The 288,358-nt window shown below is 42.1% G+C and overlaps 2 protein-coding genes and 1 pseudogene across 8 annotated transcripts; all 3 read left to right on the top strand.

Moving 5' to 3' along the window:
* The first annotated feature begins 84,220 nt into the window (after positions 1 to 84,220).
* Adra1b (adrenoceptor alpha 1B) lies at positions 84,221 to 199,749 on the top strand. Of its 3 annotated transcripts, XM_004836467.2 has the most exons (6): positions 84,221 to 84,360; positions 134,923 to 134,986; positions 141,193 to 141,271; positions 150,811 to 150,876; positions 151,376 to 152,520; positions 198,631 to 199,749. In XM_004836467.2, the coding sequence occupies exons 5-6, from the start codon at positions 151,572 to 151,574 to the stop codon at positions 199,236 to 199,238; spliced, it is 1,557 nt and encodes a 518-aa protein (XP_004836524.1). In that variant the 5' UTR covers positions 84,221 to 84,360; positions 134,923 to 134,986; positions 141,193 to 141,271; positions 150,811 to 150,876; positions 151,376 to 151,571; the 3' UTR covers positions 199,239 to 199,749. The 3 variants fall into 3 exon arrangements, with proteins under 3 accessions (XP_004836524.1, XP_004836525.1, XP_004836526.1); XM_004836468.2 differs by lacking the exon at positions 134,923 to 134,986; XM_004836469.2 differs by lacking the exons at positions 134,923 to 134,986; positions 141,193 to 141,271.
* A 96-nt stretch (positions 199,750 to 199,845) lies between these two features.
* Positions 199,846 to 203,969, top strand: LOC101698145 (cytosolic non-specific dipeptidase pseudogene; annotated as a pseudogene).
* Positions 203,970 to 237,432: 33,463 nt separating this feature from the next.
* Ttc1 (tetratricopeptide repeat domain 1) lies at positions 237,433 to 287,421 on the top strand. 5 transcript variants are annotated; one of them, XM_021240363.1, is made up of 9 exons: positions 237,433 to 237,611; positions 238,900 to 239,247; positions 265,054 to 265,114; positions 266,972 to 267,084; positions 272,137 to 272,173; positions 275,130 to 275,278; positions 278,852 to 278,906; positions 281,474 to 281,664; positions 286,851 to 287,421. In XM_021240363.1, exons 2-8 carry the CDS (start codon positions 238,933 to 238,935, stop codon positions 281,620 to 281,622), a joined length of 879 nt encoding a protein of 292 aa, XP_021096022.1. In that variant the 5' UTR covers positions 237,433 to 237,611; positions 238,900 to 238,932; the 3' UTR covers positions 281,623 to 281,664; positions 286,851 to 287,421. The 5 variants fall into 5 exon arrangements, with proteins under 5 accessions (XP_021096022.1, XP_004836523.1, XP_021096025.1 ...); XM_021240366.2 differs by having other exon boundaries at positions 237,605 to 237,623; XM_021240371.2 differs by lacking the exon at positions 237,433 to 237,611 and adding an exon at positions 237,826 to 237,997.
* Positions 287,422 to 288,358: the final 937 nt, after the last annotated feature.

The raw sequence follows: 288,358 nt of genomic DNA, 5'->3' as shown, positions 1-288,358 counted from the left end.
TTATATAGCTAAAGGAAAAGCTGAGGCAGGGAGAGTTCAGGTAGTTTTCCTACAGTCACACAGTTAATTATAAGGCAAGCTAGTATTTGTTTTTTAAATTTTTTATTAGTATATGTTTGCAATACAGAGTGATTACATTAGTTGTGGGGATTGGTACATGTACATAACATATCTTAATTCTGTTTCCATCCTCTTCTTCCCTCCTCCTTCCATCTCTCAGTCTCTTTCTCTTTTGCAAAAGATCTATCTCCCTGTTTCCTATCATCTATCTTGTATTTTGCTCTTTAATTTATTTATACTTTGGGTTTCTCACATAAGAGAAGCTGCATGATATTTAAGCTTGTGTATCTGATTTCTGGACCTGGAATTTACTGGTTCTATGATGGGAGAGAAAAGAGACAGTTGAAGGAAGAGAGACGGGAAAGCTGGAGCATAAAACAGAACCATCAACTCTTGGGAGCTCAGTGTTGTTTTTCCCGAGCTGCCCTTCCAGCCTCAGCTGGCCTTTTGGAAAGATGCACACTGCCTGAAGAACATGGGCTCCCGGTTGCACATCCAAGAATCTTCTGGGGCCAGACGGCTCCCTGGGGATGGAATCCGGGTCATTCTTGGGCTTTGTGGCAACAGTGGTACCAGCAGATCCAGCAGTAGGTCACTCCGGGCCAAGTCAAAATCTAAACTCCCTGAAAGATTCTGGGGCTGGTCACTGGGACTCAAATTCCCCTGTTTTTCTTTGCCAAATCAGGGCACAGAACCCAGTTGTCTCTCTATTCATTCCTTTCCTACAATGGCCTTGGCCCATGTCACCCACAATGGGCACCTTGCCAGTAGGGAGCAATGCCTGCTGAAAAAGGCAGGTGCTCAGGCCTCAGGCCACAGTGCAGGTTAAGGAGGCTGTGGGAGGGTTTCCCCACAGTTTGAGGGCAGCCCTGGCCATAAATCCCAGATCTGGCCATGGGCACAGAGCCAGCAGGCTCACTTAGTGGGCAAGGACCACAGAGGGCAAGACTGCTTGAGGAAGGTCTTGGGTAGCTTCCAGGCCTTGGCAGACAGCGGGAGCTGTGACTGGAGGCTTTATCCAAACAACATTTATTTCACGGCATGAGCAGCACTGAACCTCTGAGTCTCTACATTCTTGCAAGTTTAAAGAGAGACATAAGATTTTGTCATAAGAGCCACATCCTTAAAGTCCACCTTTGTTCTTAAACTTATGCTGCCGATGTGTGAATTTGGCCATGAACTTAACTCGCAGGCCCTAGTTTTCTTCCTTGAAAAATGGGAAGAACACTTTATCCCTCTTTGCAGAAGGTAGAACTGTGTGTTTGTGTGCTTAATTCAAACAAGCTCCTTCACTTTGCAGATATGTGACTTTGGATGAATTAACTACTTAATCTTAGTTTCCCAGTTCCTAAAAGTAATAATAATGTGCCTACTTTATAGAGATATTGTGAGGACAAACTACATGAACTGAGCTATTTCTAAAGCAATTAATTAATTCAACTCCCTAAAGACAAAATAAAACCATGGAAATGGGGATGTGCCTGGGCAATGTATATTAATGTGAGCAATCATTAGTCCCTATTTGCAGGTAAATGAAGTTCAGAAATGTTATCAGACTCTCCCAAGTTGCATAGCCAGACATCACCAGTTTGGGAGATGAATGCATATTTGAGATGATAAGAAAATTGATCCCAGGCTGAGCTTATGACAAGTTTATTTGCTGAGGAAGGAGACAGGCAGACAGAAGAGCTCAGAAGATGGAGAGATGCACTAGAGCAGGGCTGATTGTCATCAGTGGTACATTAGAACTTTGCGGAGGGCCCTTCCTTGAGACTCCAAGCAAGGAAGAATTACAAGTTGGCAGAAAGGAGTCTTCCAGATTTGGACTACTTCCCAACCCCTTGTGGATGAGTGGGAATATCAACTGTATTGAAGGCAGAAAACTCTAAATTCAAATCTTCTCAGTTCCTTCCTGACCTTAGGAAACTTCCTTAACCTCTTTGAGCTTCAGTGTTCTTGGGCCCCAAGATGTGAATGATAAATGCCTATATTTCAAATATGTCATAAGGATTAAAAGAAGTAGCAGATGGTTAACTTATTAAGCATGTTACTTCTCCTTCTTGCTCATTTCAGTGAAATGAGCTACTGAACGAACTGGGTAAAATAAGATAACAAACACCCACCTCTATGGATGGCCTGAGCACTAATGGTTTAGAGACCCAGGATTGATTTCCACTCAAGGTGGCAGAGTGAGCTGAGGCAAATGGCAGAGTAAGGTAGACTGAGCTGCCCCCTCAACATTAGAAATGTTGGACTAATATTATTTTCATTAAAAAATATATAGGCCATAGTGGTGCTGCTGCCTGCCTCGCAAACATAAGGTCCCGAGTTCAATCCCCAGTACCCCCAAAAAAACATATAGGCCATACTGAAAAATCAAGAGAGAGCCTCTAGGTGCCAAGAATGAGGGAAAAATATAAAATTTTTTGGATGTATGACATCTCACAACGGAAGAGAAATACCAATGTTGGATTCACCTAAGCCACTGTGGAAGGCCATGGCTGCCCAGAATAATGACCTTGGGTCTGTGCAAAATCCTCCACCAACAAAAAGTCATTATGACACCAAAAATTATGCTCAGACACTTACAGAAATATTAATCCTGAAGTGCCCAGAAAATTCCATCACCCAGAATCCCACATTCTGCTTTCTTTAACTCCAGGTTTTACAATGTATATTAGGAAATGATTGTGCTAACTTTTCCTTTTACTCATAATTGCTTAATGTATAGTCATTTTTCTTTTCCACCTTGCTCGGCTTCTTTGGAGAAGAATGGGAAATCCTTACCAAATAATAATGAAATAATCCAACTGTGGTTTTGAGGGATTGTGGGCTTCTTTCAAAGACTATTTTCAGGGGTACAAATGGAGAGTGGGGCTTTTGGTGTGGAAAGTGTGAGAGTTAGAAAAGGAAGGTAGAATAGAGTCAGGTGACGATTTGGTATAGGAGGGTTGTTTAAAAGATAGAAGGGCCCCACGTTCAGGGGAGCAGCAGAGGGTGCTGCATAGTAATCCATATGAGCCACAATGAATTAACCATCTATATGGAATCAGAGAAGAGGATGATGTCCTCTGAGCCCAAAAAAGAGGAGAATTGGAGTTGCAAAAGACAAAAACCTCTGTGCCTGCCTGGAAATATATGACCATTATGGCCATATGGATTTAAGATGCCAAAAGTAAACCCACTCCTCAAAACATATTCCCATGAAGACTATAAAAGATTTCAATAAGAATTTTTTTGAGATTCATGAAAATGTCCCCAATGTAAATATCCAGCAGATAAAGAAGTTTCCAAGTCACTGATGTTGTGAGTAGGAAAATGAAAATGAGCCATAGCCCTATTACTTACTAGTAGCTTGGCCCAGGTATATCACTTTGATTTCTAAATCTAAATTTCTCACATATAAATAGTAACTACTTCATTCTTCACATTGTGAGAATTAAATGAAATAATGTATTTAAGTATTAGGGATTAGTAAGGAATTAAGCCCTAGCTAAATGGCTGTAGTTGTGATGAGGATTTTTGATGCAGGGTTGGAGGTCTTTCCCCAACATGTTAATCAGTTGCCATGTGACCTTAAGTGACTTTCCTTGCAAATTTGAATTCATGGATATAGTGGTCAAGTGTATAGAACCTCTGGTTGTAGACAGCTTAGAACTGAATCTCTACTATTTACCAATGAGTGAACTGGGAAATTTTATGTAACTCTACTGAACCTCATTATCTTAACCTACGTAAAGGGGATGATGACAGTACATTCTTATAGAAAATTCTCAAAAACAGTGATTGTTTTAATTTTAATAAGGTGAGTCTGAGATTATATGTTATTTTTCCAAGGCAGATCCAAAGGGTTACCTCTTTCCTACTGTCGTTGCATGTTTTCTCCTTCCCAGTTTGTTTATGTTTCCTTTCCCACTATAGAAAAGGGGGTGCAATGAGGGTCACACACCTATGAAAGCCACATCCAATAGTAGGGACCTCATTCAAGCATCTTTTAGGTTCTAATATTTAAATAGCACTACCATAGCTGCTGCCTGGAAAGCATCAGGCAATTTCTCATCATTACCAAGAGCAGCCTAAATATCGGCAGCTAAAATCATAATTAATGTTCTTAGGGGCAACAAGAAGAAGGGGCCACACAATTACCTAAGGGTAAAACCAACCTTCAGTAAACAATCCTACCTAATTGGCCAGAAAAGAGAAGTGTGTGTGTCCTCACCCACTTCTATTCCTCTTGAAACCCATTTCAAAAAAAGAGACATATAGTTAGAGCTCAAGTAAGTGGCAAGTGAATCAAAATATTTAAAGAGAAGGAATCTCAGATTCATGTGCCTCTGACTGAGCTTGTAATTGCTCCTTTCATGCTAAGTGGGTTTTCTGGGCAAGACTGGAAAATTGAGAAGGTCTTGATGCCACAGCCAGGTGCAGGGCTCTCCCTCACATGACTATGTGTATCAGCATCCAAAGTCATCAACAGAGTACCAGAGACCAAAGAAGGAAGTTGAGCACATTAGCAGGGATGTCTGGAGCACTGGAATACTGAAGCCAGGGCACAGGAAGCTAGACTCCACAGTGGTCTAGAACCCAGATAACTAGGGGAGACAGACCGAGGGTCAATTCTACCACTTCTTGTATGGCTTTAGATAAGTGACTGGAACCATTCTTCCTCTATGAAATTCTAGGGAGACTACTGAGAAAATTAAATAAGAACATGGATATAAATCATATAACATAGGATATAGCACATCATAAGTGCTCTGTAATCTATTCATGTAATATGTGTTTAGCCAATAAAGAGTGACTTCACTTTTTAAAGAGATTTGTTGGATCCAGAGGAAGCAGGTGCTTGTTCAAGGCTACTCACCCAATTATTAGAACTCAGAGGTCCCAACTCCCAGGCCAGTGTTGCCTCCTTTATCCAGGGAGTGTAATCTCAGTCATCCAACTCTTGGGCTGGCCTAGACATTGGAGGTCACGCTGGGCCTAATTTGGAGGCAGTTATCAGCTTAGTGATCGCAGGGACACCATGAGACCCCAGGTGCCACTGGAAGCCTCTCATTCCTTCTGGTTTGTCTCTTGGTACCAATAATTCCTAAATTCCATTATATGCTCAATATTAAATTAATCTTCTGGACTGGTGCAACCACTGTGGAAATCAGTATGGGGATACCTCAAAGAACTAGGACTAGAGGTCCCATTTGACTCAGTTATTCCCCTGCTGGGTATCTTCCCAAAAGAATTAAAAGAATCATACCACAGCGATATATGTGCACCCATGTTCATAGCGGCACAGTTTGTAATAGCTAAAGCTTGGAAGCAGCCCAAGTGCCCATCAACTGCAAACTGGATAAAGAAGATGTGGCTTTTTTTTTATAAAATGGAGTACTACTCAGCCATAAAGAATGAAAAACTAGAGTCATTTATAGCTAAATGGATGCACATAGAGGCCATACTCAAGTGAAATAAATAGGACACACATGTGTAAATACCAAATAGTTTCACAAGTGTGAGAAACTGATAGTGTAAACAAGGGTTAAAATGATTAAAATGAATAATTGATAATTTGAAATAGGAAAAAAGGTCCAAAGACAAAGGGGTGAAGGGAGGGGAAGGAGAAAGGAAAGGAGGGAAAGGAAAAACTATGAGAAAAGAAAAAAAAAGGAAACGAAGTCTATGTAAATAGGGAAGGGTGGAGGGAGTGAAGAGCACACAGGTAATAGGGAAAAAATAAGAACAAAGATATATCATGTACAGGTACAAACACCCAGTGATAAATGTAAATGAATTGTATACCTAAAATGTATCAATAAAAGAAATTAGAAAAAAATAATAATGTTTATTCTCTATAACATCTCCATGAGGTGTTATCCCTAATCGGCAGAACTGAGGCACAGGTCTGTTAAGTGACCACTCTGAGTTGAACTGTATGCCCCCAAACTCATATGTCAAGGTCATAATCTTAAACACCATGAAATGTGAAGTTATTTAAAAATAGGGTCACTGCAGATGTAATTAGGTAAGTAAGAGGAGGTCAGTAGGGTGATATGTAATCTAGTATAACCAGCATCATCATAAAAAGGGAAAATCTGGACAGAGGTATATGAAAGGGAGAATGTCATGTGAAGATGAAGGCAGAGATTGTGGTGATCCATCTAAAATCCAGTGAATGGCAAAGATTTCCAGCAAGGCACTTTGAGCTAGGAGGAAGGAATGGAACAGATTTTTCCTCAGAGCTCTCAGAAGTTGCTAACACCTCGATCTTGGACTTCCAGACTCTAGAACTGTAGATAATAAAGTTCTATTCTTTTAGCCACCAGTATGTGGTACTGGCAGCCCTAGCAAACCAACTCAGTAACTGTGGCCCACCAGCAATAAGGGAGTCATTACCAATTCCTTGCTCTCCCCTACTCTCTACTCCAATTCATAAACCCTAGTGATGCCTTCACTCCATAATATTTCCAAATGCATCACCTCTCTCCATCTCCTTTGCCTTTGCTATGGTCCACACTACCATCGTCTCTCTGTAGATCACCACAATTACTTCAAATCAGACTTCCCCGACCCTTGCCCTATGTCAACCCAAATCTGATCTCCTCATAATGCCCTGGTTATCTTAATCAAATAAATCAGACCTCATCATTCCCCTGCTTAGAAGCCTTACAATGGTTCCCTAGTCCTTTTAGGATTAAGACTAAACTTTTGGCCTGGGCCATCAATCCTAGGCCCGGTCCCAATCCTACTTCATTTCATCTTTGATCTCTGCGCTTCACCAATACTCACTTACTTGTACTTATTTGGGCTCATCAAGCTCAACCAAATCATGGCCTTGATGCATGGTGGTCCTTAGGTATAAATTGTTCCCTCCCACCATCCTGTTTCTCCAGCTAACTCTGATGTAGCCTTCATCTCTCAACTTCAGTGACTCTCAAAGAGGCTACCCTTAACTAGCATTCCTCTGTAAGTGATTTCCACCTTGTTATTCTCAGACTGGGAACCCTGTTCTCTTTCTGCAAAGACCTTATTACAGTTTTTAATCGATGTGTTATCTAATATATAGACTTCCTAAGGAGACTCTGAAAATGGAGTTCATATTTTGTTCACAATTTTATCTCCAGTGCTGAGTACATAGTGCTTAGAATACTGTTGGCCTGAAATAGATACTCATTGATGAATGGATGGACTTCAGCATTGGTATTCGAGCTGGGTTTTATATGACTGGTGCTCTTTCACTATAGCACCAGAAAATTGCCTCTTTAAGTTCATGATGAAATCTAAGTGACTACATACATTTTGTTTCTAACTATAATGGAGTCACTTGATTCACACCAACCCACAGAATTTGAAGGTGCAAGATCTCAGAGAAGAAGGACTCAAAGAGAAGTGAGGCTGACATTTTACTCCTCTTTGAACCATGAGACATTAATGAGTCCCAGTCTGGCTGAGAGTAAGAAGCCAAGAAACCAGGCAGAGGCAGATGCCCAGAGGTTAAAAAACTAGCTCTCTTGAAAAAATGTTCAACATCACTGGTCATTCGAGAGATGCAGATGAAAACAATACTGAGATTTCACCTCACCTCAGAAAGAATGGCTGCTATCAAGAAATCAACCTATAACAAATGCTGGCTGGGGTGTGGGGAGAAAGGAACCTTTCTCCATTGTTGGTGGGAGTGAAGACTGGTGCAACCACTGTGGAAATCAGTATGCAGATGCCTCACAGAGCTAGGACTAGAGGTCCCATTTGACTCAGCTATTCCCCTGCTGGGGATCTTCCCAAAAGAATTAAAAGAATCATACCACAGCGATATATGTGCACCCATGTTTATAGAGGCACAGTCCTTAACAGCTAAAGCTTGGAAACAGCCCAAGTGCCCATCAACTGGAAACTGGATAAAGAAGATGTAGTTTTTTTTAATAAAATGGAGTACTACTCAGCCATAAAGAACGACAAACTAGAGACATTTATAGCTAAATGGAGGCATATTGAGGCCATACTCTTAAGTGAAATAAATAGGACACACATGTGTAAAGACCAAATAGTTTCTCTGGTGTGAGAAACTGAAAGTGTAAATAAGGGTTAAAATGATTAAAACAAATGATTGATAATTTGAAATAGGAAGAAAAGGTCCAAAGGGGTAGGAGAAGTGGGAGGGGAAGGGGAAAGGAAAAATTATGAGAAAAGAAAAAAAATGGAAATGAAGTCTATGTAAATAGGGAAGGGTGGAGGGGGTGAAGGACACACAGGTAATGGGGAAAAAATAAGAACCAAGGTACATGATGTACAGGTACAAGCACCCAATGATAAATATAAACGTATTCTATACCTAAAATGTACCAATAAAAGAATTTAAGGAAAAAAAAAACCTAGCTCTCGTATAGTAGGAGGGACAAAGATGCTAACAAAGCTCATAGGTAGGCTAAAAAAGAGGAGCCATGGTAAAAATGCCAAGCTTCTAGTTAAGACTAATAAAAAGGACAAACTGGAAATAAACCAGCACTCACTAACTCTCACTTAGAACCATCTGAACCCCTGATTTGACAGGCATGATCTCTTCCTACTGTAACTGTTGGCCAGAAAATAATTAAGTCTCCTCCTGGGAATGATAACATCAAGAACCTGTACAATTTTTCATAGGCAACAACAAATATTGTTCTCACTGAGGCTCCAAAACATCTGACATCTTCAAAGAAGTCTTAATATGAATTCCATCAAAGTCTGAATTCCCTTGAATAAGTCCAGGCAGATCCTAGGGGCAGAGAAAAGAATAAGGAGAAAGATTCTGGGTAACCAGACAAAGCTGTCAATTTACAATGGTTAACTGAGAACTCAGCTGAGCAGAATTTCATGTTGGAAAGGGAAAGCTAAGAATGGTGCATTCGGCATGTAGAGACACAAGGACACCTTATGCAAAGAGCATGCAGAGCACATCAACAAAGTAATGCCTTCCCTTCTGACCAGCTGGGAAACTGCTGTCAAGCTATTAGAATAAGATAATGCTACAGCTCAAAGGGCCTTTAGAATTTGTCTAAGCCATGTCTTTACCCCTTTGCTTTCATTGACTGAGGCTTGGGATGGGTCATGGTCCTACCGATATCATACAAAAAACTCATCTTGTTCTTAAATCTAGAACAACCGGGCACCCTGTCCCACCAGACTCCCCACCCCACTCCTCACCAAAGCTCTGAGCTGGATGACTCGAGCCAGCAGCCCATCACTGCTGCAAACAGCTTCAACAAGACTATAAATGTGTTAGACTCCAGATGATAAATGCCATTTCTTCTCAGCAAGGGCAGCCCTAATGGGAATCCACAATAGGATTCCCATGGAATGAAATTCTTCATCTCCCCAAGGACACAACAACAATTTCCCATTTATAGTGTTGCCCTAATAAATACAAAGGAAGTCTTAATTCACTGTTACTATTTAAAATAGTCGTGAATCCTGGCTTTTATATTTCTATCAAGTGACAGCCGGGCCTTCAAGAACCCCAAAGCTGGTACTTCCATCTTTGTTGCTACCCTAAAAATAGTGATGAGCCGGTGAGTATGGGAAAAGGACAGCCATGGGTGGCAGGAGCACCAAGTCCCACTCCCTGCTTTCTCCCGGTCTGGTCTAGGTGCTCTGGATGAACTGCTTACCTTTGAAATAAGGACAGTGACTGGTGGAGCTCAGTGCTTAGAGGCTACCGGTCTCCTCCTAGGACACTGTCATGACAACTTCCTGAATAGGGGCTGAGGACAGACTCAGGGGGCCTTTGCTTGGCTTAGGGCCACAGAACTAGAGAACAGCTGGAACTCAAACTCAATTACAGGGCACTTGGCTCTGGAGTCAGAATCCTTTTTGTTTTGCTGTGTTGTCTTTGTTTTCATTTGCACAACTGTCCTTTTGCCTTGTTTCCCTCATCTGCATGCAAACGCTGGGGTCAACTGATGCCTTCATTCCTCAAACATCTAAATCACCCAGGCAGCCCATCCCCTGCCTGCAGCACGCCATAATTTGCAACTCTTCTAGGGCCTTATCATGGATGTCTTTGAATTCAGATCTGCAGGTATTGTCCCTGAACTTCTCACAGCAACCTTCTAAGATGAGAAACTGAGACCTGTACATCCAAAAAACAAATAAGACAACTGTAGTTGGAGCCCAGCCTGGGCTACAAAGCAACTTAACAAGACTCTGTCTCAAAACAAAAAAAAAGAGTTGGGGGTGTGGCTTAGTGGAATGGCTCTGAGTTCAGTCCCCAGTACCACACACACACACACACACACACACACACACACACGCACAATCTCAGAGGCCACCGGAGGAGAAAACAGGTCAACCTTACCATCACCCCACACTTTCCACCTGCCTCTCTTAACCCTGCCCACTTCCCCTCCTTGAGGGACCCCAAGATGTATGGAGACCCTCAGGTTCCTCAAAAGCCATGCAGTGACCCACATTCAGACTTCATGGACTCACCTGCCCAGCACTCACCCAGTCAACATCGTCTCAACAACACCCTACCTCTCTCTAAATGGGAGTCCCCAGCATTTGCCAAGAAAACAAATCTTTTTCTAGACTTCTCATGCAAAAATGAAGGGGTTAAGAGTGATTCAAAATTCCCAAACTGAACTCTCTGAAATCATAGGACCATGAACTATTGCCAATATTTCCAAAATCCAGACAAATATTGCACATGTATTTACAATTAAGGTTTATACAATGTCAGATGTCTTTCTTTGGAGTTCAAAATTATATCAGTTTTCTCAGCACCATTTATTAAGAGGCTATCTTTTCTCCAGTGTATATTTTTGTAAAACTAGAATTCCATTTGACCCAGCTATTCCCTTCTAGATATCTTCCCAAAAAAGTTAAAGACATTATACAATGATATATGCATACCCATGTTTATACCAGCACAATTCTTAATAGCTAAATCTTAGAATCAGCCTATATGTCCATCAAAAAATGAGTGAATAAAGTGTGATATTTATATACAATGGAGTACTACTCTGCCATTAAAAAATAAACTTGAGTCATTTGTAGGAAAATGGATGCACCTTCAGACCATGTTAAGTAAAATGCTTCAGACACACGAACTTAAATACTATATGGTTTCTCTTAAGTGAGAAATCCAAATTATAAATAAAAAGCAAAATGAAAGATAGATAATACGAAGTAGGGAGACAGATCTTTCTCAAATGGGGAGGAGATCAAGAGATACAGTAAGAATGAAGGGGAGGAAAAGAGGATAAACAAAGGAATTAAGATGTGTAATGTATATGTACCACTCTACACAAGGAGTATAAACATGTACTGCAAACATATACTAATAATAAATAATAATATATAATTTTTCAAAAATTTTATCAACTCTCTGCTATGTATCCATAATTCTCTCATGCTGATCAAAAACTTTGGTAAACATCTATTTGTGTTCCTAGTTAGTTAAAAGAATTCACATAAATCCTTTATTAACATTTGTTCAATCACTCATTCAATAAATATTTAATGATCAATTACTCTATGCCCGACTATGTATTCAGCAGTAAATAAGATTAAGTCCTGCTAAATTAAAGAAGAAATCAGACAGTTTCTTCAATTAAATGACAATGACAATACAACATATCGGAATCTATGGGACACAATGAAAGCAGTCTTACGAGGGAAATTCATAGCAGTGAATATACATATTAGGAAAACAGAACGAGCCCAATTAAACAACCTGAGGCTGAACCTCAAGCTTCTAGAAAAAGAAGAGCAAGACAACCCCAAAGCTCATACAAGGGAAGAAATTATAAAGATCAGAGGAGAAATCAATGCAATGGAGACTAAGAGAATGATACAAAAAATTAATGAAGCCAAGAGTTGGTTCTTTGAAAGAATCAACAAAATTGATAAACCTTTAGTCAACCTTGTCATAAAAAGGAAAGAAAAGGCCCAAATCCATGCAATTAGGAATGAAAAGGGTGAAACTACAACAGACCCAGCAGAAATCCAGAGGATCATCAATACCTACTTCCAGAACCTATACGCCAATAAGATGGACAACACAGAAGAAATGGACAGATTCCTAGATACATATGAATTACCAAAGTTGAACGAAGAAGACCTAAATATTCTGAACAACCCAATATCAACCAATGAAATTGAAAATGTAATTAAAAACTTATCACCTAAGAAAAGCCCAGGCCCTGATGGCTTCACTGCTGCATTCTACAAGACATTTAGAGAGGAACTACTGCCGCTACTGTTTAAACTCTTCAATGAAATTGAAAGGGAAGCAATACTCCCAAATTCATTCCTGGAAGCAAGCATCACCTTGATCCCCAAAGCAGAGAAAGACCCAACCGAAAAAGAGAACTATAGGCCAATCTCACTAATGAACATAGATGCAAAAATCCTTACTAAGATACTGACAAATAGAATGCAGAAGATCATCAAGAAGATTATACACCCTGACCAAGTAGGATTTATCACAGGGATGCAGGGATGGGTTAACATATGCAAATCAATCAATGTGATACACTATATCAATAGAGCCAAGGACAAACACCATATGATCATCTCAATAGATGCAGAAAAAGCACGTGATAAAAATCAAACATGCATTTATGTTAAAAACCCTACAAAAAATTGGAATAAACAGCTCTACCTCAACCTAATAAAAGCCATCTATGAAAAATCAACAGCCACTATCATACTAAATGGGCAAAAACTGAAATCCTTCACATTAAAATCAGGAACAAGACAAGGATGTCCACTATCACCACTCCTGTTCAATATAGTCTTGGAAACATTAGCCACAGCAATTGGACAAGAGAAAGAAATAAAAGGAATTAAGATAGGAAACGAAGTCAAATTGTCATTATTTGCATATGACATGATACTCTACATAGAAGACCCCAAGAACTCCACCAAAAGTCTTCTAGACTTAATAACCAAATTCAGTCAAGTAGCTGGATACAAGGTCAACACATAAAAATCAATAGCTTTCCTCTACAGGAACAATAGACTCACTGAAACAGAAACAGGGTAAACAATTCCTTTCACAATAGCATCCAAAAAACTGAAATACCTAGGAATCAACCTAACAAAAGAAATCAAAGACCTCTTCTCTGAAAACTATAGCACTCTGAAAAGAGAGCTTGAAGATGATATCAGAAAATGGAAAGACATCCCTTGCTCCTGGGTAGGAAGGATCAACATAGTGAAAATGGCCATACTTCCAAAACTTCTATATAGATTCAATGCAATCCCAATTGAAAACCCAGAAGCATACTTCACAGACCTTGAGAAAACAATCCAAAAATTCATTTGGAAGAAGAAGAGACCTAGAATAGCAAAAGCAATCCTAGGCAACAGAGACATGGCAGGGGGTATCACAGTCCCCAACTGGAAACTATACTACAAAGCTATTGTGATTTTAAAAAAAAAACAAAAAAACCCAGCATGGTACTGGCAAAGAAACAGATCCGAGGACCAGTGGAACAGATTAGAAGATGCAGAAACAACTCCAGACACACTCAGCCATCTCATCTTCAATAAAGGAGCCAAACACCCTCACTGGAGGAAAGATAGCCTCTTTAATAAATAGTGTTGGAAAAATTGGGTTTCAACTTGCCAAAGAGTACAACTAGACCTATATCTCTCACCATGCACTAAATTAAAATCTAAATGGATTAAAGATCTAAATATTAAAACAGAAACACTGAACCGGCTGGAAGAGAGTTTAGGAAGAACTCTTGAAGACACTGGTGTAGGAAAAGATTTTATGAACAAAATCTCAGTTGCCCATGAACTAGCACAAACAATCAACAAGTGGGATCTCTTGTTACTAAAAAGCTTCTGCACAGCAAGAGAAACAACCAGCAGTGTGAAGAGACAACCCACAATGTGGGAAAAAATTTTCACCAGCTGTCCCTCAGACAAAGGTCTACTATCTAGAAACTATGAAGAACTTTAAAAACTCAGACCTCCCAAATTTAAAGACCCAATCCAAAAATGGCCATCTGAAATGAACAGACATTTCTCACACAAAGAAGTAGAAATGGCAAATAAACATATGAAAAAAATGTTCAACATCACTGGTCATTCAAGTGACGCAAATGAAAACAATGCTGAGATTCCACCTCATGCCAAAAAGAATGGCTGCTATCAAGAAATCAACCAATAACAAATGCTGGTGGGGTGGTGGGGAAAGAGGAACCGAGCTGCACTGCTGGTGGGAATGTAGACTGGTGCAACCACTGTGGAAATCAGTATGGAGAGACCTCAAAGAACTAGGACTGGAAGTCCCATTTGACCCAGGTATTCCCCTGCTGGGTATCTTCCCCAAAGAATTAAAAGAATCATACCACAGTGATATATGTGTGCCCATGTTCATAGCAGCACAGTTTGTAATAGCTACAACTTGGAAACAGCCCAAATGCCCATCAACTGGAGACTGGATCAAGAAAATGTGGGGTTTTTTATAAAATGGAGTACTACTCAGCCATCAAAAATGAGAAATTAAGAGACATTTATAGCTAAATGGATGCACATTGAGGCAATACTCTTAAGTGAAATAAATAGGACACACATGTGTAAATACCAAATAGTTTCTCTAGTGTGAGAAACTGAAAGTGTAAACAAGGACTAAAAGGTATAATAGACAATGTGAAATAGGAAGAAAAGGGGCAAAGGGGAAGGGGAAGTGGGAGGGGTTCGGGAAAGGAAAGAAGGGAATGGAATTAATATGAGAAAGTGAAAAAAGGAAACAAAGTCTCTGTAAATAGGGAGGGATGGAGGTCCTGAAGGGAGGTCAGGGGAAGGGGGAAATATAAGAACCAAGAGAGATTATGTAAAGGTACAAATTTCCAATGATGAATGTCATGATATTGTATACCTAAAATGTACCAATAAAATAAAATTTTAAAAAAAAGATTAAGTCTTGCTTTCAAGGTGGTGACTAACAGGAAATAAATTAATTTGTGCAGTAGTGTTAGATCCAGTTCAGGACTTAGAGTTCAGGGATATGTGCCTAAGACTCTCATTCAAATCCAACCTGAAGATTTCCAACTAGTTTTACAAGCTTTTCTGAAATGGTTGTAACCCAAAACACATTCTGACTGAGGACAGGAGCCAGACTGAGATTTGTGTCCAGACTTCATTGGATTGTGAAGAAGAAAATAGTTTTTTGGAACGATATAGTAGGCTACTTCCTCAAATGTTGTAGACTGCTTTTGAGAGCTAAGTCAGGATCTAATTTGCATACAATACATCTTGAATCTTAATTTAGACCTGGATGCTAAAGCCTTTCCCGCTGAAAGGGAAGAGGGCAGAGGAAGCTGAGGAAGCTGGCTCAGAAAGAGCAAAGTGTCTGCGAATTCCGCACTTGCTCTTTACTCTCCACAGAAGCACAATTAACCAGGCGGCCCCTCCTCACTGCTTTCACGGCCCTCACTCAGAGAGGAGCTTTTTCAGGGCACAGTCAAGTGCTTTCAAAGCTTAAAAGTCACAGCTTTTCGGGGAATGCAGCTTGTCCATTTCCATTTCATTCAGAACAGGAGGGAGAGAGATTGCGTTTTGCAGAGCAAATAAGAAGAGGGGTGGGTGGTTAGAGAGAAGACAAAAGATCAAACAGAATCTATATTCCAAAATAGGTAAGAACTCTGGAGATGTTTAAGTATACAGTTCTATGAGCAGCTTTTCTGAATTTCATAGACTCATAGAGGGTAGAGTTGGAGCAAATTTTAGAGAAGAGTCCAAGTTTGTACACTGACATAAGGGAAAACTGAGTCCCAAGAAGGAAAAAGAATCTTTCTATGGTCACACAAATGGTTGGGAGTAGACCAACTACTAGAACTCTGACTCTCTATCTGGTATCATTTCTGTCACACTTTTATTCTATGTATTTCTATATTCCTTTCTCCGTTTATCCTCTTTTATGTTGTTTTTATTTGTTTACTCGGGTACGTAGATTCTTCCCTGTAGCAGACACCTCTGCCCAGTATTAACGGCTATGGTGGCACAAGTTTCTTGCCCCTCCCTAATCCGGCTGTGTTACATTGGAAGTAGCAGAGCTTGGCTGGGTTCACTCCCAGTCCAGGTCAACTGACTCCAGCTAAATTCTCCCCCTCTGAATTAACCATTTGTTCTTCTCAGCAAAGATAAGCTTGTGCCCTCTGCCTCATCCTTGTTATCAGCAGGTGTCCCAAGGCCTGCCCAGCTCCCTCCTTCCCAAGCTTGTAATAAATAAACAGTGGATGTCCTGGGGATTCTTTGTCTTTGTTGCCCAGAGCAGCTTAGATCAGCCCAAGACTCAGTTTCTCTCAATCCTCTGTGTGTTTTTTCTATTTCCCAATTTCCTGTCTCGCAGACGTCGTACTGGCTTGCCGGGGTCTCTGGTAAGGTCTCCTTTCCCTATATCTCCCTGTACAAACCCAAATACTCTCTACTTTTCAAAGACCAGCCTGTACTCCATGTGCTTCAAGAAGGCATCCTAGTTACTATAGGGATAATTTCTGCTTTGTTTACTAAAGTCATCACATTTGTAATCTGAGTCACGCATTTGTTTGTGTTGCATTTTGCAAGTGACAATTTACAATTTAAATTGTCTGAAGCAAAAGGGAAAAGAAATACTTTCTTAGTGGCAAAACTGAGAAGCCAAAGGACAGATCTCGCTTCAGGCATCTCCTGGTGCCTGGGGCTCTCCTAGGTCTTGGGGCTCACAGGATAGCGTCAAGAGTCATCACAAATTTCTCCATCTCTTTCTTTCTCTGGGTGGGCTCCCTTCTTAGACAGGTTTAATATAGGTGGCAGGTTGTGGCAAAGCTGGCTGGGAAAACAAGTGAGACCTGTCAATCACAAGATCCCAAGACAGCACCAAATAATTCCCAGGACTCCATAGTAAAACTTCTCTCGGGTTCCCATAAGATATGGACAGCATAAAAGAGTCCAGACCCCACGAAGAGTAGCCTTCACGGTAGCCTACCCTGTGTCTCCCAGACACAGGTTGTACTTTTATTTTTGCTCTTTTTATCCTGTTCTCTCTTGTTCAGCCCAAGTTCCCTCCACAGAGCCAGTTTTTCCCTTACTCCTTCACCCCTCACTTTTCAAATGAACTTTTGGCACCATTTTTGGCTTGTCTCATTCAATTCTTTGTTAGAGGCAAGAAAGACCTGGAATACTTCTGATTGGCAAGCCATTTTTAAAGGAACTACCTGACGGCAGGTTCTCTATCTTTGGATGGCAAGCAAGCTCCCAGCAGCTCCACACAGAATCTTGTCTCTTAACAGCACCAGCTGGAAGCAGAGCCTCTCCTTCCAGTTCCCCAGAATTCTCAAGCAGGAATAGTCATCAGCTCTGAACAGGTCATGTGCCCATCATAGGCCTTGTGTGCTCACCTCCTCAGTGCTGGAGTAATTATCTGACTTATAGACAATACAGCATGATGGTGTTAATGGTGAACAGAGATGTGGACAAGACTTAAGTCAATTTTCGCAACCACGATGCTGAACTTTTATAGTATTATCTCTTACTGAGAGCTTCCTGAAATCAGACAACACTTCATGCCTGAAATGGACAATTCCATCACCACCAAGCTAGGAGCACTTTCCATGGTTAAGCAAGGCATCTTAGGAAGCTAAAGCCTCTGCTCACAACCTATTGTCTCCTGGGACATTCTGCAGAAAATACATCTACAAATCTTTTATCTTTGGATAACAGATATTCCAAGTAATCTGTAACCTCTGTAAGAGGTTCTATTTAGAAAGCACGTTTTCAGTGGGGCCGGGAGACTTGGTTCAGTGGCTCACAGTGCAAGGTCCTGAATTTGATTCCCGGTACTGAAAAGCAAACAAACAAACAAAAAAACAGATGAGAACAGAAAGCACATTTTTAACAACATTTTGGTGATACTCCCATCTTTAAACTAATCACTGTAGCTACAGAAATATAAAGCTCCAATTGGTCAGAGCTGGATCATATGGCTACTTGAGTAGCTCCACATAGCCACATGGCAGAAATGACTATAGTATTGGATACTTTTTGTAGTATATATTTTTTCTAGATAATTCTGAACACCTCCAAAGAGCATGAAGAGTGGAGTGGACATCTCACCAAAGGAAACAGGATATGAAATGGAATTCTAGGCAGGATAGAAAAATGAAAATGTTTCAAAAATTGTATTTTCCCATTATTTCATATGTATACACCTTGCTTTTCTCAAATTAAAGTTCCTGAAGGTAAGACAGAGCTCAGTATCCAATCAATAAGTAATACATTCTTGCTAATTAATCGAAAGCAAATACTTATTAGGTAGCCATATAGAAAAAAACATTATGATGCTCAGAGAGTTCATAAAGATTATACATTGCTCCAGATTTAGAATTCCGGTTTAGTGCAACCCACAGATTCTGAAGGTCTCCCATATGCCTTCCATGGTGTTAGTGGTGAGCATACAAAGTTGAGAAGATAAAATACCTGCCTTTAAAGGGCCTCGTCTAGTAAAGTAGAAACAGTAATAGCTCCATTTATTGAGTGTCTAATATGTGCCTATATCCTATAAATTAATCTTAAGTCTTAGTAAAACCCTTGCAAGGTATGAGTTATTATTTTAAGATAATTATACTGAGACCCAGAGAATGACATCTAAAATATGGCAGTCAAACTCAGAGTCAAATAAATGTTAAAAAATGTTCAATGTCATATGACTAATAAGTAGTAGAGTGAAGAACTCTGATTGTGAGGTGTCCTACAGTTGGTTCTGATCAAAATAGTTATTAAAATCAATGCAGAGGTACTTTAACCAGTCTTTTCTGGAGAATTCTGAAAAGCCCTTAAGACATTATTGCCATTATATACATGAATGCGCGCGCACACGCACACACACACACACACACATATTCAAACACCCTTTTAATTTTATTTTTGAATAAGTTGCTTCCTCAACCCTTTTCTACGTGAACTTCAAAGCCATTCAACTCATTAGAAGACCTCAGTGCAAGACAAATAAAATGTACTATAATTGCCACTTTGGTCATAATTCTTTTTTTTTCTTTAATGGAGCGTATTCTTTGTGGCCACTGAACACTACTTCTGGTTGATTAGGCTCTTAGTATTTAATAAGCTTCAATAGGAAATGAGTAGAATTAGTACAACATCTTGAATAATGAGTTGTTAATGCATTTTTAATGACCAAGATGTTCTGACAAGAAACTTGTTGATTTTTGTCACTAAAATATTATTGGAAAAGTGATCTGCATGTAGACTAAATGGTGTTTCATTATGTGAAGTGGGGTGATGTTTCAGCACATTCAGAACACTCTTTAAGAAGCCCATTTGATTCAGAGAAATTCTCAGAGGGAAGAGCATAGAGACCAGAATTGAGTATGAACTGTAACATTTTTATAGTATTATATTGTAGTATATACTATTATAGTGTTATAGTAATATAGTATTATATACTATATAGTATTATGCACTATATTATAGTATAGTAGTATATTACAGTAAAATATTTCCCATAGAGAACCTTACTTTGACTCCTTTGTTCATTGTTTGATAATAGCTATTAACCAATTTCATAGATGAACAAAGTAGAAAGGCTTGTCCTCCTTGCCCTCTCCAAACTAGGAGGGTCATTTCTGTCCAAGTCAGACTTTCAGAATAATCATGGAATTGGTTTGCTGTTTATTTTTAATAAAAGAGACTATATAACCTCTCATGGTCTCCATTTCTTCATCTGTTAAATAGAGATAATGGTGGGCACTATTATCATAGGATATTGTAAGAATTAAAAGAGATAATTTATATAAAGCACCATTAGCTCTTCCTTTCCTTTATCCCCAAGACTAAGTCAATTAACTTCCCTGTCTAAGGTATTACTTTGTGGAGAAAACTTGTATTTTGTTAGTGCTTAATGCTATAGTAGGGTTGTGAGCTTCCTAAGGTCAAGGATCATATTTTACACAGTATTTGTGTATGTAATATTTTATGTTAGGTGGTAATTTTTGGTATGTAAATGGACTGGGATACTTAATGTATGGGAAAAAGAACTTTTGTCATTGATGATAATTATGATAGTTACCCTTTTTAGCAGTTATTATAAACAGGTACTACTTCGAGCATTTTATGTATATTGTTTCATTTCATCTTCACAACAACACGAAGAAGTAAGTGCCATTATTGTTCCCATTTGACAGATCACAAAGATGAGGCATAGAGAAGTTAATTCCTTGACAATGTCACATAACTAATAAGTAATAGAGGCAGAACTTGAACCCAGTTCTGATGACTTAACAATAGCATATTTAATGTATTATCCAGCTAAACCCTGAACTTTTTCCTTTTAATGCAAACAATAAATTGAATAGCAATTTAATTTTAAAATTACTATTATATGTTTGGAGAATTTTAAAACTCCTATGTTGCATGGACAGACTCATTCAGCAAAGTAATAATAATAATACAGGGTCTTTCCAAGGGCTAACTATGAGCCAGAAACTTTATACAGCTGTAATGTAAAAAGATATAATAGCCCTACTTAACAGGCAAAGAATTTAAATTTGTTGCAATTAAAATAGCCTCCTCCAATTCTCATAGATGGTAAATGACAAAAGTTCTTGAATATAGGCCATGTTTCTTCCTTTGACCTCTTCTGAGGTCAGAACACACTTTGCTGCATAGAAATAATGGTCAGTGACATCCTACTTTTCAAGTTCTGAAACTCAAAAGGGTTTTCTTTTCATTTGTTTTGCTTTTTTTAACAAATTATTCAGAAGTATCTCTCAAATATTTGAGATTTGGGTAAGGAATTTCAAAACAAGCTTGTTCTCTTGAGAATGTTATTCTCTGTATATTAAAATTTCTATGTAATTTCAGCCAAAATCTAATCCATATACTTCAGATTTACTTCCCCAGATTTATCACCATGTTTTATAAGGGCTGCTTGATACCTATGACTTCTGGATTTGGTGTAAGCTACTTGTCTTGAAAGCTAGAAGTTACAATTCCCATAAGAGCAAAAGATTTTGGACCTCAGAGGGTAAAGGATGTGCTTCAAGTCCCAAGCCACAAAGTGCATGTAGTTTCCAAACCTGGTTCCACTTCTCCACCCAGCTACTGAAAACTACAGGGCAAGTACATCAGTATAGTTTCAAGAGCATTCAGGCAAGAAGTAAAAACAAAATACATCTGAATTGGAAAGGAAGGTGTAAAGTTGTTTTTATTTTCAGGTAACATGGCCCTATATGTAGAAAAACCTAGCCAAAAAAAACACAAAAAAACTGTTAGAACTAATAAATGGATTCAGTACAATAGTAAGAAAATCAACATGTAAAAATCAGTAGGAAGTTTTTGTACCAATGATGAACTACCCAAAAGGGAAGTAAAGAAAGCAATTCCATTTACAATAGGATCAGAAAGAATAAATAATCTAGGAATGAATCTAGCCAAAGAAGTAAAAGACATGTACAATATAAGCTAGAAGATACTGATGAAAGAAAGAAGAAAAAAATAAATGCAAAGGTACTCCATGCTCAAGGGTTGGAAGAATTAATCTTGTTAAAATGCTCATTCCACCTAAAATGATATGCAGATTCAATGCAATGTTTTATTAAAACTCCAATGACATTTTTCACAGAAACAAAAAACACAATTCTGAAATTCACATGGAACCACAAAAAGACATGAAATAGCCAAAGACTCCTGACAAAGAAGTTGGAGACATCACATTTTTTTATTTTAAATTACAGTGGTACCTCAGTTTATGAACTTAATTCATTCCACAATTCTGGGGAAGATGGTCACATTCATGTTCATGTGGGGAAGATGGCTGCAGTCATGTTCATCGTCCTATGTGGAGGTTGTGAACAGAAGTAAAATTTGATGAACACTTTTCTTAGCGAACCGACTTGATCATGAAAAGAAGTGTTTGTGAACCAAGGTATTACAAATCCATAGTAAACAATATGGTACTAACATGAAAAAGAGAAACATAGATCAGTGGAATAAAAGGTAAAGCCCAGAGCGCCAAGGAGGTGAGCCTTTCAAGGTGCCATACCACCATCCCGAGCACCAAGGAGCAAGGCCCCACCCCAACACCCAGGAGCTGAGCCTTTCAGGCCACTGTACAACCACCCCCAGTGCTGAGGAGCTGAGCATTTCGGGCTGCCATACCACCACACCCAGCATCAAGGACCAGAGCCTCCCCAAGCGGGGAGGAGCAGAGCCTTCGGGGCCACTGTACCACTGCCCCCAGCACAGAGGAACAGAGTTCCACCCCCAGCACCAAAGAGGTGAGCTGCCTGGGCACCAGCAGAATACACACACACACACACACACACACACACACACACACGATGGAATGAGAAGACACGTAAACAAGTCTCAAAAGAAGACTTCCAGATCACCTAAAACAGCCCCAAAGAGAAACGAGATGGAACAATCTGATACTCAACCACCTGGACTCCCTGAACTGGCAACAAAAGAGGATCCGGAAAAAATGAAATGAGACATAATTTCTCAGATAACAGCAGAGATTGTGCCCTTAGTGCAAGGCATGACTCATAAATCTAGAGAAGAACTGAGGAACATGATGGAATCCCAACATAGGAAATGAATGGAATCCAGAAAACAGATGCAAATAGATTCTCAGGAGATTAAAAACTCCATTCAAAGTCAACACAGCACAATGAGCCAATGTGAGGACAGAATTTCAGATATTGAAGATAAGATTGCAATTAGTGACCAGAAAAAGAAAAATTCCTTCAAAATTGTAAGGGACCACAAGAAATCAATCCAGCAGCTCCTAGATGATGTAAAGAAGAATAACATAAGACTGATCAGAGTCAATGAAGAAACAGGAGAGAGTGCAGATGACATTAAAAACCTGTTCACAGAAGTAATGGCAGAAAACTTCCCAAGCAGGGAAAAAGAACACGACATACAGATAAGTGAAGCATATAGGACTCCAACTGGCCTTGATAAAAAACTCTACACATAGGCCTATAATTGTTAAGATTCCAGAAACCCAACAGAAGAACAAAGTTCTAAAAGAAGTTAGAGAAAAGAAACAAATCACATACAAAGGAAAGCCCATCAGAATCACAGCAGACTGCTCAACACAAAACCTTAAGGCGAGAAGAACTTGGAGTGACATATTCCAAGTCCCAAAGGAAAACAGCCTCCAACCCAGATTGATGTACCCTGCAAAACTACCTTTCAAAATTGATGGAGAAATAAGATACTTTCATGACAAACAGCACCTGAGGAACTACCAAACCAGCACTCCAGAAAATTTTAGACAATATCCTAGGAAAAGACAATGAGGATCACAACCCCAGGAAGCCCTGCAGAATGAATCCATCAGGTATGATGAGAAATTAAACACAAAGGGGGAGAATCCAACAAAAAGAAAAAGTCAGGACAATGATAATTCAATACATATCAGTTATAACCAACAATATTAATCATCTCAACTCACCAATCAAAAGAAATAGACTGGCAGAATGGGTCAAGCAGCAAGATCCAACAATATGTTGCATACAAGAAGCACACTTAATTCAAAAAGAAACTCATAGATTGAAAGTTAAAGGGTGGAAAACAATACTCCATGAGATAGGAACCAAAAAAAAAAGCAGGAGTAGCTATCCTCTTTGCAGAGCAAGTGAATTTCAAACCAACACTGAATATTGGTAACAACTCAGGGGTACAGAGGATCAAACCAAGGGCCTCGAGAATCCTAGGTAAGCCTCCACCAATGAGCTACACTCTCAGCCTGTGGTGATAGATTTTAGTCTCTTTCTTCTCTTCTCAGGTTGTTAAACCTGCCCAGTTTACAGTATTAATGAGATTTCCAGGATAGACTGTAAGATAGTTGTATTTCTTCTGAAAGAAATTTTCTCAGGTACAGTAACTTCAGAGAGCCCCTCCTGTGCTTAGGGGAGAAACAAAGGTTAGAGAGACCTGGATTCTGAGACCTTATTTCAACTCAACACACCAAAATGTCATGCTTTGTGGTATTATTTTCTGAGCCTTAATAACTACTTTCTACTGCAGAGACAAGAAAGTTTCAAAGCTAATCCTTCTTTCTGTGGAGACAGCCTTTGCCACCTCAATCCTTCCAGGCCCTGCTTAAACATTACCCCCTGTTCATATCTCTGTCGCTTTCCCAGAGAATTGCTCTCTTCTCTGAAATTCACCATACCTTAATTGTAGAACTGACCACATAGTGCTGTACTCAAACATCTATTTCTACCTATACCTCCCCTTCATCTTGAACTGTGAGCTGTCCAAGGACCTGGAGCCCTGCAGCCACAGGTACCACACAGGGTCTAACAAATAGCATTCAAAATATTGAGTGAATGACCAGCTGGTGACAGGATCAAGGGAGAAATAGAGACCAAAACATGGCGTACGTGGACAGGAGACAGCTCATCTGGGCTCTTTTCTAGTTACAACAGAAAGGATTTTGCAGGCACAACATATACAGTCACTTATAAATGTTCAGGCTTTCAAGAATAGTCATGAAGCCAGTGTTTGGGGAGTCAGTGGACTGAGCAACTGTTTTCAAATTGTGGCATCAAAGTATGTATATTTGGGGAACACAAAGTACTGCAGAACAGTGAAAAAATAGGTATCAGGATTTTCTTTTATTTAGAAAAGTCAAAATGAAGCAACATATCCTATGTGTGTTGGAAGAAACCCAAGAAGAAAAGGGGAAATAAGAGGAAGCTCCTCTCCTACAAAATAGAAATAACATTCAGAAGTTCCAAACATAACATTGATCATTTAATGAATGATTATAATGAAATGCATCCATGTTTTTATGTGTATCAGGAGGAAAGCTTGTATGTAGACAGGAATCATATCTGGTTGTGGCATTGGTTTAAATAATAGCTCAAATAGTCAATAAACATGTTTGGAGTGTTTACATAAGTGCCTGGCACTGTGCCACATGCTAGGAGGTACAAAACGAATAAATTCCCAGGCAAAAGGGAAAAAAAAGAGTTCTACCTAACCTCTTTTCCAGCCAGTTCAGCATTTCTGTTTTAATATTTAGATCTTTAATTCATTTCAATTTTAGTTTAGTGCCTGGTGACAGATATAGGTATAGTTTTAATCTGTAGCAAGTTGAAACCCAGTTTTTCCAGCACCATTTATTAAAGAGGCTATCTTTCCTCCATTGAGGGTGTTTGGCTCCTTTGTTGAAGATGAGGTGGCTGAGTGTGTCTGGAGTTGTTTCTGCATCTTCTAATCTGTTCCACTGGTCCTCGGATCTGTTTCTTTGCCAGTACCATGCTGTTTTTATCACAGTAGCTTTGTAGTATAGTTTCAAGGTGGGGGTTGTGATACCCCCTGCCATGTCTCTGTTGCCTAGGATTGCTTTTGCTATTTTAGGTCTCTTCTTCTTCCAAATGAATTTTTGGATTGTTTTCTCAAGGCCCATCAAGTATGCTGCTGGGATTTCAATTGGGATTGCATTGAATCTATATAGCAGTTTTGGAAGTAGGGCCATTTTCATTCCTACCCAGGAGCAAGGGATGTCTTTCCATTTTCTGATATCATCTTCAAGCTCTCTTTTCAGAGTGCTATAGTTTTCAGAGAAGAGGTCTTTGATTTCTTTTGTTACGTTGATTCCTAGGTATTTCAGTTTTTTGGATGCTATTGTGAAAGGAATTGTTTGGCCTATTTCTGTCTCAGTGAGTCTGTTGTTCGTGTGGAGGAAAGCTATTGATTTTTATGTGTTAACCTTGTATCCACATACTTGACTGAATTTGGTTATTAAGTCTAGAAGACTTTTGGTGGCATTCTTGGGGTCTTCTATACACAGTATCATGTCATCTGCAAATAATGACAATTTGACTTCGTTTCCTATCTTAATTCCTTTTATTTCTTTCTCTTGTCCAATTGCTGTGGCTAATGTTTCCAAGACTATATTGAACAGGAGTGGTGATAGTGGACATCCTTGTCTTGTTCCTGATTTTAGTGTGAAGGATTTCAGTTTTTGACCATTTAGTATGATATTGACTGTTGGTTTTTCATAGATGGCTTTCATCAGATTGAGGTAGAGACTCTCTATTTCAATTTTTTGTATGGTTTTTGTCATAAATGCATGTTGTATTTTTATCACAAGCTTTTCCTGCATCTATTGAGATGATCATATGGTTTTTGTCTTTGGCTTTATTGATATAGTGTATTACATTGATTGATTTGCGTATGTTGAACCATCCCTACATCCCTGGGATGAATACCACTTCATCAGGGTGTATGATCATCTTCATGATCTTCTGCATTCTATTTGCCAGTATCTTAGTAAGGATTTTTGCATCTATGTTCATTAGTGAGATTGGCTTATAGTTCTCTTTTTCAGTTGGTCTTTCTCGCTTTGGGGATCAAGGTGATTCTTGCTTCCAGGAATGAATTCGGGAGTACTGCTTCCCTTTCAATTTCATTGTAGAATTCAGCAGTGAAGCCATTAGGACCCAGGCTCTTCTTAGTTGGTAAGTTTTTAATCACGTTTTCAATTTCATTGATTGATATTGGGTTGTTGAGAATTTTTATGTCATCTTCGTTCAACTTTGGTAATTCATAAGTATCTAAGAATCTGTCCATTTCTTCTGTGTTTTCTATCTTATTGGTGTATAGGTCCTCGAAGTAGATACTGATGATCCTCTGGATTTCTGCTGGATCAGCTGTAATTTCACAATTTTCATTCCTAATTGCATGGATTTGGGCCTTTTCTTTCCTTTTTCTGATAAGTTGGGCTAAGGGTTTGTGAATTTTATTTATTCTTTCCAAGAAGCAACTCTTCACTTCATTGATTTTTTGTGTTGTTCTCTAAGTCACCACTGCATTGATTTCTGCTCTGATCTTTATAATTTCCTCCCTTGTATTAGCTTTGGGTTTGTCTTGATCTTCTTTTTCTAGAAGCTAGAGGTTCAACATCAGGTTGTTAAATTGGGCTCACTCTATTTTCCTAACATGAGTATTCATGGCTATGAATTTCCCTTGTAAGACTGCTTTCATTGTGTCTCATTCATTCCGATATGCTATATTGTCATTGTCATTTAATTGTAGGAACTGTCTGATTTCTTCTTTAAGTTTTCTCTGTGACCCACTGGTTATTCAGAAGTGTGTTGTTCTATTTCCTTGTGTTTATGAAATTTGTGCAGTTTCTTTTGCTACTGATCTCCAATTTCATTGCACTATGGTCTGATTATATACAGGGGATAACTGCAATTCCTTTGCACTTACTTAAACATGTTCTATGATCGAGTATATGGTCTATCTTGGAAAATAACCCATGTGCAGCTGAAAAGAATATGTATTCTGATTTTGTGGGGTGGAACATTCTGTAAACATCTGTTAAGTTCATTTGTTTAAGAGTTTGTTTGATTTCTAGTATTTTGTTGCTTATTTTGTGTAGTTGATGTATCTGTGGCAGTGCAGTATTGAGGTCCCCCACTACTATTGTATTATTATTTATTTGATTTTTCATGTCTGGTAGCATTTGTTTTATATAGTTTGGCACACTAGTGTTTGGCGCATATATGTTTATGGTTGTCATCTCTTTCTCTTGGATTGTTCCATTTACAAGGATGTACTGTCCATCTTTGTCTCTCTTAATCAGTGTTGGTTTGAAATTCACTTGATCTGTAAAGAGGATAGCTACTCCTGCTTTTTTTTGGGGGGGGGAGTGGTTCCTGTCACATGGAGTATTGTTTTCCACCCTTTAACTTTCAATCTATGAGTTTCTTTTTGAATTGAGTGTGTTTCTTGTATGCACCCTATTATTGGATCTTGCTTCTTGACCCATTCTGCTAATCTATTTCTTTTGATTGGTGAATTGAGACCATTAACTTTGATGGTTATAACTAATATGGATTGACTTATCATTGTCATGACTTTTTCTTTTTGTTGGATTCTCCTCCTTTGCATTTAATTTCTTGTCATGCCTGATGGATTCATTCTGCAGGGCTTCCTGAGGTTGTGATCCTCATTGTCTTTTCCTAGGATATTGTCTAAAATTTCCTGGAGTGCTGGTTTGGTAGTTCCTCAGGTGCTGTTTGTCATGAAAGTATCTTATTTCTCCATCAATTTTGAAAGATAGTTTTGCAGGGTACATCAATCTGGGTTGGAGGCTGTTTTCCTTTGGGACTTGGAATATGTCACTCCAAGTTCTTCTCGCCTTAAGGTTTTGTGTTGAGCAGTCTGCTGTGATTCTGATGGGCTTTCCTTTGTATGTGATTTGTTTCTTTTCTCTAACTTCTTTTAGAACTTTGTTCTTCTGTTGGGTTTCTGGAATCTTAACAATTATAGGCCTATGTGTAGAGTTTTTTATCAAGGCCAGTTGGAGTCCTATATGCTTCACTTATCTGTATGTCGTGTTCTTTTTCCCTGCTTGGGAAGTTTTCTGCCATTACTTCTGTGAACAGGTTTTTAATGTCATCTGCACTCTCTCCTGTTTCTTCATTGACTCTGATCAGTCTTATGTTATTCTTCTTTACATCATCTAGGAGCTGCTGGATTGATTTCTTGTGGTCCCTTACAATTTTGAAGGAATTTTTCTTTTTCTGGTCACTAATTGCAATCTTATCTTCAATATCTGAAATTCTGTCCTCACATTGGCTCATTGTGCTGTGTTGACTTTGAATGGAGTTTTTAATCTCCTGAGAATCTATTTGCATCTGTTTTCTGGATTCCATTCATTTCCTATGTTGGGATTCCATCATGTTCCTCAGTTCTTCTCTAGATTTATGAGTCATGCCTTGCACTAAGGGCACAATCTCTGCTGTTATCTGAGAAATTATGTCTCATTTCATTTTTTCCAGATCCTCTTTTGTTGCCAGTTCAGGGAGTCCAGGTGGTTGAGTATCAGATTGTTCCATCTCGTTTCCCTTTGGGGTTGCTTTAGATGATCTGAAAGTCTGGTTTTGAAACTTGTTTTCATGTCTTCTCATTCCGAGGGTGGGGATGGGAGGTGAGGGTTGTTGCCAGCACCCACACGGCTCACCTCCTCTGCACTAGGAGCAGTGCAACGGCAGCCCAGAAGCCTCCTCATCTGTGCTGGGAGTGGTAGTACCGGTTAGGTACCGGTTAGATGTAGGAAAAGATTTTATGAACAAAACCTCAGTTGTCCATGAAGTAGCACAAACTATCAACAAGTGGGATCTCTTCTTTTTAAAAAGTTTCTGCACAGCAAGAGAAACCACCAGCAGTGTGAAGAGACAACCCACAATGTGGGAAAAATTTTTCACCTGCTGTCACTCAGACAAAGATCTACTATCTACAATCTATAAAGAACTTTAAAAAATCAGACCTCCAAAATTTAAAGATCCAATCCAAAAATGGACATCTGAAATGAACAGACATTTCTTACACAAAGAAGTAGAAAGAGCAAATAAACATGAAAAAATGTTCAACACCACTGGTCATTCGAGAGATGCAAATGAAAACAACACTGAGATTCCACCTCATCCCAAAAAGAATGGCTGCTATCATGAAATCAACCAACAACAAATGCTGGTGGAGCTGTGGGGAAAGAGGAACCCTGCTTCTCTGCTGGTGGGAGTGTAGACTGGTGCAAGCACTGTGGAAATCAGTATGGAGATACCTCAAAGAACGAGGACTGGAAGTCCCATTTGACCCAGCTATTCCCCTGCTGAGTATCTCCCCCAAAGAATTAAAAGAATCATACCACAGTGATATATATGCACCCATGCTCATAGCAGCACAATTTGTAATAGCTAAAACTTGGAAGCAGCCCAATTGCCCATCAACTGGAGACTGGATCAAGAAAATGTGGGTTTTTTATAAAATAGAGTACTACTCCGTCATAAAGAATGAGAAATTAGAGACATTTATAGCTAAATGGAGGTACACTGAGGCGATACTCTTTCTTAAGTGAAATAAATCGGACACACGTGTGTAAATACAGAATAGATTCTCTAGTGTGAGAAACTGAAAGTGTAAATAAGGACTAAAAGGTATAATAGATAATGTGAAATAGGAAGAAATGGGGCAAAGGGGAAGGGGAAGTGGGAGGGGTAGGAGAAAGGAAAGAAGGGAATGGAATTAATGTGAGAAAATTAAAAAATGGAAACGAAGTCTTTGTAAATAGGGAGAGATGGAGGGGTTGAAGGGAGGGCAGAGGAAAGGAGAAAAAATAAGAACCAAGAGAGATTATGTAAAGGTGCAAATTTCCAATGATAAATGTCATTATATTGTATACCTAAAATGTACCAATAAAATTAATTTTTTAAAAAAGGAAAAGCCCAGTAATTATTCCAAGCATGCAAGGTCAAATTATTTATGAAAAAGGCACTAAGCATGCACAATGCAGAATAACCACTTCAATAAATGGTACTGATAGAACTGATTATCCACATGCAAAAGAATAGAATTAGATCATTATTCTATATCACACACAATTTAAAATACATTAAAGTCTTGAACATAAGACTTCAGATTGTAAAACCCCTAGAGGAAAACCTTGATATTGGCTTTGGCAATTATTTTTTGAATATGACAACAAAAACAAAAACAATAACAATGACAAGAAAAAAATCCAAATGGGACAGCATTAAACTAAAAGTTTCTGCATAGCAAATAAAACAATCAACAAAATGAAAAAATAATTTATGGATTGAGAGAAAACATTTCACCCTAAATTCCCTCCCCACTAGGAATACTGTATAACCCAGAGCCTTGCATGTGCTAGGAAGCACTGTACCACTGAGCTCCATCTCTAGCCCTTTTTTATTTTTTATTTCAAGATAGTGTCTCACTAAGTTGCTAACTTGGCCAGCTGGGCTTGAACTTGTGATCCTCCTGCCTTAGCCTCTCAGAGGCCTGGGATTACAGGCATAAGCCATCGTGCCTGGAATTCTTTTTAACAGCATTGAAATTTATTGCACAAGTGACAAAACTACTGTTTTTAAAAGATGAAGGATAGAAACTATATTAATAATAAAACATTTTTGTTTTTTCAAAATTTTCCTTCTTTGTTTATTAGTGAATATTTCTAATACAGAGTAATGATGTTTGTTTTGGAGAAGTGGTACATGCATATAACATATCGTAATTATTTTCAATCCCTTTTCCCTCTTCTTCCTTTCATTTCCCCTCATTCTGATCCCCTTTCCCATATCCAGGAATCTACTTTATAGTTCCTTTCAATTCTTGTTTATATGTATTTATAACTTTTTACATAACTATAATCAAAGTGGAGATTTTTATCATGTGAATTTAATTTACTCATAAATATGTTTCCTCATTTTTCCTTTGGTAGTAATTGTTTTTACTGACTGCATAATATTCCATAAAATTGGTGTCCCATAACATAAATTCAGGATTTTTATATTCTTTCAAATAGTTTGAGATATATGCACAAGAGTTAAAACATTCAGAGTTTCATTTTTTTGTATGATAAATGAAACTGATCCTTCCACAAATAAAAACTATAAACTCTGGAGAACATGTTTTTTAAAACTATCAAGAAGCTCTAGAAAGTTAACAAAAAAGCAGACATATTTTGCAGGAAAATCAAACTATTAAATAAAGACCAGTACAAAGAGAGTTTTTAGTTTTTATACCTTTAGTCTTAGGTGAGACCACAGCTGTGGTGCAACACAAGGCAGCTAAAACTGTAAAGAAAACACATCACATTCTACCCTGAAAAGCCAGAGGGCAGAGACCAGGAAAACACCACTGCTGGACAGTAAGAGAATAAAAATCTCAGAAAAGAGAGTCAAAAAAAGGTTACCCCAAATTCTATGCAAAAAATCTCTGGCTGACTCTTACATCATTCATATACAAGGCAGAAACATAGGGTCTTGCAGTGAAAACTGGTTCCAGGTTTGAGATAGCAGCTGCCACACTAGAGTCTATATTTTGTGCCTAGCCAAGTTAATTGGCAGCTAAAATAAAAACATCAACATTCATTCAGGGAATATAACAGAATTCAGAGTCTTTCTAATGTAGCATTTGTAAAACCCAGGATACAACTAAAAATTATTCAACAGATGAAAAACCAGGAAAATATGAATCATTCTGTAGGAATACTCAAGCTCCAAAATGACCCACATGAGGGAAGTATCAAACAAAGATTTAAAGCGGCTAATGTAACCAGGCTAAAAACAATTAAAGAACTGACATTTGTAATGAACTAATAATAAATCTAAATAGATAAATGGGAAAAACAACTTTAAACCTGATGGAAACTGTGGAACTGAAAAATTGTACCTGAATTTTTTTCTAAAAACCATTAAAAGAGTGAATTGCAGAATAAAGATTACAGAAAAGATAAGTAAACCAAAGACAGAACAATAGAAATTATGTAATCTAAAGAATAAAAAGACAGAACTATAGATTGTCTTTAACTCTGAAGGTGTTTCTTTTGCTGTGCATATACTTTTTAATTTTATATGATCCCATTTGTTGATTCTCAGTATTATTTCTTGTGCCATTGAGATTCTGTTCACAAAGTACTTATGCCTTCAAGAGTTGTACCTAGGGCCGGGGATTTAGCTCAGTGGTTCTGGCACCTGCCTCGAAAGCTCAAGGTCCTGAGTTTGATCCCAGTACCCAAAAAAAAAGAGAGAGTTTTACCTATTTTGTTTTCCAGCAGATTATGTGTTTCTGTTTTAACATTCTGCTCTTTGATCCATTTTTATTTTAGTTTACTACTTGGTGAGATATATGGATCTAGACTCAGTCTTTTGCATGTGGACATCCAATTATCCCAGCACCATTTATTTCAAGAGGCTGTCTTTCTTCCATTGTATGTTTTTGGCTCCTTTGTCAAAGATCAAATAGCTGTATGTGCCTGCCTTTTCTATTTTCTATTCTGTTCCTACTAAAAATAGAAATTCCTTTTGACCAGTTATCTTTCTAGGTATCATCCCCAAAGAGTTCAAGCTATCACATTACAGGGATATATGCATACTCATGATTATAGAAGCACAATATATAATAGCTAGATCTTGGAAACAGCATATATGTCCATCAACAGATGAATGGATAAGGAAAATATGGTATTTGTACACAATGGGGTACAACTCTGCCATAAAGATAAACTTGAAGTATTCAGAAGTAAATGGATACAAATTGAGAACATAACATTAAGTGAAATAAGTCAGACATATAAGCTCAAATAGCATAAGGTTCCTCTTATATGCAAAATACACACATACATATACATGTATAAATTTATGTATATATGTATACATGTAAATGAGTATATGTGTGTATATATATACAAATAAAGAGAACAGAAGAAAGATAAATAGGAAGTAGGGAAAAGTTAAAATACTTCTCCAAATTACATATTGTATTGTTTCAAAAAATTTTAATACACATTAGTTTCATTTGTTCTACTAGTTTATCTTAGTTCATTGAAAAGAAAATTTTGTGTTATTGTTTGTTTCTTTTTTGCAAGAACCTCTTCAGTTTATGTCTTATACTCTGAGTAGCTACTTTGAAGATAATAATACCAGGTATATGAACTATTGTTATCCTTTAATACTTTGTTATGAAATTTTGTTTTATTTTTCATAAAACAAAAAGAAGTAAAAAAATAAAGACACTGAAATCATATTAAAGTTTGAACATGTAAATAGATTCTTAGAAGTAGATAAAGAAATAATACAGTAGACCAAATACATGAAAAAATGATGAAGAAAAACTCTACTGGCTGAAAGACATAAATGTACAGATTCAAAATACTCAGTAAAACCCAACAGATTAAAAAGAGAAAATATGAATAACACATTGTAGTTGAATTGCTGGAAAATAAACCTAAAAAGAAAATTCTTGAAGGAAGCCAGAGGAAGACATTATCTGTGGAGGGCAAATGACTCAAATGACCGAGACACTCTTACCAGAAATCACAGAGGTCAGAAGCCAGTGAAGCATTATCTTTATGCTGCAAGAGAAAATCTATCAGGCCATAAAGCTACATTCAGGGATGTGATTCTATATGCCACTCCTGGGAGGACAGCTGAAATGGCATTTTCTGATAAAAGTAAGAACTTGTTGTCAGCATACTTATACAAGAAATGATGAATTTTGTCAACCTTAAAAGAAGATACTGAGAAAAACTCAAATCACCAGGAAAGAATTAGGAATGTTGGAAACGGCAAACATATGGATGAATACAAAAGCTATTTTTACTCTTAACTTTTTAAAAATAAAAATGGTACTTTTGAGGAAAAATTATAATATCTTGCTAGTTTTATAATGTAAATAAACTAGATATAACATATATAGCACGAAGGGTATAAAGTGGAGGGAGCAAGGGAAAATGATATAATATCATTGCTAACATTCTATATTTTATGTGGAGTAGCACAATGCTAACTCTAATTAAGCTCCAAAGAGTGAAAATTTTACATTTTAGACCCATGGAGTAACTATTAATAATATGAGGAGTAGCTAAAATGTCAACAGGGATTTCCAAAAGGTATTAAAAAGAAGCAAAAAAAATAGAAACAGAGGGGAAAACAGAAATCAAATATTAAAATGGGAGATCTAAATCAAATCATCTCATTACTCTGATCACAAAACTAGACAAGGATCCAACCAAAATAGAGAACTACAGACCAATCTCTTTAACGAACACAGATGCAAAAATCCTCAACAAGATACTGGCAAACAGAATGCAGCAAATCATCAAAACAATCATGCATCATGACCAAGTAGTCTTCATTCTAGAGAAAAAAGAATGTTTCAACATGCACAATCAATAAATGTAAAAAACAGAAGGTATAAGTGTAATAAACAGAAGCAAAAATGAAAACCACATGATCACCTCAATAGCTGCAGATGAAGCCTTTGACAAAACCCGACATCCATTCATGATAAAAACCCTGAAGAAGGGCCAGGGATGTAGCTCAGTGGTGCCCCACCTGCCTGGCAAGTGCAAGGTCTGGAGTTTGATCCCTGGCACTGAAGGAAAAAAAATTTTAAAAACTGAGGTAGGTAGATCACCATGAGTGTGAGGCCAGCCTGAGCTACATAGTAAGTTCAGGGCCAGCCTGAACTACAAAGCGAGAAAAAAGGGGCTGGGAATTTAGCTCAGTGGTTCTGCCACCTGCCTCGAAAGTGCAAGGTCCCAAGTTCGATTCCTGGTACCCCAAAAAAACAAAAACAGAAACCACACACACACACACACACACACACACACACACACCTGAAGAAAATACCTACAGAAGGACTTTATCTTGATCTGATAAAAGACATTTATGAAAACCCTACTGCCAACATCACATTAAATGGGGAAAAACTTAAAGCTTTCCCTCTAAAATCAGGAACAAGACAAGAAAGGCCTGCCAAGCCTGCCTGGAGACATGGGGCCCTAACCCCTGTCCAGCAAAGCTTCAGAGGCAGGACGTCTGCCTGGAAGGCAAAAGCTACAAAGATTCTCTCGGACATTAAGGCCTGGGGCCTTACTTGGAACCTGTTACTCTTTCTTCTTTCTCACTTCTGCCTTTTGGAATGGGAATATCTACCATATGCTAGTTCCACCACTGTGTTTTGGAAGTACATAACACATTTGATTTCATGGGCTCACAGCTGGAGAACAATTTCCCTCCAGACAAATTGTACCTTAAGTCTCACCCATTATCTGACTTAGATAATATTGAGATGAGACTCTGGACTTTAAAATTAATGTTGAAACAAGTTAAAATTTTTGAGGCTACTGGAAAAGAATGAATATAATTTGCATGTGAGAAGGCCATGAATCATGTTGGGGATGTGAAGGAATTCTATGGTCTGAATATTTGTGTGCTCCACCTGCAAACTTCAATGCCAAAAGCTAATGTTCAAAGTGATGGTATTAGGGGCTGGGGCCATTTAGAAGATTATGTCATGAAGGCACTGACTTTATGAATGGGATTAGTGGCCCTTCTAAAATAAGGGAGCTCATTTGTCCTCTCCACCACTGGGGACAGAGAGAAGCAGTCATGGTGGGTGGTACTTTTCAGAGATGGCTGGGTCTACAGTGTGTGGTGCTAGAGATCAAGGGTGTGTGATTACTAAGTCTGTCCACTGATTGGCTTGGCACACTTCTGGCTAGGATTAGGGGCATGAGTGCTACACCCGCCTTAGGGCGCATAGCCTGCATAAAATATAAAGGACAGAAAGAGGGCTAATGTGCTCTCACCTGCCTGCCTGCCATGAACTATTTCTCCTCTGCGATGCCCCTCTCCCATACCTTGCCTTGGAGCCACCCAACCAGGAACTGAAACTTCTGCAAACTGTGAGCCAAATAAACCTTTCTCTTTTAATTTTGGGTGTCAAGTGTTTTATCTCAGCAATGAGAAAAGTAACTAAGACAGCAACCCAAATGAGTGAAGATGGGAGGCCATGGTTAGCTCATTCACCCTTGGCTCCTTGGTACCCAGAACACTGTCTGACACGAAACAGAGGCTCGGCGAAACTTGTTGAAGATCACTGGGGTGGTCAACTCCCCATAGACCCAGAGTTCCAGGGCCAGACCAAGAGTTTCAAAAATTTCCTCCCCCAGGTGGCTGTGCTCCTGGACCAGTCTAGGTTTGGGTCTAGCAAGCCCTAGCTACTGTTTTAGCAGCAATGACTGCCACCCTCCACCTTCTGTTGTACAACAGAAGTAGGCACATATTTCCCAATTTGATTTCCTCATTGCTCAGGAGGATCTGGATCTACCCCCACGAAGAGCACAAGTTAGAAATAATTTTGAATTCAACTTGACAAGGAATGTTAGGCATCTTCTAAAAACAACCTAAGGAAAAGCTTTTATAGAAGGGGCAAAGTAAAAGAGAAGCACTGTCACTTTTCCCAGTCAAAATGGACTCCAGGTAAAACCCTGAAGAGATGCAGCCTTCCCTCCTTCCTAAGTTCATGTGGTGAGATTTCAGGCCCTCTCATCCACAAATGTCACTCCCATGGGCCTGTGTAATTGCCAGAAATCTTGCCACTAACCATTCCTGTGGACCAACAGAAGTCCCTTTTTGAGAGTAAATAAGCAATTTGACTGAGTACTATGACACACAGATCACTGTTAATTAACACCAATCTAGAAGATGATTCTATCGGACTGCTGCAGGCAGGGGCCTGAAAAACAGGAAGAGCAGCAGCCAAATATATTTGACTAGAGGAGGTCCTAGATCTCAGAGAGCTGCCCAAGAGTCCACCAGCCCAGCCAAGATACAACCTAAGGACAGTGAGGACAAAGGGTGGCGGTGGGAACAAGAGGAAACCCGAGGCTTGGGCCACAAATACCCTCACTCCATAGATGGTCACTCGTGTTTGAGAAATATTTGCTGTGGAGGTCAGTGGGGTGTGACATGTATTTGATTCAGTTTTTTAGTAAACACTAATGTCATGCTTATTATGTGCCAGGCACCATTCTGAGGCCAGAGCAATGTCTTTATCAAAGGGAGAGTTTGAAAGCCAACTCCACTATTTTCTGGCTGCGTGACCTTGGCCAGTGACTCATCCCTTTTGAGGCTCATGTTTAACCCTTATAGAAGGGGTACAATTGTGAAACTACCTTGCAATATTGTGACCAACTATCAAGCTAAGAGCTATAAAGATATTTTAAGGACTACGAAATGTTTTACAAATCATTACTGATATTATAAGTAAGCCTAGGACTGGTTCAGGTTCTATAGCAAAGCTTAACAAAAGAAAAAAACATCCTGCTCATGATTGCTACCATCTATTTATTATGTACCTTGTGGGCTTTGGAGCTGGATGATTTCATTTCAGTCCTGATTCCCAGCCTATTAGCTGGATGACTTTAGGCAAACTGCTTAATCTCTCAGTGATTCTGTTTGCCTCTATAAAGCTAGGGCTAATAGTAGATCTACTCCATTGAGCTGCTGTGAAATTTTAAAAACATGATGAAAATAAAGTGCTTATGACAGCAACCTAGAATAAATGCACCATAAATGGTACACACCTCTGCCCCTTTAAGCCTCACAATGTTACAAAGTGGGCATTATTGTTGTTGTTATCCTTATATCCAGAAAAGAAAGCAGAGGGCCAGAAAGGTTAAGCAATGTGCTCAAGGCCACATACCTAGGGTGTGATGGAGGCAGTGCTGGGAGACAGATCTGTCCACCTTGGGCATTTTTGTGGTTGACTAGGCAAGTGTTCTCACTGTTCATAATGACACACCAGAAACAAAACAGAATTCCTGAGCAAAAGAAAAACATTATAAAGCTACAGAAGAAGGAGAGGTGACAAGGACCTTATATCTCCCTAAGTGCTGAGTTGTTCTAAAAGGGAAACACGAAATCTTCAAACACAAATGCTGGGAATTGGAGAGGCTCCCAGAAGCCATCTGGTCCCACCTCCTGCCCAGTGCAGGCATGGGAGAGCCTGGCAGGTTATGAACCAAACTCATTCCCTCTTCCTCCTGGGCCATGACCCAAGCCTTGTAACTAGATAGGAGTGTGGCTGGGGAGGGTGTGCTCCTCTTCCAGGCCTGGCCTGCGGTCCCTTCCTCCTCTTCTAAACTGCTCCATGCAATTAAGCATGGTGACCTAAAAGCCACACTTAGAAGGTGATGGATTCTCAAGATGAAAGGGACCCGAATCCCCGAACCACCTCCTAGAACAGAGCTGTCTACTTGTCAGAGACATCCACCTAGGACTTTACATGAGCAAAAATAACTCTTATGATTCAGCCATTATATAGTTTGGATTTGCTTGTCACAGCCTCTAGCCTAATTTCAACCAGTGCAGGACATGAGTGGGCTTCCTGACTACTGGCCACCCAACTTCTCCTTAAATCCTGCCAGTGGTGGAGAATTCACTTCCTCATGGAGTATCCTTTCATTCTTCATCTGTCCCTGCAAGAAACATCGATGGCTCTCCTACATGTGCCAGAGACTGTGCCAGGCCCAGGAGAAGCAGTGAGGCGCAGGGGCACCAAGACCTCTGTCCTTATGAAGCTCATCACTCAGACAGGTGGACAGAAAATAAACAAGTAATCAGGCAGTAGGCATGATATTTATAGACTTTGATAAGCAATTTGCAAGAAAGAGACAGATTGATGGGCCAGAAAGGAGGAACAACTCTCAGTGGGGGAAGGGACAGAGTTAACGAAAGCTGGCTCTGAGGAGGTGACTGAGATTTGAGCTATCATGGCAGACAGCCCTGATCATTAATTCTATTTTTTGTTTATTTTTCTATTATTTATTTACTTATTTAGCTTGTATTAGCAGGAAAATGTGTTTCCTTTAGCTCTGTTCTCTGCTCTCAGTTATATATTCTGGGGTCCCAGAAGGGTCTATCACCTCCCTTTTCCAATGACAGCTGCCCCACCACCCAACTTCTGAACACAGCCGGCACCTCTCTCTTCCACCACCGCGCCCCCCGACTCCCCCAAGCAGCAGCCTCACAGGATCTGGAGGCCCCGATAAACACCTAGTAGTTTGCAGCAAGGATCCAGGTAAATGAGTGGGGAATCTTAGAGACCCCATGCTGAAGCCATATGGACCCTGCCAGCATCTTGGGGATAACTGGTACCACCCCCACTGTGTTGCTGTTTAATTTCCCCAGGGCTGCTTGCTAACTGCTGGTTCCTGTCGGGCGTTTATTCTCTGACATTGGGAGGGAGCCGGCAGGGTTAGAGACTTCAAGGGCTCCCGCTGGAAGCCTTTTCTCTCTCTTGAAAACAATTTATTTTTTCTATGCTAAACTCACGTCCCTGCCTCCTGGGTCGAACACCAAAACAAACCCAGCTGTCCCCATCGCTGGGCTGAGACCACAGGCATTTGGCTGGAGAGCCGCAGAGGCAGCAGGAGGAGCTGCTCAGAACCGAGCTCCTCCAGATTCCTGCTAAGCTTCCTCTGGAGGCAGGGAGGCTCTGTTCCTCCAAGGCCCGGCCTCCCCCTCATCCAAATTAACAGGTCAGTGCCTCAAGGGCAACAAGTCTGCCCTCCTCCTGAGGACTCTCAGAGAAGCCACAGGCCCAGGCTGTGCTCTTAGGGCCTCTGACTTAGCTGACACCCCTGACTTAGCCACCTCAAAAGGTCCCTGCAACTCTGGGGACTCTGGGACAGTCAGGAGATTTGAAGCCCTACAGCCAGGCACTGTGTCAATAACCATTTTCCTTGCTTGGTTTGAGGGTAAAAACAACTGCTGCTCCTGGCATTCTCGTACTTTCCACGGAGGTCACTTGGGGCAGAACTGAGTCAAGACTTCCAGAGGGCGTGGATACCGGGGAAGCAAACAGTGGGGCTATAAACACAGGACCTGCCCTGCACAGCTCCCTCCAAAGAATCATGCAGCTTGCAAAACTGGCTTGGGTGGTCTTCCTGCTGGTGCATGGACTTCTTGGGCTCTTCTCCATCCTCCCTGACCTATGCTGACTGCCTTGACTCATTCCTGGTCCTCCTCCAGCTCTCCACTTCCAGACGCTGGGCCAAGAACAGGGAAAACCAGGGAGACACCTGGGCAGCAAAATTCAAGGAGGTCCTCACTTTCTGGTTCATGCCAGTTTAGGCTTTTCTCAGAGGATGTGCTCCTCCTTAAATGTGCACTTTGATGCAAATTTGCGCCCTTCTTCTGGCTCTGCCCATGTCCCTTAAGCCTGGCCTTGCAGGCATTCCCCAGGAAACCTTTCATTTCTTTGATCCTATCCCCAGTTTCAAATCCCTAGGGAAAGACTCTGGCGATGGCTTCACACTCATGTGAGAAAGATCAAATCAAGTTTATAGAGGTTTAGTTTGGTTTTGTTCTTGTCCAGAAAGTGTTGTAATTTTTGAAATCTGTGGCCAGTGTTTAAAATTCAGAAGAATTTAAATAAAAGGAAAATTACATTTCTGGCTTCCCTTGAAAACACATATGATAAGGCCCCTATGAGGTGCAGCGGAGCAATGGCTGCTCCTTTTTCCCCTCAGACATGGCCTGTACCCTCCTGTCCTCACTGTTCCACCTGTGACAAAATGTACCTGCTCGGCCCCTACAGTCTTTGAGGTTGCAGCCTTTGGTCTGAATATAGATCATGTCCAAACACATGGTAGCTTATTCTGATGGTGCAGTTTCAGTGACAGGTCAAGGTTGGAGACTGAACTATGTAGGAAGAGGGAGAGCTTTTGCTTCTCAGGTGTCCACGAAATCAAGCCACAGAGAAAGATTCCAGTTCCATAGCCAGGGTACATAAAAGATGGAAAACTGCAGTTTGCAGATTGAAACACGTTATGTGACATCAAGAGGGTGGCTGAGACCAAGGGACAACTTTGAAATGGAATCATCAGTGACCGAGGCTCAGGAGGCCTGTGTGGGTGTCCCACATCTGTCCCTGCTGCTGCCTTGTGGTGTTGAATACAACTCCCCCGGAAGCCTCTCATCCCTCATTCTTAGTAGACTTGGGTTGGATTATTTTCTTTCCAGCCCTAAGTGTCTTGAATTTAATGCTTGCTATTCTTAGGTGGAATTATTCTAGTAAAAGAGATTCTCAGAACATTCTTCAGTCTAGCTCAGAAGAGCAATTGAGTGAAGATCAGAAGCTACATTTCATTGATAGCAGGGAATTTTGCAACTTTTGCAGAGGTCTACTTATCCTTTCATAATTTCTTTGGTTCTACAGAGAATATACACCTAGAGGAACTCGACAGTAGCCTGACTCAACAGTCTCTTATCTTAACAATCACTCGCCTTCCTGAGAATTCACTACATGTGAAATCCAGTCCGCTGAAAGCTACATCTCTGCCCTGAAGATGTCAGAGGAGAAGACAGCTCCCTGTTGATGTGAGGGGTGGCAGTTGAAATGGAATTCAATGCAAAAGATCACTGGCTCATATCTACATAGCATTCTGTGCAGTAGGGACTTCAGGATAAGACCAGGAAATACAACCAGGAGTCATGTCCAGACCTTGTCCTCAGGAGAGTACAACATCGAGAGTAGGTTCACACAGTGCCCACAGAATCCAGACAAGGGACAACATAGGACAAAGGTCTATCAGACTTATAAAGCGCTAAGAGGAGTCTAGAGGGAGGAGTTATATGGGTCTAAGGAGGTGGGATTTAGACAGGTCATGAAGAATGAATGGGCGTTTGGCAGGCAAGGATATGAAGGCAGGAATATGATCTTCAGCCATTTGTCCTTCACCATGGATGAAAGCTTCCGACTGCCTACCAAAGCCCTAGGCCTTAATATATAAGAGTTAATAGGACCTGCAAGAACCCTGTTCTCAAGGCACTCACTTTCTAGTAGGAGACATAGACAAGTACACAAATAGATATTTTCAAATACTGTTAAGTCTATGAAGGATATTAAATGAGGTATTATCATAAATAAAGACTATCTATGATAGTCATATCATGCAAGATGGACAAGGTAAATCTCTCTGAAAAGACTCCAGCTGAGCTGAGCCATAAGATGATCTGGAGAACAGCATTTCAGAAAAAAAAGCATACATGAAAAAGAAGCAAATGCAACAGGAAAAAAGTTCAGAAAGAAGAAGAAATTTTTGCAATTAATATTCACCAAGCAAATCTCATTTTACATCTTCCCTTTATTTATTTATAAAAAAGGTTTAGAAGACTAACACCATCACAAATTTAATATAGACTGACTATTTATATAGGGATTTCTGTTTGGAAATAAAATTGACAGGGAATCAATCTCATGCCCTTTGGAATAAAAATAAGTATGTCTACAAAAAAAAGAAGAAGAAGAAAGCATACAGCACATACAAAGGTCCTGAGGCAGAAATTTTAAAAGTATACAATGTAGTTGCAGGACACAGAATGAGAGGAAGTTGAGAGATAAGCAAGGGCCACATTATTTGGGGGTCTTATAAGTCAAAATAAGAAGTTTAAACAGACTTCAACTTGGCATGGAATACAAGCTAATTTATCATTTTAAAAGACTGTCTGTTGTATAAGGATTTGGCTACAAGGGGGCAAATAAAAATAAGGGAGGCTGTATTGTGCGGCTAACCTTGCTGTAAGAAGGTATCAGAGAATGGGTAGCTTTAATTTCCTTCTCGGTTCTGGAGGCTGGAAGTCCTAGGTTAAGGTGTTGGTTGGTTCAGTTGCTGGCGATGACTCTCTTCTTGGCCTGCACAGGCTGCCTTCTCCCACTCTTACCCTCTTATAAAGCAGCCCTGCTGCATTAGGGCTCCACCCTTACATTCTCATCCCGCCTAATTGCCTGCTAGGAGCTCCATCAACAAGTGCAGGTGAGATTATAGCTTCAGTGTACACTTTGGGGTCAGGAGAAGGGGACCTAATTCAGTCCTTCACAGAGACCTGCAGGGAGCTAAACAGGTGTCCTGGCCAGATTTATTCCAGGGATCCTGTGGAACAGAATGGTGAAGCTGACCCGACCCTGGTGAGGAGAGTCCAGGCTCACACAGTCATGTTTATAACCTGCTTTGCCACTTGGGTCCTCTTCATCACCACTAAAATGGACAAAGCAACTCCACTTACTTCTTCTTTCCAGAATAATTAGTGTGAGTCTCCATCATGAGGCAGACTTTTTGGTACTTTGCGAGAAAATTGGACCAAGTTAACTCACTGCGTTTCTTTCTAAGTATCTTCATCCCATCATATCTCCTGCAGGAAAGGGAAGTAGCCAACATAGAGAGACTGAGGGAGTCCCAGCCCAGAACTCAAAGGCAGCAAGCTGCGGTTTAGACACCACTGTTGCTTAAATTACTTGCTCTCATTTTTCTCTCCCTAATAAAATTGATTCTGAGTGTTCTTTCCCCGCAAATTGGGTATTCCACCACTAAGAAGTACAGCCATGAGGCTTCTTTTTTACTGTTAAAATCAAGGCATGTCCTCCTGTCTTTAATACTGGATGGTAAATATCTAGATTATTTTTTCAACCAGGCACAGTGGCACACACCCATAATCCCAGCACTCTGGGAGGCTGAGGCGGGACAACCACAAACTTGAGCCTAGCCTGGGCAATTTAGTGAGACCCTGTCTCAAAATAAAAAATATAAAAGGGCTGGGGCTGTGACTCAGTGCAAAGGCCGTGAGTTCAATCCCCAGTACCACCAAAATCATCATCATCATCATCTAGATTATTTTTAAAATACCAAATTAATTTGATATCTCAGTTATCTATTAGACTGTAACAAATTACCTTAAAACATGGTGATTTAAACCAACCACGTTGTTTTGCTCACAGCTGTGTTCTTGCTCAGGGTCTCCCATGTGTTACAGTCAATTGCCGGCTGGAGCACAATCACACACATAGACGGGAACCCTCTCACAGGGGACAGTTTAGATGACTGATGACTGGGAGCTTAGCAGGCCTGTCAAGCAGGGCATCTAAGGCATGGCCTCTCCACTACCGTGGTCTCAGGATAGTCGGGCTTCTCATTAGAGAGCTGGCTTCCCTTGTAGTGAGTGTCCCCATGGGATCTAGGCAGAAGCTGTGTGTTTTCTTTACCTGATCTGGGGCCAGGGATTTACCTCAGTGGTTTTGCTGCCTGCTGCGCAAGCACAAGGACCTGAGTTTGATCCCTGGTACCAAAAAAAAAAAAATCATAGTCATACCTGATCTGCTTTGGGAGTCATACGATGTCATCTCCATCATACTATATTGAATAAGAGAATCACAAGCCTGCATGACCTCCAGATCAGGTCATCTAGATCCGAATAATCAGATTCAAGGGATGGAATTAGGCTGCACTTCTTGATGGGAAAGTGTCAAAATCACTTATAAAAGAGCACACAAAGTAGGCAATACTGTTGTGGTCATCTTTGGAAAACACAGTCTATCACAGCTGATAATCAAGACTCAAAAAAATCCCCAAGTAGATGGTATTACATAGACCACGATTTCTCAGCCTCTACACTTTTGAGTTGAATCACTTCTAAGTTGAATCACTGTGGTACAGGCCCACATGCATTGTAGGACATTTAGCAGAGCCCCATCCCTACCCACCAGATGGCCAGATGGATACCACCAAGTCCTTGAAATCAAAATTATAGACACTGTACATTCCCAAATATCCCTAGTGGGCAAAACATGCCCACTGTTGGGAATCACTGACTTAGATGCTACTATAGCTGACACCATAAGGCTACTGGGGCTATCGTGAGTCTTTCTTACCCAAGCATCCTATACATAAAATGGTTTTAGTCATCAAAACAGGTGCAGCATGAATTGATTCCCAGTGGAGAAAAGATAGATCCTTTTTGCAAAGTGCTATTTTACTTACATATTCTCTGCCATACCAAGCTTCTTTTGTAGCCCCCTTGTTTTCTGTTTGAGAAAGGGAAGCAGAGCAGGAGGCAAAGACTGGAGGATCTCAGTGGAGGTGGGTATTTGATTCCACAGCTATTCACAGGCAGGAAGAGCAAGACAATAGCTTAAATTTTCTCTTTTTAATCCTAGGAGAAGTCTTTTTAATAACTAAAGATGGACATGGCAACATCAGGAATTTATATTATGGCCATGTTTGACTATGTTTTATGTTGTTTTCGGGGGGGGGGGTTGGTACTGGGGATCAAACTCGGGTCCTTCCACTTCCGAAGCAGGTGGCAGAACCACTGAGCTAAATCCCTGGCCTCTATGTTGTTATTTTAATATAACAAGACAGAAAACCAAAGTACAACTCAATTCAACAAACACGGACGAAGCACCTGCTGTGTCGCTAGTAAACAGTACCAGTCTCTCCCATGGGCACAAACATGATTGTACTGGGAACTAACAACAAGTTCTAGCTATGACTAGAGTCTGGGCTCATGGAGGACCCAAAAAGAGACAATCTGTAGATCTGGACCAAAGCCAGATTTTCAAAGTCTTGAATGCCAGGCCCAGGAATTTCAGCTTCATCTCACAGAGTATAAGCAATAGGTAGCCACTGAGGAGTTAAGCAAGAAGAGTCACTGTCTGATCTATGCTGAGCGACAGAGGAAATGTATGCTTCTTTGTGAGACAAGTGAAGAGTCAGAGAGTCCTGCCCTCTTATTCAATGCTGGAGGGAGCAGGTTAATATTCACCTTCAGGAGAGCTGACCTCTTGAACTTATGCTTTATCCCAGCCCTGTTTCTTTGCCATTTGGCACTACTCAGCCACAGGACCATGGGAGTGAGAGCCAGCAGCCTCCCTGGGGAGACGAGCCCTGCCCAGTCCTTGCTCAAGATGCATGCTGACCCCAGAAGGGTCACAGTCCTAGTCTCTGAGGGGAGTGGGAGCTCAAACTGCCTCTGCAGGGCTCAGAAAACATCACTGAGCTTGGCAGCTCTTGAGAGCATTTTGGAAGCTTTGTACAGATTTTGTTTTGTTTTGTTCACAGGCCCTTAGAGTAAGCTGCAAAAATCACCCCTGAGGGCTTGGCTCCAGCTCCCACGAGCTGCCTAGGATCTCTCCTGGCCCCTTTCCCTGAGCAGCACCCCTCAGCCCCATCAGGACTGTCACCTCCTCTGCACCTGCCTAGTACAGAGCGGCCAGCACAGCAAAGGCTAAATAATACCTGACTTGCTGAATGATTCCCACACACCGGACACCAAGTTAAACACCTGCACGCTCTCTCTCAGCCAGTGGTCAGGACAACCTCACATAACAGGCATAACTATTTTCTTGACCTCTCAGATAAACTGAGGCACAGAGAGCAGCTTGCCCAGTCATACAGCAAATATTTAGCAGAATCTAGATTCGAACCTAGTTCTGACCCCAAAGTTGGGGTTCCTTGGCCCGTTAACCCAGCTTCTCAGCATTTCTCTTGGGGAGCTGCTGCCTTCCTCTGCTCCTCAGTACATGTTGCCGGGCCCCTGTACTTTCTCAGGTAAACACCCAGTTCTTCCCATATGCAACTCCCTTGCGGAGAGAGTCTCTGCATCAAATTAATTCTATGACCCTGAGAAAGTTCCTTCAACCCTTTGGGGCTCAGTATTCTTATTAATAAATTGGGGGTGCCCTACCTATTTTAGGCCAGTGTGAAGATTAATTCAGCTTGTGTGTCTCTGAGGCCTCCAGAACCTGGGATGGGCACACAATGGGAAGATCTTACTACAACGGTGCAGAAGTGACTCACATAGCTGGGAGGGGCAAGCCCTGCCTAAGGGCAGTGAGCATGAAGGAGGTCTCCACAGAAAGACTCAAGCAACAGGTGTCTCCACCCAGGGAAGCTTGGAACCTGCCAATTCTGCTGACAAACCTTGATCTTGGCTCTTTCCACAGAGAGGGGTCACATTCCGTGGCCCTGCAACCCAGCACGAGAAAACAGCCCTGCCCAGACAAAGGAAAAGTGAACATTACAGGGATCTGTTTGTTTGTAAAAGGCTTACAAGCCTCCCAGTTCTCTTGTTTGCTGCTGGGGTGAGAAGGGAGGCAAGAGGACACTGGATCCAAGAGGAGGGTGGAAAAATCTCCTCGTTCCTAGCTATTCAACAGAAGCACTGTCAACTCAGGGCTGAGATCAATGGCTTTCCCCACAGGCAGGCTATGAACTGCTCTATCCAGGCCTCAGATATGCAGACCAAGCAGCTTTCCAAGGCTCATGTTCTATCTGCTGGATCCACGTTGCAGGAATGTGTGACAAAGTAGGCAAGATGGTGGCTTACAGCAACAGAGTTTTATTGTTTCTGGAAGCTCTAAGTCTAAGATCAAAGTGTTGTTAAGCACATGTTCTCTCCAAATCCCATGGAGAATGATCCTTCCTTGCCTCTTCCAGCTTCTAGTAGTCCCAGGTAGCCTTTGGCAGGTGGCAGCATCTCTCCAGTCTCTTCCTCTGTCTCCACATGGCTGTCTCCCTGTCTTCCCTCCACACATGCTGACCTCTGGATCCAAATTTCTCTTTTTTTTTATACCGGGGATCGAACTCGGAACCGTGCGCTTGTGTGGCAGGCGCCGGAACCACTGAGCTAAATCCCCGGCCCAAATTTCTCTTTTTTATAAAGCCACCAGCCACTATGGATGAGGTGCACACCAATGACCTCACTTTAACTTGAGTACCTCTATACAGGCCCCACTTCCAAGTAAGGTCACAGTTTGGGGTACTTGAGGTTAGGACTTCAAAATATCAAGGGAGACACAATTCAACTCATCCACAATTCAATTCATCCATCCTCACACTATATGTCTTGTAGGAAAAACTGGGGTTCTAGAGATCTGCATTTGAGTCTTAGTTCCACCAACAACCAACTATTTGATTTTCACAAGTGATTTTGACTGTAGTCCCTCATTTTGCCTACTTAGGGAAAAGATTAAATGAGATCATAGGAATCACCAAATTTATAGCTTGAAGTGGCCTCTGAGATCATAAAGCATCTCCTTAAGTGTGCTCACCAGAATATTAATCCTACAAAGTCACCTTGGGGTAAAAAGGAGCTCCGGTTCTGTGAGTCCCTCTCAGGGAGTCTCAATGCACATTAGCAAAGTGAAGGCCCTGAGAAGCTGTGCAGTTAAAAAGACTTCATTCCGACATCATCTTCCAAACTCACTTTACCAAGGAGCCCAGTTATTTGGATAATCTCCAGGAGCACTCTCTTAATCAGTGATCCACACATAGAAAATATTCATCTAGATTCAGCCATTTAGTGCACCTTAGAAAACCTGCAGTTAGACTTAGATTACCCCCCCCAAATCCTCACCTTCGAAGGGAACACAAATTGAAACAAATCTTTCCCCCAGGATAAAAACAGCTTTACAGCAACATTTATTTTTTAAAGTCATCTTAATACTATGTACTCATGAGTAAACTTTTCAAATACAGAAAAGAATAAGATAAATAGAGCCAGGGATTTAGCTCCATGATTCTGTCACCTGCCTTGAAAGCACAAGGTCCCAAGTTCGATCCCCAGTACCAAAAAAAAAAAAAAAAAAGAATAAGATAAATTAAAACTTACTTTAAATCTTCCCACCCTAAAAAAATCAGCTAGTGTGAGATGACTTCCTTATTACTTTATTATCTAGCAGCTGCTGGATTGATTTCTCATGGTCTCTTGCTATTTTTAAGACATCTTTCTTATCCTGGTCACTCATCGTAATCCTGTCTTCTATATCTGATATTCTGTCCTCACATTTGCTCATTCTGCTGCATAAACTTTCAATGGAGTTTTTAATCTCCTGGATATCTGTTTGCATCTGTTTTATGGATTCCATTTGTTTCCTGTGCTGGGATCCCATCATGTTCCTCAGCTCCTCTATTTTTTTATCTGTATCTGCTCTATAGTTATTTATCATGTCTTCTACTATGGGCACAATCTCTGCTGTTATCTGAGAAATTATTTCTGATTTTATTTTTTCCAGCTCCTCTTTCGCTGCCAGTTAAGGGAGTCCAGGTGGTTGAGTTTCAGATTGTTCCATCTCACTGCCCCTTGGAGTTGCCTTTGGTGATCTGGAAGTCCGGTTTTGAGACTTGTTTAGGTGTCTTCTCATTTCAACCAATGAAGTTTGCTTCATTATTGACGTGACTCTTTGCTCTCCCAGTGGGCTTCAATTCTCAACAATATCTGCCTCCTTTTGATCATACAAGAGACTCAGGAACTAGCACCAGAGCTGGATCCAGAATAAGAGAGTTCAGAAATATGTCCTGACATTAGTTATTGTTCAAGTTTTAGGCAAATCACTTGGCTTCCTTGTGCCCCAGGTGCCCTTCATCCCATTTGGGAAAAGGGGTCTGTGGAAGAATCTAAACATCGGTAATATTGATGGCTATTATTTTAGGGTACCTACTAGGTTCATACAGGATTATATTGTGTGTAATTGCATCCAGGAAATTAACTTAATACAGTATTCTTATCTTCCATAGGTGACAGGTGATATCACTGAGGCTTTGAAAGTTTTAGTGACTTGTCTATGGACACACAGCTGGTAACAACAACAAAGCCAAATCCAAACCCAGATCTGCCTTCCCTATAACAACAACTCTAGAGCCACTAACACCACATGTTGCAGAGAGCACTACTTCCTGGCCTCTCAGCTCCTGTTAAATATTCTTGCTATATTTTGGACAGTTTTAGCCCTGTCCATTTCATCTCCTCAAAGAAAGCCCGGATTACTCAAATCAAACCTCAGCCTCCCTTATAGCTTGGACAAAGGTGTTTGCTCAATAAGACATAGTCCTGGAAGACTTTGATTCTAAAGAGAACAACTGAAGTAAAGAGGCTCTCCAGAAGATTCATTTTGCTGGCAAGATTGCTGGAAAAGAATCCAACTTCTGAGGTGACAAAGTTTGTTAGGCTGAGATCTTGGCACAAAGTAGTGATGGTTCTTCTAAGACAAGAATAGGGGCAATGATTCTCTCATCAGCCCAGTTCAGTGGAGTCACATTTTTACCACTCCCAAAAGCTTGGCTTCAGGCCTGGGTCTCCAATTCTAACAATTCTAACAATTCTAAGAGCTCCCAATATCTTTTTAGAGGAACTCTTTCTCCACCCAATCAGCCAGTCAGCTTCTGTTGCATGCCACAAGAAATTCTAACTGATATAGGCTGTAGCGGAGTGATAATCTCTCACTACACAACTAGAGTGGTTTTGTGTGTCCAAAGATTACAAAGTAATGAACAGTTTCTGATCAATTTCACTAACATATGCAAATTCGTTCGGATTCCGAAGTGCTTCTTTGACCAAAGTTGTACAAATTGGTTTGAGCCATGCTAAATATATTAACCTTTGATGGCCAAATTTCTAGTTCATATTGTATTCTGTGTCTGGAATCCAGGCATCAGAAATCAAGGTAAACTAGAATAGTCTTCTGAAAGAAGTTTAAATGAAAATCGTACTTATCCTTTTAGACCAATGGTTCTTTATATCTGTGGTCTCAGAATGTGCCCTTTACACTCTTCAAAATATTGAAGATTCTAGCAGCTTCTTCTTAGGTGGGTTGTATCTACCCATAATGAGCAGATTGGCATTGTTTGACATTTCTGCAAATCCCATTAATGTCTGGCTTCATAGAAGGCAGAAGGGTCTCATCTTTCCTTCTGTGTTTAGTCTACTGTGAATCACCTACATGTAGTCCCTGCAAGACTCTACTGTTCATTTGTGGAGAATGGAAAGGCAAATATCATTTTAACATTATATATAATAGTCTTGACCCCACAAACCTCTTCAAAGATTTCCCCAGTCTATACTTTGAGAACTACTGCTCTAATCACTAACTTTTTCTTGCCTCCTATTCAGATATACAGATACTTCAAACTCAAGATACAACTGATTCACTTTTATATTTTTTCTGTCAGCTTAATGATGTGATCTCATCTTTCAGAATTATTATTTCCACTGCACCCTAATCTCTCTACATTTAGGTACAGTTAATTAGAAAGCATTTTGACCCAGGGTTCAGAAAGGCTCGTTTTGCTGCTAACTGGTTGTGTGACCTTAGGTCAGGATCTTGAATAGGTCCACTGTCCCCTCTGGACCATAGTTCTGCACTTATCAAATAGATATGTGTATGCTTATCTTATAGAACTCCTTAAAGATCAAATTGGATGGTAGACATGAAAACATTCATAGTATCTACATATAATAAAATATTATTTCATTCTTTAAAATGATTACACTACAAAATACTTTTGGTTGCTAGTAATTGAAAATTTAACTCAAACAGGATTAAATTTATTAGCTCACTTAACTGAAAAGCATAGAGGTAGTTCAGACCTCACCTGTGGTTTGATCTAGGGCTCGTCATAAAGTCTGGAGGTGTTTTTAGCCAGATTCTCAACTCTGCTCTATGTAGCTCCAGTCTCAGCTATCTCTTTTCCTGCTAGTAACAACAGCTACTGAACTCCCAATGCTACCTTCTTACTCCACACCACCCAAGGTAAGAGAAAGCATCAATTCCAAAATCTTCTATGAAAGAGAGACAAACTATCCATCTCAAAAGTCCTCAGAAAAATTCTGCTTTTTAGTCCATTCCTGAAACTGTCAACTGTCCATTCCTAAACTGGTCACCAAGGTCTGGGTAATAAGATAGGCTGACTGGCAAAGCTGATCAAAGCAACCTGGAGTCTTCAGTAGGATGACCCACTCACAACACCTGGCTTGGAAACTCTGTGTTCATTAAGAAATGATACGGTAGGAACAGCTGTTTGAAAGGCAACCAATGAATGCCCAGCACAACATCACAGACCTACATTTGTTCACCCAGAAAGATGGTCACAACATATTATACTGTAAAAAACTGAGATCAAAAAAGATTATGGCTAGTAAGAGCCTGTCTTTAAAAATGGATGTGTGTGTATACATATCTAGGGGTGTATGTGTGTTTCTGTTCAATGATAATTATAGAAGGATGACAGTATGGGTGACTATACACTTTGTTCACTCATTTTTTGGCTTCTCTAACTTTTTATATAATAAGAAGTATGGTGCTTCACATAAAATTTCAGTAGAGATAAAGTCTGAGGTCTGATGTGGAATATGACCACTAACCATCACATTTTCCACTCCTAGAACCCTCTACTTATCCATCCATCATGGGACCTAAGGCCAACTTTCTCTATTATCTTTTATGTCATCTGATTACACAATGTGCAAAGGGTTGAGCCAGCCTCAAGAGACTTTTGTGTGAATTTTTCTTCCATGCCTCCAAAGAATCACAAAACCAGGATCTCTTGCTCAGAATGGAAAATAGTCTATTTTCATTCATATGCAATTCTAATTTTCACTGGTTCTCTTCCACCCTCCCTTCCCCGCCTCTTTAAGCCCTCCATCAGCTCCCATGACCTCATCATGATAGTTAGAATAATAGTCTTTTCCCACAGGTCATCAACTTCTAAAATAAATGTATTTCCATCAATGGAAGCTGCAGAGTCACCAAAATTATTATACCTCGGTTCAGAGTCACAAGCTCATTAAAGACTGATTATTGTGCTTTCCAAAAAGAATGGCAGTAGAAGAAGCAAGATGATTCTTTTTCATGTAACTAAGGAAAGAGATGTATTGGCAGATTAGCGTAAAAGTCAGCCTCAGGAGGAGGTAGCTGAGACAGCTAAGAGGAAAGAAAATGAAGAAACAACAACCAAAACAAAACCCCCACTGAGGCCGGGATTTAGCTCAGTGGTTCCACCACCTGCCCAGCAAGTGCAAGAACCCGAGTTCGATCCCCAGTACAAAAAAAAAAACCCACTGAAGTCTGGATAAGCATTTCCTTGCCTTCTGACTCTCACTAGAATGAGCATTTTGGTCTAAAGCACAAAAATGCAAGAATAGATGTCAAGAATTCTAAATTCCATCTGCACCTTACTCCAGCTGAGACCTGGCCTACTTGTTGACCTATGACATTGATTAACGTGGGGATAGGATGTTGGTCAACCTCTCCATTGTTGTGATACAATGCCTGAGAATTACAACTTAAAAGTGGAAAGGTTTATTTTGGCTTGTTTTAAAGGTTTCAGTCCATGGTCTGCTGGCTCCATTGTTTTTAGGCTTGAGGTAAGGTAGAACATCATGGCAGAAGAAAGCTGCTCGTCTCATGGCAGCTAAGAAAAAGAGAGAGTGCACTAGAGAAAAAGGGGGCAGGGACAAGATAGAGCCCCCAAGTGAGTGCTCCCATGACCCACACCCTTCAGCTAAACTGGACTTCATTTTTCCATCACCTTTCAATAATGTCATCAAATTATGAATCCATCAATGGACTACTCCACTCATCAGTGTAGCACCCTCATGATCCAATTTCCTTCCAAAACCTCTACCACTGAACACATGAGCCTTCTGGGAGGAATTTCAATTCCAAACCATAACAGATGGCAAGTGACCGATATCCTTCCACTGCCTTCTCCTTCCTCTTCTAATCAGCCATCACAAATCCATGCCAACATCCTTTCCCAGTGAGCCTAGATGTGACCTGAGAATCAGCACCATCCTCCAAGCATTTTATCAACATAAGCACATTTATATACTAGCACAATTATGCTAGGCAAGATTTCTAAAATGCCCATAAAATCCCAACATTCCCATTCTTCTTTGCTGACCTCAGCTTTCTTTATTTGCCAGCATTTAACAATCGATCATAGCATTAAGACCATTTATTAACAACTGTTACTGAATCCTTACTATAGAGATGAGATTGAAATGACTTTTCATGTTGGAGGGACTGTCCAGGAGGATAGACAGCATAATCTGAGCAACCCCAAGAGATGGGCCTGGGGACACTGACTGCAAGTTACAGAAAGACTAATGGTGGTGCTTACAAGGAAATCGGCTGACCCACGGCAGGGCATTTCTCTGTCTCAAGCCAAGTGGATTTAGCCACTTTCCAGGGGGGATAAGAGCACAGATCAGAAAGCCAAAAGTCTACAGGGACCAGGCAAGTAATGTAGTTATAAGAGACTGACCCAGTACAAGAAATGCCAGGTATGAAGAGATTATGATGACCTGAGAGTGCATGTCCAGCCTGAAGGGAGTGACAGTCATACAGCTCCAAATCTATCCAACCCTGCATGTGTTTAACTTCTCCCTTCCCTCCTAGCCTTCTACCTGCCCCACCTCCCTTTCAGGCAAGTCTCTCCTGCTGTTTCCCTGACAAACAACTAGTGGTGTCTGTCTTCATAGATCCATATAAAAATAATGAGAAGATAGTGTAAGAGCATAAACAAGGTGTCATGGGAATGCAGAACAGAGAGAGATGGGATTGATGGAGACTTCCAGAATAATATGGGATTGGTTCTGTACTCTGAATGGGGGTTGAAGTCTAATGTGCAAAATTAGAAAAGAATTCCTTACAAACAAAAAAGCAGTGAAAAAACACTGTGTTAGGGAAATGTTGAAGCAGAGGGAACATGAAGAAAGAAGAAATAAGGCTAGAAACACAGGTCCCAAGAAGACTGATAAGGTGCTCAGTTAGTTTACAAAGAAACATGCATGGACTTCAGGATGTAGTTTGGAGGGTCTTACACTGCTCCCACTCTTGAACTTTCCCAGAAGAAACCTCTCGGCCTCTTGCCCTACTTCTAACTCATGCCTCCTATGGGAAGGTGATGGGAAACAGCACGACCCATCTATATGTAAGTGGGAGGCAGAAATAAGTATGGGTGGCTCAGCCCCTGTGGACCTGTGCTCTGGCTCATGCTTCCTATCACAGCATCAAAGGCAAAGGTCCTATTCATGGGGAAGCACAGGGTGGTCTCACACTCCCTACAAACAGACAAGTCTGTCTAATTCAAAAGTGAAAATGTTTAAAAGCCTGCTTGCCCATGCATCTAAAAGCTGCATTTTCCAAACAGCCAAATCAAGAATAAAAGTGGATTTTTGTTCCTTGCTTGTCCGACTCTTGTGTTTCCTCAAATGGTTGAGAACTCAAGCTTACAGTTGGGGTGGAGATGATGACTGACCTTCTGAGGTGTCAACAACAAACCCCTCCGAGATCTACTAAAACTCAGGTGTTGAAGCTCAACCATGCATCCTTTTTAAAAGTACTATTTTAGACCCAAAACTGTGTTAAGAACACTGACATAGTACTGGGGAACCATAAAAGGTTTCTAAGCAGGAAACATTCAAAGGAAACTTACAGTTGCTACCCAAGTGTCTATACACCCCAATATTTTTATTAACAAAACCTCTAACATTATTTAGAGCAGAAATGTGTCCCTTTAAAAAGACTACATTTCCCAAACTCCCTTGCAGATAAATGACTAAGTACTGTTCAATGAGATAGAAGCAAAAGTGCTATGGCCTATTGTGGGAATTTTTCTTAAAAGGCAGATGACCTGGGCTCTTTTTTCCATCATACTTCACCTCTTCCACTAAACTTCAGCCTAGAGTATGGATGTGATGATGGAAATCCAGCTGTCACCTCGGACCTTGAGCACAATGGCTGTCCAAAGTTCAAAGCTGGATGCAACCTGATTCCCTGATTGTCTCTAAAATATTCCATATCAGATAAAGAAAAAAATTCTGTCTTGTTCAAGTCTCTGTTCAGTTTTCAGTTTTTAATCACCTGCTTCTGGACAAGAAATATGAACCAAAGTGTATTACAACTGCACCATGTCCTCCTGTGTAAGACATATTCAATCAACAAATTGAGAAACCATAGTGCCAGGCACTGGGGACAAAATAAAAGACAAAACAAATGAGGCTCTGCCCTCTTATTGCTCACATACTATTGGAAGATGTAGGTTATTAAGTAAATAAAAGAATTACAAATTTTAACAAAAGCAATGAACCAAATAAATATGGTGCCGAGAGAAGATGGTGGGAAGACCTACAGTAGATATAGCAGTCAGAGAAGCTGCCCTGAGCAGGTGATATTTAAACAGAAGCCCAAAAAGGGGGAAAGAACCAGCCAGGTGGGATGAGGGTGAGTTTTGCAAATAGAGAGGTTATCATATATAAAGGTTCTGAATCAGGAAAGAATCTGATCTAAAAAATAAACTGAAAGCTGACCGGTATACCTGGGACATCAATAGAGCAAAAACTATGATTCTCATAGGAACTGGCAAGCACCCACTGAGAAAGGGAACAAATCCATTTGAACATACAGTGGTAGCCTCACTTTCAATATTTACACCTTATATGAGATAACTTTCTGAGTCTAATGAAATTTCTATGAAGCCAGTCAGCATATGTTCCTGGCCAAAAGGAAGGAGCCAACAAGCCTTCATAAACTGAGGAGTTGAGGGTGGTGGTGGAAAAATAGATGATTTTCCTGTTGGGAAATAAACTTCAAGGAGAGAAGAATATGTCCTTTGAGTTTATTCATGAGTCCACAAAGCTCTGCTTTCTTAGCCAAACACTCCACACCCTGGGGAACCTCCAGATATCAACTCTTAGCATTTTTCAGGAAATTCCACTGGAAAGTCAGGGCTCGGTGGTAGTTAGTTTGTCAAGATGGAAAGGCAAAGAAGAAGGAGGAGAAGGAGAGAAAGAGGAAGAAAGAAGGGGGGGGAGGAAAATGCGGAAGAGAGAAAGTAGTGCTAAATGAGAAGGAAGAATTATGGAAGAATCAAAATTTCCCAGAAGCTTCTCCCAACCAAATAGTTAATATGACCTAGAGCGAGAACTAAGGACATGTTTCTTTTAAAAGGAAGTTAATGCTCGAAAAGCGCTGATTCTCAACCCCAGCGAAGCTAAAACCTGGGGGCTCTGGCTTCAAATGTAGGCATTGGTCCCATCCCAAAGATGTGGGTTCAGTAAGCTGGAGATGGGGTCTAGGAAGCTGCCTCTGACTAGCATCAGGTGCTCCTTCTGTCACCGACAAACACTCCCCCACATGGGTGGGGTGAGCAGAACCAAGGAAGAGTAGGAAGCGGATGAGAGGTACTGAGACTCATCAGGAAGTCTGGGCATCCCTGAGCTGCATTCTCACCAGGCTCCCTGCAGGCGCTCTCCACTGCTTGCTGCACTCCCATGCTGCCACAGTATCCTGGATAATTCCCGATCCTGTATAAATTCCACTTCCCACAACCCCAAACAACTCATAGTGGCTAGGAAAGAATACCCAGACAAGGCTGACTAGTCTTTCAAGAAAGTTACCTTAACTTTCAAGACACAAATCTCAAATTCCCACTGATCATCTGACTACAATCTCATCTATGCACGGGTATCTTATTGTATCCCTCCTGCTCAGGGACTTTGCTAATATATTTCTCCCCCATTCTCTCCCTTATAAACAGCCTTACTCTCACAACAGAGTCATTCCTAAGGCCAACAGGCAGGGTGTAATGTCTCTCATCACCTTAGCACCCACAACCTCCTCCAACTACTACTCTTTCCTCTTGCCTCACCTAGCACAAACCTCCTTGAAAAGATTGTCTCTTTCCCTAGGCATTGTATTTGTCATCCTCTTTGGCCATGATGCTAACCCTCCACTCTACAGAAGCATCTCTTCCTAATACCCCCAACCACCTGTCACCAACCCAACAGGTGGCCAGTGTTCAGTTTCTCTAACCCTTAACTTGCACCTCTAGCAGCATGTGGCATTGTTGGTCACCCCCTCCTTCCTGAAACATCTTCTTCATTAACCATCTATGACCTATTACCTCCCCATTTGCTGGCTTTTCTATTAGTGCTTTGGACCTCTTTCTCAATTTCATCTTGCCCTCTGGATGTTGGATGGTCACTGGGTTCTTCTCTTCTGCCCTGGGTCTCCCTCTCCCCAACTAGTATCTTTATTGCATGATGAGCTCATCCAGCCCTATGGATTAAAATAGCACTTTATACGCTGACTTCCACATGTACAGACTAAAGTTATCTAACTTCTCACTTAACAACACTCCTGAACAACTTTGTGCATCTGAAACTTAGCATGTCTAAAGCAGATTCTTGATTTTCCTCTTGCCTCACATTGAAAGAAAATCTTCTTCTCCAATCATCCCATCACAGCAAATGGCACCCCATTCAATGAGATCATCAGGTGAAAACTGCCATCCTGGACACATCTTTTTCCCTCACACTCCATATCCAGTCTACCAGCAATTCCTGTTGGCTGTAACACGAGAATATATCCTAAATCTGACCACTTTTCACCATCTCCACTCAACACCGTAGTCTGTGCTATCATCCCTTCCCCAACAACTCCAAGAGCCTCTCGGCCGGTCTGTGTCCCCCCCTTGCCCTGGCTCCAAGGGTCTGTCCACTCACACAGATCCTGTCAGTTCCTTGACCAACCCTTCCTCGGTACAGATGGAATAAAGTCAAAAGCCCTCAGCAGAACAATGAACCCAAGGCCTAGCCTGTCTTGTCATCACCCTCCCCATGTCCTCTACTTTTCCTGCCCACTCTAGGTCCAGACATTTCTTCTGTCCCTCAAACAATCTAAGCTGATTTCCCTCCACCTGAAAGCTTTTCCCTCTGCCTCCCCATAACTCTTGCCTGCACTTCATGTTTCAACACAAGCACTCCCACCCTACAGGGCCTTCTCCTCCATTGCATTCTCTCTTTCTTCACCTTGCTTCACTTTTGTTCACAACACTTGCAACCCCTATAGTGGGCTGAATAATGATTCCCAAGATGTTCACATCCTAAGCTCTAGACCCTGCGAACATACCACCTATCTGCAAAGGGACTTTGCAGGTGTGACTAAGTTAAGGCTCATGAGACAGAGACATTATCCTAGACTGTCCTAGTAGCCCCAGTGGGAGACAGAGGGTCAGGTTGGGGAGAAGTCTCACAGATGTATGGAAGGGATGCATTAAGGGATGTGAGCAGCTTCTAGAAGCTGAAAATGACAAGGAAGCAGGCTCTTGCCTAGAAACTCCAGAAGGAACATAGCTCTGCCAAGACCTTGATTTTGATCCAGTGAGCCCTCGGACCATTTACTTCCAGAACTATCAGATAATAACTATCTGAGCCAATAAATGTATGGTAATTAGTTACAGTAACAACAGGAAACTAACACACTAGCTGAAGTGGTATTGTGTATTGTTTGTTAACATCTATCTTTCTCCAAAGAATATAAGGACTGAATGAGGGCAGAGACTTACTTTGTTCCTTGAAGTATTCCCAGCACCTGAAACACTCAGGCTATAATATTTGCTGAGTGAATACACAACCACTCTGAATGGGTCCTTCTTTTCAGTGATCCATGAGAAAGAAGGATTTGACACTTGGAATTAGAAGTCATGAAAGGTAACTTACAGCTCCCTATGTACTGAAACCACAGTGGTGGTGTCTTTTTTATCTCTGGATTTAGATGACTCCATACTCTATGCTCCCTGCTTTTGCCATATCTGAGCTCATCAGATTCCTTTGGTAGAATAACAACCTCCACATCATACAATCATCACAAGCCCTTCAATTATCTCATATATTTACATAGGTCACTTCTGGTTAAACAAGTATGAACCAACACTTTTAAGTGACTTTAGCAACACTCAGCTATGTTAAAATTAAATGTCTTCCTTTTCTCTTTCATTTATTTTTAATGCTTTTCCCACCTCTCGTGTAAGAGGAGATTCTTCCAGAAGCCCTTAAGAGAAAGGAGTTTTCCCTTGCAATGCATTCTTGCTCATAAGGCTCATGATTGTGCTTAGCTCCTCCTGAGACACATCTGAAAGACAAATGTGTGAGTAAGATTGTCACTCACCTCACAGAGAACCACAGATGCCAACCTCACATCACACATTGTGGCTACCAAGGACTCTTGTTTGCAAGTTATTGAAAACCCTCTTCAAACTGTCTCAACTCAAACTGGAATTTACTGTCTGCTGAGTGGTCAGCTTTGCTGGAATGTGACACTCACGCATGACTTGATGCTTTTAGTGCCTGGTCCTTCTCCATCTCTGGACTTTGCCTTTGCCATTCTCTGGCTCCTTGTGGTGTCAAGGGGGTTACTCACTCCACACTAACATCCTTCCTGCTTTGAGCCCAATGGGAAGGAGAGCTATAGTTCTTGCCCTGCAGTTTTCTTTGGCCAAAAGGGGCCACATGCCCATCCCTAAGGAACCACCTCAGCCAGAAGGAAGAGAGGCCAAACCTGAATCACACACCAGCCCTGAAGCTAAAGTGGAGTACACAAACTCACTTAGAACACATCAGTTAAATGGAGTTGTTAACAAGAGGTCTTAGAGAAAAACCAAGCACAATAACCAGAAGAAAGAGAACAGATTTTTGCTGGCAATACAAAATGCCCCTATGAGCATGTCAGATACATAGTCATTCAACTCCTTCTAAGTCACCTCAAGAGAAAGGAAACTCACCATCTTATGAAGGCTATATATACTCCATTTTTGTGCTAAAATTTTCGAAAAATCTTCCTGACATCAGGTCATATATAACTTCCATAAACTATCTCCAACTCTGTTCTCATAATCCATAGGCAGCACATCCAGGCTCATGACAGCCCTTCCGATAATCAAGGACAGTTTTCCTAAGCCTCTCAAGCTTCCACTCTACATGCAGAACATCCTATTCCCTCAACTGTCCTGCTGACATTTCAACCTCCTCCTTAGTAGCTCGGACTTATCAACATGCCTCTCCAATTAAAGCAGAACTATCACACTGATCCTTCTCAACATAGTAGTCAAGTCATATCTCAGGTAGAAAGTGGAGTCTAAAATCAGCTCGTAACACATAAACTGAGTTGTGCCTAAGTTAGCCTTGCAGAGAGAGAGCTCACTCTGGAGAATAGCATCATTGCCTCTCCAGAAATTCAGTACCTGCTGGTGTCCTCCAATGCTTCTACTCTTCACTGGATAATACAAGTACTTGCCCTTAGGAAGCCACTTGCGCTATAAACTTGGCATTAGTATATGTATCTTTACAAAGCAGAATCAAACTCAGCAGAGGAAGTACTCATATTAAGAGAGACACAAAGGAAATGGAAGTAACAAAAGGAATAGCAGATTAACAAACCTGTGCCCTCACTCAATCTGAGGCACATACTGATTGTGTCACAGGGCAAGCAAAGGTTCTGCATACTTCAAAGTCTCTCTCAGTATTTCTCTCTGTTTCTCAATATCTGTCTGCTGTTCTCACTTACTCTTTCTCTGTCTTTCGCCCACCTTTCCTAATTTAGCAGCCCCATCCAAGTCCATAGACCAGAAATAAGTTTTATGTATTTATTTATTATTAAAATCTAAAATTATTATCCACATCATGCTTTTAGCAAGATAGTCACTTTATATTTTTTCACATTAAACTTACTCTCAACCAAACCTCCATGGTTTGTAATCTCTTAGCAGAAGGGAAATTATCCAGTCATATATCTCTAATTTTTGGAATCTAAATAGTGTACCTTAAAATCTACTCCTTTCCAAATTCATCGTACTGCTTTTATCCATGACACCTACCTATGATGATCATTTGTAGATTGCAATTCCATTACATTATGCATTCATTACCCTTCTCTGGTTAGTGTCAAGAGCAGATCTGATGAACTATGCTACAAAATAAATGCTGCTGAAACTGTAGACCAAAAGGGGAGCTCCTGGAGCAGATCCGTGAGGCAACTCATTAGCTTCTCCATTCTCACTTGCCGGATACAGTTGGTCACCCAGAAGGAAAAATGAACCACCCTAATCACAATGCTTATCTCATCCAAAAGCAATGCTACCAAGGTTCTGCTGAAATCTAGATTCTCTCTGCATGTCGTTCACCAAAGCCACTGGTCTCAGAACCTGTCTAAGGGCAAATGGGTTGCATCTGGCCTGATTCTTAAAGAATCAGGCTGAATCACACAACCACTCCTTAATCCAGTTGCTCGTCACATCTCCAAATATTCATTCTACAATTTACCTGCCAACTGCCAACGAGCAGAAACCTATTATCTCTCTTGCATTAAGTTCCATTAAAAATCAGTTTTCCAAATTGGGTTTCAACTTGCCAAAGACTAAAACTAGACCTATATCTCTCACCATACACTAATCTAAAATTGAAATGGATTAAAGATCTAAATATAAAAACAGAAACGCTGAACCGGCTGGAACAGAGGTTAGGTAGAACTCTTGAAGACATTGGTGTAGGAAAAGACTTTATGAACAAAACCTCAGTTGCCCCTGAACTAGCACAAACAATCAACAAGTGGGATCTCTTGTTACTAAAAAGCTTCTGCACAGCAAGAGAAACCACCAGCAGTGTGAAGAGACAACCCACAATGTGGGAAAAAATTTTCACCAGTGGTCCCCTCAGACAAAGGTCTACTATCTCGAATCTATAAAGAACTTAAAAAAATCAGACCTCCCAAATTTAAAGACCAAATCTGAAAATGTGCATCTGAAATGAACAGACATTTCTCACACAAAGAAGTAGATATGGCAAATAAACATATGAAAAAATGTTCAACATCACTGGTCATTCGAGAGATACAAATGAAAACAACGCTGAGATTCCACCTCACTCCAGAAAGAATGGCTGCTATCATGAAATCAGCCAATAACAAATGCTGGCGGGGCTGTGGGGAAAGAGGAACACTGCTCCACTGCTGGTGGGAGTGTAGACTGGTGCAACCACTGTGGAAATCAGTGTGGAGATACCTCAAAGAACTAGGACTGGAAGTCCCATTTGACCCAGCTATTCCCCTGCTGGGGATCTTCCCCAAAGGATTAAAAGAATCATACCACTTTCGATCCCCGGTACCAAAAAAAAAAAAAGAAAAAGAAAAAGAATCATACCACAGTGATATATGTGCATCCATGTTCATAGCAGCACAGTTTGCAATAGCTAAAACTTGGAAACAGCCCAAATGCCTATCAACTGGAGACTGAATCAAGAAAATGTGGGTTTTTTTATAAAATGGAGTACTACTCAGCCATAAAAAATGAGAAATTAGAGACATTTATAGCTAAGTGGATGCACATTGAGGCGATACTCTTAAATAAAATAAACAGGACACACATGCATAAATACCAAATAGTTTCTCTAGTGTGAGAAACTGAAAGTGTAAATAAGGACTAAAAGGTATAATAGATAATGTGATATAGGAAGAAAAGGGGCAAAGGGGAGGGGGAAGTGGGAGGGGTAGGGGAAAGGAAAGAAGGGAATGGAATTAATATGAGAAAATTTAAAAAAGGAAACAAAGTCTTTGTAAATAGGGAGGGATGGAGGGGTTGAAGGGAGGGCAGGGGAAGGGGGAAAAATAAGAACCAAGAGAGTATGTAAAGGTGCAAATTTCTAATGATGAATGTCATTATATTGTACACCTAAAATGTCCCAAAAAAAAGATATACCAAAAAAAATCAGTTTTCCAAAGTTTTCTGTCCAGCTTGGATTCATTCTAACAGAAAACCAGGAATACTGAGGCTATAGCTGAAACAGCTTTGATATCATCTAGTTTGTGGTAGATTATGTCAACATTCCTGACGACTCCAGGAAAGGGACTGGATGTCTTTGCCACACTTATGTGACTTTCAGTGCCCTCCTGTGGGAGGGGTCTCATCCCTGCCCTGTGAATTAGGCTCGGCTGTGTGGCTCCCTTTAGACATTGGATATAAGTAGACACCAAGTAGGCCCAGTCCAAGCAGAAGCTTTAAGAGCTCCTGCATAACTCAGCATGCATCCACCAGGGCTATACTTTCCACCTGAGCCCAGAATGAAGATTCTCAGTCACCAGTACACATAAACAGCTTAGCTATGGACAACACATAACACAAACAAGAAATGGGTGTTTGTCATTGTCAACCACAGAGATTCATGGATCATTTGTTGCCAGTGCATAAGTGACTAATACATAGTCCATACTCAACCTTTAAACACAAGGAAATCAACCCACTAAAACTTCAGAAATTAGCTAGTTAGTGTAGCTATTTAATAGTTACAAGGACAACTTGAATTCAGGTCTCTTGTTCATTTAACTTTGAATAGTTGCACATTGATACTGGGTCATGGAATAAAGTGAAAAGCTCTTAAAGTTCATGAGGAAGCCATTCTAGTGAAGTTATCATGGTCACTAGATTAATACTAAGAGAAGACCCATGTGATAAGAACTAAGAAGACTTGGGTGAAGGGAGGGCTAGGAATGGGGAAAAAGAAAAGAACCAAGATGCATTATGTAAAGGTACAACTACCAATGAGAAATGTAATCGTGTTGTATACCTAAAATGTACCAATAAAAGAATTTAACAAACAAAAAAAAAGAACTAAGAAGACTTATACAGGAATCTAGATATCCAGGTGTGCCCCTATCTACATATTAAAAAAGCATAGTTTGCTTAGGAGCTCTCTGTTGAATAGTTATTGTGTGCCCACCCTGACCCTGCCACTGTGGTATGTACTGGATGCTCAGGAGGAAGTAGGACCCAGGCACGCTTCACCCAAATCAAACTTACAGCCCAATCCATTATTCCTGTAGCATGATTTGAGAAATACTTACCCAGAAGTCTTCTTTTTAAAAAGGTGAAAACACTGTCTGTTATTTTCCCCCTTCTCAGGGATTTGTGATGAAGTTAGCTTAATAAAGCTCTAAGAAGCTCAGTTTTGTTGAGGCAAGTATTTCACATACCTACTTGAACAGAGACTCCTCAGTCTGAATAACACCTGTTACATCTTGCCGAGCCTTTATTCCAAGGTGCAGCCTCATAGAAACAATACCACACCTTGTTTTCAGTACTACTTACATCCTTCACCCCAACTGAGTCAGTCACAAGAGGCTTCCAAAATTTCTTAGCTTTTGAGTCCTCCTTTCCTCTGGTCCCCTTTTTTCATTTGCACCAGAGTAATTACCTGCTCTGGCTTTCTGAGGTCTTGCAGAAGAATAGCTTGGTGAAGCTCTAGCAACAGGCTTGGGTAAGTCAATCCCATGTTTGCCAGGAAGGAGCTTCGTGGAGCAGACCAGGAGACGGGGCTATTTTGGTTCAGGCAGGTGGTAAATCACTGCCAGAGACAGCTGCCCACCCCTCCTCCTGTCAGGCTGCCCAGTGAGATGTTCTCACTCGCTGTGGCCTGCTGCTGCTCTTCTAGAATGTCACGCTAACTCTGCAGTGCTGAAACTAAGCTGGGCTACGTGACTTGCCTGCATAATGCATGCAGCCTCCCTTAGTCAGTGTCTTTCTGCCCAAAGTATAAGAATCCAAAGGTCAGAAGTATTCATGTTTAGAGCTCAGCAGGTTCAATACCCTCATTTTGAAGATGAGAAGATTGAGACATCAAGAAGATAAATGACAAAATCAGTAAATATGACAGCATCTCCAACTTGGGGGCCTCCAAATCCAGGATATTTTCCATTCTATAATGAAGTGTCAGTAACCACAAAAGGCTGGGAGAAATTATGGCTGCACAAACTTTCCTGGTGCGAATACATGTGCATATTGTTTCTTAAAGTATAAGTTTCATCAGATTTGTGATTCTTCAATTTTTTTTTTTGTTCTGTTTCTCACTCAGTAATGTTTGAACACCTTCCCTGAGGTTACAGATATTTCTGCCTCCTTATGAAATCCAGGTCTCCCTGCTTTTGGTCTTGTCTTCCCATCTCCTATGCAATCAAAAAAATCTTTCAGAAATGTAAATGAGGCCCTATTATTTCCAGCCTTGAGAACCTCAGTGACCTCTTATGATAATGGTCAAACAGCCCAACAGGACTTTCAAAGATTTAGGTGAACTTGTTCCTTGTTCCCTCCCTGTCCTCCTCCACGTGGTCACACAGGCTTCTCTCTGTTCCTTAAGGCATCAAGTTCCTTTCCCAATCTCACAGCCTTCTAGAATGTCCTTCATTCTTCTTGGAATACTCTCTGTACTTTCACATACATGTATGTAGCTGTATTCACACATACATGCATGCTTACATTTGCACATGCAGGCACACACACACGTACATACATACACACTTCATTGCATCTTGTAAGTTCTCCTGAGCCCCTCCACTTCCCTCTCCATACCATATCAGATTTGTTTCGACTCACTCTTATCTCAGTAGCTATTTTTCTTTGTTATCCCATGTGTCTTCCCCATGAACCTGTAGGGGGCTGGAGCCTGCTTTCTGCATCACTGTATACTCCCCACTTAATCCAGTACCTAACAACTAATAGATAGAACCTCAATTAATACTTATGCAATGAGTGTACATGGAAATGCCAGAGGAATAGAGAATGTGTGCAAGTGGGAAAGAAAATTCTGTCCGAGAAAAAGACCCCTAGATGAGTCTGTACCCTAACATAAAGACAGCAAGTACAAATTGCAGGCCTCAAATTTATTATTTTCATGATTTTTAAAAATGTATTGGTTTCCTACTTTGAGCCTCAAACTACCAGGTTGAAGATGGAGTAGTGAAGTTCTTATTGTACCCTTATTCCCTCCACTTCCTAGACATGAATTAGAACTCAGGACAATCGTCTGATGCTCCAGAAATGGGATCAGAGTAGGTAGTTAGAAAAGAATGAGCCTGGTCCCCTCGACTGGGCCCTAGAATCATGGCAGGACTTCTCCCTTTCCATGCCCTGCATGGGGTGCAGAGCTCCAGTCCCAGGATTCCGCCTTCCTAGGGATACCAGTTGCCATCCCCACAGGGTCTCCTTACCTCCTGCAGGAGCTGCCATAGAACTGTGCATAGCTCTACACGGCCAGAGAGATCTACACATGGAGCAGCAAGTACCACACTTGAGAACGTGGCCTGGAGAATGCCAGCCGCCTCCTCTTTCTCCTCACCCCAAACACCTGCTACTATCTCCTCAAGTGATACACACAGACTGTGGGCTGCAGGCTGCTTCTGCTGACAAGAATCCCCGAAGCAAGAAGTCCAAAAGGGGGTCGGGGATTTAGCTCAGTAAAGCCACTGCCTGCCCTGCAAGCACAAGGACTAGAGTTCGATCCCCGGTACCAAAAAAAAAAAGAAGAAAAGAAGAAAGAAGAAGGAGAAGAAGAAGAAGAAGGGGAGGAGGAGGAGGAGGAGGAGGAGGAGGAGGAGGAGGAGGAGGAAAACCAAAAGAGCCAAGCCAACTTTTAAAGCAGGGAGGAAGAAGAATAAATCATCTTGCCTCACGAGTCATTTTCATGCCTTATATGTCCTCACTTCCAGCCTGAGCCTGCGCCAATTGCCATTTGCAAGAAGGTTCTGAAGGGAATTGGAGGGGATGAGAACTGGAGGGAAAAGAGGAACCTGTGGAGGACTTGGGGGATGGAGAAGACTGAGAGGCAGGTCATGAGGCATCTCAGGGACAATTCTCACAGCTGTACTCACAGACTCTCCTCCTCAGAGTCACGACTGCCCCCCCCCCGTCTCTGCTGTTTAAGGCACTATTCTGAGATCCTGATGAAGAATTGTTTATGCCTCCATGGGAATTCATCTGGGTTCAATAGGGTGCTGAGTGTCATGTTTATTTTCTGTTACTATAACAAAGTACTCAATGTATTTTATAAAGAAAAAAGGTTTATTCAGCTCACAGTTCTGGAGGCTGAAAGCCCCAGATCATCTGCTTAGCCTGAACTTTTGGCTATCATAACATGGCAGATGGCATGACATGGTAGAAACATGCACAAGGGAGCTCACATGGTGACAGAGGGAACAAGACAACAGAGAGGCCAAGCTCATTCTTTTCCAACAACCCACTCTCATTGGAACTGATCTAGTTTTGTGAGACTTGGCCCACTCCTGCAAGCCAGCACTGACCCATTTGTGAGGGTAGAGTCCCCACAACCTATTGCCTTCTACTAAGCTGCACCTGTTAAACTTCCACCACCTCACCCTCACCACACCCAGGACCAAGCTTCCATCATAGGAGACTTTGGGAACCAAACCCTGTCCAAAACATAGCAATGGGAATGGTAGGACTCAAGAACAGGACTCACAAAGGGTAAGTTGTGGGCACTGAGTTGAAATAGCCCTCCAGGCTTTGACTACTAAGTAAGAAGGATCACAGGCCTGCTCCTCATCAACCATGTCTTCTCGTCCCATGGAACAGAAAGGAGAGTCTCTATCCACCCAAATTCCATAAATGCACCCAATGGGAAGATTCTTTCAAGTAAGCTGTGCCCTCTGAGCACACAGACAACAACGAGCCAAGGGGTGGACTGACGATGAAAGTTAGCCCATGGCCTGACGATGACAGTTAGTCAGACACTCTCAAGTGTGGGCTTCCTGGCAAGAAAGCTGTCACTTGAGCTCAGCTGTTATCACCAGCAGCTCTTAGGCCACCCAGGAAGATCTCACTCTGCTCGCTGCCCTTGGGTGAACCACAGGAAGCTGGGATGACTTATTTCTTCAGTATATCTGCAGCAAGAACCTAGCTGGCTCACACCTCAAAGGCAGAAATTCCTCCTCCAATTTATCACCACTGGTTCATGCCAAGGGGCCAGGAAGGGGACAGGATGTGGCCTGCCATGGACCCCTGCCTGGCACATGAGATGGGACTGGGCCATAGTTCAAAGGAGCCACTTACGACACACTAGACCTCAGTTCCTGGTGTCATCCAGGTGACAGTATCTCCTACCACAGGCACTCCTTGGCCAGAAATCTCCACCTGGATCCTGGTTGTGATAAGCAGGGTGATTGCAAGCACCTCACCTTGCCTTGTCCTAGACAGAGATAAGAACACCAGAGGACTAACTCCCCAGTGTTATACCAGCTGTCAGTAAATCCTTGAGTGAATGAATAATTGAGGGGAACACATGAATTCATATCAATAAATATTAACTGAACAGCATACTGGAACAATTTGAGATACTCAGGGATTTAAATGACTCTTCATATATGATTACAACCAAATAAGGAAATCAAACAACTGCACAGTGATATACTCTCAAGTTTGAGCTGTTTATTCAATAAACACATGCTGAGCACCTACTCTGTGCTAGTCACTGTGCAGAGACAACTGTGACCAAGAAGTCCCTGCCTTCACAGGGAGACTCCCCTCTCATGAACACAGCAAGGGAGTAACAAGGAATTTACAGAAAGTATAATGGGCGTTAATGGGTGCTGAAGAATGCAAAAAAGAGGAGAGCTTCAAATGGAAGATGCTTTTTAAAAGGAGGCTTCCTAGGAAGGCAGAAAGAAGGAAAGTGGAGAGGGAGTTTCATGCTACAAAGACATGGTGAGCAGATTGTGTGTAGACAGCCCAGAAGCCAGTGAAGAAATTGAGGTATGATCATTTCCTCACGTTCAAATCCAAGCTCCATTACCTCCTCTTGTTTGACCTTGAACAATTTTCTCACTAGGAACCTCAATTTTATCATCTGTGAAAAGATATAGAGTGAAGAGGAGGATTAGATGACTTAATTAAAATAAGAAAAGCCCTTTTCCTTTCCTCTGTTAAAATGATGACTTATGGGGGTGGATCTTCCAATGCTGAACCAACACTGCCATCCCTATAATAAAACCAGTTTCTACATCCTGCCAGATCTGACTTCTAATAGTTTGTTTTGTTAAACAAATTTCTATCTATGTTCATAATTTTTCTTCTATTATCTTTATCCAATTTTAGTATTGGCACAATGTTGAGTTCCTAAAATAAGGGGAGAAGTGTTCCTTCTTTTTTCTGCTTTAAATGTTTGAAAGAATTTATCAGTTAAAATGTATATGAGCCTGCTGTTGTCATATAGGTAGGTTTTCAAGCTAGGAATATACTTTCTTTAATAGGTGCTATTCAAATTTTATATTTCCTCCAGAGTTAGTTTCATTAATTTGTCTTCCAAGGTACTTCTTAGAAGTTGTCAAATTTATTTCAAAAAAGATTTTTGTAATATGCTTTCTATATCCTTTTAAATTCTGTAAAATCTGTGGTAATGTCTCCTAGATCTTGATATTATAATTTTTTAAATGTATAATTGATATTGTGTAACAGGAAGAAAAGGTCTAAAGGAGCAGGGGAAATGGGAGGGGTAGGGGAAAAGAAAGAAGGGAAAAGAAAAAATATGAGAAAAAGAAAAAAATGGAAACAGAGTCTTTGCAAATAGGGAAGGGAGGGCAGGGGAAGGGGAAAAAATAAGAACCAAGATACTCATGTAATGGTACAAGATCCCAATGATGAATGTAACTGTACTGTATACCTAAAATGCACCAATAAACTTAATGAGGAAAAAATAATAAGAAGAAAACCCCTTACTTAAGTCCTCAGCATAAAATAATTAATATGATGATGATGATGATGATGATGATGATGATGATGATGATGATGATGAGAGCTTAGCTGAGACTAGAACCAGGAAAATCATAACAAAATCCTGAATCCACGAACCTAATGAAACAAGGTCATGGGACTTGGGGACAGGCTGTGTCCAGGTAACTGAGGAGAATCAGCAATGCTTCTCTCATCGTTCATGAAGTGAGTGGAAAGTGCAACTCTCGAAACAGGTTCCTCTCGAAACTCATTTGAAAGTTTGGGCCACATCGGCAGAATGCAGATATCATTAGCTATGCTACGTGCCTCACAGGATAGGACAGCAAACCAAGCAAAAGTGGGTGTGAAGGGGCTTTAGTCACATTGTAAGACGCTCCTGACATGGGAGTGTGTATCATCCTGAATGTTCTGACCTGGGAAACCAACAATGCATGTTTTAGACAGATTCTTCATGGAAGAGAAAGAGATGCTAGACGTTTTCTTTCATCTCTAATTTGGTACTGAAAGTTCCAAGGTGGGCTTCTCAAACTCAGCTGTGCCAACCAATCACTCAGGGAGGAGGGGACCCTGGCAAAACACAGCGTGTGATTCGGCAGGTCTGGCGTGGGGCCTGTGTTTCTGCAGGTCAAACAAGCTCGTGGGTGACGCTGTGAATGCACCAGATGATCCAGGGGTGGGTCTCTAATGGAACGTCAGGCACAGTGGTCCCATTCCTGAGGGCAGGTGACGAGAAGACTGAAAAGACAGGCCGACCTGTGTCGGGGCTCAGGAGCTGCAGGCCTGACCAGCAGCCCCACCTTTCTTAACAGACACTCTGTGCATGCTGAGGCTCATCCAATGCTTGGCAAAGAATTTTTCATATCCCCACAACATCCCTGTCTGCCAGGTACTGTCATGCCCACTATTTCACAGATAAGGAAACTAAGGCTCAGAGAGGTTAAATTATTTGCCCGGGATCACACAGCACAGTGTCCGTAAAGCTCCAACTGCAGAGCTGAACCCAGAGGAGAGGATAATAACACAATGCATTCTGTGTTCAGCTGCCCCTCCAAACCACAGAGCAGAAAAGCAGCCCCTGCTGTATCATCCACTCCTGAAGTCTGGTGAGAGCTGATTCATTCAGTGTCAGTGGCCTAAGGAAGTAATTTCCACTAGCCCTGGTTCCTGTCCTGCCTGATGATCCTCTGCAGTTCTGTGAGTCGCCTAGGATCTGTCCAACAACCTCTTCTTTTGTACATTAACAAGGCTCAGTAGCTTTGGCTGTGAAGCCAGACTGTCTGGCTTTGAATCCTGGCTTCACCACTTCGTTACTTCACAGCCCCCGAGGCTCCGTTTTCTCATCTGTAGTTCAGGGATAATTACAGTTCTGACTCCCGTAGTTGGGGAGGATAAACGCGATCATGCGCATTGAGCACCTAGCCCAATGCTGGATAGACAGCCTGGGCTCCATAATGCTCCTGGTGAATTCTTAAGGTAGAAATAAGAACAGGCCAGCAGCCCCTATAGTGGAAAACAGCCCACTGTCCTCCAGCCATGACCCCTTCCTCGGATGCTCTGAGAAGCCTCTCTGGGAGCGCAGCCTTGGGCAGTGTGAGGGCCTCACACTCCTGCCGGGAAATTCCAGGCCAGTGCACCTGTCGGTGGCATTCACACTGCTTCTCTTAGAAAATGAGGGCTGTGTCACATTTATGGGGCCCCTTCTGCACATCAGGGAAGCACTTTACTCCAGTGTTTGGATCAACTTTTCATGACTCTGGCCTGGGCCTGCTGTGAGTCACACTGCAGCCCCATCTCAGCACCAGAGCTGGTCCTGAGGCCTCGGTTTGCTCTCCCTTCCTCCTTCCACTCCCACCTGCTGTCACCAGCCACCAGCCAGCCAATCCCCAAGGAGCCCGGATGAGCTGAGCGAGAGAGAAGCAGAGTGATGCGAATGACAATAGCTGCGCTGGCCCTCCAGGATTTGTTAACTGCTATTAAAAGATATTCCAAGTCATTACCGCAATATTATGGGGACTTTCACTGATTGCAGCTAATCACAGTCTCCTTTTGTGTTCCTAATGGAGGGGCGCTGCCGTGTGTGAAAAATCCCATTTGGCGCCTTTTTTCTAACATTTAGCTTAAGAAAAATAACTAGGGCAGAGTGTGATATTCAACAACTGAAAATGAGTGAGATAAGAATTTAAGTACAGAGCAAGTGAGTCACAAAGAGAGCTGCATTCAGCCAGGTGACTTGAGAGACAAAAGCCACACAGGGTGAGTTAAGGGCCAGAGGACACCAAAGCGGCCTGCTAACACCCTGCTCCTGTGCACTGCTTTGTGCCAGGTCCCACTGCATCTCTGCTAGGGTTACTGTGTCTTTAACACCCTCTGGCACAAGATAATCTCCCCTTTCTAACAGGGAGAACTGGCCCACCCCGGGGACTTCAAGCACAGCCTATTGGGGTTAAAATTCCAGCGAAGGTCCACAGGCTGTCTGTGTCCTGTGACCACGGACAAAGTAATAAAACTAAATAGGGCTCAGTTTCTTCATCTGTTAAATGGGGCTGATAATATTCTTCCATTCAGGTACCATGAGGATTAAATGAGTAACTTCGGGAAAGAGGCTTGGACTCAGCTTAAATACTACCATTGTTTGTCCAACAGTATCTGACCGGTCTGTCTGTCGTAGCTTCGTTAATAATAGCTTCTACTCAAGGCACATGGTAGCAGTTTTACGTTTTAAATAACAAGATAAAATGCACCTGTATTAGTAAATGGCATGTACTTCAAAGTCAGCCAGAAATGTTATCTCAACAATAGAACAAATAATAGAGGTTTGTGACAAAGGTCATGAAAGTGATATTTGAATGGCTAATTTAAGGAAGCCCAATCCAGTCCAGCCCACTCATTTAAGTGCAGACCTAAAGCTCAGAGAGGGAAAGTTATCTCTCCAAGGTCACACAGCAAGTGAGCAACAAAGTGGTTCTAGACTCCAGCAGCTGTGTGTTTTACCCAACACACTGCTATCTATGTTAATGATGTCTTAAGAAAGAATAAAGTCAAAGGTACCCCTTGAAGTGAGTGCCCACACCTTCAAAGACCTTAAACCAGAGGACATCTACTGCAATGAGCCACTTGACTCACGAAATAAGTAAATAAACAAGCAAATAATATCATTTTCAGAATTTTCAAAGAATTCAGGCAGGGCACAAAAACAACTCAGAATTCAAGACACTGTTTTCTTTGGAGCCTTGCAAGATATGCCTTTAGGTTCCTAATTTCTTCGTAAAAACATATCCAGGCCAAAGCAAAATAGACTGTGGTGATTTTTCATAAAAGCAAAAAGGGCAGGCCAGAAAGCCTTTGTCTCACTGGAGAACAAAGGACGAATTTATGTTGTCTGGCATAGTCTCACCATAACAAGATTACATCGCGGGCAAAATCAGTGCCATGGCAATTGGAGAGTAAAAAACAAATTGCTCTCCAGCCCTGCTCTCAGTGGTTACTGGCTCCAAAACGGAACATCAGATTCCCGACACTCGGAATCCTGTCTTTTTAATAGGCAGGGCTGGAGGCCTTTAATTTCCAACTTTCTGTAGGCACCTCTGAAGGAGTCTGACCTCCCTTTAGGAATATCAGGCTCGGGTCTTATGAATGGGATCTGAGGCAAAGGCGAAGAACTAGAGATAAAACCAGAAGAAAAAGGTCTACCCTCGAGTATATGATCCAGAGAATGTGAGCACTCCCAGCTGTACTTCCCTACCAGTACTCCAGGAGGATGGAAGATGCAAACCTCTTCAGTGGTGGGGCAGGCAACGAACCTGGGGAAAGCAGGCCATCTGGGAACAGTGGGGACCTGGAGACCATGTCTGTTTCTCAAGGGGCAGCAACAATGCACCATCTATCACCTGTTGCTTTGTGGTGTAGACTCAGTATTGTCAGCCATTCCTGTTATGAAAGAGAAGCCCGAAAATTAGATTTGCATATAAACTGGTCTGGTTTTTAAATGTCAACTATTAACATAGGCTAAACACGAGTGTCTGAGTGCTAGATTCAGCCTGACAGCATCTCGGCTTTCTACCCTTCCCTAAGCAGTCTTATTCCTTTCTCAACTTCAAACACAAGGCCTGCGCAACCATATCCCATCACATTCCAGCCCATTCTCCCCAGAGTCATTGATCTCCATTTCTCAGCTCAGATTTATGTGTGTGTGGTTGTTAGGGTGGGGGTGGGTTTTTCTTTTGGACCAACATTTAAGGCACTGATGAAGAAGCTGATGAAAGAAAGAGAGAAGAATTTAGTTGAAGGTATCCAACCTGGTAGAGAGGTTAGGGTGATCTCTCATTCTCCCTTTCAGTCCCAGTCCTGAACTTAGGGCCTGGTACACGGTAGGTGCTTCATAAAGGTTTATGAGAAAATGACACAGTGAAGGGATAAAATGGAAGGGAAATGGAGGGCTATGTTGACCAGGGTCTGAAGCAGAAATTATCAGCCACCAAAAAGGAATTGGAGATGAAGATATTAGAGTTTATGAAGTCACCAGTCAAATTAGGAGGGAAAAGAAAGAGAATTTTAAATCCTATATCCTGAGTCAGACTTGGGCTATATTATTTGGAGACAGAATGCCTAAGTTTGAATCGCTGCTCTGCTAATTAGCAGCTATGAGATTTAAAGCAAATCATGAACTCCACTGGGTTTTGGTTTCTCCATCTGGAAAGTGAGACTGGGATCACCTAACTCCTAGAGATTGGAGAATCAAATAAAAAAGTAGATTTTAAAATGTTTTGTAAGCAGAAGAATAGGAGAGGAGAGGGGACAAGAAAGTCCAGTCACGTAGAGGATGATGCGTCAGAGGACAGGGCAGGGCCAATGTGATTTTGGGTTGTCTGTATCATTTACCACATCAAGGAGGCTGTTGGCTTAGCCCTGGGCTTGAGTCACCCTCATTAACAAGTACCTAGCCAGTTAGAAGTCTGATTCTGACTAAGCTGAACGAGGAGGAGCTCCTGAATTTGGCCAGTGACCGAGAAAGCTAAGTCAGAACCATGAGAGAAAGCAACCTCCTCATCCTGCCCAAGGGTCATCCATGAAGCTCATGTGACTGTCTGGCTCCACAGACACACATAGAATACGTCTCCCAGGGAGGGCCTCAGTGTGGAGAAGGAGGGTGCACACGAGCTCACTGAGGGTGTGAATTATTTATGTTCATAACATCCCAACTTACACAACTCCATTAACAAAAATTACATCTGGCAACCACTTCTAAACAATCTCAGTAACTTGTGGTTTTAAGTAGTAAGTGAGGCAATAAAACACAGCAGCCAACCTCAGGCCTGCTGAGGAACTAACTCTCTTCTTGACCTTGGCAGCTAGAAGCTAGATAAATGGTGAAGAATTTGGGTGCTAGAGACAACTGGGTCACCTTGGCTACTTATTTAACCTCTCTGAGCCTCAGTTTCTTCAATGATAATGTGGGAATAACTGTAATAGCTACTTTCACAAAAGGTTGTTTGGCTTAAATGAGACAACCTTTGCAAAAAGCTAAGCAAAGAGCTTCTCTCAGGAAAAGCAGTCCAAAAGGTGGATGGCATCCACTCCATAGTCTCCCCAAAGTCTATTTTGGATCCAGTCCATGTCTTGCTGGGATCTGTAGGATTCTAGACTATTAAAGATAGAAGTGTCATTTAATTGAAACCATTTAGGACAGAGAGTTTCTTTTCTTGGACACAGAAGGTCCATAACAAGCTCTTTGGGGAGACAAAAAAGACCCCAAATCAGAAAATTCCCAGGCCACACATTAGCTCTTCGACCAGAATAGCTTCACTTGTCTTTTTTGTTGTTGCTGTTTTTCTTATAATGGAGCAGGGTGTACACGTTTCTTTCATGAAAGATTTTCACTATTAAAAATAATTCAACCTCTTCATTGTACAAAGATAGAAGCTGAGCCCCAAAGAGAAGTGAGTGGTCCAAGAATATATGGTATGTCCCAGACACAAGATTTGCTTTCATATCTTCAGAATTTGTTAAGTAAAAATAATAATTCTTAATTCTTAGACAATTAATATCCCAAATGCAACTACTCTGTCCCTAGATCAATGATATTTGGGCCAATGTTCTCCTTCTCTTTTAAGGTAGAAGCTATGAAGGTCTACCTCACATCTAGGGAGATGGGAAACTTACGCAGGTGCATGTATACCTTGTACCTGGGCTTTACAATACAACCCAACACCCCTCACATTCTATTGTTTTGTTTTTCCTTTAATTTTCAAACTCGTTCATAGAAAAACAAACCAAGTCAAATTAAAAGGAATAGGAAGCAATAAAGGGGGAGAGGGGAAGGGCAATCCATGAAATCCCAAATTAGAATGTTCTATATATAGTACAATATTTGCTCCCAGGAAAACCATTAAATGTTTATCATCACATCCTCAGGTGCATCCTTGGAGCTACTAGTGTTTATCTGAGCCAGGCCCATGCGCTTAGCCTTAGCACACATTTTCTCATGTAAATTGCTTAGCGACCCCACCAGGCAAGTAGTATCCTTCCCATTTTACAGATAAAGAAAGAAGTACGAGGAGAATGAACTAAGTAGCACAAGGTCACAAGACAGATGCAGAGCAAAAATCTGAAATCACAGCACTGTGACTCCAGAATTCTTGCTCTTAATCACTTAATCTGAATCTTAATCGCGTAATCAACTTTCTATTATCCTAACAAATAACTGAAATAAATAAATGCCCTGGATAAGGTTTATTTTGATTCACAAGTTTATAGTTCATGACTAATTGGCCCATTGTTTTGGGCTGTAACAGCACAGTACATCATGGTGGGAGCACACAGTGGAGGCCTCTTTACCATATGGCTGGGAACAAAAGAAGAGAGGAAGAGACCAGGGTCCCACAGTGCCTGTCAAGGATACATCTCCCTTGGCCTAAGACCTCCCATGAGGCCTCATTAGCTTAAAGGTGCTACACCTCTCAATGGCAGGGAGCTGGGGACTTCGCCTGTAGGACATAGACCATTGAGGGACGCTTAAATTCCAAACTATAACACATGGTCTACGGTGGATCACGCTACAGCCACAGACCATCTACCCAGACTCAATTAGATATGTTCAAACAGACAAGCAGAAAGAAGGAAACAAGCTAACAGCATATGCCCCATCCTTCCTTTCGCCTACTGGCCACAGCCTCCAGGATGAGCGTCAGACAGATGTGCTCTGATGGCCCATCACCACCACTTTGGTCACATCACTACCACTGCGTATGGAGAGTGAGGCTGGAATTTAAAGACCACTGTTTCACTCTATCTAATGTGAACCAGCTATGTTATCTGGGGATTCACGAAGCAGCAGCAAACCAGTCCAGTACTGGAAGAAAAATAGCCATGTTTTGACTTGGTCAGTCTCCCACAAGAGCAAACAAGCCCTTCTGAGGGATTTTCAAGGGAAATGTGGACCCTACCAATGTTTTTCCTTAGGCGCTCACTCAGAGCCCAAGTCCCTCAAAAGTTCTTCCATCTCCAGATCAAAAGAGAGCCTGGTGGGAACCCAAGAGAGCCAGTCCTGGTCCTTACTCTGCCACCAAATGTGAAGAAGATACCTTCTCACTGTCTGCTAGAAGGAGGCTGGCCTATGAACACCCTGAAAAGCCAAAGGATCATGAAGCCTTTCCTTGCCATATAGGTCTAGGCTTCTCTGAAGTTTGCCAGAACTGGGTTAAACCCCACCAGGGGTCTGTCCAGACCTTCAGGAGAATCCACTCACACAGGGACACCCATCAATCCCCTCCTTCCCAGGAACTCCATGTTATTCAGTGCCTGGATCAAACCTCCTTTTGGTCCTATGGGGAAATAAAAAGAGACCATTTCTTGGCCTGGAGACACAGGCGCAGCTGGGCCAGGGCTCAGACATGGACTTAAGGAAACAGGCTATAGCCCCTCTCCATCCAAATCAACCCTTCCTCCCCAACCCCAGAAACTGGCCACTTGATAATTCTTATCTCAATGACAGAGAAAGATGACAGGAGCCAAAAGAAGGAAAGAGGTCCTTTTCAGCCAACTGTGCTCTGAAAAGTGGAATCCAGAAGTTTATTGTATTAAAAATTAAAAAGGAAGGAAAAAGTTGACAAGGGCTAGCTATAGAGAGGCAAAGACTACAGATTGCAGAGCTGGCCAGTGAAACATGAGGACTTTCTCCTTCGGCCAGTAGTTTTTGTCTCCATCATGCCAAACCACCATCCACTTTGCCTTTGTTTTCTTTAAACGAATTGAACCATTTTATTTGAACAAATAAGCCAATTGTTTCAATGCCAGACAACACAGCCTTCATATTCTACTTCAACTTACCAAAGTTTCTCACATAACAGCTTTGTACTCCTGCCCAAGCTGATGAAACGTGCAACTTAATCATGTAGGGCCAAGAGCCAACGTGATTGCTGAGGGAGAGAGTCAAACAGAAGAGTCTATGCATAACGAAGGTCCAAGGCCCTTTGGAATTCCATGTTAAACAGTTCTCTTTGGAGCTGGATGCTATTACCTTGGACTCTATTACTGCACTTGTCAGTATGATGTCCCTGATGTCTGTATATCCCAGAGAGTCCCTGTCCCCTTAAGCAGAGGATCCTCTGCAAATTAGCCTGCTTAGCTGGGGCTGCAAAACCAAGCCCCACCATACCTCCAAAGGCTAAGACCAGTATCCAAGTGCTGCTGGAACACTTGCTCTCTCCAGTCTTAAGAAGTAACCCATGTGTACATGTACACATATATAATATATATAATTAATGATATATCTGTATGCATATCTTCTGTACCTGTGAGTTGTACTACAACACAGGAAATTTCACCCCACTGGCCTTGCTTTTATTTTCAAATTGTGGACTAAGTCTTTTCTTCTCTTAGCAGGTTATAACTCACTAGGCCCAACCTCAAGACAACACCAGTGGATCTTAAAGGAGGGATTTCTTTTTCTTTTTGCTTTTTGAGACAAAGTCTCACTGTATAGCCCAGGCTGGCCTCAAACTTGCAAATCTCCTGCCTCACCCTTGCAAATCCTGGGTATATAGGCATGCTCCACCTTGTGAAAGGAAGGATCATAACAGTCCATTTTTCTACTCCAATGCTTGGCTCCCTGTCCCAGAGCCCAGTACAGGACTGGCTCCTAGTTGGCACTCAGTAAATATTTGGCAACTTTTAATCAGGAGGTTGGTTAAAAGGCCGACTGGAGCTTGCTCCAGTCAAAGGCAGCTTCAGGACCTTGGCTCTGCTCCTTTGGTTAGGCTGCGGTGGCAGGCCCAGCTATCATCTAATAATCACACGCATGCATAAAATTGTAAACCCCACAGGACAAGCTAGGATACCCTAGTCTCTCCCCAGAGGAGCCCTTGAGCAAAGATTCAAGGGCAAGTAGTGCATTTGGGAGGTGATCCCAGAAGGCGCCAGTAGGGGATTTGGAAAGCAAGATGGAAAAGAAGGCAGCCAAAATAATGATGTGTTGATGTTCAGCTGAGTGATGTTCCCGGCGGGACTTCTGGGAGACCATATAGCACAAGCCTTAGAGTTGCCCCCACCAAGGGGTATTTTCCACTAACTCCCATCTGTTCCTTGAAGGCTACTCCCATAGCTATCTGTCCCCAGTACTTCCAGACAGCTCTGCTCATTGCCCAAGCATGCACCTGCAGGACAAGGAAGCACTGAGACAGAGCCCTGTGCATGCAATAAGAAGCTGGTGAGTAAAAGAATGATGAGTCGAAGGGGTAGAAGCAGGGCAGTAATAGTAGCTGATACACCTGGAGTCTCTAGGCCTATAGCATGGCCTGGTGCATAGCTGGTATCAAAAATAAAGGGGTACAAATAAAAGCATTTATTCCATTGGTTTTACAAAACTGTATTTTTACAAAAGAAGTCATTTTCGTCAAAGGAAATCTTACTAAAAAAGTTGAAAATGTAATAGATTAAAGAGGAGTTTCCTGATTTTAAAACCAAAGCTCCACCACCTTCTCTCACTATACCCAAATATTCATGAGAAACACTCAGGGTATCTCAGAGCGCAGGAGGCAAGGACTGATCAAATTCGTCCTCTTCATGTCACAAACAGGGCAACAGAGTGCCACATCTCTGGTGATACCATGAGTAAACGCTGAAAGCCAAGGGCAGCCCAGAAAAGTAGATTAGGGAGGGTGGACCTCACCCCTGAGCAGTAGCTCAGACTGAGCAGGGGTCTCCACTGGAAGCACCCCAGGGCCCTGGCTGAGAACCGGGCTGTTCTCCAAGACCACGGTGAAGTGAGAAGCACTGCTGCAAAGCGAGGACACCTCCACCCTCTCCAAGAACTCAAGTGATTAAGTTGAGTGTCATTCATGTCCAACCACTCCGGAACCAAACGTTAGCAGCCAAGGGAGATGTCAGCACCATCCACTGCCACAATGGCAGAATATCCATCCCACGGCTGCCAGAAGGGATGTCACCTTGGATGGAAGACTCAATCCACTCATGTGGAACTGGGACCTCTAGTCCCTGGGAAGGTGCGCTGCGCAATACATCTTGAGGGGATAGCTGGAAGCAAACATCATAAAGAACTTAAAAACACGAGATTGTGTTGGAAAGCCAAATTTGAGGTCACTGAGCTGGAATGAGCTCTCAGTTTGTCTGGACAGAGAAAGAGAGAGATGCGGAGGGAAATATTTCATCCTCATCTTCCAGGAGCTTTTGGATTTCCTGTGGCAATGTCTGGATCTCATGCATGGCGCCCATCCCTCTGCACCCTGATCTCTTGTTGGCAACACTGAAAACTCCCAGAGCCAGCTGCCTTCTTTCTAGGCTTGATATCAGTCTGCAATCAGGTGAGGTAGCCAAATCCACCTACTGGTTTTACGGCTACAAGGAGGAAAAGCTCTCTTCCTTGGTTTCTCTGGAACACCCAGGTATTGCTTGTGCTGACAAGAAAGATGTATTGAATTACCATAATATACCCCATAAAGATCTACAAATATTATGCCTTGGTAAAAAAAAAAAAAAGAAAGAAAAAATAACAAATGGTGCTCAATATGATTACCACTGGAAATTAGGACTGTCTCTGTCTATTCTCCAAAAGGAAAATGGCTGGAACATTCCAACTCCTTCATCTTTATGGATGAAAATCTGAGGCTCTAAGAAGGGGATGTGACTTATCTCAGATCACAGAGGTACTGAATGGGAGACCTGAGACTAAATGTCAGTTCTTCCTGTTCCTAGTTAAATGCATTTCTTCTACACTAATTTTAAATAAAATTATACCTTTTTTGCTTTAACTATGTTTTTCTCTCATTCTTTCTTTGTTTCTTTTCCTTTTTTAATATTTTTCTTTTTTATTGGTACATTTTAGGTATACATAATGATAACATTCATCATAGGGAATTTGTGCCTATACATGATATAACTTGCTTCTTTTTTTCTCTTCAAATTCCCTTCCTTGTTTACAAAAGTCTTGTTTCCATTTTTTTCTTGTCCCTTCTTTCCTTTCCCCCTCCCCTCTCCCTTGTTCCCTTCCTCATTTTTTTTAGCTCTGTGCCTGGCCCATAGAGTCCCAGTAAATATTTACTAAATGAAGGATTATTTGAAGATATAGGAAGAGAATCCTCCTTCTGAAGGAAAGTTTAGAACTTATTTTTTTTTTTTTAAGACAGAGTCTCACTATGTGGTTCAGGCTGGTCTTGAACTCACTATGTACCTCAGGCTGGCTTCAAGCTCTCAGTGATCCTCCTGCCTCAGCCTCCCAAGTTCTGGGATTACAGGCATGTGCCACCTCCATGCCTGGCTTGGAACTTTTTTTTAGAAAGTCCATTTTTCAGCCTTGAGAAATCTTCAAATTGTACACACATCGGCATAGCCACATTCTTGACTGGAAGTTGAAGTTGGTACATGGAGAGTGAAGCAGTTCAGAGTTGATAAGAAGGGGTGGTGGAGTGGAAGCAGCACCAGTAGTGACTGAGAATCCCTATCAGCAACACCTTCTCACAGGTCCTCAGATATCTCCCTACAGCCCAGGCACAGACAGTTTTATCAAGGCCTGGCGTGATGGTGAGCTGACATAACATCCAGTTCTAAGTCTGTGATTCAGCACAACTGACTTCATTCAAGTACCTGGCTGCTGACTATGATTGTGTCTACACCCTCAAAACACTTAGCCTGGCTAAGTGTTGTATACAAACTGGTTCTTTTGGTCCAAAACAGTCACAGTGATTTCCACCTACGAGAAGTCTCCAGCTTCAGAATGTCATTAAAGCCAGAGCTTGTCATCTTTTGGCTTTATCTACTTATCCTTAGCACTCAAATATTATGAAGCAAGCAAGATTTATCTTTGTTTATTGAGGTTTTGCTTTTTATTAGCCATTCTTTTTCTTTTTAATAAAACAGCCTCACATAAAACACAATTTTTCCAAAAACAGGCAACTAGTGGTGAAGAAAATAAGTCACTGTCAATATTTTTATGACCATCCTTTCCTTCCTTTAACTTCTGACTTCATCACCCAAGATTTTAACCTCATCCTGGTGCTTCCAACACCCTGAAACTTGGGTATATTAGACTGAGCCTTTTATGCTACTTCATTTAATTCTCATAGAATTCTAAAATAGAATTCCCTACTTTAGAGATTGAAAACTGAGACTCAGAGAGATTGAGACCTGCCCAAGAGCACATAGCTAATCTATGACAGAATCGTGCTTCAAATCCCGATTTACCTTATTTCCAGAGATGAGATTTAGAAAGAAATATAGCTACCTTTTCAAACATCTCTTTTCTATGCTACGCTCTGTGCTCAGTGCCTTATACACTTTGCCTCAGACCTTTATGGCAAATAAACAGTAGGTTTTATCCAATGGTTGAGAAACCTAAGTCATAGAAGGTTAAGTGACTTCCCCAGAATTATACAGCTGTTCAAAGGCAGAGCCAAGAAACAAACCCAAGGGTTCGACTCCTAGGTCCATACTGTTAATTGGGGAACTACATGACATCCTGCAGGTCACAAGCTGAGGCCAATACTCTACACACTGTCATTTGTTTGGTTTTTTTCTAGGTAAGCATGGTTTTCCAACCTTACACGTACATTTGAAACAATCTGTCCCAGTCCTGGTGCCTGAGCCCAACACTTTCTCCACCTGGCGTCTTTCTCCTTGTTCACAGCCCACACACCCTGACCGTGGATCACATACCCTGACTAAGGATCACAGCCACCTTGCCCTCTGCGACTCCTTGTCCTCACCTGGGACACACCTTCAGCTTGTCATCTCACACCCACCCTTCAAACCTGGAACGTACTCAGGCCACTAAGCCACACCTCAGATTTCAGACATACTCTCATTTCTGTGATCTGGCCATTTCCAACCAAAACCCTGGAGAGACTCCTCGTTCCACCCCGCCTGCCACCCAGGACTGCAACCTTCCCCTGGAGCCCTGGCCTTGCAACAGCTGCCGCCTTCCCCTCCCCTTGGATTGGCTCAAGCTTCCTAAACAAGTCAGCAGTAGAAATTCTATCTGATAACTTCAAAATCCCTGTACTTGGAAAATAGTGTCTAATGTTATCACTTTTACTTAAATGAGGAGATGAGAGCTCATTGATAAATATGCACGGCTATACTAATCTGAAGTTGGATTACATGCACCAGTCTGCTAGAAAGAATCTAGCTGTGTGGTTTGGGGCAAGTCATTTCACCTTGGTCATCAGCTTCTTTATCTGTCAAATAATGAGTAAAGCTAGGTGATCCCAGGGCCCCCCAAACTCTGAAATTCTATTAGTCTATGATGCAAGATATGACAAGCCTGGCAGATATTACTCCCATCAAAGCCTTTGTCCAATCATTAACCAAACTAAGGAGGCTGATTCTGCAATCTAACAGCAAAGTTCACTTTCAGGAAGAAGGGGAGGATTCAGGACAGTTGAACATTCCTGGACATCACTGGGGACCTAATCCTAACTTGGTCTTAGTTTGCTGGCAACACTGAAAGGAGATCTGAGGGATCGTTCCTGAAATGGGGCACATTTTGGAATGAAGGAGTATTTTTGGTGAGTAGAAAACCATTAGTTGACAGAAGTCAAGATGAAATCAGCTTTTTGAAAAGATTAAGTTTTGTTGTGTTGTTTTTTTTTAATTTGCCTCAATCACTTGTTTTTCTCTGTACCTTATGTAATCTTGCGGGATACAGAATCAGAAAGCAATAAATCATTCATGGTGCTCTGAAAAAAATATCACTGTGCAAAGCAGATGCAATTTAATATGAAATGGGAGACGTTTTGCATGAAACCTAAAAGAAAAATGTGATTGCCATGGTTTATAGCCCACACTGATCACTAATTCCCACAATCACTATGTGACTCAGCTATTTGTTTCTGGCTTCTTGTAGTAGGTTTTAACTGGAGATTAAATTAAAGATATAGCCTGTCACCACTACACTGAGTTTCTCCAGAAGTCTTAAAAAAGATGCTATAATCCTGGCAGATTTTTATTTGCTACTTGAAGAAACCCAGAAAGCCTCCTTTGTGACCAAATATCCGTTTTTCAATATGTTTGTCACTGCTATCTGTGATTCCTATAGGTTAATTAAATCCCTTTGTCAAATGTAAATACATCTCCCCAAAACTGACACACAAAAATACAAGCAGCCCCTGGCAGAGTTAACCCACAAAGCTAACCCTCAAACATTAATGGGTTTAGCTAATAAAATTGGTTTAGCTAAATTGTTTCGAATGTGGCAGCAGCTAGCTGTGATGAGACAAATTATGTTCTAACAAACAGGCAAATTATGTTTTTTAAACCTCTCTCATATTCACTGACTCATCTGAGTTTCACAGAAGTAGCAAGGACAGGGGTTTGTGTTTGCTCAAGCATTCATTCTTACCACAATTTTATGGACTGTCAGCCACTGTGCTAAAGATACAGACAAAGTAATAAGACTCCTTACCAATGTGGCACTCACAGTGATTTGGGTGACAAATACACACACACACACACACAAAAAAAAAAACATTATAGAGACACAAACCGAAGTGAGAATGTTTCTTAAAAGCCAAGTGCTTTGTCCTAAGTCAAATGGATGGAAAGTTCTAGAAAAGGATTTCCTCCCATGTCTCCCAAGTCAAAGTTCAGAATACACTTAAAGACATCTTTTAAATTTTCGTAACTGGACAAATTTTGATAGGAGAAAGTGGGGATAAGAAAGCTCCCACACCGTGGCTCTATTGTTGGAGAAATAACCTATGTTAATTACTGCAGAAATTTGTGAGAAGCCAGCAAAACTGAAGAGATTTTTCAGCAGAATAAATGAGGAAACAATCCCTGAGCTCCACTTCATATTTTCTCCATCAGCCCTGAGATGATGTCCAACCCAGCCCGTGTTTGCCATTGGGTTGGTGCTCAATGAATGTCTATTCACTCTTTGTTCAACTGTCCTCAGACTAGCCATACAACCTCCTGTGGGCATGTTAACAAGACACTTGCTTCCCCCAAAATCTCTGAGACATCAGTGATGTAGCCTTGAACCCCTACTTCTACAATGTAGGAAAATTTTAATCTGTCCTCCAGATATTTGCTTTTTCCTGGTGCTGAGAATCTTGTTTAGCTCACTAATTTCATTCTACTGCCATGTTCAAAGAGCACAGCCTGTTCTCCAATTCCACAAGACATCTATTTGTGCTGTCCATCTGCTAGGTTTCGAGGATTCACTGAAGGCCAGGGATTTAGCTCAGTGGTTCTGGTGCCTGCCTTGCAAGCGCAAAGACCCAAGTTCGATCCCCGGTACCAAAAAAAAAAAAAAAAAAAAAAAGAATTCACTGAAGATCAGTGAGTTTTGGGGCGATTCTACCATAAACAGTCAGTACAGCTGACTCCCCCTCTTGTGGTCCTACCAACCTTCCCTTCCCTCTCTAATACTTTCCTCTCCCTTTCCTAGAGCAGCATATGTTCTTATTTGCTCAGATACAGTTAAACTCTATAGAGTTTCAGCCTCTATAATAAGCGACTTCTTGAGTAGTTTTTCATCACAAGGTAGGTCCCTTCCTCTAAAGTATTCTTAGACCACCCTCTAAGACAATAAGGACTTTTGCACCTCCCACAACACCCAAGAGTGAGATCAAATATGTGCAACCACTGCTTGTCCTTGTCAGTATTTCCTTTGGCCACATGATGAAAGATGGCAGACAGTCCCTGTCAGAGCAGAGCTCCTAAATGTTCTCTTTGCTCAACTAAAAGACTGCCTTCACCTCCATTGACAGGCAGTATATCTACCTGGCTGTGATACTCGGCACCACAGGCTGTGTGTATGCTGGATGTGGTCTGAGGTTTTCTGACACAGGGAGCAGGAAAGAATCATGGCTTCTAAACAAGAAACCCTGGCATTTGTGACAATATGAATGAACCTGAAAGACACTATGTTAAGTAAAATAACACATAAAGATCAGCATTAAATAATGTTACATATGGAATCTAAAAATTTTATCTCATAGAAGTTGGAAGTAGAGGGGCGGGGATTTAGCTCAGCGGTTTCGCCGCCTGCTATGCAAGCACGAAGACCCGAGTTCGATTCCCAGTACCAAAAAAAAAGAAGTTGAAAGTAGAATGGTGGTTACCAGAAACAAATAAGAGTGGGCAAAGAGGGTGGGGGAGAATAATGGTTACTAAATTATAGTTGGGCGAGAGTAAGAAATTTTGATATTCAGTGGCACAGTAGGGAAAATATAGTTAACAATAATGTATTGTATGTTACAAAATAATTAGAAAAGAAGGTTTTTAAATGTACTCACCATAAAGAAATGATAAAAGTTTAAGGTGATAGACATGCTAATTACTCTTATCTGATCATTATCCAGTGTACCCATGAGTCAAAACATCACATTATAGTTCAAAAAAATGTACAAATGTGTATCGATCCAAAAACTACCAAAATTAATTTTAAAATAATCACAGCCTATGTTCTCTATGAACTCATGAGGCACCAATTTACCTCATAATCCTGAGAAAAAGACTACCTTGCTCTGTAAAATAGCGATGTTATAAACACTTAACTTTATAGGGTCATTGTAAAGAGTAAGTAAGGTAAAACAAAAAAGAGGCAAACTTGCAAAATGCTTGGCTTGTCCCTTGGCTAATAATAAATGGTACACAAATGTGACTACTGAATGAAAGACGAAAACATACATAATATAAGGCAGATTTTGATGTTCTAAAGGAAATATGCAAATTACCACAGTGGTAAGTGGGAGGGAAGGATCCATTCTGGTTGAGAGAGGTTACCAACAGTGGACGGAAACTGAGTTGGCTGTGAAAAGACGGTAGAGTTTGGACGAGTGGTTTGGGGAACTTCCCACAAGGAGCTGATTAGCAGTGTTGAAAAGCTGCATATTTCTGGTAGTGTTTCAGGCTTAAAAGCCAAGGATCTCAGCCCCTAGCAGTTAAGGTGAAATTCAATGTTGCCACATTTAGAAGTGATTTGGTTCATTGAGGTTTTCAAAACTTTAAGTCTAAATCTCTACCTGACCCTATGCAACCTGTGCATAACAGAATTATAAGAGGAGATGTTTCATTACCTGAAAGAGCATTTAGACCAAGAGTCATCAGAAGTCTCAACTTTACTGTAGTAAGTTCAACATTCTTTTCCAAAAGTCATTTACTTATCAGTCTGCACACCTTCAATGAGAGGAAGTTCACTGTCAGTACAATTTGACTATAATCAAATCAGTTCACAAACTTAATTCTTTCCAGGATTCTGGTCACAAACCAAATTGTTCACAAACAGAAGTATTTGTGAACCAAGACACCGCTGCATACTGAAAGAACCAGAGGTTGGAACAACCACCAGGTTTATGGGAGGTCATGGCGATGACACAGTTTCTAGAAAAATCAGTTTTAGAAGGAAACTTAACTTGACCCTAGACAAGCCATTCGACCTCTCTGGATCTCAGAGCATCTCTCATGCATAGAACTCTAATACCTTAAAGTCTCAGATCAAATAGGTAACACAGGACACATGATGTCAAAGAGCCAATCAACTGAAATCAAGCATACCTAAGTATTTTGTAAGTTTCTAACTAAACAATAAAAAGATTATTATTACCACTGTGAAATCATTCCATTTCCATTCTACAAGTAGCAGCACATCTGTCCCTAGGGACACAGAGAAGAATAATCTCACTGTACTCCACCCTGAACAAACCTTGCCTGGAAAGCTGAGCAACCATATGTGGAGATCACACTCAGTCAGGAAAAGCAATACACTCTGGTTTGGCTAGAACCTAGAGATACTGCTAGGACAAAGGCTATCATCTAAGTGGAAACACTTATCACAGGTGTACACGAGGGACTAAACTTCTGTTAAACTCCTAAAGGCAAAACAAATATCCACAGGCAGAAGCACCATGGAAGTGGACTTCAGCTTTGTGTAAGGAAGAATATCTCAAAGGTTAAGTTTCTCAACTGGAAAAGTTGGCAAATCCCCATTGCCTGTGGATCTGGGGAACTAATTCTTGGAGTAGCAATAGGAGACAATTCTGCACTGGCAAGAGGGTTAGCCCAGATGTATATAAGTGTACCCCTCAGTTCCAATGTCCCCAAGACCTCCCTCAATACTTGGCAATATTTTTCATTTATCCAATAGATATTTCATAAATACCTCCTAACTTTGTAACCAGCATATTGCATTTGCATCTCAACTCTTCTACTTGCTAGCTGAGAGACCTTAGACAAGTTAGGTTCTCTATATCTCAGCTTCCTTAGCTATAAAATACATCTGCATCACTAGGGAAGCTGACTACCACTGCTATCCCCTGACCCTCTTATCTAATAAATGGAAGAAATAATAGTTTCTGCTTCATAAAGCTACCATGAAGATGAAAGATGATTTATGAAGAGCACTTCTGAACATAATACCAAATACATAATAGATACATAATACCTAGCCAATTAATGTTAGACATTAATATACTATGTAATATATTACTTCTGTGATATTTAGAGTAACAGTAAGTCCCCAACTTACCAACAGCTCCATTCCAGGAGAACATTCATAAGTCAGTTTCTTTCTTAAGTTTGACAAAGTGAGTCCTATACACCTTTGATACAAATATAAAATGTGTATTGCTCTGCATTTCCTAGCAGTCTCCTCCACTTCACCAGTGCTTTTTCTCTTGCTTCCTGACATCCTGGGTTCCGACTGAGCACTGTACTACTGTGCACTATCACACTGTGCAGATGATTTGCTTGCAACTACTAATGTTCCTAATGCGAGGTCCATTTGTATCTATGAAAGTTCACAACTCAAATGTTCATAAGTCAAGGACATACTGTATTGTATCAGGCACTGAACTAGGCACTAGATCACCAGGATTAAGAACACACACATGAACCCTACCTTTTGTGAGTTTAAAGTCAGTCGAGAGGTAAAAGGGTATATAAAATGCTAAACAAAAAGTCACAAAAATAAAAATACAGTTTCACATGTGACAATTGCCAGAAGAAAGAAAACAAGGTCCCATGAAGGCATATAGCAGAGAAGACATAGGCTCTTTATATTAGGAAGTACAGAGAAGAGTTCTTTGAGGAACTGGCATTTAAGATATATCCTAACACCAATGGTTCAGAGGGGTATCTGACTCTTATGTCCACAGAGAAAGCCAACTATCTGCGAGAGTATGGAGCTACCTGACAATCTGATTCCTGCTATGTGCATAAAGGCCTCCCATATTAGGCAATGTAAGTGTAGATAAGCTCTCTTTGTCTTGGCTTTTGGATTCCATTTAATTTCCCCATGAAATATACAAACTCACTCATCTATCCATCCATCTATCCTCCTACCCACCACTCAGCCAGTCAACCAGCCAGTCAGCCAGCCTCCCTATCCAGGAATCCTGTTAGACAGGGTGATGTATGTGAAAGCTCCTAAAACCAAAGATACAAGGGTAAGATGGGAGTAAATGGCACAAGAGTTTGAAAAGGCTCAAAATTCAACAGAGATGAAGTTATAAGGGAGAATTTTTTGGAAAAGGTGGCACATTGTAGCATACACAAAGTGAATGCAAAGAAATCAAATCTTACTGAACACTTGAGTTATAAAATCAATATATAAAGCCAAGAAAAAGAAGTCAAGAATAGATGATAATCAATATCCTTAATGAGGGACCGTATTGAAGAATGTCATACTATCTCTCAAGAAATCCAATAAAAGAAATCCAATACAGCCAGTTTCCTCTAGTCCTGAAATCAATTGTTGTTGCTTCAGTTGTGCACCAGATGGATTTTTGAGCAAACATTGAGTGACCATGCTATATGAAAACTATGAATGTTTATCATGGCACTTGCAGGTAATGTGACAAGATACCCATATTCATACTGTAAGAAGCCCATGGGTGTGCAGAGAAGGAACACGCACAGCCGTGCATGCCTCTTGCATCCTATGGAGCTGCACTGGCCATTCGGTGTGCAAAGGTGGCCAGATCTCCCCAGCTGCTCAACTTTCAACATCCTCTCCCTTTCTGCCTCTGTCAATCAATCTATCCTTTTTAAATTCTGTCAATTAAATAGCTGAATTTGCGCTCATCGGGTATAAATATTATATGTGCCCAATGTAACATAGCCAAAGTCCTGAGGTCAGCAAAGAGCTGAGCTATTTCAAGAAATAGCTCAATGGCATAATACAGCTGGAAGTTGGGATCCTCCATATTAGTTCCCTAGGGTTGCCACAATGAAGTTCAACAAATTTGATGGCTAATGTGAGAGAAATTTATTCTCAACTGTTCAGCAAGCAGATGTCAAAAGTAAAGGTCAGCAGGGCACATTCTCTCTGGAGACCCCAGGAGAAATTCCATTCTTTGCTTCTTCTGGGTTCTGATGGTTTCAGTGTCCTGTGGTTTGTGGCAGCATATCTCTGACCTCTGCCTCATTCTTCACCTGGTTTCTTCCCTATGTCTCTGTATCTCAAATCTCCCTCTTATTTTTCTTGTAAGAACTTCAGGCATTGAATTCAGGGGCTGCCCTAAATTGACTATGATCTCGAGATCAATAACTTATTTAATATTTTCAAAGACTCCATTTCCAATAAGGTCACATTCACAGACACTGGGGGTTAGGACTACTATTCAAACCACTACAAGCTCTAAGAAAGAGCAATAAAAGTGTGTTGAAGTCCTATTTTGACAACTTTTGAATGCCAAGTTCAAATGACTTTAAGGATGTAGTTCTCTGCAGAGTTGTGACAGTAGAAAATTTTATTTCCATGGTTGTTTAAACATCTCTTCTGGTAAATCTTATCCTCTGCCTTATTATCCCAATATGACACCCCAAAGCCCTCCTCCTCTACTTTAGGTCCTCATCAAGGTACCTAATATGCTCTGACATACTTCAACATCTGCTTTTCCATGTCCTAATCAACATTCCTGTCCCATACTGCATGTTTTACATGAAGGATGCTTAATCAACTAAAGTCATCTTTATTAAGGCACTGGCTTGTCAACACTGTTAAAACCTGTACATGTGGCCCTTAAGAGTGTGGTCATGTTCATGCAAGCTCCTGTTTAAATAGGCAGCTGCTGCTGGAGATGCTATTGAAGCAAATGGAAAAGGGGGAACTTCCCTGGCCAACCCTTTTCCTTGTCCTTCAAAAATCATGGGCCAAACCGAGCTCAAAGTCAACTGACTCGGTAGCCTGAGAGCTGCAACTTGCAAAGATCAGTTCCCTGTAATGTAAAACAGGTATGGAAAAGAAAGGCATGGATGTGAGAACTACTGGGGGCAAGACTAGCACATTATCATCATCCCTGTTTTACAGAGTGGGACAGGAAGCTCAAAGAAGGAGATGTAATTGGCCAGTGTCACTGAGCTAGAAAGTGGTAGTGTTTTTTTGTTTTGTTTTTGTTTTCGGTACTGGAGATCAAACTCAGGACCTTGGACTTGTGAGGCAGGCAAGGTGCCACTGGGCTAAATCCCTGACCCCTAGCAAGTGTTAGTGTGGCTTGTGAAACCAAGTCTATCAGAATCCGAAGTCTGAGGTCTTGCCAGACTCTGTTTTCACAACGATCATGAAAAGTGCACTGGCTTTGTCCAACTGCCATGGTCATGAGATAGCATGGGGTTCTGAGAGGATATTTCATGGATGTTTCGGGATTTTGTCTGGATTCAAAATCTGGATTTTGTGAAGGGCACGGAAGTGTACCACTGAGAATCCTTTTAGGGAAGAACCCACTGAACCTGCTGCAGCAAGCAATTGTCTATGGACTCTCCAGCTTCCAGCTTGAGCTTGGCTTTTTCAGCTACCTGGCCCAGGATGGTGCCCTTTCCTGGGAGCTCATATTCAGTAAGTGATAAAGGCTTAGCTTTTTGGGCCCACTGAGGGACAACTCTAATGAGCACTGCCATTTAATTTCTCCCTCTGCCAAATCCTGATTCCTCTCCCTTCCCCAGATATTGATCCCTAATTCCAAACCCTGTCCAGGGTGGCTTGGTGTGGTTATTGTCCTCATCTTAGCACATAACCCCTCACTCCATACATGGTTGAGAATGGCAGCAGCAGTTGCAGAAGCCATGGTGTTGGCCATCATGAGGTGGTTTCACTTCCTTCGGTCTCTAGACAGTCTGCAGGCCTGCCATCACTGAGATATTTCTGCTTAATTTAAATGGACAAGCACGTGGGAGCATATCAGATGGTGAGGCAGTTGGCCATTATTCTGAGAACATCCTTTTCTGGTCCCCCCAGAATGAATCACCAGGAAAGTATTGATCAGAAGGTCTGTGGATCACAGCCGTCTGCTCTTTAACCTCACCGCATGTTTTTTATGCAGAGGGCTGGATGTGTCTTCTGAACCACTGTCTTGAGAGCCTTTCCCAGGGGTCTGAAATATGCTCTTATATTCTCTAGCACTTCTGGGCTGTAGGAGTCTGCTCTCTATAAGTAGCTACGCCTAGTCTCTGCCTTTCTGTAGAGTTTCCATCTGAAGATCCCAGAATGCTTGGTTCTGATTTCACAACCACCATAAAAGCCCAGAACTTGAGAAGCTTCCAGAACCCATCACATCCACCTCTCTGACCTCAGGAAGGATCCATAACCACCCTCTCTCACACATATTCTTGGTTTAAAATGAAAAAATATGGACTTTATTTTCTTGGCTTTCATAATGCACCACCATCCCATTAGACCACAACAGGCTCCAAAAGCTCTGTAGAAATGTAGCTGGCTTCTCCTACGCAGTTTTCTTCCCTGCCAACTAATTCCTGCCCTTAACCTTCTTAGGTGTCAGTACAGCACCTATTATTCATGGCTTCACTGACATTTCTTCCAAATCCCTGAAGCTGGTGGTGACTCATCGTCTCTTGTCATTGAGGGGCATCATCAGCTGTACATAGTGCACTGTGTGAAGTTCATGTTAGCTATTCTCTGATGCCTTTCATCAAAGGCGCTCTGAGAACTTTTAATTTGATGACCTAGAGGCAAACATGAAGATTTTCAGTTTTACAGCCTGCCGAATTAAATTAAGCAACCTTCCTGGACACATCGGTCCAAGATTATGGACTTGCCTCATGAAAGCCAGGTTCCCAGGCCATGGAAAGTTAGTTTAGTAAAGATCTGAAGTATTCATAGTGGTCCAGGCCTTGCCTAGAGAGCCTTGTTTGAATTTACCTACCCACCAAAATGCTATCAGCAAGGTACTTCAATGCAAGCTTTTTTGTGCATAGTGTCCTTGGATTCTCCATAGTATATTTATTTTGCCAAAAATAAAAACCCTGAGCATTTACTAAGCTGCAAGGGAACTGGAATGAATTCTGAGAAAAAAATGTGTGCCTCTATTGCACTAATTAATCATACAGAATGGCAATTACCTAAAAGGTTGCATCTAACTTCCCAGCTTTGTGGTTGTTTGGTGGGATAAGATCCCTCCAACCCATGTGTGTTAGTTTTCCATCACTGAAACAAAATACCTGAGATAATTAACTTAAAAGAAGCAAGGCTCAAGCTGGGCATAGTGATGCATGCCTATAATCCCAGCACTCAGGAGGCTGAGGCAAGAGGATCGTCATGAGTTTGAGGCCAGTCTGGAATACATAGTGAGTTCAAGGCCAGCCTGAACTATACGTGAGACCTTGTCTCAAAAAACAAAAAAAGAAGAAGAAGAAGCACGGCTCATCAATTCAGAGGTTGCAGTCCATTGTCACTTGGCCCTATTGCTTTGGGCCTGTGATGGCACAGTACACCATAGCAGAGAGCACATGGCAGTAGTGTGTTCAGCTTATGGCAGCTGGGAAAACAAAAAGAGAGAGAAAGGGGCCAGGTTCTCAGTTCTCTTCACAAGCACACCCACATTGACCTAACTTCTTCCTACTATCTCTCACCTCTTAAAGGTTCCTCTACCTCTCAATTGCACCACAGGCAAGCAATCAACCCTTTTAACACATGGGCCTTTGGAGGACATTCATGATCCAAACTATAGCACCATTCTTAGAGCCTGAAGAATCCTGATGCTCTGATAAAAGAAGAGGGGCTCTGAACCATGATTCACTGAAAAGAAATCAAAAGTGACATTTCAGTGAAATCATAGACAGGACTTATCCTAAGAAGTTTATCTTACACAGTGAAAGTCTGTTGTCTTGCAAAAGTTCCACCTTAATAGCAGTCCAAAGTTATGTGGTTTTTTTCTCCCTTCTCCCTCATCTCTATCTCTGTAACCCTAACCCTCACCCAAGCCCACAACCACAGTTGTACTAGTCACTTTTCCATGGCTGGTACAAAATGCCTGATGCATACAACTCAAAGGAGAAAAGGTTTATTTTGGCTCACAGTTTCAGAGGTTTCAGTCCATGGTCAACTGGCACCAAGGCAGAAACATCAAGGTGAAAGAGTGTACCAGAGGAAAGCTACTCACTGCATGCCAACCAAGAAGCAGAGTGAGAGGGAAAAAACCAGATCAAACAAATACTCTTCAAGGCATGCCCCAGTGACCTACTTCCTCCAGTGGGACCCCTTCTCCCTCAGCTATGAACTCATAAGTGGAGTGATCCATTGATGAGGTCAGCACCTCCATGATCTAATTACCCTCCAAAAGCTCCATCTCTGAATATGAGTCTTTGGAGAGACATTTTTTATCCAAATCATAAATCTGAAATAGGTCACTGGTAGCTTTTAATTGAGAATGAAGCCCAAGTAAAGACAGAACTCTGGAGTTAAAGCCAAGTACAAATACGTGACCCTCAGACTAACAGTGTATGGATATGTTAGTTTGTCTGTATAGTTCTTGCTTTGTAACTTAAATATGCACCCTAAATTTTAGAGATTCCCCATAAAAATCTACTTTTCCAAGTTCTTTCAAAAAATGAAACCAGGGCTGGGGATTTAGCTCAGTGTTTCCGCCACCTGCCTCAAAAGCGCAAGGTCCCAAGTTTGATCCCTGGTACCAAAAAAAAAAAAAACCATCTGGCTGCACTGTCCTAGCACTCCTGCATGGCTACAACCCACTACCAGCTGGAGCTGAGTAACCTCCACCAGGCCCTTCACTAGGAACACACACTCTCTGATTCACCTCTCTTATGCTAGCTAGTTTCACACTGCTATGTACTGCCCTGGCCCCTACAGGCACACAGGTTTGAGTCCTCTGGGTTAAAGCAGGGAAGAAAGAGGAAAGAAAGAAGGTTAAGTTAGGAAAGTTTCCCTCATGTATTAATTGGGCTGTGTATGATAGAATACCTAACTAAAAGTGACTTAAACAGTAAGAAATTTTATTATTTTATTTACCAAAAGTCTACAAGTTGGCAGCTCCAGAATTAGAATGTGGCTAAACAATGCCAAAGCTCTGAACCAGTGTCTCTGCAGTGTTTTTGGCTTTCTCCTCATGGTAGCAATGCAGCTGCAACAGCTATAAGTCCTACATCTTCATATAATAACATCCAAAAAAAAAAGGAAAAAGATCAGAATTTCTCCTCCTGTGAGTCTCTTATCAGGGAGCAAAATCACTTCAGAAGATTCTAGCAAAGTAACCTAGATCTCACTGGCCAAAATTGGGCCACATGACCATCCCTAAACCAATCACTGAGAACGGAAATGTCATGTCTGAGTGAAACCAAACATGGTTCATCTCCTAGATCTAGCAGATGGGCCCATATTTTAATATATTGCTATACATACAGTCCTAATGAAAAGAAAAATGAGGAAGATGATAGGTTTTTATAACACATACTATTTATGAAAAGTGTGGTCACATAGGGCATCATAAGATTCTACTATAATGGCACCACATCAATTGGGATTCTGGGCAAGAAACATATAGCTGAGCAGAATCAGTCACTCTTGTGTCTGTAGTGGCTATAGAATATGGAAGGTGTGTTCCCCGGTACCAAAAAAAAAAAAAGAATATGGAAGGTGTGGACACAATGTAAAGGATTGTTTGTCCCTTCTACCAGACTCTATGTGTGATCAGCTGGCAATAAAATTGTTTTATAAGGAGCTTTACCATCCCTCCCTTTAATTTTTAGGATCTAATATTTGTGTTCCAGACATTTTCCAGGCCAGTAAAGAGCAGGATTCTCTCCAGATTCTCTTCCCCCAAGGGGGTGCGTAAAAAGACACTGTCCTTAGGAGCAGGCCTGGGACTCAGTCCTGGAGTCAGAAGGGCATCTCATCTGGCTAAAGCTCTTTCCTAAAGGGACTGATGATGTGGTTTCTGGAATAGGAGCCTTGAATCAAATCAGGGCTTGTTGTTTAGCCCTTGTCACCTCTTCTACTCACTCAGCACCAGAAAGCCTCAGAGCCCTGGGTCCTGGGAAAGAACTATTAAATAAACTCAGGTCCTGGTGCTATGTGCCACACTCTCCTTATTGAACTACCTTGCTAGTTCAGAAGGACTCAGAAAACCTGATGGCTCCAGAAGACACTGGGACAACAGGACTCTGAGCCCCTTCCCTCCCACTGCACCAGACTGAAATGTAACAGAAGCTAGGTCTCAGGTGTCCCCTACTCTTCTCTCTGGCTACTATGCACCCAAGCCATGTGCAATATCATTTCCATTGGCAAATTTCAAAACCTGAGAAATTATTATTTTAAAACTCTATGTTGACATCATGCTCTCCAACTTCTAACCACATTCAAATCCCTTATCTCATCAAATACTCCTGATAACTCTGAGCAGCTGCTGGGCCACAAAAACCAGTGGTCATCATCATTGCTATTTTATTTACTCTCTACTGTATGTCAGTGTTATGGTTTCTGTCTAGATGTCCCTCCAAAGCCTCACTCGGTCATAGGTGGGGCTTTTTCAGAGGTGGCTGAATCTAGAGTGTGTGATGCTGGGATGAAGGGTGTGTGATTACTAAATCAGTCCACTGATGGGTTTGGCACCTAATCCAGGTAGCCTAGGTAAGAGAATAAAAGGGGCAGAAAGAAGCTGCTAAATACCCTTGCTTGCTTCCCTACCTTCTTCCTTCCCTGAACTGGTTCTCCTCAGCAATGCCTGTCTGCCATACCACCCTGCCTTGGAGCCAACCAATTATGGACTGAAACTTCTACAAACTGTGGCCTAAATAAACCTTTCCTCTTTTAACTTTGGGCATCAGGTATTTTGTCCATCTTGGCAACAAGAAAAGTAACTAAGACCACCAGGTACTAAATTAAGCACTTTATATCCATAAACATATTTAATGTTCCCAATAGCCCCATAAGGTTGGTTTTGTTACTAATCTCATTTTATAAGTTAAGAACCCACAGCTCATAAATACTTGCCAGGACTACAAAGGTAGCAAGAGACAGAGCCAGGTTTCGAGCTCACATCTGTCTAGTGGAAAACCTTGGCTTTTAGTAGTCATTACATTATTCTTCCAAGCTGGGAAGTAATGCTTTGATGGTGACTAGAGCTTGTGTTCTTGAAATCCATGGGATAAAGGATGAGCTAGCCTCCACCTCTCAATTCTTCTTCTTTACCCTCCTACCTTCAGTGCTGGAGTTCATGCTCTGTGACTTAGAAGAGAAGGTTTAGGTATCTTTAGCTTGGTATTATCAGGACTTCAGGGCTCAATTAGGCCCAATAATCAGGAGAGAAAACTAACAGGCAAGATCAAATGCCAGGGCAGTCTCCAGCAACCCTGAGAGATCAGGACAACAGGCCTTGAGTGATCCACTTGATAACCAGAGTCCAGAGATGAGCAGCAGGAGTTACCTAAGCCATGTTCATGGCCGAAAAGCCAAGGTCATAGTCAAAGGCCAAGAGGAAGAGCAATGTGAGGGGTACGGCACAGGATTTGCACTGGGAGCTGGAGATCAGTCCAAGGTTCTCTCTCCTCAGCTAGCAATAAACCTTCAAGCACACAACTGAGCTGAGGAAAACCAGTGAGAGTGGGGTGGAGAACTCACACTCAGATTAGGGCTCCAGAACAAAAAGGAAGTCAGGGAAACAAGGCAGGCTTGGTCAGCCTGGGACTCTGTTTCCTGCTAGGTGCAATCTGGCCAATTAATTCAACAAAAATGTTATTAACTCGTAACAATATCTTTGCCTCCCAGCTAGCATGTCATAGTGAGCTACCATACCTGCATGATCTCTAATCCTTACCATGACCCTCAAAACATACAGGTATCAGCAAGTCCCCATCTTACAGGTGGACAAATGGAAACTTGGAGAGATTAGATGACCTCCCCAACAACTTCTAGAAGAGACACTATAATTACAGCCCTGGTGTGCCTTGCTCTGGACACAATATTCTTTCCTCGGTAGTACGCATCTCACTGACGAACAAAAACTGTGGAGTCCTCATACATAGAAACTGCAGAGATCATGCACGTGTCCATACATCAGCTGACATCGTCAGGGTGCTGCCTCTGCATCAAGCAGTGCTCTGGGCACTAAGGAGGTTAGAGTGCATGAGTCTCGGGGTCTGTATACAAGGACTCAGAGCCAAATCGCCCCTGTGTAACTTTTCTGGCGTCCTTTAAGGACCAGCAAAGAGGCAGCTGCTTCCTCCAACCTCCACTCCCACCCTCAGTAAGGCAAGTTGGGATCCCTGCTGCATATGCTCCAGACCATTTATTCTATTCATTAAAGAAACCATGGCAGAGGAAGGGCCATTGGGCTGGCGGATTAGACTGTATCATTTTGAATCTAAACTTCATCCTCTGTGATCAGTGGCCTCTATGGGTCCAGAGAGGTTTTTGTTTGTTTGGGACAAGGAGGATTTGCTTGGATTAGCATAATGATTGCCTGTACACTGGGGAAAAGGGTCCAGCAGCTGCCAAAGACCAGCGGGAATGCAGTCAGCTCAAACCCTCCCCATGGGCTGCAGCCCTGGAGTGACACAGCGCTTCTCCCAGTTCGGCTCCCACAGCAACAGGCGCCTGCCTCTAAGACTGCACAAGGGTGGGAATGACATCGTTTGGTTATCTGATCACTCTTCATTACTGAAACTCCTAGGAATGATTTCAGCCCCCTCTCCAGCAGCCAGGGCTATAAATAAAGATCCCCAGGGGATGCTGAATCCTGCCCTTCATCGCTGCCACTTATGTGACTCATCTTACAAGCCAATTCTTTATCCATCTTCTTGATTACAAGGAGGGGAAAGCAAAAGTCTATGCACAGCTCTGTGTGTAAGTGTGCATGGCTATTCTTGCTGCATTCATGTACATTTACTTAGGTGAAGTCCACACACATGCATACGTGTGTCTGTGTGTAGATGTGTGTCTAATTGTGAGTCAGCATTTAATTCTGAAGGGTAGAGAAAAGATGCCTCTCTTATCCAGGCTTGAGTATATGGCAGCTTTTAGTTACAACTCCATATTAAATCACTCTTACTAAGGCCCTGTTTTGTGTACTGCCCTATACTAAGCAAGGTGAATAAGACACAAGTGTTATCATCTTCATGGAGTACAGTTGCTTAAAGCAAATAAGATCCCGGAGAAGCCAGTGTTTCATGAATGGGAAGACTAAAGAAAACTTTTACTTACTGAGTCCCTTCTCCTCTGTGCCAGGTACTTACTAAATGCCATATTAGTCACTCCTCACAACAGCACAGTAAGACAGTTTCTTATTCCAGTTTTCACAGATGAGAAAACAGCCCTAGAAAAGCTAAATAACTTCCCTCAAGTCACACACAATGTGAGGCCCCAAGGTAAAATGCACATCCAGGAATTTGGAGCAAAATCTTAAGAGATCATCCCATCCAAACCTGCATCTAATGTTGCATCTACTCCACAAAATCCCTGAAAACTGGCCATTCAGCCCCTGATAGGAGCAACTCAATTCCCAAGCTGTTTGCATTAGTCAGCTTTTGTTGCTGTGACAAAACACCTGAGGTAGGCTACTTATTTGGAAGACAGAAGTTTGTTCAACTCAGTTTTGGAGGCCTAGTGAAGGGCACCCACATTGGCTCACTCTGGCAAGGGCCCCTCAGTTGCATCACATCACAGTGACAGCAAAGGCAGGTGCACAGGCACAGTAGGTCACTTGGCCCCATGAGAAGGAAACTAGGTGGGACCAGGCTGGGGCTTTCATAACAGCTCACTCTCTTCTATAACAACTCACTGCAGAAAACAAGTATGCCCATCCTGGGTCTGAAGGCGGGACTGCCCTCTGTTGGCCTAAGGACCTCCTTCTAGGCCCCACCTCTTAAGGTTCCTATTCTCCTACAGCCATAGGGGATGCTGAGCTTTTAGCTTCTGACCCTGTGGAGGACACCAAAACAATGTCACACTATAGCACTGTTCCATCTTTAGATAGGACCCGACTGCTGGGAAGTTCTGCCCAATGTTGAGGCCCTACCTACCCCCTTTTCATTTCTAACCATAAACTCTCATGCCCTTAGGCAAGAGAAAATGCAAGTCTAATTCCTCTTCCATGTCACTGCGTTTCAAATAACCAATAACAGTCATTGTGCTATTTCCTCACTGATCCAGATCCTTCAACCATTTCACACTTGAAATAATTTCAAATCCCTAAATATTTGTTCATCACTCTATCCTTCCTGCTAGTACCCACAGCGCTGCCACATTTCAGCTAGGTAAATACCAGTTAGGTGAACAGAGATGAGTGAGCCTGTTCAGGGTAGATGGTGCCATGAGTTATTTCATTAAGTCTTTTGTCTTAATTAAGGATTGGCCAGTTGCCAGAAACAGAGCCTATTCTGGCTAGGTCAAGTAAAAATTCAGGTTTGATGGAAGGATATAAGGAACTCCAGTGAAAGCTAAATACAGGATGATACAGGGCCTTGTAGAATGAGATCAATATCAAAATCAATCTCTCTTTTTCTCCATCCTTCCCTCCCTCTCTCTGTCCTTCTCTCCCTCCTTTTCCTCTCTCTCTTTCTCATTCTCTCTGCTCTCTACCATCTAGTGTCCACCTCCTACCATGCTGTTTTTTCCATTTCACATTGCCCAACATGGCAGCTGTCTGTAAGCCATATCGTTGGACACAGGTCCATGCTCATTAGCATCTAAATGACAGAGGCCCTGTGTGCCTCAAGAGATTAACTCATTGGTGAGACTTGGGTCAGGTGGCCATTCCTAGATTGAAAAGTGATGTTTAGGCAGGCAGGGAAGCATGAGCTCCTGGTGCAAGCATGGTTCCACTAAGCACTCCTTCAGTAAGGATTTTCAGGTTGGTTTGGGGGGAAGGAAGATTCTTTGGGAAAGAGTAAGGATAAATAGAAATTCTGGCATCCTTTGTAGACCTTTAAATACCAGTATTACAAATTGTTGTAAGAGGCTTGAGATGAACTCAGAGAAGCATTTAAACTGCAGGATGTCCAGACATAGGCTATGGGGACTACAGACTTTCAGAACTTCTTGTGCTTCTAAAATTCAGATTCAGGGCTATGAAACCCTAGAAAGCCAAACTAATGTCCATATGTTGCCTACAGAGGTCTCAGATTTCGCTCTTACAGAATAATGTTCTGCTAGATTTATTTCTGGCTCTTTAGCATCCTGTCAATGATCCTACCAATCTCCACGAAAAAATATCCTGTGCATACAGCTGTGTTTGTCAGTGTCCAAGTGCAGAACAGTGATGAACTTGTGGTTTCCGGGCTCAAACCCTGCCAAACTTGCTCCTTGAATACCTGTTTCTCTTGCAACTACTAGCTAATTGGTAAATGGCCCCTATAATAGAGTAATTTAATTGCAATTAGTAGACCTCAACTCTCACTAGCTTTAGGGAGAAAGACAGACTGAGAATGTTAAGGAACTTGCCAAACTGACAATATCAAGTTATTGTGGCTAGAAGGAATGAAGCTCATTTGTCCTCCCAAGATTCAAGGTTCTGAGAAAAGGAAGACAGACTGAGTGAGCTCTGTTCACAAGACCACCTCCTTGGTGACCACTGAAGTTCTCTTGATCCACTGCTGGTTGTAGGTTCTGCAGGCTATGTTATTTACTGTTATCCTCGCACCAGGTCTTGGATTGTATGACTCCAGCAGTTACAGCCTATCTCATGAGTGGCCTGATTCCTTTGCTTCTAATCCAGTCCATCCTGGTTCTTGGGACACTCCTAGAACTATAAAATCCAACACTGATCAAACTCTCAAGTAGAGTTTCCTTGCATTCTTGTTTTCTTGCAGCCTGGTGTTATGATTTTCTTATCCAACTCACATATGTAGTTTCTTACCATGTCTTCTTTTCTAGGAACTTGGGAGGGGATTCTTTGAGATTGGGACATAAGCCAAGATGCAAGTATAGGATACAAAATTGTCCCTCCCTTGATGGGTCTTCCAAGAACTGTACCTAAACTTAGAGTCAGTTCATTGCAAGAGCTAAGAGCCAAGCCTTGCCCCACCCCATCTTGGTTCAAGAATTTTAGCCTAGAGCAGTCAATTCCAATATATTCCCTCACCAGTTCTCCTAGAAGGCCTATTGGGACTTCATACAAACAGAACCTCTGTGTCAGAGTCCCTGCAGTGGGACACAAATTAGGCCCACTCTGTCAACTTGGCTGCAAAAGTATCTAAACCCATAGCCTCCAAAGTCACTTACAGTTCTAAAATTCCATGGTTCTCTGATGAAGCAAATGGAATTTATTTCTAAGAAGAGTGTGATGAACGTCTTACTCAATGAACTGTAACTCACTGTGCCAGATTCTGGAGATTTCCTGGCTGGTCCCTAAGAGTACTCCCATGGCTGAATTTCTGCCACTTGCCTGAGAGTTTATGACATCAGAGAGCAGAATCTGACCTGATCCTTGCAGGGAAACTGTTATCTGAACTATAAGGTAATAGGCTCCTATCTACCCTGAAAACCAAACATCACTTTTAGGTTGCTCCAGGCCAATTGACCAGCACATGAGGGGTTACTGGAGGTTGGCTGAACTGACTGTCTCCAACAGAGAGAAGTGTCTGTGCCATCTGCTCAACAAGCAGCCTTCACTGTGGCCAAGCCAGGAATAAATTAAAAGAAAAAAAGCAACTCAATTATGGATGTGGAACTAAACTATGTTTTAGGATAAGGTACCAAAAACAAATTGGTTATCCCATGTAACTGAGCGGTGTCTACCCATCCCCCTGTGTTTTGGATTTTTTTCTCAAAAAATGGGAGTGACTTTTCACAAGCTATCTACAGTAATACTTTTATTAAAAATAAAAAAGTGTTAACTACATAATCAATGACCACAAAATATAGGAGAGCTAGCTCAATGAGCTACAAATGTTCAAATCTACCACCCTTCAGTACAGTACTATTCATTTTTGGTAGGGGAAAGAATTTCAGGTATACCAGCAGATACTTCGGAACATATTCAAGTGTATCATCAGCTCAGTTACACAACTCACTGTTGTGAGTGACAGATGCAGGAATCTTCAAATTAATTTCCTTTGGCTGGTTCTGGAGTATTTGGCTCTTTCACTTGAGGTATTTCTAAGAGGGAAAAGAAACTTGGAAGCAGAAATGGTACATTTCAGTTGTCCTCTCATCAGAAAAGGCAGGGACCAAGTTCAGCTCACCTACACTGAGAGTACTGAGTAAAATCAGAGTCGTGGGACTGCTGGGAAAATGGTGGGGTGGTAAGCAACAACTATTCAGCCTCTCCAAGATTGCAAATCCAAACACTAGAAAAATAACAACTTGGGGAAGAAAAAAAAGAAGGAAGTGGATCCAACAGGAAAATTAAAACCTACAGAGAAATTGAAGAGACAGAACATAGTATGGAAAAGGGAAGGGACAATCTTCACATTCTCCCCAGCTCCTGGCTCATGGTTTGCAAGAAAAGGAAACCAAATCTGCAGAGACAAAGTGAAAACAAGGGACTCTAGACAGCTTCAGGGAGAAATGCAGCAGTGAAATGCATGGTGAGGTGCTGTGAACTGCAACAACTAGTGAGTGATTTCAGTCCAAGCACCCACCATGGTCTCCAGAGACAGTGCCTGGTAAGATGCCATTCCAGGGAGGGGTTGGTTGTTTGAACCTGGGACTCAGAAGCAGGACAGCTTCAATTCAGGGCTCCCAGTATTACATTCCCACAGTGACAGGGTGAGAGACAGCCACAGGAGACAGTCATGGTCAGAGAGCCACATCAGGCTGGCTAAAGATGCCCTGAGGGTTTAGGTTTAAGGACACAGGCACCAACTCACAGCCAAAGATCAGGTTTAGCCTGAATTGCTCTGGATTTGAAAGTTGGGACATTGGTGTCCTCCCCCTCATCCTACTGCATGCTAAGACCTGCATTAAGCACAGATCTGAGGTTTGACTGCCTTTTTTTTAATCTACCAGAAGGCAACACAAATGACATAAAAAACCTGTTCACAGAAATAATGACAGAAAATTTCCCAAATATAGGAAAAGAAATAAACATACAGATAACTGAGGCATATAGAACCCCAAATAGCCACAACTGAAAAAGAACCTCTCTGTGCCACTTTATACTCAAACAACAGAAGTCCATCACAGGGATAAAGTCTTAAAATTTATTAGAGAAAGGCAGTGAATCAAATAAAAGGTAAGCCCATTAGAATTACAGCAGACTTCTCTACATGAACCTTAATGGCCAATGAAGTGTCAGACCAAAGTATTTTAAGCCCCAAAAGATAACAACTTCCAATATTGACTTAGGTATTCTGCAAAACTTTCCTTCAAAATGGACAGAGAAATTAGATATTTCCATGATAAGAAGTACCTCAAGAAATTCATAACCACCAAGTCAGCATTACAAAAATTCTCAAAGATATCCTAGAAAGAGACAGTGAAGCCAACAATGCCAATAAGTCAAAAAGAATGAATATACCTGGTGGGATGAGTAGCTAAGCAAAAGGAAAAAAAAATAAGGAAATCATCAACAGGATAATAATACAATAGCTGGAATAAGTCAAAACCTCTCAGTAAGAACTCTCAATTTGAATCGTCTCAACTCGCCAATCATGAGACTCAGATTAGCAGAATGGATCAAGAAACAAAATCCAAAGATGTACCCAAGAAACATATTTAATTCAAAAAGAAACTCACAAATAAATAATCCAAGACCCCACCCACACAGAGGAGGTAAGCCGCTCCCAGCCCACAGGAGAAGGCTTCTGGGCCACCATACCACCCACCCTGCCCCCCAGCACAGAGGAGGTGAGCTGCTCCCAGCACACAGGAGGAGGCTTCTGTGCCACCATACCATCCCCACCAGCACAGAGGAGATGGGCCATGTGGGCGCCAGCAGCAGCAGTAGCACCACCACCACCACCACCACCCATTGAAATGAGAAGACATGTAAACAAGTTCCAAAACAAGACTTCCAGATCACCTAAAACAACCCCAAAGGAAAACAAGATGGAACACTGTGATACTCAACCACCTGGACTTCCTGAACTGACAACAAAAGAGGATCTGGAAAAAATGAAATCAGAAATAATTTCTTAGATAACAGCAGAGATTGCAACTGCAGTGCAAGACATGATTAATAAATCCAGAGAGGACACAGATAAAAAAAAATAGAAGAGTTGAGGAACATGATGGAATTCCAACATAGGAAACAAATGGAATCCATAAAACAGATACAAACAGATTTCCAGGAGATTAAAAACTCCATTGAAAGTCTATGCAACAGAATGACCCAAGGTGAGGACAGAATTTCAGGTATAGAAGATGATTGCTATTAGTAGCTTTCCTCTACATGAATGACAGGCTCATTGAGAGAGAAATGGGGCAAATAATTCCTTTCACAATAGCACCCAAAAAACTAAAATACCTAGGAATCAACCTAATGAAAGAAATCAAAGACCTCTTCTCTGAAAACTATAGCACTCTGAAAAGAGAGATTGAAGATGATATCAGAAAATGGATAGACATCCCCTGCTCCTGGGTAGGAAGGATTAATATAGTGAAAATGGCCATATTTCCAAAGCTGCTATATAGATTCAATGCAATTTCAATTGAGATCCTAGCAGCATAGTTCATGGACCTTGAGAAAACAATTCAAAAATTCATTTGGAACAAGAAGAGACCCAGAATAGCAAAAGCAATTCTAGGTAACAGAGACATGGCAGGGGGTATCACAATCCCCAACCTGCAACTATATTACAAAGCTACTGTGATAAAAAACAGCATGGTACTGGCAAAGGAACAGACCTGAGGACCAGTGAACCAGATTAGAAGATGCAGAAACAACGCCAGACACACTCAGCCATCTTATCTTCGATAAAGGAGCCAAACACCCTCACTGGAGGAAAGATAGCCTCTTTAATAAATGGTGGTGGAAAAATTGGGTTTCAACTTGCCAAAGATTAAAACTAGACCTATATCTCTTGCCATTCACTAAACTAAAACCAAAATGGATTAAAGATCTAAATATTAAAATAGAAACTCTGAACCAGTTGGAACAGAGGTTGGGTAGAACTCTTGAAGACATCGGTGTAGGAAAAGATTTTATGAACAAAACCTCAGTTGGCCATGAACTAGCACAAACAATTAACAAGTGGGATCTCTTCTTATTAAAAAAACTTCTGCACATCAAGAGAAACCACCAGCAGTGTGAAGAGACAACCCACAATGTGGGAAAAAATCTTCACCTGCTCTTCCTCAGACAAAGGTCTACTAGCTCGAATCTATAAAGAACTTAAAAAGATCAGACCTCCCAAATTTAAAGACCAAATCTGAAAATGGGCATCTGAAATGAAGAGACATTTCTCAGACAAGGAAGTGAAATAGCAAATAAATACATGAAAAAATGTTCAACATCACTGGTCATTCAAGAGATGCAAATAAAAACAATGCTGAGATTCCACCTCACACCAGAAAGAATGGCTGCTATCATGAAATCAACCAATAACAAATGCTGGCAGGGCTGTGGGGAAAGAGGAACCCTGCTCCACTGTTGGTGGGAGTGTAGACTGGTACAACCACTGTGGAAATCAGTATGGAGATACCTCAAAGAACTAGGACTGGAAGTCCCATTTGACCCCGCTATTCCACTGCTGAGGATCTTCCCCAAAGAATTAAAAGAATCATACCACAGTGATATATGTGCACCCATGTTCATAGCAGCACAGTTTGTGATAGCTAAAACTTGGAAACAGCCCAAATGCCCATCAACTGGAGACTAGATGAAGAAAATGTGTTTTTTTATAAAATGGAGTACTACTCAGACATAAAAAGTGAGAAATTAGAGACATTTATAGCTAAATGGATGCACACTGAGGCAATACACTTAAGTGAAATAAATAGGGCACACATGTATAAATACCAAATAGTTTCTCTAGTGTGAGAAACTGAAAGTGTAAATAAGGACTAAAATGTATGATAGGTAATGTGAAATAGGAAGAAAAGGGGCAAAGGGGAAGGAAGTAGGAGGGATAGGGGAAAGGAAAGAAGGGTATGGAATTAATATGAGAAAATGGAAAAACAGGAACAAAATCTTTGTAAATAGGGAGGAATGGAGGGGTTGAAGGGAGGGCTGGGCAAGGGTGAAAAATAAGAACCAAGAGAGATTATGTAAAGGTGCAAATTTCCAACGATGAATGTCATTATATTGTATACCTAAAATGTACCAATGATTAGAATGAATAATCGATAATGCAAATTAGGAAGAAAAGGTCCAAAGGGGTAGGGGTAGTGGGAGGGGCAGGGGAAAGGAAAGAAGGGAAAGGAAAAATGATGAGAAACGGAAAAAATGGAAATAAAGTCTTTGTGAATAGGAAAGGGTGGAGGGGGTGAAGGGAGGGCTAGGCATGGGGAAAAAGTAAGAACCAAGATGCATTATGGAAAGGTACAAGTTCCCAATGAGAAATGTAATTGTGTTGTATACCTAAAATGTACCAATAAAAGAATTTAAGAAAAAAAAAAAAGATTGCTATTAGTGATCAGGAAAAGAAAAATTTTTTAAATTGTAAGGGACCATGAGAAATCAACCCAGCAGCTACTAGACAATGCAAAGAAGAATAACATAAGACTGATCCTAGTCAATGAACAGAGAGAGTTCAGATGACATAAAAAATACTGTTCACAGAAGTGATGGCAGAAAACTTCCCAAGCAGAGGAAAAGAACTTGACATACAGATAAGTGAGGGATATAGGACTCCATGTAGCCATGATCAAAAGAAATCTACACATAGGCATACAATAGTTAAGATTCCACAAACCTAACAGAAGAACAAAATTCTACAAGCAGTTAGAGAAAAGAAACAAATCACATACAAAGGAAAGTCCATAAGAATCACAGCAGACTTCTCAATCCAACCCCTCAAGGCAAGAAGAGCTTGGAGTGATGTATTTCAAGCCCTAAAGGAAAACAACCTCCAACCCAGATTGATATGCCCTGCAAAATTATCTTTCAAAATTGATGGAGAAGATACTTTCATGATAAAGAGCACCTGAGGAACTTCATGAATACCAAACCAGCACTCAAAAAAAAGAAAAAGGAAAAGACAATGAGGATCACAGCCCCAGGAAGCCCAGCAGAATGAATCTGTTGGGCGCAACAAGAAATTAAACATAGAGACAGGCAGGTCTGCGGATACCCTACTGAGGTCCCAAGTCACGCAGAACACACCAAATCACCCCACTCCCCGGCAACAATCTGCTGGACACCCCCCGCCCCCGCTCCTATGTACAGCCACCTGGTTCCACGCTACAAAGATGCAGAGGACACCAGACCACCAGACCACGGTACTGAGTCCCACTACTCCTGGCCCAGAGGTAGGGGCTTCTGAGCCACCGTCCCACTGCTCCTGGTCCAGAGGAAGGGGCTTCCCAGGCACCATCCCTCCTGCTGCTCCCAGCCCAGAGGAGAGGGCTTTTGGGCCACCTTCTGTCCCACTGCTCCTGGCCCAGAGGAAGGGGCTTCCAGGCCACCATCCCTCCCACCGCTCCCAACCCAGAGGTAGGGGCTTCCGAGCCGCCATCCCACTGCTCCTGGTCCAGAGGAAGGAGCTTCCGGGCCACCATCCCTCCGGCTGCTCCCAGCCCACAGGAAAGGGCTTTTGGGCTACCATTCCTACCGCTGTTCCTGGCCCCTGTCCCACTTCTCCCAGCTCAGAGGAGGTAATCTGTGCAGGCACCAACAGCTCCCCCCACAGTCGAAATGAGAAAACATGTAAATAAGTCTCAAAACCAGACTTCCAGATCACCTACAGCAACCCCAAAGGGAAATGAGATGGAACACTCTGATACTCAACCACCTGGACCCACTGAACTGGCAACAAAAGGGGATCTGGAAAAAATGAAATCAGAAATAATTTCTCAGATAACAGGAGAAATTGTGCCCCTAGTGCAAGGCATGATTAATAAATCTAGAGAGGAGCTCAGGAACATGATGGAATCCCAACATAGGAAACAAATGGAATCCATAAAACAGATGCAAATAGATTTCCAGGACATGAAAAACTCCATTGAAAGTCTACACAGCAGAATGAGCCAATGTGAGGACAGAATTTCAGCTATAAAAGATAAGATTGCAATTAGTAACCAGGAAAAGAAAAATTGCTTCAAAATTATAAGGGAACATGAGAAATCAATCCAGCAGCTGCTAGATGATGCAAAGAAGAATAACATAAGACTGATTGGGCTCAATGAAGAAACAGGAGAGAGTGCAGATGACATAAAAAATCTCTTCACAGAAATAATGGCAGAAAACGTCCCAAGCAGGGGAAAAGAGCTTGACATACAGATAAGTGAGGCATATAGGACTCCAAATAGCCTTGATCAAAAAACATCTACTCACAGGCATATAATTGTTAAGATTCCAGAAACTCAACAGAAGAACAAAGTTCTACAAGCAGTCAGAGAAAAGAAACAAATCACATACAAAGGAAAGCCCATCAGAATCACAGCAGACTTCTCAACACAAACCATCAAGGCAAGAAGAGCTTGGAGTGACATATTCCAAGCCCTAAAAGAAAACAGCCTCCAACCCAGATTGATGTATCCTGCAAAACTATCTTTCAAAATGGATGGAGAAATAAGATACTTTCATGACAAAGAGCACCTTAGGAACTTCGTGAATACCAAACCAGCACTCCAAAGAATTTTACACAATATCCTAGGAAAGGACATTGAGGATCACAACCCCAGGAAGCAAAGCAGAATGAACCCATCTGGCATGACAAGAAATTAAATGTAAAGGGGGAAAACGCAACAAAAAGAAAAAGTCATGGCGATGACAAGTCAATATGTTTCAGTTATAAACATCAACATTAATGGTCTCAATTCACCAATCAAAAGAAATAGACTGGCAGAATGGGTCAAGAAGCAAAATCCAACAATATGCTGCATACAAGAAATACACTTCATTCAAAAGGAAACTCATAGACTGAAAGTTAAAGGGTGGAAAACAATACTCCATGCGACAGGAACCTGAAAAAAAAGCAGGAGTAGCTATCCTCTTTGCAGATGAAGTAGATTTCAAACCAACACTGATGAAGAGAGACAGAGAAGGACACTACATCCTTGTAAAGGGAAGAATCCAAGAGGAAGAGATGACAATCATAAATATCTATGCACCAAACACTAGTGTGCCCAACTATATAAAACAAATACTAACAGACATGAAAAGTCATATATGCACTAATACAATTGTAGTGGGGGACCTCAACACCCCACTGTCACAAATAGATAGATCAACTAGACAAAAAATAAGTAATGAAATACTAGAACTCAATCGAACTCTTGAACAAAGGAACTTAAAGATGTTTGCAGAGTCTTCCACCCCACAAAATCAGAATACACATTCTTCTCAGCTGCACATGGGTCATTCTCCAAAATAGACCACATACTCACACATAGAACACGTTTAAGTAAGTGCAAAGGAACTGAAGTTATCCCCTGTATATTATCAGACCATAGTGCAATGAAATTGGAGATCCACAGCAAAAAAAAACTCAAAAAATTTCATAAACACGTGGAAATTGAACAACACACTTCTGAATAACCAATGGGTCACAGAGGAAATTAAAGAAGAAATCAGACAGTTCCTTCAATTAAATGACAATGACAATACAACATATCGGAATCTATAGGACACAATGAAAGCAGTCTTACAAGGGAAATTCATAGCAGTGAGTACGCATATTAGGAAAACAGAACGAGCCCAATTCAACAACCTGATGCTGCACCTCAAGCTTCTAGAAAAAGAAGAACAGGACGACCCCAGATCTCATACAAGGCAGATCTGACTTCTAATAGTTTGTTTTCTTAAATAAAATTTTTATCTATGTTCATACTTTTTTCTTCTATTATCTTTATCCAGTTTTAGGATTAGCACAATGTTGAGTTCCTAAAATGAGGGGAGAAGTGTTCCTTCTTTTTTCTGCTTTAAATGTTTGATATAGTTTATCAGTTAAAATGTATATGACCCTGTTGTTGTCATATAGATAGGTTTTCAAGCTAAGAATATACTTTCTTTAATAGGTGCTATTCAAATTTTATATTTCCTCCAGAGTCAGTTTCATTAATTTGTCTTCCAAGATACTTCTTAGAAGTTGTCAAATTTATTTCAAAAACGATTTTTGTAATATGCTTTCTATATCCTTTTAAATTCTGTAAAATCTGTGGTAATGTCTCCTAGATCTTGATATTATAATTTTTAAAATGTATAATTGGTATTGTGTAATAGGAAGGAAAAGTCTAAAGGAGTAGGGGATGTGGGAGGGGTAGGGGAAAGGAAATAAGGGAAAAGAAAAAATATGAGAAAAGGGAAAAAATGGAAACAAAGTCTTTTCAGATAGGGAAGGGTGGAGGGGGTGAAGGGAGGGCAGGGGAAGGGGAAAAAAATAAGAATCAAGATACATCATGTAAGGTACAAGATCCCAATGATGAATGTAACTATATTTTATACCTAAAATGTACCAATAAACTTAATGAAAAAAAAATTTTTTAATAAATAATACAAGAAAATCAAAGAATGGAAAACAATATTCCATGCAATCTCAATGGATTCACTGCCAAATTCTATAGGAACTTTAGAGAAGATCTAATGCCACTACCCTCAAACTCTTTAATGAAATTGAAGTGGAAGCAATACTCCTAAACTCATTCCTGGAAGCAAGCATTACCCTGATACCAAAACCAGAGAAGGACCCAACCAAAATGGAGAACTACAAGCCAATTTCCTTAAGGAACACAGATGCAAAAATCTTCAATAAGATACTGGCAAACAGAATTCAACAAATCATCAAAAAGATCATATATCATGAGCAAGTAGGATTCATTCCAGGGATATAGGGATGGTTCAACATACACAAATCAATAAATATAATACACAACATAAACAGGAGCAAGGCCAAAAACCATGACCATCTCAACAGACACTGAAAAAGCATTTGACAAAATCCAACATTCATTCATGATAAAAATCTGGAAGAAAACAGGAATAGAAGGTCTTCATCTCAATTTAACAAAAACTATCTATGAAAAACCAACAGCCAACAACATATTAAATGGAGAGAAGCTGAAAGGTTTCCCTCTAAAATCAGGAACAAGACAAGGATGTCCACTATCACCACTCTTACTCAATATAGTTCTCGAAACATTAGCCAGGACAATTAAACAAGAGAAAGAAATAGAGATATGGAAGAGGAGGAGGAGGAGGAGGATATGGAGATATGAAGTTAAATTATCATTATTTGCAGATGACATGATCCTCTATGTAGAAGACTCCAAAACTCTACCAAAAGATTCCTGTAATTAATAATCAAATTCAGTAGCATAGCAGGATACAAAGTCAGCACTCAAGGGCCAGGGATTTAGCTCAGTGGCACCATGCCTGCCTTGCAAGGTCCTGAGTTCAATCCCTGGTACCAATAAAAAAAAAAAGTCAACACTCAAAAATTAATAGTATTTCTGTACAACAATAACAAACTCACTGAGAGAGAAATTAGAAAACCAATACCTTTCATAATAACATCAAGAAAAATTAAATACTTAGGAATTAACCTAACTGAGGAAGTGAAAGAAGTCAATAATGAAAACTACAGTACTTTGAAGATGAGTATCAAATAGGATTTCAGAAAATGGAAAGATATTCCCTGTTACTGGATAGGCAGAACCAATATAGTCAAAATGGCCATACTTCCAAAACTGTTATGCAGATTTAACACAATCCCAATCAAAATACCAATCGCATTCCTCACAGAACTAGAGAAAGGAATCCTAAAATTCATATGGAACTAGAAGAGACCTAGAATAACAAAAGCAATTCTTGGCCACAAGGTCAAGGCAAGGGGCATCATAACCCTGGACTTGAAGTTATATTACAAAGCTACAGAGATAGAAACATCATGATACTTGTACAAAAACATATGGATCAATGGAACAGACTCAAGCAGTTGATGGCTAACCTTTTAGAGCTTTCAGTAATACAAACAGCCCACTCTTGCCATAAGTTTGCCACCACTGGGCTACAGGATGCACATTCAGCTATGATCTTTGTCAAAGGGGCCAAAAACATGCACTGGAGGAAAGTAACCTCTGTAACAAGCAGTGTATGGAAAACTGGCTATCCATATGCAAAAGACTGAACCTAAGGAAAGAAGGGAATGGAATTAATATGAGAAAATGAAAAAATGGAAACAAAGTCTTTGTAAATAGGGAGGAATGGAGGGGTTGAAGGGAGGGCAGGGGAAGGGGGAAAAAGAAAGAACCAAGAGAGATTATGTAAAGGTGCAAATTTCCAATGATGAATGTCATTATACTGCATACTTAAAATGCACCAATAAAATAAAATTTTTTTAAAAGACTGAACCTAGACCTATATCTCAATCATGCACTAAATAAAATCAAAATGGATCAAAGATCTAAATATTAAAACAGAAACACTTAATCTGATGGAAAACAAAACAGATAAACAGGTATATCTCTTGAAGACATAGGTATAGGCAAAGACTTTCTGAGCAGGACCCCAATTGTATAAGAAATAATGCCAAGAATCAACAAATGGAATCCCATCAATTTAAAAAGTTTTTGCTCAGCAAAGGAAACAGAGTGAAGAGATAACGATAGGGTGGGGGGAAAAATTGCCAGCTACTCCTCAGACAAAGGGCTAAAATCTAAAATATATGAAGAACTCAAAAAATTAAACCCCCAAATTTAAAGACCTAATAAAAAATGGGCATCTTTGCTTGGGCATTTTTGCCCATGAATAGACACTTCTTAGGTGAAGAAGTACACTCGGCCAATTTGAAAAAAATGTTCAACACCACTGGCCATTTGAGAAATGCAAATTAAAACATTCTATTGAGAATTCTATTTCACTCCAGAAAGAATGGGTGTCATCAAGAAATCAACCGGGGCCCAGGATTTAGCTCAGTGGTTTCGCCACCTGCTGCGCAAGCGCAAGGACCCAAGTTCAATCCCCGGTACCAAAAAAAGAAAAAGAAAAAAGAAATCAACCAATACAAATCCTGGAGAGGCTGCAGATAAAAAGGAACACTTCTTCATTGCTGGTGGGAGTGTAAACTGATACAACCACTATGAAAATCAGTACAGAGATTCCTCTAAAAACTAAAAATAGAAATCCCAGCTCTTCCCCTTCTAGGTATCTTCCCAAAAGAGTTAAAGATATCATGTTACAGTGAGTGATACATGTATATCCATGTTTATCGCAGCACAATTCACAACAGCTACATCTTGGAAGCAGCCTATGTGTCCATAAGAGATGAATGATAAAGAAAAATGATAAAGAAAAAAATGTAGTATTTATACACAATGGAGTACTACTCTGCCATAAAGAAAAATAAACTCGAGTCATCTGTAGGAAAATGGATACACCTTGAGATCGTAATGTTAAGTGAAATAATTCAGACACACAAGCTTAAAAATCATATGGTTTCTCTTAGGAGAAATCCAATATATAAATAAATTGCAAAATAAAAGACAGACAATAGGGGGGGAAAGAGAGAAAAAAATTTATTGTAATCCAGCATGGACAATGTACCTAACAGTGTGCCTTGATTTAGTATAATTGTTTTTTGTGGTTTTAAGTAGTTTTTATTACGCTTAAGGTATTAAGACAAATACAAAATAACCTTGTAATTAGGACACTGTTTCAGTCAATAAAAAAGGAGAAACTACTAGTATGAAGATATATACAAACTAAGTATACAAGCTGTGACAGGATTAACTAACAACTTGAAAGGAGGAGGTTGCTTTTTTTTCTGTTAGAAAAGCTAAATTTTCAAAACAAAACAAGATAAGGGCCAGGGATTTAGCTCAGTGGTTCCACCGCCTGCCCTGCTAGCACAAGGACCCAAGCTCCATCCCCGGTACCAAAAATAAAAATAAAAAAAGACAAATGAAATACAGCACTCTATGTACAACCAACAAAACATTAAAGAAAAGCAATCTTAACACTACTAGTAACATAACATACTCTATTCTATTTAACAGCCTTTGCCAACACATGCCTACTCCCTTTCCTAGCTTTAAGGACAACTTTCTCTAAGGAAAACTAGTGCAGCATAACCCTGAAATAATTTCATATATTTTTTAAGTTACAGTCTATATAGAAATGAGCAACTTGCCAATCTAATTATAACAATGGAAACCATTCTTCACATGCACTTCTCTTGGAATAAATCCCCTCGGCTGGCACAGCAAGGTTATGTTATGCACCCTTCTCTCCCACCACCACAAATCCCCTTCTATGATATGTCCTTGTTACCCTCATTCCCCACCCCCACTCTGACATGTTTTATATGGGTTTTTTTGACCTGATAGTATGGCTGTTAATCTGTATGTATGATAATTAGCTTTATAGGGACTTATAAAATAAATCAATGAATCAGATGCTGGTGAAAAGAATTTAAAGAGGGGAAGAGGAACAAAATGTTCTATGTACCTGCACCAGTTCCTCACAACGAATGTAGTCATTATGTACTGCAAACATGTACTAATAAAAATTAAAATTAAAAAAATTTGAAAGATCAGAGTCATGGACTCTCAGAACAGGAAAGAGACTGGGATAGCAAGCAGTCCAATCCAGAAATTGGTAATAATAAAAATAATAATAGCAAAATATATAGATTATAGAGATTCTTGCCAGTTGCGTGGCTAGCATCCATACCTGCCTGCTTCTTTCCTAATAGAACCTCAGTTTTGTTTAGGCTTCTAACCTATGGGTATAGCCTCAGGTGAAGCTGACTGTAGCCCCCAATTCCATGACAAGAGCCCTTGGTTAAACCTGTGTTACAAGTATAGGTCAGGACAGGCATGTGACCCTGTTCCAGCCAATAAAATCTAAGAAGACATTTGATGATAGAAAAACAAGAGTTTCTCTTCTTCAAACAGAAGGTCCCAGGGTAGACATCCTTCCTTTTGCTCTGAACACTGACATTATACAGGGGTGAATAGATATCCTGCTATCAGCCTAAGGTGGGTGCCAATACTAAGATTTGTAAGACAGAAATATGGGGAGACCCAGGTTCTTGATGACTTCGCTAAAGTACCAATTTAACCAACCTGGAAGACAGCCTCTTCTTGAAATTCTGATTATATGAAGTGATTACACTTCTGTTTTAGAGCAACATTGAGTTGGAAAATCAATTAATTGCAGCCGAAACATCTCAAGTTAAACAACGCTTATGGTGTGCTAGCCACTATACCCTACAAGCATGACAACACTGTACATGAATAGTATTGTTATCCCTATTCTTCACTGGGGGACAAAATCTAAGGCTTGAAGAGATTAATTAATTTGGTCAGAATCTGTTGGTAAGAGGTGAAAGAGTAGAATCAAAATTTAAGTAATCGAACTCCAGTGTCTGCACCTTTAACCTCCATGCTGTCCAACCTAGAAAAGGAAGAGACTTGCTCCAAAAAGCACAGTAAGTCAACACAGTACTCTTTCAGTGTTCAAGTATCTGTGATGATTCCAGTGTTTTCAGCCCACACACCTTTAATCAAGCACCCCTTTTCATGGGACGCATAGTAGGCCTTCCCTCCATGAATCATGGAGCACATTCTCTGGCTCTCTATGCTCATCTCCCTTCCATCTCCTTCTTAATTTCTGCATTTTAGGCTCTGAATTGACTTTTTTTCAGCCACTGAAGAGAGATATGTGACTCTTGTGGAAAATCCCTGGTGGAAAGAGCAAGATCATTGGCAGTGAGGAGTTCTCACCAGTAAGGAAATTAGTCTGTCTGCTGGGGATGTAGAGGATGAGCTGGCAGCTTTCCCGTGCTAATTGGTTTCAGTTTTGATTCAGTGGGTCTCCCAAACCAGCTGACAGCCCAGCAGTGTCCAGCAGTCAGGCATGGAAAGCAAGCAAGCACTTGAAGCTGCCCCAAGCTGATAATGGGTCACTGGGAGCTCCACCATAGGAGCCTCATAGGCCTTGGATTGTCCACTAGTAAGCGGACACACTGGCAAAGACAACAGCATCGTGCTAATATGACAAACAGGAAAATGGGAGTCTACTCTTGCATTAGTGAGGTTCTTGTAATGGGAAATGGGAACATAGTAGGGTGTCATAGTTATGAACATGGACTGAAATTAAGCAGATGTGGGTCTGATTCCCAGTTCAATTACTTGCTAAATGTTAAATGGAAAAAAAAAAGTGAGCAATGGGATTTCTCTGAACCTAGATTCATCCTCTACAGAATATATATACATATTTTTTTATGGGTAAGATGGCTACGCAGATTAGATGTGATGACCATAATTCCTGGTACAAAGTAATGCTCACTACCTTAAAAGATGATGATATTGGCTGCAAAGATGATGATGATGATGATGATGATGATGATGATGATGATGATGATGATGATGAAAATTTGAGTGGGTAGAAAACATATGATCGTCAGGAGGCTGAAGGGGGCCCTGCTCAGGTGAGGTTCCCAAAGAAAAGAACACACATGGTGCAGACTTTAGCAGGAATCAAACTTTAATTTTACAGCATACCACTTGTAGTGGCTGTTATCAGTTTTTCTGAGACACAGTAAGACAAAACAGCCATATGACCCTGCATAGCCGTGTGGTACACGTGTGGTTATCCATGCTGGTTTATTATTATTATAACAAAGTCCATCATGCACCTGCACTAAATGACAGAGTTGTGTCCTCAGATGCCCTCAAGCACCCTCAGATGCCCAGGCTTTGACACATCTACCAGCAGCTCCCCACAATTCTCATGGTCAAAGTTTCTCCTTTTTAATAACAACTCAAGACAAGTCCTAGCCTTGTTAGAAAAGACTGCCTGTAATTTGCCCCATGTTACATGCCTTTTCCTCCTTAATAAAAACACAATTCAGTGCTCTTGAACTTTATCCAAAGAATCAAGAGACTCTTCTGTGGATGGCTACAAAGATGACTTCCCATTGTATCAAGCTGTGTTAATGGTGAACACCCAGCATAGCCTAGCCCAGTAGAGCCAATTAGCCTACCTGTAGAGTTGGATAAAGTGAACCAACACAAATATGGTTGATCTCAAGAGAGAGTTGGTTACAGAATAACTAAGCCTCAGTGTTCAAAGCAATTGTGATGATCTTGTCAAGTTCATAGCAAAAACAGTTGGATTGTCCTTATTCAAATATCCTCCATCAAGATTTCATTTACACATCCAGTGTAATGGGCTTATCTAGTTGACCAAAATATGTCTTATTTTACACAACTTTTTTGCCAATAGAAATCATGAATTTATTCATTCACTCAACAAATATTTATCAAGTACCTCCCATATGCCAGATACAATGCAAGACAATGAGGATCACAGTGAACCCTTTGCTCTAACCACACATCCTCCCTGATCAATTCTATTTAATACATTGTTATTCAGCTTCTATGTAAACTTCTTTTTCTTTTTTGGTGATAAGTTTGAACCGAGGCCCTCATGCATGCTAAGCACGCACTCTACCACTGAGCTACACCTCCTGCCCCTATGTCATCATCTTTATTAGGAGAACTCACTGTCTCTTGTTTTTGTTTTTTGTTTTTTGAGACAGGATCTCACTCTGGAGTTCAGGGTGGCCTTGAGCTCATTATGTAGCCCAGGATGGGCTCGAACTCATGGCAATCCTCCTGCCTCAGCCTCCTGAGTACTGGGGTTACAGGTGTGCGCCACCTGGCTCACTATCTCTCTTTGCAGATCACTCCATTTTTGGATATTTGTTCTTCAGTTAGTATCCAACAAATATTTTAAGTAAGAAATATGTAGCTTAATGAAATGTATTCTATACTTCCATTGTAAAAGAGGGAGATACATTTGTAACCCACTCCTTTTTTACAGTACTGAGTATTGAGCCAGGGGCATCTGCACTGAGCTACATTCCCCCAGACCTTTTAAAATTTTTTATTTTGAGACAAGGTCTTGGTAATTTACTTAGTTGTCCAGGCTGGGCTTCAACTTGGGATCCTTCTGCCACAGCATGCCAGAGTGCTAGTATTATAGGCATGTGCCACCACCTCCAGTTTATAGCATTCTTAAAAGCAACCCAGCCCTTTTATTTGGTGATTATAGCAGTAATATTCACTTATACCAGAAAATTTGAAAACTTATAAAGAAATATGTCTATTATATCATGACCCTGATGTAATTATAACTATTTTGATATATATTCTTTCACTGTCTTTATTCTGCATGTACATATGTGTATCTCATTCATAAATAGGACTATATAATAAAATTTTATATCATGTTTCTCTCAACTCTATTAACATTTTCTATACAATGAACATTTATCTGCCTTTAAGTATTATTGGAAGTCATAACTTTTATGGCCACATAATAGCCTAAAGTGATAAATTAATTAATTTATTTGTTGGTTTGGTTTGGTTTTGGTTTTTTGTTTGGTACCAGGGATTGAACTTGGGATCTTGCACTTGTGAGGAAGGTGGCAGAACAACTGAGCTAAATCCCTGGCCCTTGGTTTTGGTTTTTTGAGACAGGCTCTTGTTACATACATCAGACTGGCCTTGAACTCACTATGCAGCCCAGGTTGGCCTCAAACTCATGGGGATCCTCCTACCTCAGCCTCTCAAGTGCTGGGTTTACAGGCATGTGCCATCATGCCCAGTTTTTTTTGTTTGTTTGTTTTGGTACCGGGGATTGAACTCAGGATCTTGAGCTTTCAAGGCAGGCAAGGTGCCACTGAGCTAAATCCCTGGCCCATTGTTTGTTTTTTGAGATAAGGTTCCCTTATGTAGTTCAGGCCAGCCTCAATTTCACCTCCCAAGTGCTAGGATTACAGACATGTGCCACCATGCACTGTACCACTGGGGGTGCCAAGAAGGGTGATGGAACCACCAAAGAGAAGCCACCAGACCAGTACTAGTGCCAAGTGGGAGGGCTCACCCAGGCTGTTTCTGAGCTACTGTGGCTAAAGTTGGAATTGTCAGAGATTTGGTCAATTCTCAGAAATCACAATAAGAGAGAGAACATACCTTCTTGCATTCTCTCACCTTCCAACCTTCTACCAAGCCTTTGTGTTGGCTGAACCTACCAAGGGAGCCTGGGATCTGCAATTTGCAGTAATCCAGGACCTATGTTGCAGACAGAGCATGGAAGGACAAGAGTAGTGCCAAAAATAAGCATGTAAATAACCAACGTACTCATATTTTCCTTTTTTTGTGTGTGCCGGAGATCGAATTCAAGACCTTGTACTTGCGAGGCAGGCAGCGGCACCACTATGCTAATCCCCAGCCCCATACTCATATTTTTCTAAATGCAATGTTCCTCTTAGCACTTCCCCCATAGTTCTCATTCAAGGTCTGCTTCCACTTTCTCCCCACAAACATGCAACAATACACTATTATGTCCATAATTACAACAAGTTCAAATCAATTGTTATGGCTTGTACCTAGATCTTCCCCCAAAGCCTCATGTGGTCATAGGTAGAATTTTTCAGAGGAGGCTGGATCTAGAGTGTGTGATGCTGGTATTAAGGACGTGATGCTGAGATTGATTCAGGTTGCAATGCTAGGATTAAGGGTGCTCACCCTGGATGTGAGTGCTACCTACCCTAAAGGCAAGTAGCCTGGATGGAATATAAGGGAAGTAAAGAGAGATACTGTTGTCACTGCTTGTTGCTTGCTGCCTGCTGTCTTCCTGCCTGCTGCCTACCATGAACTGTTTCTCCTCTCCCATGTCCCTCTGCCGTGCCACCCTGCCTTGGATCCAGCCAACTATGAACTGAAACCTCTACAAACTGTGACCTAAATAAACCTTTCCTTCTTTAACTTTAGGCATCAAGTATTTTGTCTCAGCAACAAGAAAAGTAACTAAGACATCAACCTAGCAGTAGGCACTTGTAGTTTTTTGTTAGCCCAGTACCTGAAGCTTCTTTTATGTCTGGAGGAATTCCCTGTTGTACAAAAGTAAAGCTCTAGTATATGTGCTGCCAAAGCAAGCACAGTACAAAAGTAAAGCTCTAGACCTTTGATATCCCAGTTTTTCTTGCAGCTAGGAGTGACACATGACCTAGGCTTCTCCAAACAGATACATCTGTTCCTAGACTTGGAATCAGCACCTAGAAACTAAAAGTAGAGACAAGGAAGTTCCATACAGATAGAGAAGTAGCCATATCCAGGCTCCCAGGGCCATAATGGTGCCCATGCCCGTTGCTACATCTGGGGTTTAATGGCATCCAGGTTCCAGTAGCCAAGGAACCTGTGTCCTTACTAAACTGGCTCTGTCATGAGATTTGGCACTTGTTCTCTAGCTTTCTCAGTGCTTTTGAGAATTACTCAAAGCTTGTCAACAATATAATTTTCTACTTCAGTCATCTAGAATTGTATGTTATTCATAACCAAAAATAATATAAATCCATCCCTTTGCATGACCAGAGATCTTATATCATGAGTCTAGCACTTACAATTTTCTGAGGGTATTGGGAATCTTCATCTATTATATCAAAGAGAAATAATCAATAGAGCATGAGTAGGCACTGCATGGAAGCCTCTGGGAGTCATGAAGTGCAAACATATGCTGCCGGCCTCAAGCATGCAGGGATGGGGACAGCAGGCTGCCTCTACCCATGACCCTGAAGAAAAGATTCTTGCCTCAAAGGTCAGTTCAAAACCTAGAAGCAGACCGAGCTGTCTTCCTGTATTTCCCACAAAGACTCACCCCATCTAGGAAGTACCTAGCTCTCTTGCATCTCTTGCCTCTCCCAGACCATAGCTAGCCTCAGGAAGCACTATCAGAAACAATTGCCTTCTACTCCCTTATAAATCAGAACCCCATACCTCCTTTCAATATAATCCAGGACCCACCTCCATGAAAGATCCTTGATCTGCTCCTCCTATTCTAAATCTCATCTGTTAAATTACTCATCTACTGCTCCATAACAAGTCTCCCCAGAATTTCGTGACTTAAAATAATAGTTCATTACAATAGTTGATTATCTCTCAAGGTTTCTGGGGATTAGGAAATCAGCTGGAACACAGTAGGGATGCCTTGTCTCCACTCCACATTTTGGGATCTCAACTAGAAAACTCAAAGACAGAGGTTGCACTTATCTATAGGTGCTTTCATTCATATTTCTAGTAGCTGATGCTGGCTGTTGGCCAGGAGACTACCCAGGGCCACCCACTGAAACACACAAACATGTGCCCAGGCTTCCTTACAACATGGTGGCTGGGTTCCAAGTACTGGCTGAAGCTGTATTATCTTTTGCAGTCTAACCTCATAAGCCATGTAGCATCTCTTCCACTGGATTCTATTAGTCAAGGAAGTTATAAAGATCTGTCCCATTTCAAGTGAAAAGAACAGAGATCCCCACCTCTCAATGGAGTGTCAATGTCATATTGTAAGATAAACCTTGGGTATGGGAGATATAGCAGTGCAGCCATCTTGGGCATATATTTTATGTCACAATCAACTTCAGTAATTGGCAGGTTAAAAGACCTCTTTGGATCCATTCTTCTTGGCTCCTGTGCCTCCTGTGGCTCACTCTGCACCTGTCCTTCTACGTATAACCTATTGTTGAGTCCAGAACACCTTACACCTACCCACCTTCTCAGGGGAGCTATGCTTAGTGAATTCCAGATGGTCTTCAGGCTCCTTCCGAAGAAAAACAAATAAATGTCATAAAGCAAATGTCATCTTAAAAGGGCTCTCTGCTACAAACGATAACTCAACAATACTAATTTTCAATAACCCCTCAGAGCTATACACTGCTTTATAGTTCACACGGTGCTTTTGCTTGCATAGGCTCATTCAATCAATAAGCTCCAAGATGACTTTACTGATGAAAAAATAAATAAATTTTTTAAATGTACACAGTGTTAAATACAAACATGGCTCCAAAATCTCTCACACTGTACTTCCTCAGCTTAACTCTGCCTCCTTAAATTATATTCATTAAAAGCTGGCCCCTCAGGGCCTGACACCTTCACATGAAATTCAATTCCATATCAACAACCCTGTTGAGGTGGGAGAGAAAACAGGAAAGAAGGGAACTCACACAATCAGGAAGGGAAGGTTCTCCCCAGCTAAAGATCCTTTAAGAGCTGGAAAATTTGAACGCGGAAAAGCACCAAATAAATTGATTGTGCTTTTAACCCTCAGGCAAACATCAGTGATTCACTGCTGAGAATTTTCATAACTCCCTCTTGCAGCCTTGCGCCCCATTTTTTGGCTGTAGGCCAGGTCTGTCTCCATGAAAGACAAGGGCAAAGCAGTAGCAGTTCAGGGAAGCCAAAGTTGGGTACAAACCCTAGACTGCTCAAACACTGTAGAGAGTCTAGGCTCTAATTGTGGTGGGGAAGAATCACTATTTGTCTCAACCAGTTGCATTTGTCAAAAAGCTTGAGTTATTAATGCTGAAATTTGAAAGGGATTCCTTGTGGCCAAGCATCCCTTGAAGATGTTTGATTTGTGCCAGACAGAGAACTAAAGGCTTTATAGGTATGTATCATTTAAACTGAATAAAATTAATAAATTAAACACATGTTATTGAGTACCCACCATGGCCTCCTAGAGTTTATATTCTTTGAGGACCATGCTTTTAGAGCTAGAACTAAAAAATATCTCTGTGGGATCCTAGAGCCTGACACATTAAACACAAAACCATAGAACCCCAGAGTGATACTCCTAATGTATTTGTTGACCTGAGGATTTGGTTTCAGGTGTTCAAGCTTTCATGTTGGGCTGCAGGGCATAGCAGACCAAGCTAGGAGTTTAGGATACATATATTTCTGAGACAGGGTCAGTCTGTGTATTTTAAGCCAGTTTTGAACTCACTATGTAGCCTAGGTTGCCCTAGAACTTGCAGTGATCCTCCCCGGTGCTGGGATTATAGGCATGCACCACCATGCCCAGGTGAGTTTAGTGTATCTTGGTAATTTGCAGAGGCAACTCAAGGGAGTAAAATGGAGATGCTCAAATGGGCCCAGGCTATGTAAAAGAATGTCAGGGTTGAGTTTTGTGCTCCACCCCTGCCACTTACTAGCTGTGTGACCATGGTTGAGTTATTTCACATCTCTGTAAAGAGGAAATAAAATAATGAAGGAGATACTGTGCTTATACACAGTACCTGCCCAATAGGAAACAATCATGCAATCCTTGATGAGGATGAGGATGTAAGCTGGGAGGAGAGATTCCAAGTAGCAACCACAGCTTGGGAAGCCAGGGATGATAATCAGTTATAAACAGTTCCCTACCTACCTTATGATGGTTTGACTTATGATCTTTGTATTTTATGACTGTGCAAATGTAGTATGAATTCAGTGGAAACCGTACTTCAAATTTTGAATTTACATCATTTCCTGGACTGGTGATATGCAGTATGATACTCTGTCTTGATGCTCAGCAGTAGCAGGAAGTATCCTTGGCTCAGTCAGCCAGGCAGTCACGAAGGGAAGGCACCATTACTCTACAGTATATGGTGCTGCTAAGCTAAAATGTTCAGTAGGTGTATTAAATGTATTTTCAATTTATAGTATTTTCAACTTATGGTGGGTTTATCTGGACATAACCCCACTGTGAGCAAGTATAAAACAAAGTGAAGTAACTCTGAGGGCAGAATAAATACAGCCTTCAGATACTGGGCTGAGTACTTTACAAACAGTGCCTCATAGAAGCTTCACAATCCAGAACCAGATACTACGCCACCCTCATTTTACAAAAGAAAAAACTAACACAAGGGAGAGCAAGGTCACATATCAACAAGAGGCAGAGCTAGAACTCAAACTCAGGTCTCACACCTTTAAAGGCAGCACACAGTATTCACAGTCTCATTCTTCCTTTGAGACTCTACAGTGCTCTTACACAACTACATTAAAGTATTACATACTTGTTTGCAGTTATGGCTGTGTCTGCCTCACTCACAAACCTGGGAGCTCCTGGAAGACTCAGCCCAAGAAATCTCTAAGGGTTATGGATGAGCAGGAGTCATTTCCATCTTGTTCAACCTTTCACATACTCCTGTCCCTGATACTCACAGTAGGTGATAAATAGGTACTGGATGGATGAATAAAGACTATATGGGTATCCATCCATGAATATGGTATTCCCAACACTAGCACTGTACTTGGCATGTAGAAGGATCTTGATAAATATTTGTTGAGTCAATAAATAACACTCTTGGGCCAGGAATTTAGCTCAGTGGTTCCACCATCTGCCTCGCAAGCATAAGATCCTGAATTCAGTCCCCGGTACAAAAATAAATAAATAAATAACACTCTTGTACATAAAGATTAAGCAACACTAAGATTTTCTCATTCTATTTTCTTTTTTTAATTTTTTAATAAATTTTATTTTATCCCATTCCCCTTTCTCCCCTTATGCCCCCTCCCCTCCCTATGTACAAAAGCTTTGTTTCCATTTTTTCCATTTCCCTTTTTTTCTTGTCCTTTCCTTCCTTTCTTCCTTCCTCCTCCCTTGTTCCCCTTCCCTTTTGAACATTTTCTTCCCATTTCCCATTTCCCAATTCCCAGTATCTATTATACATTTTAGTCCTTATTTCCACTTTCAGTTTCTTACACCAGAGAAACAATGTGGTATTTAAACATGTGAGGCTGTCTGCTGTTAAAATAGGTAGGTAAGTAGACAGATAGATAGATAGACAGACAGACAGACAGACAGACAGATAGATAGACAGACAGACAGACAGACAGGCAAGCAACCAAAAGGCAAAGAAAAAAGAGAGAGCATTTTCCACTTCACTTACTCAGATCAACGTAGATAAATGCAAAATTTTACAAACCTTGGATTTCAAACCAAATGTGAGCCCAAAAGAATTTATATTTTCAGCAATGTGCTCCTACAAGTATACTCTTTTATCAATGTCCCAGAGATGCATGGCACGGATTAATTTTAAGTGATTAAATGTGTTCCTAGAATTTGCAACTGTTCCTCCTGGTTCAGAGGGAAGGTGTGTGCTCAGGGAAGTGGGTGAACATTTGACAAGCTACTGTTCAGTGAATGTGGGTGTAGAAGGGGTGGAGAGAAAGAGCAGGGTTCAGGAATTCTTCATTACTCAGGGTTTGGAAACAAAATATGATATGGAAACAACTGCATGTTGAAGAGCATTTTAGGTCATCTGTAAAATCCATTCTTATTTTATGATGTGATCATCTCAGAGCAACATACTCATCTGCTGTGCTCCATTGGAAACTGAAATACAGCAACCCTGTTGACAAAGTTCTCAAGAACAGAGAGTACTGTCCAACACAGGGAAGAAAACTACCTGAGTTCTCCAAATCACCAAGAGGGAAAGATGCAAGGTCGTCATACATATTTAACAAGTTCAGAATAAAATTACCTAACTCTATGCCCAATACATCAGAACACATAAAATGGCTTCATGTAACCATGTTCTGCCTAGGCCCCAAAAAATTATTTATATTATCGGAAATGGGCCTGCAAATCTCTACTCTATTTTTTCTGTGCCTAGCAACCATTTAAATTGAACTGACAATGGATTTATTATCTTTATGCAACACAGGAAAAAATTAAGACTCAAAAAACCAAATAACCGACCCAAAACCACACAGCAAGGAAATGACAGAGCTGGGGGAGGGGACACATCTTCCCAGACACCAGGAGCTATACCCTAGATTCCTCTGCTTCTCCTACTATCTGATTCACCCATGTCTAGAACCAGCCCTACCTAGCAATATAAAGGAAGCAGCGAGCCCAGCCCGGGCAACTTAGTGACTTAACAAGAGCCTGTCTCAAAATATAATTTTAAAAGGGCTGGAGATGTAGATCAGTGCAATGGCTCTGGGTTCAGTCTTCAGTACCACAGAAAGAATGGAGGAAGGGAGGAAGGGAGAGAGGAAGGGAGCAAAGGGAAACAAAGAAAGAAAGGAGCAGGAGGAAGGAAAGAAGGAAGGAAGGAAAAATAGCTATTTAAATAAAATGATTTTTTAAAACTCCTATGTCTCCAAAAATGTCTCCTCCAATGGCTTCTTAAAATCCAAGGTTCCTAAAAATCTCTGCCTGCCTGTCCTCAAGGTCAAGGGCCAATTGCTAACCCCCAACAGAGATGTCCAATCCAGATCTTCAAAGGAGCTTAGGCCTGTCCTTGTTGGTGAAGATTTGAGCCTAAATTGTGCTTCCAGACTCCAGTGACTTCAGCTATAAAATGGACAATGTAGATCACACTATCTTGGTTGTACCTGTCTGCTAGAATAATCTCTGTCATTCTCATCTGAGGAAACCTCTAAGAGGTGCGGCCATCTCTTCTTTGTCCACTTAGAAAAGGTCCAATAGCAGGGTAAGGACACAGAACTCTGGGCCTGAATATAACTGTTCCTGCCATAGCTGTTGTGCTGGAGAGGTCAGGGGCTGCACAGCTGTGAATCTAATGTCATAACACTAATAGTGCTGCCTGCCATGCCCTCGGCCTCCCTCCTTTCCCCTTTCCTCACCCTCCCTGACCAGGCAGGAAGATCATAGGCAGAGAAGCCCTGTGCACAGCTGGTCTACAGACTCTTGCTGGCTCTGCTGATGATGCCACTTAAAGAAACCAGTTGTGCAGGTTGTTGGGTCCTGCCAGATGTGCTTGATGGCTTCTGGAATGCCAGTGGGAACCACGGGAGACCAGCTCCTCCTGACCCCTGCCACCACTGCAAGCCTGCAAGACCACTATGAACACAGAGGGCAGGAACGGACAGACACAGGAGAGAGAAACTCATGAGATAGCCAAAATCATGAGAGCAAAGAGAACTATTTCTACCCTGGATTTTAAAAGCTACTGGATCCCAGATATAGTACTGAATCCCTGAAGGCGTGTGTGTGTGTGTTGTGTGTAACTGAAACTAATAGATATATAACTTTCCACAGTACTCAGTAATGTACATCTCAATCTCCAATTTATGTTTATGACTATGGGTCAGATTGAGGACATAGCTTCTAAGGGCTGTTTACACATCAAATATTTATAAATGCTAACAAAGTGATTTTTAAATATTTTTTGTTATTTTCAAATACTAATTATTGGCCATCTGCAAGCTATTGGTCACTAAGGACTGTACCTGTATTGTCTCATTTAATCCTTAAACCACTCTATGAAGTTTTGTTTGGGGACTTTATCACCTTCTGATAGTGATACAATGCATAGAAACTAGAGTAGAGATTGAGGAGGGGAGATCATCCTGAAGATAGATTTGAGCTACTCACTTAGAACAGTAAAGCAAATCAATTCTGGCTCAAGTGCCAGATATAATTGAAAACTAGTAGAAAGCTAGAGGGTTGGACTGAAAAAGATTATGAGATTGTCTGGGCTCAGTGAGCAATAGTCGTGATTGATAGGCAATGCCTGTCATGTATACCAGAGGAGTAAGCATCACTGCGTGTAACAAGTACTTGCCACCCTTGTTGAAGAACAACTCCATCTTCCAGATCCATCCAAATCCATCCTCCTGAGCAGGACTCCTCAGTATGTCCACATAGGCTGTGTTCTGCACAACTTTAAAGGTGCTATTCATATGGCTTTTTATGTAAATGGAACTCCCCTGAAATTGTGCAGTCCGAGACCTACACAACTGCACCTAGCAGCACTGCTCCCATTTTCCTTCACAGAAATAAAAACTGAGGTTTAAGATGATAAACTGGGTACTAGCGATGAATCCTTAAAAGGAAGATGCTTTGTGAAAAGAGCTTCAAGTGGGAACTGAAGAGCCCTTATCCCTGCTATAAATTTGTTATGTGTCTTGGGGTAAGTACTTTTTCCTTTCTGGACCTCACTTTTACAACCTGTAAAATGAGCTGTTTAGACCACGGTGTTCTCAAAATCTCTGCCAAGCATATATGTGGTGAACTCGGTTGTTGGTTTTACCACCCAACATCTCCTCCTTTCTTTGCGGCATCATATTCAGTTTTGTTTGGGGCACCTGCCCTTCCCACCTTCAATGTCTAAGCTTTACTTCAGTGGTTCATTTAGAATTTAGAAGGAAAAAAATAAGGCAGGTGTCTAATCCATCCTGACATTGCAATCTTGCTGGCTCATAAAAATAATCTGCAAATGCTAAGTGGTTTTCTAGACAAACCCTCAGGCTCTTCTTTCCTCTGCCCCATTTCAGATCCAAGTGTGCTCTGTAGTGAATACCTAAGAGGCTCCTTTTGTCTAAGAACTGTCCTTCCTGTCATCTACACAGTCACCACAGAAGCCATCCCAGAAGGATGTGACAACCTCACCTGGACCAGGGTTTACCCAAAGTAAACCAATCACAGAACTCCCTGCCTAAGGCCAGGTGTGATGGTGCATGCCTATAATCCCAGCAGAGAATGGACACGAGTTTGAGGCCAGCCTGGGATGCATAGTGAGTTCAAGAATAGGCAGAACTACAAAGCGAGACCCTGTCTCAAAAAGAAAAAAAAGAATTATTGCCTAGACAGAGTTAATTGGTCCACACTGTAAGCCCCTGGTCCAAGCAGACTTATCTGAACCCTTAAAGGCTTGTGTACATAAAAACATCCGTGGGAGTTTGGGGATAGTACTATATAAAGCAGTCAGGCCTTTAGTGGCTTCCTGCATTATAAGATGTAAAATTTCAGACTTTTTGTAGTCTTTTTTCTCAACATATAAATGAAAGAAAGAGAAAGTTTCATTCTTTTATGAAAAGAATTTAAAAAACAAATGAGACGTGATATGTGAGTTTTCCACCAAGCCTTGAAACTCTGGTTCCAATTGCCACTGAAGTCCAAAAACATAATGTGTTTTGAATTTTTCATTATATCAAATTAGAATAATAAATTCCTATTTTTGCTGAAACTAGTTGGAGCTCCCTTTCTATCACCTAGAATCAAACCTATGATCCTGTGTACCCATCCATAGTTGGTCCCCTCCCTAATTCCTGCATTTGGAGTTTCAGGATCCTTAGCCTTGAGCGTCCCTCTCACTCTAGGCCTTACATTCATCCCAGCCTGGAAAACTTCACCTTGATTCTCCTGCGAAGTGACTATAGCCAGGCAAGAAGCTTAGAAGAAACCAAGCCCCTCAGCTGCAAGTGTGGAGAGGCAGCAGAGCTGTGCTCAGCGTGCCACGGGGGTTATGACAGAGGAAAAACCAGAAGTAGTCCATAAGGACCTGGCTGATTATCAAAGGCTGGGTAGGACTGGAACAGGCAGAGAGGACTGAAATGATTAGTATGAAGGTAAATTGGAAAGAGTATTTCTACCATACAAATAGGCCAAAAAAATTGTAGAAAATGGCTTTGGTGGACCCCTACAGGAGGCTTCCATTTTGATTCCTACATTATTTAATAGATTTGGCTCTAATGGACTTTACCCTTTCAAAGAGCAAGAGATAGTTGATTACATGCCTATTGTTTTAAAAAGACAATCTTCAGAAAATATGGAAAAGTATAAAAATCACCCATAATCCTTCCATCTACTCAGATATGATTTCAGCTAATATAGTCATGAGTCACTTACTGACAGGGACACATTCTGAGATATGCATTGTTAGGAAATTTAGGTGTTGTGTGAACATAGTGTATATTTATATGGACCTAGATGGTAGAGCCTACTACAGACCTATATGTAGTAGGGCCTAATATATACCTAATATACCTACTAATACCTATTATAGGTATTATAGCCTATTGCTTCTAGGCTATATAGCTGTCTGGCTTATTACTATACTGAACACTATGAGCAACTGTAACACAACGGTGGGTATTTGTGTACCTTACGATACAAAAGATACAGTAAAAATACTAGACAGTAAGAATTATGGGGGTCTATAATAATCTTATGAGACCTCATGAATTCAGTCCACGGTATGCCTAAACATCATTATGAGGCCCAAGATTTTATTTATGTATATAAGCTTATTACCTCTTTTTAAAAGACCTAATATAAATTATTAAAGCATCATTTATATATTATAAAAGTAGATTATAATTATTTGAGTGGTTTGTCATCCTGATTTTTTTCCCTTTGCAATATTTTGTGGACAGAACAAAAATGCATTAAATATGCATTACAGTATGATTTTACATCACTGTAATGAAAATGGCTGCATCACATTCTCTGCAGTGTGTACAAGGCTGGATGTTTTAGCCCGTTCGTCACTGGTGGGCATCCAGGCTTCTCTCAGTTAATGTCTGTGAGTGCATCTGCTTTTGTACAAAAACTGTGAGAAACAGATCTTTGTACATTTGTTTGCTTCTTTTCTTAAGGTAAATGCCAAAAAGTGGGATTGCAATGTAAAAGTGTTTACCTATTTTCAAGTCTTCTGACACATTTTGTCAAAAGTCCTTCAGAAATGTACTCAACAACCCTGTATGAGACAATCAAGTTTCTCTGTGTTCAGATTTAGTTTTATTCCATTCTCTCTGCATAATTAGTCAAAAGCCAGATATTCTTATGGTGAAATTTGCATTTATTCTTATACCATTTTTAAGAGATTGTGATTCATCCATTTTAAGAATTATCAATTTATTTTTTCACATTTTTTGAATGTTATCTATCTTTTCATGATTTGTAACAGCTTTAAATATCTAGGATATTTATTATCTGTTAGTCATATATGTTGAAAATATATTTCTAATATATATACTTTTTGTTTTAATTTGTTAATGTGAGAGATTTTGCAGCATGATTTTGATATTTTTATTTATATTCATACTTCTCTTATAGTTTCTTTTTTTTTTTTTTTTTGGTACCGGGGATCAAACTCGGGTCTTTGAGCTTGTGTAGCAGGCGACGGAACCACTGAGCTAAATCCCCAGCCCTTGTAGTTTCTTATGACTGATGCTATAGTTAAAATTTTCTCAGTTCTGAAAAGCTAGAAATATTCACCTTTCATGATTCACATGTTTACATTTAAATTTCTTATTTACTTGAAATTTATGTTTCATGTAAGAGGGAAGTAGGGCTATAACTTCACCTTTCCTGAATATTCAAAAATCAAAAATGATTCAAAAATCATTTGTGAAAACTGGAAATGCTAGCTTTATCAACTTAATTCTCGTTCATTGCTACATCTTGTTTAGAAGGTCTATTCTAGTCCAATAATTTTCCAGCCTAACCCTCTGTCAGTAGTGTTCTGTTTCACCTATAGTCACATTATCAAGCATTTTAATCCAGTAGGGCAATTTCTTCCACCTAACTCTCCTTTTTCTAAATTTTATGGGCTATACTTAAACATTTACTCTTCCAGAAGTGTTTTGGAATAATTTGTGTTCATTCCAAATCCTATTGATATTTTCATGTAATTGCATTAAATCAGTAAATTGAATTGTAGGCTGCTGACATCATTACAACGCTTTTATAAGCATAATATGTCTTTTCCTTTATTCAAGTCCTCTTTTATGCCCCTCAGTAAGGTTTTACCATTTTTTCATAGAGATCTATATGTTTCTTGTTTAAAACTATTCATGGATATTACATACTTGGTTCCTATCATATCATATTTTATAGCAAGTTCATAAAATTATGTAACAACCTAATTACATATATTATGTTATATATAATATGTTACATGTAATATATGTTGGACCCAGCCAGAGAGAGAACCAACCAGAGACCGATATTAAATCCACACAGGAGTTTATTACCGGCCAGGACCGGAGCCGAGCATCGGACTCGAGCCCCGACTGGGGGGAGACAAACATGTTTTATACACCTTTGAGGCCAGCAGTTTCTAGGCCCCCCCATGGGATAGAACTAGCAAAGCAAGCGAAAGGTACAGAAGCGGAACGTCCTGCCGTTAGAACACCTGTAAAACAATAGTTGATTAATTGTTGTTTCTAAAGAGACTTTCTAAGGGGAGGAGGTTTCTAAGCGTCCTCCTGAGTTCATCTAATGGGCAGGCAGGTGGGTCAAGCAACTCTGTTTTGCTAACTAGGGCCCTTCATATACATTATATGAGATATGTGATGAACCCTGGAAGAGGAATCTAGGGAGTGATGAACCTTGATCAGAAATAGCTCTCAAGGGAGGTGAAAAAAAGGCGAGAGAGGGAATCCTCCCTTCTGTTTCCCTCCTGCCACGGGCCCAGCCACAAGCCTGATGACGGGGGAGCCCAAAGGGTTGGAAGCAGACCCCAGACATGCATGCAGAGCAGCGCAAGGGAGGCCATGAAACAAAACCGGGACAGTCAGGGCAAGGGCCATGTCGTAGTTACTTCCCACTGGCTGGCACGAGATACCTGACACCCCTGACTTAAACGAGCAGAGGTTTCTCTTGGCTCACAGTTTCAGTTCAGCTGGCTCCAATGCAGAAATTGGGCGGCAGAAGTGCAGGGCAGAGGAAACTGCTCAATCCCTGGCAGCCAGGAAGCAGAGTGAAGGGAGGAGCCTGGGAAGGAGCTGCACCCTTCTGGGCCACACCCCCAGTGACCCACCTCTTCCGGCCAAGCTTACCTAACAGCACATCCACCAGATGAGTATAGCGCCCCCCGATCCAATCACCTCCCAGAAGCCCCACCTCTCAACACATGAGACTTTGGGGGAACATTCTAGACCTAAACCATAACAAACTAGTTTGTGGTATCTTCATAAAGGCTATTGATTGCCTCTAAAAATCGCATCTGCTCTCAAAGAATGTATGGTTGACTCCAACATGACAGTCACAAGAATATAACTAGCTTGAAAGCAATATCAAAATGGAAGGAAAAAATAGTTTCAATTGAATCAAAACCTCCTGAGGTGACTATTATGAAGGAGGAAACCTGACTGTGGATGTTTTGGTAATATTTTTAAGTATGCACATTAACTTAGAATTCTTCTTTATGTACAATGTGTGCCACTCCAAAAACCACCTAAGAACTGGAGAGCAAAGAGAGCTCACTTTCGGAAAAATCCCAGCAAAATCTCGTTCTCCTTACTTTCACCTTAGAACAACGTGGACACCTTCCTCAGAAGATAAAGAGGGATGGAGAAATGGAGGAACTTCTGAGGAGGTACACCCCTTCATTCACCCAGCACCAATGAGATAAGCTAAATAGAATTCCAATAGGACCTCTTATAAAAGACTTCCTGAATATGAGCAGGAACCTATGAGTCTTTTATAAGATAGGGTTTTAGTTCTTGTTCTTTTTTTTTTTTTTTTTTTTTTGGTACCGGGGATCGAACTTGGGTCCTTGCGCTTGCGCAGCAGGCGGCGAAACCACTGAGCTAAATCCCCGGCGGGTTTTAGTTCTTCAACTAGACATGTTACCTTGAGAAAAATTCCAAATCCCTTCCTAAAAGTTTCTTGAGGAATTTTTGTTCATCTCTTCAGCACCTAGAAGTAGATGTTCAAAGAGTATCTGTGGTGGCAAATAACCCAGATTTAAATTGGGCTAATTAATAGTCATTTCTCCAAAGAAGATATGCAAATGCCCCAAGGCCATATGAAAAGATACTCAGTATCAATCATCATCAGGGAAATGCAAATCAAAGCCTTGAGACATCACCTCATACTCATTAGGGAGTCACTATCAAAAGGGCCAGAAAATAGCAAATGTTGGTGAGGATGTGGAAAAATTGAACCCTTATGCATGGTACAGCTGTGAGGAAAACAGTGTGGAGATTCCTTAAAAAGTGAAGGAACAAATATGACCCAGCAATCCCACTTCTGGGTACATATCCAGAAGAACTGAAAGCAGGATCTCAAACCCATATCTGTACTCTCATGTTCATTGCAGTATTGTTCACAACACCAATTTACAGAAGCCACTTAAATGTTTACTGGTGGATGAATGGATAAAGAAAATGTGACATGAACATACAATGGAATATTATTCATTCTTTAAGAAGAAGGAAATCCTGCCATATGACACCACATAATTGAACTGTGAAGGCATTATGCTAAATAAAATAAGCCGATCACAAAAACGCTAAATAATCCATGATTCCACTTATATGAGGTATCTAAGTAGTTCAATTTATAGAAACCAAAAGCAGAATGGTGAACATGGGGAGCTATTTAATGGGCACAGAGTTTCTCATGTAAAATCACAGTTCTAGAGCTCTCTTGTACAGCAATGTGCCTAAATTAACAACATTATACAGCTAAAAGTAGCTAAGTGAGTAGAGTTATATTGTTTCTTAAACACAAGTTTTTAAAAGGAAAAAAAATTGAGATGAAGTAAAACTGAACCTATTCTAACGAACCACTGACATATTAACTCTTGGGCACCCCCACACATAGGATCGTCCCCTGCTGCTATTTCTTAGTTCCTCTCCCATTTAGTTAATAGCACTGTTAATGATGGCGTCTGTGTTTTGCTCATGGTCAGGTCCCCCATACAATCTATCCCGGTGCCTGGCCACAAAGTCATTACTCAACCAGTGTTCCTGAAATGACTGAAGGAGCTGGTGGAATAGGGCTTTAGTTTCCCCATCTATAAAAAGGGAGCCTTAAACACATGCCTTAAACAGTCTGTGTATTGGAGGAATCCTCCTGGCCCCTTGGCTGGTGGGTAGTGAGAATGTGGGGGATTTCCTTCCTCCTTTGCCACCAGCATGTGTCTCTTTCCCTCCTGATGAGTCATCTGGGAGCCAGACACCATCGCTTTTGGACAGAACATGTCAGGTAGCTGCTTGGGAGCAGCAGGTCCATAAATCTGTGCTGCATCACCCACGGTTGCCTAGGGAACACTGGGGCCCAGCCAGGAAGGGGGATTCTGCAGCCAGGGAGGGCTGTGGCCAGTGTTCCAGCCGTCTTCCCCAACAGCCAGGCAGGAGCGTGACACTCTCTAGTGTAGAGCCAGTGTCCTGTCCCTGTAGAGGGCAAAAGGGGACCCAGCCAAGATGCCCTGAAAAGATCCAAGGTCCTCATACCAATCGTTCAAAGAGGCAGAAGCAATCAGTTGGCAAGATGATGGAACCAGGAATCAAGCAGCTGGGATCTAGTCTTGCATTTCAGTCTTTCATCATTTCACAGGCAATCATAAACAGATCCCCTTGTTTCCACTGTGGGTGTGAAGATTAATTGAGACATTTATTAAGCTGCTTGGCATAAATCCTGACATATAGCAAACAATCAATGGATGGATCTGTAAACATAATTATTACTTGTGTTGTTGGTAGTAGTAGCAATACTAGTAAACATACATTACACTCACTATACTCTCCCAAGTGTTACTCCATTTTACAGGTAACGAAACTGGGCTCAGGGCTGGGGATATAGCTCAGTGGCACTGCCCCATCTGGCAAACACAAGGTCCTGAGATCAACTGCCAGGCCAGGACCAAAGAAAAAAGAAAAAGAAACTGGGCTCAGACAGGTTAAGTGACTTCCTTAGCATCATTTGACTAAGAATTGGGTCCACATCATAGCCGAATGACCAATTTAAAGGATGGAGATTAGTCTGGTAACTCCCATGGGACTGTGTGGGAAGGACAACCCATACCTCCCAGCTCCATGCAGCTCCACATACCCAGATGGGCTCCTCTCCCCTCACTGTTTTCACATGATGACCCAGAACCCCTCCTGAACTTGCTCTGAACTTTACACCACTTCATCTTCAAATCTCACATCGAAAGGGTCCTGGCCACTCACTGGTTCTGCCTGGGTCATGTGTCCACACTTGGAGCTGGAGAACAGGGTTGCCCAGATCTGAGAGCTGGGGGACTCAGGGGAGAACCGGGGTTACAAAGGGAGACTAAAGAGAGACACAGACAAAATGTCCTCTATGTGTGTGTATCTGTGTGTATGTGAAAAGCCTAGAAAACATTTGCCAAAATGTTAATATTTATGCTCTGTTTCCTATACCTTTCCATAGTTTTGCTAAGCATAATTGCCCTTGATAACTTTTTAAAGCTACTTTCACTTTTTTTAGCATTTGAATAATGAAATAATACACCGTTATTTTAATTACATTTATTTTCAAGGCTATTGGCCTGCTCAAGAATGCCCCTGGTTGTGGTTCTGGCTTGGAGGGCACGGTTGAGGCACTTGTCTGGCCTCAGTTTCCCTGCCTGTGAAATAAAGGAAGGATCATACCACGCCTACAGTCTCTTCCAGCTGTGATTGTGAATGCCTCTTTCCTATGTACATACAGCAAATTTAAAAAGCGTAGCTATGCTGACTCTTAAGGGATCAGCTTTAATGCAAAGAAAATAATTGTTTCCAAGTAGAAATCAGTCCTGACTGCAAATGGGTATATTTGTGGAGTCAAAAAGTTTCTTCATGGGCCCAGGATTTAGCTCAGTGCTTCCGCCATCTGCCTCACAAGCACAAAGACCCAAGTTTGATTCCCGGTACCAAGAAAAACACACACCAAAAAAAACAAAGTTTCTTCATGGCCAGGGATTTAGCTCAGTGGTTCTGCCACCTGTCTTGCAAGCGCAAGGTCCTGAGTTCAATCCCTGGTACCAAAAAAAAAAAATGTTTCTTCATTAGTGAAACATGTGTCCCAAAACCTCAGAGAGATTCCTCCTCTGTGGAGACTGGCTATCTCCAGTCCAAAAAGATCTCTCTCTTCCTTACAGAAAGAAAACTTAACCTTACGGAACTATTGAGTCTTCTACGGGCTGGGCTCAGCACAAGGTGCATTACACACACAGGCAAATCTAAATTTACTGCACTACTTACCAACATTTTCTGGCAAATAACTAGACCCTAAAGCCTCCTTGCTGTTTAACTGCCAAACCATTATTGAATATGAATCCATGACTTACCTTTGAAGATCCGTAAGAGGAAGAAATACTGTCATTTATTCTTGTGTGTCCCTCAAACCCTAACATTGTGCATAATAAATATCTGCTGATTACTGGAATCTTCCCTCTCATCAGTGTTTTTAGGGCTCCATCAAGTCAATGGTTTGAGCAGCGCATTGAGCACATATCTTTAAGAAAGGATGATTTGGGGTATGTCTTAAGACATGTAAAAGTACATTGATTCATTAAACTATGTCTATGTACTACTTTGATTTTTAAAACTTCAAGTTTTTAGTTTTAAAAAAAGAAAGGGTGTTCTTTTTTTTTAATTCTTTTATTAGTACATTTTAGGTATACAACACAATTACATTTCTCATTGGGAACTTGTGCCTTTCCATGATGCATCTTGGTTCTTATTTTTTCCCCATTCCTAGCCCTCTCTTCACCCCCTCCACCCTTCCCTATTTACAAAGACTTTATTTCCATTTTTTCCATTTCTCATCATTTTTCCTTTCCCTTCTTTCCTTTCCCCTGCCCCTCCCACTACCCCTACCCCTTTGGACCTTTTCTTCCTATTTTGCATTATCGATTATTCATTCTAATTATTGGTACATTTTAGGTATACAATATAATGACATTCATCGTTGGAAATTTGCACCTTTACATAGTCTCTCTTGGTTCTTATAGAAAGTGTGTTCTTGATCCAAATCAAAAGGGAAGAATCGGGCTGGGGATTTAGCTCAGTGGCACTGCGCCTGCCTCGCAAGCGAAAGGTCCTGAGTTCCATCCCCGATATGGAAAAAAAAAAAAAAAAAACAGAAGAATTCATCCTGTTGAGGGTTCCTGATACTCACAGGACCTTCAGGTAATGGAACATCAGACAGCTAGACTTTGGGAACGGTAAGTTGGAAAAGGCCACAATTGCGGGATTGCTGGAAGCAACATTAGAGCTCAGGGACCTTGTGGGAGGACTAAAGTTGAAAGAAAGGCCAGGCTGTATAGAGGAGAATGGATTCCCAACACAAAATTCACCACAGATATAGAAAGATTAAAAAGATACAGAGAGAAAGACACAGTTCACCAAAGCAAGCCTCCTCCTAAATAATTTTGCCTACAGGAAGCTCTGCTTTCAGAGATAGGATGGGGAATTGGAATAAAAAGGTCTGGGCCAAAAACAAGAACAACAACCAAAAAATACCTACAGGGCCGAGGATTTAGCTCAGCGGTTCTGCTGGCTGCCTCACAAGTGCAAGGACCCGAGTTCAATCCCTGGTACCAAAAAAAAAACCAACAACCTACAAAGAGATGCAATTGGAAGACCATAAAACCAAAGTTTCACCATAAAAAAGAAGAACGGAGGACAAAGTTTCAGACATTTTGCTTTATTTTGACTTTATGTTAAGGCTGAGATCACCTTGCTCTTTCATTCATTCACTTCCTCACATGTTCACTTAGCTAATAAATACTGAGCACTTACATCCATCACATACTGCACTGAGTCCTTGGGTGAACAGAAAGAAAAGCCATTCCTCCTCTGCTGGAGTAGCAGTCTAAGGAGGGAGGCAGATAGCGATCAAGTAATCAGATGGAGGAGCATGTAACCACAGCCAAAGCAGACGCTCTGGTGGAAAGGGATGTGGTTTTCTGAGAGCTGAGACAAAGGAACCTTCCCTAGCCTGAGGAAGAGTCCTGCTTCACGCTGAGGTGTGATGAGTGGTTAGACAGGTCCAGTGCAGACAAGCCTGGCAGGACCGGCACTCAGACAACCCAGACCCTACAGCAACCCTCCCTATGAGGTGTTCCCTTTCGAGCTCTGTGAGCCTCCATTTGATCATCTGTAAGGTGAGGATGTTGGACTAAAATGATGTTTCTTAAAATACGGTCTTCTAAAAAAAAAAATACGGTCTTCTGCAATAGAGTCACTTAGTTTACTTGTGAAAAATATCAATTCCTGGACTTAACATCAGACTGACTGAATCAGAATATATGGGGCTGGGGCCCAGGAATCTGCATTTAAGATGCACTCTAGGTAACTCTTCTTTATCCTGGTAGGCTGAAATAATTTTGGGGTTTTTATTTATATTAGTATATGTTTGCAGTACATAATGATTATATACATCATGGGGAGTTGGTACATGTACATAACACATCTTAATTCTTTTTACTTCAACTCCCCTCCCTCTTCCTTCCTCCATATCTAGATCCCCTTCCCATTTCCCAAAGATCTATCTACCTGTTTCCTATTATCTCTCTTTTATTTTGTTCTTCAAATTATTTATACTTTGGGTTTCTCATATAAGAGAAACTAGGCAATCCTTAAGCTTGTGTGTTTAATTTCACTCAACATTATTGTCTCAAGGTGCATCTATTTCCCTACAATGGACTCAAATTTAACCTCTTTATGACAGAGTAGTACTCTACTGTCTAGGTGACTCATGCACAGTAAAGTTAGCATCACTGTATATGTAGGCAAACCTTTGCCTGCTCCATGGCTCTATATTTCTTTCTTCCTAAACTCCTAGGATCCTGAGGGAGCCGCAGCAGGAAGGGGTGAAGTGAGCAGACCCAAGAATTGAGTGAAGGGACACTGGAAATTTTGAGGTAACAAAAACGTACAAACTTTCACACCTACAGGTGATCTGGTTGTTTTAGGTCAGTTTCCTAGCTTGGCTTAAGAGCTCCAGACTCGAAACTCTTTTCTCTACTCAGCCCCTAGAATTTCACTGGAAATATGAACTCACTGGTATTTGTTCCCTGCCTTTTTCCCTCTTCTCTTTGTCCCCTTCTCACAGGCCTGGTCTTCTCTGTAGTTCCTGGGAGTGGATGGAGATTCACATGGGTCACCTTCCTTCCCTGCCCTTCTAGAAACGAATGGTTTCCCTTGGATGCAAAGGTCTGTGGTCTGTGATGCTGATACACAAGAAAATTCCTGTTGACACTAGTTATTCCAATGGCCAACCATGACAGACGGGGGGCCTGAGACCCTCCCTGCACAACTGAGCTGTGTTTCTGTTGCTTTACATACAGCAAGCTCGCTGGGCAACCACCCACCACACTCTACCCCCCAGGATGACCAACACCCTCACTGGCCCAGCCCCCAACCTAGGAATTCTCTCTGCAAGTAGAAACATTCCCAGCAAGCCCTGGGCTCCTTGGATGTAGTAATTTCAGGAGTTGGATCCCAAAACCAGACACATTATTTCTGCCTGCCTAATAGGATTCTTGTGTTCAAATGAGATAATATATGTAATGCATGTAGCACATGCCTAGAATACAGTAAGTTCTCAACAAATGTTAACTGCGATTATTTGAATTATTGTTTTGCTAGCCATTGTGTGTTTGGAGTAATATCAGGAAAAAAATCATCAGTTACATCAATTGACAAGTAAAAGGTTGGAAGAATAGCTGAGAGATCAACTAGGAAAATTTTACCTAAATATTCCAGACACTGAGAGATCTGCTGTGTTTTTAAGATTATACAAAAATATCAATAATAAGTAAACATTTCTTGAGCGCTTTCTAGGTTCCAGACATCATATTCCATTTAAATCCCCTCAACAACTTAATGTGGAGTAAGTACTACTAAAGTCCCCATTTTACAGACAGACAGAAGCTTAAATAGATGAAAAAACGTGCCTATGGTCAAGGTTTAACAAGCTACTTCTTTTAAGTTAACTGGCATCCTCTCCCTCCCCCTCCCCCTCCCTCTTCCCCCTCCCCCTCCCCTTCCCTCCCTCCCTCTATTTCTCTCTTCCTCTGAATGATAATACTTGGTTTGGTTGCCATGATGGGAACAATAACCGTCACAATCCTTAAAGACAATCATTTGCTCAGACCTTCCATCCTTCTTGGAAGAAGTGAGGCAGGAGCCTCATATAAGTTCCTTTGCGATTCCCAAGAAGGGGTTAGGAGGTGAGTTGTTTGGGTTTTTTTAATAGACACATACTATTTGTATGTATTTATAGGATACAGGGTGATAATTCAATGTATGTTTACAATGTGTACTGATAAAATCATGATAATTAGCATTTCCATTTCCTAAGACATTTATCATTTCTACGTGCTGGAAAACTTCCAACTTTTCTATTAATTTTGAAATATGCCATAAACTGTTGTAGACTACAGTTACCCTACAATGCTATAGAACACTGCAATTAATTCCTCCTGATTGTTTTGGTACCCAGTATCCAACCTCCCCCTATCCCCTCCCCTGCACCCTTTAGCTTCCACAAATGAGTGAGATCATTGGTATTTGCTTTCTGTACCTACCTGGCTTACTTCACTTTACATGATGTCTTCTGTTTTGTCCTAAAAGATAGGATTTCTTTTTGTTTGTTTTTGTTTTTGAGATAAAGTCTTGTTATACAGTTCAGGCTACTCTTGAACTCACTATGTATCCCAGACTGGCCTTTAACTTCCAGTGATCCTCCCTGCCTCAGCCTCCTGAGTGCTGGGATTCCAGGCATGTGCCACAACATCTGGCTCGGGATTTCATTCTTTTATAGCTGAAAATATTTCTTGTACATATACCACATATTCATTACAGGTAAGATTTAATCCTCAGATCCAGCCTCAGATCCAGCCCCAAACACTCTGCTTCCACGGATCTGTGTCTCTAGTCTCCTGAGAATCTTCCAGTCTCTACTTTTTTCTTCTTTCTCCCTTATTTTTTCAGGAAGGCCAGCATGTCGCCAAATTTGGGGTACTGAGGAGATCAAAACTATCGGTTTTCTAATCGACCTACCTGTGCCCTAATGCATGTCTGGATAATCTTGAGCACGTTACTGTATCTCTTTATCCTCAGTTTCCTCTGCTATAAAATGGAGCCAACAAAATCTATGACCAAAGTGTTGCCAGAAGACTGAATGAGTTGATGCTGTGGATGAGTCTGGTACAATGCCTGGTGTGTCCCTGCACTCAGCACATCATGGTTAATTCAAAAGAGTCCAAAGGAAGCAGGCAATATTGGCCTCTAAATGGATGGCACTAGGGGCAAGGGAAATATCTGTGGGGCTACCCAAGAACTTTCAGTTCCCTTATGTAGCTAAATGCAATTCTCCCAGAATGCTCCTCTCTAGAAGTTTCCATGAAATCTTCCCCATATCTTACTCCCCAAGTGCTCACCGGGGCAGTCTCCCAAAAGAAAAACCAAGCTCCCTCCTCTTTCTCCACCATTTTTCAGGACTCTGAAGGCAACCTTCCAAATCTTTCTATTGGGTGTCCAGTAAGCAGCTGAGAAACGCTGGGCACTTCCTGTCACAGCATTCCTCCACACACTCTTGAAATGGGCAGAGGAAACTGCCTCTTTCTCACCCTCTGCCCCCTCACCAGGTCTCCAGTGCCCAAAGTCGCACCACCTGCTACTCCTTAGGCATCTTCATACTCAGTCCAGGTTCCCACGAAGTCACCTCTTCCAGAAAGTAGAAATGAGAAGGCAGAACGGTGCTCTGACAACACTTCCCCACCTCACTCCCCTGACGCTAGGTCTGTCTCCTCCCAAGCTGGGTTCTAAGAGTTTGTCCAGATTCAATTTTTAGATGCCCCCAAGGAAAAGATTCCCAGCACTTCTTTTTTTAGACCGTTTTCAACTTGGTAGCCACCACATGTGAAAATCCCCCAATGGGGTTGTATGATTTGGTTAAGAGAACCCAAAAGACGAAGGATGAAGAAATTTGAAGTCTGTGTCATGTATTTCTTTCTTTCCTTATTTAACTCACATCCCCGTTCAATGTCAGACCCAATTCCCTGTCCACCCTCAGTTGCACATTTCTGTTATTCATCTTAAACTGCAAACTCTGGGAGGACAGGGGAGGCCAGCATCAAGTCACTTTATTCAGTTCAAGTTCTGCTCCGTGATCATGATACATGGTAAAACACTGGATTACTTCCACTGCCCCAAAGTGAAAGAGGTTACACTGAAATAGAGGGAGCTAGCAGGAGAAATGCTCAGCAAACAAAAGTAAGAAGTAACAGGCTGGGGATCCAATGATCAAGGGGCCTTACCAAGAACTTGGCACTGAGGAAGCTCCGATCAGAAATTCAGGAAAAATGGAAGGTAAAGTAAAGCAATATATATATAGACACTGTTAACAGCAGATTCTCGGTGGGACACTTAAGAACATTTAAAGAACCACTGATAGGGCTGGGAATTTAGCTCAGTGGTTTTGCCGCCTGCTGCGCAAGCACAAGGACCCGAGTTCGATCCCCGGTACCAAAAAAAAAAAAAAAGGAAAGAAAAAAGAACCACTGATAAAGGATAGCCCTTTCCCTTGGCAAATTTGGAGTGGGAAGATAGATAGGTTCATAAATAGACATAAAATCACAGAGAATAGTAACATAGTCATAGTAGCAGTCCTTTTTTTCCCCCTAGTGCTGGGGATTGAACCTAGAGCCTTCACACTGAGCTAGATTCTCGGCCCTTGTTTTAATTTTTCATTCTGAGACAGGCTTTCACTAAGTTGCTAAATTGCCCAAGTTGGGCTCAAACTTGCTATTCTGCCTCAGCCTCGCTGAATATGGGATTGCAGACATGTGCCACCACACCCAGTCTTTTGTTGAGGGTGTTCGTTTGTTTGTTTGTTTTTATGAACCAGGTCCCAGCCTAAGCACTACAGACTACAGCACATTTAATTCTCACAATGATCTAGTAAGTCCATTAGCTAAAGAAACTGGAAGCACAATTTTCAAGGCACAGATGAGGAGTGGAGGCTGGAAGGTTTATATAGCTTGCCCAAGGTCACACATCTGAGCAACTCAAACTGGGATTCAAACTTGGAGTCTGTGCCATGTTCCCCTGCCTGGCCTTTAGGTCCTCACAAGTAAAATAAGTGTTAGATTAGATAAAGAGTTAAAGTTTTTCTGCAAAAGGACAGAGAGCGAACATTTTAGACTGCAAGACAGATGGTCTCTGTTACAATTACTCAGCTCTGCCATTACAGCATGAAAGCAGCCACAGACAATATGCAAACAAATGAGTGTGGCTCTGTTCCAATAAAACTTTATTTACAAAAGCAGGTGCAAGGCTGGATTTCATCCATAGGCTGTAGTTCACAGACCATGGACTAGATTATCTCTAGAGTTTTGGGTTCTGGCATTTCAGAAATTCAGGATCCTGACTTGTGGCCATGGAGCCCAGAGGGACCAGGACATTGAAAACCCAACTGTAAGGAGACTGTTGGCATAACCTTTGATGATTTCTGCATCTGTGGTTAGAGTTAATCCTGTCACTGCCCCTTGATTTAGCTGCTAGTGGGGAAGAGAATGGACCTGTTCTGGTTCCAGAGGTGGTAAGCCTTTCAGATTCCATTCTCCAGCATGCCATACCCTTCTGCCCTGGCCCCCAGTTCTGCACCCCAGGCTCTCCTCAGACATGTGATATGAATTCAGCCTCTAGATGACTTGGCAATTCATCTGTACCAGCCTGCTGCAAAGAGCTGCCACTGAGCTTTCTCAACCTGATCAGGGAATGTGGTGTGATCTGCAGTGCTGGGTTGGGGGAATCCATGCTCACCAAAGAGTGACAAGTTGTAATTACCACATGCAAAAGCAGTTTTGTCCAGAGAGCACTGAAACTCCTCATTCTTGGGAGCCTCTGACATGCTGCCTTTGGAGGCAGAAGAGGTGCCTCACTGCAGCCAGTGTCCCCTGCATAGAAGAAAGGACACTTGTCCTCTCTCGTACCCAGGGACACAAAGGGACAAAAGTTTTCCTTTGTATCCCCATAGACCCCAGGGTGCCTCATGGAACAGATGCCTCACACCTCCAGTTCCTTTTTTTTTTCCTTTTTCTTTTTTTAGCCTCATTTATTGGGTGTTTTGTATTCCAGCTGTGCTGTTAGCCCTGTGACCTCGGGCACCACTCTGAACCTCAGTTTTCTCATCTGTAAAATTTCCATAATAAAAACACGCACCTAGAAATATTCTTATTCTTATGAGGATTAAATGAGATAATGTACATGAAGGCATCCTGGCCTAATGCCTAGCACCTCATAAGCACCTAATAATTACTAGCCGGTGATATTACTATTACTCTGCACTAGGTACGCTGCACACATTATCATATTCAACCCTCAGCCATAGCCCTGTGAGGTAGGGACTGTTACGATCTTCATCTCACAGATATGGAAACCAAGGGCCCAAAGTGGTTATGTGACTTGTCCAAGGGAAAATAGAAAATAAATTAGTGGAACTGGGACATAAACCCAGGTCTATTGTATGCCAAAGTTCTGGCTCTTAATCACTTTACTATCCAAGGTCACAACAGTAGCTATTAAAGGATGGAAACAGGATTAGAATCCAAGTCGGCTCTCAACTCCTTGGCAGACCCAGCCCTGCCTGGGAAGCAAGGAAGAGCAGCCTAAGGGGCGCCTCTGCAGGACTCCTCTCTGACCTCCCTCCCCTCTCTGACCTCTGCCTCACTCAGGACCCTGATCGCATTCTGTTTTCTGCTGTAATTTCCTTCAGGCTACCACAGAGCCTTCTGGTGCATTTCTTTTTTAATCTCAGTCTAGTGCAGGAAGAAGGATGCATGCTTTGGAGTCAGATAATGATGCTTTGAATACCAATCCTGCTTACTGACCGAATGGTGTTGGCCACATCACAGGATCTCTCTGAACCTCAGTTTCCTCATCTGTGAAGAGGATAATGCCTCCCTTGTGTTGTTGTGAAGATCTGAGTGTAAGCACACAGCGTACCCAGCGTGATGCCTGGCATCGAGTAGGTAGTACTCTCTGAAAGGTGCAGTGCTGTCACCATCTGCATGGCACCTCACTCAGGGCTAGGTTATCCTTCACTTAGTTCAGCCACAGCACCAGTGTGGTGCCGTGCAAGAAGTAGATGCTCCTGTCTATGTCTGGTTAGATCGGAAGCTGCAGAGAGACGGAGAAAAAGAACCAAGCAAAAACCCATGATCACAGGTGACAGATCTCCTACCAAGACCCCCTAAGCAGATCCCGAAATCTGCCAGCCTCAGTTTCCCCACCAGACAAATTCAGTGACTGCTTCTCTTAAAAGGCTCAAAGCAGTGGGAGTTTGCAGCATCACAGGTTTCTAGTGAATAAGATGGATAATGAAAAGATTCTTCTTCCCCAAGCCTTGAGTGAGTCAGAGCTCTGTGCTTGGCTTTGCCCCAGGGAGTACCGAGAAAATGAAATATCGTCTGTATCCTCATGACACCTAAACAAATGGTCAGTTCCATGGGTCAAAAATCAGGCAGAAGGGTTAAGAGGCATCTCCATGAGGGGAGGGGAAGAGAGCAAGAAAGTGACCATCCACAAACGTTGCCTAGTGAGTCCTGTATATGGCTGCTATTAAGGATAATGCCTATGCACTTTATGGTGGGAAGTTTGTTTTGCCTTTGCAAAAGATGCTGGCAAATGACAACATGTCTGCAACCAGCAAGGATTCTGAACTTCTCTATCCAGCTCAATAATCTCTTCCACATCTGACACCTGAATCAAGGCATGAGTTCTCACCTACACCACAAATTCTTCTCTTTCATAATAGAGACCAAGTCAACCTCAGATTTGCTCCTTCTTTTTCTTTCCCTCCTGGCCTTTTGCCACCATAGAAAAATGTCTGATAGGCTCAGCAGTCACACTGCAGCTGGTTACTGTGATTATGTAGACAGGGCTGTAGCTGGCTGTTCAATAGCTGGTGAAAATAATGCCCAAGAAAGTGGGAAATGGGCCACACAATCGAACTGTGGACTTAGAACTTACCCTCCATTGTGTCCCACCCCGGCCCTCCCCACATCCTTGCTTTCGTACTAATCATCAGCTTTGTGCCAGCTCCCTGGCCTTCTCTTCTCCATCCCTCTGTACCATGGGCATAAAGCAATCCAAGAGACGCTTCCTCACTGCAGCCTTGAAAAGGCCTGGGAGTGGTGGAAGGTGAGTGGATGACACCTACACCCACCTCTGACATGGAAGATGCAGACAGAGGGCATCAGGGTTGCCTTCAGGGGCCACTTTAACTGCAGAGGAAGCTGACTGCCTGGAGCTACAGCATCTCAGAAGATCACCTGGGTCAGCCACTGTCTTCAGTTTAGTACATAAGCCACCCAAGACCAAGAATAACCTCTCTTTTTCATTAAGAGCCCTGGCAGAGAGCAGTCCCAGTCTCACACTCCACTATGAAAGTCATCAGTGGCTGTCCTGGGATGCTTTCTCTGCAGCAGAGGAAGAGCCATATCCTATATACCAGGGGAGCTGGGTTTGATAACCAGCAATGCTCCTGACCAGCTGGGGCAGCTTGCCAACTCCCTTTACCACTGCTCCAACTCCATAGTGGGCAAATGGGAAAACTTGGTAAGCCAGGTGTGGTTGCTCACACCTATAATCTCAGCACTCCAGAGGCTGATGCAGGAGGATCACCACCAGTTCAAGGCCAGCCTGGGTTCTATAGTCAGTTCGAGTCCAGCTCGGACTACATGGTAAGACCCTGTCTCAAAAAAAAAAAAAGAAAGAAAAGAAAACTTGGGTTCTGAGAGCCCTTGAAGATCTGCTCTGAACTATGAATCTCTTATTGTAAAATCTTCAAGTAAAACTTAGGCCAGAAAAAAATGTTTTCACAGCAGTATCCATCACAGAATTTTTTTTAACTTTAGGAAAACTCCTTGAATTACATATTTTGTGCATTTGGGCAGTCTGCATTTTAGTGGGAGAAAGTTAGACTTTCACATATGTGATGACCACCTGCCATTCTCTCTGAAAAAGAAAAGTAAAAAGATATTAAGAAGCATGGATGTAAATCAGAGTGGCCTCTGCTTTCCTCATCCCTTAATACTAAATTGTAATGTTTATCAAGGACAGGTGTGCAAAGCCTGAGATGCAGGCTGCACCCTGGAGTAATAGAAGGTGTCAGGCTCGACTTTTCTGTCTCCAGCTGGCACAGCCCCTGGCTCCACCAAATGTCACTAGCCACATGACCTCAGGAATCTGCTCTCTCTAAGCCACCATTTCTCATCTGTTCATGGAAAATGATTATGCTCTTCTCAAAGAATTGTTATGAAGAACAAAAGAAAATAAGTAAATGTTTGACAATCTGCAGGAACTCAATACATTTGAGTTCCTTCCCAGTAGCAGTAGCTGGGGCCCCAAGTTTACTGTGAAGCACACAGCTGCAACTATAAGTCACTGTAACAGTCTCTCCACCCCTACCTCGCCCAGGGGGAAAGTATGAGGTGGCAGCCAAGTGCTCACCTTTGGGACAGACTCCACAGTAGGTTCCAGTCCCAGCTCCTCTCTTTGACAGCTATGTGAACCTGAGGAAAACAGTTCAATTTCATGGAAATTGGTGTCCTGTGCACAAAATAAAAAATGAGGGGGAGAATGGTTCTTCTCTCATAGGCTCAAGAGAAAAGGCAGTAAGAACTTAGTATACTCTCTAAGACAATACGTGTTGGGTAACGTTAAACTAACATAAGGCTCCTCCTTGGCCTTTTGGTGGCACTTATACTTTCTCTGGGTACCACTGATTCACCTCTGGGGAATATATCCCTGCATCTGCGTGTCCCACTTGAATATAAGGCAGAAAGGAGAAAAGATCAACAGGTAATCAAGATCCCCTCAGTCCCTTCCCCAGACTTTTGGTGCTCTCTCCCCTGCCTCCACTATAGCCAAATAGCTTCTCCTCTCCTCTCCCTCCCCCTTTCTCTCCCCTCCCCCTCTCCCTGTCCTCTTCCCTCCCTCCCTTCCTTCCTAACTCAAACAGCACTTCAGTGACATCATTTAAAATTTCAACCCCCTCCCCACGCTGCAATGCACTTCCCTCTCCTCACTTTATTTTTTCCAAACACCTGTAATCAGATGGCATGCCTCATAATTTGCTTATTTATGTGTTTACTGTCTCCTCTCACTAAAATGTAAGCTCCTAGGCCGCAGGAGTCTTTCCCATTTGTTCAAGTGCTACACCTACAAAGCCCAGCACAGACCCCTGGCCAGGGCGTGGTCCTTGGGACAGCTCACTGAATGAATGTGCGCAGCGGTGAACGGTGAACGAGTGGAGGAAAGGACGAATAAATAAAGACTCCTGGTTTTATCAGACCGAAGAGGTTGCATCTGGGAGATAAAGGATGCAGCCTGGCTCGATGTGACTCAAGGCCCTACCACCTGCCTGACCCTGGAATTCTTCCTCTTTCAGGGGCCAGACAAGGGGCACGCATCCCGCGCCAACTCCGAGACCTAAATCCAGGAGCCCTGCTCAGAGGTAAGGACCCCCAGAGGGCCAGGAGGGGAAGTCACCCCAGCGGCCACCTCCGGCCGGACGTGGGGATTCCCCGCTGTGGTCCCTCCTCCCGCTCGCCCCCCGCCCCCCGCCCCCGCAGAGGGCGCCCCGGAGCCGCTGGGGAGCGCGGCCCGCCTGCGCTGGCTAGGGAGGCGGCGGCGTCGGGGCTGCGGGCTCGGTGGCTGGGCCCGCATTGCCCCCTAGTGCCGCGCGGAGTCAGGGCGCCGGGCTCCCCCGCCTGATGTCACCGCCGTGCAGTCAGCCGGAGGCGGCTCATTGAAAGCAGACCCTCCTCGGCGCTCGCCGGGCAGAGGAGGCGCCGCGCTCCGCAGACCCCGCCTGGCCGCACTGCGCGCGCCCCTGCCCGCCACCCGCTCCTCCCCGCGCTCCCCGGCGAGCCCGGCCCGGCCCGGCGCGCCTGACGTGGACCATTAAACTTGGAGCTGCCGCCTAGTCCCCTCTCTCCTCCTCCCTCTGACAGGCGAGCGAGCGGCTCGGTGCGGGCAGGCGACGTGCTGCCGCCGGGCTGGGCTCCCCGGGGGAGATGATTCCTGGCCAGGTGGGCGCCTCTGCGAAGAAGACCACGGAGGAAGCAAAGTTTCGGGGCAGCTGAAGAGCCCTGACCGCAGCCCTTCCGAGCCCAATCACCTCCCTGGCTATGGAGGGCGGATTCTAAAATGAATCCCGATCTGGACACCGGCCACAACACATCAGCACCTGCCCACTGGGGAGAGTTGAAAAATGCCAACTTCAGTGGCCCCAACCAGACCTCGAGCAACTCCACACTGCCCCAGCTGGACGTCACCAGGGCCATCTCTGTGGGCCTGGTGCTGGGTGCCTTCATCCTCTTTGCCATCGTGGGCAACATCCTAGTCATCTTGTCTGTGGCCTGCAACCGGCACCTGCGGACGCCCACCAACTACTTCATCGTCAACCTGGCCATTGCCGACCTGCTGCTGAGCTTCACCGTCCTGCCCTTCTCGGCCGCCCTGGAGGTGCTAGGCTACTGGGTGCTGGGGCGGATCTTCTGCGACATCTGGGCAGCTGTGGACGTCCTGTGCTGCACAGCCTCCATCCTGAGCCTGTGCGCCATCTCCATCGACCGCTACATTGGGGTGCGATACTCCCTGCAGTACCCCACGCTGGTCACCCGGAGGAAGGCCATCTTGGCGCTCCTCAGTGTCTGGGTGCTGTCCACGGTCATCTCCATCGGGCCTCTCCTTGGCTGGAAGGAGCCGGCACCCAACGATGACAAGGAATGCGGGGTCACCGAAGAGCCCTTCTACGCCCTCTTCTCCTCCCTGGGCTCCTTCTACATCCCTCTGGCGGTCATCCTGGTCATGTACTGCCGCGTCTACATCGTGGCCAAGAGGACCACGAAGAACCTAGAGGCAGGTGTCATGAAGGAGATGTCCAACTCCAAGGAGCTGACCCTGAGAATCCACTCCAAGAACTTTCACGAGGACGCCCTCAGCAGTACCAGGGCCAAGGGCCACAACCCCAGGAGTTCCATAGCTGTCAAACTTTTTAAGTTCTCCAGGGAAAAGAAAGCAGCCAAGACCTTGGGCATTGTGGTCGGCATGTTCATTCTGTGTTGGCTCCCCTTCTTCATCGCCCTCCCGCTTGGTAAGTTGGGGACGGGCAGAGGGGACCTGGATGTTTTCGGATCTTGGGTTTCCTGATGAGCTTACACTAAAGTTTTCGCTTGGGTTTTGTTTTTTTAAAGCAGTCTGTGTGTGTTTGAAGACTGGATCATATTGTTTGTTCTGCAAAGGCTTTGCAGGTTGGGGAGCTGGCTAAGAACCAACTCAGGTGTTAGTGAAACACGCTAAGGTACTAGGCACTTGAAACAGAACCCAAGGAGGAAGCTCTGGGATGTGGAGTGACTCACTTGCCAGCCAGCCTTGGTTTATTAATTAAAAGGGTGCTGGGCTTGAGCATCACACCAGCGTTATTTCAGTAGTAATGATGTGTCGGGGAAGGCAGCGTCACTAACGCAGCATACCAAGTAGTTTGCAGTTACTGCAGACCGCGGCATTTGGGAAGCGGGGAGGCAGCTCGTTCACAGAAAAGCAGCGTTCATTCAGTATTTCCAGGGCTCTTGCAAAGCCCACGTTTCTCTGGAGCTTTGCAGAGGCTGCAGTCTTCCCCTCCTCCGTCACCGTCGCCTAGCACCTCAGTGCACTGCCTTCATTATCAGTTAATAAGAGCATTTTACAGCCACACAGCCCTGCTGGGGCTTTCATTTATCTGAAGCTTGAGGTTTGAAAAAGATGACTAGAGGGTCACACATTCTCAGTGTTCATCTGGTGATTTATGGAATGTCCAGAATTAGATTATTGTTGACCCTTACCTTCAGCTGCAAGACGCCCAGTCTGGCAGGACTGGAACTCAGTGTATCCTTCCCCTTTCACAGAAATGTGTCCATCTTATTTTGTTTGGTGGTCCTGCTAACTAAATCATTCAAAGGGCTAACTGATTTCGTCTAAGAAAGAAGCCAGGGTCTGAGGAGGAGGCAAACCTAGAGGAGGGTACTAGGACATGCTGTCCATACAGCTTTGGGAAACCCTCATCCCTTCTCTGAAGCACTGATCTGCTTTGCTTTCTTCTCCTATCCCTGGAGAACACTACAGAAATGAATGGAGGGAAGCGATCATGGCACAGTCGTGCTGCGGTGTCAGAGAGCTGGAGCTGCCACATGCCATAGACCACATGCACCTACAATCTCACCAGGGTCTCAGTTATAACTAAATGTAACCAAGCCCTCAAGCAACTAAAATTCTGAAGACACACTGTTTTCAGGAGAAAAGATGAATGGAAAGAGAGTAAACTAATATCAAGAGTTTCCATTTTTAAAAAATAGAAAGGAAAAAAACTATTAAACCTACTCTCCATGTCATCTTTTCTAAAGCAGGCTTGCAGGTTCATACCTTTAAGAAATATTTTCAATGCCAAGTGTTAAGCAGAAAGAGCTTGAAGTTCCACCCTAGGAGTGAGCACATCCCACTGCAGAGGAGCTTGCTTCTCTTTTCCAAAGTCCCGAGGTGCCTTTGCAGGCTTGTTGGGTTAACAGTAGATGTTGGTTCACACTGCTTTGCATTGGGTCATACAAAGATCATGGTCCTATGTAGAGGTGATTTGACTTATTAGCTACGTGCCCTTCAGCAAATGACCACTCCCATGTGAGCCTCAGTTTCTTCTTCTATGAAATGGGGCTAATTAGTATTTGCTCCATGGACTTTGCAGTAACATGGACCTAGTACAATATCTGGCACACAAAAAAATGCTCAGTGAAAGTTAGCTATTAGAACTACAGTCACCCCCTTGGGAACAATAGTGTATTTTCTCCTTTTCTACTCATTTACCAATCCCACACCTGTTACTAAAGCCTCAGAAGAAAACTATGTCTTTCTTCTTTCTGCCCCTGTCCTCCTCCAGCCCACAGAAGCTGAGCATGGTCAAGAAAGGAAAGACCCCTGCAGGATACAGAAATGATCAGAGGTGCAGGTTTTGGCTTTTAGGATGCAGGAGAAACAAACTCCGAACTGGTAGGAAGCCTCCAGCATGTTGAAATGGAAAGCCCTGCTCTGGTGGTTAGGAGAAAAAGATTTCTCATTTGAATTTTGCCGTCAACTAACTCTATGTCCCTAGAATTGTTGATTTATCTCTCTGGACTTCAGATCTCATTCCTGGACAATAAGAGGGCTAAATTATATTGCAGGGTCTCCAACTTTAATAAGCATCAGAATCATCTGTGATGTAGCCAACTGGGCTCAACATAGAATCAGATTCAGTAAAATCCAGTGGATCCCAGGAATCTGCATGTTTAATCAGCCCCCAGGTGATTCTGAAGAGGTGCACCACGGACCAGGGGTTGAGGATCACTGCTGGCAGATCGCTCAGCTCCCTTGGAATCTAACATCCTCGGTGCCAAGGTTTTTGCACCCTGCAAAGCTTGGATGTTCCCCAGCCACACAGAGGTGTAGGATGCTGTGGCTTCTCTCTGGGTCCTGCCCTTCAAGTCATCAACCCCGTTGTTCTTCCCACTCACATTATTGCCACTGGTTTTCTCCTTTCTGTCCGTGGCCTTCTGAGACCATGACCCCCTAGCATCTCAGGTCCTTGGCTTCCAGGCCACAGGAAATGAGATTCTTGTCCCTCCAATGGTCTCAGAGTGTGTTTGTCCTCTCTTGGCTATGGAAACTTTCTGACTGTCCACATCATGACCTCCTGAAGACTTTTAGTCCAGCGTCCCAGAGCTGGCTCCATCCACATCCTTCTTCCTTAGAAACCCAACAGGTGAGGTGAGGAATGTGGACTCCCAGCCTTGAGTTCAGGATGGGCTCCAAAAGGTACTCAAGAGTTCAAACAGAGAAGCCACATAATTAATGTTTTCTTAATCACTGAGGAAGAACATCCCAGCAAAATGGAGATGTGGGTTTTTACTTCCTCTGAGTTAAAATAACACCAAATAAAAGTAGCATGATGAAGGACAATAGCTCCTTTGGAATCTGAAGAAGTTTCCATTTTCTAAATTTTCCATGAGGGCTTTCTACTCAGAAGGGGTGAAAGAAGATCAAGGGGAAGACTGTGCTGGGCAAACAGAACTGCAGGTAGAAGTAACTTCCACTGGTGCTAGCCTTTCAGGTGCCTGGTGGCAGGAGATTTCCATATCTGTGTTTATTTTCTCCATAGGAGAGAAGGGTTGGAATTCCTCCTGGGGAGGAGGAAAAATAGCCATGCCCCCCACTGGATCGTGTTCAGGGGCCCCAATTGTTTTCCCTCCTCCGCTATTTTTATTTTCGGGAGCAGGGTGCGGCTGTGGGTAGAGCAGGGCCTTGTGTCTCCTGCTGTGTCCTCCCTCCTTACCTCTTACCCACCCTTGCCCTGTGGCTGCAGACCAAACTGGACCAGGGACCAATGCTCACTCACTGAGGAGCAGAGATGGACTCTACCAAACAAGGACCTCTTTATTTGGCCCCTGGGATCAGGCCAGGGAGGGACAGGAAATAATGGGAATAGAATATAGCAGTATTTCTACTCAGTGGGCCATGTGCAAGATGTCCAAGGAAATCTTTAGCTGCCTGGCATTGCAATGAAGACCAACTCCCACCCGCCTGGGACCGCCTGTTCAGGGCCTGGAGAAGTGGCAGGGCCATTGAGGGATGCGCGCTGCGGCCTGAGGGGCGGTGAGGCGGGGTAGCAGGAAGTGCTAGGCAGCCAACTGGTGGCTGAGCTTGGTGACTTGTTTAGAAAACATTGGAACCTTGCCTTGCTCCAAATCTTTCTGGCATCTTTTAAGATGCTGAAAGGCACCAGGAAGCCATTATTGAACTAACTGTTTTCCCCTCCAAATAAATGAAGGTCAATTTCAAAGAAGCAGTTGTGCTCTCTATAGTACTGGAACCAAATAGGAATCCCTCTCTCCATTGATGTGAGTTCACAGCCCTCTCATTCAAACGGGGGCTGATGAATTTCCACCCTCCACAGGCACAAGGGAGAATAAGGGTCACAATGACGACTCAGGACAGAGCCACACCTATAAACACACATATTAATCCTCCAACTCAGAGGTCTCAATGCACAGGGACTTGAGTTGCCTACAAGGAAAGCAATTGGTTTGAGTAGCTGGTAAGGGGGAAATTTTTGCACATAGAAATATTTACCTGGAGGAGGGAAATCTTACTGAAGTAAAATATATTTGACTGTTAACTCCTTCATAAAGATTTCCTAAAGCACCTACTCTGTGCTAGCCTCTGTACTAGTCACTGGGTGTTGAACCAAAAGCAAACAATCCCTGCCTGCATAATCTATGATTACTGAACACATACTATGTGCCAGACATTCTGATGGGCCTCTTACAGATTAATCCTCACAGAGCTACCCTGACATGGGAGAGTCAGTGCTTCTCCTTACAGATGAATATATCGAAGCTCAGCAAGGCTAGATTCTTGCCCAAGGTCACCCAGCAAGGCCAAAAGTTGAGTCAAAGTCTGCTAGAACATGCCATGCCTGTCCCATTGCTCCTAGGAGATGTCTGGCCTTTTCTGCTCTCTGGTCACAACCTGCTGTCATAGAAAATGTTCTCCAAGAAGCCTAGAGTCACTCTGTCAAAAGCTAGGAATGTTTTTCTGTTCCAAAATCTTGATCCTCTTGGGGAAAAAAAATTTAAAAAACACAACTCGTGAAATTCAAGGCAGACCATCCATGTTCATACTCAGGCCAAAATCTTCTCCACACCCCCTCCATGGTGTGTGCTAAGGGTCTCTCGGGACTGAGCACATGGTCAGTCACCCAACCAGAATGAAAAAAACTTGGAGGGACCTTGCCCTTTTTCTAGGAATGTGGGTCCACATCTTTAATCGTACATTCATTCACTGAGTAAATATGGATTTATTGAGTGGCTACTGTGTCTAGGCTTTTTATTGGAGAAACAATGGTAAGCAAAATATTTAAGTTCCATAGAATTTAGTTCTAGTAGGGAATGCAGGCATTAAACAAACAAACAAACATGAATGCAAAATCTGATAAGTGATTTGAAGAACAGGTGAGAGATGTTATTGGAACTGTATAACAGGGATCCATCTGTCATGAGGTCCCAGGAGAGTGACATTTACGTAGAACCCTAACAGTTTGAGGGAGCTAATTCAGTGAGAGGAGCAGGTAGGAAAACGATCTGTGCAGGAGGGAAGTCAGGCCTAAAAGTCCTGAGGCAGGAGATGCTGAGGAATAGCAGAGCCTGGCAGGTAGACCATGCAGACACTTCTAGGCCACACAAGGACTTGAGCTTTCATCTTAAGTGCACTGGCCACTATGGAAGGATTTGATGCAGACAGAAGATAAGATCTGAACTTCGTCTTCAGAGTGGTGGTGCATGCTGAAATCCCAGCATTCTGGGAGGATGAGGCAGAATGGGCAACTCAGTGACTTAGTGAGACCTTATCTCAAAAAGGGGGGGCGGCTGTTGGGATGAAGCCCATTGTGAAGGCCCCGAGTTCAGCCCCCAGGACCCTAAGAAAAGGTCACTTGAGCTACCCTGTGGAGACACGCTGTAGATGAGGCGGGGAGGTGGCCTGATGAGTGCTGTGAGGGTGATACTGTTGGCTTAGACCAGGCAGGGCCCGTGGAGGTGGTGAGAAGTAGACTGGATTTAGGGATGGGCTGGTGATGGTGTATGAGAGTGAGTGAGAAAAAGAAATGTGTCCAAAATAACCCTAGAATTTTTGGATAGAGCCGCCCGGGTGCCATTTGTGGGGGTTGGGAGACAGGGTGGGACACAGCCAAGAGGACTCCTCCCAGTACCTGCCTCGGCATAAGATGCCACAGTGGGAATGAGCCATGGCCAGCCTTGAGCAAATAGCATGTCCAATCCAAAAGCCAGGAGCAACAGCAAACCTAGCAGCTCCTGAGAAACACCTGGCGGGGTTTAGTTTAAAGCATAGATTCTTGGACCCCACCAGAAACCTGCAGCATCTGCTTCTTCTGTCCTGGGGTCAACAGTTTTCCCAGTGGATCCTTATGCAGCCAGCATGCCACCAGTCCTCCCTATGCCTAGGAGTCCATGTAAGTGCTACCCTGTGGGGCCAAGGAAACTTAACTATGCTTCTGGAAGTGCAGCTAGGAGTATGCCCAAATCCTGCCCAGGCTCTTGGTCCAGCCCACATGGAGGAAGGCAGGAAGGCTGGCAGGAGGGTCATTTCTTAGAACTGGTGCCTCCCTAGAGAGAGAAAAGAATGAGCACCACAGAGCACCCTTACCCTGAGCACCCTGGGTATGCTGCTCAGCACTGTGCCCTCTACAGGTTAAGTGATATCATCCCTGTCTTTACAGACAGAACTAGAGTTTAGAAAGGTTCAGTAATTTCCCCAAGGTCACACAGCTAGAAAATAGAAGAGTCTGTTAGATTCCTATTTGGCACTCAATAAACACTCATTGCATTATCCTTGTTGTTACTAAAACTGCTTCCCTAAAATCTCGAGAAATCTGGTACCCAAAGCTTTTACTGGCTCTTGGCAAAAGGAGAAAAAATAATAGGAAAATGTTCTGTTTTTAAAACTAAATGCATTCAATATAAATGACTGTCCTTTTATTCTGAGGACCACATCCTTTCTATTTTAAGAAACTGGAATGGCATTTTTTGATGGAATGATGGTAATGACTAGTGAAAGTTGTCCGTGTGTGTGTGTGTGTGTGTGTGTGTGTGTTTTAATGTCTTACTTAACAAAATAAAAAATCAGTTACTTTGTCCCCTCCAAATTTTTTCTGAAATTTTACCGTCAATCTCTTAAAGCCTTGGAATCAGAAAAGACACCATGGTGGCGAGACACAATACTTATGGGGGAAAGAAGGAAGAAAGAAAGGAAAAGAGGGAGGAAGAGAACGAAAGGAGAAAAGAAACAGAGGAAGGAGGACAAAATGAGTCCCCTCAGCCTTTCCGTGGGATTCAGTGGGCTGGGACTGAAGGGCCAACAGGGCAGGGACTGTGTGGGAAGAATTGGGCACGAGGACCGGAGGACACCATGGAGGCACCAATCCTGCTGAGGCCTACCAAGGTACAGAGGTGTTGGCAGATGCATGCATCAGGCGACGCCATCGCGGATGAGTCTGTGACTATCGTCATGCTGGACGCCTGGATACATTTTGGCTCCTAAGAATAATAACTGATGGCTGCTGGGCCGCACAGGGAAATTGCTTCCTCCCATATCTGCAGGACATTTCCACAGTCATCATGCTCACTGGCCACATCTGATCATAAGGATACTAATAGGTCCCAGTTAGGGCTTGCCATGGGCAGCTTGCCATGCTGGGGAAGGGGCCATCTGCACTTCCTGTGTTGCCTCCACAGGCTTGTGACTAGGCCACTGTTACTGCTCCCATCATAGATGAGGAGGCAGAAGCTCAGGGCGATAGAGTGATTTGCCTCAGGCCAGCCAGCTGATTGGTGACAGGAGAGAGATGCAGCCCCAGGCGACTGGAAGGGTTCATCGTTGGAGGTCTTCTAAAGGTGGGGCTCTGAGCCCCAATTTGAGGACTGTAAGAAGGAACTGGGGAAGCCAGAAGCTATCCTGAGAAGGAGGACAGGGAGGGCAGGTGGCTGCCCATCATTAAGCAACAGAGAGGCAGTGAATCCTGGTGAGAACATAAAGAATACAAAAATAATTGGGTCTGCCCCTAGCAAGATAAGTCAAAATTTCTCTTTTACTGTTGATACTTTGGAAGAATTTTTTTCACTTTACAATTTATTATTGGTATTGTTACACACAATTTTAGAGGGTTTTTTATCAAATTTGGAGAAACACATGACTTACTATTAGAATGTCACACATATTTTTCTTTTAAGCTTTTAAATAAAATTTGGGAACTGCGTAAAGCATACAGGATTTTTTCACAGTGTAGTTTCTGGCTGCATGCATTTCGGATGGGCTTCCCGTCCACTGCCCAACTACACGTACTGCCAGCACCATAGGACTTTCTCTTATTATAGCTCAGCCTCTGGTCCTTCCTCTCAATGCTACAAGGCTGGGGGAGTCTGTTTCGAGGGTGAAAGTATTTCTAGAAGCCATTCTTCCACTTTGAAGTCATTCTGGCTAGTGATGACCCAGCTATACAAAGAAAAGACTCAAATCACATGTGTATATTCAACAGAACCCAAATGAAATGTAGCCTGTTAACTCTTAGCTACTTCCTCAAAATGCCCTGCCCACCTCTACATGAGAAGGAAAGAAGCAGCAGAGGGAACTCACAATGTAAAGGGAGAGCCATCCTCACTGACTGCAATTAATATGCCTTACTTTTGAAAACTTTGCAGTAGCCGTGGGCACCTAGGCCCCCTCCCTGAGAAGAATATGTCAGAGAAGCAGAATAGAGGAAAGAAACGATTCTATTAACTTTATAGCAGGATCAGATGAAGACCCTTAGAGGTTCAAGGTATGGAAAGGGGAATAATGAAATTCTAAATGAACACACAGGAACACAATCACACACAGCCCTGACATAAATGAAAAGGGCCGGCAATGTCCTGATTTTTTCCATGAAGTCAACTTGGATTTCCTTAATTTTATCTTTTTCTTTCCTTTGCCTTCCTTCCTCCCTTATTTCCTTCCTTCCTTTCTTTTCACTTGTTTTTGGCACTAGAGATTAAACTCAGGGCCTCGTGCATGCTAACATAAACTTTACCCCTAGACCTTGATTTAATACCAAATTATTCCCCACCAAAAAATGTGCCCTGGCTCTGCTAATGCTCTGAGACACTGTGGATATGTTAGTTAATGAAGCACTGCTATCTTATGAAGTGACCATACATCCCAGTCTACCCCAGACTGTTCCCATGGATGCTGCTACAAAAGCGTGCTTATTGTTACAACCCCCTCCTAAAGTCTCTGACTGAACAACAGAAGTGTCTTCCCATTTAACACCAGGGCAAGTACTCCAGTTTCATGTCAGACCCTGAGATAGTAGGAGACAGAAATCAACATACCGACACATTCAACAGCCCAGAGAAAGATTGATCATGTGAGGAATGAAGGATGCAACTTAACCGTGCCTGTTTTGTGGGAAGCAGGAGTGATTGTTAATGTTGGCTTTGAAGATTTGAAATAAATATTTAGTTCTGTTGCTTTAATTACTCAAGCAAGTGGATGAGCTGGGATTTGAGTCTCCAGCTGGCTGGCCCTAAATGCTGACTGAATGAGTGAAGAAAGGCAAGGAGAGGCTCAATTTCAGCACAAGATCAGCGGTGTCATCTAAAGGATGGGAGTCTCCAGACAGGCAGAAGGTTGGCCAGAGTGAGATGTGGTGGAGAGGGAAAGTGAGGGGTGTGCTGGGGTCTTGTGAGGCTAGAGTAAGTGTGGAGGATGGGACATCTTCCCACACATCACCTCCCCTCCTGTGGGACAGAGCATGAGTCAGCCCACGGTGCAGCAGGCTCTGTCCTCACTGGAAGCCTTGTTTTAGGAGTCTGTCAACACTCTTGGACACACCCCTCAGCAGCACATCCAAAGCACCTTTGAACACTCAAGTGTCCCTCTCTGGTGTGAGCACATACACTGTTCTATAAAAGTTGACCAATGAGCGGTTTAGCCCAAAACGTTTTGAAACAGAATGTTCCAACACTTGCAAGCGCACCATCCCTCCCGGAGCCCCACACAAGGTTTTCTGGGGTATCTGCCCATGGTATCCTGCTCCTCTTAAACTCTTAAACTCCCTCTCTCTCTCTCTCTCTCTCTCTCTTTCTCTCTCTCTCTCTTCCTGGGTTGAATTTGGGGCTTGGCTTTGCACACTTTAAGACAGGGTTTGCTGCCAGGTTAACACACTCGGCTTGGAGGCTAAGCTTAGCACTTTGGAAAGGACTCAGAAGGAGGTTAAACCCAGATCAAGGGCAAGACTCACTGTCACTTGCAGGCCTCAGCCCCAGGGCTCACGCCACCAGCACAGAGCTGGGCGGAGATCCAGGAAGGCAGCTGGTCAGGGAGGGGGAAGATCTATCAACTGGAACAACAGAAAAATTAAATCTCCATTTCATACATTCAGCCTATTGATTGTCCCCGGGCATCTAGAGAAAGTGGTTGGGTCCCTTCCCCCGTTTCCGGGGACATCCCCCACCATGCACATGTGTGAGTCACTGGAATTAACCTTCACAGAACTTCTTGGGGGTTGTGTTCCATTGACCACTTTGGTAATCTGATAAAGCCCTTCTCACAGTAGACACACAGGATAAAAGACGTAGGATTTCAAAACAAACCAATTATCCTGAAATACAGTTATAATTTTTTATTGAAAAATGAATTTATTGTCGAGTTGTTAAAAAGTCCTTCTTCATGTATTAAATAAACAAGTTCTAGCAGCAAGTCATACAAATAACTACTCTAATTTTGAGGTAGTGACAAGTAGAAATATTTCATGATGTCTGCAACAAATGTAAAGTGATATTATAAATCTGATTTCTATTGCTAACAAATCCTGCTGTGGCTTGTTGCATTCTTATTGAAGGAAATGTAAATTTTCAGCCAAAGGTTAGTTTTGTTTGTTTCTTTGTTTGTTTGTGTAAGTATTTTTCCCATCCAAGTTCAAGTTCATGGACCTCCTAGCCCCAAAATAAGAACCTTGGCTTAGGACATCACAAAGATGTACTTCAGGATGTGAGGTTTTCTAGACTCTTTTCTTGAGGGATACAGATGATACAGATATATAGAGAGATACATGCCTTAAAACCGCGAGGAGTTTGGACTATGCCAGCATGATTTATAACTACTTTGCATGGTTCCTGGTAGCAACTGTTTTAATCAATTAGCTTCTTTATTTAAAAATGATGCACAGACTTTTATTAAATCAGAAAGAAGAAAAAAGAAAAAAAATCTTCTGCTCTCTCCAGACCCCAGGTTCACATGCACTTAACACTTTTTCCTCAGCACTAAAAAATCACCAGATTATTTGTGTCTGCCTCGAGAAATATTCTCTTTACTGCATTTATACCCCTATATATGTATGTAATATATTTGAGCATGTAGACATGTAGTATTCCTTCTTGTTCTAATTTCTAGTGGTGTTACTTTATAAATTCTTCAGTTAAGGTTACATTTTTCATTCAATAGCATATTTTAGATATAGTTCTGTGTCAGAATGATGTGTTAGAATCTGTGTTAATGTTCTGTTTTGTCGTGGCTGTATATTAATCCACGTTGTGGACTGTCCTATTTTACTTACCAGTTTCCCAATTCATTGAGAGTTAAATTACTTTTTATCATTTACTACTACAAACAATTTTGCAATTAATTCCTAGAGATGGAATCACTGAGGCAAGGTAAATTTGATGTTTTAGCTTTTAACCTGAACATATTCAATTAAATAAATAATTTTAAATATAATAAAATGTAAAGTAGTATTAAAAACAAATAGGTTGGGCCAGGGATGTAGCTCTGTGGCACAGCACCTGCCTGGCAAGCACGAGGTCCTGAGTTTGATCCCCAGTACAAAAATTTTTTAATAAATAAAAACAGGTTGACTGGGTGTGGTCATGCACACCTATAATCCCAGCACTCAGGAGGCTGCGACAGGAAAATTGCCATGAGTTCAAGGCCACCCTGGGCTACATAGTGAGTTCAAGATCAGCCTGAACTACATAGCGAGACCCTGTCTCAAAAAAAAAACAAAATAAACAAAAGGTTAGATGTATATCTATTGATCTGTGATTTAGGAGGGATGTTCTTTTCATTTCACTACAAGTAGAGCAGTCTGATTTACTTTTTTGTTCATTTGTTTGTTTTTTGGTACTGGGTTTGGAACTCAGGATCTTGCGCTTGCGAGGCAGGCAGTGGAACCACTGAGCTAAATCCCCAGCCCTGATTTACTTTTATAGCTGTGTAGTATTTATTCCTTTATATATTTTTCCAAATAGTCCCTTATGGGCAAATATTTAAGCTATTTTAAAATTTTTCTTACTACAAAATAATATTCATATACATCCTTCACCATTTCCCACATGAGTAAATATATCTATAAGATACAGTCCTGGAAGTGGACCGTGCTGAGTAACTTAATTTTTATAAATATTTCCAAACCATTCTCCATAAAGACTGTATCAATTTATGTTTCCATAACTGACATTTGAGGGTCCCGACCTATTCACCAGGTGTTATCAAACTTTTGATTGTTTTTATCTTGATAGGTGAAGTTTTTATGAATGAGGGTAAACATCATTTCCTATGTTTAAGGTAATCAACCCTCTCTTGATGTACATTTGTTTTCCATTTTTAGCTGTGATAAATATTCCGATTAAGATTTGTTTCCTTACTATCTTATACATGTGCCTACTGTTTAGGATTTCCTTAGGATAAAATACACTTTGTATGATCAGATCAAATGGTAGGCTCATGAGAAAAGCCTCACACATGCACTGTCAAATTACCCTTTGGAAAGAGTGTAGCAATTTACACTCCTACTAAGTGTGTTTCAGCATCCCTGAAAAAAATGTCTCATCCTGATAACTCCTACATGCCTGGGGCTTGAGAAGTTTCAGGTATCTGCCTGACACACTTCCCCTCCAAAGTGGTAAGACAGATTAAAAGCTTCTAGCTGCCCTTTGGGACACAACACGACACCTGTCAGGGAGCCTAGGGAGTCAAAAATCCAGAATGTGTGTATTTTACCCAGGATCCAAGAACAAAAAGCAGTCACCCACAGTGTGTAAACGGATTTGATCCTTTGCACAGCAGCCAGGCCCATCACTGTCTACCTCAGTAGTGCTCAGCTCAGGGGCTGATGTTTTATTGAAAACCATAACAAAATAAAGGAAATGCTGTTGCCACACCCCAGGAGAACAGCGGCATTTGCAGCACTGTGGCTGAGGTGATAAGGGAGGATTCCTCCAGGCATGCAAGCTGGCCCTACCCCACCATGGGCCAGTGCAGACCCAGGGAATGCAATGGGCAGTCTATACTTAGACAAGAGCATGGCACATGCACCACATTTTAGTTGCAAAATTCAAATTGGCCCTGCAAGATGCCAGTCTGACAAATTGAAAATTCACTTGAGCACCCACTCAGAAAGAAAAAAGCTGGCCCATTGAGCAGATTCTGCTAGGGAAGAGGCTTTTTGAGAGGAAGTCAATGGGCCCTGGTTGGTCAGGGACATAATTTACTGCTGACCTTGAACTGCTAATCTGGAAGGAGAGGCCAGGATATTTCCAGACTGTGCTAAACCTAGAGATGTTGGTACCAGCAGCTAGGACAAAGCCGGGATGAAGTGAACTTTGACTCACTGCCACAAGGTTTGAGGACCCAGGGGAGACCACAAAGCCAGGGGCCTGGGCTCAGACTGTGACTCTCAAAATCGGACCAGGAAAGCCCTCTCTGCCACCTACCTCTGTGACTGGCACCCCATTTTGATGAAAGAAGTTGGTGCCTTCTCTCCTCAGGAACATCTCTGTCAGCTCTTCATGACTTCTGCTGGAGTGGCAGCACCGTGTGCTGGGAAGAACAGGGACATGGGAAAGAGACTGCCACTCAACTCTCTAAGCCTCAGTTAATGCATGTAGATTGGAATTCTTTGGGGAAGATACCCAGCAGGGGAATAGCGGGGTCAAATGAGACTTCCAGTCCTAGTCCTTTGAGGTATCTCCATACCGATTTCCACCGTGGTTGCACCAGTCTACACTCCCACCAGCAGTGGAGCAGGGTTCCTCTTTTTCCACAGCCCCACCAGCATTTGTTATTGGTTGATATATTGATAACAGCCATTCTTTCTGGGGTGAGGTGGAATCTCAGCTTTGTTTTCATTTGCATCTCTCAAATGACCAATGATGTTAAACATTTTTTCATATGTTTACTTGCTATTTCTACTTCTTGGTGTGAGAAATGTCTGTTCATTTCAGATCCCCATTTTTGGATTAGGTCTTTAAATTTGGGAGGTCTGATTTTTTAAAGTTATTTATAGATTCAAGATAGTAGACTTTTGTCTGAGGAACAGCAGGTGAAAATTTTTTCCCACATTGTAAGTTGTCTCTTCACACTGTTGGTGGTTTCTCTTGCTGTGCAGAAGCTTTTTAATAAGAAGAGATCCCACTTGTTTATTGTTTGTTCATGGGCAACTGAGGTTTTGTTCATAAAATCTTTTCCTACACCAATGTCAAGAGTTCTACCTAACTCCTGTTCCAGCCGGTTCAGCATTTGTTTTAATATTTAGATCTTTAATTCAGTTCAATTTTAGTTTAGTGCATGGTGAGAGATATAGGTCTAGATTTAGTCTTTGGCAAGTTGAAACCCAATTTTTCCAGCACCATTTATTAAAGAGGCTATCTTTCCTCCATTGAGGGTGTTTGGCTCCTTTGTTGAAAATGAGGTGGCTGAGTATGTGTCTAGAGTTGTTTCTGCATCTTCTAATCTGTTCCACTGCTGGAGTGGCAGCACCGTGTGCTGAGAAGAACAGGGACACGGGAAAGAGACTGCCACTCAACTCTCTAAGCCTCAGTTAATGCATCTTTAAAGTACAATTGAAACCGTCCACCTTATAGAATCATAGTGATGAATAAATGAGAAATGAATAAAGAGGATTCACTGGGATCCAAACCCTAGTAAATATTTCATGAGCATCAGCTATTAATGTACATGAAGCCTTTTATATAGCATCCACTTTGGAAGAGGTATTTAATAGATACCTGTTAGTATTACTGGGATTACAAATTCTATGAATGGGTGGTGTCCTTTGGGCAGACAAAACCAGTAAAGGTTTGTCTTAGTTACTTTTCACTCATTGCTGAGACAAAATTCCCCGACATCCAAAGTTAAAGGGGAAAGGGGTTATTTAGCTCACAGTCTGCAGAGGTTTCAGTCCATAATCAGCTGGCTCCATGGCAGGGTGGCACATGGCACAGGGGCCACACAGAGGAGAAAGACTTCATGGTGTCCACACGGTAGCAAAAGCAACAAGGGAACCTGAACAGCGTCTTTCCGCCCCTTTATCTTATCCAGACTACCAGAATTAGGGCAGTGCCACACCAATCAGTGGACTGGTTTAATCATCACACACTCTTAATCCCAGCATCACATGCTCTAGAATCAGCCATCTCTGAAAAAGGCCCACCTATGGCCACATGAGGCTTTGGGGGAGATCTAGACCCAAACCATAACAAGGTTCCTTTTCATTAAATGGCTGGGGGATTCTTCTTTTAAGAAATGCAAAGAAAGAATAGAAAAAAATAAATTTTATTAGACAAGTATGATGGTCCCATGTTTGGAACGTAACAGAAGATTTTAATATCTCTAGTCAGGTTTCTCTCTTTTAAAAATTGTTTTTTAAAAAAAGAAACAATAAAAATTGCTTTAATGATTAATTATGAGAATATTTTAGCACCTCCAAGAATTTTAAAATAATTTAAGAGATACCCATGAATCCTCCACCCAGATTTAACAGATGTTACTAATGTATCTAAACGTGGCTCCACCCGTCAGTCCTTTCCAACTCTTTCCCAGGGGCAATGCCATGATGCCCAAGATTGAGTGGACGCTTCTCTGTGCACCCTTATATATGCGCTCTAAGGAGCAAAGGGCACAGCCGTGGAGACTGCAGCTCCAGACTGTTAATCCTACATTCAGACTCCACGCCTCTCCTTTACTAGCTGTGTGGCTTCTGGCAAATGACTCAACCTCTCTGCTTCTCCTTTCCTTCCTCTCTAAAATGGGACAAGTGACACCAACTTTACCAGGTTGTTGCAGGGTGAAATTAGATTGTTCATATAAAATAGTAGTTCTCAACAAAAGAGGATTTTGTTCACCAGGCCCACCAGGGGACACTTGGTAATGTCAGTGTTGGAGGACTTTTTTTTTCTTTTTTCTCCCTTTTTTTTCTTCTTTCTTTTTTCTTTTTCCGTTGAGGGGTGCTACTGGCATCTAGTGGGAGAGCCCAGGGCTGCTGCTAAACACCATACAATGAGCAGGACAGCTCACTGCAGTAAAGAATTACCCTGTCCAAGATGTCACTATTCCTAAAATAGAGAAACCCTGATGCAAAGCATGCTGTCACTTTATAAAAACTCAATAAACCTTTATGCAACAAACATAATAGAATAAATTATTATCATTTGTTTTACATGTAAGACACTGTGGTATCCAGTGAGTTGTCCCTTCTTAGTAAAAAGAATGACAGACAGCAGGCACTGCCTCTTCTACATGTCTGAGATGTCTATCCCATTTGTCAAATCAAAATGATAAACTTACTAATAATGTAAACATTTTGCCTAATAGATGAACTGCAAGTTTTTCCTTGGAGCCTAACTCTTCCTTGCTCTCTGTGAAAAACAAATTGTATCAGCACTTTAAGCCACAAAATTGGTTCATTTAAACCACAAATATTCCTTTCACCTAAATTAGCCCAGGGACTGGCATGGCAGTAAGTAAATAAATAAAGCATCTTAATTAAGAGAACATTTTTGGCCCCTGTTCAGAAGGACTGGCTCTCAAGAAACCACAGAGGAAGGGTACAAAATGGAGAAGAGGAAGGAAACCAGAGCTCTGCTTCTATTTCTGCCCGGGCCTAGGTGGACGCAGAACATTCAGCCTGTGGCTACCTCAGGAATCAGAGCTTCAGCCTGTGCTTGTTGAAGGCACCACTGTGACTGGCCTCATCCGCAGGTCCCCAAATGTGTCCCTAGCCCAGAAGCATCAACATCAGCCAGGAACTTGTTAGAGATGACAGATCTTGGGCGTCACCCAAAAATAACTGAATCAGAAACTGAGGATGCCACCCACACAATCTGGGTTCTCCCAAGCCCTCCAGGTAATACTGACGCCTCCTCAAGTTTAAGGCCCTTCAGTAGAATAAGGCCAGTCCCACTTTCCCTGTGTGTCCATTTCCAGTGCCCCCTCCAGTCACACGGCTCTCCAGCACAGTTTGGAAGTCGGGGAGCCACTGCTGATGGGCACTTTCCTTGTATCGAGTGCTTGACACATATTCTTTCATTTTCACCAAAAGAATATAAAGGAGTTGCTATTACATTCTTTTCCAGAGGTGAATACTACAGCTCCAAGAGTTTAAACAACTTGTTCAAGGCCACACTGCAGAAATAGGCCGGACCCAGCATCTGAATCTGGGTCATCCTGATGCCAAATCCTATCTCCTGAAAAATGTCATCACACTGTAACATCACACCACCCACTGGTGATGAGGACAAAGCACAAACAGATTAGCACTACTGGGCCAAATGGTGAGCCCTGCCAGGATTTAGTGCTCTGCAGTCAACTGTGCTGAGAGTCACCTGGCTTCAGGTAATCCCTGAGGTTAACCTTCAGGGTCCTGACACTGCCCCCTAGAGGCCAACACTGTGGACACTACAACGATCTCTTTCCAGCCTTTCCTACTAGCTGTGTGACTGTAGAGCTGACATGACCTCACACTCATTTCTCATCTGTATCAGTTATAATGATACATTCATATCAACATTGTTATGAGAATCAAGTGGGGTAAGAAATATGAACATGTCTAGCCCAGTCCCTCGTGCACAATAGAGACTAATTAACTTAGTTTTCTTCCATTCTCCTCTTCATATCAACAACTACCAAAACTACTCCATCCAGGACTGATTCTCTGGAAGTCTCCTTTTTTAATCAATTAGTTAATATGAGGAGCTAATCCTCATGGAGCTTTTAATTCATAATAATGATTTCCTGTGTTTGCCTCCAAAATAATATTTGGATTTCAACCAAGGGCCCTTAGTCCTCAACATTTCACAGCCATGATGTGATTATTGAAGAAAATGTTCAGGGATGTGGAAGAGCAGTGAGGGAAGTTTTCTGGCACAAGGAGCCTCCCGTTTCCCCCCAGTATCACTGCAATAGTGTATCACTGGACTCAGTGGCCGGGGACCCCCAGACATTAGGGTAATGAGACAAGAAAGGGAAATACACCTTTAAGGTTGCAACGGGCTTTGAAGAGAAAAAATGATCTAGAGGCATCTGAATCTCAAGATAGGTGTGAAGATGCAAAAAAAAAAAGTGAAATCAAAGACTAATGGGTCATTTGCCAATATTTAATACAATTGCTCGGGATCTGCGTAGTTGAATGCAATAAGGCTTCATTAAATAGTAGTTATAACAACTAATAGGACCCTAATTAAATTAGCTTTCACTGGGAAAGCTGCTTGGAAGGTCCTAATTAGGTTATTTGTAGCCATTGGGCTTGCCTGAAAACAAAGGAAGACTGTTATGTCTTCAGCAGTGCTTAGAAAGCAGGGTGTCTGGCCTTGGGCAGGCATTGCTAGAGGGCTCTGCCTGTGGGGTCCACCAATCCACATCTACCTTGGTTCTCCCAAAATCTCAGTGTGCACCCAGTGTGGATCCCCTAACAGGCCCTACTGCTCTGAGGAGCTAGACAATTTTAAAGAAGGAAAGGGCATTTAAAGATGAAAATGCCAGGAGTTTCATTTTACAGACGAGGACACTAAGGCTCTGTGTGAGGTTATTAGTCCCCAGGAAGGTTCAGGATTCTCCACCCCGCCCCAAATTTTCTTTCACTGTGATCTGGACTAAACATTGAACTTGGTTTTAGAATGTGAGGCTGCTGGCACAGATTTTCACTTGGGAAGAGAGAGGGAAACAAAAAGCGCTGGTTTCTCAGAGTGCGCATGAGTACGTGCATATGTCTGTGGGTGTGTGACATGTTGAGTGAGGATAGATCCGCCTGAGGTGAACTGCTGACAAAGTCTCTTTGCCTTGCTGGCACAGTGACCTTCCTAGAACACAACTCTGGTGGGGCTGGCACCCTGCTGAACTACCCAGTGGGGGGCTTCTGAATTCCTGCACATGGCAGCAAGTTCCTTCACGGTTGGAGCCTAACCTCATCGCTCAGGACTCCGCTTTGAGCTCAAACAGAACAGGGTCCCACCTCTGCCCCTCACCAGCTGTGAAACTGCAGGCCATTTATTTAATCTCTCTCAGCTTCCATTTTCTGCTTATCACAGGGATGACATTTCGCATATCTCATTGAGTTAATGGGAGAATTAAGACAGCAAGCTGGCAAACCACACATGGCCCACGCTAAGGCTCTCCAGCCATGCAGGAGCAGCTGCCCTTCCCTGAAAACACTTGGCTCACACATTCCCCAAGCCTTTGCAACTGCTGTTCCCTCTGCTATAACACCTTCCCCTCCTCTGCACTGTGAATTCTTCCAACTCAAATGTCCAATTTAAATATCACTTCTCCTTCACAGTCTTCTCCAATCCCCCGGGCAGGTGACGCTGCCTCTCCTGTGCTTTCTGTGTCCCCACTCCATGCTCATCAGAGCCCGCTCATCAGAGCCCGCTCATACTAGGGTGACATGAGCATTCTGGCATCCATCTGCCCCAGGAGAAGAGTCTCATTGAATATAGGCCTGGCACACAGTCAGGACTCAGAAAGTGAATAAAATAAAATCACAGGAACTACAAGGAACTGTGAGGAGGGAACAAGATTGGTTCCAATGTCATTTCTCCTTTGGGACTAGCTGAAATGTGGATGAATTGCGTGGGTTCTGACAAAGATCCTTTGCTGGACCAAAATTTAATTAGGCTCCTGAACCTTCTCCTAGTCACATCTGTGCAGGTCCTTTACAATCCAATTTTAGTAAAGAAACCCTTTTAAGTCCATTTAGCAAGAACCCTAGCCTTGCTAGCTGATCATCCTCAATGCCTGATCATGTCTTCACCTTCCACCATCCCCAGGTGACTTGTAAGCACACTGGGCTGTCTTCAGCAAGCACCCTGTCTATCCAGAGACGTCACCTCACCCTTAATGTTTTCCACCCACTGACTGCACCCTGCACCTTAGCTACAAACACCCACCTGCCAATTCAGTATCAGCTATGGAGCCCAATTGCTCTCTCTGACTACGAAATCCCTATCTGATGATACTGAATAGTCTTCCTGCCATGTTTATCAAGTGTCAATGAATAATTTTTCTTTAACAGTCCATGCACAAACATAAATATATGTATACATGTGAGTGCACACACACACACATACACATGCATACATAAGTGTATGCACACACATATATACCCAAGACATTAGCCATAATTTCTATGGTACTTTTTATTTTTTTCTCATACATCTCTGTAGTGACTGTATTGCTCTTATAATAAGAAAAAAGACAATAAAAACAGTTCTGTAAGCCAGTGAGCTGAAAAATAATACATGAAATGACAATTTTCCAAACACATCCTTGCAAATCTGGGAGTTACCTGAACTTCAATATGGTGCGGTTTTTATTTGAGGCCTGGCAGTTTCTGAATTTTTCCTGTAAGATGTCTGTAACACGAGCTCATTTGAAGCAGCAGAGTGCACATAAGAAGGCAAATCCCTTTCCAAGTATCTTTATAGAAACCTTGTTTGGGTACTATGAGTTTTCATGGACAAAAAGGACATGTACCATGCTATCTAAAACAATAAATTTAATTTAATTTAAAATTCAATTCTTCAGTTACAGTAGTCACTTTTTAGGGATTTGGTAGAAGACTGAACTGGACAGTGCTAGGTTAGTGTGTCTTTCAGCCTGCTCCAAACATGGTTAATGGTGTCCGGAAAATAAACACACCCAGTGCTCCATGAAGTGTTATTTCTTGTTTAAAAGTATACATTCATGGAGCTAGGCATAGTGGTGCATGCTTGTAATCCCAACAGTATGGGAGGCCAGGGCAGGAGGATGGCAAGTTTGAGGCCAGCCTGGACAATTTATCAACTTAGCAAGAACCAGTCTCAAAGAAAAAAAAAGTTAAAGTGGCTGGGAATGTAGCTCAGTGCAAAAGCCCTGGGTCTGATCTCTGGTACCAAAATATATATCAATGTCAAATGGTGCAGCCACTTGGGAAAACAGTATGAAAGTGCCTCAAAACATTAAACATAAAGTTGCCTTCTGATGCAGCAATGCCAGTCCTAGAATATACTCAAGAAAGTTAAGGCACACACCTCCAGAGAAACCTGTACACAAATGTTTATGGTGGTATTATTCATAATGACTAAAAAGTAGAGATGATCTAAACATCCACCAGCTAAACAAAGAATATCAAAATGGGGTATACCTGTACAATGAAATATTATTCGGCCAAATTAAAGTTCAGTCATCCCTGGTATCCACAAGAGATTGGTTCTAGCCCCACCCTTAGTGCCAACTGCAGAGGGCAAATCTGTAGATGCTCAAGTCCCTTAATCAAAATAGCATATCATTTGCATATAACCTACATTCACCATCCTATATACTTTAAATCATCTCTAAATTACAATGTAAATGCTTTGTAAATAGCTGTTATACTGCTATATTGTTTGAGGAATCATTAGGAAAAAAATGTGTTGAGTACAGATACAAACACATTTTTTCCTCTGAATTTTTTTGATCCAACTGGACTGAGGATGTAGACCCTACAGAAATAGGGTCAGCTGCACTGATACTTGCTGCAACCCAAATGAACTTTGAAAACAACAGGCTCAGGGAAAGACGCCAAACACAAAAGGTCACATGTGGTATGAGTCTGTCAACATGAAACGTCCTGAATGGGCGAATCCACAGGGAGTCAAAGGAGATGGGTATTTTCGGAGGCTGAGGAGAGGTGAAGGCAGTGGCTGCTAATTGGGATTCCGATTTCTTACAAGTTGATCAAAGTGTTCTGGAATTAGTGGTGTTGACGCATAACTCTGTGAATACACTAAAAACCACTGAGTTGTACACTTTAAAGGGGTGAATTTTACGGTATGTGAATTTTATAGCTCTTGAAGCTGTTTTTTAAAAAAATTATTCTAGTTGGGAAAAACCTAATTGTCCATCCACTGTCAAGTGAGGTAATAAATGCCAACACATTCATGCAACAGACTTTGGTGCAGCAGTCAGAGAGAATGACTTAGTTCTGAACTAATTAACAAAGAGCCTAAAAACAAATTGTTAAGGGGAGGAAAGCAAGTTTCAGAGTACAGTATGAAATGGTACATTAAAAAACACCCCAAGCCCCAAATACTCTATTATGGACACGTGTTTAGAAATACATAGGAACAAAAAAAGTGGAAAATTATGTACCAAAAGGATAAAAATATCTAATGCTGAAGGAAGGACCTAGAGGTAGGGGTATGTTAGTTAGCAGAGTGTGTTGTTAATTTTTAAGAGAAAAAAGAATTCATTTGTTACATACACTTAACAGTGTTAAAGCTCTCTTTATTAAAATAAAAAACAAATTGGATTATCTCTGTGAAGGATGAAGAGAATAAGTAACAATTTTCAAAGACATAAACTACCTAAGCATCATCAGTTACTGTTTCTGTGTGTTAACTGAATTCCTCTTTTCTCCCAGAGAAACACACTTAACTCTTAAACTCTGCTTAGCCCTGAGCTCTAGGGTTGGAAATGCACCCACGGGCTAATTCCTCCAGTTGAAGACCCTCCTGAAAGAGTGAGACCCAAAGTCACATGATTAAAGGGTGGCAGATCAGGGACTTTCTCTCTGTTCACAGGCCACCACCTCCCAACCAGATCTCCCTAACTCGTGCCTCTTCTATGCTTCTGGTAGTGTGTGTGACCTACTTAGGGGACTATTTTTCAGGAGCTGGGGACAGGAAAAGATTTTCTTTTCTTTGACTTTTTTCCCCCAATTTTGTCCAGTCTTTTCTCCCCAAGATCACAAGGGAAAAGGGATAAAATTTTTTAAAAAAAACACAATGGCACACTTTCTTTTCTTGTAGCTAAAATTCTGGATGATTTTCTTCTGATCAGTACACTGTTACCTGGGTGACGGAAGGACTACCACAGTTGCCTCTCCTTCCCACTGATACATTTTCATTCTCTCCCCCCTCCCTCCCTCTCTCCCCCATCCCTTCCCTCCCCACTATAATTTTATTCTTCGGGGTTCTCCCTGCCTTTCAAGCAACAGCTCTTCACTGCTCAGTAAGGTTCTCTACCCCGATTTGCCTGTTTATATTCCTCAGCCTCTCTGAGCATGCTATTTCACTACTGTGAACTTTGATTTTTAAAGCAGACTGGTCCCGTTTCCTTCTGAACCTTTCAAGTAAGTTTTTTGAAAAAAACGAAACAGAATGCTTCTACAGATCCTGATTTAGTCTGGGTGCCCCATTAGTTACAGCTTCGACTCTCCACTCTCCTGTGGCTGTCTCCCAGACCAAGAGACTGGCTCCTGTGTTTTCCTTTATTACGTGCATGATCATGGTGCAGTGTCTTGCAGGGTGATCATTCTTCTAGACACAAATTCCACTTGCCTTATCTTTTGAAGAATGACCCAAAGTAGCACACGGTCTCTATTAATCAATTAATTATTCTCCATCACACAGAACGGCTAACACTTAGTCAGAGAAACACTAGAATAATGCTGAAAACCTGATCTGTTGACAGGCTGCACTACCATTTTGTCAAAGTGCCCTTAATATGATTGCTTGCTTGTGATCTGTGAATCCTAAAGGTCTCAGTGGGCATAAGTTTAACAAGGGCTTACAGCTAGAACCCACGGAGTGTGGGTTCCGTGGGTAGCAGATGCCAGGTACCCTGCTAAGTGTCTTACCTAAGTTATCTCCTTTCATTCTTTTTTTTTTGGTACCAGAGATCAAACTCGTGTCCTTGTGCTTGCACAGCAGGTGGTGAAACCACTGAGCTAAATCCCCAGCCCTCTCCTTTCATGTTTACAACAACCCTGGGGGCAGAAGGAGTCTTATACATAGCCCACATTTACAGATGTGGAAGCTGAAGTTTAGAGAGTGAGAGGCTTGTAAAGATCCTACAGCCAGGTATCTCTAAGGAACCTTCCATGTGCTGGCCACTCTTCAAGGCACTGCAGGCATGAGAGTGAATTACACAGGCAAAGTCTTCACCTGGATGAAGCTTAAAGCCTTAGACCAAAAAAAAAAAAAAAAAAGACAGATAAATGTAAGTACTGGAGAGGAAATAAATATGTGCTGGTGTGCTGAAAAGAGGCAGGGTGGTGAAGATAAAGAAAGAGCATAAGGCTGGGAGGGAAGGATTCTGGGACTAGAGGGAGCCAGCCCTGCAAGTATGGGTGGGGGGACTCCAGGCAGCTGGGGATGTAGATGCAAAGCCCCTAAGGTGGATTCGCATTTGACATGGCTGACAAGGAAAATGGCAGCCAGAGTGCTGGAGTGGCCAGAGGGGACAGATGAGGTCCAATGGAAAGGTAACATGGATATCTTGTAAGGCCTTGGTCATAATAAAAAGGTTTGAGTTTTCTCTGTAAAAAATTACTGGACAGAAAATCACTGCAGCGTTTTGGAAATGGAAATAATGTGATCTAATTTTCATTTTCAAAGACTTTGTGAATAGAGGAAGGCTACTAGAGAGAGGCTCAAGAATGGATGCAGAGAGGCCCACTGTGGGATTGCAGCAAGGGTCTGGAACAGAGGTTCGGATGGCTTGCACTGGCCCTCCATCCTTGCATGTGAAAACCTAGACCACCCAAGCAAAAGCACTAAAAAAAATTCACATGAGGCACCTTCAGGACTTGCCCCACCTCTTACTGAATGTATACAAAGTATGTGCCACCATTTTTCTTTGAGTAAGCTTTTTCCTGAAGTGGGGCATACCCATAGAAAGGTGCACCAATCATAAGGGTGGCCCCATCAGTCTTCAAAAAATGGAACACATGCCTGTAAGCAGCACCCAAAAGCAGAAGAAAGGGGGATCAATACCCCGCAGCCCTCCTTCCCCCTTTCCAATCAATCTCTGGAATTCCTAGCAAATGTCTGTCACATGTTTTGCCAAAATGATGTTCTGTAAATCAGTTTTATCAGTTTTGTTTAACCCATCCCCCTCTGACTAAAGCGAAAACTAGCTCTTCTCCACCAGAGATTTTCTTGTAGCACCAGCTGAGAAGATTTGAATTTTATATCCTGTGATATGTATTATCAAAATGACAGGGTTTTTCACATTAAAATTAAATGTAATAGTGAGTATGCTTTTTGCAAGCTTGGTATAAATTCCCACGCCCAGATTCTATGTGGCCCCCTTCTTAAGAATCAGAGCTCATATATAAATGTGACACAAATCTGGAGAGCTTAAAGGCTGTCCTGTCTAAAAGAAGAGTCTGGGAGTCCACGGCTCGGACAGTCAAACTGAGATACATGAGTCTGTGGTGTAGAACAAGGACATGATTGCAGGCTGTCTTCAGAGGACAAGGCACTGTGCAAGAACTAATATTTACTGACCACTTATTGTGTCCCTGGCACTCGGGCAGGTGTTTCCGTATGTTATTTTATTTAACCTTCACAGCCTTTTGAGGATGATATAATTCTTTTCATTGTATCAAGCCCCATGCTCATTCCACTGAACCAAAGCAGTGTCGTTCCTGCTTTTCTTCCTCTGAGCTGCATTAAATAGACGGACAGTGTTAGTCTCAACACTCGGTTGCTGCAGTAAGTTCCGTTTCTTCCAATGGTTTTCCTTCTCATTATTTTTTAATATACCAGCTTTCACATTAATGGTAAAGCTATTCATAAATTAAATGGGAGACCTGGCTAGGGCTTTGCTTCTTTTCAGAAAGCAATGGCTCTTTAAGCCTGATGAAGTTTAATACTTGCCATAAATCCAGGAAAGAAATGAATGAGCACAATCTCAATCACCCCAGGCTGGAGTCTGGCTGCGTGAGGGACATGGGAGCTATGCTGCATCATTCTATTATCTGTTAGTGAGAAAGGAGCCAGCAATTAGTAGAGCGATCTAGACTAACCGCGCTAACATCCTGGGGGAGGGATCTGTGTTTTGCTTTCTGGAAGCTGGTCCAGCTCAAGCTGTTTCTGGGTTCTTTGGCTTTGCGTCATGAAGGGAATTGATTTGATCAATTACATTGCCACTACCTAATTAGTAAGCCAGGCCATGCTACGCCATCGGTTTCACAGAGATTAAACTTGGGAGCCTGACTGCAGACAAATTTTCATAGCTAAAAGTCACGGTACCTTTCATCCTCAATCCACACCAAGTTCCCAGGAGTTAATCATAACAGGCCTTTAGCCCAGGGCTGGAGACAGCTTTTCAGAGTCCAGACAGCTGGGCTGCCAATTCCTCCTGCATTACAACACAGATGATCTTGTGCAACCCTTCAAGTTAAGAAGCCCTGCTTTTCTGCACCTGCCACATATCACCTTCACAAAGCACTTTCACTCTCATCCTTCCACTTGAGTCCCCAGCCCCATTTGAGCAGTCCCAGCTACCAGGGAGGCTGAGGCAGGAGGATCACAAGGTCAAAGGCAGTCCGGGCAACATAGGGAGACCCTGTCTTTAAAAAACAAGTCAAAACTCATTTTGAGTTCCCCAGTATCTCCACAAAGAAGAGACAACTTTCTTTTTCAACATGAAGGAAGATTTACAGAAATGGTTGCTGAAAACCAGAGTGTCTCTCAGCAGAGATTAGTCATCATTTTTTCAAAAAGTACCTTTCTTCAGTTAGTTTTGTTTTGTTACAAGAAGTAATGCTCAGTGGCACCACGCCTGCCTCACAAGTGCAAAGTCCTGAATTCGATCCCTGGTACCAAAAAAGAAGAAGTAATGCATGTTTGCTGTAAAGAATTTAGAATATACAGAAAAACAAAAAGAAGATAATAAAAAGCTGTTTCTTGAACATAACCACTGGACTGTTTGATGAATATTTATTCAGCCATTTTTCTGTTGGATGATATCATACATACCATTTTGTACACTGCTCTTTGTCTTCTGACATATTATGCACATTTTCTAATCATATTCACTAATTCAGTCTTTACTAGTTGAGTGGCATGTTATCATTAAACCGATCACTTATGTTCCAATTTTTAGTTATGATTAATAATAGCAGTAAAAAAATTTTTGCACTGCTGGAGTTTGAACTCTGGGTCTTTGTACTGTGCTATATCCCCAGCCCTTTTTTATTTTTTATTTTAAGTTGCTCAGACTGGTCTTGAGCTGGAGATCCTCCTGCCTCAGTTTCCAAGAGTGCTGGAATTACAGGCTCATACCACCATGCCCAGCTGCAATAAAATCTTTGTATACATATAATTTTATTGAGTATTCATTATGTCTCAGATAAGTGCTTTACATGTATTATCTACATGTATTATTTAAATGTATTATTAAGTGTTTTACATGTATTATTTCATTTAATCCTCCTAAGAACCCTATGGTTCTATTTTACAGATAAACAAACTGAGGACTAGAGAGGTTAAATAACTTCCCCACAGATAATGGGTGACAATGCTAAAATTTAACTTAAGTCAATCTGACTCCAAGCTACCACCATTAGCCACTAAGAAAATATAGTTCCAAGAAACTAAATAATAAAACTTTAAGGCCGCTGAGATATCATCCAACTGCTTTCCACCAAACACACAGCAATTTGTCCTCTTATTATGAGGGTATGAATGCTCTTTCAGTTGCATCTTCACCAATGCAGGATCCAAAGAAATCTGTACTGTTCATTAGAGAAACAAAGCCCAGACTTCTAATAGCTCATTCCTGCTCTTAGATCATGCATGCAACCTGGTCCCTAGTTGAAACAGTGATTTTCTTGAAATCAACAATTCTCATTCTATTTTTTGGTACATGGATTCTTTCAAAAATCTGATGGAAGCTATGAAGCAGCTACACAGAAAATGCAGATAAACATGTACATCAAATGTACACGTTATTTTTCAGTGGCTCACAGACACCTCTTACAACTCCAGTGCTTGCTAGAGCCTACATCGACAATATTGAAACTAAAACTAAAAGTGGGATGAATAAACTCAGTGTTCAAATGCTGGTTCAACCAGATTGTTCTAACAATCCTGCAAGATAGAGGAAGCAGATCAGAAGAGACTAAAATAAAATGCCCAGGCCCTGTAAAGGGAGTCTGCCATGCAGAGAGGTAGCCAAATCAAGACTCTCTCTCGAGGTCATGTTATCCTCCACCAAACCAGCAAGGCCTCAGCACAGATGGACAGGCCAGCACCGGCACCTCGGGAACACAAGTCTGTGAGCTTCTTGCCAAATGCGCGTCTTCACACGAGAGGGTTTTTCATCTCCCTTCAAATCTTGCTCCTTTGTGGTTTGCATGTCTCATGTCAGATCTGCAAACCTCCACCAACCTTCCCAACCCTCCCGTGACAAGCAGAGCATTAGAGCACAGAGGTGGGGGAGTCTGAAGCCCAGGGCCTCTGGTGTTCATCTTCTCTGAAAACTGCTATGGCAGGCAGACTTTTCTGTGAGGCCTCCTTGCCCTAAGCACGTGCCTCTAGGAGGAATGGGACTGTTTTTTTATAATGATTCATCGAGGCTCAGTGACATTTTCAGAATTAGAGGTGGAACATCTGGTTCTAGCCTGCAAGGAAGGAGGCAGACAGAGGAATTAGCAAGCTTGAGTGAACTGTCCTTTTGGGTGACTCAGTAGAGAATTCAGTTCTGCCTGAATGGGCAAGCCAGACCATATGAGATACATGAGGAATGCACTCAGGGCCAGGCGCAGGCCTGTGAATCTCAGCTACTTGGAAGGCTGAAGCAGGAGGAGTGCAGCCTGGACAAACTTAGCAAGACCCTGTCTCAAAATTTTAGAAATGGTTTAAAGGGCTGGAGATATACCTCAGTGGTATAGCACTTGCCTAGCGTACAGGATACTGTGGGTTTTATTTCCAGTAGAAAGAAAAGAAGAGACGAGACGAGACGAGAAGAGAAAGAAAAGGAGCAGGCAGCTCCTTGGACTGGAATCTGAGCTGCCCTAGCCTGGCCAACCAGCCACAGCCACGTTTGGCCTCACATTTCGCATAAGACCATCTCGTCCTAGTCGGAAACACAGGAGGCGCAGTGATGGGAACAAGGGCTGTTGTGCCCTTTGATGGCCTGGTTTAATTTGATCTTTTCATCCCTACTTATTTTTCCCATCTTATGAAGTCTTACCCTTTGCCCTATCTTCTTGCTTCTTTTCTTGGCATTGCGCACCTACGAGTCACAGACAAATCTGTGCATTAAACAACTGTACTCCTTCCAGCTTTTTGGGTTCCTGGGACTTATGAGACTGGACATGGCAGAGAGTGACTTTTCAATCCTAAAAAAAATGACATCTTCTCCTGGATTTGGCTGAGAAGAGAGCTAGTACAGATTCACACTCAAACACAGTTCTTCTTTCCCTCTACATCCCCCAGCTCCCTGGGAACATGCTCTGCTTTCTCACAGTTCCTTTCCATACCTGATTTCCTGGCGGCCTGCCAAGTAAGGCCAAAACAGCAGATGTTAGTCCTTATTGAAGGGAGGGCAGGGGAAGAAGGAAAAATAAGAACCAAGATGGATCATGTAAAGGTGCAAATGATGAATATCATTCTATTGTATACCTTAAATGTACCAATAAAATTAATTTTTTAAAAACAGGTGTTCTAATGAGATGGCTCTGTGACTCTGAGCAAATTACTTCTCTTCTAAGCCTCAATTTCAGAATCTGCAAAATGGGGACATTTAACAGTCCCTCCCACAGCCGGAAATTTAGCTCAGTGGTTCTGCCGCCTGCCCACGCAGGCTCAAGGACCAGAGTTTGATCCCTGGTACCAAAAAAAAAAAAACCAGTTCCTCCCATGTAGAATTTGGGGGGCACTCAGCAAGGTAATGCATGTTAGTGGCTAGTTACCGAACTTTTTGTTCTCAGTAGATCGTAACTGCCTATTGTTATTAAGTTCAGATCACCATTTTCTATATTTTCTCTGAAATCACGATAAAGATTGAGTCTCTTTCTAACTATAGTGAGGGTCCACATACATTCTCCACCTTCTCCACCATAAGGACATTGACTCTGTGCAATCAGACTTGTTTCATAAGCTAAATAACCTTCTTAAATTGCAGGCTTTTCTGAAATACACTTGCCCCCTTGCTCTTACACCTCCATCCAGAAAGGGGGTGCTATTCTCTGTCCTTCCAGCTCCGGTCTCTTCTCAAAGTGTGTGAAGATGGAAGGGTTTTTGTATGTACGTTCATTGAAAGCAGCAATGACAAATAATGCCTCCTTCCCACACTGTCCCCAAAGCAATCAGAAAAGAGAACAGAAACGCTCTTAGAAGAGAAATGTAAGAGAATTTAAAAAAGAAACAAGAAGTTGCATCTCCTGGAGTAATCTGAGAAGGAGGCAGAAAGAAACAGAGACGGGAAAGGATGAGCAGGAAGCCAGGGATTCCAGCACCAAGTACTTCTTCCACGAGCATGGCTGCCATAACCAAGTACTATAGACCAAGTGGCGTATGGACAGTGGCTGTATGGAGGCTGGACATTGAGGTCAGGGTGTCAGGGTAGTTGGGTCTGGGTGGAGGCCTTGTTCCAGATGTCAGCTTGCTGATTTCTCCTATTTCACATGAGGACAAGGGGTGAGTGGTCATTTTTATAAGGGCACTGCTGCACTATCCTGACCTAATCAGCTCCCAAAGGCGTTGCTTCTTTATACCAGCACACTGGGGTTGGCGCTTTACCATATGAAACTTAGGAGGACAAAAACATTGCTCTTAGAGTAGGTGATGTTTCTCTTGGGGAATCAAAGCCTCATCATGATGTGGCCAGAAGAGATCATCAAAGGAAATGGAGTCCAAGAGACAGGAGAGGCCAAGTTGAAGTTGGACATCATCTGCCCCCTCTCACTCCAGCAATCCACAGAAGCCAAGGGAGGGCTTTGAACCTCTGGGCTATGGACAAGGGGCCTAGGAGACAATCTCTCCTAATTTTCAGAGGTGGGAAGGTCCCCAGCTGCCGTCTGGGTGACAGGCAGTACTAGAGGCCACATTCAGACCTCCTTTCATTGGAATTCTCAGAAAACATCCTCACGTTGCCACAGCAAGCCCATGCAGCTGTGTCCTACAGGATGTGTGCAAGTTAAGCAATGAATTGTTTTCCACCTGGAAGGTTTCCCTGCTTCGAAGAGGCTTCAAGGTATGAGAAAAAGCAGGAATTTCAGGGTCACTTTTTTTTTTTTTGGTACCGGGGATTGAACTCGGGACCTTGCTCTTGCAAGGCAGGCAGCGGGAACCACTGAGCTAAATCCCCAGCCACAAGGGTCACTTTTTAAAGATACATAAAAACTGTACATATTAATCAGGTACCATGTGTTTTATTAATTTATTTATTATCTATCTATTTTTGAGACAGGGTCTCACTCTGTGAGACCTCAGCCTCCCAAGTGCTAGGACTACAGATTGTGCACCACCATGTTCTGCCCATGTGTTCTTTTTTTTTTTTTTTCTGAAGAGGCATGAAGAGATTTATTAGGCAGAATTTTAAAAGTGCACAGCCAAAAAGAACAGAGTGCAGCCCCTCAAGAGACAGAGGTGCCCCAGGTTGTGTTCTGATACATGTACACACTCTGCAATGTTTAAATTGGGGTAAACACATCTATCTCCCCAAACATATTCCTTTATTGTGAAAATATTCAAAATCCTCCCTTCAAGCTTGCTGAAGTGCACAGTACGTGATCATTTTCTATAGTCACCCCACTGTGCAGGAGCACGCAGAGCTTCTTCTTGCCTTCTAACTGAGACTGTGCTCAGGCCTTCTGATGGCGGCCCGGCAGATGGAGACCATGAAGGAGGTGCAGCCCATCTCGCTGGAGTCTGGAGAGCAGCACACACTCACGGCAGACTCATCATCTCCTTACACAATATGCGTGATGCCAGGCCAGGCGCTTGGCTCGGGATACAGAAAGGCAGGAAGACAAGATACCATGGGGCCGGGGGACTGGCATCTGTCACTCAGTGGTCCAGGGACCCTGCAGACAAGCAGGACGGCACAACCCCTGGCATGGTCCCTCGGGAAGAACCGTGTCCCAGCCCAGGCCAGAGAGGTGGGGAGGAGACGCAGAGCCATCCAGGAGTCCCAGGCCAAACTAAACTGGGCAGACCAGTTTGGATATGGAAAGTTTTGATTCCTGCCAGTCAAAGGACAGAACAAAGGGATGAGTCAGAAAGAGGACGACAGGAAATGAGTGAACAGCTGCCGAGAGAAGGGATGAAAGGCATCGCATGGAGCCTAATGGCCTAAGTGGCCCAATCTGGCATTTGTACCATCTGGTTCCCCAAGGCCAGTAATTGTCCCTGTTCTCTCCCGGAGCCTTTCATCCTGACACCTGGGCTGTCAGCCTCCGTGGGGCTCTCCTACCACCTTGGAAGGAAGGACAGACCTGTGCGGCCTGCCTCCTCCAGGAGTGTGCCTGAAGCTTCTCCCTAACTGCATTCCGCCTCTAGAGTGAGGGTGTGGCTGGTGCAAAGCCTTATTTTACACCTGGAGGGACCCAGAAAGGCCAGGGTGGCCTGGCCAGATGTCTGCCGGATGCTAGCCCTGTGCTAGCTCTTTTTCCCCCTGTATTTTCAACCTTTCCCTCCCTGGATAAATTTTTTAAATAAAGTAAAAAACCTTCACATAACTCAGCTTTCCAGCAATAACCACTATTAACAATTTAGTGTATGTTGGTCCAGATATTTTTGGTGACTATACTAACAGAGAGAGAGAGAGATTTGTAAAAAAAAAAAAAAATAAATAAATAAATATATATATATAAAAATATATATATATATATATTGTACTAAGCAGGATCTCCTGAAATTTGCTTTTTTTCTTCTTAATTCTGTGACACGTTATTATATTGTAAACTTAGCTTACCAATTTGGTAGATTATAGTTTTTTGTTGTGTGGTTTATTTTACAATCCCCTGTTGTTGGAAATTTAGGTTATTTCCCAGTTTGGGGGACACTGAAGTTCCTTATGCTTTCATCTGTGCTCCCTTTCAAGAGTGCTTCTGGAGGATAAATTCCTGGATGTCATACATAGATCACAAGTCATGTTTATTTTCATTTTATTAGGTAACACCAATTTTCCACCCCAAATTTAAACCCTTGTTCAGAATGTATAAAAATGTCTGTTTTCCCATACCCTTGCCAAACTGAGCATAAGCATTTTTAAATAGCCTCTAAACTAAGAGATCTAAAATATTTTGCAGTTTTTCATTTGCATTACTTATCTTGTAAAAGAATTTTATACATTATGCCAGATGCGTTGGCACACACCTGTAATCTCAGCACTGTGGAGGCTGAAGCAGGAGGATCGCTCCAAGTTTGAGGCCAGCCCAGGATACTTAGTGATTTCATGGCCAGCCTGAACTACTTAGCTAAATTATGTCTCAAAAAACAAAAAACAAACAAACAAAAAAAAACATTAAAAAAAAGAATTTTACATATTTTCAACAATTCATTGGTTGTGCATTGTATTTACCTTGTTTTTCGCTTATTCCACTCACTTTTCTCTTGATTTGTTTTTTCTTATTGACAGAGCTTTGTGTATTAGAAGCACAGTATTGTTCCCTTGACCATCCTATGAGTTACAAATATTCTCTCAATTCTTCTAACTTTACTTTTGAAGTCTGCAGCCTTATTGAAATGCCAAGACAAACTCTTTCAATACCTTCCACTGCAGATCCTGATCTTCCATCATACCTTAAAAGGTCTTTCCTTGTTTCAAAATTATAAAAATATTTACCTTCATCCTCTTCTAACATTTTAATGATTTTCTATATTGGGTGAAATGTCTATCCTGGATTGGTTCAAGTTTCTCTTGGTATAAGAAATCAAGTAAAAATCCAGCCTACCTTCTTTCTAACGGCAACCCTCCTGTTATCCCAACACCTTATATAGAATAACTTATTTTTTTCCCACAAGCAATGAAATGGCATGTAAAATTCTCATGGATATTTGGTTCTCTTTCTAAACTTCATAATTTTGTTGATCTTTCTGCCTTTTTCTGTACTTCATCCCCTTGTATTTTTTAATTATATAATTTTTTAATTATGATTTTGTGGAAAGTTTTTAAATAATCAAGAATGAATTTACCCATATCCCCCATATCCAGTCCCACCATTTATTCCTCTTTATTTCAATTTACCTAAATATTTTTCTCAGACTATTCTTCTATACTCCATATTCACCCATATATTTGATTTGGGATAATTTAACTTCTGTCCCTACCCAACTCCTCAAAAATCTTGTTGAGATTTTAATAAGATTTTTTTGAACTTTCAGAGGAATTGAGAAAGAATTGAAGTTATCTTGGATAGAGACTTCCTATACAGACTTCCTATAAAGCTATGTTTCTCCATTTATACATTATTTTTATGCCCTTTTATAAAGTTTTATAGCTTCCTTCACATAAATCTCACCAATGTTCAGTTTCTAAGAGTTCTACAGGGAAATTGCTATTTCCCATGAGGTCAAAGCGTGGAACCTTCATCTGGCATCAAACACAGCCCCTTAAGGGTTGCAGAAACCATTCCATTCCTTCTGAGACCCACTCTGGACCCAAGCCAAGAGGTCGCTCCCCTACCAGAGTTGGAATGGGTCCACCAATTAATCAGTGAATAACCGATGAGCACTGAGTGTATGCCCAGCCCTATGCTAGAAGCATAAAACATTAGGCTCCCATCTTTAAGGAGCTTTTACAGTGCTTGAAGAGACAAGAGGCACATCCTTAACAATGGAGTTATGTACTAACCCGTGTACCATGAAGTCTCTTTGTGGGAAATTAAAAGAAGAGGCTTGGAGCAATCAGTGAAGGTTTCAGGGAAGTGATCAGAACTAAGCTGGGTGTTGGCCCAGGATTACTATTTGGCTAAGTAAAAAGAAAAGAAGGGAAGTTTAAGCAGGGCAACCAACCAACACCATTTATTCAGCACATTCTATGAACTGATACTGCCGCCAGCCCATGAGGAGGAGGTTAGGTGCTCAACAGATAGCTTTGCACATTCAAATTCTGTGTTGTTTCCTAGAGAAACCAAATCAAGGTAGATTGATCCTACCCTCAATGACCACTGAGCAAAGGAGACAGACCGTTAAATAAAGGTCTTTATTTATCCACTGTTATGACAGAACTCTGTGGAGACAACAGCAGAAGTTCTTAATCACAAGGCTCTGTGCTTTGTGGGTACCCTTTGATGGGAGTCAGTAGGCCCATGCTTCTCTGAAATTATATGGCGCTACATTATCTGCCTAACCAGTGTTGTCAGCCTGAAAGAACCACTAGGATAAGTGACCCAGAATTCTTGGCTTCTAGACACAGATTTGTGTTCTAATGGCCTGATAAAATATACATCAAGGCACCATTCCAAAAGACATAAGAAAACAATGCCCACTTTCCCCTACCCCAGAAATGCTCTAAGAGGTCAAAGATAATTATTGTGTATTTATGGGCACTTTCTAGCTTTGGGGCCAGGCAGATTGGTTGGAATCCTAATCTTACCACTTTATAGTTGTGTGATAGTAAGTGAGTTCCATACACACAGAGCCTGGATCTCTGCATTTGTAAAGTAAGTGTCATAGAGACCTCCTCTCCCTTCTGCCCATGGTGAGGATGAAGTCAGGCAGAGAAAGCGTGCGTCACCTGCATCTGAGCAGGACGTCTCGGCACAATCATTCCTTCCTTCTGTTTTCATGTCCCGAGAAAAGTGGTTATAAAGAGGAAGAATTCAAGCCAGGCCTAGAAAGTCAGGAGAGGAGGTCAGAAGGAGGGAGGGAAAGGAGAGGGATCCATCTCAGACCAGTGGACAGTGAGAATCAAGGGAAAGGGGCCACAAAAGCCAACACATTGCAAAGAATTGGTTCATTGCAGCCAAGTTCAGCAGGTCTTAAATTCCAGTCTAAGTTTGAACTTTATCCTACTAACTCTAGGAGCCACTAGAGGATTGAGGACAAGGGACTCAATCCCATGGGGAGGTGGCTTTCAGCCAGCCTTGCTCATTCCTGAATCCCAAGATAGGCAGAAAAATGATTTTTTTTTTTTTTTGAGACAGGTTCTTGCTATGTCGTCAAGGCTGACAGAACTCACTAGCCCAGGCTGGTCTCATTCTTGTGATCTTCCTGCCCCAGCCTCCTAGGTGCTAGGATTACAGGTGTGTGCCACCATACCTGGCCAGAAAAATGATTTTTTTTATGAAGCAAATTGTAATGTGGGTGCAGGCAACACTTCTCACCTTGGGGTCTTGTTAAAAAAACAAACTCTGATGCAGATTCTAATAAGCATTTCTAACAAGTATCCAGGTGCTGCTTACCCAGGAATTTTCTTTTAAGTAGCCAGAGGCTAACATGTTTCAGTTTTATTATTTTTATTACTAGGATTACTCAAACACTACATGTTGGCTGAGTGCCTGTCATGTGTCAGGCTCTGTGGTAGTCCCTGGACAGAGAGAGATCAGGCATGAACTTTCTTTTCTAAAAGTTTACAGTCTAACCAGAGAAAATGAGTCACCGACCTGAGCAACTGTAATCCAAGCTTAAAAAAAAAATTAAGTGCCACACTTGAGGTTCAATAAGGCACTTGGACAATTCAGTGGAGAGAAAATTGTTTTCAGTTAAGGGAGAAAATCCCTAGAGTTTCAGGAAATTAGTATAAGTGCCCTTTTCTTATTACTGAACAATACACAGGCTTCAGAGTTGGATTTTAATTCTAGCCCACCTCTTTCTGGGCTTGTTGACCACTTCAACCTCAGTTTCCCCATCTAAAAAATGAAATGCACAGGAGCAGACCACTGCAAGGACTGCATTAGACAATGTTTGTAAACACAATACCTAGTAACTGGCTTAGGAATCCATTATTATAAATGGTGGCTCTGGCAATTATTACTGTTTCTAGCATTTGCTTTAGAACTTAACATGGGTCTTTTGGCCCCAAAGATACTGTATTTGTTGGACAAGTTTATGATCTCATTCCAGGGTTAAAGGGGAAACGGAAAAACCTCAAAGGGAATTTCCAAATCCAAGCAAACTTCCTTTTATAATGCTAGTGCTGAAAGAATTAGCATCTATTTTACATTTTTCTAGTTTTTATTGGGCCAAACTGTTTCATCTGGGGAGATATGACTTGGCTAGAAGTGTAGCCAAATGCTCCTACTAAGAGGAGAGAAAGTTCCACTCTGTTTATAAGCTGATCAGAATGGTTTCACCACTCACCAACTCTGCCGAGGTCTGGGCTTGTCTGATGCTAAATATTCTGAAGTGTGTCAAGTCACATGTATAATTCTAGAAGCCAAGAATGTCAGTGCTCAGAGGGATGCTAGAAACCACCCAGCCCGATCTTGGCATGCTGTGGTCAGGTAGAGGATGCTGTAGGCCTCCGGGCTGGGCTGCAGTCTTCAAGCCTGCTCATTGGTCCATTTATTCAACCAATGTTTAGGAACGGTCTATGGATGTCAATATAAAGAAATACATGAAAAATTAAAAGATCTTTCTATTTACCCCCGTTATGGGGATAAGAGCAAGGAGCCCCAGGCACATTAGGGACTAATAGAGAAGTCTTCTGGGTTTAAGACAAAAAATATCATTTCAAGCCACTCTTTCTCTCACCTGCGGGGACCTTGCTCAAAAGCTGCTATCCATCTGAATCTCCATTTCTTCACCTCTAACATGTAGGTGATACCACCTTGCTACGGAGCTGTGGTGGGAATGAAATGAAATGGAACATAGCAAACAATTTGGCTGGCACATCACACAGAAGAACCTGAGAAACAGAGCATCTATTGGCTGGCTTGGTTTTTTTGGCTCTTAAATAATATTGCTGATTGCAGAAGTGGTGTGTAAGAAAATTTTGGAAAACACCTAAAAGCACATGGAAGGAAAATCCTCCCATAATTCCCCCACCCAGGATAAGCAGTGTTGCTGTTACAGCATATACCCTTCCAGTCTTTTCCATCCATCAACATATGTGTTCTATTTTCCTGTGAGCTAGGTGGTTGGTGATTAAAAGCCTTTGTCAAAGGCTGCCTGGACTAAAATCCTGTCACCTACCAGCTCTGTGACCATGGGTGACTTCTCTGTCAAATCTGAGTTTCTATTTGCCTGTGTGTAATAATCATGGCTCCCTGGGCCCAAACTTGCAGGTTGGAATACAAACAACACCCCCTAGAGCTATGCAGGGTACAGTCAGGTGAGGCTGCCCTGGGAACAGGAATCACTGAAGGGTAACAGGCTATTGGTGGCTAAGCTTTTTACTCAATATTGGGTGAAGCACAAGAGTTTGTTAAATGGTTGCTCCTGTTCTACAGATACACCCTATTTTTTTGGAGAGAGGAGGTTTACAGATGACTGAGGTCTTCACTGTTCATTGTTTACTGTTCAGATTTCGGAAAAGCACCTTAAGGATGACCTGCTAGGGCCATGTCCAGCCGAGAATGCTTCTTCCTGTGCAGGTCCAGCTCAGTGTTGGCCTTTGATCCTTGCACTTCATGATCCCTCTAAATCTCCCTTGGGTACTCAAAGTCCAAGTGACTCGGGTGGAATCACAGTAACATCTGTTCCTCCTTTTATCCCTCCACCCTCAAGCTCCAGCTCCTACTCCCCCTACTCAGTAAAACATAGAGTAAAATAAAAGAAATGCCTTATGCAGGTAGTGTGCTTTCAGTACCACTAATCGCTCTCAGAAGTGTTGTCTCGTTAGATCTGCTTAGCAAGCCTAAGCAAGAGGCTGCCAGAAGACATCAGAGCAGAGCCAGGGAGTCACCATCACATGGGTTCCCAGGGATACACATCTGCTGCAGGTCAAACTCACTATGGACCTGGGAGATGTGTAAGACAGCTTGAAATGACGCTAGAATTGGCACAACAAATTCTGAGTCACATATGCAGTCACATATTTACTTAGCACCTATTATGTGCCAAAGACTGAGTTCTCCAGGGAGAAACTGACTCCCTATTCAGGTCTCTTTCAACCCCTTAAGTTCCTCAGAGAAATGTGTCTCGCATCAGAGCTAAAATGTCTTCAGTGCCTCTCAACCACTACTAATATCCATATTTGAGAAAGAGAGAGTGAGGGCCAGGGATTTAGCTCAGTGGTTTCCGATGCCTGCTGTGCAAGCGCAAAGACTTGAGTTCGATCCCAGTACCAAAAAAAAAAAAAAAAAGCTTCTGCACAGCATGAGAAAGAGAGAGCGCCTGAGGCCCACCACAGTCTGGAGCAATTCAGAACGTACTAATACTATTTTGTCTTCATCTTATTTTTCTCTGCCATGACTTTTTATTTGTAGCAAATGATGCAGGTTTTAAAATAGTGATAGAAAGTTTTCTTTGAAAGAATTTGGTTTAGATACCAAAAATGAGTTGACTGAAAGGAAAGTGTTAAGGAGATGGTGGTCAGGTTGGTGGAGTGACTGATGCTTTGTAAGCCTAGACGGGCAACGGGTGTCCTAACCCTGAGGGTTACTGATCCGTGAGACCATCATGACAGCCGCGGAACCTCCCCTCAGAAAACGTGCATGAGTGTTGCCACCGATTTCAGCAGACACAGGAACCCCTGGAGCCCATCCTTGGGCCCTGTGGAAAAGAGCAATAGGACAAGAGTCCCAAACCTCATCCTCTCACTGCCTTCCTCGCCTCTGACAGCCACACAGAAGCACTGTTGGCTGCACTTATTGAGCACTTTCAGTAAGCCAGACTCTCTCAGCACCCCAGCCTCAGCTCACCTCATCTGTGCCAAAAAGAACTGTCACCAGGCCAATTTTCCAGACTTCTGAGCCCCAAAAGTCCACACTCCTAGGAATGCCAAGGCTAGAATTCGAAGCCAGATTCACCTACCTGTGACATCTGAAGGGGTCCTTAACCACCAAACACAACTGCTCCCACAAACATCTGTCGAGCCTAGTGACTGCTCTGCTGTTCACCAGCTGAGTGACTGCCAGTGAATTACCCTCACTATGCCCCATCAAGGGAGGGCGCTGGCCCAGTCCAGGCAGGCCAAGATGCCAAGATGCAGAGCAGGGAGCACCCAGATCACTTCATGAGCATGAGAATTGGAGCCAGGCTCAGGGACATGCACAGTGAGTCCGTGACATTTTAAAGAACCCAGCACAGCCTGGCTTCCAGCACAGAGCCACCCTTCCAGGAATCCACACTTCCTGTTGTATTTTCTCCCCTCTCCTGGTAGCTTCATTAGCCTTCATCCCTACCTCTCCCCAGGGAAAAGTCTGTTTGGGTGCTCAGAGAAAAATCTCCCTGTCACCCATTCTCTTTCATGCCAAAGAGGCTTAGCACCTTCCCTAATTAACTACAGGTTTTTGGCTCACACCAGGGGAGGCTGGCGCAGCAAAGAGGGCCCCAAATGCTAACAGCAGTGTGTTGGGGAGAGGGAAGAGGAAGGAGGCCAAAGCGTTCATGGAATCTGTGGCTGTGGTGATCCAGTCCCTGACCCACACTGCCCCTCTGTGGCAGGTCTAGGGAAGTAGGCTGCCCAGTAGAGATGGGCCAGGCTTTGTGGAACAATCCCCATTTCTGCTATATGGAGACTCTGAATTTCAAGGCTGGAAAGGACTCAGCTCAAACCACTAAATTCAAGAAGAGAAACTGAGACTCCTGACAAGAAAGCAAGTGACCCAAAATTATAAATGAAGTTACCAAACATAGTTACCAAACCCAGGTTTCCTAAAATGATAGCCAGAAATCCAAAGTATATGTGACTAGGTCCTGTTAATGCAGAGGAGTTGACTGGGCAGCAGACACCTAGTATCCATGGTGCTCCCAAGGATTTCACAGGTTGTATCTTGTTTAACCTTCATGACAACCCAGAGGGGTCACTATCATTAGCTCCATTCCACTGATGAGGACCTGAGACTTAGGGGCACTATGAGACTTACCCAGTCACGTGGCTTCTGGTAGGATAGCCAGGATTCTGTTCCAGAGTCCAATTCCAAAGAGAAAGGCACTGCCTTTGAGAAGTAACTGAGGACTTCTTCAGAAGGTGGAGGGTGCCATGCTGGGGTCTGCAGGAAGAGGAAATAAAATGGAATGCAAATGTGAAAGGAGGCCAAGATCACTGTCCACCTACCAGATACGTGAGGATTAAAAAGGCTGGAGGAACCCCGAGCTGTGGCAGTGTAAGGAAAACGTCACACTACAGTCAGCAGGGGGTGGGGGTGAGGGGGTGTGAATTGGTACAACCAGCTCCAACAGCAATTTCACTAGCTCTCAGTGCCTAAATGTGAGACTGGCCCAATGGTTCCTCATGGGAAGTTATTCTACAGAAACACTCAAGCATGCAAAGAGTGAAATGCTTGGGGCTTTTTATTCTTGCAATTTGCAACAGCCAAAATTGGAAATCAATCACTGACCTGACTAGCATTACAGAATGTGTTAAATAAACTACTATACAGCCAAACATGAGAACATAATGTAGTTTGGGAGGATGAAACAGCATCTTATACACTGACATGGGGAAATATAAATATTCTAAGCAAAAAAAGCAATCAGGGAAAAGTACATGCAGTGTGACCCCATTTTTTAAAATCTAGATGGATAAAAACAAAGTTGTTAACCCTGGTCTCTTGTGCTTGAGTGGAGAAAGAATTTCCACTCTATACTTTATAGATTTCTTGTAATATGTAATTTTTAACTCAGCATGTATCATTTTCGTAATAAAAATATACAAATCTGGAGGGGAAATGAAAATATGTTTCCTGCCCAGGAGGAATTACAATCCAGGTAGTGAACAATGACTTAACCAACCCTCGGATGGCTTACCATTATTAACAGGCAGATAATAAAATAACAAAATGAGATGGACTTGTATGTGCTCTGTGGGATCCACAGTAAAGAAATCAATCTGACTTGGGCAGGGTTAATTGGAGAAGAGTTTCCGGCAGAGGTTGATGACTGGGCCAGGATACAAAGTACAGTAAATTCTCTGTATAAACAGGGTCTACGCTGGAAGATTCAACCATCCATGGATCCAAAAATTTGCATCTGTACTGAATAGGCACAGTATTTTTTTTTCCCCTGTCATTATTCTGTAAACATTTCAGTACCATGTAAACACTACTACACACAATGCGGTGTTTACATTGTATTAGGTATTATAAGTCATCTAGGCATAATCTTAAATTTACAGGAAGATATGTGTAGGTTATATACAAAAGCTATGTCATTTTATCTAAGGAATTTGAGCATTCTCAGATTTTATATCCACATGGTGTTCCGGAACCCATCCCCCACAGATAAAAGGGATGACTATATTTTGAAAAGGTCACTATAATTTTCAAGGTGCCAGACCATGTGTCAAATATTTACACGGATATTTTCATGTATTCACAAAGATATTATGAAACAGGTATTTTCTCCATTTTATAGATGAGAAACCAGAGGTTGAGAAGGCTAATGAACATTTCTCAAATCAAACAGCTATCCTCTAACAAGCAGATTCAATACCTGGTCTTTCTCATACCAAACTTTATGCTCCACCCACTCAGCTACATTGCCTAAATTTTCAGGAGGCAAACAGTCTCCTTCTTGTCAGAGGACTAAAAATCCTAAACCAAAAATATGGCCATAAATGCCCACAAGAAAAGTCATCTTCACCCCTTACTTAGGCTGAATACTTTTCAGAGCCTTGGTCTTTGGAGGGTACTTTGTAAGGAAATAAAAATAAAGATCCCACACATCTTTGTCCCTGGCAAGGTGCTTCTAGTGTAACAGATAAAGAAGAACCTAAAAAGATATCCTCCCAGCACAGGGGGTTACTTAGTTACTTTCTCATTGCTGGGAACAAAATATCTGACACAAGTTAAAGGAGGAAAGGTTTATTTCAGCTCATAGTGTGTAGAAGTTTCAGTCTAGAGTCAGCAGGTCCAAGGCAAGGTGGCATGGCAGAGGGGTGTGGCAGTGGAGAAACAGTTCATGGCACATTGGGCAGAAGGCGGCACAGCAGCATGCAGTAGCAGCAGCAACCTTCTGTCTTCTTTCTGCTCCTTTATATGCCATCCAGGATACAAGCCTATTGATTGGTGCCAGCCATACCCAGGCTGGGGTTTCCCTTATCTACACCCTTAATCCCAGTATCACACCCTTAATCATATTCACACACCCAAACCCAGCCACCTTCAAAAGTCCCCACATATGACCACATGAGGATTTAGGGAGACATCTAGATATAAGCCATAACAGCAGGACACAATGACATTTATATCCCTGTCCTAATGCCAAGTGTTGTAATGGCCTGTTAGCTCCCACAGAACAGATACCACATCTCAAACTTAGCTCTGTATCTCCATAGCTTCTCAGTGTCTGGGACTTAGCAGGAGTTCAGTATTTGTGGAATGAATGAACAAACAAATGTGTGAATGTATAAAAATTTAAATAGCTACCACCATCATATGCTCTACTGATCCAAAAAGAGATGGAACCAACAAGAGTCGTCCCTGAATGGTACCCTCCAAGGGCTGTGACTCTTACATGAGCTTAGATAGGAAATGTTTAGCACAGGACCTAAATGGCACATTCACATTGAAAATGGTGACTGGAGGGCCAAGGATTTAGCTCACTGGCACTGTGCCTGCCTCACAAGCACAAGGTCCTGAGTTCGATCCCCAGTACCACACACAAAAAAAAATGGAGGCTGAGATGAAGGACAGTACCATTACTGTTACTGTGGCTCCTTTAAAATAACCAGAGCCTCAGGATACATCCCCCACTAATCCATTTTTGCCATATTTCACTACCATCTTCAACAGGGTTGCCACCAAGCAAAGTTACAAGTTTGTCTTCGGTAAATACGTTGTCCTGCTCTGGATGATGCCCCCATACATACACCTTTGGCCACAACTGCCCTTGTGTCCCCAGCCACCATCCTACACCCTACACATTCTCATGCAAGGAGATCTGCTGCCTGTCTGCACTCTCGTCAGCATTTACCCTCCCAGGGTAATGTACAAGGCTCCCAAGTTTTACCTCCCTCTCTCCTATTTAGTCTCCTGTTCCCCACTTTGTCAAGACTGCTGTTCTACACCCATCAGACTTGGTGACAGAAATAAGTCCACCACCAAGGACAGAGACAGCTCATTCCCGTCATGGGATGCCAGATGTTCACACCCTGCAGTTACATAGGGGCTTTCTAGACATTGTCTGAATCCAAGGGAGTATCTCCAAGGGTGGAACACAAACCTAACGGTGCGGTCTTGAGACAAATCAGACTGTGAGCTGACACCCTCATTGGCCTCCCCACAGCAGACCTAGAAGGTAGCCCACTCCCACATTTCTTCTCTGGGTTGAGACATGTTAGCACTTACATGCAGGTGTGGCTACTCCTCTTTCCAAGTTGAAAACCCTGTCTGGCTTAGTCCTGCACCCAAAGCCCGGCCTTTTCCCAGCAGCCACCACAGTGGGTTGCTAAGCAGAGAAGGACTGGAGGCTCCTCAGAACACCAGGCCAAACCACAAACCAGAAGGGCAAGGGTTCCAAGAGGAAACACATATGCCTCAGTGTCTCCCTCTGCAGAATGGTGGACAACTGCTAAGACCCCTTCCATATGGAAAAGTGTTTGATTTTCATTCAATAAATGGATTCAAAGATGATCCCGCAGACCAGGCCCATGGGAAGCTCAGTCTGACAGAGATTAGATAAGAATATCAAAGTCCACATGCCACAAGCCCAGTGCAGAGTTAGGATATAGTCTGAAAGTACAAAATATTCTGAAAGTATAATGTCATTTTTTAAAATACATGAAGCTGTATATCCAACAGAAAAAAATCAAGAAGTGCATCAAAATGTGACTTTTCTGCATTGCAGAATTACAGTTGCTTTCATTTTTTTATTTCTTATATTTTCTTGTATTTCCAAGACTATTATTGATAGCATCTTTTTATTTTAAAGCATATTTTTATTCAAATAGCATTTAGTTTAACTCTCAGCTACATTACAGACATGCCGTGTGACCTGAGGTGAGCCACTTACCCTCTCCAAGTCTTAGATGCCTTATATTTAAAATGGAAATTGTTTTTAATTTGATATAGTCATAAAATGTTTTTGGATCTCAAATTCAGAAGGATGAGTTAATCATGTTTCTGGATTCATAACATCCTATCATCATCAGTCTATGCCAGGCTCACTCTTATTTTTTATTGATTTATTTCTCTTACTCTCATTCCCCATTCCCATGTCCATCTGCTTTCACCCCTAGGCAAACATTCTGTGTTTAACGTCTTTTTTATTTAAGAATGTTCTTTGCAAAGTGCATGTGGTTGTTTATTGAGTTAAATGTATTGTCACAAATTTCATTCAATTTCTTACTTTTTTCATGAAGAACAATGGATTTAAGAGCTTTCCACACTTCTCTGTGGACATGCCATCCTGGGCCTCACAGTGCTGCACTGTGCCCACCTATGCCACATCTCAAACCCAACCCCGAATGAGCATCTTCCTGATACACATCCATGCATCCGCCACATCCTGCGTTTCCCAGGGAGGGAAACCCAGGCTTTCTCCAACTCCCCGTGACACCACCACCAGCACTGCCATTAGCATCCTCCTAAGTGTTCCTGGACGAACCTGTGTGAAAACACTTTGAGATCCGTGACCTAGACCAGAAAGGCTGGGAAACGAGGTGTGTGTACCAAGCTGTCAGTCTTCCCTAGAACTCTGCATATCCTGTGCCCCAACCAGCTATAAGGAAAGCTCCTGAAATCACCTACTTGGCCTATTCAGCTTCCTAATGTTAGCCAGCCTAACTGATATAAATTCTATCTCGGTCGTTTTCATTTTTAATATATTTCACTGCTTAATATTTTGAGCATCTTGTCATATGTTCACTGGCCACTGGGTTCCCTATTTTGCAAATTATTCCTTCCTTTGCCCATGTTTCCAATGGGAGTTCTGTCCTTTTCTCGTTGATTTGGGGAGTGCATTATATTCTAAATATCAATGCCCTGACTGTTCTGGATATTGTAAATAACTTCTTCCATTCCGGCCTTATGGTCTATCATTTGGAGGAGCTAAGACGTTTTTCTTGACTCCTAATTTCCAAAAGGTTTTCCTTTAGGTTGTTTTCTTCTTCTTTGACACCCCGCCTTTTGCATTTAGGTCTTTAACACATCTCTTATTTGCAATGGAAACAAATCAGCACTTGCTTCGTGGTATCTCGTGGAGGTGAAAACCGTACAGGCCAGGCGCCCAGGGCAGAGCCTGACCCCGGAAGCAGTGCGCAGTTAAGGGTCACTGTTTCTAACGCTGGGCTGGAATGGGGGTGGGTGCTGCCCTAGTAAATGTGCCCCTGGAGGAACTTAGAAACTGCGAAGCTTCCTCAGGAAAGGTTTCACAGGGAAAGTTATGGACCTTGGGCCTTCTAAGGAATGTAGGAGGCCTCCGTTTTGAAACGGAAAGGCCAGGCTTCCAGGCAGAGAAAACTGGCCTGAGGCAAAAGCGCGTGGGGGCGGGAAACAACAGCGCGCTGCGCCGAGGCGAGGCGAACCGTGGGGAACGCAGTGCTCACCGACCGCTCTCTCTGTCCCCTGCAGGCTCCTTGTTCTCCACCTTGAAGCCCCCCGACGCCGTGTTCAAGGTGGTGTTCTGGCTGGGTTACTTCAACAGCTGCCTCAACCCCATCATCTACCCGTGCTCCAGCAAGGAGTTCAAGCGCGCCTTCGTGCGCATCCTCGGGTGCCAGTGCCGGGGCCGCCGTCGCCGTCGCCGCCGTCGCCGCCTGGGCGGCTGCGCCTACACCTACCGGCCGTGGACGCGCGGCGGCTCGCTGGAGCGCTCGCAGTCGCGCAAGGACTCGCTGGACGACAGCGGCAGCTGCCTGAGCGGCAGCCAGCGGACCCTGCCCTCGGCCTCGCCGAGCCCGGGCTACCTGGGCCGCGGCGCGGCTCCGCCCGTCGAGCTGTGCGCCTTCCCCGAGTGGAAGGCACCGGGCGCGCTCCTGAGCCTGCCCGCGCCCGCGCCCCCCGGCCGCCGCGCGCGCGACTCGGGCCCGCTCTTCACCTTCAAGCTTCTGGCGGAGCCCGAGAGCCCCGGGACCGACGGCGACGCCAGCAGCGGCGGGGGCTGCGAGGCCGCGGCCGACGTGGCCAACGGGCACCCGGGCTTTAGGAGCAACATGCCCCTGGCTCCCGGGCAGTTTTAGGCCCGCGCGCGGCCCCTTTCCCTGGGGAGGAAGCCACCGTGGGGGGCGGGCGGGCGCGGCCTGGGGCACACGGGCGGGACGGGGAGAGGGGCAGCTGCTTTTCTGGCAGGGGCATGGGTGCCAGGTACGGCGCGGAGGGCTGGGCCGAGCATGCCGAGAGCCTGGGGCCCCGCCGGCCCGGATTTCCGTCTCTCTCTCTCTCTCTCTCTCTCTCTCTCTCTCTCTCTCTCTCTCTCTCTCTCTCTCTCTCTCTCTCTCTCTCTCTGTATATATATCGAGTCCCTCTCTACCTGTATTTAACTGGGTTCACGTGCGTGTGTCTGTGCGGTGTACGTGTGGTGTGCATGTGTACTTGTGTGAGCGGTGGAGGAGTGTGCGCCCAGAAGTGGCAGCCCAGGCCCTTGTCTCGTGACTTCGTACCTCCCAAGTCCCTCCTTGTTCTTCGCTTTACGATGGCACTTTGACGGGGTGGGAAACAAAGTCAGACATTAAAGATCCTTTCTCCTGTGTAGTCGTGTGTAGTTTGTGGGCCGGGTGGGTGGCAGGGAGGGTCTGACCAATCCTAGGCCTTAAGGTGCGCTTACAATAAAACAGCAGCCAGGTCTTCACACTGGACTGTGGGCAATAATTACGCTATGTCCCCTTGATCCTACTTCTGCCTTTGCTGTTGCTGTTCGCCAGAGCTAAATAAATCTGATCCCGCGGCTAAACGTGACCCCCTGGGCTTGCCCCATAAATCCTGCTTCCTGCTTTGGATTCTTGGCAGTGTCTAAATCCACCCCTTTCTGTCTCTTCCTGTTGTGACTATTAGGCAGTGTTTGGCCTGACGCTGATCCCTAGGACCCCATTTCTAGCTGGAGCTCTCAGGCCAGTACCCTAGGTAGGGCAGCTCTCGAGAGGACCCAGGCAACACAGGACTAGGTCACTTCCCCTCATCTCCATTGTGTCTCTGTGCCCACTGAACCTGGAAAAAAAAATCCAGACTGTAGGAGTTTCTGGATAAGAAACACACAGGGGTACAAAAGCCCTCGACCTCTGCTAACTTGTAACTCTGCCTGGGAAAGCAGCGCTAAGGAAGGTCAACAGTGGGGTGGAGAACATCTTCAAGAAGAGAACCAGCTTCTAGTCTCAGCCCTGACACTCTTTTGTAACCAGGAGAGAGTAACACCCCCTCCTGGATCTGTTTCCTGTCTGTGTAATTATGGAGTTGATTCTAAGGTTTTCTCAGCATCTAAAAGGCACAGGTTGGAGAAGAGGATAAAAGATGAGGAGCAAAACAAACAAACATTTTCTTCTGAAACTCAGAAGCAGGGGAAGAATTGGCCCCCACATCTTTACTTTGCTTTCTGAGTTGAGCTTCAAAATTTTTCAAATGACAAAAGCCCCTCCCAGTAATGGCTACATCAATCATACATTCTGAAAGTGGACTGAAACAGAAAACACTTAAAAGGAAGAAAGCCAGTAGCTCATGTAGCTGAAAAGCATCAGGATATCAGGTTTGGCTGGATCTGGGGACTTAAAACTGTGTGTGGGCCGGGGATTAGCTCAGTGGTTTCGCCGCCTGCTGCACAAGTGCAAGGACCCGAGTTCAATCCCAGGTACCAAAAAAAGAAAAGAAAAAACTGTCTGCTTATTTGGTCTTTGACTCTCACCTAGCTCGAATCTTTTAGCTCTATTTATCTTTGTATATCACCCTTGATTTCTTCTTGGAATTAGTTTCATCACGTCTTTTTTTTGAGACAGGGTCACTGTAGTTCAGCCTGACCTTAAACTCACTATGTAGCCCAGGCTGGCCTTGAACTCTCTGCAATCCTCCTGCCTCAGCCTCCCGAGAGCTGGGATTACAGGTGTGCACCACCATGCCTGCCTTCATATCATTCTTACAAATGATGTCCCCCAAAAGAAAAATAGGACTACGCAATTCTGTCACAAAAATGAAAAACAAAAAGTCCAGGGAAAGGAAAGAATCTACTTCACAGACTCCCTTTTAAATACTGCTGAAAGCTATATACATTCCTTTCAGAAATACACACATGAGGGAACTGGTCCTGTGCTGAATCTTCAAGGTCTGCTGTCTGCTGGAAAGATGTCAGGACCTCAGTACCCTGTTTCAGTACGTTGATGAAAACCAGGACGGCTCCATTATGAAACTTGCAAAGTGGGTGGCCATCTAGACTGTCCGCCTGGCGGGAGTAGAGAGGCGAGATCAGAAGGTGTGGAGGTTGCTGCCCCAGGCATCCAGCACCTAGGGGCCTCAGTGGAACTTGTGGGTGCTGGGAAACAAAAGCTCCCTGGTGGCTCGGATACCAATTCCTCCCATTCTGTTGAGCAAACTGGGCTGTGGCCCATAGAAGCAGACGGCCCTGGAGGATGGCTGGGATAGGGAGCCCCTCACCTTGGTGAAGTGAGTTGGCAAGTTGTATGGGAGAAGTTCAGCTGATGATGAGGGGCCAGTGGCTGGCTGCATGAACGCCCTAGAAACGGGTCAGAAGACAGGTCAGGAGATTCCTGGCAATGTGCAACTCTGCCTTGAAGGCATGGAGGAGTCTGGCTCCAAGGCCTGGACAAGCTGGGTTTTGCCCAGAAAGACACCTTCTTTAAAGGTGTGGACTACATTTCCATCTCTGGCGATTACTGGCTGGGGAAGAAGAAGCCCTGCATCACATATGGTCTCAGGGCCTTTGTTACTTCTTCATGGAGGTGGAATGCAGTCCCAAAGACCTCCATTCTGGGTCCATGAGGCCATGACGGATCTCATTCATTGATGGCCTCTCTGATAGACAACGAGGGGAAAAATCCTCATCCCCAGCATTAATGAGGCCGTGATCAATGAGAAGCATGAGCTCTATGACCACATCGACTTTGACATGGAGGAGTTCACCAAGGACATCAGGGCTCAAACCCTCCTGCACAGCTGCAAGAAAGACATCCTGATGCACCGATGGCAGTACCCATCCCTCTCCCTCCATGGCACCCAAAGCCCCTTCTCTGGGTCTGGGGCCAAGACTGATTCCTAGGAAAATGATTGGCAAGTTCTCCATCAGGCTGGTGCTGAACATGACACCTGAAGTTGTCAACGAGCAGGTTACAAGCTACTTGACGAAGAAGTTTGCTGAACTACACAGCCCCAACAAATTCAAGGTGTACATGGGCCCGGGTGAGAAGCCTTGGGTGTCTGCTTCACATTATATGGCTGGGAGAAGAGCCCTGAAAACAGTTTGTGGTGTTGAACCAGACTTGACCAGGGGAGGTGGCAGTATTCCTGGGACCCTGACCTTCCAGGAGGCCACAAGGAAGAATGTGATGCTGTTGCCAGTGGGGTCAGCAGATGATGGCATCCACTCCCAGAATGAAAAGCTCAACAGGCTTTAACTACATAAAGGAACCAAGATGCTGGCTACATACCTGTCCGAGGTATCTCAGCTGAAGGACTACAAGACCTATTTTCCATTGAGTGCCATGTCTGACCAGAAGGAAACCCATCTCTACCATCTGTACTTGCCCTTGCCCTCTCTGACTGGCTCAAGAAGGTAGAAGTTCCTTCCCCTTTTTCCTCTTGTCTGTCAGGTCACACACAGACTTCCAAGAAGAGCCTCGTGTCCAGCTTTTGGGTGGGTGGAGTTAGCAATTGAGAACATTTAGTCCTGGGGGGTTATCAGGGATAGCTGGCTGACCCCTGGGTAGATTCTCACAAGTGGCCTGCATGAGTCGACCTCCGGAAAGCAAAAGCACCTGAGGTCCAAGAGTACAAGCTCTGTAGGAGGGGTTGGCTAGCATGGAATTGGGACAAACTCTACTTGCTGCTTTCTGCTGTGTTCTGCCTTCTCCATCAGGTGACTCACAGCTGGGATATTTAGAATGTAGATGAGAAAATTCAGGGGCCTCTTAGCCAGACAGCCTCCTTTGTGACCCCTTGCTGTCATGCGGTTCTGTTCTTTCTCAGGACTTTGACCAACTCCTGTGTTCTCTCAGGTCTATTTCCTGCCCTCAGAACCTAACCTAACAGTCCTCGTGGAAGGACTGGTCCATCTCAGTCTGTGTTGCTCAATAAAAGTGAAAATAAAGCCTCTGAGAGAAAAAAGAAGAAGAAGAAGAAAAAAAAGAAATGTAAACATGAAACAAATTCTACCATTTTCATACAGGATTAGTTGCCTCAGCTCTAAGATCTCATAAACAGAATGTGATATCCCAAGCACATAGATTATATGAACTGACCCATATTTTAAGAATTATTGGAGCCAACCTCCTCATTTCATTGGATGGGGAGATGGAACTAAGTAACTTGATCAAGTTGTGCCACAGCCAGAACCCGAACCCAGGTCTTCTACCTCCCTCTTCAGTACCTTTTACATCCCCTGTGTTACCATTCTGATCCCAGGCTGCGGACATCCTCCAAAAGAAAGTGGGCCTCTTCTTGCCCCTCTGGAGAATCAGGGGTCTTAGGAAACGAAGAGCTTTGAACCCCATTCCCAGGGAAGGAGAAATAGTTTGTGGCAGTCCTTCAAAATATTTTGTAAGCAACCCAAGTCTTCTTTCAAATCGACTTTCCATGGAATCCTGAGTGAAGAGGAAAGACCCAGGCCTCCTCAGGCCTCCTCAGTCTCCTCTTTCCCTCAGTCGCTCCATTTCACCGGCCTCACTCACCTGGGGCTCCGTGTACCCTGGGGAGCAGTGTAAAAATCACTGGTCTGGCGAGTGAAAGAGATGTGGAGTCAGTGAGACCAGGGTGTATGTGACCTTCGGCTATTCATCTTGTTTCTTCTGGGATGTTTCCCTGTCTAGCAAACAGACGTGATCTTTGTAGCCCACCAGGAAGCACAAAGGCTCCAATGAAATTAGAGAAGTGTAAGCAGTGATACATATGTGACCAGGCAGATGCAAGCTATAATTTGGACCTTGGATATATGAAGTCTCAGGCACCAGGGCACTTCCTGAGCTGCTCCAATCTAATCAATCATTTCCTTGGTTACTGGTGGGTAGGGGTCACCCAGGCAGCAGAGAGGAAGTGGCGGTCTCCTGCCTCTCTCCAGAAGGAAGATTAGCCACGCAGTGGCTCACATCGCCCAGGGACATGTGGTAAATCTGCCCCTAGCCACAGCCCACATGCTGGTCTGTTCAGGTCCCTCAGTGTGGCCAGGCCCAGACAGGGTAGAGTTCATCGAGAGCCCCCGGGGCAGACAGGGGGTTCTGCTTGGATCTCCCGTGAAACTGCAAAGCAACTCTACTCTCTGCAGCCGCCCAAACACTGTTGGTCATTTGTCACTACTGAGGCATGCACAGGTATAGATCTGCAACTGAGGTAAAGAGGCGAGGGGCTTGGCCAGCCAAGGTAATAGTTCCTCCTCCAGACTTGCGTTCAAATCCCACCTCTGCCATTTAACAGCTGTGTCACATTGAGGAACTTATGTCATGAGTCTAGACCTCAGTGTCCTTAAGTATAAGAAAGGAAAATAATAGCACCTACATCATAGGGACATTGAGAGGGTCAAATGAGATCATGTCAGCCATTTAGTGAGCATTCCATAATGGTGGCTATTAGCAGAGGCATTCATCATTCTATTATTTACTTGGATATATGAAATTTAGACAAATACATATACAGGGACCAAAAGACCCTTCAATTTTGTTCATTAATCCCAGAATTTTAACACTCAGGATTCATCTTTTTTAAAAAAGAATTAAGGGCCTGGGGATTTAGCTCTGTGATAGAGCACTTGCCTAATATATGGGAGGCCCTAGATTTGATCTACAGCTTCACAAAATGGTGGGGCAGGGGGCTAAGTTTATCACAGAGTAAAAGAATTTTGTATCCTACAATATACAAAGAAGAGATCAGCCTGAACAAAAAGTAAACATAAAATTTAATAAAAGTTATAGAACATGGAGCCGGGGATTTAGCTCAGTAGTTCCACTGCCTGCTGTGCAAGCGCAAGGACCGGAGTTCAATCCCCGGTATCAAAAAAAAAAAAAGTTATAGAACATTCCAGATGATAACACTGGTATGCATAGTTAGGGTAGCACACGTGTGCTTGAAGGAGTTGGAGAAGGAAACATAGGACATCAGCCTCAAGCATCCACCTGGGTTCAAGTCCCCGCACTCCTACCTAGGCCGCGTACATACCCTCTTGAGGCTGATCACCTTGCATTTAAATTGATGACATGGCTAGAACTGACCTCCCAAGATTGGAATGAGAAATAAATAAGACAAGATATGAAAGAGTCAGCACAGAGCAGGCACTATTGTTTATTCACTGTGAAGGGCCTTATATATCCTTCATTTCAGCAGTTCTTAACTTTTCTTGGATCAGCAGCTCCTTTAAGAGTTGGAGGAAAGCTAAAGAAAAGTGAACATAGCAAGCTCAAGGTTCATCTATGATTCATGCTCCCCAAGTACTCCAGGGGATACATGGCACCCAAGTGATAAACTTCTCAACAAATCTAACTCCACTGATAAGCAAGAGTAGCAAAATGCAGAGAGAACACACAAGAGTGATAAACTTCTCCCCATATTAGATGTACAAAGACAACATAGAATGAAACCAAGACCCAGCCCTGAAGAACTACCTCATCCTGGCTGATGGGTCAGCAGGTTAGTGAGCTACCCCAGGCAGGAGTGTTACCGGAGTAAGATGGTCCTCCACCACCCCCACTGGGTGAGAACCCCCGCATCAAAGCTCCATTTTCTTTTTGGGGAGAATTTATACCTTTTCATAGTTTTCCCATCTTACAACTCCACCTGCCTTTTGAAATTTAAGAGCCAAGAATGTGATGCTTTTTTGTTTGGCTTCCCCTGGACAGCTTTCCCTCTGGGCACAGTGTGCTTACTTGTGGCTGGCTTGGCTGGAGTCAGGCCTCATTGTATGAGTTCATTCAGTATCGTCTGCTTGCTAGGGGTTGGCACTCCCCACTTCCCACCCTTCAGTCCAGCCAGACTGGGCTCTTTGCTATTCCTCCAATGGGAGGTAGTCTGACTCCCTGCTGGAGACGCTGCCCTTGCCATCTCTGAGCCCAGAGCCCCTTCTCTCTGTGCGACTGGCTCCCTCACTTCCTTCCCCTCTCTGTTCAAGTGTCCCCCTCCCAGTGATCACGTGATTTCTCTGCCCATCCTGTTTAAAGCTGACTTCCCCGTTGCCAACACCATCCCACATTCCCAACGTCCCTTTCACACTTTATTTTTCTCCTTAGTGTGACCATCTAACATATGTTTTTTTCAACTTATTCACACCCACGCACACTAGAAATGTGTATTGCATGAGGGTGGGGATTTGTGTCTGTTTTGCTTAGAGCTATATCCATGTCACTTCAAGTCTTGCCTGATGTGTACTGGGCACTCAATAAATATGTTTCAATGAATGAATGCATTCCACTGCCATGAGTGTGGAAATACCACAACAGTGGTCCACAGAGTGCTGTGGGAGCACATGGCAGGGGCTCCTACCTGTAACTTAGCAGGGCCCTGTTTCGGCCGGGGAGAGCTTCCTGGAAGAAGCGACATCTGAAAAATATCAGCTGGGTCCTCACTGCTGGACAATCCTCGTGTTGCCATCAACAGTGCGCTGTCTCACCCCTCAGTGAAGATGGCTGTCTGAAGGGCAGGCTTGAGGTCCTGGTTCAGCCCCTAAGTTCCTGCCTCTCTCCGGGCCTCTATCTATTGTCTGTATTGGGCCGGAGAAAACCTCAACTCTCCACAGCCCTGGGACTTCAGCCTTTGTCCTCCCATCCCCAAGGCACAATCCTCAGAAACACATTATTTGGGGAACAGTTTCACGGGGACTATTAAGACCAACAGCACTGACCCTTGCTGATGGTCTCATTTAGGAGAAAGATCTTCATGGAAGGCAACCAGAACCACTTGGGAGAAGAGGAAAGTTCTGAACTGCAGAGACGGGGCTCACTGCTATTCTCACACCCGCCAAATGCCACCTGGAGCCCAGCAGCCTCTGCCACCTGAACAGTACTTCATTCACTCATCTTTTCTCTCACTCATTCAACAACTGAACCTAATCTCTTACACAAGCTTGGAGCTAAGGACACAAAAGAGTAAATCCCAGTCCTCTCTCTGATGACATTTTCAGTCTCAAAGGAAAGGTTGGGCAGTCACTTAAAAAAAAAAATTTAAAAAAACCTATCCAGAGAAAGAGGCACCAACACTCACAGCAGGCTCTGGGACCCTCACCAAGGTCAGCAGGTGCCTGGCTGCAGGCCATGGAAGGGAGGCCAGTCACAGGACTACAGCTTTCAGGAGACAGGGAACAAGTGAAACCCAGAAACAGGAGCAGATGGAATGAGAAGCAAAGTCACCACTTAAACCCAGTGCAGGGTTAGGACCTACCATTTTAGGGAACACACAAATTCTTCCCTGGGAAGAAACCCAGTGGGGCAGCTGCTGCCCTGGACTCAGCCTAGCTGCCACCATTCTCAGTGCTCAGGAGAAATTCCCCTGCTAGGAAGAGGGCCCAGAGAGAGAGATGCTTCTGGTCCAGGGAGATATTTGCTGCACAAGGGAGCCGTGGAAAGCAGAGGCCAGAGAGACTCAGAGGGCAGCAGCTGGGATACAGCTGATGAGCACGGGGACAGAAAGAGACAAGGAAGGCATAGTCCTGATATGAGCTATTTTCCTGCACCAGGCATGAGGGGATCTGTGAACAACAACAGCAAAAACCTCAGGGCCTTGCTGTGGCTGGGACCTGCCATCACCAGGGATAGAGAAAATGGTGCTTGTGAAGGCTGTGTCCTGCCCGAGCCCAGATCCACTGACATTGTGGGCCAGGAGACACTTGGAGAGCAGGGGCATCATGGGAGCTGGGCCTGCTGGAGACAGGTGAACAGGGAGGAGCTAGTGCAGAGGTGCTGGCAGCAGCAGAGAGAGGGGCTTGAGCACCTCTCACAGTTCCAACAGCACTGGAGACTCCTGAGCAAGGCTGAGCACATACAACAGCACAGATGAGCCACTCTGAGACACTCAGGATACTCACCACTTTTTTTTTTGCTTGTTTGCTTTTTTTAATTAGGATCAGTCTTTTTATATGGTGTGTATAGGTATAGCTTTCTGCTATTGCTTTTACAATGCTCTATGTTGTGTAGTTTCATATACCCACACCAGTGGTTGTTTCTTAGAAATGGCTGTTTCTCAGAAATGTTGACTCTCAGTTCAACAATTTACCCAATCTCTTTATCTCTTATCTCTCATTTGTATCTTTTCCTTTGCTTTCTTTACTTTCCTGCATAGACAAGTACCTTCTATTTCTTGGCTCTTCCCCCTACCCTTTTTTTTTCTGAGACAAAGTCTCACTCTGTAGTTCAGGCTGGCCTTGAACTCACCATGTAGCCCAGCCTGGCCTCAAATTCACAGCAATTCTCCTGCCTCAGCCTCCCAAGTGCTGGGGTCATAGGCATGCACCACCATGCCCAGCTCTTCTCTTTATATACTATTAGGATTAAACTGAATATCACTAAGATTTCACTGTTCTAGCCTATTATATTTTATTACTCTCCCTGTTTTCCTAGGATAGCAAAATAGTAGAGATCTCTTAAAATAAGTTCTAAATTACCTGATATATGGGTTAGCAGCTCGATTGTTAGTATTACTGGTTGTTCTCTCTCCTCTCAAAACAGGGGTTAAATTTAGCACTCAGAACAGACTGGGGGAAACTCTCACACAGAGACATACACACAGCCCTAGGTACATCACAAAGAGAAAGCCGCTCACAAAATGTCCCCCACACAACAGTGAACGAGACAGCCTTCCAATCTGATCCATGAATGTCAACACAGAAACACAATTCTAATGAGAAAATAAAGTGACAAGATGTCTCCAAATTTTCATAACTCCCTAAAAGCTAATCCCACAGATACTAAAGTGGATGAAATTCCACAGAATTTTTAAAAATAATAATTAAAATAAATAATGGTATCAAAGAAGCTGAATAAGCAGCTGACTTGATCAATTACTAAAATTGAGCTCAAAAAAGATACAAACAAGCAGCTGAATGAGTTAAGGAAGACAACGTGGGATATGAAAGACCACTTCACCAAGGAGATAGACATTATAAAAAGAATCAAGGAGAAATCCTGGAAATGAAAATGTCAATAAGTCAAATAAAAATTCAATTGAGGGCTGGGGATTTAGCTCAGTGGCACCTTGCCTGTCTCGCAAGTGCAAGGTCCTGAGTTCAATCCCTGGTACCAAGAAAAAAAAATTCAATTGAAAGTCTTAGCATTAGAGGAAGCTCCCCGCCTCCATCCCAGGCTCCTAGGGCAGTGAAGGTCAGCCGCATGGGCGCCAGAAGCACCCCCCCCCCACTCTGTGGGAATGAGAAAACACATAAACAAGCCTCAAAAACAGAGTTCAAGATCACCTACAGCAACCCCAAAGGGAAACGAGATGGAACAATCTGATACTCAACCACCTGGATTCTCTGAACTGGCAGCAAAAGAGTATCTGGGAAAAATGAAATCAGAAATAATTACTCAGATAACAGCAAAGATTTTGCTCAAGGTACAAGACATGAATAATAAATCTAGAGAGGACACAGATAAAAAAATAGAGGATCTGAGGAACATGATGGAATCCCAGCATAAGAAACAAATGGAATCCATAAAACAGATACAAACAGATTTCCAAGAGATTAAAAACTCCATCAAAACTCTGCACAGCAGAATGAACCAATGTGAGGATAGAATTTCAGATATAGAAGATAAGATTGCAATTAGTGACCAGGAAAAGAAAAATTGCTTTAAAATTGTAAGGGAACATGAGAAATCAATCCAGCAGCTGCTAGATGATGCAAAGAAGAATAACATAAGACTGATTGGAGTCAATGAAAAAAGAGGAGAGAGTACAGATGACATAAAAAAAAACTGTTCACAGAAGTGATGGCAGAAAACTTCCCAAGGAGGGGAAAAGAACTTGACATACAGATAAGTGAGGCATATAGGACTCCAGCTAGCCTTGATCCAAAAAAATCTACACATAGGCATATAATAGTTAGGATACCAGAAATCCAACAGAAGAACAAAATTCTACAAGCAGTAAGAGAAAAGAAACAAATCACATACAAAGGAAAGCCCATCAGAATCACAGCAGACTTCTCAATGCAAACCCTCAAGGCAAGAAGAGCTTGGAGTGATGGATTTCAAGCCCTAAAGGAAAACAGCCTCCAACCCAGATTGATGTACCCTGCAAAACTATCTTTCAAAATTGATGGAGAAATAAGATACTTTCATGATAAACAGCACCTCAGGAACTTCATGAATATCAAACCAGCACTCTAAAAAATTTTAGACAATACTCTAGGAAAAGACAATGAGGATCACAACCCCAGGAAACCCAGCAGAATGAATCCATTGGGCGTGACAAATTAAACGCAAAGGAGGAGAATCCAACAAAAAGAAAAAGTCATGACAAGGCTTTTAAAACTTTTAACTTCATCTCCCTAATGAGGGTATAATTCAATCTTATTATTGTACTGATTAGTATTTTTCTGATTCTAGAGTTGCATACCATTCCTTGTGCTATACTGGCTATTTATCATCTTCTTATGTCTACATTTTAATTGGGTTGTCTATTAACGAGCTCTAAGAATTCTTTATATATTCTGGTCATAGGTTATATGCATTGTAAATACGGTCTGTTTAAGGACTATTTTTCATTTTAATGATGTCATTTAAAGTTCTAAATACTGATGGAATCTCATTTATCAATTTTTTTCTTTTATACATCATGTTTTTTGTATCCTAGGTAGTTCTTGCCTACCCTGAATTCATCAATATTTTCCCTTATAATTTCTGCTTAAAGTTTTATACTTTTAGGCTTTCTTATTTAGGTTCATAGATCCCTTCAAGTTATTTTCATGTATGGAAAAAAAGGGTTGAGATTAATTTTTTATATATGGACACCAGGTGTTCTAGTGCCATTTGCTGAAAACACTATCTCTTCCTCCACTCTTGAATTGAGTTTATATTCTATAAAATACTAATGTTAAATAATCTTTCAAAACTCAGTGGACCATATATGTGTGGTTCTATTTCTAGATTCTCTGTTTTATTTAAATGATCTATATGTCTTTCTTTATACCAACACTGCCTTGATTATTGTAGCTTTAGAAGAAGTCTTAAAATTAGGTACTAAATGTCTTCCAACACTGTTTTTGTTTTTGTTTTTGTTTTTAACTTTTCTAGGTCCTTTGTACTCCTACATAACTTTTAAATTTCAATATCCAATTCTTCATTTAGAGCAAGTATACACAGACCTGAATTTTTATACATACCTTGTGTTTTCTAATCCTGCTAAATTCAAATACAAGTTCTAGGGGCTCCTAGAGATTTCTTAGTATTTTCTCTGTAGATGATCATTTCATCTACATATAAAGATTTTGCTTCTGCCGTGCCAATCCTATCCTAGTTGTGTCATTTTATTGCCAGACTATTTTGGTGGGGCCTAAGTTTCAAAGTTTAATGGACAGATAAAGAGTAAGCATATCTGCCCTTGTTCCCCACCTTAAGGAGGAAGCATTGTATCTTCTCCGTTCATATAAGGTGTTCTCACTGGAAGTATGGAGTTCATGTCTTTGATCTGTTGAGAAGGTTCTGTTCTACTTCTAGTCTCCTGATAGCTTTTACCATGAACAGCTGTAGAATTTAGTCCAACACTCTTTCTCCAACTAGTGACAGGATCATATGGCTCTTTCCTTTCCTCTGTTAAAATGTTGACTTTTGGGGGTGGATCTTCCAATGCTGAACCAACACTGCCATCCCTATAACAAAACCACTTTCTACTTACTGCCAGATCAGACTTCTAATAGTTTGTTTTGTTAAACAAATTTCTATCTATGTTCATACTTTTTTCTTCTATATCTTTATCCAGTTTTAGGATTAGCACAAGGTTGAGTTCCTAAAATGAGGGGAGAAGTGTTCCTTCTTTTTTCTGCTTTAATTGTTTGATATAATTTATCAGATAAAATGTATATGAGCCTGCTGTTGTCATATAGGTAGGTTTTCAAGCTAGGAATATACTTTCTTTAATAGGTGCTATTCAAATTTTATATTTCCTCCAGAGTTAGTTTCATTAATTTGTCTTCCAAGGTACTTCTTAGAAGTTGTCAAATTTATTTCAAAAAAGATTTTTGTAATATGCTTTCTATATCCTTTTAAATTCTGTAAAATCTGTGGTAATGTCTCCTAGATCTTAATATTGTAATTTAAAATATGTATAACTGATATTGTGTAACAGGAAGAAAAGGTCTAAAAGAGCAGGGGAAGTGGGAGGGGTAGGGGAAAGGAAAAAAGGGAAAGGAAAAATATGAGATGAGGAAAAAAATGGAAACAAGGTCTTTGCAAATAGGGAAGGGTGGAGGGGGTGAAGGGAGAGCAAGGAAGGGGAAAAAAACAAGAACCAAGAGACTCATGTAAAGGTACAAGATCCCAATGATGAATGTAACTGTATTTTATACCGAAAATGTACCAATAAACTTAATGGGGGAAAAAAAAAAGAAAGTCAGCATTAGACAAGATGAATCAGAAGAAAGAATATCAGGACTTGACTATGAGGTGGACATACTAGGACATTCAGTCAGTAATAAAGAAGAAAGAACAAGAAAGAATGAAAAGATACTCAAGAACTCCTAAACAACTTTTTAAAAACACTTTTAGTAATCATCAGCCACAAGGAGGGTGTGGAAGTTCAACCTAATGGCAGGAAAAATCCACTCACTGAAAATATTGCAGAAAATTTTCCAAATTTAAGGAATTAAATGGATACCCAGATAAAGGAGGCATTTTGGACCCCAAATAGACACAACATAGAAAGAAGTTCTCCATGACACATCACAGTCAAAGTGCCAGAAATTCAGAACAAAGAAAGAATATAAAAAGTAATAGGGAAAAGCACTAAATCACCCATCACAATAACAGCAGACTTCTCAACAGAAACCTGGCCAAGAGGCCAGGAGAGCTTGGAATCATGTATTTCAAGCCCTGAAAGAAAATAATTGGCAATCTTGAAAGACTATGCTTCAAAATTCAAGGAGAAATAAAAGCCTTTCATGAAAACTATAACCTAAAGAAATGCATGACCACTCTAACAGCATTACAGAAAACACAAAGAAGACAACAACCCTGAGGTCCAGCAAAAGAGTGACTCTCACTAGGAAAGTAGATAAATGAGTGAGAAATAGAAGTGAATCAAATACTAGAAAAACAACAAAATGACAGGAATTAGCATATACCTTTTAATAATAATACTAATATAAATGGTCTTAACTTTCTAATTAAAAGAAACAGACTACAGATTGAACTTAAAAATCAAAATGCATCTGTATGCTGTCTGCAAGAAACATACCTCATCTGCAAAGACATACAGAGACTGAAAATAAAAGGATAGGAAATGATACTTCAAGCAACCAGAGACCAGAAGCAAGCAGGGATAGCTATATTTATATTCAACAAAGTAGACTTCAAACCGAAATTGGAAAAAAGAGGAACAAGGACAAAGAGGACAAAGGCAACAACTACATACTGGTAAAAGGAACAATTCACCAAGAAGAGGTAACAATTTTAGACATGTACACAATGAATGTCAATGCACCACTTTCATAAAACACTACTTGACATAAAAGGGCAGGTAGACCCAAATACAATCATAGTGGAGGACTTTAACAATCTACTCTCAAAAATACACTGGTCAATCAGACCAAAAAAAAAAATCAACAGGAAAGCAGCAGAATTAAACCGTACTACAGAGCAAATGGGTTTAACAAACATGTACAGAGCATTCCACCCAACAAGCGAATATGCATTCTTTTCAGTAGCCCATGGAATTCTCTCCAAAATAGACCACCTTTTATGTCCCAAAGCAAGTCTCAATAAATACAAAATAATTGAAGTAATCGCCTGCATCCTATCAGATCACAGTCGAATAAAAGTAGAACTCAAAAGCAAAATAAACAGCCTGGTATGGTGGCCATATCTATAATCCCAGCACTTGAGAGGCTCAGGCAGGAGGATCATAGCAAGTTTGAGGCCAACCAGGGCTACATAGTAAGTTCAAGGCCAGCCTGGACTATATAGCAAGATCCTGTCTCAAAAAAAAAAAAAAATCAAAAACCAAAACCAAAACAAGAACACAAAAAATAATGAAAGCAAGGGAGGATGCAGGGGGGAAGAAACCCTGCTACATTGTTGGTAGGAATGTAAACTAGTACAACCACTATAGAAGCCAGTATGGAGATTCCTCAAGAAACTCATCTCTCTTTTGAGAAATTCCATTTGACCCAGTCGTACCTCTCCTGGATATATTCCTAAAACAACTAAAGACAGTATACTATAATGATACATGCATGCCCAGGCTTATAGTGGCACAGTTCACAATAGCTAAGTTCTAGAAACAGCCTGGATGTCTGTCAACAGATGAATGGACAAAGAAAATGTGGCATTTATACACCATGTAATGTTAGTCAGCTATAAAGAAGAATGAAAACATGTCATCTTCAGGAAAGTGGCAGGAACTCTTGACCACCATGTTAAGCAAAATAAACCAGACTCAAAAAGTTAAATGTTGCAGGAGCTCTCTTACATGAGAAGCCTAGTTAAATAAATTATTAATTAAAGAAAAGATGTCAGGGAACTAAAAGGTAGACTTTGGAAGATGAGGAAGAGTATTAAGGGGAGGGGAGCAGTAAAAGGATTTAAAATGATCAAGATCTGTTAAACGCAAATACAAAATTTCCAAAACAAAACTCATCAGACTATATTACTAACATGGACGAATACAAAATAAAATTTTTAAATCTATACACAAATTAGAAAGAGGTTTGAGTAGTGCACAGGTTACATGTTAGAAGCATAGGTCTATCTATGGATAGACCCGGGTGAGACTCCCAGTTCTCCTAAAGTACTAGTTGTGTCTTCTTGGGCAAGAAGCTACCTGGGGCTCGGTTCTCCTGATCTATAAAGTGGAAGCAGTCGTGCTGGTCTTAGAGATTTTAAATGGGGCTTGTAGCATGTTTAGTATGGTACCCGGCACATGGTCATTTCTCTGTAAGTGGCAGCCATTATTAGTAAGTCCCTTTGGAGGTACACAAATAAAGGGCTTTGGGAATTCAAAGGTTTGTGCCCATCTGCACAGAATCAGAAAAACTTCACAGAGGAAGTGGCATCTCATCTGGGGCTGAGAGATGTGGCCAAGAAGAACTGGGCAAGAAACAGGATGAGCGGAGACAGGGTATGAGGAAGAAGAGGGGGAAACTGGGCTGCAAAGGGAGTCAGAGGCACATTGAGGCATCGCTAACAACCAGGCCAGTGTACGTGGAGCTACCTATGGGATGTGGGTATTAAGAGGGAGGGCAGCGGAGCTGTGTGTCACAGGGACAGCTCGGCAACAAGAGAGAGGGAGACCCTTGGAAGGAGAGACTCTAGACCCTCAAGGAGGTGAGAATTGTAAGAGGTAACAGGGAGGTGTCCCGAGGAATGCCCAAGCAGTTCCACATCCTCCTTGAACTAAGCAATAGGTGTGTTTCAACCCCAGCTTCCAATGCCCAGAACACAGCTAAAGAAAAGTCACAGCAGAGTCTCATCATTAAGGACTTGAGTTTGAGGTCAGACAGAGATGAGTTCAAGTCCTGTTCTGCTGCTCGCCAGGTGTGTCGTCCCAAACAAGAAACATAACATCCCTGAGCCTCAGTGTCCTAATGGGTAAAACTGCTATAATAACAGGATCTTCTTCATTCAGATGCCATGAGGAATAAATGAGCCAATCCATGAAACTGACAGCCCTGAACCTGCCTTGGAACAGGAGCATTCTACAGGAAACAAAGCATGATTTGAGCACAGTGAGACCTGAAGGGGAAATTGCTCTCTCTAACCCTGTAGGTTCTGCAGCCTGGGGGGAGCTAGTACAGCTCCCCAGAGGAGAAGAGAGCTTCCAGAAGCACTAGGAACATAAGCTGAAGTGGCTGCTCTTGTGCCTACTTTTTAATGCAACTCACACGTAGCAGTTATTAGGGAGGAGGTGGGAGAAAACAAGATGTTTCCAGAGATATTTGGGGACAATTTTCAGGAGGACTTGAGGTTTAACAGCTGAAGACTAAGAGACAGAAAATAATTCATTATTCAATTCACATGACCTAATTTTCACCTCTAGCTGGTGGGACTAGAAAAGAGATATGGATTCCCAGGCTGGTTCATCTGTACTGCCAGCTTTGGGTACCAAGAGCTGTAGGTGGGGTTCTCAAACTCAGAAAGTGGAAGGATCATGCAGGGAGCTTATGAAAAACACTGTGGGGACAGCTCCGTGGTAGAGCACTTTCCTAGCATGTTCAAGAGTCTGGGTTCAATCTTCAGTACCCCAAATATTTAGACAAAAAATATATATAAATACAGACATAGTCACCACCTCCTGTCCTTTCAACTGATTTAGCAGGTGGAAGACTCAGTAACCTCCCTTCTTAGTTGCAGTTGGTCCATGGACCAGACCCGGACACGCATCCTGGCCCTCAGCGCCCATATCCTCGCCTCTAGCGAGAAGGCAGCCCGGCCTGGGGACAGAAGAGCGGCGTTGTAAGACTTGCGGGGAGTCGAAGACTCCCGGGGCCTCTCCTCGCCTTCCGACACGGAGCATCCTGCTTTAAACACTGTGGTGACCAAAGCGGCTCCACGCCCCTTGCGCTGAGCAGGTGCTTGGAGCCGAAGGAGCTGCTCGTAGGGCGGACGGGAGCGCCACCTGCTGTCCAGTGCGACTAAGCGACGCGAACATGAAGCCTCTTTACGGTTAGGCTTAAGCCCCGCCCCCCGGCCCTCGCCACCCTTCACCTGCCCTCCCTTAGTAGTGCAGAGGCTGCCGGAGGTTCTGGAATTGCAGGTTAAGGGTGCTTACCCTGGAGCCTGTGTGTTGGCTTCCAGGAATCGGGCAACCCTTTAAAGTGTTATGTAAAATGCAGTATTTTTCTGAAGTTGCAGTTTTCTTGAGTCTGGCTAGTGTGTTGTCTGAGGGCCATGGGCATCATTACCGGTGAGTGGTTACTAGGCAGACCTGTCTCTTCCCCTGCTGAGCCTCACAGTGCGGCAAGCTGAAAAATACTCCCCCGAGTTTGTCCACATTCTATTCCCCTGGAAACTGTGAGTGTGGCCTCATATGGCCAAAGGGACTCTTGCAAATTTGATTAAATTATATGTTTTAAAACGAGAGACTAGCCTGGATTATCCCGGTGGATCATGAGGATGTCACGAGGGTCCTTATAAGAGGGTAGCAGGGAGTCAGAGAGATGGCACTGTGACAGTGGAATCAGAAGGACAAAGAAAGACATTGCAGGAAGCTGCTCTGCGGACTTTGAAGATGGAGAAAGGACATGAGCTTTGGCAAGGAACTCCCCTAGAGCCTTCAGGAAGAACAGCAGAGGCCTTGACGCTGATTGCAGCCTCTGACCTCCGGAACTGGCAAAGAACAAATCCATGCACTTTCATGCTATCACATCGGTTGTGATGTGTTACAGCATCTTTAGGAAACTAATGTACATCTTAACAGACATCAGATGCATGTGTGTGTGCGTGCGTGTCACTGACGATCGAACACTTTTTATTTTTTATTTGGAGACAGAATCTCAGTAAGTTTTCCATGCAGGACTGAAACTTTCAATCCTCCTGCCTCAGCCTCTCTCAGTGCTGGGGTTAAAGGCGTGCAGCATGGCCCCAGCACAGACTGCAGATGCTGAGAGTGGCATGAGACACCGTGTACACACTGTCTTACGAGGCTGACTCTCTGTGTCACTGGGCATTCCCTTCTCCGGGAGGAAACAACTCAGGGAGACAAAAAAATTCAGCCAACACTAAGGAAGGAGATTTACTGTACTCTCCTCTGAGCCAGAGAGCTAAGTCACCAGCTGAGTCTCTTTCCTGGGGACTAGTTAAGAAGATAACATTCATATTGCATTTGTTCACCCAAGCTATACAGAGAGCGCCAGTGACTTCATGAACTGCAGGGTAAACCCGGGATGTCTCCTGGAGCCCCACCTTCCCTGGATGAGAAAACTTTTTAATGTAATGCAAGAATTCTTAGATGAAACCAGGGATTTCAAAGAAAGTTTTCTCTGCCTGTGTTATGGTTTGTGTTTAGATCCATCCCCCCCCCCCCCCCCGCCAAAGCCTCATGGCAATGACGTGGGACTTCCTTTTTCAGAGGTTGTTGAATCTGGAATGTGTCATGCTGGGGTTAAGGGTGTGATTACTAAACCACTACATGTGAGCAATTACTTTGGCACCACCCTAATCCTGGTACTTTGAATACGATAAAAGGGGCAGAAAGATGCTGATAACTCTCTTGTTCCCTTCACTACCTTGTGAGCATCATGTTGTTTCTCCTCTGTGATGCCTGTTTGCCATCCTGGTCTTGAAGCCAGAGGATTATGGACTGAAACCTCTACAAACTGTAAACCAAATAAACCCCTTCCCCTTTAACTTTGGGTGTCCAGTGTTTTGTCTCAGCAATGAGAGAAAAGTAACAACACACCCTGTAACCATTTGCAACTGTGCTTCCCAGATATCCCCCAGTTATATATTCACTCTTTCCTGTTATTAGGGATATTTGGGGGGGGGGATCTCCAAATTAAGAAATAGAGGACATTTCACAAGCAATAAAAGGGCGGGTAGATTAGTGTTGACCACTAGAGGGCCTCCAACCAGAGGGGGCAGGAGCCTAGTTGAGAGGTGGAACTACTTCCTTGAAAGGGTTTAGAAAGGCAAAAAGAGGACACTGGAGGGCATCCAGGAGGGAGAGGCTATGAGAGCACATCCTGGTTGGTTGGCGAGTATTCGAGAAAAAAAGTGGGCAGGGTAGTCTGGGTTCTGAAAGCCCCTGAAAGCAAAGGATGACTATAGTTTTAGTATTTAAATAGTTAAAAGTATAAAGAGGTACAAAGATGTTTGCAGCAATATTGTCTGTAGTAAGAAAAAATGGAAAGTATATGACTGTCCATCAAGAGAAAAATGAAAAATGCTCACGTAAATCATGCATCTCCATGCTCTGAAATACAATGCATCAATTTAGTAGAACGAGGCCACTCCATATGTTCTACTATGGAAAAATCCCTAAAATTTGGTGGACACTATTGAAAAGTCAGATTACCTAACCATATATAGAGTTTCATTCCATTTACACATTTTTAAATTTTTTTTATTTTTTTTATTTTTTATTTTTGGAGACAGGGTCTTGCTATGTAGTTCAGGCTGACCTTGAACTCACAGCAATCTTCCAGTCTCAGCCTTCTGAGTACTGGGATTAAAGGCTCGTGCCATCACATGCAGCCATGTACATACATTTTAAAGTTGTATGCTTTTATATGAGATTCATAGCAGAAAATGGAATGAAATTCCAGGGAAGGAAAAGGGGAGTAAAGAAAGTTTTCTCTTTTTATGTCATAGACTATTCTCTATATCGTACCCTCTTTTTAAAACACAGCCAATGTATGCCTGATTCCTTCATCTGTGTAAGAAGAAGTTGATACTTTGCTCTTCCGGTCCTAATTTTAAGACACTATAACTGCTCGGGTAGTATACTTTGGAATCTAGCTATAGGATAACTTAAGTAGAATACTGAATAGGCAAAATAATATTGAACCACAAAATGAGAAAGTCACTCTGTTTGCACTCTCTTCCTCTTTCTGATCACACCAAGTGGAAAGTCTCACTTTGGTTCCAGCAGCATCAGGCTCACTGTGCACTGGTTAATTGCTCGAGTCCCATAAGACAATATTCACACATACGAGTTATAAGGAGCAGGTATGTTACTCTAGATAGGAAAAAAAGGACAACAGAAGACCAGGGTCCACAAGGAGTCCATCCTCCCAGGTTCAGGAAACTTCACAGGGGAGATGGAGACTCAGCTGTAGCTCCCCAATTACACTGCAGCCAAAAGACCCCTGATAGCAACCCACCCTGAGTTTATACCCAGGGCCACGAGACTCACTGGGCTAAATTGTGAAAGGATGTTATCCTTCTAGGAAGCACTGAATGGAAGCCCAGGATATTCCACTGTCCCTCCTTCTCTCTGGATGTTGCATCCCTATTAATCTCTGAGGTTATTCTTGAGAACTACAAGAGAAAAATGAGGGAGAACAGGCTGCTCCAGGGCCATTCAGGGAACTGTCCTGCAGCCTGTAAATACCTAACATCCCATGAACACTTGCCTGTCTCTCTTTTTATGTTTATTTTCTTTTTATGAAAGGATACACTTGACTTCAGGCTCAAAAATGTAGGTAGGCAACCTCCAACCTCAAAGGTAATACTATATTTTGTTTTTGTTTTATTTGGTTGTACTGAAAAGTGGCGCCAGTATTTCAACTGTGCAGATGACATAAAATTTTCCTCCTAGATTTTATTGGAGGGGGATGAAAAGGGGATGAAATTATTTTAAAATTTACTTATATAATAGAAGGCTACAGAAATAGCAAAACTCATGATGTGGATACACTAAATGCAGGATGCCATTCAATTACTGATGTTACTTCTCAGAGCTGGAAGCAGGAGCTATAGAAATCAAGTCTTTAGAAATTATAGGCTGTGGACAGAGTTTTGGCTAAAACTTAGATTGTACAGCCCCATCCACCCCCAGCCCTGTCACTTGTGCCACTGCAGTGGAGAAACTGGTATGGTCCAGGGAGGCCTGTGGATTGGAAATTAAAACTAAGGAGACAGGAGTTGGCTTCTGGTCCAAGGCCTTTTCTGCCAACCCTGAGAGTGACTGGGGCCTCAGGTGTGACTCCATCACAGAAGCCCTCAAAGGGAAAGGGACAGACAGGAAAGGGACATTTCAGTCGAGCCCACTGCCTCCCAGATCCCACCTTGTCCTCCAGCAGTGAGAGGCCCTTCTAGAAAAAGGCCTTCATGAGTTCTGCTCACACTGCTGGTCCTAGGTATCCTTCCAAGAGGATGCTACTCATGGTCACTCCCTGTGAAAAACAGGTATGGTCAAGAGGACCTAAGAGTTCAGACACTCACAGTTCTTTAAGTAGTCCAGGGACTCCTCTGAGCAGTGATTATTAAGAAGCCCATTTCTAAATCTAAGATCTGAAGATCCAAATAGCTGTTCATTATGAGGAATGACAAAAGCAACTCGCTGTGCTTCAGCTCTTAGAAAAAACTCCCTACATAAGAAAATACAAACTTGGGGCAATTCCTAATGTCCTTTAAACTAATGCTTTGAGAGGCCCAAAATTTTAGTGTAGACAGCTGGATTGGATTAAATAACAAACCAGAGCTACCTGGGGTACAATGCGGGGGAGTGCAGCAGATGGAGAAGAAATGCTAAAATATTACTCACCTATATTAGTGGAAAAGTTCACGGATCTTATTCCTGTTAATATCTCTTCTAGAAAGTGGTATTGGGACTCCAAGTTAGTCCTCATTTGAATTTTTTAAATTGTGTTACTTGAACAAAGATGATGATGATAAGAGAATTTTAATTAGAAGACATGCCACATTTTCACCTGTTGACTGTATTTCTGAGCATCCAACCAGCCCTGAGTACATAGACAGAGCCATGTGCCTCATTGCCAGACAACTCCCACCCAATCTAAAAAAATCTGTTTTGGCAGCATTAGGACCCTAAGTGGTCTCCAAACCACCAGTGCTAAGTAATGTGATGTCAAAGGAAGGAAAAGGACCAGGTGGAGAAATGGCACCACCCTTTGACATGACTATAGGCCAACTGTGTCTTTGGGAACCATACACCATCTTTACTATGTGCAATTGGGATAAGTGTTCTCCAGAGGCCCATGAATGAAAACTGTGCTCTACAGCCTATGGTGCTGTTGGGGGTGATGGAAATTTCAGGAGATGGATTGCAGTGGGAAGAAGTCAGGTCATCCATAGTGTGCTTGAAGGGCCTATTGAGAACCTCATCTCTCCCCCTACCTGCCTTCCTAGCCTCCAGGAGGTGAGCAGCTTTCTCTACCATGTGCTTCCACCAAGATGTGCTGCCAAAAGCAATGTAGCTAATAACCAACGATGGACTAAAATTTACAAAACTATGAGCCAAAACAGACCTTTCCTCTTTGACCTCAGGTATTTTATTACAGTAACAAAAATCTGGCTAATATACCTGTTTTACTCCCTTTCTAGTCAATGGAACAAAATATCTGACACCCACAGCTTAAAGGAGGAGAGGTTTTTTTCATTATTCAGCTCATGGTTCCAGGGGTTCAGCCCAAAGTTGGCTGACTCCAAGGCCAAAATGGTATGTTGGAAAGGCCCAGCAAAGGACAGCTGCTCACCCCATGACAGCCAAGAATCAGAGAGAGAAGGAAGGAGCCAGGGACAAGAATACACCCTTCCAGGCCACACCCATGATGATCCACCTCCAACCTGCCCCTACCTCCTAGCTATGAAGTCACCAATGGATTAATCCATTGATGAGTATAGTGTCTCCATGATCCAGTCGCCTTCCAAAAGCGCCCCCCGCCCCCCGAACACATGAGACTTTGAGGACATAACAACATTCTTTGACCTCTCTAAGATCTGTGCCCTTCCACTTGCCCTGCATGACCCATGGGTGCCCAGGTTAGGTAGGTTGGTGGAATAGCCACTGGAATGGGGAGATAGTTGGTGTCAGAAGGTTCTTCATATCCCCCCACAACCCCTGCACCACTGTCATCCCACATTCTTCCTGTAAAATCAGCACTGATAGCAGAAATATCACTGGAACTTATGTAAGAAATCTGGGAAATAAATGAAACATTGCAGTATCACCATGAATTTATATAAACCTCCTAATTGCTTCCATGTCTGTGGTTGTTAGCCACTAATTATTAGGTGTTTGGTTTCTGTCAGCATTTTCCCAAACTGTTCCTTTCTGTGGGACATGATAGGCATTTGATTAAGCCTTGATTAAAGCTGAATTTGAGGCCTATGTTCCAGAGTTAAAGTAAGTGAGGTCGCGAAAGGGGAGGGCTTGATGCGACTGAGAGTCTGTGTATGCGGTGTTCACGCTGTCGGTCAATGTGCTAAAAAGAGCAGTGAACCAAAGCGGTAGTAACAATATCTGCCTTTTACTCTGCCAGGCACTCTGTTAAGTCCTCTGTAGCCTCTAATCTCTATGAAATAATCTTAAACGGTGCTCACAAAGGTGAGGAGGCTGTGGCTCAGCAAGGGTAAATCACCCAAACTAAAGCATCTTAGCCTGTTTTTTGTTGCTATAACGAAACACCTGACATCAGGTAATTTAGAAGGAATAGAAATTTATTTGACTCAGGGTTCTGGAGGCAGGGAAGTCTAAGAGCATGGTGCCCACATCTGATGGGGCCTTCTTGCTGTAGCCTAATGTGGCAAAGGGCATCAGGTGGTGAGAGAGAGCAAGCATCCTAGCTCAGGTCTCTCTTCTTGTTCTGATAAAGCCACTGATGCTGTTAGAGAGCGCTTCTCCCTCACCCTCATCCGTTCCTAATTGCCTCCCAAAGGCCCCACCTCCACATTCCATTAGCATACAAATTAAATGATTAGTTTCCAACACACGATTTTTAGCAGACACATTCAGTCCTCGGCAACTGGCTCACCCATAGTGCCAGGGGAGACCCATATCCCTTCAAGTGCTGGCCTTCTAGTGCTGCCTGCTCCTTACCATGAAGCTAGCATGTCCCTTTTCCAGGCAGAAGAGGAAAGGGGCAAGAGAGAAGGCACGTCCAGCTGAGTCTGCTCTCTTTTGTGGAGAGTTCCAAAAAATCTCATCTATCTGCTTCTACAGTGTCATGGGGCTGCTGTTTTGTATTGTACCTCTTGTGTCACAAGTACTCAGCTAAGTGTTTATGAACATTTTTATATTCATTCTTCATTTAGCCTGGTTGGAAGGGCATTATCAATCCCTGGGGTCAAGATAATATCTGCTATTGAATAACTAAAGAGTCTTCAATAAACCACATTCCTCTCTGGCCCTCATTTTCTCCTCTGTTTTAGGAAGGATTAGACTACATAAAGAGTTCTTAACTTGAAGTTTACAAACCCTAAGGGGTCTACAGATAAAATTCAGGGAGGAGGGTCATGAATTTGAGTAAGTTGGAAAATTGTCTTATTTTCACTAACCTTTAATTGAAATTTAGCATTTCCGGGCCAGGGTTTAGCTCAGTGGTGCCACTGCCTGCCTCATAAGCACAAGGACCCAAGTTCCATCCCGGTACCAAAAAAAAAAAAAAAAAGAAAGAAAGAAATTTAGCATTTCCATCTATTCTAACTGGAGGCAACAGACCACAGTAATCTTAGCCAAGTACATGACGTTTTACCAAAAGAGTCACAAGTATTTTATAGCATATCACAATTGTTTCAGATATTTTCAATATCATCTACATGTATCACAACTTCAAAATTATAGTAGGTATTAGACCAGGCTTTATTTAATATGTTAAATATATATCTGCAAATTTTATTGTTAATATATTATTAGTTGTACTCCAATATAATTTATCAACTTCAAAATCCTGTGCATTTTATTTTATACATTTAAAAATATTTTTCTGAGAAGGGGTCCATAGGTTTTAGCAGGCATCCGTGGAATAAATGAGGTTTAAACTCTTGGACTAGGATGTCTTTGCCCCTTTGATTGTAAGTAAAATTCTGCCATTCGCTATCATCCAGAACAAATCCCTTTAGCTCTTAATTCCCTCAGCTTTTTCTTCTGTAAAATGGGAATAATACTTGCCTTGCTTAGCTCAGGGGTGTTAGGAGAACCAAGTAGTCTACATGCAAGCACATCCAAATACAGAACTGATGCATATTCATTATACAAGATCAGCTTCTGAAGTGCTACAAAAATGCTGAATTTTATTAAATTATGCAACTTTTGACCTATTTCTCTGAGACGCTGATGACTTTCTATCTCTTCTTGCTGTAGCTTATATCTAGATGCCCCCCAAAGCCTCATGCAATCATAGGTGAGGCTTTCTGGAGGTGGCTGTTATCTAGTGTGTGTGATACTGGATTAAGGGTGAGTGGTACCGGATTAGTCCACTAATTGGTTTATCATAGTTCTGGATGTGGAGAATGGGAATGGGTGGCACAACCCAAATGACTTGTAGCCTGGATGGGATAAAAGGAAAAAGGAAGCTTGCTGCCGCTGCTTGCTGCTTGCTGTCTCCTGCCTGCTCTGCCATGTACTGCTTCTCCTCTGTGGTGCCCCTCTGCCATGCCACTATACCTTGGAACCAGCCAACTATGGACTGAAACCTCTACAGACCATGAGTTGAAACAAACCTTTTCTCCTTTAATTTTGGGTGTGCGAGTTTGTAATAGCTAAGGTTTGGAAACAGCCCAAGTGCCCATCAACTGGAAACTGGTTAAAGAAGATGTGATTTTTTTATAAAATGGAGTACTACTCAGCCATAAAGAATGAGAAACTAGTCATTTATAGCTAAATGAATGCATATTCATACTCTTAAGTAAAATAAATAGGACACATATGTGTAAATACCGAATAGTTTCTCTAGTGTGAGAAACTGAAAGTGTAAATAAGGATGAAAATGATTAAAACAAATAATTGATAATTTGAGATAGGAAGAAAAGTCCAAAGGGGTAGGGGTGGTGGGAAGGGAAGGGCAAAGGAAAGAAGGGAAAGGAAAAATTATGAGAAAAGAAAAAAAAGTGGAAATGAAGTCTATGTAAATAGGGAAGGGTGCACAGGTAATGGGAAAAAAATAAGAACTAAGACACATCATGTTCAGGTACAAACACCCAATGATAAATGTAAATGTATTGTATACCTAAAATGTATCAATTAATATATAAATTAAAAATTTTTTTAAAAATTGGGGGTGTGCAGTACTTTGTCCCAGCAACAAGAAAGTAATTAAAAATTTCCACATAAGTAGTCCTGCTATAGCCACATATTTTCTAGTGCCAGATTGAGATTGAGAAGCCATTTGTGGTGGTGCATGCCTGTAATCCCAGCACTTGAGAGGCTGAGACAGGAGGATTGCCATGAGTTCAAGATCAATTGCCTTCATTTTTGGGGGGCCTATGGCAAGGCAGTACATCATAGGACGGAGTGTGTGGCAGAACAAAACCACTCACCTCACAGCTAGGAAGTGAAAGAGAGAAATAGGAAGGGATCAGGGTGCCACTGTCCCATCGAGGGGCATCAAGGCATGCCCCAGTGACCTGAGGGCCTCCCATTAGGCCCCACTTTTTAAGGGCTTCACTTCCTCCATAGCACCACACTGGGAGCAAGTATTTACTACACCAGCCTTGGAGCAACATTGAAGATCCAAATGATGGCAGCACACTTGGATTAGACTAGTTAAGAAGGCAAGGAGGTAAAATGAGATTTCACCAGTCATGTATCTCTACGTATCATAGGCTCTTGGAAAAACTCGAGTCACACCGTGGTTAAAAAATAGTCACAGACCAACCATAATCATTTTATCTACAATCTCTAAACATTGAGATAATTGGACAAAAGATAGCAAAGTTCAGAAAGTTGTTCTGTCTCCCTCATAAGCTTTAAAATATCTGTGAATACCTACTAAATATTTACTCATCCAAGAAGTCTGCTGAGATGGCCATAACTAATGTTTTCAATAATAAAGTAAAGCTCCACAATATCTTGTCTCTTAAAGTGTATTTAAGTGAGGGCCTCGAATTATGTCAGAGGTGTCACTGAATAATTTCACAGTCTTGTAATCAAAGACACAGGGTACGGTAAGTAAGGTGTTTTCCATGGACAAGCAAGTTGGTTCCTAAACAAGCTGGTGTTGTGATCAGCATCCCCAAAAGATTTGTAAAAATACTCTGAGAAATTTATGTTGAGGAGCATGTTTGGTTTGCACAGTGTAAGCTTCTTCTTTTTTTTTTCTTTCCTGGCTTAGAGAGACTTCCATTCCAATGCTGATGCTATAGTTTGTGTCTGAAATGTCTCTCAAAGGCCCGTGTGTCAAAGGCTTTGTCCTAAGTCTGTGCTGTGGAGAGGTGGTAGAACCTCTGAGAAGTGGGACCAAGTGGAAAGAAGTTAGGTCACTGAGAGCATGCATGTTTTTGAAGGGGATGTTAGAACCCTAGTCCCTTCTTGTCTGTCTTTGCTTTCCAAACAATGTGTGAGCAGCCTCCTCTGTAATGTGCTCCTGCCATGAAGTGCTGCCTCACCACAGACCCAAAAGCAATGCAGCCAGACAACAGGGATTGAAGCCCCCAAAACTCAGAGTCAAAATTCACCTTTTCTCTTGTTAAGTTAATTGTCTCAGGTATTTTGTAACTGTAGCAGAAAGCTAACAAACACAGTTGAAGTCTGAGTCACATAAATAATCCAGCTAAGAGTTAGACTTGGGGAAATTTGCATGTCTCTAAAAAAAGAAAGTTTATTTTTATGTTTAAAAAACAAGATCTAACAAACCTTGGTTTTCTTATTTTGAGCCTGAAAGGAGATGATTCATTTATTCACTCATTTGTTGACAAACGTTTCTTGACTGCTTTTTTTAAAAAATAGAATTTTGCTATGTTGGACCAAAATTGGCCTCCTGCCTGAATTCGCAATGGATTGTATATTATAAACACACTGCCTTATGTTTTTAAATGGGTATCAATATTTAACATAATAAAAAATATAATTGGAAATATGTTTCATACCTCAGAATAAATTATTTGTTCCAGCTGATGAATCCCAGAGGTGAGGTAGGTGTTTGGAGTGGCTCAGTTCTTCTATTTGTAGTTGAGGCACTGAATTTTCTTTCTTGGCCAAATGATCAAGCTGGGAGGGCTGGGAAGATGGGCACACAGGAGCAGGATGCTCACCTTGTCAACCTTCTGGATGACTCCCTCCAAAACTGTCAGTGTCCATTTCATATGGTACCTTTATCTACCCATCATCAGCAATAAAGACCCCATCTTTAACCAGGCTGCAAGCCATTTATCTGACACCAAAGAGCTGCAGGGGGCTGGGGATCTAGCTCAGTAGTTCTGCCACCTGCCCCACAAGCACAAGGACCCGAGTCCAATCCCCAGTACCAAAAAAGCCAAAACAAAACAAAACCCAGTAACAGTAAAAAGCTGCAGGGTTTTCCTGCCAGATGTATATCCATAAATATTCTTATAGATATAAATCACCTTGAAAGCTACTTTGTCTTACAGTTGAAGTTTCTGTATATATTTGGCCTCTTTGTCTTTTAGGAGAACATAGATTTTTGTGGCTAGAGCAGTTAAATCCCTGCTCTGTTCTGCTCTGTTGACTTTGGGGAAAACTTTTAACCTCTCTGAACCTCAGTGTTACTATTTATAATAATAGAATTTACCAATTTAAAGTATTCAATAAATACTTTAGTTTTTATTATGTGCCAGGGTCTGAAAAATTATAAATCAAATTATTTCACAGAAAATAAGACAGAAAAGACCCTATCCTGTGGATCTCAGAATCTAGAAGAAGTTATAATAATCAAATCAATAAATACTCAGGATTGTTTGAGAATGGAGGTGATGTGGAAGGTGACTTTTAAGTGTAAGCACCTTAAGCGACATTGAGGAAAGTTCTGAAGACAATGAGCAAGTGATGAAAGAGCCCTTAATGGCATTAGGCAGAGTGCACACCAAGCACAAAGCTCTGGAGATGGGAAAAGAATTATTGTGCTTTGTAGACTGTGATGGTGTGATGTCTGATTGTGTCAGTTTGAGAAGTTTAACTAAATCGGCTCAGCAATTCCACCCACCCTAGGGTGGCTCATCACCTGGATGGTATAAAGGGGAAATGAGGAAGAACAGAGCTGTTTCTGTTTTTGGAGGAGCTTCAGTCTCTGCCTTCATCTTGGACATCATCTCCCGGGTTCCATGGCAGACCCATCGGCCTCCTGATACAGACTTGCACCGGACACTGCAGAGAGCTCCAAGACGTTTGACTAAATCCTTTGGTCTCCTGTGCGCAGACAGACCTGGACTCTTCCATATCCAACTCTGTGGGTGGCCATTGTAAGCCAATCTTGTAAATTCATATTATTTGTACATCTGTTTCTCTAGTAAATACTGACTGATATAGATGGTCTGTATTGAGACTGTCCCCCCAAATACCTCATGAGCTCATAGCCCACAGCAATACCTCATGGCCTCATAGGCCAGGTTTTTGGAAGGTGATTGAATCCCAGGGGCAATAGAGCCCACTTACTGTCAGGAGGTGGGTCTGGCTGGAATAGGTGGGTCAGCAGGGCATGACCTGGAAGGGTGCATTTCCCTCCCTAGGCCCTCTCTTCTCTGTTTCCTGGCCCTATGTTGAGCAGCTCTCCTCTGACAGACTCTTCCACCATGCCTTCCAGCCTTGGAGCCAGCCAACTATGGGCTAAAAATGTAAGCCAAAACTAACCTCTCCTCCCTTAAGATGTGAGTGTTGGGCATTCTGTCCCACCCATGAAGAAAGTGACTAACATAGGGACAGGGGGCAGCATAGCATCCAAAAGGGAAAGTGGTACCAGGTGAGGTCAGAGAAGGAGGTGAAGGCCACAAACATGGCCCTGAAGGGTCATGGTGATATGGGGAATAGATGTAACTCCCAAACATGAGTTTATGTTCTCTAAAGTTGAAGAATGGATTCTAGGAACAACAGAAGTTAAGAGTAGGAGGAATTTATTGAGAGAAAGATAGCTTCTGTCTAAGAGAAACAAAAGGGGGACTCTGTTTCCCCGGGGGTTTCCAGGAGGGTTTTTAATGGAGCGAAGCCACCAGGCGAGGAGGGTTCGAGGTGGAACAAAACTATAGTCAACTAGTAAGATTACAAGTACAGTTGCTTAGGTAGTATTGGTCCAGTGAGAAATCGTAAGGTGAACATGAGGTTAGACAAAACTATAATTGACCAAGATTATGACAAGTACAGTCACCTAGGTAATATTGATTAAATGGGGATCAAATGGAGAAGTCTAGTAGCAAGCATACAAGGAAAGGATTTTCAGTAAGGGGTGGGTCAGTGATTTTTCCTGGAAGGAGTGGGTTAAGATCTTGGTCCCCTACCCAAGTGATCTATATCTATTTAGAATACCAATCACTGGTATTCATTCCTAGGGGAAGAACACACTTTGGTGTGCTTTTACACTTTTACAATGGTGGCCTTTAGTGAATGTGTCTTGATTGACCTCCATGTTGGCTTCTTGAGGGCTGGCCCCGTCTAACTGCCTACAAAATGTCTAATTAACTTACCTATCTACCATAATGGAATCTTAGGTTTTATTCTGAGCAGAGAAGGAAGTCAATAAAAAATGGTTAGCAATTGTACACAATGCATCTTGTTAAAGATAGTTTGGTTACTGGTGAAAGGAAGGTTAAGAAAAAAAAAAACGTAAACTGGATATGGTGGTAATGTCTGTAATCCCAGTACTCTGACAGGCTGAGCCAGAAGAATTGAAAGTTAAAACCCAGGGCCGGGATTTAGCTCAGTGGTTCTGCCACTTGCCTTGCAACCACAAGGTCCCGAGTTAGATCCCTGGTACCAAAAAAAAAAAAAAAAATTGAAAGTTAAAGCCTAGCCTGGGTAATTTAGTGACTTAGCCAGACCCTGTCTCAAAATCAAAAATAAGTCAGGGACTTAGCTCAGTGAGGCCGCCACTTGCCCCACAAGCGCAAGGTCCTGAGTTCGATCCCTGGTACCCCAAAATAATAATAATAATAATAATAGTAAATATTTAAATAAAAAATAAAAAATATTTGGGGATGTAGCACAGTACAAAGGCCCTGAGTTCCAGTACCACAAAAACAAACAAACAAAGGCTATTGTAAGGTTTTCTGGAATTGCAAATGATAAATAATGACCTCAGCTTCTGATACATATAAGTTCTTCTGTAAAGTCTAAGCTTGCTGTATTCATAGCTATTAGCCATATATGGCTACAAAGCCTAGCACAACCAAGGACTTAAATTTATTTTATTTTATTTTAATCAATTAATTCAAAATTTAAAACTATCATTTAATTCAGTTATTGGGAAGTGTAACTTTAAAAAGTTAATTACTGATTTATAATTATAAATTTAATGGGACATACAGATATGAGTTTTTGTTTTTTGTTTTTTGGGAGGGTTTTGGTATGGGGGATCAAACTCAGGACCTTGTGCTTGCCAGGCAGGCGCAGCACCACTGAGCTACATCCCCAGCAGATATAAGTATTTTTGATAGAAATTTGATCTCCAAATTGAAATAGTCTGTAACAGTAAAATACTGTATACCATCTTGAAGACTTGGTATGAGAAACAGAATGTCAAATAACTTGTTAGTAATTTTTATATTACTAACACATGTCCAAAGGTTATAATTTTGGACATATTTGGTTAAATAAAATATTATTAATTTAACAATATTAAAAATTAAATTAATTTTGGGCCAGGGATTTAGCTCAGTGATTTCGCTGCCTGCTGCACAAGCACAAGGACTCAAGTTTGACCCCTGGTACCAAAAAAACAAAAAGAAACAAACAAACAAAAATAATTAAATTAATTTTACTCCTTTTACTGTTTTAAATGCTGGTACTAGGAAATTTTAAATTACATATGTGGTTCACATTGTATTTCTATTAGGCACATTGACCTAAGGGAATACAGAAGTGCAGAAATTTACCAGATGTGGTGATGCACGCCTGTAATCTCAGCACTTGAGAAGTTGAGGCCAGAGGATTGCCATGAGTTTGAGGCAAGCCTGGGGTGCATAGCAAGACCTTGTCTTTTTTCTTTTTTTGGTACCGGGGATTGAACTCCGGTCCTTGCGCTTGCACAGCAGGCAGCCAAACCACTGAGCTAAATCCTTGGCCCCGCAAGACCTTGTCTTAAAACAACAACAACAGGGGACGGGGATTTAGCTCAGTGATTCCTCTGCATGTCTCAAAAGCACAAGGACCTGAGTTTGATCCCCAGTACCAAAAAAACAAAAAAAAAATCCCCAGTATAAAAAAAATGCAAACAACACAAAGGAATGTAGAAACTTAAATTTAAATTCATAGAATGTTAACTTTTTTTTCTCATAGTGATCTTCCTGACTCAGCCGCCTGAGTGTTGAGATTACTGGTGTGCACCACCCTGCCTGGTAGAATCTACATACTTAACTGTCCTACTGAAGAGCAATCATCCCATTATCATGCTAGCGACCCTAAGGATCACCTGGAAGAAGATTCTCCTCTCCTCTCCTCCATCATTCTTAGCCACTTGAGATTTGCTTATTTCCCTCTAGTCCCTGGCCTGTTCCCAGCACAGAGATGGCCACAGATAAAGTAGGTTAGTGATTGCAGAATGGAGATTTGTCATCAAGAAACCAACCAGCTGGGCCGGGGATTTAGCTCAGTGGATCTGCCACCTGCCTTGCAAGCACAAGTTCCCGAGTTCAATTCCTGGTACCAATAAAAAAGAAGAAGAAGAAGAAGAAATCAACCAGCTTCTCCCACAGAAAGAAAAGCCTAGGGAAACCTGGTTCTCCTGCTACATTCTTGATTTATTGCTATACCTACTGTTGTCAGTCCATGGTTTGGTGGTTCCAGGCCCTTGTCCCATTCAAAGAACTGGAGATAGGCCCAGGAGAATGCTCCCAGGTCGCCATAGCACTGGTCCCAGCACAGAGGAGGTGAGCTGCACAGGCACCAGCAGCACCACTCCACCTATCAAAATGAGAAGACATGTAAACGAGCCTCAAAACCAGACTCCCAGATCACCTAAAGCAACCCCAAAGGGAAATGAGATGGAACAATCTGATACTCAACCACCTGGACTCCCTGAACTGGCAACAAAAGAGGATCTGGAAAAAATGAAATGAGAAATAATTTCTCAGATAACAGCAGAGATTGTGCCCATAGTGCAAGACATGATTAATAAATCTAGAGAGGACACAGATTTAAAAAATAGAGGATCTGAGGAACATGATGGAATCCCAATATAGGAAACAAATGGAATCCATAAAACAGATACAGATTTCCAGGAGATTAAAAACTCCATTGAAAGTTTACGCAGCAGAATGAGCCAATGTGAGGATAGAATTTCACATATAGAAGATAAGATTGCAATTGGTGACCAGGAAAAGAAAAATTTCTTTAAAATTGTAAAGAACCAAGAGAAATCAATCCGGCAGCTGCTAGATAATGCAAAGAAGAATAACATAAGACTGATTGGAGTCAATGGAGAAAGAGGAGAGAGTGCAGATGACATAAAAAAACTCTTCACCGAAGTGATGGCAGAAAACTTCCCAAGCAGGGGAAAAGAACTTGACATACAGATAAGTGAGGCATATAGGACTTCAGCTAGCCTTGATAAAAACAATCTACACATAGGCATATAGTGGTTAGGATTCCAGAAATCCAACAGAAGAACAAAATTCTACAAGCAGTGAGAGAAAAGAAACAAATCACATACAGAGATTAGCCCATCAGAATCACAGCAGACTTCTCAATGCAAACCCTCAAGGCAAGAAGAGCTTGGAGCAATGTATTTCAAGCCCTAAAGGAAAACAGCCTCCATCTCAGATTGATGTACCCTGCAAAACTATCTTTCAAAAGTGATGGAGAAATAAGATACTTTCATGACAATGAGCACCTGAAGAACTTTATGAATACCAAACCAGCACTCAAAAAAATTTTAGACAGTGTGCTAGGAAAAGACAATGAGGATCACAACTCCAGGAAGCCCAGCAGAATGAATCCATTGGGAGCTACAAGAAATTAAATGCAAAGGGGGAGAATCCAACAAAAAGAAAAAGTCATGACGATGGTAAGTCAATACATATCAGTTATAACCCTCAATGTTAATGGTCTCGATTCACCATTCAAAAAAAAATAAACTGGCAGAATGGGTCAAGATGCAAGATCCACCAATGTGCTGCATACAAGAAACACATTTAATTCAAAAAAAACCTTATAAACTGAAGGTTAAAGGGTGGAAAACAGTACTCCAAGCGACAGGAACCTGCAAAAAGCAGGGGTAGCTATCCTCTTTGCAGATCAAGTGGATTTCAAACCAAAATCTGAAACACTTCTGGCCCCAAGAATTTCAGATAAGGGATAGTCAACTTGTATGTACAAAGCTATTGTGAACATGTGTTTTCATTCCTCTTAAGAAAAACTTAAGAACAGAACTGTTGGTTCTTAACAGTAATACAAGTAATTTCTATACTGTTTTCCAAAATGCTTTTATCATTTTACATTCACATTAGCAGTATTCGAAAGTTCTAACTGGTTCACACCTAAGCTGACATCTGTTCTTTTAAAACTTTTAACTTCATCTCCCTAATGAGTGTATAATACGATCTTGTTATTGTACTGATTAGTATTTTTCTGATTCTAGTGTTGTACACCTTTCCTTGTGCTGTACTGGCTATTTATCATCTTCTCATGTCTACTTTTTAATTGGGTTGTCTATTAATGAGCTGTAAGAGTTCTTTATATATTCTGGCCATAGGTTATATGTATTATACATGTAATCTGTTTAAGGACTACTTCTCATTTTCTTAATGATGTCCTTTAAAGTTCTAAATTTTGATGGAATCTCATTTATCAATTTTTTTTCTTTTATACATCATGTTTTTGTATCCTAGGAAATTCTTGCCTACTCTAAATTCAAGAACATTTTCCCTTATAATTTCTTCTTAAAGTCTTTTTATATTTTTAGTCTTTTATATTTAGATTCATAGGGTGTTTCAAGTTATTTTTATGTATGGAAAAAAGGGTTGAGCTTAATTTTTTATATATGGATACCAGATGTTCTAGTACCATTTGCTGAAAACACTATCTTTTCCTCTGCTCTTGAGTTGAGTTTATGTTCTATAAAATGTTAATATTAAATAATGTTTCAAAACTCAGTGGACCATATATGTGTGGTTCTATTTCCAGATTTTCTGTTTTATTCCAATGATCTATATGTCTTTCCTTACACCAACACTGCCTTGATTACTGTAGCTTTAGAAGAAGTCTTAAAATTAGGTAATAAGGGCCGGGGATTTAGCTCAGTGGTTGTGCTGCCTGCCTTGCAAGTGCAAGGTCCTGAGTTTGATCCCCAGTACCAAAAAAAAAAAAAAAATTAGGTAATAAATGTCTTTCAATACTGTTTTTTTTTCTTTTTTTTTTCTAGGTCCTTTGTACTTCTATATAACTTTTAAATTTCAATATCCAATTCTTCATTTATAGCAAGTATACACAGACCTGAATTTTTATATATATCTTATGTTTTCTAATCCTGCTAAATTCAAATATAAGTTCTAGGAGCTCCTAGAGATTTCTTAGTATTTTCTCTGTAGATGATCATTTCATCTACATATAAAGATTTTACTTCTACCTTGCCAATCCTATGCTAATTGTTTCCTTTTATTGCCAGACTATTTGGGTTTGGGCCCATTTTTCAAAGTTTAATGGACAGATTAAGAGTATGCATGGGGCTGGGGATTTAGCTCAGTGGTTTTGCTGCTTGCTGTGCAAGCGCAAGGACCCAAGTTTGATCCATGGTACCAAAAAAACAGTACGCATATCTATCCTTGTTCCCCACCTTAGGGAGAAAGTATTGTATCTTCTCCGTTCATATAAGGCATTTTTGCTGAAGTATGGAGTACATGTCTTTGATCTGTTGAGAAGTTTCTGTTCTACTTCTAGTCTCCTGATAGCTTTTACCATGAACAGCTGTAGAATTTAGTCCAATAGTTTTTCTCCAACTAGTGACAGGATCATATGGCTTTTTCCTTTCCTCTGTTAAAATGATGACGTGTGGGGGTGAATCTTCCAATGCTGAACCAACACTGCCATCCCTATAACAAAACCACTTTCTACATCCTGCCAGATCTGACTTTTAATACTTTGTTTTGTTAAAAAAAATTTTATCTATGTTCATACTTTTTTCTCCTATTATCTTTATCCAGTTTTAGGGTTAGCACAATGTTGAGTTCCTAAAATGAGGGGAGAAGTGTTCCTTCTTTTTTCTGATATAAATGTTTGATATAATTCATCAGTTAAAATGTGTATGAGTCGGTTATTGTCATATGAGTAGATTTTCTTCAATAGGTGCTATTCGAATTTTATTTTTCCTCCAGAGTCAGTTTCATTAATTTTTCTTTCAAGGTACTTCTTAGAAGTTGTCATATTTATTTCAAAAAGGATTTTTGTAATATGCTTTCTATATCCTTTTAAATTCTGTAAAATCTGTGGTAATGTCCTCTAAATTTTGATATTGTAATTTTAAAAATGTATAATTGATATTGTGTAATAGAAGGAAAAGGTCTAAAGGAGCAGGGGAATGGGAGGGGTAGGGGCAAGGAAAGAAGGGAAAAGAAAAAATATGAGAAAAGGAAAAAAATGGAACCAAAATCTTTGCAAATAGGGAAGGGTGGAGGGGGTGAAGGGAGGTCAGGGGAAGGGGAAAAAATAAGAACCAAGATATATCATGTAATGGTACAAGATCCCAATGATGAATGTAATTGTATTTTATATCTAAAATGTATCAATAAACTTAATTTTAAAAAAGAATTGGAGACAACTGATAAAAGTAACAGTTTAACGTTTATTGAAGAAAAGGGGAGGAAATGAAAAAAAAGAGAAGATATGTCCTGCACACAGGATGGGCCACTGCAAGAACAGGAAGACAGTGGTGAGGAGTCCCAAGCGCTGGTGTCTTTTACAGGTTCCTTTGATGTCACATCCTGGCTGACCCACCCAGGATTTTGAAGCTGTTTTGAGTATGCGTCTTGGCCATGATTTGACAGCTTTCCATGATTGACAGGTCATACTCGGTTGCCCAGCCCTGATTTTGCCAAGCCCTAATCTCCTACCTCACCACCACTGGACCCAGTAGGATGCCTAGCATTCATTCATATTCAGCATCCATTTTTTCAACAAACTTAGGTGCTCAGTCTTCTAGGGGCATCAATGAAATCTTCAGGAATGTTAATTCTATTAATATCACTAATAACAACAGCAATCGTAAAATTACTGTCGCTACTAATAATTTATCATAATCATGATAATATGTATGAGACCTTCATTAATAATAATGATTACACCAGGAGGCTGAGGCAAGAGGCAAATAATTCTTGCGGTGGATCCCTTGAAAGGAACTTTGAAAACCACTGGAGGAAAAGAAACTTTATCTTGGGACAACTGTTTATTATATTTCTAAGTTCTTCTATACAGCGCTAGCACGAGAAAGGTCAGAGTGAAAGAATAAAACGGCAAGGACAGACTTTGTTTTGCGGTAATAATACGGAGTGTGGCCGTAAATCAAGATGGCAACCGTCTCTCTATCTCTCGCTCTCTTTTTTTTCCCGGGTCCGTACAATGACGTCATACAGTGACTTCTCCCTGAGTTGGCCACTACATTTCCCAGGATGCTTTGCCAACAATGACGCCTTTAGTCGTCTCCGACGGAAGTGCGCCCGATTGAACGGAAGTAGAAGTTCTCAGTCTTGGAAGGTGGGAGCTGGAGGAGCAGTGAGGCTGTGAGTAGTCCGGTGGGTTTGGGGGGGTTGGCAGTGAAAAATGTAGGTAGGGGATACGCTACCGGGAAGCGCAGGTTAACACTTCGCTAACTCCGGGTACTCAAACTCCCGCGTTCTTCTACTTGATCTAGGGGCGGGGAGAAACGAGACTTTGCTTGGAGGCGAAAGCTTCATATTGCTCTCGGTGCTTTACGTTTTCTAGGAAGCTGGGGTGAATTCGGACTCTTGTCACGACAGACAGATCATTGGCGTGATTTTGCTGCAACCAAATGGCCGGGACTGCGGACGGTCTGACTCAGCCAAACCGGTGGTCCTTCATTGGCTGCACAGCAAACTATAGGTTCCCGGGCCCAGCTCCAGACCAATAAAGTCAGAATCTGGACAGGGTCTGTACAGCAAGATTTTCTAAACCAGTCCAATGTGACTACGTAGCGAAGGTTGAGCGCCGGATTTCTACCCCCACAAGGATCCTGATTAGCACTACCAGCTCCCGGGCTCTCCTTCCGCTGTTAGCTGCGTTGGTTTTGCCGCGTGCATTTCTGTCAAAGCAGTTATCAGGGTTTTGGCACAGATCTCATTTTGAGATCAACGAAAGTTTTTTTTTTTTAAGTTATTTTAGAGATTCAGGTGGTGGTGCTGGCAAAGATGGACCGTAGTTTCTTATGCACGACTTGGTCATTTATTCTGAATAAAAATTAGAACCATTTCATTTTTCTTGCCACTGTTTTAGCCCCTCTCCCTTTTTCCTCTTTTATAATAGACCTCGACAAAACGTGAGCTTGGGATATGGAAGAGTCACCTTAAAATTGGTCTCTTGTTAGGGGTTGGAGGAATAGCCCAGTTGTAGCCCTTGGATTTGATCAATCCTCAGCACCGAGGGAAAAAATTAGGTCTGTCTCTTGTTGCTTGTAAGATGTTTTGGTGTGAGATACCATGAAAGGCATATCGATTAAAATGAACCTTATTTATGGTTTATGAATGATTATTTATTAAATAATAAATTCCAATGAATGGAAGTTAGGGTGTATTTTGGGCCTTGATGCAGCGGTTTGTTAAGGTATGAAAGGCAGAATTTCTTTCTTTCTTTTTTTTTTTTTTTTTGGTTTTTTGAAACCTATTATGTTGTGCAGGCCAGTCTTGAAGTTAGCCCTATGTGCTAGCTGAGAACGCACAGTGATCCTTCTGCCTCAGCCTCTCACATGCTGGGATTATAGACGTTCATCACCACTCCCGGTTTAGAATTTCTTTTTAATGTAAGTACCATTAACAGATATTTTTTCTTTCCCAGAGCTTCAGCCTCACCTCCCTAAGTGAATTCAGCATGGCGGAGAAGTCAGAGAACTGTAAGGTTCCAGAGGATCTGTTCAGTGGTTTGAAGGTTACAGATCCCCAGGAAGCAGAGTGCGCCAGACCTGCAGTTCCTGATCCCAAAGATCAGCATTCTCGGAGCAAGCTGCTCAAGGATGATGAGGAGCAGGGAGAAGAAGAATGTTTTCATGACTGCAGTGCCTCATTTGAGGAGGAGCCAGGAGTGGATAAGGTTCAGAACAAAGCTGATGATGATGTGAATTCCTCTGAACTAGATGAAGAATACTTAACAGAACTGGAAAAAAATATGCCAGAAGAAGAGAAACAGGTAAATATTTATTATGCATAATCTCCCTCTTAAATTGCTGTTAAAAAGTAGTAAGTGAGGTTGATCCTGTATAATAGATCTCATCGACTGTATAAAGAGTAATTTGCTACTTTGTGACCTCTTTATTGCTTTAGTAGTGATGGATCTGAGTTAAATCATTAGCATGATGGGGAATCATTGAGCATGTCTGCTTAACAAAGAGAGAACTGTTTTGTTTTGTTTTGTTTTGCTTTTTTTCCCCCTTGGTACTAGGGATCGAACTCAGAACCTTGTGCTTGCAAGCCAGGCACAGTGCCACTGAGCTAAATCACTGGCCCTGCTTAACAAAGAAATTTCCTTTTTTTTTTTTTTTTTTTTTGCAAACTTGGAGTTCTTTATCTCATACTTTAGGTCTCTCATACTTCATGTTTTTAAGCACTTATGTCTATGTATACCTTTTAGTTTTTTTATGACCATTTTAACAATTCCATAATGAACATTTTTTAAGACTGTTTAGGATCATGGTTTACGTTAATCTCTTGCTAGCAAAATATGACTGTTTGAATATCTTGATGGCATTTTGGTTACAGAAGACATTGACTGGGTCTCATGGAACAGCATTATGATAGTCTGTCATTTTTTGAGCACCTACAGCATACAGCCACTGAGCTGAAAATGTTACTTGTGTTTTAATTTAGTCCTCACTGTGTACCCTTGAGATATATATTGTTACTTTCCCCAAAAGGAAGCAGAGCTTAGAGTGAGAAAGTAACTTGCTCAAAATCTTACAGTTAATAAATGACAGAATTCTTAAACTCAGATCTGTTTGATCCCAAATCTAAAGTATTATGTAGAATTTAATAACAAAAACATGATCTTCCTACAAAAGCAGGTAACACTAGTGAAATGTACTCTTGCTTCTTGGCCCCATACCCTTAACTAGGTAAACCTTCTCTTTTGGAGACAGAAGCCTTGGTGTCCTCTTTATATCCTTCGTTCTAACCTCACAAGCAAGGTAGTCTGTCTGAAGAGTTACCATAATGTCTAGGTTTGTTTGCAAAGAACTGAAATGAGATTGTGGGTGATGTTCCTAAAGAGCTCACTCAGTGAACAAACTAGAATGGCAGTGGGTTGAGATAATAAATGTGCAGTGTGGTGTACCATTGGATGGGGAGAAGTAGCTTTTCTTTATCTTGCCTTAGGCATTTTTCATTATCAAATCATTTGGCTTTGGTGCAAATGTATTAGCGTGTGGGTTCATGTGTGCCACCAGAAAAGGAGGATTAAAAGGCAAAAATGAGCCAAGTTTATCATTAGTTTAACAAATATATCTGTGAAAATTAAATCAAGTACTATTTTACAACATTAGAAAAATGATTTTCTTAAAGTGAGTTTCTTATTGCTAGTGCAGGGTTTTTAAAAACACTAGTTAAGTATCTGTTTTAAAAACTGTCTTAGTTCTTGTTGCTGGGCCACAATACTCAACACCCACAATTTAAAGAAGGAAAGGTTTACTTTGGCTCACAATTTGTACAGGTTTTAGTGCATGATTCCAAGGCCAGAAGAAGAGGCAGGCTGGAAGCAGCAAGGGATCCAGGAATGGGGAAGGGTGTGTGCTCTTCAGGCCACTCCCACAGTGACCCAGCCCTTCCCAGTAGCCTTTCACCTCCCCATCTATGAGAACGTGAGGCCTTAGGGGACCATTAGATAGAAACCTTAACAAAAAACTTACCAGTTTTTGATACTTTAAGAAGCCTTGCCTTGATAGTGTCAATTTTCTAGTGCCATCAGGATTTATCAGTTGAATGGTTTGACTTGATGTACCTCATGCTGTTCTCCCCACACTCAATTTAGTAAAACATTTTGATCTCCTAAGGCAGGAAATCACTTTTTAAGTTCTATAATTTTTCTTTTTGGTACTGGGTATTGAACTCGGGACCTTGTGCTTGGGAGGCAGGTGGCAGCACCACTGAGCTAAATCCCCAGCCCCTCTATAAATATTTTTAAGATAGTTATTGTATTGCCTAAAAATTCAATGTTATCACAATACTTCTTGCTTTTTTTCTCCTCCTTTAAAAAAGTAAAGGTATAATTTATATATGGTGAAACAGCATATCAGTTCTAGCAGGTCCGGTTCATATCCCTGTCAAAGTGTAGAACATCTGCATTATGTGGGAAGTTCCCTTTGTGTGCACTCAACCAGTCATTCCTTTTCCCTACCAAACCAGGGATCCATTGTTCCACTTCTTATGCCATCAGTGATTTTAAGGAAATCAGTGTGCGATTTTAATAGCCTCTGGCTGTTATGCACTGAAAAATGGCTGGTACAGCTGAGAAGCTAAGTGTTCTTTTATTTAAATAGTTAATGTGGGTAGTAAATACCATATTGGGCAACACAGGCTTAAACACCTGATTTGTCTCTAGACATTTATTTTAAGGAAAACAGTAGAGGCATGGATAAATACATCATAGCTACAGAAATGCATTGCAGTATTATTCATAATTTCGGAAACCTAGAAAATGCTGAACAAAGGGTATTTGTGGTATACTTTGGTCTTTGTCTCTGTTCCTATCACCTGTCCCCTGAAGCCCTTGGAATCTCCTAAGCAATGGGGTCTTTTGAACCTTTTGAGAGCACCAGGATTTATGCTACATAGTTGATTTTGGGTGGTGCTACTAGATGGATGAGTCAAGATGGGACCAGTCACAAGACTAAGGGATTCCAGAGTTGGAACCTTCAGCCCTACTCACTGGACTCCAGAAAGGGCACAAAGGCAGGTTCTGGAGATTAAGCCCAGTAACAGGTCTCAGACAGGGGTCTGAGGAGCTTCCAAGATGCTGGGCATAGGGACGTACTACTAGGAAGATGGTCTCAGGGCATGGGAGCTGTGCCTCCTTCTCCCACTCCTTGCCACATGCATGTCTTCACCTTGATGTTCAGTATCCTTTATAATAATTTGATAAGTGTTAGTAAAGGGTTTCCTTGAGTTCGTGAGCCATCCTAGCAAATTATCAAACTCACAATAAAGACAGTAGGAATTGGTCATCAGAAGCACAGTTTATGACATGGGACTTTTTTTTGGTGTCTGAAGTGGGATCAGTCTAATGGGATTATGGGATTAAGTCTTTGACTTGTGGGATCTGACACGACCTCCAGGTAGCAAGAATCAGAATTTAATTGAATTCTAGAACATCTATTTAGAGAATTGCTTGGTGTGGAAAAATACCTCATTTGGTGTCATTAGTATCATGAGGATATAGTAAGAAAGAAACAGTATGTTTTTTGTAGAGTATTTTTTGTAAATTTTTGTTATTTGTACAGTGTACAATGCAGTATACAATTCAATTTTTTTGTACAATGCAATTTTTTTTAAAAAAGGATAAATCTTAGGTATTACGTGGAAAGATACTTATAATGTAAAATGAGTTAAGCATGTTATAAAGCATTGATGATTTCTTCTAAAACACTGATGATTTTTTTCTAAATTAAAAACATATGAAAGGGGGACCAGGGATTTAGCTTAGTGGTTTCGCCACCTGCTGCGCAAGTGCAAGGACCCGAGTTCGATCCCCAGTACCAAAAAAAAAAAATATATATGAAAGGGCCTGGGGATGTGGCACTGCCCCTGCCTGGCAAGTGCAAGGTCCTGAGTTCGATTCCCAGTACAAAAAATAAAAATGTATGAAAGTATGTTTGTACATTAAAGTTTAGAAAGATGCTGGGCGTGGTGGTGCATGCCAGGGTTCCATAGTGAGCTGAAGGACAGCCTAAGCTGCCTAGTAAGAAGTTTAGACATTTATAAAGTTTAGAAGGGTATATACCAAATTATAAACAGTGAATACTTCAGTTGATTTGGTGGTACTGGGAATTGAACCCAAGGCCTTTCCCATTGAGCTACATCCCTAACCTTTTTTAATTTTACATTTTGAAACAGGGTCTTGTACCAAGCTGGAAATTTTTTTAAAAGAATTTTAAAAGATAAATAATAAAAAATAAAGAGACAGGGCCTCGCTAAGTTGCTTTGGTGGGGCTTGAACTTGTGGTCCTCTTGCATCAGACTCCCAAGAGTGTTGGGATATCAGGTGTGTACCACCATCCCCTACTAGCAGTAAGTGGCTTTAAAGGGTATGATTATTAGGGAATTTTGATGTAAACATAATGACGTTTTGTAGTGTTTGATAATTTTAATAGGAAGCATGTATTGCACTTATAATCACTAACAAAGTTACTCTGTTTTGAGAATATAAGTAAAAATTGATTCTTTATAAAAAGTGTGTGTTCTGCTGGGCGTGGTGTTGCACCCCGGTAATCCCAACACTTAGGAAGCTGAGGTAAGAGGATCGCTGTGAATTGGAGCCCAACCTGGGCTACACAGTGAGTTCAAGGCCAGCCTGGTCTACATAGTGAGACCCTGTCTCAAAAAAAAAGTATATGTTCTTCCAAAAGTTTGATGCCTGAGGATTTTTTTTGTTTGGTTTGGTTTTGGTTTTGGTTTTATTTTGAGAGAAGCTCTTATTATGTAGTTCAGGCCAAACTCACTGCCATCCTCCTGCCTCGGCTTTCAAATTGCTGGGATTACAGGCTTGCACCACCACGCCTGGCAGATCTTTGAGGATTTTTAGATAGAAGTATTACCCAACATAGGATCTATTTATGTCAGCTTGACCATCCCTAATCTAAAAATCTAAAATGCAGAACTTTTTCAACATCATGACACTATTCAACCCTTAAAAATTTCTCTTTGGAATCACAGTGGCTCAAGAGGCTGAGGCAGGAGGATCACACGTTTGAATCCTGCCTGGGCAACTTAGTGAGACTTTGTCTCAAAATGAAAAATAAAAAGGGCTGGGTTGTAACTCAGGGCAGAGGCCATGGATTCAGTTCCCAGTACTGGGGGAAAAAGGTTTCCCTTGGGTACAATCAAATATCAGTAGCCTAAGTCTATCAGTCAGACTGAACCAACTTGCACTTCGGGTGAGGCTTAGATGCAATGTCACTTCTCAGCAGCACTCACTAAAGTCAGCAGTAATGGCGAAGCCAGGTGCTGTGGTGCACGCCTGTAATCGCCGCACTCTGGGAGGCTGAGGCAGGAGGATTGCAGTTCAACCCCAGCCTGGGCAACTTAGTGAGATCCTGTCTCAAAATAAACGGAAAAGGGTTGAGGAAACAGTGTGGTGCAAAAGTCCTCGGTTCAGTCTCCAGTGCAGCTAAAAAAACAGTGTAATGGAGGAGAAAGGCAGTTAAGATTTGGCAAAAACAGGCAAAATCTCATAAGGGAGGACAGTGTGTGTGCTATCTTCTGTATTACTGCCACAAATCTTAGTTACAAAGTGTGACTGAAATATGTGGTGAATGTTTAAATTTAATATTTATTAGCATAAAAGACACATTGCCATTAATCTCCTTCAAAATACACCACCCTCACTTCAAACACACTTAGCTCATTATTCTTACCACTTTCTAAAGCAGTTTCAGAAGAACTCTTTTGTGTCTTTTCAAAGTATGATCAAAAATCAGTGAATACTAGAAGGCAGGCTCATAAAAACACTTGTGTGTCTTCATCCACCTTGTTCACCAGATCTGGCACCATGCAACTTCTGGCTCTTCCCCAAAGTCAAAATGTTTTGAATCAATTCTGGGCATCAAAGCAGCCATGATAGAACAACTAAAGACACTCACGGAAGAGGACATCCAGAAAGTGGCAAAAATGATAGGATCAAGTGGGTTTGGACCAAGTGGGAGTGTTTTGAGGAGAATTAATGGCATTGTGTCTTTTATGGCAATAAATTTTTTAAAAAATAAATATTCACTGTGTTTTTCCTCATGCTTGGTATTTGTAAGAACATATGTGGAAGCATGACTGCTCACAGGAAGAGATTTTGGCTAGTATTTGGGATGTACTCAATAGATGAAGTGAAGAAGTGATTCTTAACAGGATTGAATGAGGTGAAGGATAGATCTGCCAGTGGGTGAGAATTACTGGTTATATTATGATTATATTATGATACAAAGATGCTGTCTTAGTCTACTTGGGCTGTTACAAAAATACTTTAGACTGGATACTTTATTTCTTCTTGTTTTGTTTTTGTTTTTTGAGACAGGTTCTCACTGTGTAGTTAAGGCTGGCCTTGAACTCACTATGTAGCCCAGGTTGGGCTCAAATTCACAGCAGTCCTCCTGCCACAGCCTCCTGTGCTGGGATCACAGGCATGCAACGCCACACACAGCTAGACTGGATAATTAATAAGCAGAAGAAATGTATTGCTCACAGTTCTGGAGGCTGCGAGGTCAGAGGTCAAGATGCCAGCAGAGTATGTGTCAAGCACAGGCCTGTTCCTCATAGATGGCGCCTAACGTGTCTCCCAGGGCCGAAGAGACAGGTGACTTTCTTTATAAGGGCACTGATCTTACTGATGAAGACAGTCTCGTGACTTAGTGACTTAGTCAATTCCCTTAAAGGCCCCATCTCCTTATACCACTGCAGTGGGGATTGGTTTTCAATCTGAGTTGTGGAGGAGCATGTTTGGAGCACAGCCGATACTGCTGCACTGTTGGGACCAGGGGCACATACTTCAGTATAGTGGTACTGAGCCTGAAGAAAATCTGTGGGCTACTTGTCATAATGCAGTCTCTGAGGTCCCATGGGTAAGTTTGCTGGGTAATTCATGTGTGCATACTGAAGTTTGAGGACCACTGTCACAGAGCCTTGCACATAGTCTTCATTAAATAGCTGTTGAATGAGTGATGTCATCTTTCCCGAAAGACCAATAATGGGCCTTACAAGTTACAGCGATTTTATCTCATGCAATTATTCAAGAAATATTTACATTTCTTCCATGTGCCTGCTATTGTTTGAGTCCCGGAGGGATGCTGTATACACAAGACAGGGTTTTAGTTCTCATAGGTATCCAAGGTCATGACAAAGTGGCACAGAGGTAGGAGTTGAAAGGATAGTGCTAGGGTCTGAAGGTTTGTGCCCCTCACAATTCATGTTAAAACTTAATCCTGAATGCACTGAGCACTTGTATTGAAAGGCGGGGCAGCAGAAAGTCATCATGCTGGAAGCAAAGAACAAGCCCACACCAGACACCAAATCTGCTGGCGCCTTGATCTTCAGCTTCAACTGCTCAGCCTCTAGAACTGTGAAAAACAGGCCTCTGTTATTTATAGATTACTCAGTCTGTGTCCTTTTTATAGCATCCTCAACAAACTAAAACAGGTGAAGAAGACTCCTTTTTCTTTTCATAATCTTATCATTGTTGTAACTTTGGGCATATCTGTGGGGAACACTCTCTAGATTACTTCCAGAAGTTTTCAGTAACTTCTTCCTTGGTGACCTGTGTATTCCTGTTAATCTCATGAACAAGCACAGATTTTCTCTTTTATTTCATTTCTGGTGGACTTCCTTTTGCTGGTTTAATTCTTACAATTCTTACTTCTTACAATTCTTACTTCTTACAGTAGCCACTCTTGGGTTTAATGAATTCTGTCAGCAACTGATTAAATCAAAGGCCTGGGGTTTAAGGACTGTTAGAGAACTTAGATTTCTGACCCAGAATTTAAACTAGGAAAATAAGGATTTGCTTGCTCTAAAACATTTTGAAGTTAGTGGGATGTGTTTACATTATGTGCTGCTAGAAAACTTAAATGTGACCTTTAATATTTCCTGTGTTTAAAAGAAATTTCCTATGTTTGTTAAGCAGGATCACTGTGTGTAGATCATTGGTTCTCAAATTTTATGGTGCCTTTAAGTCACAGGAAACACATTAACTCTGCAAAACCCTGAGACGTCTCTGACACCACAGGCCTGGCAGGTGGCAGCCAGGCATCTGCTTTGTTAAAAAGCATCCTGGAGCCAGGGATTTAGCTCAGTGGTGCCACTGCCTGCCTGGCAGCACAAGGTCCCAAGTTCGATCCCCAGTACCAAAAAAAAAAAAGCATCCTCGGGTAATCTTACTATAGGAAGAACTGCATCCCGATTTCCTCTGGGGCAGAGAACCACGAAGATGCAGGTGACTGAGCTGCCTAACCAGCACACTGACTGCATTATCACCCCCAGAATGGTTTCTTAATAGGTCCCTCCCTCCCCCATCCCAGGGTATTGCTGTTTACTCCAGGCTAGCATCCAATGCTCAATCCTGCTTCAGCCTCCCAAGAGCTGGGATCTTGTGCCACCCTGCCTAACTACATAGGTTTTCTTTTCTCCAGGGTCTAAAAATGACTTGTTGGACAGAATTTAAGCAGTACTGAAATAGGAAATCCAGTTTTATTAATTTTAGTTTTGGAAAATAAAATTTTCTGAGTGTAAAATCAAGGAAGTATTTCCAAGATTAATTCCTCATAGACCAGTTTGTTTGTTTGTTTGTTTTTTCAGAAGCCTAAGACTTAATCATTTTCTAGTGAGCTATCTTAGATTCAGAGATCCTTCTTGTGACTTCCTGGAAGACCTGTAAAGTGACTTCTGTCTTTGTGTGTCAAGCAAATATTGTCTGATTTCAAAGATAACAAAACTGAAAGCTTTTCTTTTTTTGTGATAAAGAATTCCCATCAGAAAAATGTATAGGCTTAGTGTCCCTAGCCCTTTCAGTATTTGGGGGAGTAGTTCTCCTGTCCCACCTAGGTAGGGCTAAAGCAGAAACTTTGTTGGGTGTGCCTCTGTTTGTTTTCCAGCCTCTGAGAAAGTATTTAGCCTTTTTTAATTCTCTTATTCAGATGTGATTGATCTCTATTAGTTTATACCAGGGATTCTTCTGTTGTTTTGTTTTTTGTAGTATTGGGGATTGAACCCAGAGCTTCACACTGAGCTGCATCCCCAGCCCATGTTATTATTTATTTGGAGATGAGGCCTCACTAAATTGCCCAGGTTGGCCTTAAACTTGAGCTCCTCCTGCGCCAGCCTCCAGAGTGGAATGCGGCATTCCAGGTCTGCGCCACCACATCCTGCGGAGCTTTATTTTGTAGCAGTTCCTTCGCAGAGCTGCAGAGGGAAGCAGAGAGCTGCTGATAGCTTCATAATACCGAAATTAACGTGCTGGCTGAACCCCTTGCTGTTCTCCATTTGTTAGACACATGCTAACCACAGGCTTAATTAAAATATTATTTTAGAATGTATTTAATGCGTTTTTATTTAATAATGATAGAAAGCTATAGCCTTGTAAACTCCCAAGTCTCCATATTACAAGTTTGTCTTTTATTCAATGACCTAAAGTAAAGTATTCCAGCCGGCTACTGCATTAAGAGTCTCTGTTGGAGAGTGATTGCTTCTTGGTTAATTAGGAAATAGAAGGACACTTTCTTGCTTTTTTGCTACCTTATGCCAAGAATTAAATCAGTTAAAGTTTTCTAGCTTGAGTGTATGAGTTTTCCAGTAAATAAAATTCAAGTTTCTTCTAATATTTTAATGAGTAAATCCATGTAAAGCTTTTAGCTCAGTGTCTGGACTGTAGAAAGTACTCTGTGTACTTAGCTACTTTATATAAGGCACTAATGGGAAAACCTAATATTCATCTAATATGAAGTTTCTGCTGGGGGATACTATGTATGTAACTGTGGAATCAAACACTTAGTATGGGTTATATAAGCAAATGGGATTCCTGTGTTAGAAAATATGAGTGTACAAAGTAGGAGTATACCAGTTCATGGTTATTTGCTTTTCAGGAAGTCTTCCCTTAACAATATTATATCATTTTTCAGATCCTAACCAGCATTATAAAGTAATTCATCTTTGTAGAACTATAAAAGCAATGTGTAAATTTTTTTTTTGAGACAGGGTCTCACTGTATAGCTCAGACTGCTCACTGTGTAGCCCAGGCAAGCCTCGAACTCACACCAGTCCTCCTACATCAGCCTCCAGAGTGCTGGGATTACAGGCCCGTGCCACTATGTCTATAATTTTTAAATCCTTAATTCTCTAATTTTACTCAGAATGGATACTTGTGATATTTTCTACTCCCATTCACCTTTTCAAATAACAGAAAATTAACCCATATTCATTGCAGATTTAGGATAGTTCTGGAAATCAAATTGTTTACTGAGCAGACTTCTATTAATACCCACAATAAATAGACAAAGTTAGTTTTCTTAAAGAATATGATTTCCCCTGTTAAGAAATTGCTTAGCCTCCCACATTCCATGTAATTTTTGTCTCCTTAGTTTCCTCTGGTTGATGATAGCTTCTGAGTCGTTCCTGGTCTTTCATGTCCTTAGAGTACTTAGTTATTTTGTACAATGCTTGGGTTTATCTTTTCGTGTATAATTTATCTGAAGTTACGTGTTTTGGGAAGTAACGTGCCCTTCTCAGTGCGTGGTGCTGTCTTATTACTGGTGGTGTTGCCCTGGAGCACCTTGTTAAGGTGGAATCTGCCCTCATTGCCCCTGTAATGACACTAAATTTCCCTTTGGAATCTCTTAGGGGAGAGACTTCCAGAGTTGCTGACACTAGCTCCCCCACCTCCTTCACCTCACCATAAAACAGGTTCATCTGTGGCAGTTTGTCGTCTCCTTGGGGTTTTCTTACATCTTGGATTATTTTGTTTATTTTTGTGTATATGAACTTTAACTGTGATTTTTCCTAGTCATAGTTACACAAAAAGGTAGACTCAAACACCACTTCATTGCTGTTCTTCACCTCTCACACCCACCTCCTTGAAGTAACCAATCTCTTTAGGTTCTGCCTGTCCTTTCTGTATTTCTCTTGTACGGATGAGCAGTTATGTGTATATTTTCATGTAAAAGATAGCCTTGTTGTATTTTAGTTTCTTCACCTAGCAGTATATCCTGGAAATAACCATGTCAGTTCAGAGATCTTCAGCATTCTTTTTTCCAGCTGAATAGAGCTCTGCTATATGGAGGAAGCATCATTATTCAGCTCTTCATGTACATGAGATTTTAGATTTTTTCCAATATTTTACAATTACAAACATTGCTGCAGTGAATAACATTACATATGTAGTTTTATATTGTTGGAGGTATATCATCAGACTTCTAGAAAATTGGGATTGTTGGGTCAGAAGGTCCATCTATAGCGGATGTTTTTAGGAGCTGTCACAGTCCCCTGCAAAAGGGCTGTTGCGTTCTCATTAGCAGTGTATGAGGGCCTGTTTATCCATGGCCTTACCACAAGTATGAGTATGTGTTGTTATGCCTTTGACTTTTGCCAATCTAGTAAAAAAAATACCTCAGTATAATTTCCATTTGCATTTATTTAATTATAGTGAGTTTGAGCACTTCATATATTTGGGGCCATTTTCATATCTGTGAATCATTCATATTCCCCGTTTTTCTGTAGGGTTTTTAACTTTTTTGTTTTTCAATGTTTAAAAGTTTTGTTTTGGGGCCAGAGATTTAGCTCAATGGTTTCGCCGCCTCCTGCGCAAGCACAAGGACCCAAGTTCAATCCCCGGTACCAAAAAAAAAAAAAAAAAAAAAGTTTTGTTTTGTTTTGCTGGTTTTTTGAGATGGTCTCACTATGTAGCTCGGGCTGGCTTTGAACTCACTGTGTAGCTCAGGCTGGCCTCAAACTTGAAGCCACCTTCCTGCATCAGCCTCTCAAGTGCTGAGATTATAGGCATGTGCCACCATGCCAGGCAAGAGATTTTTTTAATAAGCATTTTAGCTCTTTGTAGTACATATTGCAAGTATCTTCTCCCTGTTTGTCAGTAGTCTTCTAATTGTGGCAAAATAAACACAACATTAAATTCAAGTATACAATTCAGTAGCAGTAAGTGCATTTGTACTGCTATACAACCATCACCACTATCCATCTCCAAACTGTTTCATCTTTCCAAACCAAAATTCTATGTTTTTTAAGCAGTAACTCTTCGTTTCCTCTTTCCTGTAGCCCCTGGTAACCTCTGTACCATCCTGCTTTCTGTTTACGAGTTGTACTATTCTAGGTACTTTGTATAAGTGGAATCATATGCTTGTCCTTTTGTGTTTGGCTTATTTCATGAAGCATGATGTGTCCAAGGTTTACCCGTGTTGTAGCATGTATAAGAGTTTCAGTCCTTTTGGTTGTACATATATTCACATTTTGTTTATCCATTCATCTCCATCCGTGGACACTCAGGTTGCTTCTGCTTTTGGCCACAGTGAATGCTGCTGTCATGAAGATTGATGTACAAAGACTGTTCATTGTCAGTTGTCTTTTGACTCGGTTTAGAGTGGAATGTTGTGTTGGCCAGACAAGAGTTTTTAAATTTTCCTCTAGTCAGATTTATTAATCTTTTCTTGTATTGCCTCTTGAGTTTTGAGTCAGCATGAGAAAGCCATTCCCTATGCTAGAGAGGAATTCACCTGTTTTCTTTTTATACCTAGGATGGTTTTACTTTCTACAGTTAGATCCCAATCCAGTTGGAGTACATGCATATGTGTGTACTGTGACCTGTGGGCCTAGTTTTTATATTTCCAAATGGCTACCATATCTCAGCACTATTTTTTAAGTACGTCTTTGCCTAATGATCTAAATGTTAGTAGCAGCTAAAATGAAATTTGTTTCCTTTTCAAAATCTTCTTCTACCTGTTCAAGATTATCATTTAAAAATTTATAGTGACATTTATCAAAACTAAGAATTTCATGTAGACTTAGATTGTAACTGATGAACTGCTTAGATTTAAAAGATAGCAATGAGGGCCGGGGATTTAGCTCAGCGGCACCGCATCTGCCTCAAAAGCGCAAGGTCCTAAGTTCGATCCCCGGTACCACACACACGCAAGAAAGCTAGCAATGAGGAAATTAGAAGTGGCTTTTCTTTAGGTTAGGAAGCATAAAAGCCCTGTGTTGAGTTCCTATAGCAGTTTCTATATGTTACTCAGCTTTACCTTGGACAAATGATTCTTTACTTCCACACCTGAAGAAGATAACATGGTCTTTGGGTAAGAACATGAACTTTAGAATGTTAGACAGATCTGCTCTAGCTCCATCAGTTAACTAGGTGCAAAGTGGGATAATAATAGTACCTGTCTCACACTGATGAGGCTGAGGCAGGAAGATCACCCTAAGTTCAAGGCCAGCCTGTTATACATAGTGAGACCCTGTCTCCAAAAATAATGACAATAATAATAATAGTGCCTGTCTCATAAAGTTGTAGTTATTAAGTGACTACCACATAAAAACAACCAGAAACTGTTCATTATAGCTATTACTTCAAAATTAAATGAGGATAAGGCCGGGGATTTAGCTCAGTGGTTCTGCACAAGGTCTTGAGTTTGATCCCTGGTACCAAAAAAAAAAATGAGGCTAGATCATAAAATTCTTCACTGGAACTTGTAAAATCAAGTGCATATGGATTCTGTAGTTTTTTAGAAGCATGGCAACCTCAGTCAGTTATACAGTTCCTTCAAGTTAATTTCTGAAGAAGAATTGAGTTTTGGCAGGAATGTAGGGACAGGAAGATTTGAATGGTTCTTTCTAATGTGATCTGAGTAGTAGCTGTGTGAATGTATATTTTATAGTGTGCTACAATATGCATTTGCTAAATTTATTTGGGGGCTTTTGTTTTGTTTTTTGTTTTGGTTCCGGGGATCAAACTCGGGACCTTGAGCTTGTGAGGCAGGCACCAGAACCACTGAGCTAAATCCCCGGCCTTCTTCATACGTAGTATAGTTCTACCCAATTCTGAGTGGGGTATTCAAATCTCTAGCAATTACTCTCTTTTTTTTTTGGTACCGGGGATGGAACTCTGGACCTAGTGCTTGCCAGGCAGGTGCTATGCTGCTGAGGTAAATCCCCAGCCCCTCCAGCAATTACACTTGTAGTGCATTTCTCTTTTAAACTCTCAGTTTTGCCTTTATGTACTCAGTGACTACTTTTTGGTACCTATACATTATAACTTATATTTTCCTGACTTGTTGACTCTTACCTTCATGAAATGTCCCTTTTTGGCTCCAGGAACAGATCTTGTCTTGAAACCTATTTGGTTGATAGTACTTTAGACAGCCACCAAAATTACGGTTTCCACAGGATGTCTTTTTCTCTCTTTTTACTTACAAATTTTTTGTGTTTTTTAGACTAAAATATGTGTCTTACAGACAACATATGGTTAGATCTTATTTCTTAAATATGGACTGATCATCTCTGCTCTTTGAGGTGTTTAGTACATTCTTGTGTTTATTGATGTGGTTGGATTTATATCAGCCATTTTGCCTTTTACGAATGTCGTATCTTTTTTTTTTTTTCCCTTGGTACTGGGGATTGAACTCCGGTCCTTGAACTTGCGGAGCAGGCAGCGGAACCACTGAGCTAAATCCCCAGCCCAAATGTCATATCTTTATGACTGTTTCTCTTTTAGTGCCATTGTTTATGTTAGATAAATTTGCATGCTATTTTAATACTTTCAGACTTTATTAACTGTTTGTAGTTATTAATTTTTTTTTTTTTTTTTTGGCTATGCTATGGATCAAACCCAAGGCCTTGGGCACGTTTGGCAAGTGCTCTACCACTAAGCTGTAGCCCTAACCCTGTTTTTACCTCTTAGCTATTTTCTTAGTGCCTGCAGTAGGGTTTATAATATGCATCCTATTACAGTGTAGTTTAGTTTAACACTTAATACCAGTAAGATATAGAAACTTAACTATAGCTTCATTTCCTTTATGTGACTCTGGACTACACTCTTATATACATTATATCAATATGTGTTGCAAACCCAACCCTTACAGTGTCATAATTACCATTCCCATATATTGTTTGTAATCTTTTGTCTTTTAAAGACATTAAGGGAAGAATCATACCATTTCTGGTGCTCCTTATCACTTCCTGTAGGTTGGAGTTTCATCTGGTGTCATTTCCTTTCAGCATGGAGGGCATTACAGTATTTAGGTGTATCTCATAAGGCAGACTTATGAGCAGAAAATTCTCTCAGCCTTTGTTTACCTGTAAATATCTTTATTTTGCCTCTATGTTGAGGTATAGTTTTACTAAAATACAATTTTTGGTCAACCAGGTTTTTGTTTCACCATTTTAAATGTCATTACACTACCTTCTGTCCTCCATTGTTTCTGATTTAGAAATTAATAGCTTTGTTATTCCCTTATACTATTTCTGTCTTGCTTTCAAATGTTCTTTGTTTTTATCTTTCAGCAGTAAGGCTCTAGTGTTTCTAGATGTAGATAGATCTCTATCTACTAGGGGTTTACTATGCTTCTTGGATCTTTAAAGTCTCTCATCAAAATTTTGAAATTCTCCACCTGTGTTTAATCAAACATTTGTTCTGGTCTTACCTTGTCCTGAAACTTATTTTAGAAATTGTATGGCTCTGTTCATTTTCTTCAATTTTTTTTCTTCTGTCTTTAGATTAGACAATTTCTATTGATCTGACTTTATTTACATATTCTTCCGTATACAAATGCAGATCTGCTATTCAGTACCTCTGAATTTTTCATTTCCATTACTGAACTTTTTCAACCTTTTTTTCTTCTTTCTTTTGAAATAATTTGTTGGGCTGAAGTTGTAGCCCAGTGGAGAAGTACATACAGAGCATGTGGAAAGCCCTGGGTTCATTCTCCAGCAGCGCACACACACACACAAAAATTAATGTATCTCTTTATCTTGCTTCTCTGTTTTTTATTTTTTATTTATTTATTGGGGGAGGGTGCTGGGGATCGAACTCAGGACCTTGCACTTGCGAGACAGGCACGGTGCCACTGAGCTAAATCCCCGGCCCCGCTTCTCTATTTTTTAAACCACCATCATGCTTTTTCAGTCTTTAAACGGTTTCCTTTAATTCTTTGAACAATTTTTATAGCTACTTTCACGTTCTTGCTAACTCTGATATCTGAAGATACTGAGATAACTTTTTTTTTTTTTTTTGGTACTGGGAATCGAACTCAGGCCCTTCCGCGTTTGAAGCAGGCAGTGGAACCACTGAGCTAAATCCCCAGCCCAGAGATAACTTTTGATTTGTTTTGGTTTGGTTTTGGGGGTGGTACTGGGAATTGATCCTAGGGCCTTTGCACTGAGTTACATCCGTTTATTTTGAGAGAGGGTCTTAGTAAGTTGCCTGAGCTGGGCTTGAACTTGGATCCTTCCTGCCTCAGCCTCTCAGAGTGCTGAGATTACATATATGTACCACTACACCCAGTATTTGTGGAGTTTTTTGGTGCTGGAGTTGTATCCAGGGTCTCTCTTGTGCTAAGCATGTACTCTACCACTGAGCTACACCACCAACACCTAAGGGACAGCTTTTATTGGCTGTTGTTATTGATTGTGTGTGACTGTTGCTTTGTTTTCTTTGCATGTTTTGTAACTTTTTGTTGACACTAAATATTTTAGGTAATATAGCTATTCTGAATTATGACTGTTCTCTACTTATCACCAATTATTTGTGTTGTTCTTTTATTATTTAGTAACTTACCTGGACTAAAATTGCAGTTTGTTTCCCCTGTGTTATGTGGCCCCACTGATGGCTTTGCTGGCTAAGGTTTTGTTTTTTTCTTACTGTTACTTTTACTCCTGGTTTTTTCTGGGTTAATACCGTTTTTGCATAGCATATGGTTAGGCAATAAGTGGTCAGAGATAGTATTCAACACTTCAACCAAAACGCCTTCCCCCCACTGTCAGTAGACCTGTGACCTTCAAGGTCCAGGCAGTTTACAAGTCCTACTGCCCTCCCTGGACTCTTAGGTCATCTTAACCACCTGTGCCCAGGCTCCTAGTGAGGGTCTGTGAGAACTTCCCACGTACACACAGTCTCCAGTCAGCCAGGAGTGTTTGGAGAACCAGTGGACCCCCTCTTAGACTGCCTCTCCCTGTATCTGTTACCCTTCTGGGTTGTCCATGGGTTCATTGCTTGCTCCATCTAGCCTCAGGCCAGTAGAACCCCTGGGACTGCTACTTCTGACTTGACTATACCATTGAGGCTCAGTTAGTCTTCCCTCTGCTCCAGACCAAGTCAGCCTCCTCCAGCAGTGACACTCGCTGGTCATAGCCTGCTTTGCTGTTAGAATTACTGTACTACGTGTTGCCTGATGAGGGAGGAATGGGAATGGACCCTTGCAACCACACCGCAGATTTTTGCGGTTCCTTCCTGCACGTTACCAGTTTCCATGAGCGGGTGTTACTCTGTTGTAAGGCTTAGTCACTTTCCAGGGGACTTAAATTGTTGGTTTTATAAATATGCCAGTTTTATAGTTACTTTTAGAAAAGTTTTGGTAACCTCCTCACTTTGGCCACAACTGAAGTCCCACATCATAATGAGTTTTGAACTGTGTAAATGTTTTACACATTCAAATAAATCAGGAAAAAAAAATCAGAAAGGATGAGAAAAAAATCAAGCCTTAAAACCAATTACAAATTAATATATCTATAACAAATTATTTACATAGAGAATACCACTAACTGGACATGCTGTACCTTTTGGGGGTAGTACTAGGGATCAAACTGAGGACCTTGCACTTGCAAGGCAGGCGAGGTGCCACTGAGCTAAATCCCCAGCCCCACCATGTACTCTTTTGATTGTGTACCTCTAACGTCAGAAAAACTGCCACAAAATTTTGAACTACTTGACTGACTCATTGTTGGTAGTGATACTTGAATAGTCATCTTGAAATTTGTTTATTAAAGGGTAGAGCAAATGAGTAAATATACAGCCTCCAGCTTATAATTTTCCAAATTTACAGTGGTGTAAAACAATATGCATTCAGTAGAAATTGTTCAGCACATCAGATTTTGAATTTTGATTCTTCCTGGGCTTGCCATGTGATGCTCTCTTGACATCAGCAGCAACAAAGAGCTATAGCCCCAGGGACTAATGAAGTCCCAAGGACAAACCATCAGTACTCAGGAGAGACTGTGTTGCCAAGCTTGGATGTTCCTTTCCATTAGCTGAACAAAATGCATTTTTGATTAAGATGTTTTCAGTTTGCAGTGTATTCATCTGAACATAACCCCAATGGTAAGTCAGGGAGCATTTGTATTGCTGTTTAGAAACTCGGAATTCTCACTGTTTTGAGAGACAATAATGACTCCACGCTGTGTAGAAGAGAATTTGTTGGGAGCAAGAACTTTTGGATCTTGAGTTTGTTATCTGTAGAAAGATCTGTTATCACCTCTCCAAATTAGCTTGCAAATGCAAATTAACTAATGTATGTGACAGAACTAATGTGTGTGACAGCAAATTATAAGCAGTGAAGAAGTGCTATACTGGTGTAGACTGTGCAGAATTTTGAATACTGTCTTAGTTATTTTTCTGTCATTGCTGAGACAAAATACCCAACACCCAGAGTTAAAGGGGAAAGAGTTTATTTAGCTCACAGTTTGTAGAGGTTTCAGTCCATAATCGGCTGGCTCCAAGGTAGGGTGGCACATGGCAGGGCCATCAAAGAGGAGAAACAGTTCGTGGCACCAGAAGGTAGCAAAGGAACAAGGGAACTTTAACAGCCTCTTTCTGCCCCTTTTATCTTATTCAGACTACTTAGGACGAATAGCACTCACACCCTTAATCCTAGTGCCCTTGAGCCTAGCATTACTTCATGAATCAGTTCCAGAAAAAGCCCCACCTGTGACTACGTGAGGCTTTGGAGGGACATCTAAACACAAGCCATAACAAATACCAAGCTGAAAAGTTTGCAGTTTTAACTGTGAAAATGAAGTCCATTCATCAAGGCCATTGCCTACCTAGAGTTTTCCTTGGCGGTTCCTGTGATGATTTACAATGCAGAATAATGTCACTGTTCTCTCTGAGTTTTCACTGTAGGGGAGGAGTACAAGAGCTTGTAAAACTGCTTTGGTTCCCATTTCTATGGAAATATAATTCATGAGCAGATGTTTCCCTGTGAGGCCCCTCTGGAATGTGTTAAAAGGCAGTGTGGAGGCCTGTGAGAGAGCTCCTGCCCACATTAGAAGCTTCTGTTCATAGAACACCACCTAGAAAGATTTGTATATGATAGTGCTGCAGAATATCAGCACTACCAGCAAATGTGTTTTGTGAAGGCTCCTGGCACTTAGCATGCGAAGACCTATAAAACCTATCCTTGAGTTTCAGTAACATGACAGTGTATGTGCTGGCCTTTGGAGAAAGTATGTTTGGGGAACAGAATAAAGCCTGCCTTGTCTTTGTGCTGGATCAAGTCAGTCTTTTGGCACAGCTACGATAGGAGATAGTTCAGCTTTCTCCTCGAAAGTGTTATTTTTAGCTGTTTCCAGGGAGATGTTTAACATGATATTGATAATTGCATTAAGCCTCAATTTACATAATCAGTGGAAAGGGAAGCAACAGTTCTTTTCCAGTGTATACTGCTTACTGGGTCATTGGGTTTGATTCATCAGCCAGACATGAAGACACCCTCCTTAGAATCACTGATCTGAGAATTATCTCTTTGGTGAGGCAGTGTTCAGTCCTCTTAATTGTAAAGAAATAGTGAGCTTTCTCTGGCTAGCTGCTCAGACTGGCCCTTATTAGTAAGTGCTTTCTGGGCCTACCATGGGTCTTATCTTTGCCTATCAGGAACTTAATGTTATAAATTTACCAAAGAATAATTGGGCTTCTCTGAAAGTTCTAGCAGGGGGCAGTGCCTCTGTACCCTTGACTGAAGGACAGTCCTCCTCCGTCCAGAAATGTCACCTGTGTCTACACACGCAGCTTCAGGAAAAGCACACGTGGAGCAGCGAGGAAGGACAGGTGACAGCTGCCTCGCCAGCCAGGCCTGCTGAATCAACCCTGGCGATCTGGGGTAACAGATGCTGCAGCTGGGTCAGCCTCACATCCATGAGTAGTCTCTTCTCTTCAGACACATGCAAGTACACGCACACAATTCAGAGGAGCCTGATCTGGCAGGCTGACTCATCTGAGCTCGGAACATTCCTGATGAGTTGGCTCATGAGAACAGATTACAGATTACATTACAGAACAGCTTGGGATGACAGTGAAAGCAGAAGAAACAGTTGCTAGAGGATGGACATCAAGCTCTAGTCACTTGATGAATTGCTGTTCTGTAAAGAATTTCTGTTTTAAAATAACTGTTGACTCCATTTCTCATGGGATTTTCTTAGTTCTTGGGCATCCATCCCCTTCTTCCCGTTTGGAGAAATTCTCTCTCTTTTTTTTTCGTGACCGGGGATCGAACTCAGGTCCTTGCCATTTGCAAGGCAGGCAGTGGAACCACTGAACTAAATCCCTGGCGGGAGAAATTCTCTTGTGTGGTAATCTTACTGAGTGTCAATAATCCATGTTCCTCACTCCATTCCCTAACAAGCCACATTACTTATGGGTGGCTTATTGGATGCTTCCGACCAAGACCTTGTTTCTAGTGAAGCAGAACAAAGGAAATAGGATTTATTTGCTGCCTTTGCAGCCCTGTTGTGACCAGACTTTCACTAAAAGACACACAAGATTTCTATATCTTAACAGAGCTCTTAACGAAGCTGCCATAAGACTGCCTGTCTTCTGATCCTATTTGTCAAGCTTCCGTTCTGAGTGAACCTCCAGTATCTTTCCAGTAAATCCACACCTAAATTTTTTTAGCTTAAGATACTCTTGCTTGCATTCAAAACCCCTGACAAATGAAATAGAGAACATTGTAATCCACCCACCTTTCTTATGTATTATTCAAAGGAAATGTGACTGTAATGTTGTATTTTTTAATGCTACCACTGTTTTATTTTTTCTATATTCCCTTAAAATAGTCCTTCCTCAGATTTTTTTTTTTTGGTACCGGAAATCATACTCAGGGCCTCGCACTTGCCAGGCAGGCACTGTGCTGCTGAGCTACATCCCCAGCCCCCTCAGATATATCTTAAAAGTGAATTATTGTATGTCTGGCATATAGTAGATACCATAAAATTTAGATTCAGTTTATACTTACCTTTTAGTTTCTTCACTAAGGTTCATCAAGTGCTTTGTTTTATACAGAGTATAATAACAAGGCTTTTGGGAAACACTGCATATTAACAGGTCTTCTTCAGAGAAATAGTACTTTAATTTTGGTTCCTGATCTTGAGAGCACCAGTTACTTAGACTCCAAGCCTCTCCTGTGTATGAAATAGCTATTTTTTTTTTTTTTGAAATAGCTATATTTCTTCCCTCTGAAGTTTTAAGTCAAGAGCTTCAGGAATGAAGGAAGAGATTTTTGGGGCTTATCTGTTTTTAAAAAGTTCTGTCCAAATGTGGGAGGCAGGCCTGCAGGCACTTGCGCCACGTTGTGATGATGTTCCTGGAAGGAAGCATACACAGACTCGCAATGCCTTTGTGGTTCATGTGTGCTTGGCCATCTGTGTGAATTAGCTTCTTCTTTCTTTTTTTTTTTTCTCTGCTTGTGTAGCCCAGGCTGGCCTCAAACTCACAGCCTCCCAAGTACTGGGATTATAGATGTGCACCACCACACTCAGCTCCTCTATGTGAATTTCTGAGCTGTTAGAAGGAACTAAGAAAAGAGACTTATTCATCTCAGTTTGTTCAAATTCCCCTGCGTTGGCCTGCTAACGGCATACTGCCCTGACCCTATAAGTGCAGGTTGTCCCCCCAGTGCACCTTCCCACCCTACTTTGTTCCATTCATGACACAAACCACACTTGTTGCTAAGTAGTAAATGACTTATTTTATAGAAACATACTACTTTTTGAAACTTTATTCACTGTTCACTGTATTCGAAGCTTTACATACATTATCACAACCCATTAAACATTAAGATATAAGACTATTGAAACTTCTTTTTTTTCCCCCATTAAGTTTATTGGTACTTTTTAGGTATAAAATACAGTTACATTCATCATTGGAATCTTGTACCATTACATGAATATCTTGGTTCTTATTTTTTTCCCCATTCCCATGCCTTCCCTTCACCCCCTCCACCCTTCCCTATTTGCAAAGACTTTGTTTCCATTTTTTTTCCTTTTCTCATATTTTTTCTTTTCCCTTTTTCCCTTTCCCCTTCCCCTCCCACTTCCCCTGCTCCTTTAGACCTTTTCTTCCTGTTACACAATATCAATTATACATTTTTTAAATTACAATATCAAGATCTAGGAGACATTACCACAGATTTTACAGAATTTAAAAGGATATAGAAAGCATATTACAAAAATCCTTTTTGAAATAAATTTGACAACTTCTAAGGAAGTACCTTGGAAGACAAATTAATGAAACTAACTCTGGAGGAAATATAAAATTTGAATAGCACCTATTAAAGAAAGTATATTCCTAGCTTGAAAACCTACCTATATGACAACAACAGGCTCATATACTTTTTAACTGATAAATTATATCAATTAAAGCAGAAAAAAGGAACACTTCTCCCCTCATTTTAGGAACTCAACCTTGTGCTAATCCTAAAACTGGATAAAGATAATAGAAGAAAAAAGTATGAACATAGATAGAAATTTGTTTAACAAAACAAACTATTAGAAGTCAGATCTGGCAGGATGTAGAAAGTGGTTTTGGTATAGAAATGGCAATGTTGGTTCAGCATTGGAAGATCCACCCCCATAACTCATCATTTTAATACAGGAAAGGAAAAAGGCATATGATCCTGTCATTAGATGGAGAAAAAGTATTGGGCTAAATTCTACAGCTGTTTATGGTAAAAGCTATCAGGAGACTAGAAGTAGAACAGAACCTTCTCAACAGATTAAAGACATGTACTCCATATTTCCAGTGAGAATGCCTTATATGAATGGAGAAGATAGAATGCTTTCTCCTTAAGGTGGGGAACAAGGGCAGATATGCTTACTCTTTATCTGTCCATTAAACTTTGAAACCTAGGCCCCACCAAAAGAGTCTGACAATAAAATGACACAACTAGGATAGGATTGGCACGGCAGAAGCAAAATCTTTATATGTAGATGAAATGATCATCTACATAGAATATGCTAAGAAATCTCTAGGAGCTCCTAGAACTTGTATTTGAATTTAGCAGGATTAGAAAACACAAGGTATATATAAAAATTCAGGTCTGTGTATACTTGCTCTAAATGAAGAATTGGATATTGAAATTTAAAAATTATGTAGGAATACAAAGGACCTAGAAAAGTGAAGAAAACAAAAGACAAAAAACAGTGTTGGAAGACATTTAGTACCTAATTTTAAGACTTCTTCTAAAGCTACAGTAATCAAGGCAGTGTTGGTGTAAAGAAAGACATATAGATCATTGGAATAAAACAGAGAATCTAGAAGTAGAACCACACATATATGGTCCACTGAGTTTTGAAAGATTATTTAACATTAGCATTTTATAGAATATAAACTCAATTCAAGAGCGGAGGAAGAGATAGTGTTTTCAGCAAACAGCACTAGAACACCTGGTATCTGTATATAAAAAAATTAACCTCAAGGGGCCGGAGATTTAGCTCAGTGGTTTCACTGCCTGCTGTGCAAGCGCAAGGACCGGAGTTCAATCCCCGGTATCAAAAAAAAAAAATTAACCTCAACCCTTTATTTCTATACATGAAAATAACTTGAAGGGATCTATGAACCTAAATATGAAAGCCTAAAAGAGTAAAATTTTAAGAAGAAATTATAAGGGAAAATGTTTATGAATTTAGGGTATGCAAGAACTACCTAGGATACAAAAGACATGATGTGTAAAAGAAAAACATTGATAAATGAGATTCCATCAAAATTTAGAACTTTAAATGACATTGTTAAGAAAATGAAAAGTAGTCCTTAGACCATATTTACAATGCATATAACCTATGACAAGAATATATAAAGAACTCTTACAGCTCATTAATAGACAACCCAATTAAAAAGTTGACATAAGAAGATGATAAATAGCCAGTATAGCACAAGGAAAGGTGTGCAACTCTAGAATCAGAAAAATACTAATCAGTACAATAACAAGATTGAATTATACAGTCATTAAGGAGATGAAGTTAAAAGTTTTAAAAGCCTTGTCATGACTTTTTCTTTTTGTTGGATTCTCCCCCTTTGCGTTTAATTTGTCACACCCAATGAATTCATTCTGCTGGGTTTCCTGGGGTTGTGATCCTCATTGTCTTTTCCTAGGGTATTATCTAAAATGTTTTGGAGTGCTGGTTTGGTATGCATGAAGTTCCTGAGGTGCTCTTTATCATGAAAGTATCTTATTTCTCCATCCATTTTGAAAGATAGTTTTGCAGGGTACATCAATCTGGGTTGGAGGCTGTTTTCCTTAAGGGCTTAAAATACATCACTCCAAGCTCTTCTTGCCTGAGGGCTTGCATTGAAAAGTCTGCTGTGATTCTGATGGGCTTTCCTTTGTATGTGATTTGTTTCTTTTCTCTCACTGCTTGTAGAATTTTGTTCTTCTGTTGGATTTCTGGAATCCTAACTATTATTTGCCTATGTGCAGTTTTTTTGATCAAGGCTAGCTGGAGTCCTATATGCCTCACTTATCTGTATGTCAAGTTCTTTTCCCCTGCTTGGGAAGTTTTCTGCCATCACTTCGGTGAAGAGTTTTTTTATGTCATCTGCACTCTCTCCTCTTTCTTCATTGACTCCAATCAGTCTTATGTTACTCTTCTTTGCATCGTCTAGCAGCTGCTGGATTGATTTCTTGTGTGCCCTTACAATTTTAAAGCAATTTTTCTTTTCCTGGTCACTAATTGCAATCTTATCTTCTATATCTGAAATTCTATCCTCACATTGGTTCATTCTGCTGTGCAGACTTTTCAATGGAGTTTTTAATCTCCTGGAAATCTGTTTGCATCTGTTTCATGGATTCCATTTGTTTCCTATGTTGGGATTCCATCATGTTCCTCAGATCCTCTATTTTTTTATCTGTGTCCTCTCTAGATTTATTAATCATGTCTTTCACCATGAGCAAAATCTTTGCTGTTATCTGAGTAATTATTTCTGATTTCATTTTTCCCAGATCCTCTTTTGTTGCCAGTTAGCGTTAGGGTTCTAAGTGGTTGAGTATCAGATTGTTCCATCTCATTTCCCTTTGGGGTTGCTGTAGGTGATCCAGAAGTCTGTTTTTGAGGCTTGTCTAAGTGTCTTCTTATTTCCAAGGGGGGGGGGGGTGCTTCTGGCTGCGGCTCACCTCCTCTGCCCTAGGCGCGTGGGATGGCTGCAGGGGAGCTTCCTTCCGAGGCTGAATCTTCATTTTTGAGATGAAGAAACTAAGGCTAAGAAAGATTCTGAAATTTGCAATTAATAACTACTAGAGCCAGAATCTTAATTTAGAGTGCTATGCAAACCAGCAGAATGTTTCTTTTCATTTTTAAGTAAATAGGAGTTGAAACTGGAATTGCCATTCCATATAAAAGATAGAAACAGAGAGCAAAGGACATGCTAAAGAAGATCTAGTTTTTGTTTTGGGTACTGGGGATTGAACTCAGGGCCTTGAGCTTACAAGGCAGGCGGTGGATCTAGTTTTTTTGTGGGTTTGTGTTTTTTTTTGGTACTGGGGATCGAACTTGGGACCTTGTACTTGCGAGGCAGGCAGAGGCACCACTGAGCTAAATCCCTGGCCCGATCTAGTTTTTATTTTAAACATCAAGAATGTAATAGATGATTAGCTACATGGTCATGTGTTTTCTCGATCACTGTTTGCAATTTACATAAAACTCACCCAGTTCTCCAAAGTTAACTTGCCACTTACTTGTATGTAAAGAAAACTTACTTTTTGTTCACTTAGAATATTGTAAAGAATTACAGTGATGCCTCAGCATTTGCTGTTAGTTGGTTCTGGGAAGCGCCATGAGTACCAGTCACCAAGTACCCAACAAATTATTTTGAATGGAAAGGGAAGTGAGTAACTAGGCAGTCAGCACTGTCGAGTTCTAGCTTGTATGTCAAGTTCCAAGTGATGAGTACCAGGACAAGTTTTTGTGTTAAAATATGAGCACCAATTTTGGTGTGTTTCAAAGCAGTCGAGTGCTAAGGTATAAATGTATGTAATTCTCTGATTTCTTTCAGAAAAGAAGAGAAGAGAGCACTAGACTAAAGGAAGAAGGAAATGAACAATTTAAGAAAGGGGGTAAGATAACTTTTAGCTCTGATGTCTGGTTGTTTTGATTCTTACATTGTTTTAGAGTCTATGAAAACATAGCAAAGAACATTTGGAAACAACTGGCGAACTTGAGCTCTTCCCAAAACATTGTTGCGTTGATAGCTGGAATTTTGTCTTTTTACCAGCTCCAAATCATTCTCAGTTACCATATGTCTCTGTGGCACAAGCATAGTTGTTTTGTTTTGTTTCTTTTATCAGTCCACAAATCAGAGGTAAAACTCTTTGGCTATTACTTTGGAAAACACTAACCTTACAGTATCTCTGTGAAAGAAGAGTCTGCGTTTCTCACATGCTGCAGTGCTGTGAAAATGGGCCCAGCCACTCCAGCCTAGAAAAGTACTTGTTCTTGATTGAGATTTTTTTTTTTTTGGCAGTGTTAAAGCTGTTAGCTTTTAGTTGTTACAACAAAATACTTGAGGCAGGCTAATTTGATAAAGAAAAGAGTTTATTTAGCTCTCAATTTGGGATTGTGAATATGCAAAGAACATCGTGGTTCTCAGGTGAGTGCCCCATGGTGGATAGAGGGAATCTGTGCAAGAGGAACTGACTACATCTCAAAATAGGAAGCTAGAGAGAGAGACTCTGGGGTAAGGCTCCAGCTACTATAACAACTCACTGTCCTAAGGACTCACTGCAGGGGACCCGTGTTTCCATTCCAGGACGGCTCCTCTGGGGACCTGAGGGCTGCATCTTAGAGGTTCCACTTCCAAGTATCCCATGCTGAAGACTGGAGCTCCTGACAGTGAGACTTTGGAGGAAGAAACTACATTCAAATTGTAACAGATGCCTTAGCTAGCGGGATGTTTTTCATGTCCTTCTGCATTTCCTCCATTTACTTAGCAGTAGGTTGAGGTTCATTCCAATAATTTAGAGAAAGTACTGCATTGATCTTATAACAGCCTTCTGTCACGTCTCAAAGTGGATGCGCTTTAGAAATCTTAGGAGTGTTAACATTTTCCCCCAGTTATTTTTAGCTTTGCTTTTTTTTTTTTCTTGTATCCTGATTTGGCAGTCTTCACTTCTTTTTTTTCTAATAGAGCTAATGGTTCTAATGGTGTGCTAGTATTAAATGTTTTAAATCCAAGAAAGGAGTGAATAGACAATATTTTCTTAGTATCCAGACTATAAGTGTATATAATGATCAATATATTAATGATCATGTATTTTCTCTTTTAAGCTCTTCAAGTATTAGTTTTTAGGTATTTCAGCTCCACAATGTATCTCTACAAATGTTTCATGGGTACAGTTTTAGTCAGAGTGACTCTCTGAAAGCATGAACATATATACATAGGGTTTTTTTCCCCCTCCACTCCTGGGTCTTGAAAGTAGGGCCTTGCACACACCAGACAATTGGTTTACCACTGAGCTACACCCCTGGCCCTAGAATTTTTTTTCTTTATCCTGAGTCGTGGATCCCATTCTGTAGCTTCTTTCACTGTCCAGTTCCTTGACCCCTCTGAAAACTCCCTTCTTAACTGCTAACCCACATGAAAGCTGAGCATCTAGGGCAGTGGTGGTGAACCTATGGCACGCATTCTGCAGCCAGCTATTCATCATTGAAAGCTCTGAAAGGTCCGCCATCTCTGCTCTAGAGTGTGCTATGCGCATGCATCATGCACTTTCCGCTGGCAGCACGTTCAGCTGTCGTTTCTCACATGCCCTGTGAGACCACCCGAAGAAGTACTGTTTCTGTGGAGAGAGAAGGGAGAAAGCATTTGAAACCTTTTGCCTTGAGAATGGAAAGCTGTGCATTTTGAGATTCTGTGGAACACAGCAGTGTCAGAAATAAAATACTGACTGCTCGCTCTACCTTATCATCCTTAGATTATGTAGAAGCTGAAAGTTCCTACAGTCGAGCCCTTCAGATGTGCCCGTCATGCTTCCAGAAAGAGAGATCTGTCCTGTTTTCAAATAGAGCTGCTGCAAGAATGAAACAGGTTTGAATCTTTGTCCTTTTCTTTTTAAAAAGCATGTGATCTTGCAGTGTTCTTAGTGTAGTTTCTTTCCAAAAATGAGCATCGGGGCTTGACGTTTTCTGTTTTTCTTTTCCTATATGTGTATTTCCCTGATATAAAGGCTGCAAGGAGAATAGAAGAATATTTTGGACTGCTGTTAACCTTCCTCATTAAAGTAGTGGAGTGAATGCTTGCATGGAAGGAAGGCTGACAAGTTTCCACTGAACGAGGGCAGGTTATTGAAGCACAGAGCCAAGTAGTACATGTCCAAGAATAGTGACAGCTGCTTATTTTAGGCCTCTGGAATTCTAGATAAAGACTCACAGGCACAGGGAAATACTGGTTAAAACTCTAGACTTAAAGATACTTAGTCCCAAGACTGCGTTTTCTGTGAAAATTCAAACACTGAGAGAAATATCCAGTAGTTAGAATGAAAGACTCTCTTAAATGCAAAGTAGGTATCAGGGAAAGTTCAAAAGCTCTTTGCACGTCCAAAAGATTGAGAACTGGTAGAGGGTGAATGTAGCTTAGGCAAGAGTAGAAATACATTTGTTTTATACAGTTTTGATACTAATAATGAAATTTGTTGCCAATGGGTCTTACTTTCTTATCTAGTCAATTTAGTTAGTATAGCTATATTTAAATGAAAAGAGTATTTTTAAAGAAAGCACTGCCATTTGTTTAGCTATCGCTACCTACATCCAGAATAGCTACCTATTCTTCAGTGGGTAGGTTATCTAACATACATTCAAGCAACCACAAAGCTGGCTCAAGATAGGTGAAAGTGGGTTTTTGTGGTTTGTATGTTTAGATCAGGTATTTACCATCACTTTTTGATAGTGCTTGAAATCCTCAAGTGCTTCCACTGAAGTCAATTTGGGTGACCAAGTGTTTTTGTTTTAAAGACCCTAGGGAGAGGAGCAGAATGTGCGCTTGAATGGTTGGACATACAAAAAGGTTTGGTTTTGTTTTTTGTTTTTTTTGGTACTGGGGATCAAACTCAGGACCTTGAGCTTGTGAGGCAGGTGGCGGAACCACTGAGCTAGATCCCCGGCCCAAAAAGCTTTTGTTTTTAACTGGAACTTATATAACTGGATTTGGTCTCCAAGGTGAAGTATTTTTGGAGTTTTTGATGTTGCAAGAAAGAAGAAATAATTTTACAAAATTTATAGACCAACATTTTGTAATAGGAAAAATGAAACAATTATTTTAAGTTTATTTTAGATTGTATTTGTGCCAGGCATGGGGGCAGTGGCTTGGGAGTCTGAGGCAAGAGGATTGCAAATGGGAGGCTGGCCTGGGCATGGATGGGACCCTGTCTCCAAATTTTAAAAGGGAGTGGGGGTTGCGGCTCAGTGGTTGAGCCCATCTACAAGGTCCTAGGTTCAATTCTCAGCACTGCAAAAAGAAATTTTTTTTAATTTAAAAAAAATCTGGGCTGGGGCTGGGGGTTTTGAGCTCAGTGGTTCCACCACCTGCACCGCAAGTGCAAGGACCCAAGTTCTATCTCTGGTACCAAAAAAAAAAAAACTTTTTTAATCTATTAATTAATATCCTACCAGTGATCAGAATTTACATCTTAACAGTTTTTATACATAGCTTAAAAATTCTAATAATTTCGCATCTGCTTCTTCATCTCGCCAAGTTGCCAGACTGGACACTGATGCTGTAAAGTGTGATTGAGGGCACCTTCTTTGACAGAGAAAATGCACAGCATACACTTGGCTCCTATGGGTTTGGGGTTCTTTATTTCCCCAGTAGTGTAAGTTAGCGATACTTCCAGGCTTGGCCTATCCATTACAGACTTTTTCTGATATTTGCTTGAGTTGGGGTCTCACTATGCAGCCCAGGTTGGCCTCAAACTTGGCGATCTTCTTGCCTCCTCCTCATGAGCTCAGTGTATTCCACCGTGCCTGGCAGCTAGTTCTCGAGTTAGGAAAACTTATGGTTATGGTAGTCTTTAGTCTGTGAACTTGAGAGTTCAAAAGAGCATTGCTCTGTTGTTTCCTATGCAAAAGATTTGTCAGTATGACTTTTTGGTTTTTATGTTGCACTTTTGATACTTAAAGATCTTAACAGACTAGAAAGCTGCCAAGATTAGTACCTTTATAAAATTAAAGGAGCATGTTCTGTATTTCCCAAGAACATGATGGGTGAACTACTGAAGTACAGTTTCAGAAAGATAGGTTAGCATGCTCAACATCCCTGACTGAATGCCCCTGGCCAGACTTTATATTTTATATTTGAGGATGGAAAAAGCAAACCTGAGTTAGAGCAGTTCCAGTTCTAGGTCTAGTTAGCTATGTAAGAGCAGGCAAATCCCCAAAAGAATAGAGTATTAGAAACAGAAAAGGTGCCGGGCGTAGTGACGTATATCCCAGCACTCAGGAGGCTAAGGCAGGAGGATCACCACGAGTTCAAGGCCAGTCTGGACTACATAGACCCTGTCAAAAAAACAAAAATAAGGGGCCAGGGATTTAGCTCAGTGGCTTCACCGCCTGCTGTATAAGCACAAGGACCCGAGTTCGATCCCCAATTCCAAAAAAAAAAATAAAGTACAGGGAAGAAACCTAAAATAAAATAAATAAAAACAGAAAGGAGGGCAAATGCAGTGGTGCATATCTGTAATCCCAGCTAACTCAGGAGTCTGAGGCAGGAGGATCACAAGGTTAAGCCCAGCCCATGCAACTTAGAGACCCTGTCTCAAAATTTTAAAAAATTTGAAAGGACTGGGGATGTAGCTCAGTGCAGAGTCCCTGGATTTATTCCCCAGACTGGGAAGAAAAAGAAAGAAGAGGCTGGGGATTTACCTCAATGGTTTCAACCATCTGCTGCGCAAGCACAAGGACCCGAGTTTGATCCCCAGTACCAAAAAAAAAAAAAGAGTGTACTGGAAAAAGAAGAGGAGGAAGCTTTAAATGTTTTTAAAGTACTATCTTTATTATGTGCCTTGCCTGACATATATAGATTTTTCTGTCCTCATGTATTATGTACGCTTTTATATAGATTGATGTAGATTTATACATATATACAAGTAAACTGTGGAAGGATAATAAAGGTCCTGTTGGAGACCAGCACTGTACACGCGGACAGGACCTGGGTCCCCTGAGGTGTTAGTGTGCTGTGAGCCCTCAACAGAGAGTTCTGCAGGGAAATGGCCTCTACCTGAAGAGCCCAGCCGATGCAAAGATGCACTACAACTCCGTAGTAGCTTTTAGGGGCATAAAAAGATCCACTACAACAGGTGTACACGTTAATTATTAAGGTTTATTATTCCTGTTTCAGAAACTATGAAATTATATATCTTCAGATATATAATACAGAAATCTGATAATTTGGAGAAATACTGACAAATAAAGTTGTACAAATTCCTCTACTACAGGACCTCTTAGAGCTTTTCAGTCTGCTCTTTTTTTTTTTTTTTGTACCGGGGATCGAACTCGGGTCCTTGCACTTGCAAGGCAGGCGGCAGAACCACTGAGCTAAATCCCCGGCACTCTTAGAGCTTTTAATGTGTGAATTGGTATGGTGAACATTGGAAGACAAATAATTAGTGTCTCCCAATGACCCTAGAAATTTTTGAGGTTTGTTTTTATACTAAAATACACATAACATGGGTGGGGATTTAGCTCAGTGGTTCCGCCGCCTGCCTTGCAAGCGGGAAGTCCCGAGTTCAATCCCTGGTACCAAAAAATAAAATAAAATACACATAACATAAAATTGACCACTCTAACCATTTTAAGGCACACAATTCAGTAACATTAAATGCTTGTTGATGCGTCCACGTTTCCCCAGCACTAAAGAGGCTAAAGCAGGAAGTTCAAGGCCAGCCTGGACATTGTAGTGAGACCACATGTAAATGTCCCAGTTCACCAAGATGAGTGTAACTAATTATGTATCACAGACATAGAAAAATCCATTAGAAAAAAAACTAGAACTTTCACAGTATTAGGCGACCATCACTACTGTCTAGTTCCAGAACTTTTCCATAACCCTAAAAGATACCTCAAACTTAATAAGTAGTCCCTCACCATCCTGAAACCAGAACTGTTTTTGATTGAATCCTGAAACAGAATTTAGTGGCTTTGCTCTAAAATATTCTGCAAAATATTTAGTATTTGCAATAAGTTTATGGGAGTATTGAACATTTATTTGAACAAACTTATTTTTATATAATGTAAAAAACTTCTAATTTGTATAAACAGATATTTTAGAGCTGAAGAGTTCTCATGTAGCATTCAGTCTAGCTGTTCATATTTCAGGTGAGAAACTGGGCCCGAGAAGGGAGCTGGGACGGCCAGCAGTAAGCAGTGGGTAGTGCCAGAGCCGAGCCAGATTCCAGTTCTTCTGACATCCAGTGTTCCTGCTACTGTGCTGTGTTTCCACACTCAGCAAGTTCAGTTAGGGAGAGATTTTATTTGGTGAATTGTTAGCATTTTTGTCTCATCGGTGGATAAGTTGATGTTCATAACCGAGACTACATGACATGCTGTACTGGCTGTAGGTGGACCATCTATGTGTATGCTTTCTGGAAGATTCCACATTATGTGTAGTATAACAAGTAGCCAAAGAGGAGGGTAACTAATCTATGTCTCCATATATCAGCTGTTCTGTTTATTGCTCACAGAGTTTTCTCAGTGTCCACATTCTAATGTAACAGGTCTTAAAAAATGTAATAAGTCAGAGCGGTCTTCAAGGAAAAGAAGCTACTAGAATATTTGTTACCAGGAGGCTTTTAGGTCAGAGTCATTGATTTTGGATTTTATGCATATTTTCATGTGATTTCTTTGAAAAGCATTGTTTTTCCATGAGCAAATTATTTTTTCCATGAGCCATTATTAGGTTAGGTTTTTTTGTTTTGTTTTGTTTTGTTGGTACTAGGGAATGAACTCAGGTCCTTGTGCTTGCGGGGCAGGCGGCGGAACCACTGAGCTAAATCCCCAGCCCTGAGCAATTATTAATGATCATGTCAGTGGGCCTTTGAGCCCTAAGATAAAGCCAGGGTAGTATTATTAATGTTTGCATTCCTTTTAGGACAAGAAGGAGATGGCCATCGGTGACTGCAGCAAAGGTACACCTTTTTTTTTTCTTGCTACCTGTTAATGTTCACGAGCATTACTTCAGCTACGCAGACAACAGGGGCTTTTGGTCAGGGATGCCCAAGAACTTGTGTATCCTTCCTCTTGGGCTTTATAGTTCAGCATTCTCAGATGACCATACAGTAATCATCTTAGAGTAGGCATATGTTTGAATGGATGGTTCAGCCAGTTTCTACTATGTTAGTAAATATGTGAAGAACAATTCAAAGCTATTTCTTTTTTTGCTACATCTATTCTCTTTAATTAAAGGATTACTCAGTGAATTTTAAGTACCTGAAATGCACTAATTTGAAATAAGTATGTATCTATATCAGTTTACAACAGTAAAACTCACATCAAGATACTGAACAATAATCTGACGTGTGAATGGCACATAGTCTCTTACATGTGAAATATCTTGTAATATCCTTATTTTTGCCTAATAGAAATGTTGCTCTCCATTTATGTGACCTAAAGAGTTTCTATGACCTTTAAACCCTTTTAACCTTTGTATCATACAAATGTGAGTATCTCAGATCAGAAATTGATTTTTTTTTTTTTTTTTGGTAACGAGAATTGAACTCTGGACCTTGTGCTTGCGCGGCAGGCACCAGAACCACTGAACTAAATCCCCGGCCCCAGAAATTGACTTTTTTACTCAGTTTGGATTTTATTAGTTGGGAATTTAACCAGTTTATTGAATATTCATGTCTGTCTCTGTTAGTATCTTTTATGCTAATTTAATGCTTCCTTGGTGGTTTTCTTTTGTGCTTTTTACTGGTTTTTCACCTCTTTCAGTTCTGGAAACTTGGAATGTATACATACTATTTTTGTCCACAACTCAAGGACAAATGACTTATATGATCTACCATCTGATGCAGTAATCCCTAATTTTCCCCAATTTAGTATATCAAATGCATCTACCCCTCTCCAACCAATGTTTTAGAAATTTTTTCTTACATTATCAGTATTAATATTATGAACTTGCTGGGGTTTTGGGGGGTTTTTTTTGGTACCAGGGATCGAACTTGGGTCCTTGCGCTTGCGAGGCAGGTGGCGGAACCACTGAGCTAAATCCCTGGCCCACTTGATGGGTTTTTAAGAGAAATAAAACTACCATTTTCCAGTTTTGTCAGATTAACATTTAGAATGTCTTTACCTGTCTTGTCCTGTCCACAGTGACAAAGCACTTTTATCTAACATACATTTGGCTTAACAACATGCATCCATTCCTCTCAACTTTCAAATGCCTGGCCTCTCGCATACTCCTGCTTCATATTCTCTGAGTACTGTCTTCACTTACATGTACGTTACTTTCTCTTTCCTCACCACACTCTGACTGTGTGAGATCATTTACCTCTGTGACTGCCTGCTGTCATTGTATGAGAGTAGTAGAAAACTTCACTAGAACAAGGACTTCATCTTGTTTATCACAGTACCCCTCACATACTAATTAGATACATAGATTAGCTACTAATAACTTTGCTAAAAGCATGACTGAAAGAAAATTAAGGGCATATTATATGAAGAGACAAGAATGTTTTAGAGCCAGGTCACATTGCTATCTAATAGAAAGAGAAGTGGCTAGGGCTGGGGATTTAGCTCAGTGGTTCCGCCGCCTGCCTCGCCAGCGCAAGGACCCGAGTTTGATCCCTGGTACCAAAAAAAAAAAAAAAGAAAAAGAAGTGGCTTAGAAAAGAATGGAAGAAATAGAGTATACTTGAATTAAAACCCAGCAAATGTAGCCAGGCCTGGTGCCACACACCTGTAATCTCAACACTCAGGAGGCTGAAGCAGGAGAATTGCTGTGAGTTTGAGGCCAGCCTAGGCTACATAGCGAGAGTCTATCTCTAAATAAAGGGAAAAAAAACCAACAAAGGATTATTAGGGCAGTTATTTCTAAATGGAAGAAAAGGCCCTTTGCACCCCGACTAAAGGGTACCAAAGCAGTAGTGTGAAGGAACCGTGAGAGGTGAACTAGAAAGCTAACCTTGGTAGTTGAGTCCTAGAAAAGAGAATGCCACCAGTTGGTTTCCTTCAGCTCCGCACACTTCTCTGTCTCATTTGTCCACTGTGCACTTAATCTCAGTGTCTGGCCTGTACTGAACTGGGTAAAAGATAAGTAAACAAAAAGCGGGACTTGGAACACAGCCCAGAGTTGGGCAAATTAAAACCATAAGCCAGGGCTGGGGATTTAGCTCAGTGGCTCTGCTGCTGCCTTGCAAGCTCAAGGACCTGCCCGAGTTTGATCCCTGGTACCAAAAAAAAAACCATAAGCCAAATCCAGCCTGCCACCTGTTATTATACAGTCTACAAGCAAAGAATGATTTTTACATTTTTGAAGATTAGAAATTAAGTCCAAAGAAAAATAGTATTTCTGGGCCCGGGATTTAGCTCAGTGGTTTCGCCACCTGCTGCGCTATCGCAAGGACCCAAGTTTGATCCCTGATACCAAAAAAAAAAAAAAAAGAAAAATAATATTTCATGATATGTGAAAATTATTTGAGCCAGGTGTGGTAGTGCATGCCTGTAATCCCAGCACTTGGGAGGCTGAGGCAGGAAGATCTCTGGGAATTCAAGACCAGCCTGGGCTACATAATGAGTTCTAGGCTAGCCTAGACTACATGGCAAGACCCTGTCTCCAAAAAAAAGTTACTTGAAACTCAAATTGCAGTGTCCAGAGGTGAGGTTTTATTGAAACACAGCCCCCTGCATGGTGACAGATGGTCTGTATTTGCCATTGTGTACAGCAGTGCTCGGGTCATTGCAGCAGAGCCTCTGTCTGGCCCACAGATCTTAAAGTCCCTCCTTTGCCCTGTACAGAGAAAAGTCTGCAACCACAGGCACAGGCTTTGACCCTTGGAAGACGGGTGGTGAATGAACCTGATACAGCCCAAGATTTATGGGCCTCTTCTTTTAGTGAAATCATTATTTCTTCTCTTTTTGTAGCAATCCAGTTAAACCCCAGCTACATCCGGGCAATATTGAGGAGAGCAGAGTTGTATGAGAAAACAGACAAACTAGATGAAGCCCTGGAAGACTATAAAACTGTACTAGAAAAGGATCCATCAGTACATCAAGCAAGAGAAGCTTGCACGGTAAAACCTATATTTTTTAAATGTTTTTCTTATACTCTGATAGTGAATCTTAAATAATCCTTTGGGACACAACTAAATTCCACATTTAAGCTTAGCAAAATGTATGGGAGCTCAGTCTTTGAAGTGTTGGCCATAAGCGCACCGTGACCATGTGCGAGTTAACAGACATTCTGAGGGCGGCAGGTGTCACCATAACCCTCCAGGAGGGACCGGAAGTGCCTTTCACCGTTGCTGAGGAAGTCGTATCCACTGTAGTTACAGAGATTGGGTCAGAGTGATTCGTTGCATTATAGGCGGTGCGTTTCTTCCGCTTTCTGCCCATCCTTTCCCTCAGTCAGGCAGCACTCTTCTGTCCTGTCATCATGTGCTCTGCACATTTCCAGCTGAACACATCCTAAGCCTGACCTTGCTTACAATGCCTGTCGTTCTTGTCTTTGGCACTGACAATCTTTTTGCTTCTAAAGCTCATACTTATTTTTATCTCAGGTATAAATTAACTAAATATCATTGATTCCTCACCCATTTAAAAATAACCTCCACATTTATACTTATCTATTCACTTATTTTGCAATGCTGAGAATTGAACCCAAGGCCTTCACACTGAGCTACATCCCCGGCCCTTTTACTTATTATTTTGAGTCAGGATTTTGCTGAGCCACTAAGTTGTCCAAACTAAATTTTAATTTGTGATCCTCCTGCCTCAGCCTCCCAGAGTACTGGAATTGCAGGCATATACCATCACACCTAGCTATATTTTGACTTCTTTTTTTTGTTGTTTTTTTTGGTACCAGAGATTGAACTCAGGACCTTGAGCTTTCGAGGCAGACGCCAGAACCACTGAGCTAAATCCCCGGCTATATTTTGACTTTTATTTTGTTTTGTTTTGTTTTTTTGGTACCGGGGATTGAACTCAGGTCCTTAGCTTGCAAGGCAGGCGGTGGAACCACTGAGCTAAATCCCTGGCCCTATTTTGACTTTTATCACCACTTTTTGATTAACTCTAATTCATAAAGCAACATATATGCAAAATTATGTGCTACAGTGAAATATTTATGTTTTTACCAAAACATAATGGTTTATATGGCTTGTGTTTAGATGTCCCTCCAAAGCCTTATGCATTTATAGGTGGGGCTTTCTCAGAGGTGGCTGAATCTAGAGCATGTGATTGATTCATGGTGCAATGCTAGGATTAAGGGTTTGAGAAATAAGGGTGGGTGATCACTAAATCAGTGCACTGATTGGTTTGGCACCATCCTAATCTCAGTAGCCTGGATACAGTGTGAGGGACAGAAAGAGGCTTGTCTTGCCCTCTTGCTTGCTTTTCTGCCTTCTGCCCATCATGAACTGTTTCTCCTCTGCAATGCCTCTCTGCCATGCCACTCTGCCTTGTTGCCAGCCGACTATGAACTGAAACCATTACAAACTGAACCAAATAAACCTTTCCTCCCTTAACTTTGGATATTGAGTATTTTGTCTCAACAACGAGAAAAGTAACTAGGACAGAATTTGGTACCACAGAAGTGAGGTTGTTGCTGTGACTATACCTGACCATGTGGTTTAGGAGCCTTTTTGACTGGCTTGTGGGAAGGGGAAGGGTTAGCAAAGGTTTGGAGATGCGGGCTGAAAAGACAGAGGTCTAACACCTTAGGCTGGTCTTTTTTTTTTTTTTTTTTGTTCCAGGGATTGAACTCTGGACCTTGTGCTTGTGAAGCAGGAGACAGAACCACTGAGCTAAATCCCCAGCCTGTTTGTTTTTTGTTTTCGAGACAGGGTCTCACTATGTAGTCCAGGCTGGCCTTGAACTCACTGTGCAGTCCAGGTTGGCCTCAAACTCACAATGATCCTCTTGTCTCAGCCTCCCCAGTGCTGAGATTACAGGCATGTGCCACCACGCCCGGCACCTTAGGCTGTTCTTGATGGACGATTCTGGTCAGAGCTAAGAAGCCCAGAAAGCTGATAAAAATCCTGCCAGGGCTGGGGATTTAGCTCAGTGCCGCAGGCTGCCTGCCTCGCAAGCACAAGCACAAGGTCCCAAGTTGGATCCTCAGAACAACAAGAACAACAGCAAAAATCCTGCCAGTAAACACCAGGGTTGAGAAGTTTCTGCTGGGAAGAAGGACTGCATTGGCTGCTGGACTCCAGACAGTGTTGTGTTATGACCTGGCAGAAAGTATCTGCATTTTTCTCATGTCCAGGGACTTTGCCTGACACTGAGATTAAAGGTGGACTAATTAATCTTGTAGAAGAAATTTCAAGGCAGTATAATGTTGAGGTGGTGGCATGGCTACTGTTGGGAGCTGTTAGCCAGATTTATATTGAGAGTCAAGACCAAAGAGCCCAGCAGAATGATTTAAAATGCTGTGAATTTGGCCAGAAAGGAAGCTTTAGTAAAATTGTGCCTACAAAGATGGAACAGAGGAGAAGTTGGTTCCTGAAAAGACCAGCAAGAAAAAGCCAAGTATTTCAAAAGAAGACAACAGAAATGATGGCCTGCGGACATAACAGGAACCAGTAGGACTCCAACATTTACAGCCTTGGAGTTGCAAAGGTGAATGACTGCTTTGTGAAGAGAGCCCCAGAGCACCATGTTCCAGAGTGGCAGCAGCCTAGAGAGGTTATTCCACCAGATTTGATTCATAGGCACTCAACCCCTACAGCCCCAAGAGAGAAGGAAGCCTGGCTACTGCTCCAGTGGGTGGCAGACCTTGACGTCGTCCACCTGATGCTGGTTTTAGGCACATGCAGAATGCAAGAGTTGTGGAGTCAGGAAGGCTTCCACCCAGGTTTCAGAAGAAGACCTAGGAGTCCAGGCAGTGTGCCCCTGAGAGGACAGTGTGTGAAGCTGTGAGTGTGAAGCCGAAGGTGCAGTGGAGACCCCAGAAGTTTGGAGAAGCCAGGAACGTGGATCTTCTGAGGAAAACTGCAAGGAGGGAGCAGAGCTGGCCCAAGAGAGAAGCCATGGAAGCCACAACCACAGGCAGTGCCATAGGGGTGGAGCCACCCAAGCCTTTTGGAGTTCACAGATTGCCTTAACACTTTATAGAGGTTTCATCCATAGTCAGCTGGCTCCAAGGTAGGGTGGCATAGCAGACAGGCATCGCAGAGAGGAAGCAGTTCATGGCGAACAGTTTGTGACCAGAATCATGGAAAGAATTAAGTTGGTGAACCGAGGCACCAGTGTTTGTTTTTCCCTTTAATGGAATCATACATATGTACCCAAGCTAATCTTTGTACATTAAGTTTCTTTGGGGTTTTTTGAGGTCTTTATTTTGTTTATTTTTTAATAAATTTTATTTTATCCCATTTCCCCCCTTAGCCCCCTTGTACATTAGCTTTTAAATATTTCAAAAATTAAAAATAAGCCAGGCGTGGTGGCACAGGCCTGTAATCCCAGCACTCGGGAGCCTGAGGTGGGAGGATCACTGGGAGTTCTAGGCCAGCCTGGGCTACAAAGTGAGTTCAGGGCCAGCCTGAACTACAAAGGGAGACCCTGCCTCAAAAAAACAAACAAACAAAAAATCAAAATGAAGACAAAGAATTTTTCACCAATCCTTGTTTCTGCTTTTCCCTCAGCGATTGCCTAAGCAAATTGAAGAACGTAATGAAAGGCTAAAAGAAGAGATGTTAGGTAAGTTTGCTCTCCTTACTTTCGCTTGACCATAAACACTTCAGAAACCAGCGTGGAGGCCTTAGTGCTTTTACTTACTAGAAGAGAACACAAGACTTCAAATACTTGTTCGTCTATTTTTGGTACCAGGGATTGAACTCAGGACCTTGTGCTTTCGAGGCAGGCACAGTGCCACTGAGCTAGATCCCAGGCCCAGTTCAGATAGTTTTGAGACCCTTCCTTTGCTGTGTGTGGCAGTACTGGGGGCCAGTGACTGTTTTTTTAACCATTTTTCTCTAGAAAGAGCAGTGAAGGGCTGGGGATTTAGCTCCGTGGTTTCGCTGCCTGCTGTACAAGCACAAGGACCTGAGTTCAATCCCCAGTACCAAAAAAAAAAAAAAATAGAGCAGTGTGATTTAGAGAGGGTATCAGCTTTTTCAGAAACCAAATTTCCATTGTCTTTCCTAGAAATTTTTTCTTACTTTAAAGAATGCAAACATAGGGCTTGGGATTTAGCTGAGTGGTTCTGGTTCCTGCCTCACAAGCTGAGGACCCGAGTTCGATCCCCGGTACCAAAAAAAAACCCAAAAGAATGCAAACATAGGCCCGGGGATTTAGCTGAGTGGTGCTGTGCCTGCCTTGCACTCTCAAGGTGTGCGTTCAATCCCCGGTACCGCAAAAAAAAACCCAAACAAACACAGTTCCCAAGCTGGAGTAGCACCAAACTCTGTTTCCAACAATTTCATAAAACAGTTGCGTGTCTGCACGGAGTAACCCTAAGGTTGTAAGTGTACTGTACTCAGATTCGGTCAACAGAGCTGATGGCATCAGAATTGAGGGCATTTCTGTTTCAAAAATGGCACTGATGCTGGGGAATTAGCTCAGTGGGTCCACCGCCTCGCAAGCGCAAGAACCTGAGTTCGATCTCCGGTACCGAAAAAAAACAAAAACAAAAATGGCACTGAGGTTCCCCTTAGTGTTTGAGAAGACATCAGAGGCCAGAAATAGGAGTAAATAGTAAGAGGGGACAAAGAGAATAGGAGAAGTGGATTCATTTGACCAGTTACTTAATTCTCTTGTTTATCTGCCAAAGCATTTCATAGTTAGAGTCAGAAACCCTCTCATAAACAGGCTGCTTGAGGAGGAGTGAGGTTCCAGGACAGAGACATAACAGACTCTGTTTAAGCTGCCTGATATTTTCCTGCTTTTGTTTTGTTTAGTCTTGTTTGAGACAGGACTATGTAGTTCACAATGGCCTTGAATTCACTATGTAAGCCAGGCTGGCCTCAAATTTGTAGTGATTCTCCTGCCTCAGCCTCCCAAGTGCTGGGATCACAGGTGTGTGTCACCACGCCCAGCTTTTCTAAATCTATGTTAAATGAATTATATTCAGTGTATTACAATCACATGGGCCCAAAGGAAAAATCAATTAAAATACATTGACCCTTGTCATTTATGCTTTGGCACCAGTATGCAGAGAAGGAAGACAAATTTCCCAAAGAATCCTTCCAGCAGAGTTGACTGAGCAGAAGCTGCTAACCTAGACTGTCTAGAGCCTCCTGGCCCTGCCAGGTCGCCTCAAGACTCCAGAGAGAACTGCTTACATTCAGGCTATTTCTGGAGCCTTGCCCAGTTTTTCTAAAAAAGGTTTTTTTCCTGATTTACATATCTAATTAAACTTGACACCATGTTTGAGCAGAAAAATTATTTAAGAGTAATTTTCATCAAAGAAGGGGGAAAAGAGCATTGTCTTAACTATTTCACTTAATGATGCTTTATTTTAGCAAAACACTAAAAAGAGAAGAAACATGTAACTGAACTGAATTTCATGCTGAGTTCACTTTGTGAATGGCCATAATGGACTTAATGATTTTTCTCTCAGGCGTTGGTCTCTAAGATGTTTGTGAGTGAGTGAGAGGATCTCGATATGTAGTCCAGGCTGGCCTTGAAGTCAGACTCCTATGTTCAGGCTGACCTCGGATTCATGGTGATCCTCCTGCCTCAACCTTCTGAGTGCTAGGATTACAGAGGGGAGACACCACACCCAGCTTTAGGTCCATTTATGTATGTATGTATGTATGTATGTATTTATTTATTTATTGGTACTGGGGATCTAACTCTGGTCCTTGTGCCTGCAAGGCAGGCAGCAGAACCACTGAGCTAATTCCCCAGCCCTTTTGGTCCTCTGTGTGTGTGTGTGTGTGTGTGTGTGTGTGTGTGTGTGTGTGTGTGTGCGCACGTGTGTGTATGTTTTGGGGTTTTTTTTGGTACCGGAGATTGAACTCAGGACCTTGCACTTTTGAGGCAGGCGCCGGAACCACTGAGCTAAATCCCCAGCCCATGGTCCATTTTTTGGAGCAATCTAAAACCATAAAGGACTAGGCATGGTGGTGCATGCCTGTAATCCCAGCACTTAGGAGGCTGAGGCAGGAGGATCGCCATGAATTCAAGGCCACCCTGGGATACAAGTCAATTCAAGACCAGCCTGGATCACATAGAGAGACCTTGTCTCAAAAACCAATAAATCAATAAATAAATACACACCATAAAGGAGCTGTTGCTAAATCCATCTTCTTCCCCACTCTCAGTTCCAGATGGAATCAGAACTCCCATCTGTCATTGTCACTCCGCATGCTCAGGAGACAAAGTTTCCTCTCTCCGTGGCTTTGGCCTCCTCCAGAGATGCCACAGACACCGGGCAGGGCATTGCCACATACTCCTACCCTCCTTGCACTAGCACCTGTTGCTGCTTCCCTGCTTGAACCAGTCAGGCATACAGGTGGGACCTGTTCTTAACCCAGTCCAGATTTTCCGCGCATGCCGCCGCCTCCTTCCACCTTCTTGGAATGTATTCCTAATCCCTCAATTCCCAAAGTTGCTTGGATCATTCCTGACCACCAGCAGCCTGATACAGGCATATTCATAAACATAAGGGCGTCATCTTGGGGCTGGGCATACAACTCGGTGGTGGAGCACTTCCTAGCATGTGCCCTGGAGATCTTGGCCTCCATCCCCAGCACTGCTAGAAAGAAAAGAAAAGGAAGAGAAGCAATTTTTTAACCGGCTGACATGAGCACCACATTCAAGGACTACATGTGGAGCTGTGGGAGCTGGGTGGGTGAAATGGCCTGTCCTCTGTCCTTGCAAGATCCAGCGCATTCTTACAGCTGTACTGCTGCCTGGTGTTTTTCTCTGCTCTGCACGTAGGAGGGGGTCCTGACATCACCCCCTTTCTGAGAGTCATAAGACAGACTGAACTGTCACCATCCCTCTTAAAGGCTTCAGCCACACGTGGGCAGGAAAATGCAGTCCTGTCTCGCTCACTTGCTTGCTCTCTCTTCTCTTCATGCCGCCCTGCCTAGCATTCTTCACTGCACACTGTGTACTTGGCAAGATTTCATGCTGTGGCCACATTAGGGTCTCTGAAACAGTTCCTTATATTCGCTGCCTTTGTTCTCCCATTAGGAAATATCAATACGCTCTCAGTGCCCCATTTATTTCACTCTTCCTCCTTTGACAGTTCTTGGAAAGGCTTATGTCAGCCTCTACTTTCATCCCAGAACTAAAAAAAAGAAATTGAATTGGGCAGGAGTTTTATCTTCGTGCTTTGTGTTCGTTTAATTTGCCTTCGCTCAGAGGAAAGCGACAGTTAGCTGCATGGCGTATTTCCTGCCTCATTAGAGGAAACTCAGTATTAGGGTTCCATTGTATGCACTTTGGTTCTTCTAAGTAGAGAAGGTCCCAAAGGGGCTGTGCCATTGTGCTGAAACTCTGTGCTCTTAAGGAGACAAAAACAAATGGCATTCCTAGTTATCCTCAGGGTAAACCGCCTTGTGCAGTTGGTGTCTCCAAAGAAATTATGCGAAACGGGTCTGTTGGGTTACTGTGATACAGTGTTGCCTGGAGGCAAAGAAATTAATACTGATCAGACCTGGATCCGATGGGGAGCACTGGTCTCCAGCTCCAAACAGTCTTGTCTGAGCACAAGCGGTTCGGGGCTGGTCTCTCTCCCTAGTCCAGTGGGTAGGGTGCTAGCAGTGAGAGACATGCTGGTGCATGCAGCTGAGTGAAGGTGCCAGGTTTGCTATTAGAGAAAACAAGGAAGCCCAGAGATCATTGTCCAGACAGGGAAGGCATCAGATTTGGCAGCTGGTGGAAAGTGTAGTGGATCAGCTACTTTGCTAGAGGGTCCTGTTTGGAGTAGATGAAAGCTGCTTCAGTCTCTGAGCACCTAGCCTGACTCTGAACGAGAGGCAGGAGAATTGCTGATCTCCACCAAAAGTTGCTGCTTATTTGCTGCCATAATGACAAAAGGCAAAAGGTGAGTTTTTCACAGCATACTGTTTGGCTGTGTTCGTGATCCACTGGCCGTGGTGGTTTCAGGGGTTCTTCATGCAGCATTATGAAAATGTTTGTTCACTGAATAAATGGCCTTGTCCATAATGCTATGCTAATTTTGCAACTGCCAGAGGCACCCTGGGCTCTCCCTTTCTGATCCATTCTTCACATTGCCGTAGATTATTCCCTCTGAAAGCTCAGTTCTCAAGACCTCAGTGGCCTCCTGTGGCATGAGAGCCATAGGCCCCTGGCCTGGCTCAGGAGAGCAGTAGGATATGCCCTCCTTCCTACCTGTCCACCCCTCCCTGTCAGGTGGTTGCAGTCCTCCCTGTCCTTTGCTGCCTGTTTCAAATTCAGTTCTTCCACAGAGATTGCACAAGATTGCAGTTCTCTCTTCCCTCCCTACTCAGGCCATCTGCCGTAGCATTTAATATCTCATATGAACTTGCTCTTGTGTGTGTGTTCTCTTCCATTCACATTCTAAAGTGGCTTGGCTATGTACACTGTGTCATGTGTCTTTCATCCCCCCACACAAGGCAGAGCCTCACATGTACTGAGTACGCTGTGGGGAATTAGCTCAAGTCAGTTGATCTCAGGTCTTCTCTCCTGTGGAGACTGGTTAGTCATTGTCCCTATTAGATCCTGCTACCTGCCGGCCACTTTGTGTACATCATCTCATTTAGTAATCTGAACTTCCTGTTGTGTCTTCTGTTCTGGAAACAAAAGTTGTGGAATGTGTGCAGCCAGTGATGCTGCATTTGAAGGGAGAATGATACCATGTGTGTTAAGTCTGGGTTGTCCACAAAACAAGCCACTGCAGAAGGACAGGAGGTTTATTGAGGGAAGCACCTGTGAGGGGAAATAAGGCTAGAATGAGAGGAGGCCGGAGAGCTGTCAGCCCCCTTGTGGAAGGAAGGTTAGGGTAGGGAGGAAAACTCTTCCACTGCAGTTTCAGCAAAGCCATCAGAGCCTGCGTTCATGGGAGTCCTGGTCCGTCCCTGCCATGTCCAGGTGGCCCATAGGAGGGGGAGCTCAGTGTGTACCTGCCAATAGATTCTGGACTGCAGCCACTAGGTCCTCTGCATTTGAAAAAGCTCACTTTCATGACCCACACTGGAGAGTCATCCAGGCTGAGTTCAAAGAAAGGCTCCTTGTGCAGACGGCTCCTTCCGCCAGTAACACAAAGGACGGACCTAGGGAGGAAAGCTCTCCCTCTGTCTGTTGTTTGAATGCATGCCCTCTTCGCTTGGAAGAATCTTTGTTCACTTGCACCCACTCATCCCTGTTCTTGAGGGATAAGGGGGACAGAGCGGGATAACTGGGAACTGAACCCAGGGCCTTTGCACATCTCCGGCTCTTTATTTTACGACAGGGTCTTGCTGAGTTGCCAGGGCTGAGCTCGAAGTTCAGTTCCGAATCAGCCTCACAGAGTGCTGGGATTACAGAACTTCCCCACCACACCCAATAAGAAGTGTCCCTTTAATACAGATCCTGGGGACAACACCCCACTGTGCCATTGTCCTGGACTAGCTCGCCGCTCTTCAGTGCTCACAGCTGCACAACTTGCGGCCTCTCTAGGAAGGGTTTCCACACGGTGGGGATCTGCAAGCACCTCCTAGGGCATGCATGGCTCTTGTGTCTTTCTCCCCACAAGGCTGTGGACATCTCAACACCCCTGAACTGCTTTTGTTTTAGATACCGGGGCCTCACTATAACAGACACCAAATAAAATTTGCAGATTGTACTTTAAACTGCTTACAGTTGTGAATTGTGGCCTGGGGCCCTTGAATAGCGGCTTCTTGGAGGTAGAGCTCTCCACCTTGGGAGTCTGATGTAAGTGGTTCCTGAGACTCAGTCTCACTTGGATTACTTTAAATGATTGTTTCCTCCCTGTTCTCTTTTGCCAGCCCCAGGGCAGAGTGCTGGGTCTGTGTTGTTGACAGGCTTCCTGAGGGCTCCTGGCTCAGCTCTGCGTGCTGTGCTTCCCTGCCCAGTCATCCGTTCGTCCATCTGTCCATCCACTGAGGCTGTGCTCCTGGTCTCTGTGCTGCCCTTGTCTGCAGACACCCAAGGCCAGGCCAGTGATGCTTCGAGAGCAGCAGTGCTGAGCCTGTGTGCTCCAGGGCTGTCCCAGGGCCTGGCGCTTTCTCCACAAATGAGTTGGCCAGGGCCGGAGATTTAGCTCAGTGGTTCCGCCGCCTTCCTCGAAAGCGCAAGGTCCCCAGTTCGATCCCCAGTTTGGGGGCTCAGAGTGACAGAAGCTGCTAACAGGAAAGGAAGGTGGAGCTGGGCATGGTGGCTCATCCCTGCAGTCCCAGCGCTCTGGGAGACTGGGGCAGGAGGATCCAAAGTTTGAGCCCAGCCTGGGAACCTAGGAGACCCATCCCAAAATAAAAACAGAAAGGGCTGGAGATGCCACTGGCTCACTGTGAAGGTCTTGCCTGGGTTCCGTTCCCAGTACCACTTACAAAACCAAAAACAGAAGGTGGAAGCAGCCTGTACCTCTGAGGTTTAGGGGGTCTCTTCCCATCTAACCCTATTCTCACCTCCAGGGGAAGCAGACCTGCAAAAATAAATTAAGACAGATTAGAAGGGGTCGAAACTTCCTATTTACTCATCCTAGCCAAAACTGCCTGGAATAGTCAGAATAGTCCATCCCACTGCCTCCCAAATCCCTACAAATCTCTAAAATATTCTGAAAACTATAGCGCTTTTTTTGACATAGAGCCTCACTAAGTTGTCCAGGCTGGACTTGAACTTGTGGTCCTCCTACCTCAGTGTAGGGATTTATAGACGTGGGCTACCATACACAGCTTGAAATCCCAACTTTCAACGTACAAACTTATGTCTTAAAGCAGGATAAGAATCCTTGATTTGGGCCGGGGATTTAGCTCAGTGGTGCTGCCACCTGCCTCAGAAGCTCAAGGTCCTGAGTTCAATCCCCAGTACCACAAAAAAGAAAGAAAGAATCCTTGGTTATAACCATGTCTCTCAGTTTTGACTGTAGGACATGAGGTCACCCAAGTGACAAGTTAAGCCTGGGACTTGGGAAGGGAGCCCTGGGCCATTCAGGTTAGTGGCACTGTGCAGACACACATGATCCCACTTACGGAGAAATGCTAAGTGCATGTGGATGCTGAGGATCTGCTTAGAAAGGCAGAAGGCTCTTGAGTTTGGATCCGGGCTCAGTAGAAATTTGCTAAGTTAGGTTGAATTTAGCCTGTGGCTGCTGATGTTTCCTGGAGAACAGACTTGTTTGGGGGCGCTCTGGTCTCAGCCAGGCTAGCAAGGCTCAGCGGGGCCCCATCACCTCAGCTCCCAGCAGCAGCAGCAGCCTCTGTGTGCTGTGCTGGTTCTGGCCGGTGTGTCAGGAGGCTTTGGTGTCACCGGAGGGGCCAGTAGCACTCGTCACTCACACGCACTGGCACAGGCTCAGGAGACGGCACTGCAGAGTGGGGAGCAGCACCTGCAAAGGCCCCTCGTAGGTTTTGTATTACTAAAGGCGGGCTCTCTGAGTGCAGAGGGTTACTTTTCCTATTCTGTAATCAGACAGGAACACAGATCAGTTGGTATCTTCTTGCTTCTGTTCACCCTGTGTTCATTTGAGTTTTTGCTTTTACTCTGCAGGTAAACTAAAAGATCTTGGGAACTTGGTTCTCCGACCTTTTGGGCTCTCCACAGAAAATTTCCAGATCAAACAAGATTCCTCCACTGGCTCCTACTCCATCAATTTTGTTCAAAATCCAAATAATAATAGATAACAAAGATAACAAGTTTTAAAAGAAATTGTGTACTGCTTGCTGTTCGCAAGGGGGAAGGCCCTGCCAGTGTTTAACTTTCAAAAGCATCTTCTGTAGAGGAACGGCTGCCCCGTAGAGCCTAGTGCCGCCTCTCTGCTCCTATTTATAATCTCCGTGAAGTGTGCTTCTCGTGTCGTGAGCCTCCTCTGGTTTCTACGTTCCAGCGGTGTCTGTGCAGCTCTTACCCTTAGTCCAGGAGGAAGCTCACTTTTCACGGCTGACCTCTGAGCCACACACGCTGCCCGCAGAAGCCTCTCCCTAAGGAGCGAGTTGGGTGACAGCCCCAGCAGGGTCCCCAGCACCCTCTGCCTCCCTGGTCACACCCATGCCGAGGCTGCCGTGCAGGGTCTGTGGCCTTCCCTGCCTCCCCTTGTGTAATAAAAGCTTCTGTGATGGTTTGGGGCTGGGCTGTGCATTTTGTACCCATCGAGACAGATGAGGCGGACGTGCGTGGCTTTGGGAGGTAGTACTGGTTTCAAGCAGGGTTGCTGATCATGAATTTGACAAATCCGTCTGAGACCTTTAGTTGTCTCCTTGAAGATTTTCTTGACCAGAATGTACTAGAATTCAGAAATTGCACCTCACAAACCATCTCAGGCTGGTGCAGATTTGTTCAGATAATTATGAAATCTGTGTTTTCACCAGGACTTAACCCTAACCCTACCCCAGTACTGGGGATTGAACCTAGGGGCACCTGACCACTGAGCTACATCTCCAGCCTGCCCTTAAAATTACAGTCCCCCTGCCTCGATCTTCTGAGTACTTGGGGTTGTGGGTGTGTAGCACCACATCCAGCAACCAACCATCAATCTTAACTTGAGTCACAGTTACTCATTCAGGAGTGACAGTGTGGAAGTCCCAGAAGGAACCGTAGTCTTTAGACCACATGGAGCCAGAGTTTTCTGGGAGCATTGTGTGGTTTGGTTTCTTCCCGGTCATCTGTGGTGCCAGGGTACAGCTTCCCGCTCTGGTTTGGCCGTGCGGCTTTTAGAAGGGTTTTTAGGGGGCCTGCAGCGGTGCTCCCAGTGGCAAGGCTGTGCTCTTGCTCTGCTCCAGGAAGCCGCTGCAGACGCTGGTGGACAAGGCTGTTAGCTCTGATTTGGTACCCAGGCACCCAGACGGAAACACCACTCCTTGTGGGATTTACCTGGGAAGCGGAAAGGACACAGGAGTGTGGTTTGTTTTGCTTTGCTCTATTTATTTTTTTTTTTTTTGGTACCAGGGATTGAACTCTATACCTTGCACTTGCAACGCAGGTGCAGTGCCACTGAGCTAAATCCCCAGCCCTGCTTTACTCTCTTCATGTTAAGCCTGGCATCCAGTTTTCCCAGAAAA

Source organism: Heterocephalus glaber, unplaced genomic scaffold, assembly GCF_053883595.1.
Source record: "Heterocephalus glaber isolate CG9 unplaced genomic scaffold, H.glaber_assembly_v1.0 deba00001606, whole genome shotgun sequence".
NCBI lineage: Eukaryota > Metazoa > Chordata > Mammalia > Rodentia > Bathyergidae > Heterocephalus > Heterocephalus glaber.
The sequence above is the reverse complement of the archived record's forward strand: the minus strand, read 5'-3'. Positions and strand labels throughout refer to the sequence as shown.

Coding starts and splice junctions, on each gene's coding strand:
- Adra1b (XM_004836469.2), top strand. CDS start 151,572: ATGAATCCCGATCTGGACACCGGCCACAACACATCAGCACCTGCCCAC. Junction 152,521..198,630: donor CTTCATCGCCCTCCCGCTTG/GTAAGTTGGGGA, acceptor TGTCCCCTGCAG/GCTCCTTGTTCTCCACCTTG.
- Ttc1 (XM_021240363.1), top strand. CDS start 238,933: ATGGCGGAGAAGTCAGAGAACTGTAAGGTTCCAGAGGATCTGTTCAGT. Junction 272,174..275,129: donor CATCGGTGACTGCAGCAAAG/GTACACCTTTTT, acceptor CTCTTTTTGTAG/CAATCCAGTTAAACCCCAGC. Junction 278,907..281,473: donor GCTAAAAGAAGAGATGTTAG/GTAAGTTTGCTC, acceptor CCCCACTCTCAG/TTCCAGATGGAATCAGAACT.